Below are 288,358 nucleotides of genomic sequence, written 5' to 3'. Positions count from 1 at the left end.
ACGCTTTCTCAGTATTGCACCGGCAGAGTAGGCCTGGATTATATGCTGGAGTTTCTGGAGTGAGGCTTTAACCCACAGACCTCTGACTCGGAAGTAAGAGTGCTTCATTGAGCCACAGCTAATACAGTGGAGATCACCACACTGTGAACTACCACCAAACTCACGGTCTACCGGCCCCACAATTGGCCACCTTCTACAAGGAAAATTAAAACCAATGGTAATTTTAAAAACATTGTATCTTATTTGCAGAAAATAACTTGGAAAAAAATAAGACGGAAAGGAACGAAGGGAGAAACGGAGGTTAAAATATCTGCAATAACATAGGGGTTCTTGACAAGTAATGCATCTTTTGGCTCCGTTTGAAATTAATTGACTCTGCCACAGGAGAATTGAATGCAACCGGTCATCGTGACTTGAATTAGAAGTTGCAAAGCAGCCTCAGCTAGAAGGGTGAGGTCATGCATATCCAGAGTAATGAATAACTACATGGCTTTCCCTTTTAACTTTATTAAGTCAGTTTTTACATTCCTTCAACGGTTTTTCGAGTTTTCCAAGCATTTTGGCTTTATCGTAATCATTTTGAGTGGCACTAATAAAATATCAACTGCAAATTCTGAAGTGCAACATAATTTGGCAGTCAGCCTTTTACAAGGCTCCTAAATTGCTGAGTTCCTAAATACGGATTGCCGAAAAATTCATCCTTGGGATGGAGATATCACTGGCAAGGCCAGCACTTCTTGCCCATCCATATTTGCTCCGAGAAGGTGGTGGTGGCTCTCCGACTTGAGGTGCAGCAGTTCTTGTGCAGATCCTGGGCGAAATTCTCCGACCCCCAGCAGGGTCGGAGAATCGCCTGGGGCCGCCAAAAATCCCGCCCCCGCCGTCGCAGAGATTCTCCGCCACCCGGGAAGTGGCGGTGGCGGGAATCACGCCACTCCGATCGGCGAGGCCCCTGCGTCGATTCTCCGGCCCGGATGGGCCGAAGTCCCGCCGCTGGGAGGCCTCTCCCGCCGCCGAGGTTTGAACCACCTGTGTAACGGCGGCACGAGCGGGCCCCCGGGGTCCTGGGGGGCGATCGGACCCCAGGGGGTGCCCCCACGGTGGCCAGGCCCGCGATCGGGGCCCCCCGCTCAGACTCCGGGCCAGTGCCCTGGGTGCACTCTTTCTCCACCCGCGCCGCCGCGGCATCCGCCATGGCGGAAGCGGAAGAGAAACCCACATCGCGCATGCGCCGGTGGTGACGTCAGTGGCCAGCTGCTGCTGACGCCACCACCGGCGCATGCGCCGACCGGCGAAAGCCTTTCGGCCAGCCCCGCTGCCAGGGGCGCCGGTTTTTTGCGCCAGTCTTCTGGTGCCAACCGCTCCGGCGCGGGGCTAGCCCCCAAAAGGTGCGGAGAATTCCCCACCTTTGGGGAGGTCCAACCCCGGAGTGGTTGGCGCCACTCCCCTACGCCGGGACCCTCCGTCCCGCCGGGTAGGGGAGAATCCCGCCCCCTGCTCTTACAATAATGGCATTAACAACAAAATTCCAGGACTTGTATCCTGCTGTGAGGAAAGGATGTCACCCATGTGTCCGAGTCAGGATGGTTGCATTGTGAAAAACGAAAGGTAAAGAACTACTTGTATTGCAATAAGCACCTTCCTAACAGCACTGAGGGTGTACCTGCACCACATGCAGCGGTTCAAGAGGGCGGCTGACCACCACCTTCTCGAGGGCAGTTGGAGGTGGGGAATCAATGCTGGCTTGGCCGGCGACATCCACCTCTTGTGAAAGAAGAAACAAAAACCTCTTGATGTCCCATAACAGCCAGGGTTTAGTGACTAATATAGTCAGAATCGAAGCAACCACAGCAAGGCCTCATAAACAGCAGTGTGATAATAAGCAGGTAGGGGCTGGTTTAGCTCACAAGGCTAAATCGCTGGCTTTTAAAGCAGACCAAGCAAGCCAGCAGCACGGTTCGATTCCCGTACCAGCCTCCCCGGACAGGCACCAGAATGTGACGACTAGGGGCTTTTCACAGTAACTTAATTGAAGCCTACTCGTGACAATAAGCGATTTTCATTTCATTTCATTTCAGGTGTTTTTTTTTGTGGTGTTGGTTGAGGTATAAATATTGGTCCGGGAACCATGGAGGGCTCTGCCTTGAAATTATGGAGTGGGATCTTCCTCGCCACCTGGAAAGGCTAATCGGGTCCCCATCCCCCAGCTTCGAGGTGAGTATGCAATCACTGGGTCACATTGGCGTTGAAAATGTCGAGATTGCGGGGCTAGGAGATGTCGTCAAAATTCTGTAGCGTGCACACACGGCAGCCATAGAGAGTAGGTAGTGGAAGAGTCTCATACGGAGTCCAGTGGCCCAGCCTCTGAATACGCCCTGGGCAGGATCGAGCGACTAGACCTGTTTCAGCTGCATCGACCCAGGTGAATACTCTGCGGCACTCTTGGTGTGAACCTTGTGGACTCATTAGCAGTGAAGTACGTTAGGGTGTGCGGAGGCTGTAAAAGGTGTGATATAAATACAGGTTCTTTCCTTTATTCTAATTACTCAAATGAGACCCAGTACTAAATAAGTGCCATGACTGATGAGTCAGCCAGACAACTGGGACAGGGAGGAATAGTGGTAATTGTTCCATTAGTGTTCATAGTCATGCACTGGACTTAGGTTTTAGCGTGCACTGAACCAGATGTAGGGCTTTAGAGCTGAATTAAGTTTCAGTTTCCTTACATATTCCAATCATTCATGCTCGAATGATTCTGACCTTGAATTTTCTTTGGCTCTCCCTTAACATGCAGAGTACAGTAAACGCCTGTCACTCAGTGGGGGAAACAAAATACAGCCAAGTAGAGATTAATCCCTGTGTGATCCCGGTGTGAGTTGTAGTCGATTGGAGAGTCGCAGTGAAGCAGTGTCCTTGACATGCATGGGCCAATGGCGCCAATCCAAGCATAAAATGCTTAACAAAATAGGCAACTGATTATCGAGCTTCAGCTCCATCCTAGAAACAGCTCATTCATTGATTTCTACACAGGAATGTGAGGAGACAGCAGCAAATCATTGTAGTGCAATATGCAAATCATTAGAGAGAGGCTTGGCGTACACAATATGATTAAAAGAGGAACGCTAAGAAAGCACTTTCCAGTCAATTGACTATTTTGTGAAACGTAGCCCGCTCCTGTGCACACAGCAATACCCCACAAATGGCACTCTGACAAATGACTAGATCATCTGTTTATTGGTTATTGCCTGATAAATCAATATCGAGCCAGCACCTCAGGGAGAACACCTCTGCTCTTCGTCAAAATAACGCGGTGGTGGCCTACACCTTTGGAGAAAAATGAGGCCTCAGTTTAACATCTCATCATCAATATTTCAGCATGTAGTGCAGAGCCTTCTCTGCTGCCCTCTCCGTTGTGGTGTTGAGGAGGTTGGAATAAAGTTGGTTCAATAATAACTGCTTGAAGCTGAGCTCGTGTTAAAATTTTACTCAGTGCAATACACAGCAGGAAGATGACAACGAGGCTGGGATAGAATTTTTTTTAACATTTCATTTGAGAAATTATGGACTGAAGAACATTGTCCAGAATTCTCCAATCCCGCAGCCAAGTTCTGACACCGGCGTGAAAAGCGGCGCAAGCCACTCCAGCGTCAACGGACCTCTACGTCCAGGTATTCACCCCTTCCTAGGGAGCCGTTAGGACGCCGGAGTGGTGCCCGCAGCTCCGGCACCTGAAAGCCGGCGCGCCACGGCCGGCGGGATGTCACGCATGCACGTGGGTTCCCATCTCCGCAATGGCCCCCGGCAAAAATGGCTGATCCCTACAGGGCCGTGGCGCGGAGGAACATAGGCTCCCCCACGGAACTAGCCCGCCCTTCGATCGATAGGCCCTGATCACAGGCCAGGCCACCGTGGAGGACCCCCCCCGGGATCGGAGCCCCCCCCCCCCGGGATCGGAGCCCCCCCCCCCCCCCCCCCCCCCGACAGGCTGAACTCCGAGGTCCCGCCGGGTAGGACCATGGCATGGCTAAGGATGAAACCGCACTGAGAGATGTGTTACATCAAAAGGCGCAGTTGCCAAGCGAGATTGTTTCAGATTACATTCTTGGATTAAAGAAACTCTCTTGTCACTGTGGATATGGCACAAACATAGAAATCAACTTGAGAGAAATGTTTGTAGGAGGCTTAAAGAACAATAAAATACAGGCCAAGCTTTTGATCAAAATCAATAAGCTGGCGTGGGAGGAGACTAGTGATGAGGCCATAGCTATGAAAATGGCAGAAGTAAATAATTGAAAATTGCAAAGGAGTTATTTTCCTGAGTTTGCAGGGGACGTCCACCAGGTTTCGGTGAGATGCCACTGTTTCTATAGTAACCACTAACCATTTAAATGCCCCCATTTTAAGTCAAAGTGAACTGCCTGTCTGGAAGTCAGCCATATCCAGATGGCACGCAGGACTTGGGGAAACAGTAATGCTCTAGCTCATGGTAAAACTCCAGGTCACAGATATGCACCAGGTGAAGTTTGTGGTAGATCCATAGCTGGTCCATGGGGTTTGCAAATCCTCAAATATGCCAATCCTCAAATGTGCCAGTGATAGATGTGGAAACAGAAGGTAATGTTATAGAGCAGCAATTGGCCTCAGACAGAGAGCAATGAGCACATGGAAGTTGACTCTAATAGGACTGAACATATACTTCCAGCACCCACCACCGTAGAAATGAAAATCAGAAATACATAACTTAATTTCATCATTGATAAAGCTACAGCCGTGACTGTAATCTCAGCTGGAGAGTACAAGGAGTCTCTAAGTCACATTCCCTTGTGCAAAATGGTGTGAAATGGACTAGTTATTCCATTAACAGCATTGTCATGTTAGGTGAAGTGGGTGTTAGGGTGGAATATGATGATATATCCCTTTACTTACTGTTGATAATATTAAGACGGAACAAAGTTTCCACAATGGGAAGAAATTACCTGAAGAAGATAGGGTTAAACTGGGCCCAATTATTTACAGTAGGGATCAGTACGAATGCGCCTGTATGTCATGGAGGAAGTGCTCATAGAGCACAAAGTGGTCTGTGAGTAAGGAAGACCAAAGGGTAAAATTAGCTGTTAGTGCGATATTAAATATCGTAAATCAACAGACCATGCAAATGCCGAAACTCTTTTGAGATTTGCCATTAATACTAATTCATTTCTATTCAGTGAATTACCAGGAATTACTTTACAAACACAAATGACAGGCCAGAAAAATTTGTGAAAAACCTCACAGGGATGTGGTGCTCAGTAAAGTGCTCAATTATGTCATGAATGGCTGACATATAGAGTGTGATGATAAGAAATTGCAGGAATATTTCACACATAGAAATGAACTGAGCACAGATCAAGGCTGTTTCCAATGGAGTTTAGGGGTCACTGTTCATCAAGGTTTAGAGAGAGATGTTTAAAGGAACTCATCACAGGGATAACCCCTATGAAAGCAGTAGCAAGAAGCTATTTTTGGTGTTCAACAATAGATAGAGATATCAAAGAGCTAATGAAAAGTTATGAAACACAAGAAAACCGTGGGAATGAGAACATGTCAACTTCTTTGACGTGGAAGGGAAAGAAACCTTCTATGGGATTCTTCGTTGGCGGGATCCTCCACCCTGCTGGAAGCGTACTCTCCCGCGCACGTTTCCTGACGGCATGGGGTGGCCCAAAATGGGCTGCAGGAATGGAGAATCCCACTTCTTGTTTTGGTCGTTAGTTTATAGCAAGAGGATAAATGTTGGGTCTATGACCAATACCATAAGTGCCAAAATGTTGAGGTTTTGAGAAGCTGGTTTGCAACTTAATGGTTTCCAGAGGTGTTGCTGTCTGATAATGGTCCACAGCTTAAGAGAGAAGAGTTTGAAAACTTTCTGAGTAAGAATCGATTCAAACACACTCTGATACCACTGTATTAGCCAGCATTGATTGATGCTGCAGGGAGAAGAGTACAGATGGTGAAGAGATCTTTGCGGAAGTATTTGCCAGGCGCCAGGTAGGTAGCAATTTTCATGTTTGTTTTTGAAACAGAATAGACAATTTTCCGCTCTCTTACAAAATAACCCCACGGTCTACAACAGGTTGCTTATAGATAATAATCCAATTCCCTCTTGCACGCCTCGACTGAACCTGCACTCTCAGGCAGTGCAATCCAGACCCTAACCACTTGCTGCCTGAAAATGTTTCTCCTCATTGCTTCTTTTGTTAATGGCATTAAATCTGTGCCCTACTGTTCTCAATCCTTCCACCAACGGGAACAGTTTCTCCCTATTTACTCTATCCAGGTCCCTCATGATGTTGAATCTTCGTCTCAACCTTCTCTTCTCCAAAGAAAACAATCCCAACTTCCCCAATCTATCAATGGAACTGAAGTACCCATCACTGAAACTATTCTGATGAATCTTTTTGCACCCTCTCTAATGTCTTCACATCCTGCATAAAGTGCTACATCGAGAACTGGATGTAATACTCCAGTTGAGGCTGCACTGGTTTTCTTTGCATGTTTGATGTAACCTCCTTGCTCTTGTACTCAACGCTCCTATTGATTAAGCCGAGGATACTGCATACTTTATTCACCACTCTTTGATACTGTCTTGCCCCCTTCAATGACTTATGCACTTATACACCCAGCTCCCTCTGCTCCTGCACCTTGTTTAGAATTGTACCCTTTATTTTCTATTTGGCTCTTCATGTTCTTTCTAGCAAAATGAATCACTTCACACTTCTAGACATAGACATAGACATAGAACAGTACAGCACAGAACAGGCCCTTCGGCCCTCGATGTTGTGCCGAGCCATGATCACCCTACTCAAACCCACATATCCACCCTATACCCGTAACCCAACAACCCCCCCCCTTAACCTTACTTTTTTAGGACACTACGGGCAATTTAGCATGGCCAATCCACCTAACCCGCACATCTTTGGACTGTGGGAGGAAACCGGAGCACCCGGAGGAAACCCACGCACACACGGGGAGGACGTGCAGACTCCGCACAGACAGTGACCCAGCCGGGAATCGAACCTGGGACCCTGGAGCTGTGAAGCATTTATGCTAACCACCATGCTATCGTGCTGCTTCTCTTCATTGAATTGTATCTGCCATTCGTCTGCCCATGGCATCAACATGTGCATGTCCTTTTAAACTTCTATCCTTCTAATAGTTCACAATGCTTCCAAGTTTTGTATTATCCTCAAATTTTGAAGTTGTACCCTGTACAGCAAGGTCTAGGTCATTAATACATATCAGGAAGAGCAAGGATTCTAATGCCTACCCCTAGGGAACTCCACTACAAACTGTCGTCCAGTCCAGAAAACATTCATTAACCATGACTCTCTGAATCCTGTCAGACACCCCATTCCATATCCATGTTGCTGCTGTCCCTTTTATTTAATGAGTACAGCTGTGTTCAAAAGTCCAGTGTGGGACACTGTATCCAACACTTTTTGGAAGCCCATGTAAACCACATCAACAGCATTGCCCTCATCAACCCTCTCTGTTACCTGTTCAAATAAACTCCAGCAGGTTAAACATGATTTTCCCTTATTAAAGCCATGTCAGCTTTCCTTAACTCACATTTGTGCAAGTGACTATTAGTTTTTCCCCAAATTATTCTTTCTGGAAGCTTTCCCAACACCGAAGTTAAACTGGCTAGCCAGTAATTGTTGGGCTTATCTTTGCACCATCTTTTCTTTGCAGGCTAGAACCTGAGAGAGAGAGTGTTCCAAGAACCCTTTATTAAAGTAGTCAATGCATTATCGGCCTAACAAGTGCTCATTGGACATAATTCGATTTTTAACAATTGGGTATGTGAGACGATTGATTGTAAATTAGTTCCTTGCTAAAAACCATCTCTTGATGGTGAGGAAAATGGAACAGTACAAAGTACAAGCAGTCAATCCGTTACCCACCCCACCTTTTCTCACCATCGGTAAGTGTTAAGACCCGCCCCATTATTTATTCATGCAAATATGTTCCAAAGCTGAACAGAACCAAATTGTTGAGTTCATTTATAACAATCAGATTAATCATTCAACCACATACATGTTGTTCACTGGTCTATTTTATCAGAGAGTTCAAACAGTTCATTATTTATCATCTTGTAAATCCAGCTAGCTATTGTAGCTGAATTTCATGCAAGTACAATAATGCAAGAACCTTTGCATAATATTCAAGGAGGCTGATGAATCATCCACTGGAAAAATATGAATGTAATTAGACTGCGTTTCTTTTGAACATTTAATATTTTCCTTCAAGCCAGCCTTATGTAATTCAGAGGAGCTCATTTGAACACAGGTTCGTCACAAACAAAGGAAGCCAATTTAATGTCAGGCAGGAGTGCAAACCTGGTGATCACAATTCGGAACATGGAGAGGCCATTCAGCCCCTTGAGCCTGGTCCACCGTTCAATTATATCATGGCAGAGTTGTAGCGGCGACTTCCGGAGGCGTCCATGGGGTGAGTGGTCACACACGTGTTCCCCCTATGGCATGTCTCCTGGTTATCAGACCCGGCAGGTTAAAGACCTGGTGGAGACCTGTGGTGCAGTAGTAATTGGAAAGCAGGCGGAGGGGGAAGGGTTGTCACAAGTTGGAAAACCCCAGATGGAGCAGCTGATGGTGTTGATTAGCAAGGAGTTCCGCCAGCAGCTAAAGGAGAAGCAGGAAGATCGTTCAAAGGCCATCGAGGGAGCGGTAGCTCCCCTGAAAGGATTGATGGTGAAATCCGAGAAGTGCCTGGAGGCACAGGAGTCACAGATCCGGGAGATGGAGAGGGTAATGTCTGACCACAGTGATCGGGTGGTGGCATTGGAGGTGGAGGGCGGGCTCCTGGGGACCTTTGCAAGTCACTAAGAGCAAAGGCAGATGAGCAGGAGAACAGGTCCAGAAGGCAGAACCTGCTTATTGTTGGCTTGCTAGAGTGTGTGGAAGGCACGAGTGCCACAAGATACATCTCGAAGATGCTGGTGGTGGAGGGAGTGCTGGACAAGGCCCTGGAGGTGGATAGGGTGCACAGGTCCCAAAGGCAGAAGCCGAGAGCAGGGGAGCCACCATGGGCAGTGATTGTAAGGCTCCATATGTTTGTGGAGAAGATCATCCTACGGTGGGCCAGGGAGAAGCTGAACTGCGAATAGGAGGGGCACAGGAATCTGAATCTGTCAGGACATTGGAGTGGACCTGGAAAAAAGGCTCGCTGGGTTGAACAAGGCCAAAGCGGTTCTTTACCAAAGGCAGATCTAGTTTGGGGTACTGTACCCGGCGAAACTGTGGGAGAATTTCAAATGCCGGGAGTACTATTTTGAAACCCCAAAGGACTTAATCAGAGACCATAAACTGGGAACTGAACGTTGATGGAAGACAGAGGAGCTGGAACAACAGAGATCAGAAGATGCGGGGGACAGGACGCTGGGGTGCTTTTTCTCGAGTGGGGAGATTTTGCCATAGTGATTGTTTGCTAACGGGCAACAAGTTTGTAAAGGGGGAAACTGCCTCTCCCCTTCCCCCCGCCCCCCCCCCCCCCCCCCCCCCCCCAGTGTTTAATGGTGTTTTATTTTTTGGAGGGGGTGATCTGTGGTTTTGGATCTTCTTTGTTTGTGGGGGGGAGGTTGGGGTCCACAGGAAGCCATTTGCACAGACCAAGGAGAGAAAAGTGGGGTGGAGGGGTAGATGGAAGGAGTCTTTGGGCAGGAGCTGCCACACTGGCAGGTAGTGTTGGTGAGGTGGGGTGGGGGGGCAAGTGGGGGAGGGAGAGGGGGAGAGGTTGAGGTGGTGGGTTTGGGGGAAAGCGAAGTGGCAGTGCTGGAAAATGAGTGGGGTTATGGGCGGAGAAGGGGGCCATCTTGGATGGGCCTGGTTCCGGGCAAAATTAAAGGAGGCAGAACTGGAAGGGGAGGATGGAGTATCATAGAGGGGAGTGGAGATGCAAGCCTCTGGTAAGGTTCATAACATGGAATGTACGGGAATGAACAAGCTGGTTGAGAGGTCTTGGGTTTTCGTGCAGTTGAGGAGCTTGAAGGCGGGGGTAGTCTTTCTGCAGGAGACGTACCTCCAGGTGAAGGATCAGGTTAGACTGAGAAAGTGATGGGTGGGTCAGGTATTTCACTCGGGGGTTTGACTCGAAGTCACAATGGGTGGCCATTCTGCTGACCAAAAGGACGGGGTTTGTCGGGACCAAGGAAGGGAGAGCGGGACCCAGGTGGGAGGTATGTGATAGTGAGCGGGGTGTTGGGAGGGGGATACCGGTGGTGTTAGTGAATGTTTATGCGCTGAATTGGGAGGACGTAGAGTTTTGTGAAGGAGTTGCTGGGAACGATTCTGGACCTTGACACGCATCAGTTGATTATGGGGGGTGATTTGAATTGCATGCTAGAACTGAGGGTGGACAGGTCAGCCCTAAGTCAATGGGGGGGGGGGGGGGGGTTGAGGATGATAAAAGGAGCTGGGAGGGTTTATGGAAAGGATGGGAATGGTGGATCTTGGAGGTTTGGGAACACAGGAGAGAGGGAGTATTCCTTCTCGCACGTGTACAAGGTATTGTTATGGGCCAGGGCTTAGAAACTCCAAGTGTATTATGAAGTTCACCTCACCTCTAACCTTTAGGTTGAATTTGGCTAGGATGAACATAAAAGCTTTCACTTCAGGTGTGATTCATCAGACTTCCTAGACACTTTAATCCAAACAAGGTTTATTCCAAGAATATTGCAAACATAAAAATATATGTAAACACAGCAAGAATTTTTATCAATCACAAACATAAAGACACCACACAGCTACAGTAATCTATTTATATAACACTTAATGAATTCCCCCTTAACTGTTCCAATTTAATAACAACATCCAATTAAACCAAAACCCCTTTTCAAGGGTGTGGCCCAGCACACTGTATTCTCACTTAAATGTTCCTGAGATTCTGATCCATTCCAAACAGCAGATTCAAACTCCTTCCGGAAAACAACTATATCATTAAGGTTAGCCACAACTAATGTAATTTTTACTAGAACTACTCTTTAAAATGAAAATATAGAAAGACAGGGAAACAACTTATTTTCTCTTTCTGCAGTCCACAGCTGTCAAACTAAAACTGAAACCCCCCTCTCACCTCACAGCCACAGCCCAGCTCCACCCACAAAATCACATCACTGAAGCCATGTGATAAGGCAAAAACCTTCCTTAAAGGGACACCACATGACAGTATACTCCAGAATTGACTTCTTTGTAGTGAGCCGAGCTGTGTTGATGGGGGTCGAAATGCGGGAATCGTGATCTCAGACCATGCGCCTCACTGGCTGGAGGCCAGGCTTAGTTCGAGGCAGGAGCAGGGGCTGGGATGGAGCTTAGATTCAGGGCGTTTGGCAGGCAAGGGGTTCTGGAAGAAGGTGCAGTCAGTGATCGGAGACTATGTGGAATTGAATCAGAATGGGGAGGTATCGATGGCCACATTTTGGGAGGCGTTGAAAGCAGTGGTTCAGGGGGAAGTTATCTGGTTCAAGGCGCACAGAGATAGGAGGAGGATGGAGGAATGTGGACGGTTGTTGGACGAGATAGTCAAGGAAATATTCGAGTGCCCCCGCCAAGGAGAGGTTAAGGGGCAGTTCGATAGGCTGACAATGTGGAAAGCAATGTGGCAGCTACGGAGGGCAAGGGGTGCATTATGAATATGGGGAGAAGGCAAGCCATATGCTAGCAAATCAGCTATGGAGGCAGGCCGCATCCAGGGAAATTCTGAGGGTACGACAGGGAAAGGGGAAATAGTGTTGGAGCCAGGGAAGAATAATGAGGTTTTCAGGGAGTATTATGTGAAGTTATATAGGGCCGAACCGAGTGGTGAGGAAGGTGACATTGGGCGGTTTTGGACGAGCTGGAATTCCCACGGCTGGAGAAGAGGAGGAGATAGGTGCTGGAGGAGCCACTAGGGTTGAGAGAGGTGATGGATAGCATAAAAGAGATGAAATCGGGGAAAGCCCCGGGGCCAGACGGTTACCCGACAGAGATTCTATAAAGGAGTTTACAACAGAGGTGACACCACATTTACTGGGAATGTTTAGTGAAGCGCTGGAGAAGAGGGAGCTACCAGAGACACTGACCCAGGCATCAGTCACACTAATCCTGAAGAAGGGGAGAAGGGGAAGGACCCGCTAGAGTGTGGGTCATACAGGCCCACATCATTGTTCAACACGGATGTGAAAGTGTTGGCTAAATTAGTGGCGTGGAGGATGGTAGGATGCGTTCCAGGGGTGATCGCCATCCAAAGGTTCCCCACTGACTCCAAGTGCCCCACATCCACTTTGAGATGTCTCCACCTAACAAGGGAGGAATTTTCGCTGCTGAGAGCTGCCGGACAATCTGATTGGCTGACTGTTCTCCAGTCCCTGTAGTGACAAGAGCTGCAGTGGATTGAAGAGGAATTGCACGAGGAAACCGGAGGTTAAATCCAGGTACCTGAGGCCAAAGTAAAATTTCAATGAACATTTTGGGGCGGGGGGGGGTGTTTGCTGGTGGGCCCTCAACTTCAGGGGGGTTTTGAATGGAGGCTCCCCTTACCCATTCCCACATGAGATCTACGTCTGTTGAATTTTGGCCTCTCCCAACACAAGTTCAATTGCGTCGGCCTAAAAATCAGGATGGGTGGGAAACAGCCATTACTCAGACATCGAGAATCAAAATTGTGTAATGCACAGTTCTGCTCCAAAATTGATTACTTGGCACTTAGAATCAATATTAGAAAAATGGCAGTTATACAAACAATCACCTGTAAGATGTCGATTATCACATTGGTTGTGATCTCTCCAGTGATTAGCCACTCACCCTGCTCTCCGACTGCAACAATGAAGTTCCCTCATGAAACATTTTTATACCTTTTTTCCCCAATAGTAGACAGGGTGTTATGCTGACATGACCTCACTGTGCAATAAAAATCTTTTGTGACATAAATTATCCAATGGAGCTGAGTATCTTTGTTTAAACCATGGAGTTGAAGCCCACCTTTATGTCACCTTCCCTCTACAGGCTAGAGAGATTTTGTTAAGGCCTCCTATCTTTGAACAGCCAAGATTTTACATTATCTGCCCTTATCTCATTCTAGGCTGTTTTCCACAAATTTCTCGAAACATTTGAAGTTGGGTCTTCGTAGAGGAGGAAGAATATTTGAGACAGGAAACTTCCTGACCCGGCAAACCTATCTCTTTTAAAAAGGCCCCAGCCACCGTATTGCATTCCGGGGGGGGGGGGGGGGGGGGGGGGGGGGGGGCGAGTGATAGAGTTGGGCCTACCGACACCGGAGGCTCTTCAGACGCAGCCACGGAAGTGAACGAGATGATGCAAACTGGTTAGAAGTCCTCCCTCAGTTCTCCGAGTTGGCCCAATTGCATTAAAGGCTGTTAAGACCTCTAGCCATTACCCCTCGTGCCCCCAAACACTCCTTCCCCTCCCAACCAAGATTTATACCCCATCATAACCCTATGCCCCCTTTATCCCCCATTCCAGCCCGCCATTGCCTTTCCATGCCTCCTGCATTCTCTATGCTCACTCACCCAATCTGCACTATCTACAGAACAAATGAGCCAAATACAAATAGTGGCAATTCTTTGAAATGCTCATGAAAAAACATCCATTCAAAATTCTCCCTTGAAAACCTACTGCTTACACCTTATAAAAGTGTCAATCAGACAGAGCCATTCATAGCATCAATAATAGAAGTTTTACCTCATTTCACACCTCTTAATTTTGTCCAAATAGACACAGGCATTGAAAAACAGATCAAAGGACGAATAACGTCTTGTAACGTCTGGAAGATATCAATCAAGCAAAGCAAATACTTCCTTTCTACTTGTCTGAAATGATACCATGCCCACAGAGCTGATTCCATTAGTCAGCCTTGGAGCTCAACCAAATACTCACAACTCGGCCATCTGGTAACTGAATTAACACAAACAGATTGCCAGATATCTGTTTCTCTTGATGGTCTCGGTAAGTGATGGGAGTGTGACGTGCTTTGCAGCTTGCAAATTTAATGGTATAGTGGCTCGGATGTTGTATAGTGAATAAACTGGCGGGCATTAACTGCGGATTTACATGTGCGTCTATGAATATGAACACACTGAAACTTAGGGTTGTTTAGAAGGCACATGTTTGTTACGGGTAACTTTGTAAATAAATGTGTGTGTAAAGTTTGGCTCCAGTTCTATCATTCAGCACCTGGTTTTCTCGAATAGAACATAGAAGATATCCTTTGAGGATGCATTCTCTGACTTTGACCATCCATTGAGTTTTTTACTGGACTGCAACCAGGTCGTTAGTGTGAAAATCCTCGCATTAGCGCTCCTTGCCTTTTGTTCCTATTCCCTCTGGATCATGTTCCTTGATGACCACCTGCGTCTCTCCTCCCCCACAGAAATATGGGGCTGGACTCTCCATTTCAGCGGCTAACTGCCGGTTCGAACGGAGAATTTGCGACACTTTTATGACCAAGGTATCACCGCTGACACCTCACCAATTCTGGGACTGATGAGGGGCCAGTAGCGGCAGCGAGTGGAACTCTTAGCTCCCACGCCGAAAGCGGCTGGAGAATGGTCAGGTCCCTGGCCGTGCGTGCGCATGGCTGATGATCTGCAGAGGTCACGCCAACAACATGGCGCCGGGCTCGACATGCCATCCGTGAACTCATAGGCCACCCCACTGGCCACACCCCACTAGTCCCCCCAGCCCTTGCAGAAGCCCCCCCCCCCCCCCCCCCCCCCCCCCCCCAGCCAGCGGCAGGATCCCGGCCGAGTGAGGCACCACTAGACTTAGTCCACAGCCGCCACGCCGGGTTCTCGCCTGCACCATCGGGAACTCGGCCCATTGGGGGCGGACCATTGCAAGAGGGCCTGCCAATGATGCGCCAACATCGTTGGAACGGCGCGCGGCGCGATTATGCCATTTCTGAGGGGGGCAGAACATGGCTCTCCGCCGTCACACCGGCGCCGGCCCCGATTTGGGAGTCGCTTCTCTGCCCGATCGCAGATTACGATATCGGCGCGGGCAACGGAGAATCCAGCCCATGGCCTTTTCCCACCTGTCTAACTCCATGACTGATGCCTCCAACATTTCTTCCCTATGGCTGAGCACCCTCTTTCTGCTCTGCTGCTCCATTTTTTTGATTTCTAATAGCAGCCTGTTGAAGGAACAGCACACAAGGGTGTCCTTTCTGTCACTACAGCTGCCCTTTAAGAGGAACAGACTGCTTTTAAGAGGTGCAGGAAGCCAGCAGCCTCAACGCAATCAACCGCATACTCCAACCAAACCACTTAGGAGCCAGCACAAAGTCTGCACAATACCTTCCTTAATGGGGACAGGGCACGGTCTGGTCATTTATCATGACCCTCACGGCCGAAAACAAATGCAGACCAATTGTCAGCCCTTTGAATTTATATGGGGTGGAATTTTACGCCGGTGGGATTTCCAATCCCAGCAAAGTCAATAGACTTTTAAACAGTTTACTGTATTTTACGGCCCCAACCTGATGGGGGTAAAACTATACCCATGGTGTTATTCATAACCTCAATAAATCCCAAAGTAATTTACTGCCAATTAAATATCATTACTGTTGTACTTTGGGAAACCTGGAGGCAACTGGTGCTCAGTAATCTCCCACAAATAGCAATGAGGTAATGACCAGACCATCTGTTTTAGTAATGTTTGTTGAAGGATGTTTGGCCAGAACACCAGGTGTACCTCTCTGCTTTTTGATATAGTGCCATAAGATCTCTTCTATTTACCTAGGAGGACAGACAAGGCCTCGGGTAACATCACGCCTGAATGACAACACCTCTGACAGTGCAACACTGCCTACTTTTTGTACTCAAATCTCTGCAGGAGACCTTTGCTGCATCATTCTATGATTCCACGCAAAGGAAGCCATCTTGTGCTTGTGCCGGATCTTTGGTGGATGTTCCTAACTTTTCCCGCTTCCCCTCTTTTTATGAACGGCCAGACCAGGTGTGTTTGCCGTTCGTAAAAACGGCGTAAAGGGCTGGGACTTCGGCCCATCGAACAGCTGTGAATCGCTGCCGGCCGTAAAAAAACGGCGGCAGCGATTCGGGTCGGGAGTTGGGCGGGGGGTGGGGGAGAATAGCGGGAGGACGGGAAAAATGTCGGGAAGGCCCTCCCGCTATTCTCCGACCCGTCGTGGGGGTCGGAGAATTTCGCCCTATATACCTCGTAATTCACACTGTATTGTATTACATGTATTGTGTCCTCGCGAGCTCTGTATACGAGCCGTTGCGCGGCTCTGCCCATAGGGGGAGATGAGGAGTTTGTACTGGGCTCCACCCTTGGCTCCTCCCACTAACCGGAAGTATAAAGCTCCGCAGCCATAAGCCTGCTCTCAGTTCCTCTGGTCGCAGGCCGGCTTAGTTTAAGACTATTAAAACCATGGTTTACTTCCAATCACGTGTCTTGTGAATTGATGGTCTCATCAATTTAATAGTCTTAGAAACTTGAGGAACACTTCTATGGAATCAGCCCTCAAACCTGACCGACTAGAACTCAACCCGCAGACTGTAGAGGCTAAAGAAATCTTTCTAAACTGGCTCAGATGTTTCAAGGCCTACCTGGCTGAATCAACTTCTCCAGCCTCTTCACAAAACTGAAACCCTCATCACTGGTATCATTCAAGTAAATCTCTTCTTTGACATACTTTCCTCAGTGCCCGGAATTGTACAAAATATACAGCTGAAGTCCATAATGTATTATAAAGGATTATCTTCACTTCATTGTTTTTATTCTATGCCTTTATTGATAAAGCCAAGATTCTGGGTGGGATTCTCCTGACGCCAGAATCGGGAAACGCGATTGGGCAGAAAATCGGTTTTGACGCCAAAATCATGCCAGGCGCCAGTTTCATGCCAAATCGCAATTCTCCGGTGCTCGACAGCGGCGTCAATCTGTTCCACTCCGTGTGTATAGTAAATGGAGTGGTGCGGGCAGGTGATGGGGGGGCCATGGTGACCTCCCACGGGAGGGCCCGGGCAGGGGCCGTGGAGTGTACTGCTGGTAAGGGCAGCGGGGGCTGACAGTACCCCTGGCAGCAGGGACAGGCAGAGTGCCAGAGGCCCCAATTGTGCCAGGCACCGACGTGGCTAGGGGCAGAGTATGCAGGGCACATCGGGGCCACCGTGCAGCCCGTCGGACCTGGTTGGGCATGGGGGGTCCACCATGCTAACATGTCGGCCTTTCACCCCGTGCAGACAATGGATATTGCAATACAACCAGCAATGGTGGCCTTCCTCCTAGTCGCTGCAGCCCTGGGGGATGCCCTGTGGCTCGATGAGCTGGAACTGCTCGAGGAGGAGATACTGCAGCAACGGCGCCTGCCCGATAGGAACAGCGGCCACCCAACAGGCAAAGGAGGAGGAGGTGCATAGGAGGCAACGCATGAGGCCTCGTGTGTGCCGGCACCGCCAGTCATTCGAGGACCAACCGGACCGGGCATGCCGTCGAAAACGCCGGCTAAGCAGGGGCACAATGCGGCACATCTGCCAGATCATGGCGCACCTGGAACTGTAGGGAATAGGGGAGGACACCCACTCCCAGTGGCCATCAAGGTGACAATCACCCTGAACTATTACGCCATGGGGTACTTTCAGGCACTGAGTGGGGTCCTGTCCGGGATCTAACGGAACTCGGTGCACAGATACAACCGTGCCATCACAGAGACTCAATATGCCTAATCGACACAATACATCAATTTCAATCTGAACAGAGCCTACTAGGATGCCCGGGCAGCGGGGTTCGCCGCCATCGCCGAGATGCACAGGTCCAGGGTGTGATGCACGGGTCCAGGGTGTGATCGACGGGATCCACTGCGGTTGTGGCTGATGACACCTATCCGGAGACTACAGACCAATGTGGAGACTCGCTACAATGACACCCATGCCACGACCAGGAGTGTGACTGAGCGGTGCTTTGGCATCATGAAGATGCGGTTCAGGTGCCTGGACCTCTGTGGAAGGGCCCTCCATTATGGCGCTGGGAGGGTCTCCCGCATCATAGTGAGTTGCTGCATCCTCCACAACATCGAGCAACAGAAAGGTGACGTGCTTGAGGAGGAGGAGTCAGTTCTCGTCCGGCGAAGAATTTGCGGAGAGGTGCCGAGGATGGGCAGGACAAGGGACCCGGGTAGGCAAGGCAACCCTCATGATGTGTGCGCCAGGGCCAACTCGCACAGGATGCTCAGGTCGCCTCCAGGTTCACCGACTTTGTGGGGTGGGGTGGGGGGGGGGGGAGAAACTGGCCAGGGGCATGGAGACCGGATCAGACACCTACCCCCACCCCCTATGCAACCGCTTTTGCGATACTTACCTGTCACACAACAAGATTGAGGACCCTGGGTTTGCAGAAACAGTGGGTCTGGTCCATGGGATGGAGGATGATGCCAACCCGCTCTGTGATGAGCTCCGGTTCTCCACATCTGACTCCTGCCCATTGTAGCGCTTTCCACTGTCCACCTGGGTGATCCCTGCATGCGATCTGGCCATTCCAGAACAAGGTCCCATCAAATCCCCTGGGATGGCGGACATGGAGGCGGTGGGGGATGCGGATGGGGCATGGGAGCAGTGTGCGCTGGCTGAACTGCAGTCCCAGAGCCAAGCCCACCCCCATTGTCCACCCATCCCCCTCCCTCACCCCGGCTCCCCTACCCATGCCCCCTCTGCGGCCAGCCCAGACCAGCCCACCCCTCACTTCCATCGGACAGAGCACCGAGGCAAGTTGTAACATTGTACACGGGATTTAACGTGAAAAGATAATTACAGGGTGGTTCCCTAGCCCCTAATAAACTGTGACCTGCTTTTCTGGCCTTACGGGCCCTAGCGCTATGTCTAGGTGGATCACCAGACAGTACATCAGGAGTGGAGGCAGCCTGCTGTGATTCCCACCCTGTGACCTGGGTCTCTTTTGGCGGACGTCTTCTGGGGCGACCGGGCCCATCTGCTCGAGTATCCGCAGTGGTGTGGTGCCGTCCTGTTCTGCTCAATGCCCACCAGATGTGCCAGGGGCAGGAGGGCGGGGGGGGGGGGGGGAGTTTGAGATGCTGCGGTTTCGCACCTCCCCTGCGGGAATCAACTGCACGGGCCCCATCACCTCTTCCTCTCTCGGGGTGCCCGATAGCTCCCGGGTTACACCATGGGAAGGGGGTGAGAGCAGAGATATCCCCTGTGGTTCCCTGCCTCCTAGTGCTGCCGGTCCTGGAGGCTCACTCTGGTCTCGACCAGGGTCTGCATACTAGCAGCCATGGTGCACAGGGAGTGGACCACCTCCGTCTGGGACTGCGGCACATCACCCATTGACTATGCCATTCTGGGTCTGTGTCACATCAAACAGTGGCTGCGCCATCTCCCACTGGAACTGGACCACCATCTCGGTGTCTGTGTCACATTGGCCAGCGCCTGGGCAATGCCACCGCCACTCTCAGCCATGGTCTGCTGCGATAGGGCCACGCTCAGGAGTGCCACTATAATGTCCAGTGTGTCCCAGGCCTTGGGCGTGCTGATCCATGGCCGAAACCCTTACCTCCAAGGCCTTCACCGCGGACACCGCCCGTGCGGGGTTGGTCTGGGTGGCACGCATGGCCGGCACCACCTTCTTCTCATGCACGCAGTTAGACTCCTCCACCTGCGCCTGCAGGTGCCGGATGCTTGCCGACAACTCCTCATGTAGTCCCTGGATCTGCGACTTCATCTCCGCTATCGATGGGACTGTCAGTTCCATAAGTCCGAAACCCGTCTGGATGTCCCTGGGGTCAGCCCATCCTCCGACCATCCGCCCCCCCCCCCCCCCCCCCCCCCCCCCCCTCGGGAGTTCCTACCTCCACCTGTTGCACCGGAGCATTTGTGTGGTGCGCACCAGATAGTGTCCCAGGAGACTCTTCACTAAAGTGACCAACCGAGGTGAGTGTCTCTGGGATGGTGGAGGGTGTAGGAGACAGCTGTGACGGGAAATCAAGTGTCATCGGACCCGAGCTCCGAGCTCCAGGGCGTCCTGGATCTCAGGTAAATGGTTCTCCTCCGTGGCGGTATTATCCTCGACGCTTCCCCACATCTGGGCTCTGGCTGGGGGCGGGAGTGGGGACACCAGAAGGACCCGTCCCATCACCAACATCTCCTGCAAGACACAGGTCACACGATTAGACCACGGACCGGGGAGGGGGGGGGGGCTGTGAGGGCAATGTTTCGGTCATGTGAGGGTGGTGTTGGGGTGACGGTTGTTGTGTGTGTGTGACGGATGGGATGGTGTTGGGAGGGTGGGGGGGGGGGGGGGGGGTGACACACCTGTCACAGGGAACCACAACTCAGCGGGACCTCACTTCCTTGCCCGATGCTGATCCGCATCCCACGACTGCCCTTTTTCAGGCCCGCCGACCACGGGCAGGGCCACCTGTTCTGCTGCTGTGAGGGGCCGCAAGTCCGGCAGTCTCCCTCCAGTCTTTTCCTGCTCCCAGCGGTTATGGGTGGCATTCTCCTGGGGATGGGGGGTGGGGGGGAGCTATAATGGCTTGTGGTGCAGGGTGGGGGTTCAGTTTCTTTCAGCATTTCTGGCCGGTCCGGATGGTGTTCCTCGTGGCACCCAGGCACGGTGAACGGCGGCAGCCTCCTTCCTGGGCCGGAGTACAGGGTCATCTGTCTCTACTGCATGGCGTCCAGCAGTGTGTCAAGCTCGCCATCCGTGAACCTTGGTGCCACTCTCCTCGCTGCCATCTTGTTGGCTGGGGTGGTGTGTGTGGGGAGTGAAGTGTGTATATGCGGCTGCAGCTTGTCAGCCTCCTGAGTGCCAATAGCGAATCCATCACCGTTTCTCATTGGAATCGATGGTGTTCCATGTGGAGCTGGTGCTGGCCTTTCAACGGTCACTGACTATGTCCAGGTGCGGCACCAGGCTTGCTGGTGTAGAAGTCCATGGATCCTGCCACGGCGACAACACGTCTCAGGAATGGAGAATTCCGCCGATGGCCTGCTGACCCTCGAACGAGAATGCTACCATTGAGCCAGGGCTGACGCTACAAGATGCTGGCAATGGCTTAACATTGGACACACCAGCTCCATAGCTCTCAGAAAACCATCTGCTATTGATGGATGGGGAAGGATTCCCTCATTCACTGGGATGATTCTCTAATGCTCCCACATGTGTCCCCACCACCCCTACCTCTCCTAAAGAGACCCGCTGTCTGCATGTGACCAATTGGCGGGAAAGATGACCAGGAGTGTTGGCACATGGATGTGATCAGCTCAACGTGGAGCCAGCTAACTTGGGCACAATTCTCTTGGTCCAGAAAATTCTCCCATGGATATTCCTTAGGCTAATTTGGCCAATCGAGGTGCACTGTTCGGTCAGGATTGATCCAATGGTTGGCACCCAGTTGGCCTCTGAATGGCCCTGCAGTCCGGCACCCAGCTACCATGGGACATCTAGAATATTTAGAACAGTACAGCACAGAACAGGCCCTTCAGCCCTCGATGTTGTGCCGAGCAATGATCACCCTACTTAAACCCACGTAACCCGTATACCCGTAACCCAACAATCCCCCCATTAACATTACACTACGGGCAATTTAGCATGGCCAATCCACCTAACCCGCACATCTTTGGACTGTGGGAGGAAACCGGAGCACCCGGAGGAAACCCACGCACACACGGGGAGGACGTGCAGACTCCACACAGACAGTGACCCAGCCGGGAATCAAACCTGGGGCCCTGGAGCTGTGAAGCATTTACGCTAACCACCATGCTACCGTGAGGCCCCTGCACCGGCTCTTGGAAAGAGCACCCTATCCAAGGTCAACACCTCCACCCTATCCCCATAACCCCCACCCAACACTAAGGGCAATTTTGGACACTAAGGGCAATTTATCATGGCCAATCCACCTAACCTGCACATCTTTGGACTGTGGGAGGAAACCGGTGCACCCGGAGGAAACCCACACACACACGGGGAGAATGTGCAGACTCTGCACCGTCAGTGACCCAAGCCGGAATCGAACCTGGGACCCTGGAGCTGTGAAGCAATTGTGCTATCCACAATGCTACCGTGCTGCTGTTAAACCTCAGCCAAGTTGGGAAACTCCTGTTGGAAGTGGGAATGCAAGGCCATTCCAACCAAAGTTACATTGAAGGGGAAGCTAAATAAGTACACATGAGGTTGAAAGAAATTAAAGGATATGCTAATATGATATAAAATAATGTGGGATGAGGCTTGTGTGGAGATTAATAATCGGCACAGACCTCTTGTCTGGGTGTCCTGATTATGTAGTATATTCTGTGCAGTCCAAAGGAAAGGTAAAGATACTGGGAGCGATTGCCCAGTGTCCATTCCTCACCTCAGCTGTCCAAGTTCCAGGCAGGCTTGTAAATAATGAAAAATCCTTGCCTCCTGTTTTGGTTGAGAAACTCCTCAAATTTTCAAATTGAGGCCAAAAACCAGTTGGAGGAACCTACTCGCAATTCTTGGTGAAATGCTCACCACACACAATCTGCATATTGGTACCAGTTGCTGAGCAGCCGTTTTTAAAGGCACTGCTTGCAGGCTGCTTACGAAGAGGCCCAGACATATTTTGTTCGGATGCTCCATCGGCGAGATCCTCCACTTCGCCAGCAGTGCACGCACGCCCACATATTTCCTGATGGCATGGGATGGTCACAATGGGAAACCCCATTGGCCGACTGCCGGAACGGAGGACCCTGCTGCTGGCGGTGCATGCCATGCTGGAAAACGGGGCAGACGGGACAGAGAATCCGCTGTAGCACAGTGGGTTGGCACGGTTAGTTCACAACACCAGGGACCCGGGTTCGATTCCCGGCTTGGGTCACTGTCTGTGGAGAGTCTGCACGTTCTCCCAGTGTCTGCGTGGGTTTCCTCCAGGTGCTCCGGTTTCCTCCCACAAGTCCCGAAAGATGTGCTGTTAGGTGAATTGGGCATTCTGAATTCTCCCTTGGTGTACCCGAACAGGTGCCGGAATGTGGTGACTAGGAGATTTTCACAGTAACTGCAGTGTTTTCTTTCTTTTTTTAAAAAAATTTAGATTACCCAATTATTTTTTCCAATTAAGGGGCAATTTAGCATGGCCAGTCCACCGACTCTGCACATTTTTAGGTTGTGGGGGCGAAACCCACGCAGACACGGGGAGAATGTGCAAACTCCACACGGACAGTGACCTAGAGCCGGGATTCGAACCTGGGACCTCAGCGCCGTGAGGCAGTTGTGCTAACCACTAGGCCACCATACCGCCCCGTAACTGCAGTGTTAATGTAAGCCTACTTGTGATTCTAATAAAGACTATTATTATTATGTTTACTTGCTTGCACCTATTGGTGCTCTAAGTCAGACTTTCATCAATTTCCATAGCAAGGCTTTTCCTGGAACAGGTCGCTAGTCTGTCGCTAGAGGCTTATAGCTTGTGAGGTACCACGACACGTCAAGCATGTCCGACCAGGAGTCTCTCCCGCTCTTACCGCCAGCCATTGGCGTATTGGAAGAATTTTGCAGGTTGATACTCAACTGTTTGGCCCCTTTATTAGCACATCTTCCTTGGCCATCAAGTCCTGGTGTGGAACTCGAACCTAAAGCTTCTGATTCAGAAGCAGGGACGCTACTCACTGCGTCACAAGACCTCCTCTCCCCCCAAGTTAAAATAAGATGATAGCACGTGACAATATGTTCAAAGAATTCATTGAAACTTGAAACAGTGAAGATTTTTAATAACTACACTGGGACTGACCTTGCTTTCCAGTTTATGGATCAACATCATTTCTTTTAATTAGATTATAGCCTCACAACCTGTACAGTTTCATTACTTGATACGGCACATCTATTTTTGTCCTGTATCAGAATGAATCAGCCCTTGTCTTGAGTTTTATTTTGAGCAGTTTTATTAGTTGCTGTTGTGTGACCCTCTAGGGAGCGCAACTCCACAGTTTTGCATCAAAGCACGATTGGACTGAGGTTACGGCAAAACACACAGAATCGCAAGCACTACAGCAAGCAAGGTGGCCATTTTCTCTTGACATTTAAATAATCTCTAGAAGTAAATAACGTTCAGATGTACAGATAGGATTAATATCTGTCAATTACTAAAGCAGCAGCAACCTCTGACTTCCATCAGCTAGAATGGCAAAGACAGTGGGAACATGTTCCCCTTCAAGTCACGCAATCCTTCTCTTTGAATTTATGGCTGGAATTCTACGCCCATTCGCTGGCAGCAGGATTCTCTAGACCCGCCGGCAACGCACCCCCGCCTATGCGTTTCCCGGTGGCATGGGGTGGCTTCAATGGCAATTCCCAATGACAGGGGCAGAAGCAGAGAATCCCGCCACCAGTGAACGCGCACCAAATTTTGAATCCACGCCGGCAGCGATTGCAGGCGGACTCGCAATGGAGAATCCCGGCCTATCTCGTCCATTCCTTCATTGTCACAGGGTCAAAATCCAAGAACTCCCCACTTCAGAGCTCAGTGGGAACACCTTCATCGCACAGGGTTACAGTACAAGAGAAATACCCACCACCATCTTTTCAAGGGCAATTTTAGGGTGGGCAATTGGAGGAACTAACAGTTACTAGGGGGGCAGGATATAAAGGAAAAGATGATAGAATAAGACATTTTAAAAGAAAGAGTGTATGTTCAGGGAAGCACGGTGACGCAGTGGTTAGCACTGCTGCCTCACGGTGCCGAGGTCCCAGGTTCGATCCCGGCCCTGGGTCACTGTTCATGTGGAGTTTGCACGTTGTAGTAATCCACGGGAGGCAGGAGTTCAGTCACCACACCAATATTTATTTACAATAACGATATTACAGGAGCAGCTACAAACAGTGCTGCTAGCAGTCCAGTCAACTTAAGACTGGCTCACAAAGCCTACACAGGTGCTTATATGGGCCCCCTCAATGAGCTATCATTGAGGGAGCTCATACTCCAATTGGCCAACCAATAAAGCCAATTGGAGTTCATTACACACATTGTCCCTGTGTTTGCGTGGGTTTCACCCCCACAATTCAAAGATATGCAGGGTAGGTGAATTGGCCACGCTAAAATGCCCCTTAATTGGAAAAAGTGAATTAGGTACTCTAGATTTATATAAAAAAAAGAAAGTGTGTATATTCAAAAGGTGTGATATTATCAGGGAGAAAGGGGATTTGTGAAGATGAGATCGCATTTATAGTTTATATTTAGTTTTATAAGAAGGCCTGGAAGTGTGAAAATTCAATTAACAAAAACAATTAAAGTATCAAAATTCTGAATCAGTCGCCAGAAATATTAAATGTTTTGTAATCAAGCTCTTTTGCCAATTTTGCACCAGGAACAATGTGGGAAAGGGCAAGGCAGAAGGGAACAGGATCTTTCATAAAAGTAACCTTATACAATTTCAGTTTAATTACCATCTGTAATAATGTACAAACTGAGTACTCAGCCACAAATCGACTTCCTGCTATCTGTGATTTCTAAAATTGTCCTGGTAATATAACTCTACCCCAGAAAGCTGCAGAGCATTCCTACTGAATATTTTCAAGCATCATAGATAGGTTTTGGTTGGAAACACGCTAGAATGTTAAAAAGCCTGGGCAGGTGGCTGGAGCTATGATACAAATCAACGCGTTTATTAAATGGCAAAATAGGGGCGGCATTCTCCCCTACCCGGCGTGACGGAGGGTCCCGGAGTAGGGGAGTGGCGCCAACCACTCAGGGGTCGCGCCTCCCCAAAGGTGAGGAATTCTCCCCACCTTTGGGGGCCAGCCCCGCGCCGGAGCGGATGCCACCAGAAGACCGGCGCAAAAAACTGGCGCCCCCGGCAGCGGGGCTGGCCGAAAGGCTTTCGCCAGTCGGCGCATGCGCCGGCAGTGACGTCAGCGGCAGCTGGCCGCTGACGTCACTGCCGGCGTATGTGCGATGTAGGGTTCTCTTCCGCTTCCGCCATGGCGAAGGCCGTGGCGGGCGCGGAGGAAAATAGTGCAGCCATGGCACTGGCCCGGAGTCTGAGCGGGGGGCCCCGATCGCTCCGTTCCAGAGGTGGTTCAAACCTCGGCGGCGGGAGAGGCCTCCCAGCGGCGGGACTTCGGCCCATCCGGGCCGGAGAATCACCGCAGGGGCCTCTCCGATCGGAGTGGCGAGATTCCGCCGCCGCCACTTCCCGGGTGGCGGAGAATCTCTGCCACGGCGGGGGCGGGATTTTAGGCGCCCCCAGGCGATTCTCCGACCCTGCTGGGGGTCGGAGAATTTCGCCCTAGGTTTGAGGGGCTGAATGGCCGACTCTTGTTCCTATTTTCCTATGACAGACAAAGGCATAAATCCTATCTACATACCTGGAGTGCGAGGATTCTAGACACAAACATTCACCGGTTTATGAATGTTCCATGAACAGACTGACAAATGCCTGGTGATGCTGAGCTATCATAGATCACACTTTACAGGTTCAACTTTCTGGATGCCTCAACTCACTTTCATCTTCTGACCTTGCGTTACAATCTTGCCATTTTTCTAACGATATGACTTCACACTGTTTCACTATAATTTACGACATCAAACTATTCAAGACATTTACAGGCTCTCTAAACATCTGTAACCCAAGGATTTCTTTCTGAGCAACAGAGACTAAACAACAACAATAATGATAACTTTCATCCCTGTAACCTATTTAACATAGCAAGATGTCCCAAGCTTTTATAGGAGCATAAATCAGACAAAAATAGATGTCAAAGAAGGAGACATTAGGATAAGTGACAAGACAATGCCAACAGGAGATGTTGGTGTTCAGTTGAAATTCTTAAAGAAACTGAATGTCTTTTTGGCTTGATTACAGATAGTGGAAAATACTTCTTGTGCTGTGACTGCATACTGTAGTAGCAGCGTGAAATGGCCAATTTCACCTGTTGCTGAATATTTTGAGATGCCTTAGCCTCCCTGGGTAATTTAAGGGACAGGACAATTTTTTGGACCAGAATTGGCAGCTTTAGACCCATTCATGAATTTGTACGATATACAGTGGTAAAAGATGTGATTGGGGTAGCCATTATCCCACAGAAAGGCTTTAACGTGCTCCTGTTTCAGTATCAAGCTTGCATGCTGAGCCAATGGTTCAGCCTGTTTATGAGGTTGCTGAACAGGCCAAACTTATAGTGCATGGAACTGCAGGAATCCCAATGCATACCCCAACAAAGCAAAGGGAAGGGATAAATGGGTCATTCTGGGGGTTGGAAAGACAAGTGGAGTGCCACAGGAATCAGTGCTGAGGCCTCAGCTATTTGCAATCTATGGGCGCGATTCTCCGCAAATCCGGCGTGCCATGAAGGCTGGCGTGAAACTGGTGTTTCACGCCAGCCTCGGAGCTCCGTCCCGGGACCCGATTCTCACCACCGGGCGGGGCTAGTATCGGGGCCGGGGGAATCACGGCAACGCGGAGTTAGCGAACGTTGCTAACTCCGCCCGCCAAGAGTCACAGCGGCTGACGCGCACGATGACGTCTGCCGCGCATGCGCGGGTTGGACGGCTCCAACCCATGCATGCGCGGATGATGTCATCATGCAGACACGTCAAACCTGCGCATGTGCGGGCCGTCATGCCCCTCAGCCGCCCCGCGGACTGATCCTGCGGGGCGGCGGAAGAACAAATAGTGCACGGGTATCGGACCCGCTGCCCGCGATCGGTGCCCACCAATCGCAGGCCCATGCCACCCTTGGCACGGCCGCACCACGGTGTCATGGTTGTCCGGGACGGGCACTTTGCGGCCGTTTTCACGAACGCTGAAAGCGGGTGTGATCGCGGCCGTATTCGGCCCATCGGCCTGCGGAGAATCGCTCTTCGCCGTAAAAAACGACGAGCAGCGATTCGTGTCGGGGGGACGGCCGGAGGGGGGGGGAAATAGCGGGAGGCCGTGAAAATTGTCGGGAAGGCCCTCCCGCTATTCTCCGACCCATCGTGGGCAGTGGAGAATCGCGGCCATATATTTTTGACTTGGTTGCTAAATTTGCTTCAGAAAGGGTGCCCGATCTCTGGAGAGCCGAGGTTTTGGGCTCATTCAGGCCCCCTTTCATTGGGCATCCTTTCTGAATTGGCCCCACCAGCGTGGCAGCTTGAGACACACCTCCAGCATTTTCTTTTACTAACTGCTAGAAAATATAGAGAGAAAAGTTGGCTGTGCAGCTGACACCGGTTTTTTAACCTGAACCAGCACTTCGGAAAAAAAGGAAAGATTTCACCCATAAGATCCTGAGGGGACTTGACAGGGTTAATGCAGTAAACCCCCTCTGACCCCCTCGAGGGAACAGGATGCTCCATCTCTCATCGACAGCATCGCAAATCCTTGCCAGGTCGGCATGACCAAAGTGACGAGTAGGTCTGCGCACTGCTATGCTTGTGTGCTGTCTGAGAGTGAGTGGTGGGGGAGCGTTTAAAAGCAACTCCTCCTTCTTAATGGTGAGACGCTGATGTGAGAGTCTGGTAATTCAGAGGGTGCGACAGTCAGTAATGGCGAGAAGCCAATGTGGGGGAGACTAGAACTAGGGAACACAGCTTAAAAAAAAGGGCTGTCTCATTTAAGTCTTAACAGTGCACTTTGAAAGCAGAGCATGGTTGGAACATCTCAACATGGTTTTATATATTAGAATTATTTAAGGATGTAACTAATAGGATAGATAAAGGGGAGCCAATAGATGTAGTATAGCTTGATTTGCAAAAGGCATTTGACAAGTTGCCACACAGATTATTTGGCAAAATAAGGGCTCCTGAAGTTGGCAGTAATAAATGAACATGGATAGAAGATTGGTTCATGGATTCAAAAACAAGAGTGGGAATAAATTGAGTTCTTTCAAATTGACCGGCAGTCAATAGTGGAGTACCGCAAGGATCAGAGGTGGGGCCTCAGCTATTGACAATCTATATTAATGATTTAGGTGAAGAGACAAAACGAGATTTAACGGGAACATTTCAAAGTGTCATTTTGGGTACAATTGGTGGTGATTTTGAAAAACTCACCATTATTCTTAGAATTCCCTCTATACCAAAAAGGGCCGACATTCTAAATGGTGAACAGAGATTCTCTCTCCCTGACTCCGATGCAGGCTTCAGTGGGTGCTATTCAGGTCAAACTATATTTTCAAGTTATCCCCCGGTATAACCCATACCTTCACCGAAGATTTTATCTACTTATCACTTAGTAGCATCGATGTCCTGGGTCCTGCATTCCGAAGTAAGTAAAGTAGCCTTTCGGAATAACCACTTTTTCAGGTTAAGTTAAATTATTTTATTATTATATTTTTTTCTTTTAAAAGCTGCAAACACTTTCTTTACAGAAAGGTAAAAAGATCTTGCTTCTGGATCCTGCTGGTTGTTTGAAGAGACCTTCAGGCCCACCTTGACAATCAATGTTCTTTAAAGTCTGGTCTTCTTGAGATGTGTTCACTGGTTAGCTCTGTTGCTGTGTCTTGTCGATCCATGTACTGAGCTATGAGAGCTGGCTCTGCTAGCTATCTCTCAGCTGACTCTGACTCCTGTTTAAATTCTAGTCTTCCTTAGATGTATAGCTGTTTAAGGTTGGCTGCTCGTCTTGTCTTTCCCATGACCGAGCTGTGAAAGCTGAATATGCTTCTCCCCTCTCTCTGAGTTCTCCTCCCCTTCTGCTTCTGCTCCCTGGGTTTATATTCTCTTTCTAACAATTATTAAGTTTTTATTACCTTATTGTAAATTAACTTATTTCACGTTGATTGTTAAAAAGTATCTTTGATCTAAACATTCTAATACAACTAATTATTCATTTTGGGCATAACCTCACCTCTCAGATCTGATTACATTGTCCTTTGTGATGTTCAAAGTTCCTTTGTGATATTCAAAAAATGCTTTGGTTTCAATAGGTGTTACTTTTAATTCCTGTCATATGAATAATTTAATTTTCCAATTGTCCCCAGCTCATAACTTTGCCTTTCATTTTGATTTTAAATTATGTTTCGCATAGACAGGTTGTCTCCAATTTTCTTTAATTTACTTGATGTTAGTAGAATTTCACACTTAGAATTGACACCAAATTCAACTGAACATCATCGAATCCTTTCCAGCTGTTTACAAGAGAGTTAATTTCAATGAAGGTGTGAAACCTTTGCTTTTAACTGTATGCTAAAATTTCAATTGGTTATAACTTGAAAGACCTGCCTGTTTTAAACATTCGTCACTTAATTCAATTGAAACTCTCATCCATGCTTTTCCAGATGCTTCCTAAAATAGTTACATTCAATGAAGGTGTGAGCCATTGTTTTAGCTTAATACATGAATCCCGTGTGTTTGCTAAACCTGCTTGTGAGAAATAATCTGCATTTTATAATCCTGCGTTTTGCAGCTGCTAGTAACCTTTTGTGGGATCTTTCCCTGTATCCTCTCATGTTTCTCTCAGACCAGATATTGCCAGACTTCCATGTTTGAAATTACACATTTTTCTGTATTTTCAAGAACAGCGGGGAGTTTCTCAACGGCCACTGTGGCGAGATCATGGCCCGCATTTAAGGGCACTTAGTGCCGGACATGAGCCCCCACGAGCTTCTCGCCATTACTGACTGTCGCACCCTCTGAATTGCCAGACTCACACATCAGCGTCTCACCATTAAGAAGGGGGAGTTGCTTTTAAACGCTCCCCCACCACTCACTCTCAGACAGCACGCAAGCATAGCAGTGCGCAGACCTACTCCTCACTTTGGTCATGCCGACCTGGCAAGGATTTGCGATGCTGTCGATGAGAGATGGGGCATCCTGTTCCCCCGAGGGGGTCAGAGGGTCAGCAGCAGGTCCACCAATACCTGCCTGGTAGTTATGGTCAGTGCAAGCAGCATGACCAATGTCAGAAGACCAACGACTTCCACTGAACTGCAAGGTTAAGTTACCATCTCTCTCCGGTCACCCTTCAAATACCCAACCACCCCTCGCCTCGCCAACAAATCACTGGCTGACATCTCACAACCTCCCCACATCCGATCTTGGTGCTTGTTCCTCAGCAACCCCCTGCACCTACTAGCACAATCCCTTCATGCTCAATTGTGGTGCCCACACACATCATCTGCTGTAGACCCCCCCCCCCCTTCCCCCCCTAATCCATTAAGCATGTGGGTCAGAAAGCCATCTCTTTATCCCCGGAGGAGATGATAGCCCAGAATAAAAAAGTGGGAAAGGGCCAAGACTGGGGGAGGAGTACCAGCGATCCAAGTTCTCGCCCCCTCGCAGGAACAGGCCCTGGAAATTGCGGGGTTGTCCGAGGAGAGACCGGTCACCAACAGCAAGATTGGCCAGTGCTCCAGCAGTGAGGACCCACTGTCCCTTCACCCAGGTGACATGTCAGACAGAATGATCATTCCCTGTCACTGACTACATGTCCATTTTCTTGCAGGATCTCCATCTGATGAGGCCGGGTCATCCGGTGTCGGTCACCCCCCCCCCCTCCCAAGAGACCACCTCGGAGGAGAGTTCCGAGGAGACCACCATCAAGATGTCACAGCTATCACCCACACATTTCACCAGGGCAGGGACACACACCTCGGTGGGCAACATTAGTGGACAAGCTTCTGGGATACTATCTGGTGAGCACCCCACACAGCTCTTGATGCACATCAGGTGGAGTCAGCAGTCGGAGGGCTGCTGGATCCCAGGACTCAGCTGGATCCCAGTCAGATGCCGAGTGTCTGGACAAGGTTCTCCTAGAGCTGATGCAGATGCCAGGACACGGCCGCGATATGCAGGAGGGGACGTCAGTGACATTCCAGCGAGTGCATAGCCAATTGGAGGAGTCCCAAAGGCTATGGGCACAGGAGATCATGCCAACATTGCGTGGCACTGAGGCCAACACCACTAGAGTGGCGACCGCAGTGGAAAGGCTGAGGCACGAGGTCAGCATCTTGATTGGTGGTGTCCAAAGCATGGTTCAATCCATGACGGCCTTGGCTGAGGGCCTCAACATTAGTAGGTAGGTGGACACTTCACACATCCCAAGTGGATTCCCGTGGGTGGGCAGGCCACCTTGATGCATGGACACTGTGCTTGAACACTGCGGGAGGCAGCACCACAGATGCGTCGGCCAACTCCGGGCACATGTCAGCGGCTAGGTGTACATGGACAGGATTTCTTGGGTGGGGCGGGGGGGTAGGGGGCATGTCTGCAGGGATGGAGGATGGGATTAGTGTTCTTCCCGCATCACGGACCAAAGAGCAAGAGACGTTATACTGATTGTGGTGAGGGTATTTTAATGTTCCTCATCCAGGTGCGCCCTACTATGGTGCCGGTTCACTATAACCACCCTCCTCCTCCCCCCCCCCCCAAACCGCCGAAAATGCTCTCTCCACCCAATGTCCACTCCACTCCTTACCTCCCACTTACTCTCGCCAACCCCCCCCCCCCCCCCCCCCCCCCCGCCCCCGTTTGTGTTCCGGATGCCCCTGCATCATCTGGCTCTGCCAGCCCTGGTGGCTCCCCATGGTCTGCACCATGATGTCAACTGTCTTCGCTCTCGGCGATGCTCCTTAGTGACTGGGCTATGCTCTGCAGTGACTTGGCAATGCCCTCCTGTGACTGGGACAAATACCGCAGCACCTCGGCCATTCCCATCTGAGAACGGGACATGTCCCGCAGAACTTCATCAAGGTCAGCCTGGTACTGGGTCATGTCCTCCATTGAGTCAGACAGTCTGCCGAGGCCTTCAGCCATGGCACTCACCGACTGCGCCAGGCCTTGGACACCTTCACTCATGTTGCTGACGTCGTGCACCAGGCTCTCCACTGCGGTCGCCACCCTAGCAGTGTTGGCCTCATTCCACATATTGCCGGTGACATTTCCTGGGGCTCCTCCAATCGACTATGGACGAGCTGCAGTGTCACTGACATCCCCCTCTGGATGTCCCAGCTGCTCCCTAATGTCTCCATCAGCTCTGGGATAGCCTGTTCCACAGGCTCAGTATCAGGCTGGGACCCAGCCAGATCCTGGAATCCAGCCCTCCGACTGTTGTGTCGCCTGGGGATTCCTGCCTCCACCTGATGTACATCAGTGACTGCGATATGCTCACCAGATTGTGCCCCAAGGTAGATTAAACACATCACACCCACCACGTGGTTATAGCAGGATTAACAGGAGAGTCGAATCCAAGTAGGAGAGTTGTTAACAGTTTAATAAATGTGTTAAAGCTATCTCCAAGTCTGAACCTTCCTTTGTCAGAGGGCACATCAAGGAAGCAGCTTATGCTACATCAAGAGCATAACAAAACACTCCCCAGATCCACATCCCCAAATATCAGGGCCAGTCGTCTCTGCGCCTTGGTTGTGATTTGAGTGGGTCGGTTGTGCAAGTGCTGCTTGACCTTGTGAGTGGGCGGGCTGGAGCACGGTCCTGGCAAATCAGCTGGAAAGCCTTAATTTGCGGCGTTAAGCCAATGAGGCTCGTTAAATCGACCAATTAATATTGTATTGCTGTGCCGGCCTCACCGGGCCGAGAGCCAGGAAGCTCGCAGCAGTACCCGCTCACTACACTTTCAAATCTTTCGGGGGAATCGAGCCCTGCGTCCCATATGCCTGGGTTTTTTTCCCCATAACTCCAAATAAATTCTCCTTAAATATATGTCCAATTACCTTTCGCAAATTCCCATGGAATCTGCTTCTGTCACCCTTTCCCGATCACAACAATCCACTGAGTGAAAATAAATCTCCCTTTTCCCCTCTAGTTCTTTAGCAGACTTGCCAGGGAGAACAGCGTCAGAACCCCTCATAATTGTGAGCATGTCTAACAGGTCTTCCCTTCGCTTTGGTGCTTCCCAGGAGAACAATCTGTTCACATAACCGTGGGCCCTCTTCCCTGGGATTATCCTGGTAAAGCTCCTCTGGACCCCTGCCAAGGCCTTCACATCATTCCTAAGTGTGGCACACACTTATACGTCATACTTCCAGTTCGGGCCTAACCAAAGATTTAGGAAGATTTACCAACAAAAAAATCTGGAATTAAAATTAGAATTCTGACAGGGCAGATTGTCCTTCAAAAAATCATCTGGTTCGCCAGTTTTCCTTTCGGAATGGAAATCTGCCAACCTGACCTGGTTTGGCCGCTGCAATGTGGTTGTCTCTTAACTGCCCCCTGAAATGGCCTTGCGAGCCACTCTGCTCAAGGGCAATTAGCAATGGTCAACAAATGCTGGCCCAGCCAGCGGCACCCAGATCCCATGAAAGAAGATTTCTAAAAAGGAGCAGTGTTGTTGTTCTTCCATAAGATTGTTAGCTTGATTGTTAGCTTCATCCATGAAGACATATGGAACAAAACTAGGTAAATGATGTTGGGGTGCAGCTCAGGAAAGGGTGACCATTGAGAGGTTGAATGGCCTACTCCTGTTCCTATCTTTCAATGCTTCATGACACACTGTACCTTTCAATGTAGCACTGAAGATGCCTCTGAGCTCATAGAATTTACAGTGCAGAAGGAGGCCATTTGGCCCATCGAGTCTGCACCGGCCCTTGGAAAGAGCACCCTACCTAAGCCCACACATCCACCCTAACCCAGTAACCCCTCCCAACATTTTGGACACTTAGGGCAATTTATCATGGCCAATCCACCTAACCTGCACATCTTTGGACTGTGGGAGGAAACCGGAGCACCCGGAGGAAACCCAGGCAGACACGGGGAGAACGTGCAAACTCCGCACAGACAGCGACCCAAGCCGGGAATCAAACCTGGGACCCTGGAGCTGTGAAGCAACTGTGTTAACCACTGTACTACCGTGCCCCCCCCAAATGAAAATCGCTTATTGTCACAAGTAGGCTTCAAATTAAGTTACTGTGAAAAGCCCCTAGTCGCTACATTCCGGCGCCTGTTCGGGGAGGCTGGTACAGGAATTGAACTGTGCTGCTGGCCTGCCTTGGTCTGCTTTCAAAGCCAGTGATTTTGCCTTGTGCTAAACCAGCCCCTAACCAGTTAACAGGGCACTCTCTCTACAGAGTACTCACTGCAACCCGGGTCTCAAATATCTCCTACAGTGAAAAGGACTCACTGTATATTAGCAAACACTAATTGTGTTATGTATTCTAATAGAAGCTCATAAAGGTGAAAGGAAACCAGAGATTGCAATTTCAAAGAGAAAAAAATGAACACTTGACCTAAATATGATTGATGAGGGCAATGGTTTCTGAAATATAGCAGAACAAAAACCACAGACTGAAGGCTAAACTGGTGGCTTTATTCCAAACAGCTGATCCAGAAAATATAAAAATAATTGATGTATTGTCTTGTATTTATAAAAATGCAGATGTGTAATGAGGCTATTGTCTGATTAAGAAGCATTCAGTCAACAAGGAAATTAACCCATTTAGTCCCTTTTAATGGTGACTTTTTCCACATTCTAGATTTTGAAAATAAAGAACTCTCATTTATATAGTGACCTCAAGACCTGAGGAAATCCAATTAAGTTCTTTTGAACTCTAGTCACTGTTGTAATATAGGGCACGGAGCAGCCAATTTGCTCACAGCAAGCCCCCATTTTTCCATGCGACAAGATGCAAGCTTTTCATTCTGATGTAAGATCTGGAACCTTGGGCTGAATTTTAGCCAAGCATGTGTGTGCAGGGGTCGAGTCTAATGTTAACATTTTTCAAATCTGGTACCAAACCCTGACCCTCCTCCAGCACAGCCATTTGCATGTTTAATGGAGGCGGGCCAACAGGTGGTAGCCAATATGCTCCGAGGAGTCGAGGCGACGTTTTAAGCATCTTGATTGGCCCGACAGCCTCTGATTTAAACTGCTTTGTAGGTTGAAGTATGGCCAGTCAGGCCTGAAGGGAGACAAGGATAAATTCATGTAGTAGGTAAGCGCCTTTGCAGCATTGCTTGAGGGCCAACAGAAGCCGGAGTGGTCCTCCTCGGAACCCACCAACGCCCTCATCAGATCTCCCCACCAGACAAAAACCTTTGTGATCAGACCTCTCTCTCTCCTCCCCACCCCCCCCCCCCACCCCCAGATTAGGGATATAGGGGCTGGTTTAGCACAGTGGGCTAAACAGCTGGCTTGTAATGCAGAACAAGGCCAGCAGCGCAGGCTCAATTCCCTTACCAGCCTCCCCAAACAGGCGCCGGAATGTGGCGACGAGGGGCTTTTCACAGTAACATCATTGAAGCCTACTTGTGACAATAAGCAATGATTATGATTATTATCAGACACTTTGGGATGAGGACTTTCCCCAGGATTATTAATTGGGCCTATCACAGTACACAGGGAATTCCAGACTCCAGTTTTCCCATTCAAAACTTCCAGCCTGTGCAACATGCCCATAATAACATCTAGACCATTCACTCTGTTACTTTCTCCAACAAATGCTGGCTGACCTATTTAGGGCGGGATTCTCCGACCCCCCACCGGGTCGGAGAATCACCGGGAGCGGCGCGAATCCCACCCCGCTGATCCGATGTCGGCTGCCGTATTCAACTGGCCCCGGTTTTTGAGCGGGCTTCAGGCCACGCGGTCGGCGGCCGTTGGCAGCGTCCTCCCCCCGGCAATTCTCCGGGCCCCGATGGGCCGGGCGGCCGTCCGTTTTTGGCCAGTCCCACCAGTGTGGGCTACGCATGGTCCCACACGGCGGGATCTGGCAGCTAAGTCGGGGGGGCAGTCCTCGGGGGGGGGGGGGGGGCGGAGGGATCCGATCCCGGGGGAGGCCCCCACGGTGGCCTGGCCCACGATCGGGGCCCACTGATCTGTGGGCGGGCCATTGCCATGGGGCACTCCTTCCTTCCGCACCGGCCCCTGTAGGGCTCCGCCATGGCCGGTGCGGAGAAGAGAACCCCCAGTGCAAGCGCCAAAATACGCCGGCCGGTCTGCGCATGCGCGAGATCTGGCCGGCCCTTCGGCGCATACGCGAACTCACGCAGTCCGTTCGGCGCCGGCTGGTGTGGCGCCAACCCCTCCGGCATCCATCTAGCCCTCGGAAGTGCAGAGAATTCCCCACTTTCAGCGGCTGTTGACGCCAAGTGGTTGGCGCCTGGTTCTCCCGCCGGCGTGGGGACTTAGTCCCCTGAAGGGAGAATCCCGCTGTTAGTGTTTTGGCACCTTTTTCTACTTTTACCAGTTTTAGCGCTGTTGGCTGAGGGATGGATTTTGGCAAGGACACCGGGGAGATCTCCCCTAATCTCCGTTTAAAGTCTCCTTTGAAAGACATCCCCTCAGGCAGTGCAACACTCTCTCAGTATTGTACTGGGCCTGTCAGTCTAGGTCAGCGGTCTGCGACCAATGGCTCCAGAACCACATGCTAACATCTCTAACATCTCATTTGTTGATCCAAAATTACCCAGTTGAGTCAGGTTAACATGAAAGAAGTCTAAAACAATTAAATCAAGAAAAATAAGAGGCAAGTTTTTATTGTGGGGATAAAAGGCTAATCATTATGCCGCACTTTATGGGTGCAAATGATTATTTTAATGAATAGCATCGTCATACTCCAAAGAAGCCTGTCTGAATGTTGCAGCTACATCATGGTTGTTAATATGCCTTTAGTTCAAGGAAAAGGTTTTATGGTTGTGACCATAACTGTTTCCAATATAACTGAGATGATAAATTATTCTGAACGTGCTATTATTAGAAACAATTCTTTCAATCACGAGAATCGATAGCTGAAAATGTTAATCCTACTCATTTTAAGTTAGTTTGTTTAAAAGACGACTTCACTGACAAAATTATAGTTTTTTAAAATCATTAAACTTGATCACTCTGAGTCAGGTCTATTTTAATTGTGATTTTTTTTCTTTTTTGATTCATGTTATTTTATTTAATCGTAGTCGCAAATTTTGCATTCGACCAAGGACACTTGACAATTTGCCAAGTTTTTGGTTTAGAAATGCTGAATTTTCATTTTCCAATTCCCAATATAATTTTGTTTCGGCAATTTATTTTTAAAAAAGGCTCTTCAGATACAAACGGTTGCTGAGCTCTGACCTTGACTGTGTGCTCAAGGGTAAATTAATTGACAGATCCTTGAAAAAGGCATCCCACACAAAGTAATTCTGTGGCACCCAAACAGGCTGCTGCCTGCGCATTATGATGATTGCAGTGTGCTGCTGACTGGCTACACGCTTCAGCAGGGGACTCGACTTTGTGCAACGCTGAAGCCATTAAACGCCAGCCTGCATCTCCTAAAGGCAAAGTGCAATCTGGCTGCAGCTGGTGGGAATCATTGTGGAAGGGACTAGTGAGCAGAAGGAAGAGTGGAAATGGCACCACACACCAGAGAGCCTGCCCTAAGGTCCTCCAACATAGCACTTGAGGTCTTGGTGCAGATGTATTGGAGGAGAGGGCTGCTGTTCCCTCAGGAGACCAGCAGAAACCCACCACCACCTCTAACCCCCCCGCCCCCAAACCCAGTAAGATCCTTCCAAAGGTAACAGGAGTAGGTATCAGTCATGGTCAATGCCTGCAGGCTAACTCCAAGGATCTGGATGCTGCACGGCAAAAGGTCCAATGACCTCATGCATGTGGCCAAGGTCAGTGAATGCATCTTTGAATGTCACATCCTTCAAATGGTCCACTATACTCACACACTCATCAATTTACCATCTCCTGTTCCCCTCTCCCACTGCTCACATTTCAATAGCCCCTGTCAAACAGCAAAGCTAAGATTCCTTGCCCCTCTTCACCCTCCCATTCGGAGCATTGCTGCAGGCCGAACACCCACATCTCTGTGCTTGCACACGCAGCCACCTATTCAACAGTGGTAGACATATTACATCACATTCACTGACACCATTCCCTTATTACTGAAGGCAAAGTGGCCCAAAATCAGAGGGTTCAGCAAGGAAGTGACAAGGGGCATGTTGTGGAAAATGCTGCAATGCTGAGACAGTGGCCTGAGGAGGATGATGGCCCATTCCTGCCGAATCCGCTTTTTCATGTTGAACTACTCCCATATCACAGTCGCTTCAGATATACAAGCTGCTGATGGTATTATTATAAACCTCTTGCTTCACCCCCCCCCCCCCCCCCCCCCTTCCCCACCCCACATACTCACACCTCAACCTCATCATTGTGTCTTTCGCCCATCAGGCACTCAAGAGCTGCCAACCAGTCAACAACTGGTGCAGGAGCCTGGAGTGCAGCCACGGCCAATGCCTGCTCCCAGGACAGGACCACTCTTCGCAGGCCTCACTGACTATAACCAAGTCATAAAATCAGCCAGCACCTCCACAATCTCAGCAGAGCTCAATCAGCGACTAAAGCGGAAGTTGCTGATTTTAATAACTTGAGGAAGCCAGCCAGTTGTAGTGGAACAAATATTTATTTCGCTTTTTACAATATTCTGCTTACGTCTCCCACTTCCAATTCTTTCTGGGAGAACTAACCCACACCAGGCATTAAGTCGGCTTTTATTTTAGTCTTTAACGAGCTCCAGTTGGGCAGCTTCCGCTCTATCTAGAAAGTTCATACTCCACGGGTCCTACGGGGGGAGATCAACAATGGTTTCCCCGTGGTCCTCATGGGGTTATAAACACTGATGATCTCTTTAAATAAGTGTTGGTCGGTGAGGGTGGTGGGTGTGTGGAGAGGCCTTCCTGCTGCTGAGTACAGCTGCGTATCTTTAAGGGACAGCATGATCCGGAGCGATGAAGCAAAAATAACGGCGCCGGCATTCAAAGACGTGTCCTATGCTGTCTGGCTCACAAGCTGCCTAATCAGCATTCGTCTGGCACACGGTGATAACACTCATGCCCTCGCTAAAATGGCACACAGTACGCACCATGCCAGAAACGTAAGCACACGGCGCAGAGGCCATTTTAATTCCAAAACCACACCAATTACTGCCAAAATGGAAGCTGTTCAGGAGCTATTTCCCCAGACCCTCCAGAGAGGAGCTTACATCCCCACCCTTCTGACTCTGAAGTGAGAGTGTTAAACTAAGATAATATTTCATAAGATGAAAATTCAGACAGGACTGTTCCACCCAAAAGGTTAATAAACCTGATGTGTGATTGACCCAGAGGTGAGCCGTATAAATTGTTTTACGAGTTACTTAACAATGATTCTGGAATAAGTATATTGAGGGATTTGTAGAGAAGGTTGGATCAGTCTATCAGAAATATTTGTCGCGAAAGATTATTTGCCGAAACATTCAATAAAACAGTTTACAGTCGAGCGGCACCGTAGCACAGTGGTTAGCACTGCTGCCTCATGGCACCAAGGGCCCGGATTCGATCCGGCCCCGGGTCACTGTCATGTGGAGTTTGCACATTCTCCCCATAGATGTGCAGGGTCAGTGGAATGGCCATGCTAAATTGCCCCTTAACTGGGAAAAACGGTTTAAATATTTCGAAATTGGTAGCCACATTTGGGATCAGAAGAGTATTAACGTCTGGCACCTGTCTTCTATTCAGCATTCACTCCTTAGACACCCCAGATGTGTTACTCCTTCTATCCCTCAGTTTTTCCTCTCTACAATCTTAATTGTCATCACTTTATTGACCTCAGGGTAGAATTTCACACATTTCTCACCATCTCCCACCATAAGTCAGTGTGAATCATAAGAGGAATGGTGAAATTCTCTCCTTCACCAACCTGACTTTGATCCTGAATTGCATAAAAGTGTTGACCCTTCATCTTCGTTAGGAACGAAAAAAATGTTTTCTGGTGCACAAACTCACAAACATACAAATAACCCATATGCACACAGATGGTCACGCTCAGCGTTAGGTCCAGACCCTAACATTTGTTAGGATACCGGACAAGAATCCCAAACATTTTTTTAGTTTGTAAAACTGTGAGGAAAGAGCGATGACTCTGACCAATAGGTATCTTTTATGTTAAAACAAACTTTAATTCAAACACAGAATTAACATCAAAGAAAATAGCTTTACAATTATCAGTTAAACAGTTCTTAAACAAAAGGGAAAACCTGAACTTGCTATCTATACCTACTACTAATTCCAAAGAAGCAACCCAATACAATCCAAATGCTACTTATAAATAGAATTAACAAACATGTGACTTGCTTAGCTGCGTAGATATTTGGTGAGAGAGATCCATTCAAGAGCAGAACCAGAACACTTCTGCTCAACCCAGCAGCATTTGGCAAAACTGCTGTTCAACTTAAAATCCTTCGGTCTTGTCAGATTCAAATCCTATGGCAAAACTGCCAAACTACGTACAGACCTGGCTCCTCCTATTATTACATCACCTTTATCCCATTAAGATGCAACATGACCTGCTTAGCTAGGACTAAATACAACCCCTCATAAATTATCTACTCTCCAGGGAATCCCCCTCATAAATTATCTACTCTCCGGGAAATCTCCAGCAATCATAACAATGTCCCATTAGCCATCTTTAAGTAAACAAATAAATGGTTAGAAGGAATCTTTACCTCATGCTTCATGACTTCTTAATTACACCTTTGGCAGACACACAGTCTGGATACCTTACCCTAGGTTATTTAATAATATTACTGCAACAAATATATACCTTAACCAAGGCTGTTAAAAACATAACTGCAACAGATATAAAATAAATTATAATATATATAATATATATTATATATATATATAAAAAAACACAAATAATCATGTAACACAACACACATATAGATGATCACACACGCACAGCTTATACACAGCATCAAACAATACAGACACAGGCAAACTCACATACCTACATATACACAGATACACACGGCACGCATAACACAATACAGAAACACATCTGAACACACACACATATCCTATGTGCATACACACAACAAACAGGTACACACATGGATGCATGTATATATAGGCACACAAACATACACACAAACACTACTCTCGGGGCACATACATGCATTTACCACAAAGCCACAAATGCAGGCAATAGATAAATACATAATATACTGGCATTTGCACACCCATATGTACATGCACAAACTCACAAGCATTGAGAGTGGCACGGCGGCAGTGTCCGATCCCGGCCCTGGGTCACTGTCTGTGTGGAGTTCACACATTCTCCCCATAACTTCATGGGTCTCACCCCCACAAACACAAAGGTGTGCAGCATAGGTGGATTGTCCACCCTAAATTGTCCCTTAATTGGAAAAATTAAGAAAAAAAAAAGAAACTCACAGGCACACAATGCAAATTCACACAATCACACAGATGTTCAATGATAAATTATTTTCGGTTGTAGATCTTAAAGCTGTACATATTTAAACTTGCCTGAGATTAAGGTTACTTGACAGCAAATTGAGTGGTCACAAAGTGCAGCGGTCTGATTCGTTAGTCCTGGGATCCCCCACGTTCCTCAACAACTATATTCCAGGCAGCAGAATATGCTCAATTCCCTCCCCGCCTCCCACCATACTAACCTAACTCTCTTCATCAAGTGCAGGAGAAATGTCTGAAGCAGCCATCACAATCTTTTCACTTGCATTTCGAGGCAGGTAACTTGGGAGCAGCCTTAGCGACGAACTGTGCCCCAAGACCTCTCAGACATAAGAGCTGTATTTGCCAGGGAGGCGAGGAGGACAGGGTCAAGAATCGAAGGAGTTCAGGGCAGCACGGTGGCGCAGTGGGTTAGCCCTGTTGCTTCACGGCGCCGAGATGCCAGGTTCAATCCCAGCTCTGGGTCACTGTCCGTGTGGATTTTGCACATTCTCCCCATGTTTGTGTAGGTTTTGCCCCCACAACCCAAAGATGTGCAGGGTAGGTGGATTGAACACGCTAAATTGCCCCTTAATTGGAAAAAATGAATTGGTTACTCTAAATTTATTTAAAGAAAAAGAATGGAAGGAGTTCATATCATCACAGAACCAAGAAAAAAATTGGACCATAGTATATCAAAGGAGCTGTGATGTTCCAATGACATTCGATAGCCTTCAGCTGGACGGTCGTCACACTACTCTTCGACATTACTTTAGTTTTGAGTTCCATTCAACATTACTCATCGTTAATGGTGTTCAATTTGTTCCTGGGCGAACAATGGAATCCCTCGGCCTTCAGACATATTTTAAGGTTTGAGAAACATAAAGCTGGTCATCAAGAATTTATTTTTGGCTTTATATAGTCACCATTTACATCCTCAGGGTATCTCAAATTTCTTTACAGTCGATGAAATACAATAGTACTGACGAAAGGTTGGAAATGTGGCAGTTTTGTACAGCACATTCCTCCAAATAGCAATGCAATAATTATCAGATAATCTGAAGGGTAAACATTGGCCAGGACACCAGGACTCCAATGCTGTGGTGGGGCCTTTCACATCGAGTCGAGAGGATAAAAAGGAGACAGACAGTGTAGCATTCCCTCAGTGCTGCACTGAAACACCATTGTCCTCACGTCATTTCAATTGAAAATTATAGACCAGGCAGCCTTACATACGTTGTCCGGGATTTGCTGAAGTTTATAATTAAGGATATGGGGAGGGATTCTCCGTTGGCTGATGCCGAAATCGAGAAATGCGATTGAGCGGAGAATCGGTTCCGACACCGAAATCGCGGCGGGCATGGATTTGACACCAAATCGCAATTCTCCGTCACCTCAACAGTGTCATCAATGCAGTCTGGAAGGCACTTACAATAAACACTGTTTGCATGTCATGAGGGGGCCTGACCTGATATTCTCTGGGGCCTTCGCGATTCACCACCTCTGATGGGCCGAGTTCCCAACGGCACTTTTCACTCGTGCTTTTAAAAATCGTGAAACCAGCGTCCTGGCTCATGGGGGAGGGAGAGGAGGTAGGACACGGAGAGGCGCAACCGTGGGCTGCCGGGTGTGGGGGGGAGCCCTGCCGGGGCTTGGGGAGGGGGGGGGGGTAACCAGGGGATGTGCCGCGCGGTCAGGGGGACCCCCCCCACGGGACTGGGGCAGCGTTCAGGCACGGACTGCCATTGCCACAGCCTGCAAGGTAGCCATCTTCCTGCACGTCCCACTGACCACCCATCTTGGCCCCTGGTCCTGCAGAGTGACACCGGCCGTATGGGTGCCCCCCCCCCCCAACCCCGCACCCCACCTTCTTCCATACCGCACCCCCCCCATGCCCGCAGTGCCAACCGGGACTACGATGTAACCGGATTAACCTGGCTAGCCACGGCGGTACGCACCATGCTGACATGTCAGCCTTTCACCCCCCCCCCCCCCCCCTCCCCCTCTCCCCCAACAGGCAATGGATATTAGAATTCAACCAGCAAAGGTTTCCTTCCTGCTGGTCGCCACAGCCCTGGGGGACACCCTGCGGCTGTACAAGCTGGAGCTGCTGGAGGAGGAGGAAGCTGCAGCAGCGGAACCTGCCCCAGAGGAACAGGAGGCAGCCACCCAGGATGGAGAGCGGCCACCCAACAGGCTGAGGATAAGGAGAGGTGCAAATGAAGCGCTGCATGAGGCCGTGTGTGTACCGGCACCGCTCGTCATTCAAGGACTACCGGACCTGGGCATGTCATCGAAGACTCTGGCTAAGCAGGGAGACAGTGCCACATATCTGCCAGATCATGGCAGACCGCGGGGGTTATGGGATAGGATACCTGAGCCCGGTGGCCATCAAGGTGTCTGCCACCCTCAACATTTACATGGCGGGGTGGGGACACTGAGTGGGGAGCTGTCCAGGATCGCACACACCTCGGTGAACAGGTGCATCCACATCATCACTGAGGCCCTGTATGCCCAGTCGGCACAAGACATCCACTTCAATGTGGACCAAGCCTAACAGGATGCCTGGGGAGCGGGGTTCGCCTCCATCGTTGACATGCGCCTGTCCAGGGGGTGATTGACGGGCATGTCGCCCTACGAGCACCTGCAGATAACAGGCCGTTCGACATCAACCGAACGAAGTTTCACTCGATGAACGTGCTGCTGATATATGACTATCAGCTGTACATCATGCACCCGTTGCCTGGGCAGTGTGGACGACGCCTTCATCCTGGCATGTTCGAGATGCCGCCCGGCTCAGGGGTTGGCTCCTGAGTGAGAGGGGTTATCCACTGCAGTCATGTCCGATGATACCTATCCAGAGGCCATAGACCGACATCGAGACCCGCGACAACGACACCCATGCAGCAACCAGGAACATGATCGAGCGGTACTTCGGCCTCCTGAAGATGCCGTTCATAGAATCATAGAATTTACAGTGCAGAAGGTGGCCATTCGGCCCATCGAGTCTGCACTAGCCCTTGGAAAGAACACCCTACTTAAGCCCACGCCTCCACCCTATCCCAGTAAGCCCACCTAACCTTTTTGGACACTAAGGGGCAATTTAGCATAGCCAATCCACCTGACCTGCACATCTTTGGGCTGTGGGAGAAAGCCAGAGCACCCAGAGGAATCCCACGCAGACATGGGGAGGACGTGCAGACTCCTCACAGATAGTGTCCCATTCGGGACCCTCCAGTATGATATTGAGACGGTCGGCCGCATCGCAGTGGGTTGCTGCATCCTCGACAACATCGCGCAGTAGAGGGGCGACGTGCTGGAGGAGGAGGATGAAGGTCTGGCCTCTTCTAATGAGGTGGATGCGGGCGAGGGTGAGGGTGGGCAGGACTTGGGACCCAAGCAGGCACGGGGGGGCCAGACGTGTGCGCCAAGGCCAATGCACACGTGACGATCTGATTGCCTCCAGATTCACCGACTGGGGCGTGGGTGGGGGGGAACTGGCCAGGGGCATGGGATGGAGGATGATGACAACCCGCTCTGTGATGAGCTCTGGAGCTTCGCATTGTTCGACGCCTGCCCACGGTGGCACTTTCCACCGTCCACCTGGGTGATCCCTGCATGCGAGCTGGACATTCCATCACACGGTCTCACTGAACCCCTGGGGTGGCGGTGGTGGGGACAGTTGGGAGTAGGGAGTTAGGATGGGGAGCCCAGGACCCACAAGGTCCGCCCATTCCACCCCCAGCATCCCCTCTCTAGCCAGCCCAGAGCAGCCCATCCCTCACACCCATCTCACAGAGCACTGAGGCAGGTTGTCACAGTGTGAACAGGTGTTTAATGTGACAACATGTGTACAGATTTGTGCCTTCGTCCCTATAACTAAATTGTGCCCCGGACCCCTGCCAACTTAACTGGTGTCTAACATGTCTTATGGGCCCGAATGCTCTGACTTGGTGGATCCCCAAACAGTACATCAGGGGTGGGGGCGGTCTGCTGTGATTCCTGCCCTGCGATCTGGGTCCCGTTGGCGGCCGTCTTCTGCAGCGACTGCGCCCGGCTGCTGCTCGGTGTCTCGGGTGGCGTGGTGGCTCCCTGTTCTATCCTCTGCCCAACACTTTCACCAGGGGTAGGAATGAGGGTAGGGGTGGAGTCCGAGGTGCTGCAGTGTTCCGGATGCTCCCCTGCGGGAGTTACCGGCATGGGTCCCATCACCCCCTCCTCCCTCGGGGTGCCCAGTGGCCTCCAGGCTACTCCATGGGACGGGGATGCAAGCGGAACTATCCCCTGAGGCTCCCCCACCACCTGGCACTACCAGTCCTGGAGGCCTGCTCTGGACCTGGCCAGTGTCTGCATGCTTGCGGCCATGGAGCACAGGGAGTGGACCATCGCGGTCTGGGACTGCGCCACACCCCCCATTGAGTGTTCCAATACCTTCTGTGTGTGTCACATCAGCCAGTGACTGCGCCATCTCTCTCTGGGACTGGGCCACCTCCCCCTGTGTCTATGCCACATTGACCAGCACCTGGGCAATGCTGGTCCGCTGTGACTGGGTCGCCCTCAGAAGCCCAGCAATTTCCAGGTGGCTCTGGGACATGGTTGCCTGTGAGGCGGCAACCCTGTCCTGGGCCTCAGCCAGCACCTCCACAGAATGCCCCAGGCCTTGGACATTTTGATCCATGGACAAAACCATCGCCCCCAAAGCCTCTCCCACAGACTCCACCCATGCGGTGCTGGCCTAGGTGGAATGCATGGTCGGCACCACCTCCTGCCCCTGTAGGAGGCTGGACTCCACCACCTGCGCCTCCAGGTGCTGGATGCTCACCAACAACCGTTCATGGAGACCCTGGCTCTGCGACTGCAGCTGCACAATCGATGGGGCCGCCATTGCGACAGCCTGAAACCCCTCTGGACGACAGCGAGCCTGTGGAGTCAGCCTGCCCTCCGACCTTCCGCTGCCTCAGGTGTTCCTACCTTCACCTGCTGTACCGGATGCGATGTGTGGTGCACACCAGAGTGTCCCAGGAGCCTCTTCACTAAAGTGTCCAACCGAGGTGAGTGTCTCTGGGATGGTGGAGGGTGATTGGAGACAGCGGTGCCGGAAAGTCAGTGTCATCCTCTGACCCGCGTTCTGGGGCGTCCTGCGTCTCAGGCGCACGGCTACCGTCCGAGCTGCTCTCAGCGTCGCTGCTCAGCTCACCGGCTGTGGGTGGGGTACACCGGATGGACCCGCCGAATCACCAGCAGGTCCTGCAAGACACATGACTGGATCGCGAGCCGGGGGTGGTGGGGGTCAGGGTGTTGAAGGCAAGGGTGGTGTGGGGGTGAAGGTGGTGGTGTTGTGGGTGAGGGTGGGGGCTCTGACACACATTTTAAGGAACCGCTACTCAGCGGGGTCCTTGCCCACGGCCGATCTCCACCCCAGCGACATTCGTTTCATCCGGGCCACCGACCACATCCAGGGCTCTCTGTTCTGCCACGGTGAGGGGCCGCAGGTCAGGTGGGCCCCCTGCAGTTTTGAGAGGCCTTCTCCTGCGGGTGGAAACAGAAAATGATAGTTTTAGACAGTCTGACTGACGCATGTAGCTGGTGGCCTCAGTGGCCAGCGTACCCGGCCATGGTGGCCGCTATGGATGCCAACATGTGGTGCAGGGTGCGGGCGGATCCGGCACCCTTCTAGGTGGGTAGGTGGGAGGGGGGGGGGGGGGGGGGGGGGGGGGAGCAGTCAGGTTACGGATGTGTGGGACGTGGGTTAATGCCAGGGGAACAGTGCTGCCTACTCACTCTGGCCACCCCGGGAAGGTTGTGCAGTTTCTTCCAGCACTACTGGCCAGTCCAGATGGTGTTGCCCACAGCTCTGACTGCCTCTGCCACCTGTACCCAGGCACGGTGAACAGCAGCAGCTGGCAACCTCCTTCCCGAGCCAAGGTACAGGGTCAACCACCTCTTTTCCACTGCGTCCAGGTAGGTCTCCAGCTCGGCGTACATGAAACAGGGATAGTGTGTGTGGGGAGTGAAGTGTGTATGTGCGGCTGCAGCTTGTCAGCCTCCCGAGTGTCAATGTCAGACCCAGTGAATCCGGCACCGTTTCTCATTGGAATTGATTATGTTCCACGTGGCGCCGGTGCTAGCCCCTTAACAGTAGCTCAATCGGTTCAGGTGCAGCGCCAGCATTGCTGTCGTGAAAGACCAAGAATCCTGTACTGGCACCAACACTTAGTCTCAGGAACGGAGAATCCCGCTGCCAGTGACTGAACGCCTTGAAATGTTTCAGTTCATCAAAGAATCAGCATGCATTTATATAGGTCGCACCTGATAAACATGACTGAATTTCTGAAGGCGTGACTAAAGTATTGGACAGGGGTATATCTGTGGATGTTATTTATCTGGGCTTGATAAAGTCCATGATTCTCCCGATTGGAGACCATATGCTCCCGTCAGCAGGAAAGAGATTCCCACTGGCACAAGAAGTGACCCGATGTACCATTGTGCTCAGCTGGAGTGACTCAGGTCAGGCGCCTTTCCTGGGAGGGGGTGGTCTGGCTGCACAGTAGCCCTTAAACCCTTTAAACATTCTGTCAGTATCTCAAAAGTACAGTTCTGTGCTAATAAAATGGAAGTGTTGTCACCTTCTGCCTTAAACCTTTTAAATAATATATCAGTATGCCAAGTTCAAAGATCTGTGCATTGAAAGTAAAAGTATTCCCGTTAATGTGGTAGAAACCTCTGAAGTGGTGTTTTCACAGTCAGTGTCATTGCCTTTAATCTTTTCTAGCCTGTTTGTAATCCTAGAAGCCTAACAGCTTTGAAATGCATCATCTCCATTCAATTTCACAGACTATTGTCTTGTGCAAACTTTCTGATTGGCAGGTCCAGCAGGTTTCAAAGGGAGGATTAAGATTGTTTATTTATATAGCTCTGCAGGGATCCATTAATGCAGAGGAGCAGCTGTTTTTCCAACTGCAGTGTTTTAATGCTGTTTTATTTGTTCTTAGCACCTGGAAGCTCTCACTGCTTCTCCTCTTGCTACCTGTTTGTTAACAGAAAGATGTTTTTTTATTCTGATTTCCTCCATTATCAACGGTCGTATATTTTCATTAATACTTAAATTTGGAATGTTCCAATCCTCGATCATTAACTTGCACAGCAAACTCGAGATAAGCTAGAAGGGTTGGTTTATTTTGCGCGCGCGTGCGCGTACACACACACACACAATGTTGCCGGAAGATACGGCATGAAGCTGTTTAATGACATTTAAATCAAGGCTGTGAACCTGATCGCGTCACTGGGGAGGGCCAGGAACATCGCAGCCAGAAATCTCACGGATGCAAAGCCTGTTCTGGCCCTCTCGTGAGAGTTAGCGGTCAGAATAGGACTTGTTCCCGCGGAAAATGGGCCCCAAGAATCACAGCCTGAGTTTTACAGCACAAAAATAAGCCTTTCGGCCCATCGTGCTGCGCTGAAAATCAAGCACCTATCTATTCTAATCCCATTTCCCACCAGTTTGTCTGTGGCCTTGTATGCTATGCTGTTTCAAGTGCTCATTTAGACATTTCTTAAATGTTGTGAGGTTTCCTGCAGGAATTGAGCATCAGATTCCCACAACCCTCTGGGTGAAAACATGTTTCTTCAATTCCCTCTAAATCTCCCGAGTCCACGCTATGAGAAGTGCACTTATAATTTTACGTCATTAGGAGAGTAGGTATATATGATTTGCTATTTACTATACTCACCAGTTTTTTTTTTCAATAAAACTATCGTTAATTCAGATCCTAAACCTTGATCTGGAAGGAACATTCGTTGGTGACACGTCATGGGTGGGATTCTCCGTTTCTGAGACTAAGTGTTGACGCCAACACAGAATCCGTAGACATTTACGACAGAAATACCGGTGCTGCACCTGGACTGATTGCACTACCATTGAGCAGCTAGCACCGGTGCCACGGGGAACATAATCCATTCCAAGGAAAAAGAGTGGGATTCGCCAGGTCTGTGATTGACACTTGTGAGGCTGACCAGCTGTAGCCGCAAATACACATTACAATCCCCACAAACACCATCCCAGCCAAGAAGATGACACTGGTTGTACTGGAGCGTGCACATACAGTTGATGGATCGGCTGGAGCCACAGGGCACACAGGGGCGTTACCTGGGGGATACCTATACGACCCATGGCACCAAGATCAAAGTGGGCTGTTAGCAGTGTGCGCAGCTGCATGGCTGCCTTTCTGTCTGTGGCAATCACGTTCAGTGTCCAACCACCCCAACCCCACAGCCCAGCCTCTGGCCACCCCTCACTACTCCTCCCGGCCCTGGCAGAGGCCCCCGGCCAGCAGCGCAACTGTCAGCAAACTATGGCGATGTTGGACACTTTCCATACCTCCTCTCACTCAGCAGCCGCCACACCGATTTTTAAATGCAAAAAGTGAACCACGCTTTCGGGAACTCGGCCCATCAGAGGCGGAGAATCCCGGAGGTCCCAGAGAATACCAGGTCGGGCCCGCTAATGATATGCAAACGGTGTCTACTGTCCATGCGTTCCGGAACACATTGACGCTACTGTCGAAGTGCTGGAATATTGCGATTTGACGTCAAATCGGCGCTTGTATGATTTCGCCGTCGGAATCAATTCTCCACCCAATTGCCTTTCCCGATTTCAGCGTCAGCTAACGGAGAATCCCGCCCCATGCATTTCCAATGTTGGCGCACTGAATAAAGTTATCTGTTATAACCCATGTACCCTGGTACCATTTTCCGATGTACTGGGAGGAAATTGATACTCTCCAAATAATAAGGGACACGAGGTCCACTTACTGGACTAGGTGGTGATGCTGAACCCAAGAACATATCAGGCATAAAACCCCCAAAAGTTGACAGACCCTTAATGTTTTAATTGGCGTATTTGACAAGAGAGCCTTTCATGCTTAATTTTCATTACCATCAGTTTGCCGTTTGGAAATAAGTAGTTTAAAACTTTTAACCATTTATTTTGTTTGTCGCCACAGCCTTCACATCTTGCTAGCGTGGATTCAAAATGTGGGGATGAGGCTGCGCAAGTTGTTAGCTCTACTGGTGACAGAAGAAAGTAAGAACCCATGCACTTACAAAGTCACCATAGTTCCACATGACCACAGACTGCTTTCCCCTTTTAGTGGGGGGGGGGGGGGAGAGAGAAGAGAGAGAGAGAGAAGAAGAGCTGACTGATGGTGATTTAACCCGAGGATCACCACGCCTCAGCGAGGGGCAAGGTTGAGGGTTGTGAAGGCGGGACCTTCATTGAAGTTATGTTGTTGGTCTACACTGCATCACAAACCAGCTTCCCAGTCAACTGAACTAAACCAATCCCTTAAAGTATAGTGAAAGAGTAAACATTGTTATAACGTAGGAAATATGTCAGCCAATTTCCACACAGCCATGACCAACAAACAGCAAAGTGATAAAGGATCACTTCAGCTGTCTGAGCAATACTGTTTGAGGGATAAATCTTGCCCAGGGCACTGGGGAAGAGCTCCTTGCTCTTATTCAAAACAATGCCGCGAGTTATTTTACATTGAAAACAGATTGGACATTTGGATTCCAAAATGGCACACAGAGAAAGAGCAGAAAAATGTTTGAACTGCAATTTGCAACACTGGAGCTCGAAGAGGAAGCTGGTGTTGAGTAACAACAGAGGACAAAGCGAGAAGCCTACACCAAGCAATGCTAGTTCAATCAGTACTCATTACAATGATTTCTGAAACAAAATGACCTCAAGAGAATTAGAAAGTAAACAGTTTCAATCATTCTGTCATCCCAGATTGGAAAGATCTTCAGTTCTAGTTCGAACATTTCAGTTTCTAAAGGGAATGAATTGTTTAGTGTATGATGGGATGGAAAGGTTAGCCCTTTACAAGTGGGATTCTATTTCACTTACACAGAGAGTGTAGAGGAAAAATTGTCCCTCTTTAATTGTTACTTTAATAAATACCAAGCAAAAAGAAAAAGCAGCCTGGCCTGCTCTTTTTAAAATAATCTTTATTGTTAAAAGTAGGTTTACATTAAGTCTGCAATGAAATTACTGTGAAAATCCCCTAGTCGCCACATTCCGGAGCCTGTTTGGGTACACGGAGGGAGAATTCAGAATGGCCAATTCGGAACTTGTGGGAGAAAACCGGGAGCACCTGGAGGAAACCCTGGCAGACAAGGGGAATATGTGCAGACTCCGCATATACAGTGACCCAGCGGGGAATCAAACCTTGGACCCTGGTGCGGTGAAGCAACAGTGCTAACCACTGTGCTACCGTGCCACCCAGTAAAATTCTGTGCCCCCGAGGGGATTTGGATGTAATAAAGATATAATAATCCTCAAGAGATAGAATTGAATCATAAAATTCCTACAAAGGAGGCCATTCAGCCCACTGAGTCACACAGATCCTCTGAAAGAGCAACCTACCCAGGCCCAATCCCTTAACCCCACCTAGGGGCTATATACCATGGCCAATCCACCTAACCTGCACATCTTTAGACAGTGAGAGGAAACCGGAGCACCCGGAGGTAACCCAAACAGACACAGAAGAACATGCGAGCTCCACATGGTCATCTGAGGTTGAAATCAAATCTAGCTTTCTGGCGCTGTGAGGCAGCAGTGCTAACTGCTGTACTCAGACCGGCTGCAACAAAAACAGAGAACGTTAGCCAATCTCAGCAAGTCAGGCAGCATCTGTGGTGAGAGAAGGGAGCTAACATTTCGGGTCTGGCAGACTTGTCAAAGCTGGAAAGAACCAGAAATAGGATCAGATTTATACTGTTGTGAGGGCGTGGACTGGTGGGGCTGGATTGGGGGTCAACGATAAATGGAGATTGACAAAGATGTGGTGGATAGGACAAAAATAATGTAAATGGGGGTGATTAAGCCATGATGTGGAGATGCTGGCGTTGGACTGTGGTGAGCACAGTAAGAAGTCTTACAACACCAGGTTAAAGTCCAACATGTTTGTTTCAAACACTAGCTTTTGGAGCACTGCTCCTTCCTCAGGTGAATGAGGGGGTGATTAAGGCTAAGAAGGGTGTTAATAGTGGGCAGCACAGTAGCATTGTGAATAGCACAATTGCTTCACAGCTCCAGGGTCCCAGGTTCGATTCCAGCTTGGGTCACTGTCTGTGCGGAGTCTGCACATCCTCCCCGAGTGTATGTGGGTTTCCTCCAGGTGCTCCGGTTTCTTCCCATAGTCCAAAGATGTGCAGGTTAGGTGGATTGGTCATGATAAATTGCCCTTCGTGTCCAAAATTGCCCTTAGTGTTGGGTGGGGTTACTGGGTTATGGGGATAGGGTGGAGGTGTTGACCTTGGGTAGGGTGCTCTTTCCAAGAGCCAGTGCAGACTCAATGGGCCGAATGGCCTCCTTCTGCACTGTAAATTCTATGATTAGTGGCACATAAAGAGATTAGAATATGCGAATGGCAGAACAAAGGTAAACAGAGTGTCAAAGGGCAATGAGGAACAGGGAAAAGAGGCCCAAGAGAGGGGGGAGGGGGAATAATGCAGAGGAAAAAACAGATCAATGGAAGCAATGAAAAGAAATTGTCAAGAAATAACTCAGACCAGCTGAATTACCTAAACTGGCCTTTTGAGCGGAAAAAAAAACACATCAGCAAAGTAACGCTGGGTGGACAGATGTGTAACATGACCAAGGAATTTTCCCCAGGCCTGTAGGTGAGGCTTTTCTGATAATAAATCTCGAGAACAAAGTAACAGCAGGAGACCATTCATCAACCCCCAACCCAAACCCATCTCACCATTAAATTAGATCACAGTCAACCTACCTTGCAGCAAAACTCTATCAATCTCAGCTTTGGAATTTTCAGTCGTTCAAATGTTTTTTTGTGGCAAGTGTGTTCCAGATTTCCACCATGCAGCAGGTACAAAGTATTTCCTAATACCACCTCTTGCTCTAATTTTAAGGTTCTGCCCCCATGTTCTGCACTCCCCCAAGGATATAACTTTTCGCAATCTGCATTGTTAACTATTTTAATCATCTTAAATACCTCAATTAGATCATCCTCAATCTTCTGCATTGGAAAGATTAGGGTACCGACTGCTTGTCCACAGAACTTAACCCTTTTTAAACCTGACACTGATAAATCTCTCTGCATGGTATTTCCATCTCAATGTATTTCTTACAGGTCTCCAGCTCCCCGAGAGAGCTCCTCGGCAGCTGTGCGCCCCCCCCCCCAAGGAGGCATCGGAAGCAGCAGCCCTCCACCCTCTTCCTCCGGGCAAGGCCGAGGCTTCTCCACCACCAGCTGCTCATTACTAGGCTAGCCGGCGGGATCGCGGGTGCACGTGTGTTTCCCCAGGCCGCTGAGTGTGTGCACCCGACGGATGGAAGTTCAGGCTCATATTTAAATCAACACCTGAGGAGGTGAGCGGCTTCCTCCTCCAACTCCCACCTGTGTGGAGAACGCAGTGACCCCCAAGTACTTCTTAAACAGCCAACAGGACAGAGCAGAGCAGCCGAGTGTCAGATCACAGATTCTGAGTCGTTTTCAAAAGTGACATCCCAGTCATTGGAGTGGGCTGGGTGTTGCAGGTGAAAGCCAGGTGATGTCAGGGTGAACACACGGGAGGTGCTCTGTGGGTGAGTAAATCACTTGCTATTTTTTTTAAACAGTTAACCTAATTTTAATTCAGGCTCTGGAACAGAAAAATCAATTTAGAGATGTCAGGGCAGGCGAGGTGTTGAGACTGGGACTTCACAGATGGAAATACTGGCTGTGATTCTCCATTTCTGCGACTTAAGTGTTGATGCTGAATCCATGGACTTCCACGACAGAAGAACTGGCGCCACACCTGGACCAATTCTGCTACTGTTAAGGGGCTAGCACTGGCACCACGTGGAACACAATCGACTCCAATGTGAAATGGTGGCAGATTCGTCGGTTTCACGATTGACACCCAAAGGCCGCCAAGCTGCAGGCGCATTTAAACAATTCTCCCCCACACACACACACACACACACACACCATCCCAGCCAACAAAATGACAGCGAAGAGAGCAGTCCCAAGGTTCACAGATACCAAGCCGGAGACACTGTTGCATATATGATGACCCTATACCCCGGCCCAGGAAGGAGGCTGTCAGCAGCCGCCGTTTGTCGTGCCTGGGTGCAAGTGGCATAGGACATGAATGCTGTGGGCAACACCATCTGGACTGGCCAGCAGTGCCGGAAGGAACTAACCCTAACCCCCCCCCTCCACCCGCCCCACCGAAGACGGTCAAACCCCCAACCTGCGCCACATGCCGGCACCCATACCGGCTGGCATGGCCGGTTGCCCTGGCCACTAAGGCCACCAGCTACCCACCCCCTGGGCTACATGTGTCAAGACTGTCTAACACTGTCGTTTTGTGTGTGTGTGTCCGTTCCTTCCCCTGCAGGAGAAGGATGTGCACAACCGCTGGGAACGGGAGAAGACAGGGGGACCGCTGGACTTGTGGCCCCTCACCATGGCCGAACAGAGGGCCCTGGACATGGTTGGCGGCCTGGAGGAAAGGGAGGTTGCTGAGGTGGAGCTCGGCCACGGGTGAGCCAGTGAAGCCCCTGCTGAGTTGCGGTACCCGATGACATGGGTTCCAACCCCTCCCCCACATCACTGTCACGCCAACACCATCCTGACCCACGCCCTCAGCCAACAGCACCCGCAAACCACCAGCCCTACCCACACCCTCCCCTCCCCCAGCCTAACCATACATCTTGTCTTGCGTCTTGCAAGACCTGCTGGAGATGGGGGCGGGTCCAGCTGGCATCTCCTGTCCCCAACTAGCGCCACAGCTGTAGACCCACCCGTGAGCCGAGCAATGATGAGAACAGCTCAGATGGCTGCCCTCAACCCGAGACTCGGTCACCCCGGCTGTCTCCAACATCACCCACCAATCCAAAGACACTCACCTCGATTGGGCACATTATTGAAGAGGATCCTGGGACACTATCTGGTGCGCACGACTTAGCTGTTCCAGTACAGCAGGTGGAGGTAGGAACACCAGAGGGGGCGAACGGTCGGAGGGCAGACCGACCCCAGGAACTAGCTGCCGTCCAGAGGCGTCTCGGGCTCCTGCAACAGACGATCCCATCTATAATGGAGATGCAGTCACAGAGCCAGGGACTACATAAGAGATTGTCGGCGAGCATCCAGCACCTGCAGGTGCAGTTGGAGGAGTACAACCGCATGGTGCAGCAGGAGGTGGTGCCGACAATGTGTGACACCCAGACCAACACTGCACACGTGGCATCCACGGTGGGTACTGGGGGCGATGGTTTTGGCAATGGATCAGCATGTCAGAGTCATGGGGCATTCTGTGCAGGCGGTGGCCATGGCCCAGGACAGGGTTGCCAGACAACCATGTTCCAGAGCCTCTTGGAAATTGCAGCTGCGCTCCTGAGTGTGGCCCAGTCACAGCAGGCCATGGCTGGGAATATCGATGGCATTGCTCAGGCGCTGGCTGGCGTGGCGCAGTCACCGAGGGAGGTGGCGCAGTCACTGGCTGATGTGACACAAACCCAGAAGGTGATGGCACATTCAATGGGTGATGTGGCACAGTCCCAGGCAGAGTAGGTCCACTCACTGCTCTCCATGGCCGCGAGCTTGCGGACCCTGCCTGAGACCCGAGTGGGTTTCCAAGACTGGCAGTGGCGGGGGAGCCTCAGGGGATAGCTCCCGCTCGCAATCCATCCAAGGGCCATTGGGTACTCCGAAGGAGGAGGTGGTGATGGGGCCCATGCTGGTGACTCCCGCAGAGGAGGTGCCGGAACACCGCAGCACCTCAGACTCCCCCCATCCCCCCCTCCCCCCAACCTCCTTTCTGAGCACATCTGGTGGGCAGCAGGCACCACGCCACCTGGGACACCCAAGCAGCAGCCAGGCCCATCCAGGCCCAGTCGCCCCAGAAGGCGCCCGCCAACAGGAACCCAGGTCGCAGGGCAGGAATCATAAAAGTCTGTCTCCACCTCTGTTGTACAATCTGGGGATTCACCTAGACGTAACATTAGGTTGACACGGGTGCACAGTTTAGTTGTAAGGGCTAGGGCACAAGCCTGTATATATTTGGTCACAATAAACACCTGTTAGCACCAATAGAATCTACCCTGGTGCTCTGTCTGATGGGTGTGAGCGCTGGTCGGGGGAGGGGGGGGGGGGAGGAATAGGCAGACGCTGTGGGTGGCCTGTGCTCCCCACCACCCCAGGTATCCAAATGGGACTGTGTGATGGTCTGGCCAGCTTGCCTGCAAGGATCAGCCAGGTGGACGGTGGAAAGTGCTACTGTGGGCAGGAGTCAGACATTGACAAACGATGCGGAGCACCAAAGCTCATCGCAGAGCGGGTTGTCCTCAACCTCCATCCCACGGGCCAGACCTGCTCTTATTGCCAAACCAGGGCCTCCACACCGAAGCGTGGCAGGTATGTATCACGGACGGAGTTACAGGTGGGGGGTGGCTGGGGAGGGAAGTGAGGCAGTGTGGAGTTGGGATGCGGTCGGTGAACCTGGAGGCGATTGGGGGGTCCCGTGCACCTTGGCCCTGGCACACATGTCTTGCGGCCTCCCGTGCCTGCCTGGGCCCTATGCCCTCCCCATCCTCGCCCTCCCACTCCCCTGCATCCTCCTCCACCTCCCCTGCATCCTCCTCCACCTCCCCTGCATCCTCCTCCACCTCCCCTGCATCCTCCTCCAACACATCGCCCCTCTGCTGCACGATGTTGTGGAGACCGCAGCAGGCCGCCACAATGCAGGCGACCCTCTCAGCATCATACTGGAGGGCCAAGCACCAAAGCACCGTTCAATCACATTCCTGGTGGGGCGGGGAGAGGGGGGGGGGGGGTTGTGGGGGGGACTGTACACCCGACCTGTTTTCCCCCCCCCCCCCCCCCCCGTCCTGTCCCGTCTCTCTCCCCCCCCCCCCCCCCCCCCAGCACTGGCAGGGCCCCTCCCACCCCAGCCAGCCTGGCCAGTGTCCGGCCCGGCAACTCGCAGTTGCTCCTCTCCGGGTCCTACCTCCTCTCTCACTCTCAGCAACCATGACGGCGATTTTTGAAAGCATAAGAGAACCGCGGCGTTGGGGTCTCGGCCCGTTGGAGATGGAGAATCGCGGAGGCCCCGGAGAATATCGGATTGGGCCCTCTAATGGTATGCAAACGGTGTCTATTGTACGTGCGTTCCGGTACGCATTGACGCCACCAACGGGGAATTGCGATTTGGCGTCAAATTGGTGGCTGCCACGATTTTGCCGTCGATCCAATTCTCCACCAATTGCCTTTCCCAATTTCGGCCTTGGCCAATGAAAAATCCCGTTCACTGTCTCTGATTCCCACAGTTACTCTGGCCTTGAGTCATTGGAGACACCACAAAGTGGGGATGGGGAGGGTTTTCCGAATAGGTTAATCCAGGAGACAGTCACACTCCAACAAAAGCCAGAGATTCAGGAATGGGAAGGAGCGATTGTCAGTGAACTGATTACAGGTACTTTGGCCGAGTTGAGATGGGGTCCCACAAGTCACTGGTCGTGTCCAACAGATACAATGGGCAGGATTCTCCGTTGCGAGATGCCAAAATCATATTCGGCGATCGGGCGGAGAATCCCCGTTTACGACCGAATAGGGGTCAACGCCATTTTTCGAATGCTCCGACCCTTCCAAATCGGCATCATCAAGGCATCGGCTGCATGCCGCTGATGCTCTCCCCCATGCTCCACCCCCGATGGAGCGTGTTCCCGACTGCACGGGTCATGTGTGGTTTGAGTTTTTGTAAATCCGGCGTGGCGGTCGTGGACTATGTCCATGCTGCCGCAGTCGGGGGATGGGAGCCGTGCTGCTGGCAGGGGACGCTTCAGAGAGGGCTGGAGTGACTGGTGGGCGATGGTTCGGAGTTGGCAAGGGCTGGGGTGACTGGTGGGCGATGGTTCGGAGTTAGCAAGGGCTGGGGTGACTGGTGGGCGATGGTTCGGAGTTGGCAAGGGCTGAGGTGACTGGTGGGCGGTGGTTCGGGGTTGGCAAGGGCTGGGGTGACTGGTGGGCGATGGTTCGGAGTTGGCAAGAGCTGGGGTGACTGGTGGGCGATGGTTCGGAGTTGGCAAGAGCTGGGGTGACTGGTGGGCGATGGTTCGGAGTTGGCAAGAGCTGGGGTGACTGGTGGGCGATGGTTCGGAGTTGGCAAGGGCGGTCCAGGGGGACACAATTTGTCTGGTCATGTCCGCGCACGGCCGCCGCCATTTTGGACGGCGTGGCTACTGCAGGTTGTCACCATGCACATGCGCGGCCACATACCCGGCAATTCTCCAGCCGTTTATGTCGGGAATGCCAGGGGTTTTACGTGGTGCGGCTGCTAGCCCCCCACCGGGTGGTGCGGGTCGGCGCCGAGTTATAATTGTAAAACTAGACACTTCCTTCAGACATAGCCTCAAAAATCGGAGAATGCAGCCCAGTGTGTTCTCTACCCATGGGGACAAGCGGAAAGACTGCAGGGAAGGCAGCTACAATGCCAAACAAGGCTCAAAGGTCTGTCCAAATTGGGGGAAGAGCAGAACAGAAATGTAGTAGTGTTAGGGGCTTCTAAATTAGGGAGATCAATCGCATCCTCTGCAGTCACGAATGGATATCCCAAAGGATGTGTTTTCTAAACAATGTCAGGATAAGGGATATCGTGAGGTAGTTGGAGTGGAATCTGGAACGGGAGGGGACAATGTAGTTGTCATCGACTATGTCAGAACATGATGTGGAGATGCCGCTCTTGGACTGGGGTGAGCACAGTGAGAAGTCCTACACCACCAGGTTAAAGTCCAACAGGTTTGTTTCGAATCACTTTTTCAATGTCCTGAAAGCTAGTGATTCAAAACAAACCTGTTGGACTTTAACCTGGTGGTGTAGGACTTCTTACTGTGCCAGAACAAACCACTCGGGCAGGATCTGGGAGATGTTCTCTTGAGGAAATATCAAAGCTAAGAACTAAATTAAAGTGCAGGACTACAAGAGGGGTAATCCAGTTTATCTGACTATCCACATGCATTGTTTTCACAGTGTTTGTCCAGAGAGCCTCCAGACCTCCTGTGGAAAGATGACCTCTGCTCCTCTCCATCATCTGCACCAAGTTCTCCAGCACTGTGTCTGAGCACCTGTGAGAGCTCTCCCTCTGCCTTGCTGCACCTTTGCTCCTGTTTCTTCCTTTGAGGAAAGTCTCTTGCATTCATTTCAATCACCTCATGCAGCCAGAACGTATTTCATCCCAAAGAGGTGTAGGCTCCACAGGGAGGGGTACCCTCTGTCTCCACGTTGGCTCAAAGTTGGTCAGAGTGTGGCACTGGCTCTGGTGAGGCAAAATCTCCTGTGGCACATGATGTCCGACAACTCCATGAAGGACACATGGGTCCTGTAATAATAATAATAATCTTTATTAGTGTCACAAGTAGACTTACCTGAACACTGCAATGAAGTTACTGTGAAAATCCCCTAGTCACCACATTCCGGGGCTTGTTCAGGTACACAGAGGGAGAATTCAGAATGGCCAAATTACCTAACAAGCACGTCTTTCGGAACCTGTGGGAGGAAACCGGAGGATCTCACACAACTTGGGTCTCCTTGTTCGCCTTGATGCCCCCTGTTCGGCTGCTGCTGCCTCCGTCCCTCGAACCTGCCCTGCAGCCCTGACACTGGTGTACCCTGGGTGTTGCTGCTCGTTGCTGCTGGAGTCTGTGTTCTTCCAGTGCTGTAATTAGCAGAATTGCAGCTCCACTGGCTCCATACTGATCTTAATCGGTAAGCTGTGCGGGATGAGAGAGAGAGGCAGCCAGATTGATGTCACAGCCGCTTAACTTCAGTACCTCCCCTCACCCACCCATTGTTCTCCCGCTCCTGGGAACATCCAATCCTACACCTTATCGGGTGGCTACCACTTGCTCACATCTCAACTGTCCTTCCATCTCTATTGCATGACCGGCCCCAGTCAACACCCTCATCCCCTTCAGAATCACCTCTGGCCTTCTGTCTGGTTGTCCCCTCCCTTAATCTCTCCATCACTGGGGGTTCTGACAGGAAGTTTCAATGGTCACCCATTCCTCATGGGTAGGGAAGGCTGGACGGTTCTGTCCACCTTGCGGACTAATGGATCCTCAATGGTAGGGGCAGGGATCCGGCACGTCTGCAGACACAGTCCCTCTTGATCCTGTGCATCCAAGCGTTTACCCATGAACCATGAACTATCACCCCTCTCCTCGACTTTGAGAACGTGGGCAGCTGACATTGTTAAGGGCTAGCACATGAGTGCCAATTAGTTTGATGGGATGAGTTGCAGAAGTGTTGGAGGGTACAATTATTTTCTGCATCAGGGTTAGGCAAGATTAATAGGCACACTTCTTACTCAGGCTGCATTATTCCGAGATCTCACTGCCATCAGACCTTACGCTTAAGAAAGCCATTCCTTTAAACTTTAACAATGCCTCCCACCACCCCCCCAACCCCAAGGCTGGCACCGTGTTGCCTTTTCTTTCTGAGTCTCATCCACCAGCCCATTAGGCTCGCCTCCTTCAGTCTCATTGCTCCCTTACCCCGGCCACTCATGAGCCGCACATCCCCATGCTACTAACAGCTGACTAATTCAGCACTCATTAAACTTTACCAACAAAATAGACAGCAGACTGACAGTGCTCTAAAAAAATGACACAGGCAACCGGTTTCAGGACAACACACACCCAGCCATGGCCCCCATCCAGGTGGTCCCTGAGCCAGGGGTCACTTATTTAGGACACGAGTGAGGAGAAATATTTTAGCTGAGGGTTGTGAGTCTTTAAAACTCACTTCCTCAAAAGAAGCAGTCTTTGAATATTTTTAAGGCAGAGGTAAATAGATACTTGATAAGCAAGGGAGTGAAATGTTATCAGGGGTAGACAGGAATGTGGCGTTGAGGTTACAATCCGATCAGCCATGATCTTATTGAATGGTGGAGCCGGTTGGAGGGACCTACACTTGCTACTAATTTGTATGTGGTGTTCCTACTGTTGCCTGTAGCCACCCATTCCAGGATCTTGTCACTCATACCAAGGTGATGCATTCCAAAACTCGGGACCTCAAGGACCCAAACTGCTCAAAGGTCATCCTGCAAATCTTTCCCATTGAAAGTCGACAGCTTTCCACCAGCCATGCTGCAGCCACTGGGAGAAACTGTATATGAACGTTGGACCAGGCAAAAGTACTGGCAAAACAGGCACTCAGGGAAAATTCAAGGGTGGATGTCATATTCAAAGTGGTTTAAATTGGATTCAGAATAGCTGGCTGTAGTGTCATTTATTTCAGGATCTTGACCAAGAGGACACTGATGGTCAGTAACAGAGGGATGGAACGCTGAGGAAGCATGGTGAGATGGTGATCCAAGGATATTTTCAAAGGAATCAAAGTCTGATGAGACGCTCCAGAATAGCCCATCCGCAATGGTACTGTCCTGGATCCCTCATTACTACTCCCCCGCCCAGCCCCTTCCTCATCCTCATCATCATCTTCTTCCTCCTCATCTTCCTTTTCCTCATTTCCTCCTCCTCCAGAAGTCCTTGCCTAAGGCCTTGTGGCAAGGTTTGACTCCTCATGATTTCCAAGTTGTTGAGCAGGCAGCAGGCCACCACAAATCGTGATAGCTGCCCTAGTGAGGAACTGGAGGGCCTCCCCCAGGCAGGGCAGTCAGCCAGCAGAAGGCTGTATTAAGATGCCCATGGTCTGCTTCACGATGTTCATAGTCACAGCATGTTTGGCATTGTAGCAGCAGTGAGCACATGTAGTTGAGCGGCAGAAGGGAGCAAATAGCCACGTGAGGAGTGGATAACACTTGGCGCCAAGCACCCATCCTCTGGCTCAATATGGTGGCTCAAAGAAAGCAGGAACAACAGATCGGCGGGCATCCTGACTGCTGCCAGGATAGCAGGAATTCACCAACATGATGGTCAGGACATGGTTTGACACCAACTGCACATTCAGGGAGTAGAACCCATTGCATTTGCAGACCCCCCCCCCCCCCCCCCCCCCCCCCGCATTGGGATCGGCAATGCCATTGATCCTTCTCTGCACTGTTACGTGACAAACCCAGGTGCCCATCCTTTGTACTTAGAAAAGGCATTCTGTTCTTTTCCGCTATCATAGAAAAGATATAGAGAAGAGATGGCAGAGGCACAACAACACTTAGTAAAGAATTGTTAGAAAATTGTAGGATCAGATGATTGGTGGATAGATATATGATATCTATATCTAGCGAGGGGGTAGAATGTCTATGGAATGACAGAACAGACTACTTAACATCTGTAGTGGGAAAAAAAGAATGGAACAACTACCGAAACAGTGTGGAGAAAAACATCAAAAAACCAAAACTAAAATAATGGCCGGGATTTTCCGGGCCTCTGCGCCGCAATCGCACCCGGCACAGGGGCGGAGAATGGGGCGCGGACCCGTGATGCCTTTGCACGATTCTCCGGCGACTGGAGAATCGCCGCCAGTCGCACACGAGCGGTCGACGCGTTGCCAGTCGGCAGCCGTTGAAAGAGGTCCCCACAGCGATTCTGCGCTGGCAACTGGCCGAGTTCCCGCCGGCGGTGTGCTAACATGGTTCCACCCGGTGGGACCTCGGAGTCACGGCTGTGGTGGCCGTCCTGGTGGGGGGATCCATAAACGGGGGGGGGGGGGGGGCCTCCAGGCCCGCGATCGGGGCCACCAATCGGCTGGCGCGCACAATCTGGGGAGGGCCTACTTCCTCGGCGCCGGCCCGCTGCATGAGTCCACCATGTTGCTTGGACCCGCAGCCAGAAGTGCAGGGTCCCGTATCGGCAGGCGGAGCTGCATGAAGCACTCCGGGGCCCTGCAAACACCCTTAAAATCGGAGAATCACCCCGGACTTTCTGGAAAAAAGTCCAGAGTGCTTGCGCCTGTTTTCGCACGAGTGTGGGAACATAGTCCCATTGTTGGAGAATACCACCCAATGAATCCATTCCAGGATGTTTTCACCTATACCAAGGTGATGCAGTCAAAAGTCTGGCCTTCAAGGTCCCAAAGACAAGGCAATTCTCCCAAAGGGAGACTTAAGTGCCGACGCCGGAGTGAAACCCGGAGTGTTTCACTCCGGCGTCGGAGGCCGCTCCTCGCCCCCTATTTCCCCTGCCCCCCGGCGTGGGGAGCGGAGAATCGCAGCCAAGATTTCAATAGGAGAAGTCTCACTCGGCCAAGCTAACTGAATTCTTTGAAGAAACAACAGAGAAAGTAGACAAGAATCATGCTGTACTTGTTATTTATCTACGAAAGGCTTTTGATAAGGTGCCACATGATAAACAAATGAATAAGGTCAGAGCGTGCAGAATCAGTGGACAAGTAGTAGAAATGATAGCTAACTGGCTACAAGACGGAAAGAAGAGAGTAGGGACCAAGGATAGGCATTCAGAGCAGCAGCAAGTGGAAAGTGGATCACCATTCTGATACTGTTCTTATCGAATTCGACTTCGCAAAAGCACAATTTCTGAATTTGCAGACTTCACCAAATTGGGAGGGAAGTCAATGCTGAGGAGAACTGCGACAAATTACATGAAGCCATGAATAAACTCACAAAATTGGCTTTGAATCACCAATCCAATTTCAACACAGATAAATGTGAGTTGTTACATTCTGGTCATAAGATTAAGGGGCTCACATATTACTTGGAAAATAACAATCTAAGTGAGGTGGAGGAGCAAGGTGTACAAAGAGCACAGATGCATAAATCACCAAAAAGTTAATAAGACCATAAAAAAGCTGGAGAGTTAACACTGAAAAGTAGAAACCATGCTAAACTTAGATCTAACTTCAGGTTGGACGACGTTGCATTCCATAATTACTGCAAAATGACGGAAAGGGTTTGGATGGACTGAGGATGGTGTAAAAATAATTTACAAGGATGATACCAGAAATGGGTTGGTGTAAATATTAGCAAAGGAAGAAGAGACTGAGTCTCCTTCCTGTTGAACGGACTGAGGGATGACCCGGTACACATCTTTAAAATTATGAAAGATTTTGAGAGAGTGGACACGGAGCAACTGGGGAAGAGCAAAACTGGAGGCCCGTCAATATAAAATAGCCACCAAGAAATCCAACAGGGAATTCAGGAGAAACATCTTTGCCCAGAGAATAGTGAGAATGTGGAAATCGCTACCACCGGGAGTGGTTGAAATGAACAGTATAAATGTATTTAAAGGAGACACTAGAGAAGTTTATTCAGTGAAGGGACTTAAGGGTTTTGCTGACAAAGTTTGATGAGAAAGGGTAGGAGGCCTGAGTGGAGCATGAATGCATACAGGGGCTAGTTGGGCTGATTGGTCGTTTCAGTGCTATCTGTTCTGTGCAATTCTATATAATACTGGTAGTGGTTTGATATTACTGGGTGGCATGCAAGGCTATTTTGGAGTCAAGTGTGGAATTGCGGTCACATAAAGCCTTGACTGGATGTAAGTAAACCAGTTGGATCTTTGCCACATTCAGACAACTTCAAATTAATTTTTACTGAGACTAGCTTTATTGTTTCCAGATTTTTTTCATACTGAATGCAGATTTTCAAATTGCTATGGTGGGATTGGAACTTGCATTCCTTGGATTACCAACCCACTAACAAAATAGCAGCACTACCGTACCCTTTGCACATGTCTCCAGTGCCTCTTTGCAAAGTCCTGCAATCAATATCTATTCATGCAATCATGTTTGGCCATTTCAGCAAGTTTTTATTGAGTCATATTTGAGTGTCAGCGAAAAAAAATGACAATTGGGCTTTTGTTGTGGTAGACTGCTCTCCGTCATTAGTTATATTGACTTTCTGAAACACGCTCCTCTAGAAACGCTTTAAGCGTGGAATATTGCTTCCGTTGTAATCTGGAGTTAGCCAGACACCCAAATATTTGACAGAACAGCAGCATTTGCACGTATATTAGGCCTTTGCAGCAAAATGTCCCATTAGGCCTTTGCAGGAAAATTTCCAAAGGTGCTTCATGGGAGCAGGATGACCAAATAAACTTTGACAAACAGCCACAAGGGCTTTCCAGTGTTAATGTAAGCGTACTTGTCACAATAAAGATTATTATTATTTGGAGGTGTTAGGGCAGGTGGCTAAAACATTGGTCAAGTCAGTAGATTGTAAGTGACATCTTAAAGGAAGCGAGGGATGGGGAGGGGCAAAGAGGATTAGGGAGGGAATTCCTGTCCTTGGGGCCTCGGCGACTGAAGGCACACGCGCCAATGGTGGAGCGAAGGAAATCAGGGATGCGCATTAGGCCAGAATTGGAGGATCGCAGAGCTCTCCAAGGGCTGGAGAATGCTGCAGAGATGGGCCATGGAGGGATTTGAACTCAATGATGACAATTTGTAAATGGAGACATTTCTTGACTGGGAGGCAATGTAGATTAGTGAGGAAAGGAGATCAAAGTGTGGAGGGCACCCATGAGCTCTCAGTAACTGGACTCCACAGGCAGAAAATTAGTTCTTCATTTGGGGCTTACAGATACTCGGGTGAGCAAGCTGCACAGGAAATAGAACATACTGTGCAGAAGGAGGCCATTCTGCCCATCGAGTCTGCACCGACCCACTTAAGCCCTCACTTCCACCCTATCCCCGCAACCCAATAACCCCTCCTAACCTTTTGGTCACTAAGAGCAATTTATCATGGCCAATCCACCTAACCTGCACATCTTTGGACTGTGGGAGGAAACTAGAGCACCCGGAGGAAACCCATGCAGACATGGGGAGAAAGTGCAGACTCCGCACAGACAGTGACCAGCAGGGAATCGAACCTGGGACCCTGGCGCTGTGAAGCCACAGTGCTATCCACTTGTGCTACTGTGCTGCCCTAAATCCCCAACCTCAAGCTGCTGTGAACCAAGTCTCCCAGTCTCCAGGTTCAATTAGGAGTAATTTACTCTTCTCTTGCCACTGCCAAAGAAGGCACACTTCCTTCTCAATATACTAACTGCCAGATAGCTATCGGCACAGAATGTTGCGGAGATGTTCAGTCAACCAAGGCTCCGCTTCACTACCAAATGGATCTTACCAGCATGGTCTTATGCTGCTATTGGCTGACTCCCGGCCACAGTAACCAAGGCTTCAATCTCCTGCTCCTACTGACAGACATTTTTCTACGTCAGCCCAACATCATGCTTACCCTTTCCTGCTCAATACTGGATGTCCTTTGAGTTCGAGCCTTCAAAGCCAGCCAGCCTGTCAGCTTGCAGGCTCCAGAGATGATGCTCATACTAAATCCTGCTGTCCATGCCCTAATTTATACCCAGGTTCACCCATCACCTCTGCGTTCACTGACCTAGATAGGTTTCCGATCTGGTAACATCTCAAATTTAGAATTCTCAACCGAGTGCTCTATGTTAAGTAATGGATTAAGAGACGTTCCAATTAGTTGTCTCATTTATGTTAAGTATCCAATAATTGACACTGATTATGTAAATGGACTTCAGGTGGCCTTTGTGTCAGGTGATGTGATGTTTGAGATTTTGTGCAGAGTCTGTTGAAGTAAATTACAGGTGTTTGTGGGAAAGGAGCAGAATCTTTAACTCTTAATACAATAGCAGCTAAACGTCTAACACTCGAATGCCTTCATGGCCTTTCCCTTCTCTACTTCTGTAACTTCACCCATCCCTGCAACCCTCAGACAGATTTACCATCCACTTTTTCTGGGCTCTTGCACACCTCCAAATCTTTTCACTCCGCTGCTGGCAATTGACTTAAAACCTCTATGGCCAAGTTTTTTGCCAACTTCCTGAATACCAACTTACGCGGCTCAGATTTAAAGTTTCTCTGATAATGCGGCACGGTGGTTAGCACTGCTGCCTCACGGTGCCAGGGACCTGGGTTCAATTCTGGCCTTGGATGACTGTGTGGAGTTTGCACTTTCTCCCCGTGTCTGCGTGGGTTTCCTCCGGGTTCTCCGGTTTCCTCCCACAGTACAAAGATGTGTAGTTTAAGTGGATTGGCCATGCTAAATTGCCCCTTAGTGTACAAAGGTTACGTGGAGTTGTGGGGATGGGGTGGGGTAGTGCGCCTAATGGGGTGCTCTTTCAGAGGGTTAGTGCAGACTCAATGGGCTGAATGGCCTCCTTCTGCATTGCAGAGATTCTATGATTCCATTATGCTGCTGTGAAGCATTTTTGGACAGCATGGCATGTTAAAGCCATGATGAAAGCTAATTGCTTTCCTTGTAGCCCCCTCGTACTGTGGGTCAGGAGCCTCTGGATTGGCTTGCCAAGGTTTCGCAGCAGGAGCCTTGAGGGAGATTGAGGTGATACATCCTTGCCTTTGTTTGTGAGCTGCCTTCTCTTTCAAGAAGAAATCAGAAAGAAAATATTGAATACAAGTTCGGTCTGAGAATATTTCTTTTTTACATGTCATTGCCTTTGCAGAGTCTGCACGCTCTCCCTGTGTCTGCGTGGGTTTCCTCCGGGTGCTTCGGTTTCTTCCCACAAGTCCAGAAAGACGTGCTGTTAGGTGAGTTGGACATTCGGAATTCTCCATCTGTGTACCCGAACAGGTGCCTGAATGTAGCGACTAGGGGCTTTTCACAGTAACTTCATTGCAATATTAATGTAAGCCTACTTGTGACAGTAAAGATTATTAATATTATGAGGTTGAAAACTCTGCTAAAGACACGCCCATCGCTTCATTCTTTCACTGTTTCCCCTACATGTTCAGATTGGAGTAATAAGATACATGCCAAAGGCGGAAGGTGATGTCAAGGTTAATGTAGAACCTTCTGCTTATAGTTGTTAAGATGGTACAGATGGCATTCAGCGCAGGAACAGCAAGGTGGATGCTGAAAATGGGACAGATGCCAGTGGTTACTGTGTGGAATTTGGGAGCAGCATTCTGTCCAAATATCAAAACATCAATTACAAAACTGGACCAAATGGGCTGGGGGTCAAAATGCCTGCAATTACTCTCTGTGCTAATGCTGAATGCATTCAGCTGAGACTCCCATTGCCACTGTTATTAAATAACTGGATAAACGCCTCTGATAAATAAGCAGACAACATGTGCAGAGGAATGTTTTGGTTGTGATACCAAGCGACCTCATGCTTCTATGTTAAAGCCGGAGCTCCCAACTCAATGTATCAGAACCTTCTACATTATTCAATTACGAGCAGGAGAGTTCTGATCAATATTTCCCCTTCCACCAATGTCATTAAAATCGATTGCCTGGTCATTGTGATAGTGCTATTTGTGGGCGCTTGCTGAATATAAATTGGTTGCAGGGGTGTTTCTTGCACTAGATTAGGGACAACAACTCAATAGAGTTAAACTGCTTGTAAAACGCAGATCTTGAGGTAAGAATTCAACAATCTTGTGCTGGTCCTGGAACTCTTTTGTTTCAATGTAGCTAGGCTCCAGGTCAGAGGACAGCTTCACAAAATGACTCCTGTGATGTACTCCAGGGCCACCTCTGACTGAGCCAGGGGCAAGAGCAAGACTGAATGTCTCGGTGCACTTTACAATAGGTTGAAATGGACATGGAACACAAAAGGAAGATGGGATGGTGGTAGGGGAAGGGAGTATGACCAAAGGAAGTGGCTGAAGAACTAAATTTTTCGGAGGTTCTCAGAGAGAGAGACTTCCAGAGAAACAGGAGGGCAATGATTGTACGTTCTGCCTCTGATGGGATGGCAGAGGGATCAGGGAGGAGGTAACGCTTTCTAGGATGTAGCTGGAGCAGGTTACTTGGATGGGGTGAAACTGGCCGAAGGAAGGGTTGAAGACAAGGGGAAATATGATGAATTCAAATTTCTGGGGCATGATGAGGATCCTGAGTAGGGGGAAGCGGAGAGAGCTGAGGATTTGTTGAAGCGAACATACAGAGAAACATACATAGAAAATAGAAGCAGGAGGAGACCATTCGTAATGATCATGGCTGATCATCAAATTCAATACCCCGATCCTGTCTTCCACCCATATTCCTTGATCCCATTAGCCCCAAGAGCTATATCTAATTAATAGAATCATAGAATTTACAGTGCAGAAGGAGGATATTCAAGCCACCACTGACCCTTGGAAAGAGCACCCTACTTAAGCTCACACCTCCACCCTATCCCAGTAACCCCACCCTTTTGGACACTAAGGGCAATTTATCATGGCCAATCCACCTAACCTGCACATCTTTGGACTGTAGAGGAAATCGGAGCACCTGGAGGAAACCCACGCAGACACGGGGAGGAAGTGCAAACTCCACACAGACAGCCACTCGAAGCCGGAATTGAACCCAGGTGCCTGGTGAGGTGAGGCAGCAGTGCTAACGACTGTGCCACCGTGCGGCCCCAGATTCCTTCTAGTAATCACACCTTTTGGCATCAACTACTTTCTGTGGTAGTGAACCTTAGTTAGGCCACACTTGGAGTACAGTGTTCAATTCTGGTCGCCACACTACCAGAAGGATGTGGAGGCTTTAGAGAGCGTGCAGAAGAGATTTACCAGGATGTTCCCTGGTATGGAGGGCATCAGCTATGAGGAGCGGTTGAATAAACTTGGTTTGTTCTCACTGGAACGACGGAGGTTGAGGGGAGACCTGATAGAGATCTACAAAATTATGGGGGGCATAGACAGAGTGGATAGTCAGAGGCTTTTCCCCAGGGTAGAGGGGTCAATTACTAGGGGGCATTGGTTTAAGGTGTGAGGGGCAAGGTTTAGAATAGATGTACGAGGCAAGTTTTTTTTACACAGAAGGTAATGGGTGCCTGGAACTCTCTGCCGGAGGAGGTGGTGGAAGCAGGGACGATAGTGACATTTAAGAGGCACCTTGACAAACACATGAATAGGATGGGAATAGAGGGATACGGACCCAAGAAGTGTAGAAGATTTTAGTTTAGTCAGGCAGCATGGTCGGCAGGGGCTTGGAGGGTCGTAGGGCCTGTTCCTGTGCTGTACTTGTCTTTGTTCTTTGTTCCACAGATTCACCACTCTCTGGGTAAATAAATTTCTCCTCATCTCAGTCCTAAAAGGTTTACTCCTTGTCTTCAAACTATGATCCCTCATTCTGGACTCCCCCACCATCAGAACATTCTGAATCTACCCTGTCTAATCCTGTTAGAATGTTGTAAATTTCTAGGAGATCCCTTCTCACTCTTCTAAACTCCAATGAATATAATCCTAACTGACTTAGTCTCTCCTCATATGACAGTCCCGCCATCCCAGGAATCAGCCTGGTAAATCTTTGCTGCACTCTCTCCATAGCAAGGACGTCCTTCCTCAGATCAGGATAAGATAAAACTGCACACAATACTCCAGGTGTGGCCTCACCAATGCACTTTACAATTGCAGCAAAACATCTCTATTCCCACACTCAAAACCTCTTGCTATGAAGGCCAACATACCATTTGACTTCTTTACTGCCTGCTGTACCTGCGTGCTTACTTTCAGCGACTGATGCACGAGGACAACAAGGTCTCACTGAGTAGCCTCTCTCAGTTTTCACCCACTCAAGTAATAAAAGAAGTCTCCTGCTTACAACAACAACTTATATTTACATAGCATCATTTATGTTATGAAATGCCCCAAGGCACTTTGCACTCAGCACTCAGAAGCAAATATGTCAGCAAGACACGCAAGCGTAGTCAAGCAGGTGCATTTTAAGGGACAGCTTAAATGACGAAAGTGAGCTGGAGGGGCAGTGAGGTGAATGCAAGGTACTTGCAAGCTTGGGGACTAGAGAGCACGGCCACCAATCCTGGAGCCATTAAAATTGGGGATACTCAAGTGTCCAGGATTAGAGGGAAACCGATATCACGGAGTGCCGTGGAGCTGGAGAAGATTTCAATGGTTGGGAGGCAATAGACCATGAAGGGATTTGAAACGAAAGGCTGGAATTTTAAAATCAAAATATTGCTGTGTTGTTAATGGTGCGCTAAATTCATATAAGCTGGCGAACAACCTCTCTAGCCTGGAATAACTAATGTCGTATTTGAGACATGTCAGATATCTAGGCCAGGATTCTCCGATCCCCTGCCAGGTCGGAGAATCCCCAGGGAGAGGCGCGAATCCCGCCCCAACGCTGGCTGCCCTATATTCCAGCACCGTTTTGTGGGCGGCGGCGGGATTCCTGCCACGCTGGTCGGGGGCCGTTCACTGCGGCCCCTCCCTCCCCGGCGATTCTCCGAGCCCTGATGGGCCGAGCGGCCATTCAGTTTTGGCCAGTCCCGCTGGCATGAATTACTCACCTCGCGCACAGCGGGTCCTGGCAGGTAAGTGTGCGGGGGCGGTCCTCGGGGGGGGGGGGGCGCGGGGGATCTGCGACCCCGGGGGGGGCACAGTGGCCTTGCCCGCGATCGGGGCCTACCGATCTACAGACGGGCTTGTTCCATGGGGGGACTTCTTTCCTCCGTGCCGGGCCCCTGTAGGGCTCCAGCATATCGCCCGGGAGGCGGCGAGGAGAAGAGAACTCCCGCGCATGCACGGAAATATGCCGTGTCGATGTCCGCATGCGCGGAAATACACCACCGCTTTGGCGCTTGCTGGAGCGGCGCCAACCCCTCAGGTGTCCACCTAGCCCCCGAAAGTTCGGAGAATTCCTCACTTTCAGGGGCTGTTGATGCCGGAGTAGTTGCCGCCGGTTTTCCCGCTGGCGTGGGGACTTAGTCCCCAGAAGGGAGAATCCCGCCCTTTCCTTTCTGATCAATTGTGTATATTTTAACACATTTTCAAAGTTTCTTTGATTTGAAGGTTAGAGAGCACAGGGCGATTGGAGAATGGGACTTGCTGTAAATTAAGAGAGCTTTTGATGACCTCAAGTTTAAAGAGGGTAAAATGACCAGCCAGGATTAAGTTGGAATAGTTGAGTCTTGAGATAACAAAGGCAGGAATGAAGATTGGATGAGCTGAGCAAGGGCAAAGTCGAGCAATGTTACTGAAGTGGAAAATGGTGGTCTGAGTGATGATGCGAATATGAAGTTGGAAGGTCCCCTGAGGAGCAAATGTGACACATTTGCGAATAGCCAGGTGTGCTCTCACCAGAGGCTGTGTGCTGGAAGGACCGTACTTTTCTCATAGGATTCGTTTCCTGACAGAGTTTCCCCCTACAGGAAGTCAACCCAGAAGTCACAGAACCAACGGAGAGATGGGCCAAGCGGTCAGAAATTTGCCCGCATTGAGGAAGAAAGTGGCAGAGGCATCATACCGGTTGTGCACAAAGGTGTTTATTGTGTGTAACAATTCCCCATTCTACCGATGGTGCCGCACCCTCAGCCCCCTCCCGCGAATGCGCGGGGATGATGCCAGCACGCGCTGGCGCTCCCGCGCATGCGCCGAATCGAGCTGGCCAGCGGACGCCCTTCAGCACCGGTTGGCATGGCGCCAAGCCCCCTATCCCGCCAGCTGGCGGGGCGCCAACCACTCCGGGGCAGGCCTAGCCCCTGAAGGTGCGGAGGATTCCGCACCTTTGGGGCAGCCCGACGCCGGAGTGGTTCACGCCACTCCATCCCGCTGGGACCCCCCGACCCCCCGGGTACAGGAGAATCCCACCCCTCAGCTCTGGAAATGGGGAGGATGTTGATTAGTATGTGACCTCAGTGAATCTTGAGATTGAGCGGTGCCACAGTGATTAGCACTGCTGCATCACAGCGCCAGGGACCTGGTTCAATTCCAGCCTTGGGTGACATGGGTTTCATCTGGGTGCTCTGGCTTTCTCCCATAGTCACATAATGTGCAGATTAGGTGGATTGGCCATGCTAAACTGCCCCTTAGTGTCAAAAGATGTGCAGGTTAGGTAGGGTTATGGGGATAGGGTGGGGTGTGGGTCTAGGTAGGGTGCTCTTTTGGAGAGTCGGTGCAGACCCGATGTGCCAAATGGCTTCCTTCCGCACAGTAGGGATTCTGAGATTCAGTTCTATGGTTCCATGAAGGATAATCTGATCAGAGATAGGATCGCCTTATTAATAGGACATCCTGCTTTGCAATCCCGAGAGGCAGTTCAGGGCTCCCAGGCTTGAGACAATATGGAGAGACGGAAGGAAGAACTGCAGAAGGAGAGTATTGAGTCCATGTGAAGTATCAGTCCGACACTGGTGCAAAGTGCATCACGAACTTTGCAGACCAATGTAAACTTGGTGAAGTTGGGCAACTCAACAGTGGAACCATCAAAGGTAAAGTTGAGGCTCTTCTGATGGAAGAATGCTCACCCCCCCAGAGGACAAACTAAGCTGAGAGCCCAATGCAATGGGAAGAAAGCAGATCATAGAATCATAGAATTTACAGTGCAGAAGGAGGCCATTCAGCCCATCGAGTCTGCACCGGCTCTTGGAAAGAGCACCCTACCCAAGGTTAACACCTCCACCCTATCCCCATAATCCAGTAACCCCACCCAACACTAAGGGCAATTTTGGACACTAAGGGCAATTTATCATGGCCAATCCACCTAACCTGCACATCTTTGGACTGTGGGAGGAAACCGGAGCACCCGGAGGAAACCCACGCACACACGGGGAGGATGTGTAGACTCCACACAGACAGTGACCCCAAGCCGGAACCTAACCTGGGACCCTGGAGCTGTGAAGTGATTGTGCTATCCACAATGCTACCGTGCTGTTCCAGGTAGTAGACATTGAAAATATCAGCTGGAACAAGTCAGAAACGTGGACTGATAACCCTCCGTGTACTAACAGAGTGTTTCACATGGCACCAGGCCATTAACTGCTGAACAGATCCCAGCAATTTACACAGATATTTTCATAGGTCTTGGATGTCTTCTTGTTGAATATCATGAAGTAGGTGAGAGTGTGAGACCCAACTCCACATCTTCCAAGAGCTGCTCTCCAGTCCAGCCTGAAAGATAGAAACTTGAAAAGATGGGGATATTCCAGAAAGTGACAACTCCTGCAGACTGGGATCAGCAGCACGGTAGCAGTGAAACAATCTGGAAAGCTGCGAATATGCTTCCATCCATCCAAAGAAGCTCAGTAAAGCTTTGAAGAGATCTCACTGCCCCATGCCAAACACTGGAAAAAAATGTCCTGCAACTTGCCAAGACAGGTCCTCACCACCCCAGACATGAAAGATGGATCCTGGCCAGTGAAGTTGGATGAAAGTAGCAGTTTTCTGACTATGTCCTGGATGCCATTTGAGAGGAACAGATGGTTGCACATGCTGTCTCACAATTCTACTGCTCCAGAATATCAACGCTGACAGCATGAGATAGTCAATGATCTTCCAGGAATGAAGTGATTGCGGATGATCAGCTAGTCTATAGATGTGGAGATACAATGGAAGAAGGCATCGTTGACCATGATCAGAATTTAGTGAGACTGCTAGAGAGTTCGCCAGAAAGGTGAAGCTGAACCAGAGGAAAACTGCAATTGATCCTGCAAAGTTCGTGTCCAGTTTGTCATCACTCTTTATAATCTTTATTATTGTCACAAATAGGCTTACATTAACACTGCAATGAAGTTACTGTGAAAAGCCCCAAGTGGCCACACTCCGGCGCCTGTTAAGGTACACAGAGGGAGAATTCAGAATGTGCAATTCACCTAACAGTGCGTCTTTTGGGACTTGTGGGAGGAAACCTCATCAGCACATCAAGAAGCCCCTCCCGTCATGATATGCGACAGGGTGACTGATTATAGACTGAACCAGGGAGTTTTGCCTTGGGGTCACTTCAGTGCATCCTCTGTGATGTGAACTCTTGATTGAGCATTGGGGTTCATTGGTTTGGACTGAACTTTTTTGTGTGAAACCAATTAAATTAAAACAAACAAACTGAGGGAAACAATAAAAGGAGCAGTCCCTTAAAAGGATCTTGCCTGAAACAAAAACAAATTAAACTTAAAACATCAAACCAATGTGTGATTCATAAGGTCAATAAAGCATCCAGACCCTGTGGTGCCCATCAGGCGCGTAAGGCCTTGAGGGACACTACATGCCCCCCCCCCACCCCCGCCCCCAGGAGCACCCGGCTGCGAATGAAGCCGCTGAAGAGGGGCAAACAACTGGGTTGGATGGCCCCCTCGGTCGCCTGTGGCCAGGATCTGTTGATGGCCAGGCCCAGAAGCAGGTTTCATAGATCTCATAGAAGTTACAGTGCAGAAGGAGGCCATTCGGCCCATCGAGTCTGCACCAGCTCTTGGAAAGAGCACCCTACCCAAGGTCCACACCTCCACCCTATCCCCACAACCCAGTCACCCCACCCAACACTAAGGGAAATTTTGGACACTGAGGGCAATTTAGCATGGCCAATCCACCTAACCTGCACATCTTTGGACTGTGGGAGGAAACCGGAGCACCCGGAGGAAACCCACGCAGACACGGGGAGGATGTGCAGACTCCGCACAGACAGTGACCCAAGCCGGGCATCGAACCTGGGATCCTGACCCCTGAAGCAACAGTGCCAACCACTGTGTGAACATGAACATTGCAAGCTCACTGCAAAGGGTGCTCCTATTGTGAACATTTTAATCAGTACCTGTTTGGGAGCAACAAAGTGATGGTAGAGTATGACTGAAAGCCACTTAGTTGGTTTGAAAAAATTTCTTGCACCAGCAAAGGATGTTATTTTGAGAACCAAATTATTTGGAAGGTGACGTACAAGGAAGGGAAATTATTTGGAAGGCGACGTACAAGCAAGGGAAGCGGATGTACATCGCTGGCATACTGTCAAGATCTGCATTCCCTTTTTGAAGGAAGTTACTGATGCTAGTACAGAATGTGAAATCTTCCAGATTCAACGGGAAGCAGCTAGTCAATGTGATCTGGAAGTCATCAACTGAGCAGCGACATTGAAGCTGACAGATTAGCATATTCTGCTCTGATCAAACAAACTGCACAATGAGTTGCAATTCTTAAGTGCTACAGGAAGTAGTAATGAAAGGACGTTTGGAAACTATCAAGGACAGCGTTAATGTTGTGTTGGGCATGATTTCCTAAGATGGCATCTTGTAGAAAGGAGATGACGAAAACGATGCTGTAACACATCCATGTAAGCCATCAAGGAATTGAGTGACATAGACATAGGCATAGAAAGACATAGAATTTACAGTGCAGAAGGAGGCCATTCAGCCCATCGAGTCTGCACTGGCCCTTGTATAGAGCACCCTACTTAAGCCCACACCTCCACACTATCCCCGTTGTAGCCACCGAAGTTGGCCATTCCCTCAATACAAAATGGAGGAACGCAAAGCTTGCAGGGTAAAATGGACAAAGTTTGCAGCACAAGCAGGCTGCAACAAGCCACTGTGTATTCTGTCTGGAAACGAACATTCCGCATACTAATGAAGCAATTTCCGGGACAGTTAGCATAGTAATGGAACGATCCCAGGGACAAAGGACACAAATAGGGAAGTGATTGCAACATTGTATGGGAAGCCAGACACCCCGGCACCAGCGGGGTTCGAAGACAAAGCACCTGAAGGCCCGCCCAGTAGTCGAGGGACAGCCTTAGCATTGGGGGGATTCAAACAAATCGATTGGGAAGAGACCCAATCGATTCCCAGCAGATAGAGGGTCTGCCCAAAAGGGCGCAAAGCCCTGGGACCTATTAAAAAACAGGTCCCAAACTCAGTTCGTTCTTCTTGACCAGCCCTCCTCTCTTGACCAGCCTTCTCGACCAGCCTTTACCAAAGAAGACCTTGACCGAGAGAGAGGTTCGGTTCGGACAGCAGCCGCCAGCAAGTAAGTGTCTCACAACAATCGCTACCAGAGATAGACACTCCTGACCCCTTTTTAACCCGTACCAACCTGAAGTCTGCGGACCCAGTGCAGAGCAAGAGGCCATTGTTCCCCTGATCCGGCAGTTCCTTATTCAGATAAGTATTGGTCTATTTAGTGGTAGGAATAGTTTAGTCATCTTAGCGTGTGCATGAGTAGTTTATAATTGTATTATAATAAACTCATTTGTTTGAACTTACTAATTGGTGTATGGTTTCATTGCTTTGAACTTCACCTTGAAACTTGTGGCGGTATCTTAACGATACCTGGCGACTCCAAAGCTAAGTAACAAAACAGAGCCAAATCGAGTGTTGAGGACACTCACCCAGAACGAGCAACACCGTAATCTGGTAACCCCACCCAACCTTTTTGGACACTAAGGGCAATTTTTCTTGGCCAATCCATCTAACCTGGACTGTGGAAGGAAACCGGAGCACCCGGAGGAAACTCACGCAGACACGGGGAGAACGTGCAAACTCCACACAGGCAGTGACCCAAGTCGGGAGCGAATCTGGGACCCTGGAGCGGTGAAGCAACAGCTAACCGCTGTGCTACAGTACTGCCCTGGGTGCCATTGTTGCGAGCTGGCTGGGGTTGGCTGCTTAAGAGCTGCTCAACCTTCTTAGAGAGGGACCTGGTGAGCGCAGTGCCAGCGAATCAGCTGGCGACCCTTCATTTGCAGCAAGAAGCCGATGAGGCCTCGTTAAGTGGACCAATTAACGTTAAATAGCATTGCCGGTCCCTCTGGGCCGAGCGGCGGGAAGCCCGCTGCAGTTGCCACTCGCTGTAACACTTAATCCTTCCAGAGAATGGCTAAGAATGCAAAATCGGGTGGTTTTTGACATGGAGATTTGTTTTGTTTTTTTCTTTGAGACACCAGGGTGGCAGCATTTATTGCCCGTCGCTGGATATCTTTTCTGATTTCAAATCTACTGTGTATTGTTAGTTGAACCCATTTTTCCCACTTGTTATGGAGACCACAGTGATATTTTGCAGTCCAATTGGAGAATCACCCTGCCGTGCAACCAGTTTCCCACAGTGGGTGCTGTATGAAAGTCTGGAACAGACTCGTCATTTCTCTGGGTGTTAAGACGGAAAGACATTTTTAAATTATATATGTGGGCAGGTCAGACTTAGAGCTCCCTCCCAGGAGGATGTCCTTTCGACCAGCTATAATCTCTTAACTTGCCATTAATAGGCAGCCTTACCCTTGGATTTTCTTCCGCCAGTATCGCTTTCAGAGTTAAAGGAGTATATTAAAGGGGCTGGTTTAGCTCACTGGCCTAAATCGCTGGCTTTTAAAGCAGGCCAGCAGCACGGTTCGATTCCCGTACCAGCCTCCCAGGACAGGCGCCGGAATGTGGCGACTAGGGGCTTTTCACAGTAACTTCATTGAAGCCTACTCGTGACAATAAGCGATTTTCTTTTCATTTCATTTCATTTCATATGAGCTTTCTAATCACTTCAGGGTGCATCTCTTCCCCCCCCCCCCCCCCCCCCCCACCCTCATACGGAAGGGGTATCATATTGCCTGAGTCAAGTCTAGGACAGGCTAGCTGTGGTGACATTCCCATCTCTTGAAGAACATTAAAGAATTTGGTGGGTTATTGTGACAATTTGGAACTTTCCTCGCCTTTTCTATTTGCTTGGGACCACCACACAAATGACCAGGTTGTCTTGAATTTGGTTTCGCCAGCTTCCAACCGGGGTTTGAATTCATGCAGGTTTCTATTTGCAGACCCATGTGACGGAGGGAGGGGTGGGATAACAATCTGAAACGTAGAAGTCAAAACAAAACTGAATTTAAGAGTTGTGGGAGCTTGCCTGGAGAGCGCTGTGTGGCAAAAGCACCACCTCTGACGATAATGGGTAAATTTATCCTCTACCTTTCCGCTCAAAAAATTATTGGGTTCTAATTTCGGAAACAGTTTTCAAGGCAATGGCAGGCATCATTGGCTGGATTCTCTGTTACTGAGACTAAGGGCTGGATTCTCCGATTTTGAGGCAATGTCCGGAGGAGAGTCTAGTTTTATAATGAAAAGTCGACCCGGCGTTCCCGACATAAACGGCGGGAGAATTGCCGGGTCCATGGCCGCGCATGCGCTCAACAACGATCTTCAGCGGTTGCGCCGCACAGCATGGCGCCGACAGCACACGGACCCGGCCAGCCAAATACTGCCCCCAAACGCCCCTCACCACCCCCCACCAGTCCCCCCAGCTTCCCTGCCAGCATCACGGCTCCCTCCCGATTGGCCGGACTGGACATGTGCCGGAACACCGCAGCACCTCGGACTGCACCCACCCCCTCCCCCCTCCAGTCCTTGGCACGTCTGGTAGGCAGCGGAGGACAGGGCAGCACCACAGCACCTGGGAAACCTGAGCAACAGCCGGATTCAGTCCTGGTTGCCCCAGAAGATGGGGACCCAAGTTGCAGGGCGGGAATCGCAGCAGGCCACCTCCACTCCTGCTGTACCATCTGTGAAACCACCTACACATAGCTATAGGGCCCATAAGGCCAGGACGTCAGACCTCAGTTAAGTTGGCAGGGGTGCAGGGCACAGTTTAGTGATAGGGATACGGGCGCAAATTTGTATATACGTTGTCACATTAAACACCTATTCACACTGTTACAACCTGCCTCGGTGCTCTGTCAGTTGAGTCTGGGCTTGCCAGAGGGATGGAGGGGGCAGCACGGTAGCACAATGGTTAGCACTGTTGCTTCACAGCGCCAGGGTCCCAGGTTGGATTCCCGGCTTGGGTCACTGTCTGGAGTCTGCACGTTCTCCCCGTGTCTGCTCTGGTTTCCTCCCAAAAGTCCCGAAAGGCGTGCAGTTAAGTGAATTGGACATTCTGAATTCTCCCTCTATGTACCCGAACAGGTGCCGGAATGTGGTGACGAGAGGCTTTTCACAGTAACATCATTGCAGTGCAAATGTAAGCCTACTTGTAACCATAAAAATTATCATTAATCATTATTATTAAAATGTGTGGATATTGTGGGTGGCCTGGGCTCCCCCACCCACCCCAATCGTCCCCAGCACTGTCACCCCAGGGAGTCGATGGCACCGTGTGATGGAATGACCAGCTGACATGCAGGGTTCACCCAGGTGAGCGGTGGAAAGTGCTACCATGCACATGAGTCAGACATTGTCATATGGTGCAGAGCACCAGAGCTCATCGCAGAGCGGGGTGTCATCATCCTTCATCCCATAGACCAGACCCGCTGTTACTGCCAACACAGCCCACACCCTGTCGTGCAGCAGGTATGTATCATGGAGGGGATTGCAGGGAGGGGGGTGGCCGATGGGGGAGGAGGGGTGTGGGGATGGAATGCAGTGTCTGTGCCCCTGGCTAGGTTCCATACAACTCCCCCCCCCCCCCCCCCCCCCGCCCGCCCGCCCGCCCGCCCGCCCCATTGGTGAACCTGGAGGTGATCTAGCGTCCCATGCATGTTGGCCCTGGCGCACACTTTGTGCGGCTTCCCCTGCCTACTTTGGACCCATGTCCTGCTCATCCTCCTCATCAGACGAGGCCTGGCCTTCATCCTCCTCCTCCAGCACGTCGTCCCTCTGCGCAATGTTGTGGAAGCCGCCATGATGCGGTGATCCTCTCAGCATCAGTCTGGAGGGCCCCTCTCAAGCGGTACAGACTCCTAAACCGCATCCTCAGGAAGCCCACGCACAGCTCGATCACGTTCCTGATAGCTGTATGGGCGTCGTCATAACGGATCTCCGTATTGGTCTGTGACCTTGAGATAGACGTCATGAGCCACGACCACTGTGGATAACACCTGTCACCCAGGAGCAAACCCCCCAGCAGGGGCGGTGTCTCAACCATATCAGGAATCGTGAGTGTGCCAGGATGAAGGTGTCGTGTACACTGCCTGGGTATCGGGTGCAGATAGAACATACAGTGCAGAAGGAGGTCATTCGGCCCATCGAGTCTGCACCGACCCACTTAAGCCCTCACTTACACCCTATCCCCGTAACCCAATAATCCCTCCCAAACTTTTTGGTCACTCTGGGCAATTTATCATGGCCAATCCACCTAACCTACACGTCTTTGGACTGTGGGAGGAAACCGGAGCACCCGGAGGAAACCCACACAGAAACGGGGAGAAGGTGGAGACCCTAGTGACCCAACGGGGAATTGAACCTGGGACTCTGGCGCTGTGAAGCCACAGTGTTATCCACTTGTGCTACCGTACATTATGCGCAGCTAATGTTCACATATCAGCTGCATGTTCATCGAGTGAAAACCCTTCCAGTTTGTGTAGAGCGGCCTTTCATCTGCAGGCGCTCGTAGGGGGATAGGCATCCCATTGATCACCTCCTGGACCTGTGACATCTCGGCGATGGCGGCGAACCCCACTGCACGGGCAACCTGGTGGTCTCAGTCCATATTGAAATGGATGCATTAAGCCGACTGGGCACATAGGGGGCTGGATTCTCCACCGGCTTGGGTCACAGTCTGTGCGGAGTCTGCATGTTCTCCCTGTGTCGGCATGGGTTTCCTCCGGGTGCTCTGGTTGCCCCCCACAAGTCTCGAAAGGTGTGCTTGTTAGGTGAATTGGACATTCTGAATTCTCCCTCAGGTGTACCCGAGCAGGCGCCGGAGTGTGGCGACTAGGGGATTTTCAAAGTAACTTCATTGCAGCGTGAATGGAGCCTACTTGTAACACTAATAAAGATTATTATCTCAAAGTTTAAGCTAGATCCTTAATGTGGGGTGATCCTCATAGGGGGGTGATTTTGAGCCTTCTCTCTCCGTCTGTGAGAAAGTCGATGAGGGCTCGAAATCTGGAGAGGAGTGAAAAACGTGATTCTGTGCAGTGCGTTGGTTTTGGAACCCGCTGCCAGTCGAGTAGTGTGTCACGTCGTGCAAGCCCGGGAACCTCATTTTGATACATTAGAGAGAACTCATTCCAGACCTTCACCCCTCACAGAATCTTCACCAGGCACTGGCAGGACCTCACGCCAGTGTCATTTACACCAGCTCTATGTAAATGTGAAGCTGGCGGCTTCAACTCAAACAGGGATATCGGAGGTGAGCGCTCCGGCAGCCATGATTCTTCAGGATGTTCACTGCTCAGGGTGCACCAGAGAGGTCACAGGGGATGCAGATACGTTCAACTCAGGACTGGGGGTCAGGCACTCATTCTGGATTGGTGGCGGGTCTCGAGCAGACATTGCCTTCCATTCACTTTGGGACACCCCTTGCGTTAAGGGGATCTGGAGGCTGGCATGCTGGCATCAATTTCTGTCTCCTCCTTACTGGACTTGTGCTTAATCGCCGCTGGGGGAGTGCCCATCCTTGCTGGGAACTGGAAAGTGAGAGACAGGAGGTGAATACTAAGGGTCACCACTGGAGGTGACTGTGAGTAACTGGGTGGGGTCCCATGAGAGGCCAGGCTGCAAGGGCAGAATGGGCAATTCAGGAATGGCTTGTTTCTCTGCCTGCTTGGGGAAGCACAACTGAACTGAGTACAATCCCACACTCAGGCATAACTCTGCTTATCGTGGAGTTGAGCTCTATTGACTACCAATTGTACTAATGAGAAACAAACTTGCTGAACCAGTATGTAGGGTTTGTCAAATGGGAGAATGTGGGTGCCCTGTACATGTGTGAATATCATGCTCATTGCAGGCTTTACTCTCATAAGTTGTGCCAAGCCTGTCACAGAGGGTACTCAATTGATTGGAATGCAATTTCACCCTTTATTGACAACTCCACAGTGCCAATGAAATATGCAAAGCTAAAGAAAAATACCATTGATTTCAGCCCCATTCAAGGACCTCTTCGTCAACTTGGCAGCACGGTAGCATTGTGGTTAGCACAGTCGCTTAACAGCTCCAGGGTCCCAGGTTCGATTCCGGCTTGGGTCACTGTCTGTGCGGAGTCTGCACATCCTCCCCGTGTGTGCGTGGGTTTCCTCCGGGTGCTCCGGTTTCCTCCCACAGTCCAAAGAGGTGCAGGTTAGGTGGATTGGTCATGCTAAATTGCCCTCAGTGCCCAAAATTCCCCTTAGTGTTGGGTGGGGTGACTGGGTTGTGGGGATAGGGTGGAGGTGTGGACCTTGGGTAGGGTGCTCTTTCCAAGAGCCGGTGCAGACTCGATGGGCCGAATGGCCTCCTTCTGCACTGTAACTTCTATGAGATCTATGAAACCTGCTTCTGGGCCTGGCCATCAACAGATCCTGGCCACAGGCGACCAAGGGGGCCATCCAACCCAGCTGTTTGCCCCTCTTCAGCGGCTTCATTCGCAGCCGGGTGCCCCTGGGGGGGGGGGGGCATGTAGTGCCCCTCAAGGCCTTACGCGCCTGATGGGCACCACAGGGTCTGGATGCTTTATTGACCTTATGAATCACACATTGGTTTGATGTTTTAAGTTTAATTTGTTTTTGTTTCAGACAAGATCCTTATAAGGGACTGCTCCTTTTATTGTGTCCCTCAGTTTGTTTGTTTTAATTTAATTGATTTCACACAAAAAAGTTCAGTCCAAACCAACGAACCCCAATGCTCAATCAAGAGTTCACATCACAGAGGATGCACTGAAGTGACCCCAAGGCAAAACTTTCTGGTTAAGTCTATAATCAGTCACCCTGTCGCATATCATGACGGGAGGGGCTTCTTGATGTGCCGATGAGGACGCAGACGTACGTTCCATGCATCCACTCAATAGCTCTGTCACCCAGAGCGCGAGAGAGGGGAGGGAGTTGGCTGGCCTCTAGGTTGGGGAATGGCCATGAGACAAGAGCCAGCGAGAGTCTTGAGTGACCGGACGCATTATCCTGGTGGACCTGAGAGGGACAGGAGTGGGGATATGCCAATGTGAGGCTTAGTGGTGAGGCACTCACTAAGGGGGAAGCACATGGTGGAGGTCCAAAAGGAGTAGAGAGGTGAGGGGCAGGCCCACCTCAGGACTCCTCACCACTCACTTTGGTTTCCTTCTCTTTTCAGTGCATGATTCTGGAGAAGCATGGAGCCTGTCCAGTTCCCATTTCTACTCCCTAGTGATAGAGCAGCAGAAGAGACAGAGACATGCTGCTGCACGCAGCCAGGACCCTGCAAAGAAGGGGGACGCCGGGCCCATAGCTGTTCCAGAGCAGCACAGCACCTTTGAGACTGTATCGCCTAATAGTTATCTGATGTTCGCTTCAAATGTTGGAACCACAGTGCTGAAGAAGACTGCGCCTGTCCCGGAAGACAGTGGACAATCTTTCCCAAGCTAAAAGAACTGGCACCACATGGGATGGGAGGGCACCCACTGCCAGTTGCACTTAAAGTCACCGCCGCTCTGAACGTCCATGCGAGAGGCTGGCTTCAGGGCAGCATCAGTGATGTGTAGCATCTCCCAGTCAACAGCACACAAATGCATTCGGGAGGTGACCGGTGTCCTCTATGTGAGGGCCCGACATGCATATTAACTTGGGCTGCGACCAGGAGAGCCAAAACACAAGGGCCATGGGCTTTGCCCATTTAACTGGCATGCCCCAACCGCAGCATTTGATAGACGGCACCCGCATGGCGCTGCTGTCTCTATGGCATCGTGTGGCTTCATTTATGAAACGCAGGGGATACCATTCCTTCAAGGTCCAGATCGTCTGTGACCGCATGATGACAATCACGCAAAAATGCCAGTTTCCCGGTTAACGTCCATGACATACACCTTGGGGCACCCGCAGATCCAAGATGTCTTTAAGGAAGAGCAGTATCTGGAGGGATGTCTCCTTGGGGACAAGGGGTAGCCAATAAGGAGTTAGCTGATGATGACAGTGCAAAGGTAACAAACTAAGGCACAGTCCCTCTGAAACAAGGCTCCTGCTTTAACGTACATGCTGGTGGAGCAGGTGATTGGACAGTTGATGCGGTCACATTGCCTGAACCGGTCAAGGGGTGCCCTCCAGTCCAGCCCGTACAAGATGTTCCGAATTATTGTGGTCCGCTTCGCTCTCCAATACTTGGCGCTGCAGAGGGGAGACCACCTGAACCCGGAGGAAATGGACATCTCCTCAGATAAGGAGGTCAAGGAGGGTGGTGAGGGGAAACCTGAGGAGGAAGAAGAACCTCCAGCCAAGGCCCGTTTGATCCATCAACCTTGGGACGTCCTCATAGCCTCTAGGCCTGGAGACACGCAGGACCAGGGATGAGGAAACCTCCATACGAGGGGACTGCTATCTCTGCATTCGTGTGGTGCCGATTCAAAGAGCAGGAAAATGATGATGACGTGCATTGAGGACAGAGCGATGCTCCCCTCATTGTGAGATCTGTCCATCTGTCCGAGCTGAACACATCTTGCCAAGAACGCTTATCATGGGGTTCAAAGACCTGGGATGTGCTCATCTACTTCTTCCCCCTTTAAAGTCTGGGGTCCTGGTGTGTTGCTCCAATTCACCTCCAGGGTGGGCAACCTCTCAGCACTTTGCCAGTCCATGGCATCCTCAGCACGTGAAGAGAATGGCTGCTGTGAGAGGCCTGAGCATTGATGCCGGGAGGTGCGGGTGTCAGCAGCAGCAGTCCGTCTTCACTGAGTCACTCATGAAGGAGGTGGGAGAAACATAACGCTGCCATTTGCAATCTGCACAGGGATGAAACGCCAAGTGTGCGTCGGGGGTTTGCGGATCTTGGGAGGCCTGAGCATTGGTGCCGGCAAAGGGGGGGGGGGGGGGTGCGTGTGCCAGCAGCAGCAGTGCAGCTTCAATGAGTCATTAGTTTAGGAGGTGGGAGAGAGGGGGGTGCCAGATGGACTAGACACCCCCAGGGAGCCCTGGGTGGAGGGCCCTTGGCTGCACGCCTGCCCTTTCTCTACCCTTTGGGTCCCTGGAGGCCCCTGTGTTCCTCCATAGGATAGCGGAACAGATAGAGTGAGATCCAGAAGCCCCACTGCCCTCTGGCATTGACACTCATGAATTCCTGCTAGTGCCTGCACCATGCTGTTGAAATACCTGAACCATGGAACTCAGGCCCTCGGCCATGGAGCAGACATCCCCCACCATGGAGTGCACCCCCTGTGCCAAGGTCTCCACTGCAAATGCCATCCTCACAGTGTTGGCCTCGGCGTGGACAACACCATTGCCTCAGATACAAGGTGATGGGACTCCTCCAGACAGCCTTGCAGTCTGAGCAGGGATGCTATCATCTCTTTCTGACTCTTGTGACTCTGCTCTGCAGTTCCAGCAGCTCTGGGACAGCCAGACCCAGGGGCATGTCATTGGCCATTGGTTCAGCAGTGGGATGTCCTGGCCTTCGCCTGCTTTGGTACATCTGCGAGGTGCTCCCACTGAGGTGTGAGTATCTGTGCTGGTGGAGGGTGCGGCTGACAGCTGTGATGCCTCTTCAAGAGTGGGATTGGAGAAATCTTTCTTTGAGCTGCTCTGGATCTTCCCGGAGGGTGCGCGGATGATCCGGGCTGGTCGACTGTTTGGCCTGCAAGGGAAAGGAGATGGCATTAGTACATCACTGGGTATTAATGGTGTGAGATTTTTACTTGCGTGAAAATTGAGGTATGACTGTGTCTTCAGGGCACTTTTCCTCGCTCTTCCCACTTCACCATCAGTACCAGTATGGTCAAACTCCTCCCAGCCAGTTCAAGTGCTCTCTTCTCATGCGGAATCAGGTTTCTTAGCTCCCACATGACTCCAGGTGGCTGTGCCATCTCATACCAGTTGTGTTCTGGTTTGTCCAGTGCATACACCAATGGGGAGATTGTAGGTGGCACACCTGCCAGTTTAGATGAATCATTGAATCATAGAATCGTAGAATTTGCAGTGCATAAGGAGGCCATTTGGCCCATTGAGTCTGCACCGGCCCTTGGAAGAAGCACCCCACTTAAGCCCACACCTCCACCCCATCCCCGTAACCCCACCCAACCTTTTGTTTGGACACTAAGGTCAATTTAACATAGCCAATCGACCTAACCTGCACATCTTTGGATGGTTGGAGAGTGGCATGTGTGGGAGTGGGAGACGGAGTGTGAGGAGCAAACCTGAGATTGGGAGGGTGGCACGATGGGGGTGGGGGGCACCATGTGGGTGGGTAATCCATGGGGTAATTAGGTGAGAGATCACCTTGGAGGTGCAAATGGTGAGTGAGGGAGTGCAGTCAGAGACTGGAGATGGTAGTCGTAGACTGCCCGCTCAAACAAGGTCATTCATTTTCCTACACTGCTGCTCCATCCTCTTCTGCAGATTGCTGCCACTTACCAAAGCAGTTATTGCCTCCCAGGCTGGCGGGCCCTCTCCCGATTGCGGATAGAGTACACCCCGCCTCAGCTGCACTCCATCCAGGAGTCTGCTCAGGGCTTCCTCAGTAAAACATGGAGCTGGCTTCTGTGCTGCCGTTCCCCTCGAATGGATCTAGAACTAGAACAAGTGCTGGGGTGGCATTAATATGGAGCCTCCCAGTGATTGTACTAAGGAGCGAGCGAATTAATGGGTGGGCACCCAGAATACGGCATGATTCCTGCGTGGAGAAAAGCTTTTCTTAAAGTGACGTAAGATTCCGTGAGAAATCCCATTGATGGTTCCACCCTAGTTTTGTTGCCAGAACTGATGCTGTTTCTCGGTAAGATTCTGCATATAGGGGAAAATCTGGAAATTCCCCCAAAGCCTGCAGATATTGTCAGTTGGAGTTTTAAAGGCTGTACTGGTCAACCTTTTTTGGTCAGCTCGGACCGTTCTATCTGGGATACCTTGGTCCACTCCTCCATCACCCCCATCACCTCACCCTCTTCCCACGGCACCTTTCCATGCAATCACAGATGGTGCAACACTTGCCCGTTACCTCCTCCCTGCTTACCATCCCAGGGCCTAAATACTCTTTTCAGGTGAGGCAATGCTTCACATATACCTTCAATCTGGTCTGCTGCATTCGCTGCTCCCAATGTGATCTACTCTAAATTGGAGACTAAGTGCAGACTGGGGGACCGCTTTGCAGAACATGTCCAGTCCATCCGCAAGCAGGACCCAAACCTCCTGTCACTTGCCATTTCAACTCACCGTCCTACTCTCACATCCACTTGTCTGACCTTGGCTTACTGCAATTTTACAGCACAAACTGGAGGAACAGCACCTCATCTTCTGATTACATAATAAGAACTAGGAGCAGGAGTAGGCCATCTGGCCCTTCGAGCCTGCTCCGCCATTCAATAAGATCATGGCTGATCTTTTTATGGACTCAGCTCCACTTACCCGCCCGCTCACCATAACTCTTAATTATTTTACCGTTCAAACATCTATCTGCCTTTGCCTTAAATACGAGGTAGCCTCAACTGCTTCACTGGACAGGGAATTCCACAGATTCACAACCTTTTGGGTGAAGAAATTCCTCCTCAACTCAGTCTTAAATTTTCTTCCCCTTATTTTGAGGCTATGCCCCCTAGTTCTAGTTTCACCCGTCAGTGGAAACAACCTCCCTGCTTCTATCTTATCTATTCCCTTCATAATTTTATATGTTTCCATAAGATCCCCCCCTCATTCTTCTAAATTCCAATAAGCATAGAACAAAGAAAATTACAGCACAGGAACAGGCCCTTTGGCCCTCCCGGCCTGCGCCGATCCAGATCCTTTATCTAAACCTGTCACCTATTTTCCAAGGATCTACTTCCCTCTGTTCCCCGCCCATTCATATATCTGTCTATAGTTCCAGTCTGCTTAGTCTCACCTCATAAGTCACTCCTTTCAACTCCGGAATCAACCTAGTGAATCTTCTCTGCACCCCCTCCAGTGCGAGTCCATCCTTTCTCAAGGAGACCAAAACTGTACACAGTATTCCAGGTGCGGCCTCAACTGCACCCTATACAGCTGCAACATAACAGCCCTGTTTTTAAACTCCATTCCTCTAGCAGAATCACAGAAAAATACAGTGCAGAAAAGGCCCTTTGGCCCTTCGAGTCTGCACCGCCCCATGAAAGGCACCTGATCTGCCAATCCTATTGCACTTGCCAGCACTTAGCCCAGAGCCTCAAATGTTAAGATGTGCCAAGTGCTCATCCAGGTATGTTTCAAAGGATGTGAGGCAACCTGCCTCTACCACCCTCCCAGGCAGCACTTTCCAGACTGTTACCTCTGGGTAAAAACGTATTTCCTCAAATCCCACCTGAACCTCCCGCCCCTCACCTTGAACTTTTGTCCCCTTGTAACCGACCCTTCAACTAACAGGAGCAGCTGTTCCCTATCCACCCTGTCAATGCTCCTCATAATCTTGTATACCACCATCAGTTTGCCCTTCAGTCTTCACTGCTCCAGAGAAAACAACACAAGCCTATCTAACCTCTCTTCATAACTTAAATATTCCAATCCCAAGCAACATCCTGGTGAATCGCCTCTGCACCTCCTCCAACAATGGATCCTTCCTACAATGTGGTGACCAAAACTACACACAGTCGTCCAGCTGTGGCCTCACCAATGTTCTATATAACTCCAATGAAGGAGAAAATTTTATTTGCTTTCTTAATTACTTGCTGTACCTGCAAACAAACTTTGTGATTCATGCACAAGGACACCTAGGTCTCTCTGCACAGCAGCATTCTGCAATTTTTTACCATTTAAATAATCGTCCGTTTTGCTGTTATTCTTATCAAAATGGATGACCTCACATTTACCAACATTGTACTCCATCTGCCAGATCTTTTCCACTCACTTAAACTATCTATATCCGTGCAGACTTTCAGTGTCCTCTACACACGTGGCTCTGCCACTCATCTTAGTATCATCTGCAAACTTTGACACATTACACTTGGTCCCCAACTCCAAATCATCTATGTAATTGGGCAGCACGGTAGCACAAGTGGCTAGCACTGTGGCTTCACAGCGCCAGGGTCCCAGGTTCGATTCCCCGCTGGGTCATTATCTGTGCAGAGTCTGCACGTTTTCCCCGTGTCTGTGTGGGTTTCCTCCGGGTGCTCCGGTTTCCTCCCACAGTCCAAAGATGTGCAGGTGAGGTAGATTGGCCATGATAAATTGTCCTTAGTGACCAAAAAGTTTAGGAGGGGTTATTGGGTTACGGGGATAGGGTGGAAGTGAGGGTTAAAGTGGGTTGGTGCAGACTCAATGGGCCGAATGGCCTCCTTCTGCACTGTATGCTCTATGTTCTAATTTGTAAACAATTATGGTCCCAACACTGATCCCTGAGGCATGCCACAAGCCATTGATCGCCAACCAGAAACACACTCATGTATCCCCACTCCAATCCGCTATCATGCTAAACTTTATTTTATGCAGATTAGGCATGTTACAGCCTTTCAGGTGTAACATTTGAGTTCAAGAACTTCAGACCATGACCTCTCTCCACCTTCGCCACTTTTTAAATTTCTATCAATTATTTTCATTTCTCCCATTGATCCATTTTTCCCTCACTATCCCCCACCACCACCACCCCACTAGGACTACCTGCTTCCTGTTCCACGGTGTGCTTTGACACACTGCTTACTTCTGCCATGAATGCATTGTATCTCTTAATGACTAAGAAGGGTGCTGATGGTGGCACATTATCACCTCTGTCTTTCTGTCCACAACATGTGTGTCAATCTCCACCGATCGATGGCCCCCTATCGAGTCCAAATGCTCCACATACACCCCCCCCCCCCCACCCACTAAAAATCTGACCCTATTTCCAGTTCTCTTCATCTTTGAGAAGGAGTCATCCCGACTCGAAGTGATGGCTCCCTTCTCTCTCCACAGATGCTGCCAGACGTGCTGAGATTGTCCAGCATTTTCTGTTTCTGTTTCAGATTTCAGCATCCGCAGTCATTTGCTTTAATATTGAATGTATGTCATTTCTCCCTGGCTCAATTTGCACCAAGTCCCTTTGGTAACTTACTCCCACCTGGACAAAGCTCCCTGTAAATGTTTCTTTCAAAAATGTATTTAAAGTCTAGAAGCAGCCGATTTTAGGACCCAGGGGCCACCGAAAGCAGCACTGCGCTGGTAGGGGGGGGGGGGGGGGGATTCATCATTTTACTCAAACTCCGGGGTAATGCGGAACTTGCTATTTCTCCCCACACTGAACTGATACATTGTGGTCGAGGTTCGAATGCAGAGTAACGCCGCAGCGGTCAATGGATCTGAAACTGCTGATTATTTCTCAGTCAAGGATTGTACCAGCTCCACACGGAACACTGTTTTGCACCGAACTATCGGATCGGTCATCAGTTCGGACCCTCACATCGTGTTGACAAGGGGCAGCCCAGCAGGAGTAATGGAGTTTCTTCCCCCGCGTCCCCATCTGCACCTATTCAATAGCCGGACACCGCTGTGCCGCAGAGTGTGATCCAAACAGAGGTAGGTCTGCAATCTCTCCCAGCATCAGACTGACCCATCAGGCGATAACTTGCAGCTCTTTTCACTGTTAGGTGCTTTATTGTGTGTGTGTAGCAGATCACAGAATCATAGAATATACAGTGCAGGAACTATTTACAATCCAGGAACAATTTTTTGAAAGGTTTGTCCCACCACCTCTTCAGCCTATTTCCGCTGCATTGAAAGTAGTCAATCACTGTGACCAGCCTGGGGCTGGTTTAGCTCACTTGGCTAAATCGCTGGATTTTAAAGCAGACCAAGCAGGCCAGCAGCCCGGTTCGATTCCCGTACCAGCCTCCCCGGACAGGCGCCGGAATGTGGCGACTAGGGGCTTTTCACAGTAACTTCATTGAAGCCTACTCGTGACAATAAGCGATTTTCATTTCATTTCAATTAATGCCCCAGGTACACTCTGCCAAGCATTTGTTAAACTGCACATCACACGAGACAAATGCGATTTCAAACCGATATGTTAGCGTGTGCAATTCGGAATGGTAAAATAGTCTCTCATACAAGCACATACACTCTCACACACATGCACACTCCCGTGCACACACATATGAACACTCTCCTGCGCACACATATATTCCCATACACACATTTTACTCTCACGCACAGAACTCTCCTGCACACGTATACACACACACACATACACATGTTTCAGAGAATCCCTACAGTGCTGAAGGAGGCCATTTGGCCCATTTGGTCTGCATGACCTTCTGAAAGAGCACTCTACCCACTTCCCCGCCCTCTCCCCGTGACCCACCCTAATCAATTTGGACACTAAGAGGCAATTTATCATGGCCAATCCACCTAACCTGCACATCTTTGGACTGTGGAAGGAAACCGAAGCACCCGGAGGAAATCCACACAGTCACGGGGAGAACGTGCAGACTCCGCACAGTGACCTGAGGCAGCAATCAAACCCGGGACCCTGCCGCAATGAGGCAGCAGTGCTAACCACTTTGCCACCGTGCTGTCAATACTTGCTCTCATATATACTCTTCCGCACATACATTTGCACTTTCTCAGACTCATGCTCTTCCAGTTTCCCTGCATACACACTCACACACTTATATTCTCTCTCATTGATTCATACACCCACATACTTGCACACACACCTCACACTCATTCACATGCTCACACTTCTCCAGCAATTCATTGGGATGGAGGATGACTTGCTTCACTCCAGTTTGATGGGTTCTGAGATGGCAGTTCAATGTGTGATCTGTCACCTGTGGGTCAGGTGACTTGAATGGTCAGATAGTTGAGGTGTTTGCTGGTTTATGCACTTAATTTTTTCCAATTAAGGGGCAATTTAGCGTGGCTAATCCACCACATCTTTGGGTTGTGGGGGCGAAACCCACGCAAACACGGGGAGAATGTGCAAACTCCACACAGACAGTGACCCAGAGCCGGGATCAAACCTGAGACCTCGGTGCCATGAGGCAGCAATGTTAACCACTGGGCCACCTTGCTGCCCTGGTTTATGCACTCTTACCGGCATTTTGACTTTGCCTCTGTGTCCCGAACAATATCTCTCGTTTTTGTGTTCTGTGCCTTCCCAAATAAACCTCCACTTTTCTCAGTCACAAGCCAGGACCTCTCGTGAGTCGGCAGGAATATTTAACCTAATCAGCGATGCTTTCAGGACATCCCTAAAGTGTCCTCCTAGGAGCTTCCTGTCATGGCTAAGTTCAGAGTAGGACAGTTATTTTGGGAGTCAGGTGTCAGACTATGAACAATACAGCTCATCATTCTGGGCATGTTGGCGCAGGAGAGAACAGTGCTATTGGATCACCTTTCTTGCCACTGGAAAGATCTTGTGAAGGAACTGCTGGTGAAACTTCACCAGTGCTTTGAGGTACCTGTGGTAGGTTGTCCAAGTCTCTGAAGCACATGTACACACTGGCCACGTACACACTGTTACATGTATCATATGTGCTGTTGTGTATACGCTGTGAGGCATCCACACAAGCATTGTTGCAATTGCACCATCAAGCATTCACACAAACGCTGTTGCGTATACACCATCAAGAATCCACACAAACGCTGTTGCGTATACACTATCAAGAATCCACACAAACGCTGTTGCATATACACCATCAAGAATCCACACAAACGCTGTTGCGTATACACCATCAAGAATCCACACAAATGCTGTTGCGTATACACCATCAAGAATCCACACAAACGCTGTTGCGTATACACCATCAAGCATTCACACAAATGCTGTTGCGTATACACCATCAAGCATTCACACAAACGCTGTCGCATATACACCATCAAGCATCCACGCAAACACTGTTGCGTGTACACCATCAAGAATCCACACAAATGCTGTTGCATATACACCATCAAGAATCCACACAAACGCTGTTGTGTGTACACCATCAAGCATTCACACAAACGCTGTTGCGTATACACCATCAAGAATCCACACAAACGCTGTTGTGTATACACCATCAAGCATCCACGCAAACACTGTTGCGTATACACCATCAAGAATCCATACAAACGTTGTTGCACATACACTGTCAGGTGTCCATACAAACTCTGTTGCGTATATGCCGTCAGGTCCATACAAACTCAGTTGAGTATGTGCCGTCAGGTGTCTGCACAAACTCTGTTGTGTATATGCGGTCAGGTGTCCACACAAACTCTGTTGCGTACATGCAGTTAGGTATCCACACAAATGCTGTTGTGTATAAACCATCAGCCGTCCACAGAAATGCTGTTGCATATACACGGTCAGGTGTCCACACAAATGCTATTGTGCAAACGCTGCTGCATATATGCAGTCAGGCATCCACACAAATGCTGTTGCATTTACGCAGTCAGGCATCCACAAAAACGCTGTTGTGTACATGCGATCAGGTGTCCACACAAACTGTGTTGCATATACATCCACACAAACGCTGTATACACAGTCAGGCACACACAGAAATATTTATACACACTCATATGCATGCACTCATGCACTAACACACACTCGAAGACACCTACCCGTTTACATGAATTCAAGTTATGCAAAAATACACCTGTGTCTATAAACATAGATATTTTTTGCCTATATGCAAAAATAATTTTATAAATATCTGTGTGGATACAGATATGCAGACACACGTACACGCACACTCCTGGTTATTGGGTGAGAGGCACACTGCTGCCTCAGTGGGTGATTACTGGTAGATTTCAGTAGAATGGAGCAGCGCTGGATCGGAGATATACAGGGTAGGTAGGTTGGTGTTTAAGGTGTTGGTTTTCAGGTTGGGAGACTGGACCAGCTCTCTGTGAACAGGGCAGTGCGATGCAGTGATGGTGCTTGTCGACTGCAGTGTTCCTCCCGCCGATTCTGCTGCCCCCCGCCCCAGGGGCCGCTCGGTGGAGGGAATGGCTCAGCGAACAGCCCCTCACAAGTGCTCATGGATCGCTCGGCACGGTCTAGTACCACGCCGGGCAGCTTTTTAAAGAAAAGATGAGGTAGGCGGAACGAAGTACTGTTGTTTTATCTTGCTCCGGGGAAATACGTTGTAGCCGCCGATGTGAAACGGACCCATCTACACAAATATATTCATCAAACATTCATATCACATGCAGTTATACATACACCCCACGAACACATCACACTCCTATAGTTACGTATACAGCACATTCCTATAGTTACATATACAGCACATTCCTCCAGTTGCATACACATCTCACATATACAACACACTTATAGTTGCATATACATCACATACCTATAGTTAAACACACATATACATCGCATTCCTATACTTACATATACATCATATTCCTATAGTTACATGCCAATCTCATTTATACAGCACACACCTATAGTTACATATACATCACATACCTATAGTTAAATACATACATCCATCACATTCCTATAGTCGCATATACTTCACATTCCTATAGTTACATACGCATATACAGCACACACCTATCGTTACATCTACACCACATTCCTATAGTTTCATAAACATCTCAGATACACAGCACATTCCTATAGTTACATATACATCACATACCTATAGTTAAATACACATCACACACCTATAGTTAAATACACACAGCTATCACATTCTTATAGTTAGATATAAATCACATACCTATAGTTAAATACACATATATATCGCATTCTTACAGTCACATATACATCTCACGTAGACCTACTGAAAATATTAATGTGCATTTCGCAAAATTTCCTGATCACTTAAGTGAGACACGTTCCGACAGAACAGGGCTGAGCTGAGCTTTACAATTGGAACTGTCTAAACTCAGTGGTCACTATGTTGCATTGCATGGGGAAATTTGAGAGACGCTTCGGCGTGGGGCTGTGTGTGTCTGAGTCGGGTTGGCACTCCAAGGGGGGAGAGCGTCGGGATATCAAAGTTCTTCCCTGCAGATCTCCTTGAGTGAGGCAAATGTTGAACTCGAAATGTTCGTTTGTTGTAGAGAGATTGTCACTGCAGTCCTGGTCTCTCTGATCAGGTGCAGGGCTTTAGCCAGCTAACTTGGTGACTGTGCCGGCTACTACCACCTCTCCTTGGAAACATTTGTCAATTTCCTGTCATTTTTAAATTCTTCGAATCATGGCACGGCCGGGTGGATTGATCATTGCATCACTGCACCCTTCTGTTAGTTTCAGTTTGAGAAAGGTTGGTTTACACCAAGTGCAACGGCTCGACAAGATAAATCGCCTGAAATTTACCCCCACCCCTCTTTCTATTGATGCCAGTGGAGTTCATATCTGCATCCTGCCAACTCCCAGTGTCAGATTGCAGCAGCGCTACTGAAGGGTGAGAGAGTGTCATTTATTTGCAAAACCTTTGCTGCTGTAGTGCTCTGAGGGAGATAACGTTATTGAAGAAGGTGGCCTGACACATGACAGGCCACAGTGGAAGGGAATAGCTGGGGTGGGGTGTGTGTTTTGACAAACATTCACTCTGTACCATGAGAGCTGCTGCATTGTGTTTGCAAAGAAACGTCAAATGTTTGGAGCTCCACTGGTCAAAACTAAAAGGTGACCGTTCACACTGGAGTCCTGATACTTTTGGGAGCTCGGGGTACATGAACTATAGGATCATAGAATCCCTACAATGCAGAAGGAGACCATTCGGCCCATTGAGTCTGCACCAACCCTCCTAAGCAGTGCCCCACCTGGGCCTATGCCCCCACCCTCTCCCTGTAACCCCACCTAACCCAAACTTTGGACACTAAGGGACAATTTAGCCTGGCCAATCCACCTAACCTGCACACCTTTGGCCTGTGGGAGGAAACCGGAGCACCCGGAGGAAACTCACGCAGTCACTGGGAGAACGTGCAGACTCCACACAGACAGTCACCCGAGGCTGGAATTGAACCCAGGTCCCTGGCACTATGAGGCAGTAGTGCCAACCACTGTGCCACCCCTTGCTAATGCCTTTCTCTCCACCCTCCTAACCCCTTCTCGCCTCTCCTTCACCTCTGCCAACTCCGCCATTTCCTCCTCGCTGAATCATGGGGCTGGGATTTTATGGTCACAAATTGGGTGGCCCACATGTAAATTCCAGAGTCGACAATCTGATGCCAGCCTCTGATATTTCGGAAAGCGAGCGGGCGCCGAGATTGGTAGTTCGGCCACCATTTTGAAACAAGCAGTTAACAGGCGACCAAGCTTGTTTTTCAGGCCCAACCCATGTGCAATATATCCGATGCCCATCTCATTTTCTGGACTTCAGACAGGAACCCCTCTCCCGCATGGCGTCCCAACTAAGTCTTCCGACTGGGCATGGAGTCCCCATTCACACCACAGTTATATGGCAGGCAGGAATCAGTCCAATGCCTGATTTGCCATGTTGAGGTGGTGGGGCGGAGGCAGGAGAGTGTGGACCGTTTACCTATAATCCCGCCTTCCTCGCCCCTCCAAATTCAGCCGATAGTAATTTACAACGCTGAAGGGGGCTGTGTGGCTTATCATGTCTGTAACAGTCAAAACCAAGCGAGTTAGCCTAACCCCACTCTCCAACTCTTGGTCTGTAGCCATGTAGGCTACAGCACTTCAAGCGCACATGTACCCAAGTACTTTTTAAATTGGATGAAGGCTTCTGCCTTTCAGGTCGGGGGTTCCAGACCCTCCACCATCCTCAACTCCCCATTCATCTTTCTAACAATTGTTTTAAAACAAGATCCTGCTGCTACCGGCATTGCCAAATAGAAACAGAAAAATGCTGGAAATACTCAGCAGTTAGACAGAACCTGGGAGAAAGAAACACCAATAATGTTTCAGAAATCACCCTTCAATTCTACGCCACTCTCTGCTAAGGGTAATAGGTATTTCCAATCCATCTAGGCACCTCATAATTTTATACACCTCAATTAAATCTCCCCTCAGTATTTGCTGTTGCAAACAAAACAAAGACAGCCTGTTAGATCTTTCTTTATAGTTCACATTTTCAAGTGAAAATGAAAATCGCTTATTGTCACGAGTAGGCTTCAATGAGGTTACTGTGAAAAGCCCCTAGTCGCCACATTCCGGCGCCTGTCCGGGGAGGCTGGTACAGGAACCGAACCGTGCTACTGGCCTGCTTGGTCTGCTTTAAAAGCCAGCGATTTAGCCTTGTGAGCTAAACCAGCCCCTGCTGGTTTAGTGCTGCCTCTTTTCAGAGTCTCTGCCCTGAGAGGGCATTGGAGGACATAGACTTCCATGTGTTGGTCCATGGTTCTGCTTGGCAAGGGACTGCAGTGGTTTGCCAGTGCGGACTACATCCTTATAAATCTCCTTTGTTGTACAATGATTGGTGACCAGAACTGTATGCAATGTTCTAGCTGTGGCCTAACAACTGTTTTATGCAGTCCAGCATTACCTCCCTGCTCTTATAATCTCAGCTTCAGTTAATATCCTTTTCTACTTTATCTCCTTTCCCCCTCTCCCAAAGTACAGCTGTGCTTGAAATAAAACTGACCCTCTCCAATGAACTTGCAGTATTGCATTTTAAAAATCGCTCCTTCAGAATGTCCCCCAAAGTGTAGTGTGGTACCATCCCTGTGCAAAGTGGACAGTTCTGACTGGACACCCAGGGAGAACTGGCATTGTTTACCGTCACCATCGGTAACCTCATGACCTGAGAATTATTTCACTCCTCAATCACGTTGAACCAAGGAGACCAACCCTAGCTCTAGGCAAAGTGTGGAAGGTTGTGCTAAGCCACCAGCAGGATTACTTTAGAAAGAAGTACAAATATGGTGAAGACACTACACAAGGCTACTGGCATGATAAATATCAAAGATGGAAATAAATAGAGCAAAAGAAACGTAACAGATCAGAGCAAAGCTCTGGGATGGCGTGATAGCACAGTGGTTAGCACTGCTGCATCACAGTGCCAGGCACTCAGGTTCAATTCCGACCTTGGGTGACTGTGTGGAGTTTGCACGTTCTCCCTGTGTCTGCGTGCGTTTCCTCCGGGTGTTCCGGTTTCCTCCCACAGTCAAAAGATGTGCAGGTTAGGTGGATTGGCCATGATAAAGAAAGTGTCCGAAAGGTTAGGTGGGATTATGGGAATAGGCTGGGGGAGTGGGCCTAGGTAGGGTGCTCGTTCGGAGGTTCAATGCAGACTAGATGGGCCACATATCCTCCTTCTGCACTGCAGGGATCCTGTGATTCTATTAAAGCTGCATAGCTCTTACCACATCTACGGCAGAATGAAGGTAAGACTTAGGTCATGAACTGAAGGAGGGGCTTTCATGAACATTGTCATTCTCAAACATGGTGGAACCCAGAATGTAAGTATAGGAAATGAGGCAGAAACAAGTATCTTTAGCCAAAGTTGTCAAGTGGAAGATCCTAATTGGCCAGTTTCCAGTCAATTCAATGAATGCCTTGTAATACACCTGAGGAAGGAGCAGTGCTCCAAAAGCTAGTGTTTGAAACAGACATGGTGGACTTTAACCTGGTGTTGTAAGACTTCTTATTGTAATACGAAAACATGTCTGAATGCTTTGGGCATAAAAGAAAGACAATGAATGTCCCTGATCGCCTCCCAGCTGCAGGGCTGAAGATCCACACTAGCCACTCGCCAAATTATTCCAATGCAGCTACTGAAGCTGTCATTACCCAGCAATATAGAATGTACCCCATCTAGGTCTTATCAACAAGAGACAGACCTACATAAGGCCCTGTAGAGACAGTGTGGGGGGAGGGGCTGGTTGAAAAATGGGCAGGCGAGGCACTACTGGACAATACAAATTTCACCCCCAGTTGATGTACATGTTGGGAGTTATGCGAGCTGGACAGAATAATCACCTACCCAATTTGAGAAGTCGGGCGACTTTAAATCAACCTGATGGCAGGCAGGGCCTCAGCTCAACATGTCATTCTAAAGCCAGCACCTCCGGCAGTGCAGCACTCCCCCTGAACTGCACTGGCAGTGTCAGTCTGGATTATGCACTCAAAGCCCTGAAGTGGGGTGTGAATCCAATATTCAAAGAGAGATTGCAAGTCCTCGCCCAGGCCGACGCCTGTGATAATAAACACATCTTTCAGATAATGACTCGGAGGCAAAGTGAGGATTTAAAGGAACCCATGACAGCTACTTCTTTTCACTCCCTCGAGATTGCTAATTAAATGGAACTCCACTCAGACTCAGCAGATAAGCGAGAACAGACTGAGCTGGACCAAACTTCATCAAAATGCGCCAGGGTGCACCGGGGTGAAGGAGCATTAAAGAAATGGCAGCATTTCCTTTTATGAAATTCATATCTGCATCTCTGAAAGCATTGTCCTTGAAACACGAGTGCCTGCCTTTAAAGCCCACTTAGATCTTTGATATTCACTATTCTGGTGTCAGGAAGCACATTTGGTTAGATATAAACTTACAATGCTGACTGCCTGTTCAGCTAAACAAAAGAGTTATGAATCAGAGCACTACAAAAAGCTGCCTCAATAGGTGTCTGTGGATCTCAACTTTTATATAAAAACAGGTGCAAGATAAAATTGCTGAATAAAAATTAAACGCTGCTAACCTTCGACGCAGTGCTCAATTTTTAGCCAACCTGCCTGGACTGAATAAGTGCCAGGCTTTCATCCGATCCTGGCTCAGTTCCTGACAGTTGGCCCAATATCAAAGGCAGGCACGCTGGCTAACTGACGGCTATCAGGGGAAAGAAATCAGGAAGCCAGTCACACTCTTGCAAAATAGAGTGGAGAGACAGAAACAGATTAAGAAAAATGTTGAGTATATGACTGTTCTTCCCACACGGAAGCTGGCTCCAATTCCAAACTCAAACTGCGCTCGGGAGTCACTCAAGTTGTACAAATTATTCTAAAGGAAATAATCTAAAGATTGTGAGTTTTATATGCCCCGTGTTGTGAATTTGAGGGAACGATTGCACCATTGCACGGATTCGAGGGCACTCGGCTCCATTTTCACATTGGCTAACGTTTTAATACTGGGAATGTGAGTGTTGCTGATGCGACCAGCATTGAATGCCCATCCCTTAAGTGTGTGGCTAACTAGGCTAAGTCAGAGCATGTTGGTGTTGGACTGGAGTCATATGTAAGCTAGGCCAGATAAGGACGGCAGATCTCTTTCCCTAAAGGGCAACACGGTGGCACGGCTACCTCACAGTGCCAGTGGCCCAGGTTCAATTTTGGCCTTGGGTCACTGTCTATGTGGAGTTGGACCTTCTCCCCGTGTCTGCATGGGTTTCCTCCAAGTGCTCCGGTTTCCTCCCACAGTCCAAAGATGTGCAGGTTAAGTGGATTGGCCATGCTAAATTGCCCCTTAGTGTAGGTTAGGTTATGGGGTTACAGGGATAGGGTGGAGTGGGCATGGGTAGAGTGCTCATATGATGGGTTGGTGCAGACTCAATGGACTGAATGGCCTCCTTCTGCACTGTATGGGTTCTATCCTAGTCTAAACAGCGTTGGGAAGCCCGTTTGGTTTATGACAATCTGATAGCTTTGTGGTCACCTTTACTAGTGACAGCTTTTTTATTTCCAGATACTTTTAAACTGATCGTTGATTCTCAAAGGTGCCCTGGAGGGTTTTCAACACAGGTTCTCTAGTTTGTTAGTCTAGGCTTCTTGGTAACTGGTCCAGTAACATAAACATTGGTTTAGATTAAACCATTGATAAGTTCCAAATTCCTCCCCTGGGGGGAACCAAGCTGTGACACCCAGATCTGGATGTAGATGGGGGTCTGAGCAAGGTTCAAAACAGCCAAAGCAGCAACACCCCCCCCCCCCCCCCCTTCCCCCCGGCCCCTTGCAGCCAGCATTCACCAACAGCAGCTGAGGATTACTTTAAAAGCCTCTGGAAGTGGCACTCTCCTGCCCCCCCCCCCCCACTGCTACATCGGACTCGAACTGCCGGAGGCTGGAACCAGCTGTGGTCTGGTAGACAGAGATGGAAATGGTATTGTCTTCACTGCGATGTTGCCCCTCCCTGGGTAGCAATAGGTGAGGCCCCTTTGAGTTGCTGATGGTTCCTGGCCACATCATTGAGACGCTACAGGAACCCCACTACTTCAACTGATAACCAGGTAGAGAGGATAGTCGACTGAGGAAGAGAGAGGGTAGGGGATGATGGAGTGAGTGAGAGAGAGAGAAGGGAGAGTGAGGGGTGATGGGATGATGGAATGAGATAGAGAGAGAGGACAGTGGAGAGAGAGAGGGAGGATGAAGGAGTGAGGTAGAAAGAGAGGGATAATGAAATTAGGTAGAGAGAGAATAAGGGATGATGGAGTAATATATATATATATAGAGAGAGAGAGAGGACAGAAGATGATGGAGTGTGATAGAGACAGAGGACAGTGGTTAGCACAGCTGCATCATAGCGCCAGGACCCGTGTTCAATTCTGACCTTGGGTGACTGCGTGGAGTTTATCTGTTCTCCCCGTATCTGTGTGGGTTTCCTCCGGGTTCTCCAGTTTCCTCTCACAGTCCAAAGATGTGCAGGTTAGGTGGATTGGCCATGATAAATTGCCCCTTAGATTCAAAGATGGGGTTATGGGTTCCGGGGAGAGGGTGCAGGAATAGGCCTAGTTAGGGACTTTCTTTCAGAGGGTCAGTGATGGCTTGATGGGCAGACTGGCCTCCTCCTGCACTGTAGGAATTCTATGGGTTCGAAGGGCGGGGATGATGGAGTGGTGACATTGTGGGCAGAATGCACGTGTGCAACTGTTCTTGATGCCCTTCTGGTCAGTGGGATGAGTTAGATCACTTTAACAAACGTTGCATGGTTGTGAATCTGTCCTTCTTGTGAGTAGAAGGAAACAGTTGTTTTTTCAATCCCTACATCTCAACACTAGTGGAGCTTTCGATGATGCTACCTGTAGGTGCAACTGCCATTCTAATTATGTGAGAAGAGGAGCTGGAGCCAAAAGAGGTACAAGACATGCTGAAGGGCTCCCCTGGGCTGCATGAAGAAAGCTTCGGCCTATTCAGCCATAGCTCCAATTTAACAGTAGATCAGTGATTTGACTAGTTTGGTACAGCTCATTGATTGGGGCCTGGTCAGTCCCAGCTAGTTCCCACATCAGGCTGATCATAAATGGCTCTCAACAAATACAAAAGCAAAATACCACAGATTCTGGAGATGGGAAATAAAAAGAGAAGGTAATGGTAATATTTGGGTCAAACGACATCTAAGGAGGGAGAAAAGAGAGTTTGTGTTTCCGGCATTTTCTATTTTGATCTTGTGATGAATATAGAAATTGTATATTATATTTTATATTTTGTTGCGGTAATGTTATTAAAAACTCTTGTTTAAAATACGTACAGGCAGTGTGTCTACTAAAGCTGTAATTAAGGAGTCATGAAAGATGAAGACATGATTGATTCCAACCACTTACTTGCTTATAGATGAAGTGCTAACAAAATAGTGTTTTGATTGCTGGAGATTCCCTGGAGTGTAGATGATTTGAGGAATTGTGTTTAGTCCCAGCTAACCAGGTCATCCCACTTAGTGAGATACTAAGCAAGTAACCTATTTTGTTAACTTTTTTTATAAGTGCCATTTGAACTGTATTGGGTTGCTTAATTGGAATTAGTAGCTGGTGTAGGTACTGCTTGGGTTTCTCCATTTGGAAGACCGTGGGCAGGATTCTCCGTCCTGCCGCAGCCGTTTTCTTGTGCGGCACGCGCCCGCCGGCACCGGGATCATCCGTCCTGGCAGCCGGCCAATAGGGTTTCCCATTGTGGGCACCCTCATACCGTTGGGAATACCATGGGTGTGAGTGCGCTGCTAGCAAAGTGAAGGATCCCACCGATGAAGAATCCAGCTACATGTTCTCCCACCAGAGGTGAATTGGAACTGATTAGTGCTCCCACTGGGAGTTCAAATCAGGAAGCAGTTCAGTATCCTTTGCCGTGCAAATTTACGCATGGAGAGGAATACTATAGATTACCGAGGGAATCCTGTTATTGGGCCACCATTTTGTGCGGCTGGCCCAATAGCAAGGCCCCGTGGCTGGCCACTCCCCCCCCCACCCACTCCCACAGCATCGCAAAGCAGTCTCCTAACCCCCCGCATCACGGATCAAGCCACCCACTCCCCTGCATCACAATTCAGCTCCCCACCCCCAAGTATGGGGTGACCCGACATGCCAACCCCCAGAGAACACCTGAATAGGCATATCTCTGAGACCCCTTGGTTGGAGGATCCTCCCCAGAGACCCCGTCTATAGGGAGACCTCCGTAGAGACCCCCCCAAATAGGGAGACCACTCCAGAGACCTCCATACAGACCCCCCTAAACAGGGAGACCACCCAGAGACCCACTAGATAGGGAGAACTCCAATGGACCTCCTCAATAGGGAGACTCCTCCCCTGAACCTCCCTAGATAGGACTCCCCGAGTCCCCCAAGATAACATGACCCCCTCCAGAGGCTCCCTAGATAGGGAAACTCCATAAATAGGGAAACCTCCAGAGACCGCCTAGGTAGGGAGACCTACACAAAGAGCCCCTGATTAGGAAGACGCCCCCAAGACCACCTGTCATTTTCCGCTCAGCATTGTGAAGGGGGTGATTAGAATGCACTTAACTCTCTTTGAAGTGGTTGATGTTTGTAAACTTTGTGGTCATAGCACGAAGAGTTTAAGGGAAATGAATGAAGCAAGGCTGGCATCATTTTGTGGAAGCTGTCAATCATAGCCCCCTGGGAAAAATGAATGAATTGCTTGCAGCTGAAGGATCTGAGGGGTTTAAACAAAGGTCAATGCTTTGCTCTTTCCAGTAATGGACATGACGTGTCCACATGGGGTCTCTGTGGGGGGGTCCATTTATTCAGGGGGTCTAGGGGGTGTCCCCCTATTTAGGGGGTCTCTGAGGGTGTCTCACATTATAGGAGGTCTCTGGGGGATTTAGAGTGTCTGGTAGGGGAGGGGTAGCAGGTTGTGCATTGTAGGGAGAAGATTGCCCTTGGGTTGAACTTGGGGGCAGCTCCGTTTAGTGGTCACCCCCTTGGCCCACGGCGAAGTCCACCACGTCAGGGCCACGTGGGCAATACATGAAGTGATTGTCGCCCATGTGATTCTCAGCCCAGAGGAGCGGAGAATCATGAGGGCCAAGAGAATCTGGTGCTGGTGCTGGATGCGAATGGATCATTAGGACACGCATTAGCACTCTCCCGCTGGTGCGCAGAAGCGAACCGTGATTTCGGCTGGACGCCCAATTCTATGACCGATCACGATCCGCGTTGCTGGCGTTGCGGGGTGCAGAATCCAGCCCTGTGAGATCAAGCTTTTGCTTTTATGGAATAACTGGTTAACTGTGAATGGTTAAAATGTTTCTTTGATGTTAATGTGGTTAATTCTGTGTTTAAATTAAAGTTGGTTTCAACATAAACAATACCGATTGGTCAGAGTCATTGATCCTGGGGTAAAGTATCCTTTCCTCAGTTTCACAAATTTTAAAAAATTGTTTGGCGTTTTCATCTGGTATCCTCACAAATGTTGGGGTCTGCTTGGGGTCTCCAAGTCCTTTGTTTACTTCAGTGACACAAAATTAATGGATTGGTTATCACCTTGAGGAATGGAACCTTGGGCTGGATTCTCCGCAGCCCCGCTCCGCAATCGCATTTGGCACGGGGGCAGAGAACCAAATTCAAGCCGAAATCGTACCCGGCGCCAGTCCGCTGATGGCGCTGCCCAACCTGTGTGGGTATTACTGGGCTGCGAACGTGGCAATGATTCAGAGGTGGGTGATGGAGGGGGAGGGAGCCGCATGGAAGAGGATGGAGACAGCATCCTGTGTGGGTACGAGCTTAGAGGCACCGATGACGGCGCCGTTGCCGCTCCCCCCGGCAAGGTACTCTACGAGTCCGGTAATGGTCGCTACCCTCAAAATCTGGGGGCAGTGGAGGCGGCATAGGGGGGAAGTGAAGGCCTCAGTTTGGTCCCCGATACGGGGGAACCGCCGGTTTGTACCAGGGAGGATAGATGGAGGGTTTCTGGGCTGGCACAGGGCAGGTATCAGGCGGATGGGGGACCTCTTCCTTGACGGGAAGTTTGCGACCTTAGAGGAGTTGGAGGGAAAGTGGGGTCTCCCCCCAGGGAATACCTTCAGGTATATGCAGATTAGGGCATTTGTTAGGCGGCAGGTGGCGGAGTTTCCGCTATTGCTGCCAAGGGGGGTTCAGGATAAGGTGCTCTCGGGGACGTGGGTCGGCGAGGGCAGGATCTCGACAATTTATCAGGTGATGCAGGAGAAGGAGGAGGCCTCGGTGGAGGAGCTGAAAGCGAAGTGGGAGGAGGAGCTGGAAGAGGAGATAGATGAGGGGACGTGGGCGGACGCCCTGGGGAGGGTGAATTCCTCCTCCTCTTGCACACGGCTTAGTCTAATCCAACTAAAGGTGCTGCATAGGGCGCATATGACTGGGACCAGGCTGAGCCGGTTCTTTGGGGGGGAGGACAGGTGTGGCAGGTGTTCGGGGAGCCCAGCTAATCACACCCACATGTTTTGGGCGTGTCCGGCGTTGGAGGGCTTTTGGAAGGGGGTGGCGGGGACCTTGTCCGGGGTGGTTGGCTCCAGGGTGGAACTGGGTTGGAGGCTCGCAATTTTTGGTGTAGCATCGGAGCCGGGAGTGCAGGAGGCGAGAGAGGCCGGTATTCTGGCCTTTGCGTCCCTGCCTATTTCTTTTTCTTGTTAATTTATTGGTTTCGTATTTGGAGGGTGGGGGGGGGGTTTCCTGTTTTTCTTTGTTGGGATAAAATTTGTTGTTGAAAATTTGAATAAAAATTATTTAAAAAAAAAAAATCTAAAGACATTGAACCCAATATTGAGGCCGGAAGGTTGTCAGGTGCCTCATTGAAAGATAAGGGGCTGGATTCTCCCAAAATGGGACTATGTTCCCAAGCCGGCGTAAAAACGCTGGTGTTTCACTCAGTCTTGAGTTTCCTTTAAAAAAGATCAGCCAATTCACTCACCTGCAGGGGGCCAGCAGGGACCTGGAGTAATTCACAAAGCTTTAGCTGCGGATACGGGCCCCCCGCACTTCGCTCCAGAAATACCCTCCTCACCCTCGGGGTCTTCTGCGCCCACACAAACCCCGTAATACTCCTGCTGACCCTCCTAAAGAAAGCCTTTGGAATCATGATGGGTAAACACTGGAAGAGGAACAGAAACCTCGGGAGCACCGTGATCTTAACCGACTGGACCCTGCCCGCTAGGGAGAGTGGCAACACATCCCACCTCCTGAACTCCTCCTCCATCTGCTCCACCAGCCTCATGAAGTTTAACCTATGCAGGGCCCTCCAGCTCCTGGCTATCTGGACCCCCAGGTATCTGAAGCTCCTCTCTGCCCTTTTCAGCGGGAGCCCCCCTATCTCTTTCTCCTGGTCCCCGATATGCACCACGAACAGTTCACTCTTCCCCACATTGATCTGCAATGTACAACAATACATCGTCCGCGCACAACAACAGCCGATGCCCCCTCCCCCCCCCCCCCACACAATCCCCCTCCAGTTCCTCGATTACCTCAGCGCCATGGCCAGGGGCTCGATCACCAACGCGAACAGCAGGGGAGACAAGGGGTACCCCTGTCTCGTCCCCCGGTACAACCGAAAGTCCTCCGACCTCCTCCCGTTCGTCACCACGCTTGCCACCGGAGCATTATACAACAGCCTCACCAACCTATTAAATCCCTCACCGAACCCAAACCTCCTCAATCCCTCCCACAGGTAGCTCCACTCCACCCTGTCAAAGGCTTTCTCTGCATCCATCGATGACACTATCTCTGCCTCTCCGTCCACCGCCGACATCATTATGACGTTGAGAAGCTGCCGCACATTGACGTTCAACTGCCTCCCCTTCACAAAACCCGTTTGGTCCTCGTGAATAACCTGCGAGACCACATCCTCCACCCTCCTGGCCAGTATCTTGGCCAGCAGCTTCGCGTCCACATTGAGGAGCGAGATCAGCCTGTAAGACCCACACTGGTGGGGGTCCTTATCTCGCTTCAAAATCAATGAAATTAATCCCCTGGACATCATCGGGGGCAAGGCCCCCCCCCCCCCCCCCCCCCCCTCCCTTGCCTCATTCAAGGTCCTCACTAACAGCGGGCCCAACAGGTCTGAAAACTTCTTATAAAATTCCACCGGGATCCCATCAGGGACCGGTGCCGTCTCTGACTGCATACCCCCCATCGCATTGGTCAGCTCCTCCAGCTCAGACCCTCCGCTTGCTCCTCCCCTACTCTCGGGAACTCCAGCTTGTCCAAAAAGCGGTCCATTCCACCCTCCTCCCCAGGGGGCACTGACCGGTATAACTCCCCATAGAAGGTCCTGAACACTCCATTAATGCCCCTTGCACTCCACACCAGATTCCCTCCTCCATCCCTAACTCCCCCTATCTCCCTCGCCGCCTCCCGCTTCCGGAGCTGGTGGGCCAGCATCCGACTCGCCTTCTCCCCGTACGTATATACCACCCCTTGCGCCCTCCTCCACTGTGCCTCCACTTTCCTGGTGGTCAATATGTCAAACTCCGCTTGGAGATTACGACGCTTCCTCAAAAGCCCTTCTTCCGGGACCTCCGCGTACCTCCTGTCCACCCCTACCATTTCTTCCACCAACCTCTCCCTCTCCCTTTTCTCCCCCTCTCCCTGTGTGCCCTAATGGAAATCAGTTCCCCCCCTAACCACCGCCTTCAGCGCCTCCCAGACCATCCCCACCTGCACCTCCCCATTGTCAATAGTTTCCAAATACCCCTCTATACACCTCCGGACCCATCCACATAGCTCCTCGTCCGACAGCAGCCCCACCTCTAACCTCCACAGCGGGCATTGGTCCCTCCCCTCCCCCAGCTCCAGGTCCACCCAATGAGGAGTGTGGTCAGATATGGCTATCGCCGAATACTCCGTCCCTACCACGCTCGAAATCAGCGCCCTGCTGAGGACAAAAAAGTCAATCCGGGAGTAAGCCTTATGGACATGGGAGAAGAACGAGAACTCCCTACCCCCCGGCCTCATAAACCTTCAAGGGCCCACCTCCCCCCCCTCCCCCCCCTACCCCCCCTCCCCCCCCCCCTCCCCATCTGGTCCATGAACCCCCTCAGCACTCTGGCCACCGCCAGCCTCTTACCGGTCCTGGACCTAGAACAATCCAGTGCTGGGTCCAGCACTGTATTAAAATCTCCTCCCATTATCAAGCCCCCCGTCTCAAGGTCTGTAATCCGGCCCAGCATGCGCTGCATGAAGCCTGCATCGTCCCAATTTGGGGCGTACACATTCACCAGCACCACCCGCTCCCCCTGGAGCTTACCACTCACCATAACATATCTGCCACAGCTGTCCGCCACCACGCTCGACGCCACAAACGACACACTTCCCCACCAAAATCGCCACCCCCCAGTTCCTCGCATCCAACCCCGAATGGAACACTTGCCCAACCCACCCCCTTCTCAGCCTTACCTGATCCGCCACCCTAAGGTGCGTTTTCCTGAAGCATAGCCACATCCGCCCCCCAGCCCCTTCAAATGCGCAACCACCCGGGCCCGGGGTTACATTCCATGTGACCAGCCGAATCGGGGGGGCTATTCCACTTCCCTCTCCGCTGGTCAGCCATAACTCTCCCTCGGCCAACTACGTGCCTGCAAAACCCACGCGGCTCATTCCCCACGGTGGCAGATCCCCATCTCGACTCCCCCCTAGCACCATCCGTTCCCCTACGGCCCTTCCATCAGCAACCCGGTACCCCCCCTTTCCCCCCCCAAACCCCCCCCCCCCCCCAGCTAGGGTCCCCCCTAGCTGCGTTGCCCCTCTCATCGCACTTCCGTAAGTCAGCCGACTCCTGCTGACCCCGGCTGCTCCCGCCACTCCAACGACCCCCCCCCCCCCGGTGTAAGCCAACCACCCCTCCCCCCGACCGGTACAGACCCCTCCCATTCCGACTCCAGCGCGAGAAAAAGCCTACGCTTCCAACTCAAATCCCGCCCCCAACCCAAAACACGGGAAAGAAAAAGGCGCGCGCACCAACAGGCCTACAAAACATCTCCCCAGAGTTCCACCAGAAAGAAAGGAACCGAAATTAAAAAAAAAAAAATCCAACATAAAACAGAAAAGTACAAGGGAGAACAGAGCCTCCGGACAATATACATCAGCCTCCATCACCCATCAATCCTCAGTTCGAGTCCAGCTTCTCTGCCTGGACAAAGGCCCAGGCCTCTTCCGGGGAGTCAAAATAGCACTGGCGATGTGACCCAGAGGCGTGCCGGCTGTAACAGGCCAAACTTCACCCCTCTCTTGTGCAGCACTGCCTTCGACCGGTTATAACCAGCCCTTTTCTTCGCCACCTCCGCGCTCCAGTCCTGATAAATCCGGACCTCTGCATTCTCCCACCTGCTGCTCCTCTCATTTTTAGCCCATCTCAGCACGCATTCTCGGTCGACAAAGCGGTGAAAACGGACCAGCACCGCCCTTGGCGGCTCGTTCGGCCTGGGCTTCCTCACCAACACCCGATGGGCACCTTCCAGCTCCAAGGGCCCTTGGAAGGACCCCGCTCCCATCAGCGAGCTCAGCATCGGGACCACATAGGCCCCCAGGTCCGATCCCTCCAGCCCCTCCGGGAGGCCCAGGATCCACAAGTTCTTCCGCCACGAGTGGTTCTCCATTTCCTCCATCCTCGCTTGCCATTTTTTGTGGAGCGCCACGTGCGACTCCATCTTCACTGCCAGGCCTAGGATTTCATGCTCATTCTCCGAGGCCTTTTGCCGTAACTCGCGGATCTCTGCACCCTGAGCTGTCTGAGTCGCCATGAGCTTATCCAGTGAGGCCCTAAGCGGTTCCAGCAGCTCAGCTTTCAGCTCTCTGAAGCAGCTCCTGCTGCTCCTGCGTCCACTGCTGCCACGCTGCCGGTTCCCCGCCCGCCACCATCTTGTTCTTCCTGCCTCACACCTTTCTCTGCTCCAAAGCCGATTTTTTGACCGCCCTGCTCCTGGTCCAGTCCATCCACCGGCAGATAAGTGCAGCAGATGTGTTCCCTCACCGGGAAAAGTCCAGCCAGCGCCGCTACGGGCCCTTAAAAGAGCCCAAAAGTCCGAAAATAGCGGGAGCCTCCGAACGTGCGGCTTAGCTCCGCATCACCACAACCAGAAGTCTCATGTCTTTAGATTTTAACCACTGCTCCCAATTCCTCAGGCTGGTGCTCTTAATGATTCCTCTGGACCCAGCAAATTTGTCCCATTAACAGCTCTGTTACCTAATCCCATAATTTATTTTGTCATCCTGACCTTCACTCTTCCGTAGATTATCCCTTTGTTCCCTCGTCCCCACCTCCCCCAGACCTTCCCCTCCAGCTCTACACTTGCTTAAATGCCATTCAATCTCTTACTTTTTGCAGTTCTGATTATAGCTCGTCAACCTGCAACATTAACTCCCTCTGTCTCTCCACAGATGCTGCGCTGATCATCTGAGAGCTTCCAGCATTTTCTGTTCTTATTTCCAATCTCTGACATGTCTAGTAGTTTGTTTCCATTCGCAACCTCTTATTTTCTGGCACGCAATTGATTTTTACATCTCGCTGAACCACGGTTAATAAATTCAACTGATCCTGTTCCCGGGTACATTTGGTTTGTTAAAAACTGCAACCCAAAAGGCCCAAGTTCCAGGAGAACAGGCTTGTTGGAGGTTATCATTCTGGGTGGCACTTCCTGGTCTAGCTGTCAGGATATTACTTGTTTTTAGCAACGACAGGAGCAGGAATAGTTATCAATCAAGCATAGAAACCTTTCTGCCACCAATTCTTTGTCTGGTATTTACTATCATTTAGGAATTTCAGAAGTTCAGAGGATATGAAGGGAAGGGCTGACACTGAGGTAACTAATTTAGAACACCATTTGAATTTTACCACCCAGGACAAAACAGCCCGCTTGATTGGCACCCCATCCACCATTTTAAGCATTCACTCTCCCCGTCATCAGTGCACAGCGGCAGCATTGTGCACCATCTACATGATGCATTGCAGCTACTCACCAAGGTAGCACCTTCCAAACCCACCTCTACCACCTATAAAAACAAGGGCAGCAGGTACCTGGGAAGACCACCACCTGCAATTTCCCCCTGCAGACCATTCACTTTCCTGACTTGGAAATATATCGCCTTTCCTTCAGTGCCGCTGGTTCAAAATCCTGGAATTCCCTTACTAACTTCAAAAAGGCAGCTCACCACCACCTTCTCAAGGGCAATTAGGGATGGCAGTAATATTGGCCTGGCCAGCGAAGTCCACATCCCATGAACAAATAATTTTTTTAAAGTTGAGATATTAATATTAAGTCCATCCATTTTATTGCTATCCATTTTGCCAATGTCATGGGAACTCTCAAAATGACAGTCACCTCAAAAAAGAGTGGCTAAAATATTTTCATTGATAGCATTAAATTACCTTGTCAGTGTAGCAGTGTAGTGACTATGTCATTGGACTAATAACCCAGAGTGTCAGTTCAAACCCTACTGTGACAGCCTGAAAATTTGAATTCAATTTATTCATTATTTAGATTTTTTTTAAATAACTGGTAAAAATGATCATGAAGCTGGAGGATTGTTGTAAAAACCCAACTAATGCCCTTGAGGAATGGAAACCTTTCGACCTTCAACGATCTGGCCTATATTGTAATAATCTTTATTGTCACAAGTAGGCTTACATTAACACTGCAATGAAGTTACTGTGAAAAGCCCCTAGTTGCCACACTCCGGTGCCTGTTTGGGTGCACGGAGGGAGAATTCAGAATGTCCAGATTACCTCACAGCACGTCTTTCAGGACTTTCGGGACTTGTCGGAGGAAACCGGAGCACCCGGAGGAAACCCACGCAGACCCGGGGAGAACTTGCAAATTCCGCACAGACAATGACCCAAGCCAGGAATCGAACCTGGGACCCTGGAGCTGTGAAGCGATAGTGCTAACCACTATGCTACTGTGACTCCAATCCCACACCACTGGAATTGACTCTTAACTGGTCTCTGAAATGACCTAGCGAACCAGACAAGTCACACTCCGACAGCAATGACTCACCACCATCACTTTCTCAGGACAACTAGGGATAGGCAAGAAATGTCCACCCTGCTAACAACAGCCACATCCCAATGAAGGAATTGTTTTAAAATCCCAACTAAAATAGCATTCTTTTAAGCTTTAATTGGACTGTTTCAAGCAAAGTAATGTTTGGGTTGTTGTACACAGAGCGATATCTTTCATTTCACCCAAGTTCAGCTCATTTGCCATTTATGAATTAGGTGGTTTTCCAGACTGCCGACACAAATCTCTGACTTCCTCACATTACCTCTATCGATGATCGAGTCAGACACTGCTGACCACTCCAATGGCCATGATTAAGGTGCGGTCAAAGTAGAAAATGCTGGAAGTGTGCATGAGGTGAATCAACATCTGAAGCTGAAACATGGGCCAGTGTTTCAGGTAGAATCCCTCATCATTAAGTTAGCAAATAGTTTGCTCATCCAGTAGTGTTTCTGGAGCAACTGCTGTAACTCTCCTTCCCTTAAATCTTGTCCTCCTCTCCCCTGCAATATACCCCACTTCCATCCTCTGTGTCTGCCGCCCAGCTCTGCCCTGACCTCTCATTCTCTCCTGCTCTCATCTTGCATTCACTTTCCCTCCACCCTACCTCTGTCTCACTCCTCCCCTTTCCATTCTTTCCTTAGGCCTTTTATTTTCTCTTGTATTCTCTCTCTCTCTCTCTCTCTCTCTCTCCCCCCTCCCCCCCCCCCCCCCCCCCCGCCCCCACCCGCCACTTTCTCCGCTCTTGCATTATTTCTTCATTCTCCTCCCATATCTATTCTTTCCCTCCTTCACTTCTATTACACTTGAGGCACCGATATAAACCAGACAGTGGCTGCTTGGTGGCACGAGCTACCCTCTCCGAACGTGGTTTATGATTCCCCTCTGCTGTCCAATCATTGCTGAAACAAGGAGTTGGGTTCCCCTGAAAACATTAGTGCCTTTTCTTGGCCTGGTGCACTCATGCAGTGAATGCTAATGCAGCTAGTGCAGTGGCTGCAGCATGGCTGGTGGAAGGATGCTGACTTTCAGGGGGGACACTACACATGGCCTTGTAACTTCAAGTAGCTCTGGCCCTTTGAAGACACAACTACTGACTACACCACCTGGGAATGGAGATAGGAAACTGGGCTGTCTGCCTTGCTGGATATCTGGAGAGAGGCACTGGCAAGGTGGCACTGGCAGAGTGGCACTGGCAGGGTATGGGCAGCACGGTAGCACTGCACCAGGGTCCCGGGTTCAATTCCCAGCTTGGGTCACTGTCTGTGCGGAGTCTGCACGTTCTCCCCGTGTCTGCGTGAGTTTCCTCCGGGTGCTCCGGTTTCCTCCCACAGGTTCCGAAAGACGTGCTGTTGGGTGAATTGGACATTCTGAATTCTCCCTCTGTGTACCCGAATAGGTGCTGGAATGTGGCGACTAGGGGATTTTCACAGTAACCTCATTGCAGTGTTAAGGTAAGCCTACTAATAAAGATTATTATTTTTAAAAGGTGGCATTGGTAGAAGGTCAGGCATTCCAATTCCAATTCTCTTCCTGCACCCAGTGGTGCATTAAGGCAGACTTTTGTCTGTTTCCATAGCTAATAATTCTCAGAACAGGTCACTAGTCTGTCGCCAGCGGCTTACAGCTTGAGGGCACTACTCCACATGAAGCGTGGCTGACCAGGAGTCTCTCTCGCTCTTACCACCAGTCATTGGTGTTTTTGGAAGGATTTGCAGGTTGACACACTCGAGCTTTGTTTGATTGTGTTATGAACGCATCTTCCTTGGTCACCAAGTCCTGGTGTGGGACTCAAACCCGGACCTTCTGGCTCAGAGGCTGGGACTCCGCCCACAGTTCCATAAGACCTCCTGGAGTGGCAGTGGTGGAAGCACAAATGGTCTCTCCTGAGATACAGGTACAGCAGGTGGTGAAGTAGGCAAATGGTATGTTGGTCTTCATAGCGAGAAGATTCAAATACATGAGCAGGGATGTCTTACTGCCATTATGCAGGGCCTTGGTGAGCCCACGTCTGGACTATTGTGTGGTCTCATTATCTGAGGAAGGATGTTCTTGCTATGGAGGGAGTGCAGCGAAGGTTTACCAGGCTGATTCCTGGGATAGTGAGACTGACATCTGAGGAGAGATTGAGTCGGTTAGGATTATATTTGCTAGAGTTTCAAAGAATGAGGGGGGATCTCATAGAGACCTATAAAATTCTAGCAGGACTGCAGGGTAGATTCAGGAAGGATGTTCCCGATGGCGGGGGAGTCCAGAGCCAGGAGTCACAATCTAAGGGTGAGGGGTAAATCATTTAGGACTGAGATGAGGAGAAATTTCTTCACCCACAGCATGTTAAGTCTGTGCAATTCCCTACCCAGTAAACAGTTGAGGGCAAAATATTGTATGTTTTCGAGAAAGAGTTCGGTGTAGATCTTGGGGCTGGAAGAATGAAAGAATGTGGGTAGGGGATGTGGTGAATGTAATATATAGATGTATATATGTTAATTCACACTGTCTTTGTAAGCGCAGTAGCGCTATCCTACCACTAGGGGGAGTAGCGCTGGGAGTACTCAGGAACTTGTACTGGGCTCCACCCTTGGCTCCGCCCACGACTCCTCCCCCTAGTGCAGCTGTATAAATCCCCTTGTCCAGAGTCAGCCCGAGTTCACTAAGAGTTCATCAACGGGTAACAGGCTGGCTCTGAAGTAAGTCGAATAAAGCCTAGATTCATATCGGAAACACGTGTCTCGTGAATTGATGGTTCCATCAGGGGACAGGTGACTGAGTTGGGTGAGAGAGGCGCTGGCAGAGTGGCACTGGTAGAGTGCCAGTTCATAGTGAATGGCAAAGTAGGTTTGAAGGGCTGAATAGCCTCTTATTCCTATTTTCAATGTTTCTATGAGAGTGGACAGAAGGTTCATGCAACAGGGAGCCATTGCCACCCACACTGTGGAAGCTGTAGATTTAGCAATAGTGCAATGTTCCCCAGGTTCAAGTTATTAATGTGCACCAATCAAAGAATGGTCCTCACACTAAACTCTATGGGACACCGTATATCTCCCTCCAGTCCAAAATTCACAACTCTCTGTTTTCTATCCCTTTGCCAACTTTTATGTATATTGTTGGTGCCCCTTTTGATGCATAGGCCTCCATTGTGGCCAACAAGTCTGATCATTTTGGAAGATCAAATTCAAGAGCGGACAAGGGGATTTATACAGTTTGTTAACACCATCATGAAGGGCAGCACGGTAGCATGGTGGTTAGCATAAATGCTTCACAGCTCCAGGGTCCCAGGTTCGATTCCCGGCTGGGTCACTGTCTGTGCGGAGTCTGCACGTCCTCCCCGTGTGTGCGTGGGTTTCCTCCGGGTGCTCCGGTTTCCTCCCACAGTCCAAAGATGTGCGGGTTAGGTGGATTGGCCATGCTAAATTGCCCGTAGTGTCCTAAAAAGTAAGGTTAAAGGGGGGGTTGTTTGGTTACGGGTATAGGGTGGATACGTGGGTTTGAGTAGGGTGATCATTGATCGGCACAACATCGAGGGCCAAAGGGCCTGTTCTGTGCTGTACTGTTCTATGTTCTATGTTCTATATGGTCAATGGAAGGGTCTTGGGGAAAATTGATGTACAGAGAGATCTGGGAGTTCAGGTTCATTGTACCCTGAAGGTGGCAACGCAGGTTGATAGAGTGGTCAAGAAGGCATACAGCATGCTTGCCTTCATCGGATGGGGTATTGAGTACAAGAGTCGGCAGGTCATGTTACAGTTGTATAGGATTTTGGTTCGGCCACATTTGGAATACTGCGTGCAGTTCTGGTCGCCACATTACCAGAAGGATGTGGATGCTTTGGAGAGGGTGCAGAGGAGGTTCACCAGGATGTTGCCTGGTATGCAGGGTGCTAGCTATGAAGAAAGGTTGAGTAGATTAGGATTGTTTTCGTTGGAAAGACGGAGGTTGCGGGGGGACCTGATTGAGGTCTACAAAATTATGAGAGGTATGGACAGGGTGGATAGCAACAAGCTTTCCCCAAGAGTGGGGGTGTCAGTTACAAGGGGTCACGATTTCAAGGTGAGAGGTGAAAAGTTTAAGGGAGATAAGCGTTGATAGTTTATTACGCAGAGGGTGGTGGGTGCCTGGAACGCTTTACCAGCGGAGGTGGCAGAGGCGGGCACAATAGCATCATTTAAGAGGCATCTAGACAGGTATATGAACGGGCGGGAACAGAGGGAAGTAGACCTTGGAAAATAGGAGACAGGTTTAGATAAAGGATCTGGATCGGCGTTGGCTGGGAGGGCTGTAGGGTCTGTTCCTGTGCTGTAATTTTCTTTGTTCTTTGTTCTTTGATATGCTGTATTCTACCTAGCGCATTTGAGAATCCATACATACAACATCAACTGCACTGCCTCATTTATCCTCCCTGTTACCTCAACAAAAAACTCAATCTGTTTAGTCAAAGATAGTTTGTCTGGAACGAGTATTCTTTACTGTTCCAGGCTTGTCCAAATAGCTATTAATTTCCCCCCAGATTATTATTTTAAAAAACACCCACCAAAGTTAAACTGACTTGCCTATATTTGCCAAGTTTATCCTTCTCTCCTTTTTGGGGGCAAGGGTTTAACATTTGCAATCTTCCAGTCCTCTGGCACCTTCCCCCCCGCCCCCACCCTGCCATGTACTTATTGGAAGATTATGAAAAGCATTTCTGTAACTTCCAAACTTACTTCCCTCAGCATCCATCTGGTCCAGGTGACTTGTCCACGACGAATGCTGCCAGCTTTTCTAGTACCAACACTTTTATCTATTTTTATCTGATCCACTATCCTGTCAAGCCCCCTGTTTGCAGTAGGTAGGCGGAATTTTAAACCGTGGTACGCCCAGCAGAGCAACAGGAAGTGGACGCATAATCCACTCTCTCGCTTTTTACCGGTTCCCACACAATTACATTTAAGATTTAAAGTGTTGGTGACATTGACAGGAGATCATGTGGCAAGGCAGCTTTTAGGTGGTGAAGCCCGCCATCCGCTCACAATACAGCAGGTATGGGCGCGCTATAAAAGAACCGCCTGGACAAACAGGAAGGCTCCTTATCATGGCCATAACCTGCCTGCCCAACTCCATCATCATTAGCATGCAATTCATTGAGAGCACAAAGGTGGTGCTGGTGTTTTCCAATTTTATATTTCATTTGCAAATATTTCACATTACGTTAGTCTCGCTTCATTCATGAGTGCATGATCGTTACAAGTTAAGACCAGCTCAGTCAGAGAGCTAAATGTACTGGCACGTCTCATGGTTGGCACTCATTGATGGTTGCAAGGGAGTTAGGGACATTTCTTTATTGTGCAAGAAACAATGTTGGGCGCGATTCAACCAATTGGTAACAAAATCCCACAGCAAGCGCGTTAAGCCGCGTGTTTCCCGGCGCTCACAGTGCTGGCTATATAACGCAACTCGTGTTGTATTCTGGGCCTCAGCAGAGAATGGGTGGCCTCCGGCACACATAGCCACGTTTTGTACACTGAAGAGCTCTGCTCGCCGGAACTCCCCAGTGTAGCGAGAGATCAGTACGCCATTTGAAAATGGCGAGGCCCCTGAAGAGGCCCCCAAACCCCCCCCCGCCGCCCCAGCCCCAATGCACTATGAGAGGGTACCCGGCCAAAAAATGCCATCTTGGCACCTTGGCAGTGCCACCTGGGGACCTTGGCAGTGCCAGGGCACCACCCTGCTGAAAAGGCATGCAGCAGGGGGGCCTCCAATCCTCTGGGAGACCCCCAAATGTGCCACTCATCTGACCTCATTACAGCATTGGTCCAAATATAGACAAAAGAGCTGAACTCGAGGTGAAACGAGAGTCACATCAAGACAGCATTTGATCGAAAATTGAAGCTAATGGGAATCAGAGGGAAACATTCCTTGCTGGAGTCATACCTGGCACAAAGGAAGATGATTGTCATTGTTGGACACCAGTCATCTCAGTCCCAAGGCAGTGCTGAAGGAGTTCCTCAGGATAGTGTCCTCGGCCCCACCACTTTCAGCTTCTTCATCACTGACTTCCCTTCCATCATAAGGTCTTGGTGGGGATGTTTGCTGCTGATTGCACAATGCTTGTTACCATTTTCAACTCCTCAGATACTTAGGGTTTGTGCTCACATGTAGTAAGACCTGGACGACATTCAGGCTTGGAAGAAACGCAGCAAGTGCCAGGCAATGACCCTCTACAAGAGAGAATCTAACCATTTCCTCTTGACTTTTAACAACATTACCATCACCGAATCTCTCATCATCAACATCCTGGATGTCCCCATTGACCAGAAATCTAACAGCCTTGCCACATAAATACTGTGGCTACTGGAGCAGGCCAGAGTTGGGAATTCTGCAGTAACTAACCCACATTCTGACTCTCCCACGCCTGTCCACCATCTACAAGGTACACATCAGGAGTGAGATGGAATACTCTCCACTTGTCTGAATGGATATGCAACAATGGGGGCCTCACGGTAGCATGGTGGTTAGCATCAATGCTTCACAGCTCCAGGGTCCCAGGTTCGATTCCTGGCTGGGTCACTGTCTGTGTGGAGTCTGCACGTCCTCCCCGTGTGTGCGTGGGTTTCCTCCGGGTGCTCCGGTTTCCACCCACAGTCCAAAGATGTGCGGGTTAGGTGGATTGGCCATGCTAAATTGCCCGTAGTGTAAGGTTAATGGGGGGATTGTTGGGGTATGGGTTACGTGGGTTTAAATAGGGTGATCATTGTTCGGCACAACATCGAGGGCCGAAGGGCCTGTTCTGTGCTGTACTGTTCTAATGTTCTAACACTGAAGCAACTCGACACCATCCAGGACAAAGCAGCTCACTTGATCGGCATCCCATTCACCACTTTAAACATTGAGTCCCTCCATCACCGACGCACAGTAGCAGCAGTGTGTACCATGTAGAAGATACACTGCAGCAACTTACTAAGGCTCCATTGACAACTCCTTCCAAATCAACAAACTCTACCACCTAGAGCAAGGGTATCAACAGGCACATGAGATCAACATCCCCTGCAAATTCCTCTCCAAGTCACACACAATATACTTTACAAGTCCCACACGAGTGCAACATAAAACTACATTGCCATTCCTTCAATGTTGCAGAGATAAACTCCTGTACCTTCCTTCCCAGCAGTACTGTGGGTGTACCCATACCACATGGACTGCTGTGGTTCAAGAAAGCGACTCAGCACCATTTTTTACGAGGGAAATTAGGGACGGGCAATCGTTTCACAGTAACTTAATTTCAGTGATAATTGCACTTGTGACAATAAAGATTATTATTATGAATGTTTTGCCTCACCAGCAATGCCCATGCCACAAGAATAAACAAAGGAAAAGGTAGGACTTGATGAATGGGGTGTGCAAATTGTAGTAATGTGGTCAGATTGTGAGACAACTCTTCAGTCACAAGCGAGATTTGAACAACCAGTTCTGCAAGCGACGATTCAAATTCACATTGAGCCTAATGCCGAGGAGTGAGGCTTGGAGGAGAATTCCATTCCACAGTGAGTCCATTGCAGTATACAGGTTGCCATGGCAACTGTAAAACAAATTTGAAATGTAAATAAAACGTGGACTCCTCTGAGTAACATCTGGACTATAAATGAAGAGTCATCATATCATAAACTGTAAAATGAAATATAAAGCACAATGGCTTATAAAATTGATCCCACAGTGCATGCATTTTGGGTGCTAAATGACTATTTAAGTCTCCAATATCGCAGGCAGGAAGTGCATACACATTACAAGCTGCAAGTGTGCCATCCATCATATTGCTAAAGACCAAAAACTAGTGCCTACATCTGTAAAATGCATCGAGACATTTTGTCACATGCAGATAAAGGACTTAAAGCCTGTTTGAGGCCCTCACTGCAAGATTGGTTTGCACTGCAGCAGACAGCATCACCTGCATTAGGAAAATTAGGCCGAGATGTGGCCTAATCCGTAGTCCTTAAAGGCACTGCCTGTTAGTGCACAGCCAACAAGGTAAGATTCAGCTCTCCCAAATTTCTACGATATTGGAGCTCGAACATTGAACTATCCCAAGCTCTGCTGCCTTGTGTCCCAATCACACCAAATTCTGCTGAGCCGATACCGGTGAGTCAGGTCACTGACCTACATTGACTCCCGGTCCACAAACATCTCTTTAAAATTTTTACCTCCATGTTCAAATGTGTCCAAAGCCTCCACCCTCACTATGCCTATGGCCTCCTACAATACTCTGATCACTCCGCTCTATCTTGTACATCTCCTCACTTCCTTCACCCTCACCGTTGGCTGTTTCTGAATGTGCCCCCTCAGCCTCGCCACTGTTTTTTCTCTTCAAACCTGCCCGTGCAGCCAAGTTTTAGCCAAGCTTGTGGTCACCTGCCGGAATACTGTAAACGTTGTGATACCCGTCAGTCTCCCAACCAGAATTCCCGGAACTAACCGGGGACTAACCGGAATTTCGGTAGGAGCCCCTGACACGAATTGTCCCTTCACTGACCAGAAGCAATTGCAAAGTTATCTGGAACCCGGGTGTATACACTGTATCATTTTATGCGTTAATTTACATTTTATGTAATGTTGAAGATTATAAATTGTTCTTTACTTCCTGAGCACCACATATTAGTTCATGCGACGAGCATTGCTCTGTATTCCATTGGGAAATGAATCTCTGTCAACTGGCATTTTTGATTAATTGGTGTCACCCATTCCCCGCGAATGCCAATAATAAAGATTTCACTGTTCCACCTTCTGGGGCTTGGTGTCAAACCATGCTTGCTAGTATTCCTTTGAAGTACCTGAGGATGGTTTGCTGCCTGACAAATGAAAGTTGTTGACTGAGCTCAGAAGGGTGTAACTCTGAAGAAAATGGTGGATGGAGAGGTCAACAAGTCTGTTGGTGCATCAGGAGTCTTAACCTGATCCCTCGGCTTGCGGTGATAAGCAAAAGAATATTTCTGTTTTCTCAACAGGATGGAGATCTAAGGGTCGGATGGGATCCAGTTGAATAACTCTCCTTCTTGGACAACAGCGGGAGTTCTGAGATAATTGGTCGGAGATAGCAAAGCAAATGGAAGGTCACATGGATCAAGGCAAGGGCTTGAGTCACAAAGCTCCTGTCGAGGCTGGGAAAAGGAACGGTCTCATCAACACCAAAGACTTGGCAGCAGACAGCAAGGATGGCCTGGTGTCTCTCTATTCAGCACCTCAATACCTGGGACACACAGTGGGGAGTTTCCCACCTCAGAACTACATAGAGAGGAGCAGGAATGACTCCAGCCAGCAACAGGTCCTCAACCCCAGTACCCTGCAACACACGGTCGAGGCCCAGTACCGGCCCAACATCATTTTGTACTCGGAGAACGTCCTGAGACCTTGGAGCGAGAACAACAGTTCAGACTGCTGTGAAACAACTTTTATTGAAAGCAGGTCCCCCACAAAGGATGGCCTGGACTATGGAGAAAGCCAATTTATCGACCTGTCAGCGGACGATAGCAAAGTCCAAACCCTGTCTTACGATGTGGAGGATGAGGATGACTTCCAGGAGCTGGAGGTAGGAATCTATTCAAATTATTTCTCCGGAATCGAGTTACTGGGATTGTGGGAGGCGGGGATAATTTTAACCGAACCTGCTCGATGGGAAAGAGGGGGATCGCAATCCACTTTACCACCTTGCCCGATTGCACTCCGTTGAAGTCAATGGAAATACAATCTGTGCATTCGGCTCCTGGGGCAGATGGTGGAAGCGTGAGTGACAACAACTTGCGTTTATTTAATCACTACAGCATAGCGACAAGTCCCAAGGTGCTTCACAGATGGCAAATTAAAACTTTACACTCAGACACATGAGGGGGGGCACCTGTGCAGGTGACCCAAAGTTTGGTCAAAGCAGTAGGTTTTAAGAAGCGTTATGAAGGAGTGTAGCAAGGTGAAGAGTTTTCAGGTGGAGTTCCAGAGCTCAAGGCCTAGGCTCCTGAAAGGATGAGTCAATGGTGGAGGTGAAGGAAATCGGAGACCTGCTGGAGGCCAGAATTCGAAGAGCATGGAGATCTCGAGGGCTGGAGGAGGTTACAGAGACGGAAGGTGGGAGGCCATGCATTTCTTTTCCATAATATAAATGAGAAGCACAATGGCCTTGACAGAATAATAACAATTTCTATCTGTTCAGTGTGTGCTGAAGGTGGTGTTACCTGAGCAGATTTCAATATAAGTCTTCCCACATTCACAAGAGGAATAATGAAAGAGCTTTTTTATAACCTTTTTTTTAATTGCAATTATGTAACACTTGTCCCAACCTCAGGACCAGCCCAAAGCAGCTTAAAGCCCATCAAACACTTTTGGAATGTGAGAGTACAACACAGCAGCTCATCAAATTCCCGTAAACAACCACACAATAATAATCAGATCATTCATTTAATGCTGGTCAAGGGATAACTGTTGGCCAGGAAATTGAGGAGAGCTGCCCTGCACTTCATTGAAAGGGGCAGACAGAGTTTCAGTTTAACCACAGAAACCCACCCCACTGGCAGTGCAGCACTCCTTCAGTACTCCACTGGACTGACCGCATTGATTCTATGCTGTAGTGGGGCTTGAATACACAGCCTTCCGATTCAGGTACTGCTGAGCTACAATTATGGCTGTGGCAAATTACACCAAGGGTCACTTCATCTATTAAACTGAAGCCAGTCAAAGTGCAATAATTGTAAGCAAAACTGGACTGATGAACTGTCGTTGTGTTAATTCGGTCACGGAATCACCTTTCCCACATTAAATCCTTCTTTTGCCCATATCAGTGAACAAAATGACAATAAACACAGTTTTAAAAAATGAAAGTAAACACAGTTCTGTGATCACACGAATCAGATTTCCAGTAATTACTGTGTAGGAGCTGAAGTAGGAAGAAGTCATGTTAAGGATGTCATCAGCTGCCAAATACTGCAGAGTTCACTGTGAGGCAGTTTAACCATCTAACCAGATTGAAGAACATTGAATGAAGGCAAGATAAGACATTTGTTTTGCACACTGAGTAATTCGGAGCTGGGACGTACTGCTTGAAAAAGTGGTAAAAGCAGATTCAAAGAAATTGGATATTGGCTTAAGAAGGGAGTATTTTTATGTTATGGGGAAAGAGCAGGGAGTGGAACTAATTGATTGGTTTTACATGGTAGACTTTTGCGCACCCTCCTGTGGCATGTTTTGCGGCGCCAGCGGCAGGATCTTCCGGTCCCGCCGCTATCACCGTGGTTTCCCATTGTTCCACCCCACTGCCGTTGCTGGGGAACCCGCGGCAGGATGGGGGATGGTCGCCATTGGTGAGAGCGGCAGATCCTGCCGGCGAGAATAACCGGAAAACCCTACCCTTTGGGCGTGATCTTCCCAAAATGGAACAAAGTTCCCGAGCGAGCGCATTTGGCTGCATGTTTCACAGTACTCGCAGTGCCAAGAAACACACGACTATTCAACACGACTCACTTAAATAAGGGGCCTGAACAGGGAGCGTACGGCCAAGGTCGCACGTAGCCCCGTTTTTGTACAATGGTGAGCTCTGCTCGCCGGAACTCCCTGTTGTAGCGAGAGATCGGGACGCCATTTTTAAATGGTGCCCCGATCTCTAAGGCCCCCCCAAAAATCCCTGACCTCCCCCCCCCCCACCACCACCCACCCCAACAATATGGGAGGATCCCAGGCTCGCACCCCCTCCCCCTCCACCCCCGACACCCATGCCAGACAATCCCAGCCCGATCCTGCGCGTGCAAAGAAATGGCAGCTTGGCACGCTGGCAATGTTTCTGCCAGTGCCACCTGGGCACCTTGGCAGTGCTGGCATTCAGGTGGCACTGCCATGGTGGCACTGCCAGGGTACCCAGGTGGTACCAGCAGTTCTGGGGCACCACCCTGTCCAAAGGGTACGCTTGTGGGGACCTACAATTCCCTTGGAGACCCTCCCCCAAGGTCTGTTCCATCTGGTTCCAGTTTGTGGGGACCAGTACCAAACGGCGCTCGCGCGAGTTCTCCCACGCGAAGGGGTTGAATCCCTAAGCCTCAGGTACGTCGGGAATCTGCACATTAGAATAAGGCGCGCTCTAATATGCAGATTTTCCAAAAAGTGATCTTGCCCATTGTGTCGGGATTCATCTTCCAACGCCTCGCGAGGTTGTGTTGAATCTCGTGAGCCGAGTAGATCCCAGGAGTGGGTATCCCGGCTTTCAACAGCCACGCTGTGCCACGGCAAGCTGCTTTTCCAGCGCAGCGTGGCCGTAGGATCGCGCCCTCAATATTTATATAATTCAACAATTTTGCCACCCGCTGCCTTTTTCAGCATCTTTTAAAATTATTCCAGAATTCCCCTCCCTGCATTCAACAGAAAGTCCATTCCAGGTGTGATCATTCTTTATTATTAAGGTATCAGTCTTCAATGTATGATTTTACCCTTTTGAACCCATGTCATACTTTAAATTAAATGCCTGGAGTAAAACTCTGGATTTATGCTTTCCACCCCAATCACTCTCATCTATTCCTCTTCAGCGCGTCACCTCCAGGCTGAGAAGCCTGTTCCTTCACATTATCCAGACCCCTGCCATTCGGTCATCGGCCATGTGGCTCCATTCTCCTCTGCCTCCAGTTGTTAAAATGTCTCACTTATATCTCAGTGATCAGGACAAGTAATAAAGCTTTAGCCTGACTGTGGTGAATTATAAACACTAATAATCCACACTGTATTGTACAACATGTGTTGAGCCTGTACCTTGTACTAGATCATGTGTAATTGCGCGGCTCTACCCATAGGGGGAGATGAGGAGCTTGTACTGGGCTCCACCCTTGGCTCCGCCAATGGCTCCGCCCATGGCTCCTCCCCCTAACCGGAAGTATAAAGGTTGCTGTTGTGAGCCTGCCTGCCAGTTCATCTAGAGTTCATCTTGTCACAGGCAGGCTCTGTTGTAAGACGATTAAAACCACTGTTCGCTTCTAACCACGTGTCATGTGAATTGATGTTCTCATCACTGACCAGAGCCCTGGACAGTTTGATCATGACTTTGCCTGTCTTGTAGTCTACTGTATTCAGAATAACTTCCAACACCCTATTAGCTTAACTGGCCTTGTTTGAGTATCGAGGTTACTAATACTCTTCAACCTCTTCTTCTTCCACAACTAATTCAATCCCATTTTCCTTCCCCGCGTGCGCTATTTTAAGGTCAGCCTTTAATCTCGGGCGGGATTCTCCACTCCCCAGCTTTGTCTTTCTCGGCATCATGCCTTTCATTGATGGAGGGATTCTATCTTCCCGCCTCTTATCATTTCCCATTGAAAACACCTCACACCACCGGGGGAAATTGGGGCCGGGATTCTCCGAGCCTCCGCGCCGCAATCGGGCTCGGCGCGGAGGTGGAGAATGAGCATCAGGCCCGCGATCGGGTCCGACGGTGCTTCCGCGATTCTCCAGGAGCCGGAGAATCTTCGCCAATCGCGCACGGTCGAAGTGGCGCTGGTCGGGGGGGCATTGAAAGAGGTCCCCGCAGCGATTCTCTGCCGGCAACTGCCCGAGTTTCCGCCGGCGTGGTTCACTCATGATTCCACCTCCGCGGCCGCCCTGGTGGGGGGCAGGGGAATCCGTCACCAGGGGGGCCTCCAGGACGGCCAGGCTCGCAATCGGGGGCCAATCGGGAGCGTGTAATCTCGGGGTGGGCCTATATTCTCGGGGCCGGTCCACTGTGTGGGTCGGCCATGTTGTGCGGGGCCGCCGCCACGCGCGTGCGCGGATCTCCGGCCGGAAATGCAGGGTCCCGTATCGGCAGCCAAAGCTGTGAGGAGTACTCCGGTGCCCTGCTAGTCCCCTGCAAAACGGAGAATCACTCTGGATTTTCTCCAGGTAAGTCCAGAGTGATTCTCGCCTTTTTCTCGCGGGCGTGGAGACGTAGCCCCATTATCAGAGAATTCTGCCCAGGGAGCCCCAATGGCCGGAGAATTATGGTCCTTATCTGAACATCCCATGCAGTCTTCTTCTTTTTCCACCCTTCCACTGATCTCCTGCCACTGACATTACACCTTTAACAAGGAGTTTTCTACTCTTGATCCAGTTTCTTATCGATCCCCATGGATATCCCTCACTCTTTATAGTTCGAAACTTCACCTATGACCCCGTCTGTGAAATATTGTCCAATTGGTTTTAGAATCGAGGACTGTTGAAGATCACTTGAGTTATCATTTCCTCAAAGTATTTGACAAGGTTGGCAATCAGGATCTTCTCCTTCCAAATCAGGTTGACTACTCTTTACTGGGTTATTATTGTTAGATTACTCTGATAGTCAATGCTAGTATTTTGGATTTAAAGTGGAACTAAGGATCTGTAATTACTTGTGTCTGTTTTCACACACCTTCCCCCCTCCCATTCGAAGGTGGATACTGGATTTATATATTTTCCATCTCCACAGTGCTCTTTAACTCGTTGATCATGATTGACAATGCTTCTCAAATCCCCTCCCTCGTCTCTCTCAGCTCTCAGTGATAAGTGCTATCTATCCCTAGAGGTGTAACTTTTCCTCAGACTTAAACAAATGGGTTTTAATAATGTTTCTGTGCAGTTTCGAACCAAGGACATTTTGCATGTAAAGCAAACATGACATCCACTGCACTATAGAAACAGGGCATGTTTCGAGTCTAACAAGCCTGATTGGAAGTTCCATCATTGAGGCCATCATTCTGCCTTGGCTACCCAGGAGTTCTGGTCAATATTTATCCTTCGCTGACATCAATCAGAGAAACTATCTGCTTGAGGAGAGCACATTGTTCATGCCTTCCCTAGTGAACATTTGCAGGAAGTGACCATTCAGAACATTCATTACACTGATTCTCGGTTTGACACACTTGTACCTTTTATGGTCTTTAATTCTTCTCCAACCATTCTTACTACAGGGCTGTCAGCACAGGCCTCGGTGCTATCAGCCTCGCCTGAGCAGGAAGGTGATGGATTCAAGTTCTACTGCAGGGTACATAATCCAGGCTGGCACTGCAGTGCCTGTACTGAGGCAGTGCCGGAGAGCTGGCAGTGCCCAGCCTTTGGATTGAACGCTAAACCAAGGCTGGGACTGCCCTTCGTTACAAAATTGTGGGCGAATGCACGGTCAGTCCCACAGACCCCGGCATCCCAACATAAGCGAATTAACCAATAATTTGTATATTTTCCCGAGATCTTTGATCCTTGACTGCTCCAGTCTTACAGGCACCAGATTTGTAAGTAAAACATTGAAAAACCTGTATTTATGACAAGAGAAGAGATAAACACGGAATGGTAACAATAGAACAACAGTTTGCTAATCTAATTATTCCCCTAACACTGTCCCTCCCTCCACATGTGCACACACTAGTCAGACACACAGTGAGGGTGAGGGAAGGATCAAAAATAATGGGGATTAAACTGGGAATAAGAGATTTGAGGATCTTTGCTGCTGAGCTTCAGGTCTTTGTAGGCAGCGATCTCTTCGGGACATATAACTTTGAAATCTACTGGTTGGACCGGACCCCTTAATCTTTGCCTTCAATTAGAACCCACAGGCTGTAGAATCTTCTCTGGGGAGTCACTTTCACTTGACTGGCCTGTCTCACTGAGACTATCTTAGAATTCTCTATCTCAGAGATTACAGCAGGTCCACTGTCCACTCTGTCTTTCAACTACTTGTCTGGTCGTTGTGCAGGGTTTCTGGTTTCACTGGTCTGGTTTTAAGGACCCTTTTGGTTCTCAGGAGAGGGATATTAGAGTGGGCGTTTCCCAGCCTTTCAAACAAAGGATTTCACAGGCCTGCCTACTGCTTGCAGAATTTCAATCATAAATTGCCTTCACTGGTCTGGCTGGAGAGGATTTTAATCGTCAGCCTTAGCAGATAGAACCTATTCATTCCAAGGTTTACACAGAAATGGAGCCTGCCTATGTCTTCAGGACATTCTGAAGGGCCCAACCAATCAAAATCAAATATAGGGTAAATCCCAGAATTCCAGAAGAGCTGATTGGCTGCTAGCCAAGTCCATCAAAATGACTTTATTGGCCCCTGCCACATAGTATACTGCACCAAGGGGTGCACATGAGCCAGTATCATGTTCAACCAGGGGTCTTCCAGTTTAAAAACCGAAGTCTGTAGTATTGAAGCCGCCAGCAAGACAGGAATTAAAAAGGGAAACAAGGATCAGACAAAGATTTAAAAGAGGTTCCTTACACATCTCAGGTTGAAAAGATTCCACTGCACCATTTCAAAGAAGAACAGGGGAATAATCCCTATGTTCTGTTCAATAGATATCCCTTATCAAACAGCATGGTGAGAAATTATCTGATCATTTATCACATGGTTGTTTGGGGAATCTTGCTGTGTGAAAATTAGCTGCCACAGTTCCTACCTTAGAATGGTGAGTAACACTTCTCAAAAACACTTAATTGGCTATGAAGTGCTTTGGGCAAATCCAGAGGTCATGTAAGTTACTAATCAAATGCAAGTCATTCTTTCTTTAATTACTGAAATAATTTTTCGGTCATGTTTTTCCACAGCATTTTTTTTAAGCACACTCACGTTACTGCTGGTCCGCCTGTTAATGTTTTTCCTCATGTTCCTCCATTCATCTAACTCTCTGCTTTTTTTCTTTACGGGATTTACAAAGGTAATTTTTTTCCTCATCACTTTAGATTTGTTTGGTAATCCATTTCAGGTCATGTTTGTTTTGTCTGAGCATGCTGAATTTAGGGATATATTTATGTTGTATGATTAGCACTATTCCTTCGAAGGTATTCCTTTTATCCTCTCTACTTCATTTATGCCCAAACACCTTCCTCCAATCCGTTTGCTTTAGTTGTTTCCTTGTTTGTGAGAAAGTTATATACAATTCAAGGGTCCCCTCGGGACTGATTGTATTTTGATGTTCAGATATTTTTGGTCTTTGGATCTACTGTATATACTGTAGCCTCTGCCTACTTATTTTCTGATAGCCTAAGCCTAGGCTAACTATAGTCTACAAATATGAGTTTGTTTCTCCATTTGTCAACTCTCACTTACCCTACGTCTGACATACAAACACTTGAATTAAGAGCAGGAGGAGGCCACTTGGCCCCTCCAGCCTGCTGTGCCATTCAATAAGATCACAGCTGATCTGATTGTAACTTCAATCCCACATTCCTGCCTACTCCTGAGAGCCTTTCACCCCTCGTTAATCAAGAATCTCTCTCGCACTGCCTTAAAAATATTCAAAGACTCTGCTTGCACTGCCTTTTGAGGAAGAGAGTTCCAGAGATTCAGGACCCTGTGAGAAAAAATAAATTCCCCTCATCTCCGTTTTAAATGAGCGACCCCTTATTTTTAAACAGTGAACCCTAGTTCTAGATTCTCCAACAAGAGGAAACATCTTCTCCCATCCACCCTACCAATACCCCTCAGGGGCTTAAAGGTTTTGACCAAGTTGCCTCTTGCTCTTCGAAACTCTAATGGATGCAAACCGAACTTAGCCACTCCAATCTTTCCTCATAACTCATAACTCTGCCTATTCCTGGCATTAGTCGCATAAACTTCCTCTGAACTGCTTCAAATGCATTTATGTATGTCCTTAAATAAGAAGCCCAATACTGTACACAAGTTAGATGTGTTCTGGCCAGTGTCCTGCACAAGCGAAGCATAACCTCCCTACGTTTGTGACCAATTCCTTTCACAATAAACAATGACATTCTATTAACTTTCCTTGTCACTTTATGTACCTGTATAATAGCCTTTTGTTGACACAAGGACACCCAGATCCCTCTGCATCTGAGAGCTTTGCAATCTCTCATCATTTAGATAATAAGGTTTTTTTATTCTTCCTGCCAAAATGTACAATTTCACATTTGCCCACATTATACTCCATTTGCCAAACTTTTGCCCACTCAACCTATTGTATCCTCCTTACGTCCTCTTCACAATTTACTTTCCTCCATTTCAGCAAATTTAACAATCACATCTTCAGTCCCTTCATCCAAGTAAATAAAACATAAAATGTTCAAGCCTCAGCACTGATCCCCGTGGCACACCACTGGGTACATCCTGCCAACCAGAAAAACACCCATTTATGCCAATTCTCTGGGCAGAATTCAATCAAATGATTTCTCTGTCACTTTGGGCAAGTTTGGAGCGGTGTTTCTTGTAAGCTTTTTGGGTGAGATCCACACCAGTATACAATCATTTGGGGCCTTGGGGTGCTTCTCCCCAGTCTAGCCCCCACTTAGAAATTCTTCCAGCACTGAGGAGCTGAACTCGCCAGTCAGACTGGCTCCTCAGAGATCAGGGCACCCGATCTCTAAGTGAGCTTGAGGGTCGCCTACACCCTCCACCAATGGACAATGTCACCTCACACATGGGCATTATCCCACATCCCCTCAAGTGAGGACACCTCGCTATGGGGTCGCTGAGGGCTTTCTTAGGCCCTTCTTCGGCCCCCTTTCAGGCCCCCCCTTTCAGTACCATCACCCTTGATCGCCCCAATCTTTATGAGCCTCCTTCATACCCATCCTTCACCCCTCCACCCTTCATATCCTCCAATCTCCCATTTGTGGATATCCCCCCCCCCCCCCACCTCACGGCACCCTGGCAGTATCTCTTCCAGCCTGGCAGTGCCATCTAGGCACCTTGGCAGTGCCAGGGTGGCAATGCCAATGTGCCTGGGTGCCAGAGGAAGGGCCAGGGTGCCACATTGCCCTGTCCCTGACCGCCCACTGGTCTCCAATGGCCTGGGAAAGCACCCCAAGGTCCATTACCTGGTCCACATTTGTGTGGACCGGCACTGAACGGCGCCCGGTCGTGGCCTCACTTGCAAGGCCGTTAGTTCTGCGAGAGCTGGGAGAAAATTTCCCCTAATAGCTCATTTAAATATGCTGGTTTGGGTCTCGCCGAGCGAGGGCGAGATTCAGATCATGACCTATCGCGAGGATCGGTTAAACCTTGCATGGCATCTCAAAAATTGCAAATCTTGCAAGAGACTTCTCGTGAGATTCAACGGTCTTGTCATGTTGGGCACGACGAGGCCAGTAAATCGCGCCCTCTATTTCCGGTTAGCTAGCCAATCATCAATCCATCCCAATATGTCACTCCCAACACAATGGGCTGTTTCCTCTGTTCCTGCGGTTATGTGCCATGGGACACATGGTGTTTCACAACCAGCAAATCAGAGCAACCCCTCACCGATTCCGGTACCAATGTGGGACTAGCACCGGCGCTGCTTAAAACGCCCGTGGATCGCGCAGAAAGTGGGTAGAGAATGGCCGGGTCCCGGGTCGCGCATGCGCAAGGCTGACAACCTGCACCGGTCACACCTTACAACATGGCGTCGACCTTGCGTGTAATCTAACTTGCAAACTGCGACCCCACAGCCCACCCCTGGCCACCCCTCACCAGTCCCCCCGCCCTAGCAGATGCCCCACTGGCCAGTGGCACGGATCCCGGCAGAAAGTGACGGTGCTGGACACAGTCCGCAGCCAGTATGCCGGGTTTCCATCCACTGGGACCACATGTGTCCCACGGCGTGGGGAACTCGGCCCATCGGGGGCGGAGCATCATGGCTGGGCCGGCTGATGATGCACCAGTACGATTGAAATAGCGCACGGCGCGCGTCACAATGATGCCAGTTTTGAGGGGTCGGAGCATGGCGGGCCGGCATCAAACTGGCACCAGCCTCGATTTTGACGCGAGAATCCATTCTCCGCCCAATCGCCGAACACGATTTCGCCATCGGGCTATGGAGAATCCCGCCCCATGGGTTTTTATTTTCTGCAATAACCTTTGATGTGGCACCTTATCAAATGCCTTCTGGAAATCTAAGTGCAGTATATCCACTGGTTTCCCCTTTATCTATGCATATGTGACTCCTTAAAAGAACTCCAGTAAATTGATTAACCATCATTTCCCTTTCACAAAACCATGTTGATTCTGCCTGATTGCTTTAGAGCTGGCACTCAATATGCCAACATATTCATGTACAAGTTTGAACAAGACCTCCTCACCTTACAGGACCTTCACAGACGTTTTGCATCAGATACATCGATGACATTTTTTTCCTTTGGACCCACGGCAAAAAAATCACTGAAACCACTATACGATGACATCAATAAGTTCCATCCCACCATCAGACTCACCATGGACTACTCTCCAGAATCGGGTGCATTCTTGGACACACTCATCCCCATCAAGGACGGTCACCTCAGTATTTTGCTTTACTGCAAGCCCACAGATAACCTCACAATTCTCCACTCCTCAAGCTTCCATCCTAAACACATTAAAGAAGCCATCCCCCATGTACAAGCCCTCTGTATCCTCAGGATCTGCTCAGACAAGGTGGAGGTAACAGACATCTACAAACGCTGAAAGATGCTCTCGTATGAACAGGAAATGGCGCTCGACTCATCGATCGACAGTTCCAACACGCCCCAGCTAAATACCGCACCAACCTCCTCAGATGACAAACACGGGACACAATTGACAGAATACCCTTCGGCGTCTCGTACTTGACCGGAGCAGAGAAACTACGACATCTTCTGCGCAGCCTTCAACACGTCATCGATGAAGACAAACATCTTACCAAGGTCATCCCCACACACCTGTTACTTGCTTACAAACAACCGCGCAACTTCAAACAGACCGTTGTTTGCAGCAAACTATCCAACCTTCAGAACAGCGACCATGACACCAGATAACCCTGATATGGAATTTCTGCAAGTCGTACCAGATCATTGACATGGGTACCACCACTAAACATGAGAAAACCACTCACATGGTTCATACTCGTGCGACTCGGCCAACGTTGTCTACCTCATACGCTGCAGGAAAGGATGTTCTGAAGCGTGATACATTGGCGAGACCATGCAGACACTGCGACAACAGATGAATTGACATCGCGCAACAATCGACAGGTAGGAATGTTCTCTTCCAGTCGGGGAACACTTCAGCAGTCAAGGGCATTCAGCCTCTGATCTTCGGGTAAGCGTTCTCCAAGGCAGCCTTCAGGATGCGCGCCAATGCAGAATCGCCGAGCAGAAACATATAGCCAAGTTCCACACACATGAGTACAGCCTCAACCTGGACCTTGGATTCATGTCGCATTACATTCACCCCCCCCCCCCCCCCCCCCCACAACCATCTGGCCTGGGCTTGCAAAATCTTACCAACTGTCCTGGCTTGAGACAATTCACACCTCTTTAACCTGTGATTATCCCTCTCTCCGGTTGCTCCATCTGGACCTGTAAAGACTTATTTACCCGCATAGACTTCCATTCAAAGTATCGTCTTGTATCATTGACTGTCTATTTATATGTTTCTGGAACCCACCTCCTCATTCATCTGAGGAAGGTGCTCTGCTCCAAAAGCTAGTGATTCGAAACATGGAAGGGAGAGAGGAACGCAGGAAAACTAAAGTCACCAGGGAAGTGGTAGTCAGAGAATTGTTGGGTCTGCAGGCTGACTATGAGCTCCTCACCCACGCTACCTTTGCCCATCTGATTTTTCCAATATTTATGTAGATTAAAATCCCTCGTGACTATCGCCCTACCTTTGTGGCAAGCTTCCATTATCTTTCTTTGACACTCTGTCCTGCCATATGGTTACAATTAGGGGGGCTGTACACCACTCCCACAATGACTCTATGACTGTACTGTCCCCGACTACCATTACATTCTTATGTGGGCCTCCAACTTGAATGGCTTCCTGTATCATGGTGCCATGGTCAGCCAGCTCATCCCCCCTTCAGCCCCCACACTTATCCAAACAAACTGAGAAACTCAATCCAATCTGTTGGACAATTGCAGAGACTGATATTGCTGCACTCCTGCCCACTGGGTCTCCTTAGCTGCCCCAGCTGCAGTCACACCCTCCAGTCGCTGACCATTATCCAAACCAGGAGACCCTATTCTAAGGCGTGTGACCAGCTCCTGATACAAGGCGTCCAGGTAACTTTCTCCTTCCCTTTTGCGTCGCAGTGTCTGAATATCAGCCTCCAGCTCAAAGACTCTGAGCAGATGCACCTCAAGCCACAGACACTTACAGCAGACGTGCTGGTCCTGGATAACACTGGTATCCATGAACTCTCACCTGGTTCAGCCACGGCACATCATCTGCCCGGCCATACCTATGAGCTTTAATTAATTACTTAATTATTTTATTCAATTATTTATTTTCTTTTAGATATTTATTAATCTCATCACAAATTTAGTACCATTTTAAACCTTAGGAAAATAGACATTGACCACTTTCCAGATACTCACCAGATACTCACCGACAGCTCACCTCCCCTCCTATAGAAGGGCAGGAACTAAATCCTGCAGGGTAAAAAAGCAAAGGAACACCTCCCTCACCTCCTCACCAAACTCCCTCAGCTCAACAAACCTCCACACTCTGTTGAGGCTGCACTCCTGTAATATAGGATTACATTCCATTCCTTACATACAAATTGAAAAATTAACTGCATAGTTGTTCAAAAAAGCGTTCGCTTTTTGGATGTGTTTGGTTTTCAGATGTACAGATAAAGTGTATTTTACTTGGCTGGGAGGGTGGGTTTTCCAGCACTTCCCTCCAGTCGGATATTCCAGTCCCGGCAAAGTTTTTTTTTTTAAATAATTTTTATTGAAAGAGTTTTTCCATACAGACATTTACCCCTACTAATTTTTAAATTATTTACAACACAATCCCTCTAGGCAAATATCCCTCCCTCGCCCGCCCTCTCGCGCGCACCAGTCCTCTCCCCCCCCCCCCCAAGCAACAACTTAACAAACAAGGCAGCCTACAGTTTCAGACATGAGCAGCGAGCAGACTTGCCCGCGTTACAGTCGTGCATGTCCCCCCACGACCATTGCTGCCCCCCCCTCCCCCCCCTCCCCTCCCCTCCCCCCCTCCCCCCCTCCCCTCCCCCCCCCCCGGTTGCTGCTGCCACGACCCCGAACGCCTATCTCTGATCTAAAAAGTCAAGGAAAGGTTGCCACCGCCTGGAGAATCCCTGTACCGACCCTCTCAGGGCAAATTTGATCCTTTCTAGCTGAATATAGCTAGCCATATCGTTAATCCAAGTTTCAACGCTTGGAGGCCTCGCGTCCTTCCATTGAATTAATATCCTTCGTCGAGCCACTAGGGACGCAAAGGCCAGTATTCCGGCCTCCCTAGCCTCCTGTACCCCCGGTTCTACCCCGACCCCAAAGATCGCAAGCCCCCATCCTGGTTTGACCCTGGACCCCACCACCTTCGACACCGTCCTTGCCACCCCCTTCCAGAACCCTTCCAGCACCGGACATGCCCAGAACATATGCACATGGTTCGCTGGGCTTCCCCGACATCTGACACACCTGTCCTCACCCCCAAAGAACCGGCTCATCCTTGTCCCCGTCATGTGAGCTCTATGCAGCACCTTAAATTGAATGAGGCTCAGCCTCGCACACGAGGAGGAAGAATTGACCTTCTCCAGTGCATCCGCCCACGTCCCGTCTTCTATCTGCTCTCCCAGCTCCCCTTCCCACTTGGCTTTCAGCTCCTCCCCCGATGCTTCCTCCGCCTCCTGCATTATCTTGTAGATGTCCGATATCCTCCCCCCTCCGACCCAGACCCCCGAGAGCACCCTATCACTCGCCCCCTTACTGGGGAGCAGGGGGAATCCCTCCACCTGCCGCCTAGCAAATGCCTTCACTTGTAAATATCTGAACATGTTTCCCGGGGGGAGCTCAAACTTCTCCTCCAGCCCTCCCAGGCTCGCAAACCTCCCCTCTATAAACAGGTCCTTCAGCTGCCGTATGCCCACCCTGTACCAGCTCTGAAATCCCCCGTCGATGTTCCCCGGGATGAATCTATGGTTCCCTCTTATTGGCGCCGCCAACAGACCTCCCTTTTCCCCCCTGTGTCGCCTCCACTGCCCCCATATCTTGAGGGTGGCCGCCACCACCGGGCTCGTGGTGTACCTCGTGGGGGGGAGCGGCCATGGTGCCGTTACTAGGGCCCCCAGGCTTGTGTTGCCACAGGACGCCCTCTCCATTCGTTTCCAAGCTGCCCCCTCCCCTTCCATCATCCACTTGCGCACCATCGACACATTTGCCGCCCAGTAATACCCCGAGAGATTGGGTAGTGCCAGCCCTCCACTGCCCCTACTCCGCTCCAAAAAGACCCTCCTCACCCTTGGGGTGCCGCGCGCCCACACGTAGCTCATGATGCTACTCGTCACCTTTTTGAAGAAGGCCCTAGGGAGGAAGATGGGCAAGCACTGAAATAAAAACAGGAACCTTGGGAGGACCGTCATTTTGATTGACTGCACCCTCCCCGCCAGCGACAGCGGTACCATGTCCCACCTCTTAAATTCCTCCTCCATCTGTTCCACCAGCCTGGAAAAGTTCAACTTGTGGAGGGTCCCCCAGTTCCTTGCCACCTGCACCCCTAAGTACCTAAAGCTCTTTCCAGCTCGCTTGAAGGGGAGTCCCCCAATTCCCTCTCCCTGGTCCCCCGGGTGTATCACAAAAACCTCACTTTTGCCCAAATTTAGTTTGTACCCCGAAAAGTCCCCAAACTCTGCTAATAGTTCCATTATCTCCGGCATTCCCCCTTCTGGGTCTGCCACGTACAGCAGTAGATCATCCGCATACAGCGATACCCGATGTTCCTCCCCTCCCCTAGTCTGTCCTCTCCACCCCCCTGAACCCCTCAGTGCCATCGCCAACGGTTCAATCGCCAGTGCGAAAAGTAAGGGGGATAGGGGACATCCCTGCCTGGTCCCTCGGTGGAGCCCGAAATACTCCGACCTCCTCCCGTCTGTCACTACACTCGCCGTCGGGGCCGAGTAGAGCAACTTCACCCACTTAATAAACCCTTCCCCAAACCCAAACCGTTCCAACGTCTCCCACAGGTACTCCCACTCCACCCTATCGAATGCTTTCTCCGCGTCCAGCGCTACCACTATCTCAGCCTCCCCCTCCACTGCCGGCATCATAATTACATTCAGCAATCTCCGCACGTTCGTGTTGAGCTGCCGCCCCTTCACGAACCCCGTCTGGTCCTCATGGATTACCCCTGGCACACAATCCTCTATTCTAGCTGCCAGGATCTTTGCCAGCAACTTGGCATCCACGTTCAGAAGCGAGACAGGCCTGTAGGACCCGCACTGCACGGGGTCTTTATCCCGCTTCAATATCAGGGAGATCAGAGCCTGCGACATTGTCGGGGGCAGAACCCCCCCCTCTCGCGCCTCATTAAAGGCTCGTACCAGTACCGGTCCCACCAAGTCCACATTTTTCTTATAGAATTCCACCGGGAACCCATCTGGCCCCGGCGCCTTCCCCGCTTGCATCTGACCTATTCCCTTGACTAGCTCCTCTAGCCCTATTGGCGCCCCCAGCCCTTCTACCAGCCCCTCCTGGACCCTTGGGAACCTCAATTTGTTTAGGAAGTCCTCCATTCCCCCTCTCCTCGTCGGCGGCTCAGACCGATACAACTCCTTGTAAAAATCCCTGAAGACCCCGTTCACTTCTTGCCCCTTCTGCACTACCTTCCCGCCCCTCTCCTTCACTCCCCCAATCTCCCTAGCCGCATCTCGTTTGCGAAGCTGGTGTGCCAGCATCCTGCTCGCCTTTTCCCCATACTCATAGACCGCGCCCTGCGCCCTTCTCCACTGCGTCTCTGCCTTCCTGGTGGTCAGCAGGTTGAACTTTACCTGCAGGCTGCGCCGTTCTCCCAGCAGCCCCTCCTCTGGTGCCTCCGCATATCTCCTATCCACTTCCAATAGCTCCCCCACCAGCCTCTCCCTCTCCTGCCTCTCCTTTCTTTCTCTGTGTGCCCTTATGGAGATCAGCTCTCCCCTGATCACTGCCTTCAGGGCCTCCCAGACCATCCCCACCTGCACCTCACCCGTGTCATTCAAGTCCAGATAGCTCTCAATGCTCTTCCGGACCCTTTTACAGACCTCGTCGTCCGCTAACAGCCCCACATCCAGCCGCCACAGCGGGCGCTGGTCCCGCGCCTCCCCCATTTCCACATCCACCCAATGTGGTGCATGATCAGAGATCGCAATGGCCGAGTACTCAGCTTCCCGTACCCTCGGGATCAGCCCCCTGCTCAACACGAAGAAATCGATTCTGGAGTACACTCTATGGACGTGGGAGAAAAAGGAATACTCCCTCGCCCTCGGCCTACCAAACCTCCATGGGTCTACTCCTCCCATCTGCTCCATGTACCCCCTCAGCACCTCTGCCGCTGCCGGCCTCCTATTGGTCCTTGAGCTCGATCTGTCTAGCCCGGGGTCCAGCACTGTGTTAAAGTCCCCCCCCATGATCAAGCCCCCTGCCTCCAGTCCCGGAATGAGGCCCAATAGGCGCCTCATAAAACCCGCGTCATCCCAGTTCGGGGCATATACGTTGACCATCACCACTTTCTCCCCCTGCAGCTTACCCTTCACCATCACATACCTACCCTCCTTATCCGCCACCACCTCCTCCGCCACGAACGACACCCTCTTTCCCACCAGAATCGCCACCCCCCGGTTCTTTGCGTCCAATCCAGAGTGGAACACCTGTCCCACCCACCCCCTTCTCAGGCGAACCTGGTCCACTACCTTCAAATGGGTCTCCTGTAACATTGCTACATCAGCCTTCAGTCCCTTCAGGTGTGAGAATACCCTTGATCTCTTGACCGGCCCATTCAGCCCCCTCACGTTCCAAGTGATCAGCCGGGTCGCGGGACGACCCGCCCCCTTCCCCTGCCGATTAGCCATGTCCTGTTCCCTGCTCGCCCCGGGTCGACCCTCCCCTTCTGACCCGCTCCCCATGGCGATGGCCCCCTCCCCCCACCCCTCCAGTCCTCCACTTCCCGTTTCTGGTCTTTCCAGCAGCAACCCGGTGTCCCTCCCTAACCCCCCTCCCCCCCCCCCCCCCCCCCCCCCCAGGCTAGGACCCCTCCTAGCCGCGATGTACCCTCCATCGTACTCCCGTAAGTCAGCTGGTTTACGCTGACCCGGCTGCTCCTGCCACACTCCGACTCCTTCCGGCTCGGGGGGGGGGGGCCTCCCCCCCCTTGCCACTCCTCCCTGGCCCCGCTCCAACGCGGGAAAGGTCGCCATTGCTAGCCACGCCCCGCGCTCCTCCCCTCCCCCCTCCTCTGCCCCGCGCGCGGGAAAACAGAGGAAAGCCCGCGCTTTCGCCCTGCCACACCCCACCCCGCCATCTTCAGTTCCACCCCCGTCCCCGTCCATGCCTGTAAAGAACCCCCCCTAGGAGCCCATATCCCCGATCTGCTCTCCCCCCCGTCCCGCCTCCCCAACTTAACATTATAAATAACAGATAGATAACGAATAACAATGTACTTAACAGTCGCCCTCTACCAAACAATATAAATAACCATAAATAACTATGAATAACCACAATAACAATAACTAAGGGAAGTTGGCAAAGGGGGGAAAAAACATCAGAAGAAAAACCCAAAGCAAGAGTTCAGGATCCAAACAAAGAAAGAAGAAAAAAAAGGAAACCGTTCCAATAAGAGTTGCCCAGTTCCGACCCAGCCGAAAAAAAACCGCTTGTTCAGCTGAAAGTACCCGAGCGGCTACGGCCGCCAAGTATCCCCTGGGTCTAATTCGAGTCCAGTTTCTCTTCCTGTACAAAGGCCCACGCCTCCTCTGGGGACTCAAAATAGTGGTGTTGGTTCTTGTAGGTGACCCACAAGCGCGCTGGCTGCAGCATTCCGAACCTGATCCGTTTTGCATGTAGCACCGCCTTCGTCCGGTTGTACCGGGCCCGCCGCTTTGCCACCTCCGCACTCCAGTCCTGGTAGACCCTCACCGTCGAATTCTCCCACTTGCTGCTCCTTTCCCTCTTGGCCCACTCCAGCACTCTCTCACGATCGCTGAGTCGCTGGAACCGCACCAGCACCGCCCTCGGGGGCTCATTTGCTCTTGGCTTCCTAGCCATGACCCTGTAGGCCTCTTCCAGCTCCAGGGGCGAAGGGACGGCCCCTGCCCCCATCAGGGAGCTCAGCATTTCTGCTACGTATCCCGGGAGGTCTGACCCCTCCAGGCCTTCTGCCAGGCCCAAGATCCTCAGGTTCTTCCGCCTCATTCGGGTATCCAGCTCCTCAAAACGGCTCTGCCATTTCAGGTGGAGTGCCTCGTGCACCTCTACCTTTCCCACGAGGACCGTGGCCTCCTCCTCCCTCGCAGTCATCTCCTGCTGCAGCTCCCGAATCGACGCCTCTTGGGTCGCCTGGGCTCCCATCAGCCTGGTGGTCGTCGCATTCATTGACTCCAAGAGCTCCATTTTCAGCTCCGTAAAGAAGCGCAGGAGAGCGGCCTGCTGCTCCTCCGCCCATTTCCTCCATTCCTCGGGTGCGCCACCGGCCGCCATTTTGGTCTTCTTCCCCCGCTTTTTTTGGGGAGCTGCTGTTGCTTTCTTTACCACCCCACTCCGGGTACCGACCATAAAGTTGGTCTGGTTCTCCTCAGGGAGCCTTCCCCCACCGGGATTTGTCCTTCCAGCGCCGTTGGGGCCCTCCAATCGGCCCGAAAACACCTTTGTAGCAGGAGCCGCCAAACGTGCGACTTAGCTGGTCATAGCCGCAACCGGAAGTCCAGTCCCGGCAAAGTTGACACCCACCACAGGTTACACAGCAAAATACTGGAGACATCAGTGGAGCTGGAAAATCCCACCGCCAACCAATAGCGAGTGGGGCGGAGGGGGGCAGAGAGAGGGAGTCTAGTCCTAGACATCAAATCCATGGATGGGATGCAATGCGGAGTTATCAAAAGCTCAATGGATTCAATAGATGGTTGCAAAGATTAGGCTCTCGAGTATAATAGATTAAGGGGTGATCTGACGTGTTTTAAGGTGATTATAGAGAGAAACTATTTCCTCTGGTAGGAATCCATAACCATGAGCAGAACTTTCAAATGAGAGCTTGGCTGTTTAGTGGTCACAAAGGGAAGTGGAGAGCTGGAACTATCCCCACCCAACACCATCCAAGAAAAGGTGTTGAGGCTTGATCATTTATTGTTAAGCAAGAGCCCTGAGGGATATGGGAGTTGCTGTAATATGCCTTTGAGGGATAGCAGCATGGCATCACTTCAGTCTCACTGAGATTCAGTCTCAGTTTCACTTTGACCTGGAGCAGAACACAGGCACACAGCTCTGCAGCTCAGATGTTTTCAAGCTTTCTATCCATACATGTATGTTCACATGAATTAGTAAATGAACCAACAACACATTTGCACAATCATTTATTTAGCGGTTGGTGCCTTTTGTATCTTTATAACACATATGATGAGACTAGGTCAGGTAAATGAATGCAGGATTCAGATCAGCCATGGGGCTGGATTCTCCAGTCCCCCAGACACATGTTTCTCAGCTGCACGCCGTTCGTTGGTGGTGGGATTCTCTACTCCCGCTGCTTGTCAATGGGATTTCCCATTGAAGCCACCCCATGTGGGAATCCCGCAGGGCAGGAGTGCTCTCCCGTTGTGAATAGAGAATTGTAATGGCTGAAGAAATCCAGCCTAGATCTCATTGAATGCCAAAGTAGGTTTGAGGGACTAAATTTCCACATTCCAATCATTCAATGACAATTGCTCTCCGGAGATACTACGACTTGCATCTTCTGTATGCTGCCTGGGTCACTAATGAATACCAGATGAGGGCAGCACAGTGGCGCAGTGGGTTAGCCTTGCTGCCTCACGGCGCCGAGGTCCCAGGTTCTATCCCGGCTCTGGGTCACTGTCTGTGTGGAGTTTGCACATTCGCCCCGTGTTTGCGTGGGTTTCGCCCAACAACCCAAAGATGTGCAGGGTAGGTGGATTTGCCATGCTAAATTGCCCCTTAATTGGAAAAAATGAATTGGGTACTTTAAATTTATTTTATTTTTATTTTTTTTTTAATGAATGAATACCAGATCTAGGTGATCAACTCCACAGGCAGCTTCTTTGAAGTAATAGGCCACCTGAAGCAAGCCTGCATTGCATTTACCGACGCTGACTCAAAAAAGCTGGGCTTTTCCCAGTTTGTATTTCGGTTACAATACATCTCCCATTAAAATTACTTTCCTGTTCTTACAACACTATTTTACTTCTTCACAATAGTCTTCCTTATGCCATCCTGACATCATGATCGCATCTCCTGAGTGGTTGTGCCTGTCCACATTACTTTCATGGTGGTGTGGCAGGGACGGGCTGGAATTTAATTCACCACCTCCCCAAACAGGTCCAAGGCGGGACAGATTAGATGGCCCACCTCCATTCCCTGGGACCTGGTTATCCATGTGCATGAATCACAAAATTATGGTTTGCAGGTGCAGCAGGTAATTAAGAAGGCAAATGGAATTTTATCCTTCATTGCTAGAGGGATGGTGTTTAAAAACAGGGAGGTTATGTTGTAGCTGTATAGAATGCTGCTGAGGCCACACCTGGAGTACTGTATACATTTCTGGTCTCCTTATTTGAGAAAGGATGTGCTGGCACAGGGGGGACGGGGGGGTGGGGGGAAGGGGCAACGTGCAGAGGAGATTCACTAGGTTGATTCCGGAGTTCAGCGGATGGACTGAGGAGAGACTCAGTAGACTGGGGCTATAGTCATTGCAATTTGGAAGAATGAGGATGGATCTTATCGAAACATATAAAATTATGAATGGAATAGATAAGATAGAAGCAGGGAGATTGTGTCCACTGGTGGGTGAAACTTGAACCAGGGCATCGACTCAAAATAAGAGGGAGCAGATTTGGGACTGAGTTGAGGAAGAAGATATTCACCAAAGGGTTGTAAATCTGTGTTAAGCAGTTGAGCAGTTGAGGCTACCTCGTTGAATGTTTTTACGGCAAAGATAGATAGATTTTTGAACAGTAAAGGAATTAAGAGTTGTAGTGAGCAGGTGGGCAAGTGGAGCTGAGTCCACAAAAATATCAGGCATGATCTTATTGAAAGGCGGAGCAGGTTCACGAGACCAGATGGCTTACTCCTGCTCCTAGTTCTTATGTTCTTATTTAGTGCAGAAGAACACTTTATCCACAGAGTAAAGTACTCTAATGCATCTGAACACTTGCTCAATGTTCATCATATTAATGGTCACTTATCTTTTAAGAACAAAGCACTATAATCAATCAATGCATTGAAAACATACTTAAAATACCACGCAGCATCTAAATAAGAAATGTGAGGTTGTCAACAGCTTTTAAACTCTTCTGTTAACAGTTTCCCAAATCCAGAGCAGCCTTCCACCCTGATTCAGAACCCCTCTGACCTGGCATGAATGATGTCACATTTGGAAGCTTTCCAAAGGCAGCCCAGGTCCGTGAAAATTGTAGCGGCTTTCAATTCAGCAGGGTGAGGTGGCCTGCGTCAGGGTTTCTGACTGCAGGCTCACAACCCGTACCCTTGACCCACACCTTTGAAAATAACAGAGGATGGGATTGGAGGCAGAAATCCTGGAATAGAGTTCCCCACCTCTTTATACCTTCTCCCATGACAGGACAGCAAAATCATGTCCTGGTTTGTCGTGTCCATGGGAACAGGAGCCAGCCATTCAGCCTCTTTCTCACCATTCTATTCAATTACGACTGATCATCACCCCAACTCCATTACCCATCACTGCTGCACATCCACCAATAACCTGATCAATCTTGAAATGATACTTGGCATTTTGAGGGAGGTGGTTGCCTATTTCTAATATGCTTTGTGTGAAAAAGTGTCTTCTGACATTACTTCAAAACGGCCTGGCACTAATTTTTAAATTATGCATTCTTGTTCTGATTCCTCAGCTCGAGGAAATCATTTCTCACTATCTATCATTTATCAAGTTCGAAACCTCATTTAGTTCACCCCTCAAACTAAAGGAAATGCAAAGCCTGTTTACCCAATTAATCCTCATAACTGAATCCATTTTTTTCAATAAATATTTTATTGAGGTATTTTTTGGCATTGTAACAGCAGCAATATAAACAATATACAGGAGACTATAAACATTGTGCAAGTCCCACCTCCCTCCCTAACAGGTCCCACCATTAATTAACCCCCTAATCTACGCTGACCTAACCCCCCTCCTGCTGATGATTAATTTTCCACAAAGAAGTCGACGAATGGTTGCCACCTCCGGGCGAACCCCAACAGTGACCCTCTTAGGGCAAACTTGATTTTCTCCAAACAGAGAATCTAGCCATGTCCAATAGCCAGGTCTCCAACTTCGGGGGCCTTGAGTCCCTCAAAGCTAATAGTATCCGTCTCTCGGCTACCAGGGAAGCAAAGGCCAGAGCATCTGCCTCTTTCTCCTCCTGGATTCCCGGATATTGCGTCACCCCAAAAATCGCCACCTCCGGACTCAATGCCACCCTTGTTTTTAATACCTTGGACATGACATCAGCAAACCCCTGCCAAAATCCCGTAAGCTTTGGACATGCCTAGAACCTGTGGACGTGGTTCGCTGGTCCTCCTGCACATTTTGCGCACCTGTCTTCCACCCCAAAGAATCTGCTCATCCGGGCCACTGTCATGTGGGCCCGGTGAACGACTTTGAATTGAATCAGGCTGAGCCTGGCACATATTGCGGTCGCGTTTACTCTAATCAACGCGTCCGCCCATAGACGATCCTCTATCTCACCTCCCAGCTCCTCCTCCCACTTGCGCTTGAGCTCCTCGGTCTGCGTCTCCTCTGACCCCATAAGTTACTTGTAAACGTCCGAGACGCTTCCCTCTCCTGCCCATCCTCTGGAAACTACCCCCCTGTCCTGAATCCCCCTTAGCGGCAGGAGTGGGAAGGTTGAAACCTGTCTACGCAGAAAGTCCCGCACCTGCAGATATCTAAATAACTGAATCCTTTTAACCGCAGTATGATTACGGTGAATATGCACTATACCTCTACCAGTGCCAATATATCATTGCTGAGGTATAGTGCCCAGAATTGAAGCCCGTACACAGGATGGGCTCTGACTAACTGTATTCTGCTCACCGCAACCACTGTGTTGGATTGGTTTGTCCAGCTTTCTTCCTGGTCCAGATGGACCATCAGATCGGGTTTTAAATTCCACAGTGTTAAAGTCATGGTGTTTTCTCCGTACAGTGATTTCCTTACCACAGCCAGGTCTCTGGGTGAGTTGCTAAGCGAGATCAAGGGTTTTTACCTCAGGCTCGGATAAGGCAAAAGTAGAATCTAAGGGGACCGAACCCTGCCCATATGACTGTCCGCAACATCAGGAAAGGCTTGGAGGACACAATCACCTGCCCATACTTTTATGTTCGAGAAATGCCTCGTCACATGTTCCATGAGAACAAGAAATGAAGGAGTCAGAAAGAATTACTCGCATTTATCCAGTACCTTTCACAGCTTCAGTGCAGTATAGTCAATGTTTTAACAATTCATTTACAGGATGTGGGCTTCACTGGTTAGACCGGCATTTATTGCCCATCCCTAGTTGTCCTTCAGAAGGTGGTGGTGATTTGCCTTCTTGAATCACTGCAGTCCTTCAGGTGTAGGTACACCCACGGTGCTGTTAGGGCGGGAGTTCCAGGATTTTGTCCCAGCGACAGCGAAGGAAGGACGATATATTTCCAAGTCAGGGTGGTGCTTTTGAAGTGTAATTATGTTAACAATGTCGAAAATGTGGCAGCCAATTTCATGCAGAGCAAGATTCCAGGAGCAGCAACGTGATACATGACTATATAACCTGGTTTTGTGGCGCTTTGAGGGCTCGTTCGCTCTCCTTCAAAATGGTGGTGTGAGCTATTTCACGGTCACCTGAAAGGGCAAATAGAGCCTCTGCTGAACTTTTCATCTGACAGACAGCACCATCGACAGTGTAGCCCTCCCTCGGTACTGCAGCGGGGGAGTGCCAGCTGAAATTATACACTCCAGTCTCGGGTGGGGCATTCTGATGGGGAGATGAGCACGAATCTGTGAAGGATCTAAAGCCCATTTCAACATGGGTAAACATAAGAACATAAGAACATAAGAACTAGGAGCAGGAGTAGGCCATCTGGCCCCTCGAGCCTGCTCCGCCATTCAATTAGATCATGGCTGATCTTTTGTGGACTCAGCTCCACTTTCCGGCCCGAACACCATAACGCTTAATCCCTTTATTCTTCAAAAAACTATCTATCTTTACCTTAAAAACATGTAATGAAGGAGCCTCAACTGCTTCACTGGGCAAGGAATTCCATAGATAGCTTTCCCAAATATGTGAATATTCCTGCCTGCCATATTGAGGCCTTGTTTGGACCAATTTCCAGGCCACGGAATTCCCATCATCATTTACAAAATCATTTGTAAGCCTTGAAATTAGCACAATTTCATCAAACTTCATGTGGTTCTATTTTGGAGTCAAATCTTCAATCATGCATATACTCTGTAACTTTACTGATTGAATAGAAATCTTGAAACAGTCTTCAAAATTATGCTATTTAGTAAGAATATTTTATTCCTTTTGTTTCATATATAGCCAAAACTGTTATGTGGGACGTATTGGGATGGGATTTGTTCGGATACCAAGCGATGTTTTCCAGCGGCAGAGGTGGCCAGCGGGGTCTTTCCATTCGGCCAATGCCGATGCCAGTTTGCGTTGCTCACCCGTCCTGCCATCAGGGAACCCCTCACTGTGGTGCCGGGGGGGGGGGGGGGGGGGGGGGGGGGGGGTTGGGGGGGGGGGGGGGGGGGGTTGGGGGGGGGAGGGGCGGTTGCCTTGCGGCTGCAAATTGAGACAGGTAGCACTCATGGTTTGGACTTGTTTGGGGACCAAAATGTTGCCTGCAGCGCACATGTACACTTTTAGTGTGAAGCACGCCAGAGGTGCCACACTGTGACAGTGTTGGCACATACAGTGCATGGCTGCATAAATATGCAGAACAGGAAGATCATGTCGTCAATCAACATCCAATAGTGATTTGATTCCGGCAGTGCTATCCTGGAGCTTACCCTCCAGCTGATGCCTCACTTAAACTTGCACAGTTGAACCTCACAGGAGGAAGGTGACCCCCCCCCCCCCCCCCCCCCCCCCCCGCCTCTCTGAGATCATCACCTGCTTAAGGATTAACTGTTGATTGATCTCCTCTGGATGTGACTTCAATTCTACAAATGTTTGGAGATTTCTGTGGTTGTTCAAAGTTGCAGAAACTTGTGAGGTGTTGTGTAGCACGTGCTAAAGGGCATGTTGCTGACTTCAAGGTTTTTGCACAAAGCAATTGCTCCCAGGCCTGCAGTCGGGTGGTCCTTCTGGGGGGGTGGGGGGGTGGGGGGGGGGGGGTTGCTGCAGGGAGGGTGGTCATGGGTGCATGAGAGAGATTAGTGTGCTGGGGATAGGGAGCGTTGCGCGGTAGGTGGGATGTTTGTGCTGCTGTTGGCCAGACCACCTCATCGGCGAACCTGGAGGCGATGATATTGTCCCGTGTGCGCCGGCCCTGGCGCACACATTGTGCAGCCTCCTGTGCCTGCCCTGGCCTCATGCCCTGCCCCATCCATCCTGGCTCTGCCCCGCATCCTCCTCATCGGATGAGGCATGGCGTTCATCCTCACCTCCGCATCTTCAGGATATCAATGCGCTGCCTGATTACGGCCCTGTTCATGGCATTGGCGTCGCTGTAGCAGGTCTCCACGTCAGTCTGTGGCCTCCAGATAGGCGTCATTAATCATGTCCACAGAGGGTAACACGGTGGCCCAGGAGCCACCCCCTCATCCCGGGTTCCACCTCGAAGGATTTGGGAACCGACGAGTGTGCCAAGATGAAGGCGTTGTGCACACTGCCTGGGTGTCGGAAGCAGAAGTACATGATGTGCATCTCGTGGTCACACATCAGCTACATGTTTATGGAGTGGTACCCTTTTCGGTTTGTGAAGACCATGTGCTGGTGCTCGTAGGGGGACAAGCGTCCCATCGATCAGCCCCTGAACCTCGGCCATCCCAGCGATGGCGTCGGATCCTGCTGCTCAGGCATCCTGGTGAGCTCGGTCGACATTGAAGCTGATATATTGTGTCGAGCTGGCATATAGGGCTCCATGAAGGCGCAGGTGCACCTGTGCACCAAGGTCTGTGATATTCCAGACAGGTCTCCACTTGAGTGCCTGGTAGGACCCCGTGGCAATAAAGTTCAGAGTGACCCGTCACCTTAACGGCCACCGGGTGCTGATGTCCTGCCCCATTCCCCATGGTTCCATCTGCACCATGATCTGCTGGATATGTCGTACGGTCCCCTGCATGCCCGGTCTGGCAGTTGCATGAATGACAGGCACTGCCGGTACACACGAGGCCTGATGCGGCACCGCCTTCCCTCGGTCAGCTCTCGATCCTCACCAGCTGGCTCTTGTTCGTCTGGGGCACGCTCCATTGCTGCAGGGTCCTCCGCGAGTAGCTCCTGCTCTTACAACCTCAGTGTGTCCACCAGGGCTGCGGTGGCAAGGCAGATGGATTTGGATTTGTTTATTGTCACGTGTACCGAGGTACAGTGAAAAGTATTTTTCTGTGAGCAGCTCAACAGATCATTAAGTAACTGAAAAGAAAAGGAAATAAAAGAAAATACATAATAGGGCAACACAAGGTACACAATGTAATCACATGAACTCTGGCCTTGGGTGAAGCAGACAGGGGTGTAGTGTTAATGAGGTCAGTCCATAAGAGGATTGTTTAGGAGTCTAGTAACAGCGGGGAAGAAGCTGTTTTTGAATCTGTTCATGCGCGTTCTCAGACTTTTGTATCTCCTGTCCAATGGAAGAAGTTGGAAGAGTGAGTAAGCGAGGTGGGAGAGTCTTTGATTATGCTGCCCATTTTCCCCAGGCAGCGGGAGGTATAGATGGAGTCAATGGATGGGAAGCAGGTTCATGTGATGGACTGGGCTGTGTTCACGACTCTCTGAAGTTTCTTGTGGTCTTGGGCCGAGCAGTTGAGGCTGTGATGCAGCCCGATAGGATGCTTTCTGTGGTGCATCTGTAAAAGTTGATATGAGTTAATGTGGACATGCCGAATTTTCTTAGTTTCCTGAGAAATATTGGCGCTGTTGTGCTTTCTTGGTGGTAGCGTCGATGTGGGTGGACAGATTTTTGGAGATGTGAGCCCCTAGGAATTTGAAGCTGCTAACCATCTCCACCTCGGCACCATTGATGCTGACAAGTATGTGTACAGTACTTTGCTTCCTGAAGTCAATGACTAGCTCTTCAGTTTTGCTGGCATTGTGGGATAGATTGTTGTCACTGCACCACTCCACTAGGTTCTCTATCTCCCTCCTGTATTCTGACTCATCGTTATTCAAGATCCGACCCACTATGGTCGTATCGTCAGCAAACTTGCAGATGGCAACTATTCCTGGTTGAATTCCGAAATCCATTGTCTGCAGGAAGTGAAAGGCTAACATGTTAGAATGGTATGTATCCCCGTGCCCAACCAGGTCCAACGGTCTACACGTGGCCACAGCCTGCACTACAGCCCCTGCCTCCACATGTCTCCTTCCCCCCTTCTCCCCCATCCTCACACCTACCCCTGGCCATTCCTCCTGACACTCTGCCCTCTGCACCACACCCCTGGCTCCAGCACCTGATCCCTGCCAGAAGGGGAACCGATAGCTGGTACTACCAATGCCAGCGGTAGGCTCTGTGACCCCCATTCGGCGCCTTCCTGTAGTAACTACTGGGAGCGTTGCCCTTGTGTGGGCCACATGATGCACTGCCAGCGTGTGATGCCTGATTGTTGGTGGGGCGGGTGCGTAGGTAAGGTGGAGCTGGGGCGAGAGAGAGTTTGGGGGTGGGATAGTGGGGTGTGTGCACCCATACAGCCGGTGTTGCTCTATGCAACCACGGGACACGGTGAGCGGTCAGTGGGGTGGCAGCTAAATGACTACATTGCAGGCCGCAGCAATGGCGGCCTGTGCCTGGATACCAGCAGCTCACGGTCATTCCTCTGTGAACAGGACCTACCTCAGCTCTCTCCCTCAGCAGCCACTGCTCCTGTTTCTTTGATTTTTTTAAACCACAAGTGAACCTTGCCATTGGTAATTCCTTAATTCCTCCCAGTGGAGGCAGAGCAACCCGGGAGCCCGGGGGAATACCATGACGGGCCTGTTAATGATATGCCAATGGCGTTTACTGTACTTGCAGCATAGAACACAGTGACACTGCTGTCGAGGGAACGGAGCACGGCATTCTGTTCGGTGCCCTGCACCGTCCTTGATTTTCAGCCGACACGCAATTCTCTACTTAATCATGAATATCATGAATAAGCCCCTGGTGTCCTGGTTTGACAAATTTATATTCTGATTAAAAGGTTTATCCAACACCTTTAAAGTTAATTCAAATTTAACTAGGAGGATTCATGGACAAAAGCTACTTCATTAGTGAGACTAAGGGAAGAAGATATCCATCAAACTGCCTTTCTGGAGCCAAATGTGAATAAATTGGCTATTCTAATGTGCGTGCTTTTTAGATAAATTCCTCACCCTTCTATTGTGTTATAAAAGATTAAATAGGGATCTACTGCTTTGCTGTCTCAGTTCCTCCCTCCATTGGAGGTGTTCGACCAGCTGAACAAAATTAGTGAATGAATGAGAATAATTATAATTATAATCGGATGATTAAAGTTCATTGTTTTCAGTGTGTGGTCGTGTGGTTTTGAAATGATGGTTGCCCCCATTGTCTTTATTTAAGATTGTCCTGAGCTTTCCTGTGCCTCCTGATGTGACAGTCTCTGCCCCTCGACTGTCCCCGGACTGCGTCAGTAAGCTTCTACCTCAATTGGTCCAAACGTGCGGCATCTTGAGCCAATTCAGATTTTTCCTCCCTGTGAGAACTCAACCAAGACGGGCAAACATTCTTCCATGAATCACTGAAACGTCAGTCAGGAGCTGGTCCCTCAGTCTAGGCTCCAGCCTTGCAGTTATCGAGCCGTGTCGATGGTCCTATTTCATTTTGGTTTGTGTTTCGTAGATTTTTCTGATTAACAGTGATTGGTATTGAGAATTTCCTCATATCCTCCAAGTTGGGATTCAAGGACAAGTTGGACACCTCCGTGACACAAAACAGAATGCATTGCAACTCAATTGCAATTTAATTAACTCTTTACTTTGTTCTTGGATTTCCTCACCAACCCCTGCTTTTATTATGAAATGATGGAACAACCCAGGAAATATGTAATTAACTGGATGCCTTGCTTTTGATTTTACACAGAGCGATTACTCGAGTGAGACAGAAAGTGAGGACAATTTCCTCATGATACCACCCAGGGACCATCTGGGTCTCAGCGTTTTCTCCATGCTCTGCTGCTTCTGGCCTTTGGGAATCGCTGCCTTCTACCTTTCGCACGAAGTAAGTAGGGGTGAGAGGTCACACACTGCTATATAAATGAAGGAAGCATCACAATTCATCCTCAAACACTGCCTGGCATTGGAATGACCATTGATAACCAGCGTTTTATTAAACGGCAGCAATTCATAGATAAAGACATAGAATTTACAGTGCAGAAGGAGGCCATTCGACCCATTGAGTCTGCACCGGCCCTTGGAAAGAGCACCCCATTTAAGCCCACACCCCCACCCGATCCCCAGAACCCAGAACACCACCTAACATTTTTTGGATACAAAGGGCAATTTAGCATGGCCAATCCGCCTAACCTGCACATCTTTGGACTGTGGGAGGAAACCAGAGTACCCGGAGGAAACCCACGCACACACGGGGAGGACGGCAGACTCCGCACAGACAGTGACCCAAGCCAAAATTAAACCTGGGACCCTGGAGCTATGAAGCAACTGTGCTACCATGCTCAATGTATTTTGTTAAGATCAAAACTAATGAAGCTGCTCCTGATCATTTTGATTTGTGAGCTAATTCCTGTCCTGGCGGGTGTGTTCCCCCCCCCCCCCCCCCCCCCCCCAGTGCCAGAGTAAGTAGTATTTCGAAGCATCCAGGGAGGAGTTTGGAAAGGATGGGGCCGTTGTGGTCACTGTTAGAACAAAGTGACGTGTAGGAACAGGAAAAAGGTCTTTCTGATGGAGCATCAGGAATTGAGAGCTAAATTAAAAAAGACATCAAGGGTAATAATCACTGGATTATTGCCCAAGTCATGGCAACAATGGCATACCAGTAGATCAGGAGAATTACTATGTGACTAAAGGGTTGCTGTGGGGAAGAGGAATTCCTTTAAGGAACCATTTAATCCCTACAGTGCAGAAGGAGGCCATTTGGCCCATCAGGCCTGTACCAACCCTCTGAAAGAGCATCCCACCCACGCCCACTCCCGCCCCCATCCCTGCAACCCCATCTAACCTGTACTAAGGGGCAATTTAGCATGGCCAATCCACTTAATCCGCACATTTTTGGACTGTGGGAGGAAACGGGAGCACCCAGGGCCCCAGTTGAACCCATGTCCCTGGTGCTGTGAGACTGCAGTGCTAACCATTGTGCTACCATGGGACATAGGCACCAATATTGTGTCAGAAAGGAATGGGCTCCCTCTGAAATGGAATGGAATCAGTGTTGTGGCAGAAAGGGTAAATAGAACATAGAACAGTACAGCACAGAACAGGCCCTTCGGCCCTCGATGTTGTGCCGAACAATGATCACCCTACTCAAACCCACGCTATACCCGTAACCCAACAACCCCCCCCCCTCCCTTAACCTTACTTTTAAGGACACTACGGGCAATTTAGCCTGGCCAATCCACCTAACCCACACATCTTTGGACTGTGGGAGGAAACCGGAGCACCCGGAGGAAACCCACGCACACACGGGGAGGACGTGCAGACTCCGCACAGACAGTGACCCAGCCAGGAACCGAACCTGCGACCCTGGAGCTGTGAAGCATTTATGCTAACCACCGTGCTACCATGCTGCCCTAAATACAGAGGTATTAAAACTATTTAAGCTGCGGGACGGATCTCCAAGAAATGGAGCAAAGTTAAACATAACTGAAACAGGAAAGGACTGCCTAAGCCAAGGGAGGATGCAAAATGGCCAGGGAAGGTAGAGTTATAGAGCAGGAGAGGAAAAGGGTTAAAAATAAAAGAGGCAGGATATTTTTTGAATGGTGAGAGACTGGAAAATGTTTCCATCCAGGAGAACTTTGTTGTTCCTGTAAGTCAATCACAGAATATCAACATGCACATGTAACAAGCAAATGGGAAGGCAAGTGTCATGTGGTGGCTTCGTGGTATCATCACTGGACAATCCTGAGACGCTGAGGTCGAATCCCACCACAGCTGAAGGTGAAATTTGAATTAGCTTTTTTTTAAAATCTGGAATAAAAAGTCGAATGATGACCAAGAAATCATTCTCGATTGTCATAAAAACCCATCTGGTTACTAATGCCTGCCATCCTTACCTGGCCTGACTCCAGACCCAAGCAATGTAGTTGACTCTCAAATGCCCATTGAAATTAATGCAGTATTAAGCCGAGACACTGGGCAGGATTCTCCGTCCCGCCGCACCCATTTTCTGGAGCCAGCTAATGGAGTTTCCTATTGTGGGCATCCTCATGTTGTCGGAAAATGCACGGGGGTGAATGCACAGCCGGCAAAATGGAGGATCCCGCCGATGGAGAATCCAGCCCACTATCTGTCCCCACAGGTGGATAGAAAAGATGCCAAGGCACAGTTTTAAAGATGAACTGGGGAGTTACCCCTGTTGTCCTGGTCGATATTTGTCCCCCAATCTACGTCAAAAACAGATTATTTGGTCATTATGACATCATGGGATTTGCTGAGTGTAAATTGGCTGTTGCGTTTCCTACATTACAACAATCACTACACTTCAAAACCACTTTGTAGGCTGAAAACTGCTTTGAGACAGCCAGTGGTTGTGGAAAGTGCTGTAGAAATATGAATCTTTCGTTCCATTTCCCTAATTTTTCTGCATCTTTTTTCCTTGTTGGGTGTGGGGTGTGGCCCCCGAATAGTCTCGGATGGTCTCCACCAGTGTGGCCTGCAGTGGTGGGCCACAATGGCTGCCCCCTTGGCCCACCACGAGGTCCAGCACGTCAGGGCCATGCTGACAAAGGTCACAAGTGATCCGCACCCATGTAATTCGTGGAGAATCACGGGAGGCCAGAGCATAGGGCACCGGATCCGTTTGCATTTTTTTACAGCCCCCGCTGGCGTGCAGCATGGACCTTGCCCACGCATCTTCCTTGTGAGAAGGTGACGTTTGCACTAAGGGGGGAGGGGGAGGGGGGGCAAGTAACAGGTTCTATAATTGTTGGGGTTTGTTTATCATGCATTTTCAAGAGTTGGTTACTGTTGGGGGTGGGTTGGGGGGTTTTGTTTGTGTTTTTTTGTATTGAAAAATTGTTGAAAATTTGCTGACTAAATTTACTTGCAAAAAAAATGTTACACTCTGTCCCTGCTTGCAGATGATTTATATAAATTGGAAACAGATGAGGTGTGTGTACTGCCCCTGCAGCACCCCGCTAGTTACAATTCACCAGAGAATGACCCATTTATCCCTACCTTCTGCTTTCTGTCAGTCAGCCAATTCTAAATCCAATCTAGTACTCTATTCCCAATCCTCTGTGATCTCACCTTCTGGATGCAGCACCTTGTCAAATGTCTTCTGGAAGTTTGGATTACCACATTCACAGGTTTCCCATTACCCACCTTGCTGCTTACATCTCAAAGAACTCAATCAAGTTTGTCAAGCATGATTTACCCTTCATAAAACCATGCTGACAATAGTGGATTGAGATTTGTCTTTCAAAATGTTCAGTCATCTCCTCCTTCATGACTGATTCCAGCAACTTCCCCACCACAGGGATCGAGCTAACCAGTCTATAGTTTCCTACTTTTTGCCTCTCTCCCTTTTTGAATAGGGGCATCACATTAGCGTGCTTCCAATCCACCAGGACATTTCCAGAATCCAGGGAATTCTGAAATATCATAACCAATGCATCCACTATCTCCACTGCCACCTCCTTTAATATCCCAGGGTACAGGCCATCCGGTCCCAGAGACTTATCTGACCTTAAACCCAGCAGTTTATGCAATACCATCTCCCGAGTGGGTTGTTACAACTTCCTCTAAATTAACTGTAGTTTTGGAAAATGTCACTTAGGATCAAGACAAGGAGAAGTTTCTTTACACAGAGGGTTGTGAACTTTTGGAATTTTCTACCCCAGAGGACTGTGGAATCTCAGTCATTGAGTATATTTAAAGAGAGATTGATAGATTTCTGATTGACAATAACATAAGAACATAAGAACTAGGAGCAGGAGTAGACCATCTGGCCCCTCGAGCCTGCTCCGCCATTCAGTGAGATCATGGCTGATCTTTTGTGGACTCAGCTCCACTTTCCGGCCCGAACACCAGAACCCTTAATCCCTTTATTCTTCAAAAAACTATCTATCTTTATCTTAAAAAACATTTAATGAAGGAGCCTGCACTGCTTCATTGGGCAAGGAATTCCATAGATTCACAACCCTTTGGGTGGAGAAGTTCCTCCTAAACTCAGTCCTAAATCTACTTCCACTTATTTTGAGGCTATGCCCCCTAGTTCTGTTTTCACCCGCCAGTGGAAACAACCTGCCCGCATCTATTCCCTTCATAATTTTATATGTTTCGATAAGATCCCCCTCATCCTTCTAAATTCCAACGAGTACAGTCCCAGTCTACTCAACCTCGCCTCGTAATCCAACCCCTTCAGCTCTGGGATTAACCTAGTGAATCTCCTCTGCACACCCTCCAGTGCCAGTACGTCCTTTCTCAAGTAAGGAGACCAAAACTGAACACAATACTCCAGGTGTGGCCTCACAGCACCTTATACAATTGCAGCATAACCTCCCTTGTCTTAAACTCCATCCCTCTAGCAATGAAGGACAAAATTCCATTTGCCTTCTTAATCAGCTGTTGCACCTGTAAACCAACTTTTTGCGACTCATGCACTAGTACACCCAGGTCTCTCTGCACAGCAGCATGTTTTAATATTTTATCATTTGAATAATAATCCCGTTTGCTGTTATTCCTACCAAAATGGATAACCTCACCTTTGTCAACATTGTTTTCCATCTGCCAGACCTTAGCCCATTCACTTAACCGATCCAAATCCATCTGCAGGCTTCCAGTATCCTCTGCACTTTTTGCTTTACCACTAATCTTAGTGTTGTCTGCAAAGTTGGACACATTGCCCTTGGTCCCCCAACTCCAAATCATCTGTATTTTAAATTCTACCATATTGTGATCGCTCCTTCCTAGAGGATCCCTAACTATGAGATCATGAATCAATCCTGTCTCATTACACAGGACAAGATCTAGGACCGCTTGTTCCCTTGTAGGTTCCATTACATACTGTTCTAGGAAACTATCGCGGATATATTCTATAAACTCCTCCTCAAGGCTGCTTTGACCGACCTGGTTAAACCAATCGACATGTAGATTAAAATCCCCCATGATAACTGCTGTACCATTTCTACATGCATCCGTTATTTCTTTGTTTATTGCTTGCCCCACCATAATGTTACTATTTGGTGGCCTATAGACTACTCCTATCAGTGACTTCTTCGCCTTACTATTCCTGATTTCCACCCAAATGGATTCAACCTTATCCTCCATAGCACCGATGTCATCCCTTACTATTGCCCGGATGTCATCCTTAAATAACAGAGCTACACCACCTCCCTTACCATCCACTCTGTCCTTCCGAATAGTTTGATACCCTCGGATATTTAACTCCCAGTTATGACCATCCTTGAACCAAGTTTCAGTAATGGCCACTAAATCATAGTCATTCACGCTGATTTGCGCCATCAACTCATTTACCTTATTCCGAATACTACGAGCATTCAGGTAAAGTACACTTATGTTGACTTTTTTACCTCTGTCTGAATCTTAACACCTCGACCCGTAACCTCTCCTAAGTTATATTTCCTCTTAACTTTTCTCCTAATTTTCCTTGTCGTTGAACCCATATCTTCATGTAACAACCTGTCGTGTCGCTTACCATTAATGTTTTTACTTTCCGTTTTATTCATTTTAGTATTACTGGGCCTATTCACTGAGCTCCCCTCAGTCACTGTACCTTGTACTGTCACCCTTTTTAATTTTGACTGTGGCTTCTCTGCCTTACACTTTCCCCCTTACTTCCTTTTGCTTCTGTCCCTGTTTTACTACCTTCCAACTTCCTGCATCGGTTCCCATCCCCCTGCCACATTAGTTTAAACCCTCCCCAACAGCTCTAGCAAACACCCCCCCTAGGACAACGGTTCCAGTCCTGCCTAGGTGCAGACCATCCGGTTTGTACTGGTCCCACCTCCCCAGAACCAGTTTCAATGCCCCAGGAATTTGAATCTCTCCCTCTTGCACCATCTCTCGAGCCATGCATTCATCCTATTTATCCTGACATTCCTACTCTGACTAGCTCGTGGCACTGGTAGCAATACTTTTTTTTTTTTTTTTTAATAAACAATTTTATTGAGGTAGTTTTTGGCTTTATAAACAGTTACAGACATCATCAGAAAGGAAGCAAAAAAGGCAAAAATGTGCAAACATCCACGTTCTTTCAATACTTCCACCGTAACATATTGCACAAGCCCGCTCCCCTCCCATCGGTACTACCCGCCATATTTTCCCTCCTACTCTACTCTAACCCCCCCCCCCCCCCCCCCCCCCCTGCTGACGCTCACTCTCCCGCAAAGAAGTCAATAAATGGTTGCCACCTCCGGGTGAACCCCTGCACAGAACCCCTCAAGGCGAACTTGATTTTTTCCATCCCCAGGAAACTCGACATGTCCGCTAGCCACCACTCCGTCTTCGGGGGCTTTGAGTCCCTCCACGCCAATAGTATTCGTCGCCGGGCTATCAGGGAAGCAAAGGCCAGCACATCGGCCTCTTTCTCCCCCTGGACGCCCGGGTCTTCCGAAACCCCAAAAATTGCCACCCCTGGGCTCATCACCACCCTTGTTTTTAGCACCTGGGACATGACCCCCGCAAATCCCTCCCAGTACCCCCTCAGCTCAGGGCATGCCCAAAACATGTGAACATGGTTCGCTGGTCCTCCCGCACACCTAGCGCATTTGTCCTCTATCCCGAAAAATTTGCTCATCCGAGCCACCGTCATATGGGCCCGGTGAACGACCTTAAATTGGATCAGCCCGAGCCTAGCACATGTCGCGGTCGAGTTTACCCTACTCAGGGCCTCTGCCCACAGCCCATCCTCCATTTCCCCGCCTAGCTCCTCCTCCCATTTAAGTTTCAGTTCCTCTGTCTGGGACCCTTCCTCCCTCATGAGCACCTTATAAATACCCGAGACTCTACCCTCCCCTTCATCCCTCCCAGAGACTATTCTGTCTAGGATCCCCATTGGCGGGAGGCGCGGGAAAGATGGGACCTGTCTACGAACAAAGTCCCGCAACTGTAGGTATCTAAAATCATTTCCCCTTACCACCCCAAATTTCTCCTCCAAGCTCCTCAAACTCGCGAAGCTCCCTTCCAGGAACATATCACCCACCCTTCCCGCCCCTGCTTGCCGCCATACTCGGAACCCCCCATCCATACTGCCGGGGGCAAACCGATGGTTGTCGCAGATTGGCGCCCAGACAGACGCCCCCATCTCCCCCACATGCCTCCTCCACTGGCCCCATATCCGCAGGGTCGCCACCACTACCGGGCTGGTGGTGTACTTGGCCGGCGGCAGCGGTAGAGGAGCCGTGACCAGGGCTTCCAAACTGGAGCCCCTGCACGAAGCCGCCTCCACCCGCTCCCAAATAGACCCCGTACCCACCATCCACTTCCTTATCATAGCGATGTTGGCCGCCCAGTAATAATTGACCAGACTCGGCAAAGCCAGCCCTCCCTCGCTGCGGTTCCTCTCCAACATCGCCTTCTTTACCCGCGGAGACTTTCCCGCCCAGACAAAGCTCATGATCAGCCCGTTAACTCTTTTGAAGAAGGACTGTGGGATAAAGATCGGGAGGCACTGAAAAATAAACAAAAATCGAGAGAGGATTGTCATCTTTACAGTCTGCACCCTCCCTGCCAGCGACAGCGGGAGTGCATCCCATCTCCGAAACTCTCCCTTCATTTGCTCCACCACCCTGGCCAAATTTAACTTATGCAGCCTGCCCCAGTCTCGTGCCACCTGGATTCCCAAATACCGGAAATTTTCCTCAACCAGCCTAAACGGTAGCCCTCTCAATCTATTCTCCTGGCCCCTTGCCTGGACCACAAACATTTCACTCTTGACCGTATTTAATTTGTATCCTGAGAACTGGCCGAACTCCCTCAGCATTCCCAGTATAGTTCCCATCCCGGCCACTGGGTCCGACACGTACAGGAGCAGGTCGTCTGCATAAAGCGAAACCCTGTGTTCAACCCCGCCCCTCACCATCCCCTTCCAACCCTCTGCGGCTCTCAGCGCCATCGCCAGCGGCTCTATGGCCAGCGCAAACAGCAGCGGGGAGAGCGGGCAGCCCTGCCTGGTCCCTCGGTACAACCTAAAGTACTCCGACACTTCTCTGTTAGTCCTGACGCTGGCCCTCGGGGCCTGATATAATAATTTGATCCAATCCACCAATCCCTCCCCGAACCCAAACCGTCCGAGCACCTCCCATAGATAGTCCCACTCTACCCGATCAAAGGCCTTCTCGGCGTCCATTGCCACCACTACCTCCACATCTCTACCCGCCGGGGGCATCATTATCACGTTGAGCAATCTCCTCAGATTGGCCGCCAGCTGCCGACCTTTAACGAACCCAGTTTGATCCTCCCCAATCACCTCCGGTACACAGTCCTCCATTCTCCCCGCCAGTACCTTTGCCAGGAGCTTGGCGTCTACATTAATCAGGGAGATTGGCCTGTAGGACCCGCACACCTCCGGGTCTTTACCCCGCTTCAATATCAGAGATATGGTGGCTTGTGACATTGTCGGCGGCAGGGTCCCTCTGTCCCTTGCCTCATTGAAAACCCTCGCCAAGACCGGGCCCACCAGCTCAGAGAACTTCCTATAAAACTCTACTGGGTATCCATCCGGCCCCGGGGACTTCCCCGATTGCATGGCCTTTAGGCCCCCCAATACCTCCTCTACTCTAATCGGGGCGCCCAGCTCTTCCACTTGCCCCCCCCCAACTGTTGGGAATGTTAACCCGTCCAGAAACCTTTTCATCCCCTCCGGTTCTTCCGGCGGCTCCGAAGTATACAGCTTACGATAGAAGTCCCGGAATACCCTATTCAATTCTGCCGGATCCTCCACTTTGCGCCCCCCCTCGTCCCTCACTCTACCTATTTCCCTGGCCGCCTCCCTCCTCCTGAGTTGCTGCGCTAACAGCCTGCTAGCCTTTTCCCCATACTCGTACACCACTCCCCTCGCCTTCCTAAGCTGTTCCACGGCCCTGCTCGTGGATAGTGCCCCCAGTTCCGCCTGTAGCCTCCGCCTTTCCCTGAGTAAAACCTCCCCCGGGGACTCCGCGTGCTCTTCATCTATCCGGCCCATTTCCCTGACCAATCTATCCATCTCTGCCCGGTCTGCCTTGGCTTTGTGGGCCCCAATTGAAATCAGCTCCCCCCGAACTACTGCCTTTAGCGCCTCCCACACGGTCGCCGCTGAGACCTCCCCAGTGTCATTCACCTGCAGGTAATTTTTTATACATTTCCGAAGCCTCTCGCAGATCCCCTCCTCCGACAGCAGTCCCACATCTAGCCTCCATTGCGGGCGTTGATAACTCGCTCCCCCGAACTGCAGGTCCACCCAATGCGGGGCATGGTCTGAAATGGTAATTGCTGAGTATTCCGTGTTCTTTACCTCCCCCATACAGTCCCTGCTTATTACAAAGAAATCTATCCTGGAATATACTTTATGGACGTGCGAGTAAAACGAGTAGCCCCTTCCTGTTGGCTGTCCCTCTCTCCAGGGGTCCACTGCCCCCATTTGCCCCATAAACCCTTTCAGCTCCCTTGCCATTGCTGAGAGTCTACCCGTTCTGGGACCCGACCGATCCAAAGTCGGGTCAAGGACCATGTTAAAGTCCCCTCCCATTATTAGCTTGCGAGAATCCAAGTCCGGGATCTTCCCCAGCACTCTTTTAATAAAGTCCACGTCATCCCAGTTCGGGGCATATATATTCACCAGCACCACCCTTCTCCCCTCCAGTCTGCCCCGTACCATCAGGTATCTGCCCCCCCTGTCTGCAGATATGCCCTCTGCCTCAAATTGCACGCGCTTGTTGATCATGATTGCCACCCCTCTGGACTTCGAGTCCAAGTCCGAGTGGAAGACCTGGCTAATCCAGCCCTTCCTTAGCCTGGTCTGGTCTGACACTTTCAGATGTGTCTCCTGCAACATAATTACGTCCGCCCTCAGGGCCCGCAAGTGCGCGAACACCCGCGCCCTCTTAACCGGCCCATTCAGTCCCTTGACGTTCCAGGTGATCAGCCTGGTCGGGGGGCACATCCCACCCCCCCCACCCCGCCGGTCAGCCATAGCTTTTCTCGGGCCGGCCCCTGGCCCGTGCGTCGCGCCATTCCTGGCCCGCCCTTCGGCTGCCTCCACCCTCGACCTCCTTTCCAGTGCCTATTTCAAGTCCCTCTCCCGTCAGCAGAACAACCCCCCCCTCCCCTAACCCCATCCCCCGATACCCCCACCCCCGCCATCTACTGGCTGTTACTTCCCCCCCCATCTGACTTCCTTGACTAGCCAATCTGCTAGCCCGGTGACTCAACACTCCGGCGCCTTCCTGTCCCATTCCCCTTGTTTCCCCGCCCTCCTCCCCACCCACTGGGGCAAGCCGGTTCCAGTGTCTTCCACGAGCTGCACAAAAAGCCCAAACAGGAAAAAATAAAAATAAAAAAAAATTTAAAAAAAACCCATAAAAAGGGAAAAAAACCACAGAAAAACGAGAAAAAGCACATAAATGTCCATGAACAAAGGAAAGAGTCTCAAATGTTCCGCTTGGCCCCTTTGGCCCAGCAAACCGTTGAGCAGCGGTCCAGGCACATTCGGCGTTCCTTCCCACAGAAATCCTCGGGCCCTAACTCGCGTCCTTGGGGCCTCCTTTCGGGACCAGCCCCAGGTCCCTCACAAAATCCATCGCTTCTTCGGGCTCGGAGAAGTAGTGGTGTTGACCCTGGTGCGTGACCCATAACCGGGCTGGGAACAGCAGACCAAACTTCACGTGCTTCTTGAACAGCACCTCCTTGACATTCTTGAAGGCTGCTCGCCGCCGAGCCACCTCCTGGCTTAGATCCTGATAAATGCGGAGAACACTGTTGTTCCACGTGCTGCTCCTGACGCTCTTTGCCCACTGCAGCACCCGCTCCTTGTCCACGAACCTGTGGAACCTAATCACCATCGGGCGGGGGGGTCCGCCCGGCCGCCCCTGCCTTGCCTGCACTCTGTGTGCCCCCTCCAGCTCCAACGGTCGTGGAAAGGCTTCGGCTCCCATCAGCTGCTTCAGCAGGTCTGCTACAAACGCTGCAGCATCAGCTCCCTCCGCCCCCTCCGGGAGGCCGACCATCCTCAGATTGTTCCTGCGGATTCTATTCTCCAGCTCCTCCACTCTGTCCAGCAGTCTTCTCTGCCGCTCTTTCAGGCCGTCCACTTCTACCGCTGCAACCGTTTGCGCATCCGCCTGCTCCTCCACCGCCTCTCCCAGCTCCTTAACTTTCACATCCTGGGCGTCCATCCTCTGGTTCAGCTGATCCACCGCTTTCTGGATTGGGTCCAAGCTGTCCCGCTTCAGCGCTTCAAAACTGGACTTCATTACCTGGAGCATGTTATCCAGCGCCAACTGGATTGCTGAGTCCGGGGTCCGTGTGTCCGCCATCTTAGGTCCCAGGTAATTTTCTTCAGGTCCTTGTCTCTGTCCCTTTTTCTCCTTCTTCTTCTGCCTTCTGGAATCCCGCTGTTCCATATGCCGCAGCCCGCTCCTCAGCGCCTTCGCTGCCGCTCCCTTTGTCCTGGAGGAAGGAAGGTCCGTGGGTCCGCCATCTTACCCTGCAGGTCAGCTTCCTCCTTGCCTCCGTCTCTCTCTCTTTCTTCCTCACCTGCTGGCCTCCCACACTTTCATTTTCTGCAGCCCGCTCTCCTCTTCTGTTCCCGGCAGCCTTTCTGCCGCCTCCGTGGTCCCGCTATCGCGGGGAAACAGCTGTTCAGTCCCGCCGGAGTGAGAGCCCACCGAATGTGCGGCTCACTCGGACATCGCCGCCACCGGAAGTCTCCACTGGTAGCAATACTGAGATTACTACCTTTGAGGTCCTACTTTTTAGTTTAACTCCTAACTCCCTGAATTCAGCTTGTAGGACCTTGTCCCATTTTTTACCTATATCGTCGGTGCCTATGTGCACCACGACAGCTGGCCTCCTTCTGCACTGTAAATTCTATGAAAAAAAATGTTTTGTTTTGAGTGATACCTTTTTACATAGATTACATAGAATTTACAGTGCAGAAGGAGGCCATTCGGCCCATCGAGCCTGCACCGGCTCCTGGAAAGAGCAGCCTACCCAAGGTCAACACCTCCACCCTATCCCCATAACTCAGTAACTCCACTCAACACTAAGGGCACTATTGGACACTAAGGGCAATTTAGCATGGCCAATCCACCTAACCAGCACATCTTTAGACTGTGGGAGGAAACCGGAGCACCCGGAGGAAACCCACGCACACACAGGGAGGATGTGCAGACTCCGCACAGACAGTGACCCAAGCCGGAATCGAACCTGGGACCCTGGAGCTGTGAAGCCATTGTGCTATCCACAATGCTACCGTGCTGCCCCCCATGCTGTCGGATGAATATTGGCTGAGACACTTGAAACAGAGGAACATGAACGACAGGTAGCTTTAGTACTGCTCTTAAATCATGCAAATTCGGTTTCTCCTCCTATTGGTCAGTTTGCAGTAGGAAGGGGTCACCTCCACCAATGTGACACCCTCGCCAATGGGCAATATTATCCTCACAGAGCGGTTTAGAGGGTTCAAAGACAGGTCTTCACTGACGGGACGAAGAGAGGGTCCTTAGATCTGAAGTATGGACACCCCAACCTCCTGCATATTTCGCATCGCTTTCCTTTGGCCAACATCCCGAGATGTTTTTAATTTGACGAATCTTCTATGCAGGAAACGGGTAGACACTCCCACAACTAAATAGCTCCAAGCGAAAACAGCGATTGCAGAACTCAGCAGGTTAATTGGATTGGATTGGATTGGATTTGTTTATTGTCAAGTGTACCGAGGTACAGTGAATAGTATTTTTCTGTGAACAGCTCAATAGATCATTAAGTACATGGGAAGAAAAGGGAATAAAAGAAAATACATAATAGGACAACACAAGTTATACAATGTAACTACATAAGCACTGGCATCGGATGAAGCATACAGGGGTGTAGTGTTAATGAGGTCAGTCCATAAGAGGATCATTTAGGAGTCTGGTAACAGCGGGGAAGAAGCTGTTTTTGAGTCTGTTAGTGTGTGTTCTCAGACTTTTGTATCTCCTGCCCGATGGAAGAAGTTGGAAGAGTGAGTAAGCCGGGAGGGAGGGGTCTATGATTATGCTGCCTGCTTTCCCCAGGCAGCGGGAGGTGTAAATAGAGTCAATGAATGGAAGGTTCATGTGATGGACTGGGCGGTGTTCACGACTCTCTGAAGTTTCTTGCGGTCCTGGGCCAAGCAGTTTCCATACCAGGCTGTGATGCAGCCCGATAGGATGCTTTCTATAGTGCATCTGTAAAAGTTGGTAAGGGTTAATATGGACATGCTGAATTTCCTCTGTCTCCTGAGGAAGTAGAGGCGCTGTTGTGCTTTCTTGGTGGTAGCATCGACGTGGGTGGACCAGGACAGATTTTTGAAGATGTGCACCCCTAGGAATTTGAAACTGCTAACCATCTCCACCTCGGCCCCGTTGATGCTGACAGGGGTGTGTACAGTTCTTTGCTTCCTGAAGTCAATCACCAGCTCTTTAGTTTTGCTGGCATTGAGGGAGACATTGTTGTCACTGCACCACTCCACTAGGTTCTCTAACTCCCTCCTGTATTCGGATTCGTCGTTATTGGAGGTCCGGCCCACTATGGTCGTATCATCAGCAAACTTGCAGAGTTGGAACCAAATTTTGCCACGCTGTCTTGTGTGTACAGGGAGTAGAGTAGGGGGCTAAGTACGCAGCCTTGCAGGGCCCCTGTATTGAGGACTATTGTGGAGGAGGTGTTGTTGTTCATTCTTACTGATTTTGGTCTGTTGGTTAGAAAATCGAGGATCCAGTTGCAGAGTGGGGAGCCAAGTCCTAGGTTTTGGAGCTTTGGTATGAGCTTGGCTGGGATTATGGTGTTGAAGGCAGAGCTGTAGTCAATAAATAGGAGTCTGATGTAGGAGTCCTTGTTGTCGAGATGCTCTAGGGATGAGTGTAGGGCCAGGGAAATGGCATCTGCTGTGGACCGGTTGCGACGGTATGCGAATTGCAGTGGATCAAGGTGGTTCTGGGAGTATGGAGGTGATGCGCTTCATGACCAACCTCTCAAAGCACTTCATTACGACTGAAGTCAGGGCCATTGGGCGGCAGTCATTGAGGCACTTTGCCTGTTCTTCTTTGGCACCAGTATAATGGTGGTCTTCTTGCAGCAGGTGGGGACTTCGGAATGGAGTAGGGACAGGTTAAAGATGTCCACGAATTCCTCTGCCAGCTGGTATGCGCAGGCTCTGAGTGCACGACCAGGGATCCCGTCCGGGCCCGTCGCCTTCCGAGGGTTCACTTTCAGGAAGGTCGATCTGACTTTGGAAGCTGTGATGGTGGGAATGGGTGAGTTATGGGCTGCTGGGGCACTCGACAGCGGATCGTTGGTTACCTGCTCGAACCGAGCATAGAATGCATTGAGTTCATTGGAGAGGGGTGCGCTGCTGCCGGAGATACTGCTCGGCTTCGCTTTGTAGCCCGTTATGTTGTTTAGTCCTTGCCACAATTGCCGAGTCTGTCTGTGACTCAAGCTTGGTTTGATATTCTCTCTTGGCATTCGGGTGGCTTTGCGGAGGTCGTACCTGGATTTCTTGTACAGGTCAGGGTCATCTGACTTGAACACCTCAGATCTGTCCTTCAGTAGGGAGTCAATCTTGCGGTTGAGCCATGGTTTCCGGTTGGGGAACATACGTACTGCTTTCTTTGGCACGCAGTCGTCCACACATTTGCTGATGAAGTCTGTGACAGTGGTGGCATACTCATTTAAGTTAGTCGCTGAGTTCTTAAATATGGACCAGTCCACTGTATCTAAGCAGTCATGTAAGAGCTCTTCTGTTTCCTCGGACCAGCACTGCACGACCTTCTTAGCTGGATTCTCCCGCTTGAGTTTCTGCTTGTAAGCCGGGAGAAGGAGCACAGTCTTATGGTCTGATTTCCCAAAGTGCGGTTGGGGGATGGAGCGGTAGCTGCCCCTGATTTTTGAGTCGCAGTGGTCAAGAGTGTTGTCGCTGGCGGGGTCCATGATGTCCAGGAGGGGGGCGCCGTGCGGTCAGGGGGGCGTACGCCTGTACATTGCGGGAGGCAACTGTGAGTGAGATCGTGAGTTTCTTGGTTGCCGCGAGGTCGAGGGTAGCCCCTTCTAAGAGGTGCTGGCGGATGTACGCCGACCCTATGCCCGTAACGAAAGCGTCCCTAATTAGGAGTTCAGAATGTTCAACGGCCAAAACGGCCTGGCAATCGCAGTCCCTCGCCAGGGCGTGCAGGGCACGGCAGAAATCTTCCACAGACTCACCGGGGAGTTGATGCCGCGTGGACAGGAGGTGCCTGGCGTAAATTTTGTTGGTCTGCTGGGTGTAGTTCTCTTCCAGTAGCGCCATGGCCTTGGCGTTGTCTGCTTGAGGGTGCAGTTGCAGACGATCCGGCTTGCTGCTGAGATCCATCGTAGTAAAATCTCTGCGTAATAAATTGATGCACTGTCAATTACGACTAGACAAGAGTAGAGTGTAATCGAGGCTTTATTACGCAGAGATGTGTAGCCTCCCGCAGCTGCTGTCGAAATGGCTGCAGCTCGGAGAGCCCACACATTTATACTCCGCCTACTGGGCGGAGCCAGCAAGCAGGGATCTACCCCTGTACCTGTAGTAGCCTTACCGTAATACCCTCATATGTGATATATATACAATAGTGGTGACTACCACAGTTTATAACTGTACAGTTCGTCCAGCGCCTTCACTTTGCCTGGGTTGGGATATAGACCACTGTGACAATGGCTGAAGTGAACTCACGTGGAAGATAGTATGGGCGGCACTTCACGGTCAGGTATTCCAGGTCCAGGGAGCAGTAGGTCGCCACATCCAAGCACCAGGAGGAGTTGATGAGGAGGCAAACCCCTCCACCCTTCGCTTTGCCTGATGACTTGGTGCGGTCCGCCCGGTGAATAGAGAAGCCTTCAGGTTGTATGGCACAGTCAGGTGAAGCGGGGTTGAGCCATGTCTCTGTGAAACAGAGCACACAGCAGTTTCTTACTTTCCTCTGAGAGGTAAGTCTGGCGTTAAGTTCATCCAGCTTGTTTTCGATCGCTTGGACGTTTGCCAGGAGTATGCTGGGGAGAGGGGTCTTGAAACCTGCAGACCACCGCTTTTCCCATGCTTCCTCGGTCGGCGGCTGCGGCTGGATGATCCTGGGATCCAATGGGAAACGTCTGACCTTGTAGAAGGTAGGTAATTGCGTCTGGCGGGGTTCAGGGTGCTGGCGGGAACCAGGGCGCTGGTTACGTTTCCGGGGTCGCGTCTGGCGGGGTCCCGGGCACTGATTGAGGCAGAGGGGTTACTAGGGGAGCATGTTTGCGATCTGGATGGGTCCCGGCGTTCTGCCGGCATGTGAATACCTTGCAGCGTGTTCGGGTCCTCGCGTGGGGTCTCCGCCATTTTGGAGGTCCTGGGTCATGGGCAGGGCCTTCCTGAGGCAGGTTGGGTTGAGTCCCATGGTCTGTTTCCTCCCTGGGCGCTCCTGGGGTCGGGTCTTGAAGTAGGCCTGGTCGGGCCTCCACGTGGATTTTTCTTTCTTCCATCCCCAGGTAGGTCGGGTTTCTGGGCGGGCCTCTCCGGGTCGGGTTGCTGGCCGGGTCTCTTGGGCTCGAGTTGGGCCGGGCCTCATCGTCGGGGGTCAGGTCGGGAGTTCTGGGGGGCTGCCGTTGGTTGTTTGGCCGGGTTGGGAGCGCCGAGGCCCGGGTCGGCTCCAAATCGAGGTCGGGGCTTCACTTTTGGTTTGGACCCAATCCACTTCCAGGTCATGGGAAAGGTTAGTAATGATGTTAGTCTTAGAATTAAATTTTAAAAGATTAGAACGAATATAAGTTAAGTAAAAAGTGGATCTGTTGGGGAGAGCTTACAGAGAGTCGCCTCGCTCCAGTGCTATCTTCTGGACATAATCTCCCTGATATTATTGTGGGGGATGTGTAGTGTGTCGGTAATATTCAGCTGGCCAGCAGATACACTCATTACATTGTAAAATCTCTGTTTGAAAGCTATTGGACTTTGGTTTAATTTTATGCTGCGTTATGGGATGTGCACTCCAGCACTTTCTTCATTATAATGTAGCTCCCGAGCAATATATTACAATGAAGGTAGATAACACTGTAAAATTCAGAAAGATATTAAATTGCACTCCAGGAACCTCAAAGGAAATAACTTTCTGCATTCCCTGGGCCCCGAGGCAGCACGGCAATGGTTTTGTGACTGGAGATGTTTCAGGTCTGTGACGTGGGTTGTCTCTCACCTTGCCAGGGCCTCTGTTCGTCCGTGAAGTGAAAGTGAGGCTTCCTTCACATGGAGCAGGGCGATGTTATACAATCTGTCTGCAGGCAATTGAAACAGATTTGAGTGCTGACTCTGAGAGAGCAGCAGCAGTGTGAGAAGGTGCCAGAGAATGCAGGTTGATTTTCTGTTCTGTTGACCATTTTACAGGAACACCGATCTCCAATTGGCCAGGCGCCAAAAACAGCTAAACACCCAGTTTTGGGACAAATTGCATTCACAGGCGCCTGCATGTTTTCTGCCATTGTTGATGTCAGTGACAGGCATCCGCCAGCGGGTGCTGGGACTAGTTTGCGCTTTGTGGTCCAGTGCATTACAGGCCCGAACCCTCACTGCCTCTCCCCTCTCTTCACCAGATGTCCAGCACCCCTGGCCTGAACCCTCACGACCTGTTCAGTTGCAACGTCACTAACCTCAGGCCAGCAGGAAGCCAGTGTCGACAGAGGAACAGTGCTTGGACGACTCTGTCTTTGTGCGGTTACAGTTGCAAAAGCCCTGCTTGAATTATCAACACATTAGATGTATTTAAATAACTATTCCTTTTGAAATCTCCTCCTTGTGTCAGCAGTGACTACATGTGTGATTCAACGGGAAAAGTCTACCCCCCGGTTTTGGACACATTTAGTGTGGAGTTTCTCGGCAGCTGCAGCATCGGGAACACCCCGCTTTGCAATGGCACTTTGCCTTTTCCATTGGCCTCGTGGGGTTTCTCTCTGCTGAGGCGGCATTTAGAGTCATTTCCTGCCGGACCCACCAACTCCTTGTAGATCGGGGCGCCATTTTGGAAAGCTGCCCTGATCTTTCCCTCCCCCTTTCAGTCCCCTGCTCCACCTGGTAAGGCCCCCCCAGGCCAGGAAGCCTGCCAGGGTTTCAGGACGGCAGTGCCAAGCTGCCATAGGGAGTGCAAAGGTGCCAGCCTGCCTTATCCCCAACACTAAGGGATCTCTAATGGCTTGCCCCCCCACGCCCCCGCAGGTGCCAATACGTTTGTGTAAACCAGTACTAAATGGCTCCTTGATGCAGTCCCCCAGGTGCGGCTGTTACATCCCGGGTGCTCAGAGAATCCGCAAACGTATATTTAAATACGTCTAATGGCTCATTTACATATACAGGTCTGGATCACGCCCAGTGAGAACGAAGTCCAGATTGCGACGTCTCGTGAGATTCCGTTAATTCTCGCGAGGTGTTTTGAGCGTCACAAGTCTCGCGAGAGGCCAACTACCTCGTTCTGACACCACGTCAGGCGCGACGAGACCACTGAATCACGTCCTACATTTCAATCGAACATCATTGGCTATGAAAGGTGTTACAAAAATAATTTTTTTATTTCTGCTCATTCATTTATAATAATAATATCATAATAATAACAATAATAATAATCTTTATTATTAACTTTTCCAAATAAGGGGCAATTTAGCGTGACCAATTCACCTAGCCTGCACATCTTTGGGTTGTGGGGATGAAACCCACGCAAACACGGGGAGAATGTGCAAACTCCACATGGACAGTGACCCAGGGCCAAGATTGACCCAGGTCCTTGGTGCCATGAGTCAGCAATGCTTGCCACCGTGCCGCCCCCTCTGTTCATTAATTTTAACAGGAATTTATACTTCAATGCTTAAAGACAAAACATGAAGAAAGGCACCCACCAATGACGGGGAAAACCACGTTTAATACACCTGACATGTGAGGGTGTAGACTTGATGGCTTGGTGGGGGCCAGCAACAAATTGGATCCCTGTCTCTGGACCCCCTTCTCCCATTGACCCTTCTTTCCTCAACATCGTATCAACATCCGATGCTCCAAGACTCAGAATCAGAAGAAGGCCAATCAGCCCATCGGGTCTGTACTGGTTCTCCGAAGGATCATTCTACCTAATCCCACTTCCCTGTCTTATCCTCACAACTTTGCACAATTTTCCTGCATTCCTTTTCAAGTTGCTCGATCTTGGAATATTCCTCCTCAGGCTTATTTCCCTGACACACCACTAAACCCTTCTCAGTGGTTACAATTGCCTGGACACTGTAACAGTGCTCACAAACCTTTGATCCAACACCAGGCCTTTGGAGCCCACCTTTGTGACCCCGAGGTTGTCCCACCGCACCCCCCCCTCCCCCAGTACAGCGAGCCTACACACCACATCATGAGAGATTTACATATATGCCTCACCACTTATCTAGGGCACTGCGACTATTCAACACCTTTATTGCTCCCTTTTACAAATGAAGGCAATTTATTTGGTACAATTGCAGAGACTGGGGGCGCGAGTTAACCACCATGTTGTGCCCAACACAGATCTGGGTGCGCCGGCTAAATAGCGGGAAAGACCAGAATCAATTTGCTATCTAACCTCCCGAAGGCAAGTTGCGGATCATGCCCAAATATGGCGAGTGTATCATTAACCCTCATTGGCGTAATTTCCATCTCATTCGTGAGATTGAAATCAAACACAACGGACTCCTGGGAATTAACTGGCTCGCCAGCGAGAAATCATGCGGGCGTAGTTTAGTACTTTTTAAAAATATGAAGCTGGTGCAATGGCTGCTGAGGGGAACTGAGGAGGTGAGTAGCCATTTCCCTTTTGGGCCATACTGCTCAAGAGCACTGGAGGTGCTGCCCCAGTGCATGGGAGGGGGGGAACCTTCAAGGTGGTTCGGCTTGGTCGGGGGTTTGAAGCGTTCCGTATTGGGAGTCACCCCTGGGCCGGAGGAGGGGTGGGGTGAGGGCTTTTCTGTCCGTGAGGCCTTCAGGCCACCTTTAGATATTGTGGAGACCCATAATAGGGGCAACTGCAGCTGCAGCCTGTCTGTCCTACCAAACACTTCCAGGACATAAGCCCTGTTCCTGGTTATATTCTGATGGTCACTTTAACTCTCTTTGACTAGAAACAGCCTCTAGCTTCACAGCTGATTGCGAATAAGGAATTGGCCCTGTTGGTTGTGAGAGCTTCACAGAGTTCTTTCCCTCTTCTGGTGTGCTCTGGGTCGGTGCGACTTTCCACTACTGCTGGGAGCTGCAAGAGTGGGAGAGAGAGGCAGATGATCCAAATGCATCGGGGGCAGGGGATGGGGGGACAGAGTGTAGCAGGGGTAAGGATGCAGGCAGGCCCGCTGCAAAGATTAACCTGACAGAGGCTTCACATGTGTCAGGTGTAACCTGTAACCTCTAAAAGTGAACATTGGACCCTTTCATTTCCCCCAGCTACACATAGTGACCCCTGCCCCACAGTATCCCCAGTGCCACTCAGTGCTCCTCATTCTCCTTGATCTTACTTGGTCTACTGCTACGCCTTAGTGTATCCCCAGGATGCACATCAGAGGTGGAGACAGCCTGCTGCTTTTCACACCCTGTGGCCTTTGATGCCCTTGGCGGACGTCCTCTGCAGCGCCTGGAGCCAAAGAGCCCCGGCTGACTTACCGGTATCACTGGCTTCGCCGTGTCACCCTATTCTCTCCGTGCCCTTGAGATGCACCGATGTCAGGAGGGATGGATGTGGAACAACTGGAGACCGCCGTTGTCCCCCTGGTGGCAGGCCCCAGGTTGGCATCTAGCAATTCCTCCTCCCTGACAGTGCTGGAGTGAGCTCCAAAGGCCTCTGCATCATCTGGCTCTGCTTCCCATGGTATCTGCACCATGGTGTCGAAGCTCTCAGTAATGCTCCTCAGTGAGTCGGACATGCTCTGATGCTGCCCGACAATGTCCACCTGCGTCAGGGACACGTCCCTCAGTGACTGGGCCATGCTCTGCTGCTGCCTGACAATGTCCACCTGTGTCCGGGACACGTCCCTCAGTGACTGGGCCATGCTCTGATGCTGCCTGACAATGTCCACCTGCGTCAGGGACACGTCCCTCAGTGACTGGGCCATGCTCTGCTGCTGCCTGACAATGTCCACCTGCGTCTGGGACACGTCCCTCAGTGACTGGGCCATGCTCTGATGCTGCCCGACAATGTCCACCTGCGTCCGGGACACGTCCCTCAGTGACTGGGCCATGCTCTGCTGCTGCCCAGCAATGTCCACCTGCATCTGGGACACGTCCCTCAGTGACTGGGCCATGCTCTGCTGCTGCCTGACAATGTCCACCTGCGTCAGGGACACGTCCCTCAGTGACTGGGCCATGCTCTGCTGCTGCCTGACAATGTCCACCTGCGTCAGGGACACGTCCCTCAGTGACTGGGCCATGCTCTGCTGCTGCCTGACAATGTCCACCTGCGTCAGGGACACGTCCCTCAGTGACTGGGCCATGCTCTGCTGCTGCCTGACAATGTCCACCTGCATCCGAGACACATCCCTCAGTGACTGGGCCATGCTCTGCTGCTGCCTGACAATGTCCACCTGCGTCTGGGACACGTCCCTCAGTGACTGGGCCATGCTCTGCTGCTGCCTGACAATGTCCACCTGCGTCTGGGACACGTCCCTCAGTGACTGGGCCATGCTCTGCTCCTGCCTGACAATGTCCACCTGCGTCTGGGACACGTCCCTCAGTGACTGGGCCATGCTCTGCTGCTGCCTGACAATGTCCACCTGCGTCTGGGACACGTCCCTCAGTGACTGGGCCATGCTCTACTGCTGCCCGACAATGTCCACCTGCGTCCGGGACACGTCCCTCAGTGACTGGGCCATGCTCTGCTGCTGCCCGGAAATGTCCACCTGCGTCAGGGACACGTCCCTCAGTGACTGGGCCATGCTCTGCTGCTGCCCGGCAATGTCCACCTGCGTCAGGGACACGTCCCTCAGTGACTGGGCCATGCTCTGCTGCTGCCTGACAATGTCCACCTGCGTCAGGGACACGTCCCTCAGTGACTGGGCCATGCTCTGCTGCTGCCTGACAATGTCCACCTGCGTCAGGGACACGTCCCTCAGTGACTGGGCCATGCTCTGCTGCTGCCTGACAATGTCCACCTGCGTCAGGGACACGTCCCTCAGTGACTGGGCCATGCTCTGCTGCTGCCTGACAATGTCCACCTGCGTCAGGGACACGTCCCTCAGTGACTGGGCCATGCTCTGCTGCTGCCCGGCAATGTCCACCTGCATCTGGGACATGTCCCTCAGTGACTGGGCCATGCTCTGCTGCTGCCTGACAATGTCCACCTGCGTCAGGGACACGTCCCTCAGTGACTGGGCCATGCTCTGCTGCTGCCCGGCAATGTCCACCTGCGTCAGGGACACGTCCCTCAGTGACTGGGCCATGCTCTGCTGCTGCCTGACAATGTCCACCTGCGTCTGGGACACGTCCCTCAGTGACTGGGCCATGCTCTGCTGCTGCCCGGCAATGTCCACCTGCGTCCGGGACACGTCCCTCAGTGAGTCGGACATGCTCTACTGCTGCCCGGCAATGTCCACCTGCATCTGGGACATGTCCCTCAGTGACCGGGGCATGATGGCAAGGCCCTGAGCCATGGGCGTCATGGACTGAACCATGCCTTTGACACCAAAAGTCAAGACATTGACTGCATGCTCCAGGCTGTCCACTGCGGTTCCCACCATAGTCGTGTTGGCCTCTGTGCCACACATTGTCGGCATCATCTCCTGTGCCTGTAGCCTTTGAGACTCCTCCAGTCGGCGCTGGAATGTCACTGACGTCCTCTGCTGAATCTCACGGCTGTGTCCTAGCATCTGCATCAGCTCTGGGGAAGCTTGTCCAGACACTCGGCATCCGACCGGGATCCAGCTGAGTCCTGGGATCCAGCAGCCCTCCGACTGCTGACTCACTTGGATGTTTCTGCCTCAACCTGATGTGCATCAGCAACTGAGTGATGCTCATCAGATAGTATCCCAGAAACCTGTCCACTAATGTTGCCCGGCAACGGTGTGTGTGTCTGCACTGTTGAAAGGCTGGGGGTGATAGCTGTGATGCCTTAATGGTGGTCTCCTCGAAGCTCTCCTCTGAGGTGGTCTCTTGGCTGAGGGGGGGGGGGATGACTCCAGATGGCCCAGCCCCATCAGATGGAGATCCTGTGAGAGAATGGACACATAGTCAGTGAGAGGCAAGGATAATTTTGCCTGACATGCACAAATTTGAGACAGGAGCAGTGGACCCTCGCCTCTGCAGTGCTGGCCAATCTCGCTGTCATCGAGTGCCCTCTCCTTGATCCCCCGGGATTTCCAGGGCCCGTTCCTCGTGGGAGGTGAAGAGTTGGAGCTCTGGTAATCCGCTTCACCTCTTGACACTTTCCCGTTTATTATGGGCTATCTTCGCCTGCGGGGACAAAAAGATGGCTTTGTGAGCCTCACGCTTGATGCATCAGGGTGTCTATAGCAGATGGCATGTGTGGGCACAAGGAGTTGTGTTGGTGGGTACCAGTGGGTTCTGAGAAGCAGCGGAAAGATCGGATCTGCGGAGGGTGGGTGAGGTGTCAGCCAGTGTTTTGTGGGGAGGGTGGGGCAGGGGGGGAATTTGAAGGGTGGCAGATGGAACTGATGCCAGGCGAGAGATGGTAACTTATCCTTGCAGCTCGGTGAAGGTCGTTGGTCTCCTTCTGACATTGGACACTGTATTCCTGGTCATGCTGCCCGCACTGACAGCCGCTGCCACTGCCTCGCTGGCGGTATTGGTGGCCCTGCCTCTAGTCTCCGACCCCCTCAGGGGAACAGGATGTCCCGTCTCTCAATCACAGTGTCTCAAAGTCTTTCCAGGTTGACCTCCCCAAAGCGAGGAGCAGGTCTGGGCGCTGCCATGCTTGTGCATTGACTGGGAGGGAGTAGTGAGGTAGTGATTAAAAGCAGTTCTCTCCTGTTAGCAACGAGACGCTGAAGTGCGATTCTGGCAAACCAGACAGCGAGAGCGGTAGTAATGGCGAGAAACTCGTGGGAGCTGATTTTTCTCACTAAGTGAACTCCCGGAAGTGAGACTCCGGGAGTGAACTGAGACTCCCGGAAGGTATGTTGCCTCCCGGGTGCCAGGGCCAGGGATGTCTCGGATCGTGTCTTCAGGATCCTGATGGGGGAGGGTGAGCAGCCAGAAGTCATGGTGCACATTGCTACCAACGTCGGAGGTAGGAAAAAGGGTGTGGATGTAATAAATAAGTTTAGGGAGTTAGGCTGGAAGTTAAAAGCCAGGACAGACAGAGTTGTCATCTCTGGTCTGTTGCCGGTGCCACGTGATAGCGAGACTAGGAATAGGGAGAGAGTACAGTTGAACATGTGGCTGCAGGAATGGTGTAGGAGGGAGGGCTTCAGGTATTTGGATAATTGGAGCGCATTCTGGGGAAGGTGGGACCTGTACAAGCAGGACGGGTTGCATCTGAACCAGAGGGGCACCAATATCCTGGGGGGGAGGTTTTCGAGTACTCTTCGGGAGGGTTTAAACTAATTTGGCTGGGGAATGGGAACTGGATTTGTAGTCCAGCAACTAAGGAAGCCGATATTCAGGACACCAAAGCGTGTAGTGAGGCAGTGGGGAAGGTAACACTGACAAAGGAGAGTACTTGCAGGCAAGGAGATGGGTTGAAGTGTGTATACTTCAATGCAAGAAGCATCAGGAATAAGGTGGGTGAACTCAAGGCATGGATCGGTACTTGGGACTACGATGTGGTGGCCATCACGGAAACTTGGATAGAAGAGGGGCAGAAATGGTAGTTGGAGGTCCCTGGTTATAGATGTTTCAATAAGATTAGGGAGGGTGGTAAAGAGGTGGAGGGGTGGCATTGTTAATTAGAGATAGTATAACAGCTGCAGAAAGACAATTCGAGGGGGATCTGCCTACTGAGGTAGTATGGGTTGAAGTCAGAAATAGGAAAGGAGCAGTCACCTTGTTGGGAGTTTTCTATAGGCCCCCCAAGAGCAGCAGAGATGTGGAGGAACAGATTGGGGAACAGATTTTGGAAAGGTGCAGAAGTCACAGGGGGGGTAGTCATGGGTGACTTCAACTTCCCAAACATTGAGTGGAAACTCTTTAGATCAAATAGTTTGGATGGGGTGGTGTTTGTGTAGTGTGTCCAGGAAGCTTTTCTAACACAGTATGTAGATTGTCCGACCAGAGGGGAGACCATATTGGATTTGGTACTTGGTAATGAACCAGGGCAAGTGATAGATTGTTAGTGTGGGGAGCATTTTGGAGATAGTGACCACAATTCTGTGACTTTCACTTTAGTTATGGAGAGGGATAGGTGTGTGCAACAGGGCAAGGTTTACAATTGGGGGAAGGGTAAATACGGTGCGGTCAGACAAGAATTGAAGTGTAGAAGTTGGGAACATAGGCTGTCAGGGAAGGACACAAGTGAAATGTGGAACTTGTTCAAGGAACAGGTACTACGTGTCCTTGATATGTATGTCCCTGTCAGGCAGGGAAGAGATGGTCGTGTGAGGGAACCATAGTTGACAAGAGAGGTTGAATGTCTTGTTAAGAGGAAGAAGGAGACTTATGTAAGGCTGAGGAAACAAGGTTCAGACAGGGCGCTGGAGGGATACAAGATAGCCAGGAGGGAACTGAAGAAAGGAATTACGAGAGCTAAGAGAGGGCATGAAAAATCTTTGGCGGGTAGGATCAAGGAAAACCCCAAGGCATTTTATACATATGTGAGAAATATGAGAATGACTAGAGCGAGGGTAGGTCCGATCAAAGACAGTAGCGGGAGATTGTGTATTGAGTCTGAAGAGATAGGAGAGGTCTTGAACGAGTATTTTTCTTCAGTATTTACAAATGAGAGGGGCCATATTGTTGGGGAGGACAGTGTGAAACAGACTGATAAGCTCAGGGAGATACTTGTTAGGAATGAAGATGTGTTGGGCATTTTGAAAAACTTGAGGATAGACAAGTCCCCCGGGCCTGACGGGATATATCGAAGCATTTTATGGGAAGCAAGAGATGAAATTGCAGAGCTGTTGGCAATGATCTTTCTGTCCTCACTGTCAACAGGGGTGGTACCAGGGGATTGGCGAGTGGTGAATGTCGTGCCCCTGTTCAAAAAAGGGAATAGGGATAACCCTGGGAATTACAAGCCAGTTAGTCTTACTTCGGTGGTAGGCAAGGTAATGGAAAGGGTACTGAGGGATAGGATTTCTGAGCATCTGGAAAGACACTGCTTGATTAGGGATAGTCAGCACGGATTTGTGAGGGGTAGGTCTTGCCTTACAAGTCTTATTGACTTCTTTGAGGAGGTGACCAAGCATGTGGATGAAGGTAAAGCAGAGGATGTAGTGTACATGGATTTTAGTAAGACATTTGAAATGAAATGAAATGAAAATCGCTTATTGTCACAAGTAGGCTTCAAATGAAGTTACTGTGAAAAGCCCCTAGTCGCCACATTCCGGCGCCTGTTCGGGGAGGCTGGCATGGGAATTGAACCGTGCTGCTGGCCTGCCTTGGTCTGCTTTCAAAGCCAGCGATTTCGCCCTGTCCTAAACAGCCCCTAGCCCTGTGCTAAACAGCCCCCTGATCATTTGATAAGGTTCCCCATGGTAGGCTTATGCAGAAAGTAAGGAGGCATGGGATAGTGGGAAATTTGGCCAGTTGGATAACAAACTGGCTAACCGATAGAAGTCAGAGAGTGGGGGTGGATGGCAAATATTCAGCCTGGAGCCCAGTTACCAGTGGCGTACCGCAGGGATCAGTTCTGGGTCCTCTGCTGTTTGTGATTTTCATTAATGACTTGGATGAGGGAGTTGAAGGGTGGGTCAGTAAATTTGCAGACGATATAAAGATTGGTGGAGTTGTGGATAGTGAGGAGGGCTGTTGTCGGCTGCAAAGAGACATAGATAGGAAGCAGAGCTGGGCTGAGAAGTGGCAGATGGAGTTTAACCTTGAAAAGTGTGAGTGTCCATTTTGGAAGGACAAATATGAATGCAGAATACAGGGTTAACGGTAGGGTTCTTGGCAATGTGGAGGAGCAGAGAAATCTTGGGGTCTATGTTCATAGATCTTTAAAAGTTGCCACTCAAGTGGATAGAGCTGTGAAGAAGGCCTATGGTGTGCTAGCGTTCATTAGCAGAGGGATTGAATTTAAGAGCCGTGAGGTGATGATGCAACTGTACAAAACCTTGGTAAGGCCACATTTGGAGTAGTGTGTGCAGTTCTGGTCGCCTCATTTTAGGAAGGATGTGGAAGCTTTTGAAAAGGTGCAAAGGAGATTTACCAGGATGTTGCCTGGAACCTCGTAGGTCTTACGAGGAAATGTTGAGGGTGCTAGGCCTTTTCTCATTAGAACGGAGAAGGATGAGGGGCGACTTGATAGAGGTTTATAAGATGATCAGGGGAATAGATAGAGTAGACAGTCAGAGACTTTTTCCCCGGGTGGAACAAACCATTACAAAGGGACATAAATTTCAGGTGAATGATGGAAAATATAAGGGAGATGTCAGATGTAGGTTTTTTACCCAGAGAGTAGTGGGGGCATGGAATGCACTGTCTGTGGAAGTAGTTGAGTCGGAAACATTAAGGACTTTCAAGCGGCTATTGGATAGGTACATGGATTACGGTACAATGATGGAGTGTAGATTAATTTGTTCTTAAGGGTAGCACGGTAGCATAGTGATTAGCACAATTGCTTCACAGCTCCAGGGTTCCAGGTTCGATTCCGGATTGGGTCACTGTCTGTGCGGAGTCTGCACATCCTCCCCGTGTGTGCGTGGGTTTCCTCCGGGTGCTCCGGTTTCCTCCCACAGTCCAAAGATGTGAGGGTTAGGTGGATTGGACATGATAAATTGCCCTTAGTGTCCAAAATTGCCCTTAGTGTTGGGCAGGGTTACTAGGTTATGGGGATAGGGTGGAGGTGATGACCTTGGGGTAGTGTGCTCTTTCCAAGAGCCGGTGCAGACTCGATGGGCTGAATGGCCTCCTTCTGCACTGTAAATTCTATGATAATCTATGATTAATCTAGGACAAAGGTTCGGCACAACATCGTGGGCTGAAGGGCCTGTTCTGTTCTGTATTTTTCTCTGCTCTATGTTCTAAGTGCCAACGCAGCCGTCGAGAAACACCCTGCCAATTATGCACAAAATGACACTGTTGTGTTAATCACCCTGTGGTAACACGGACTGCAACTGGATGCAGTTGTACTTGAAAGTAGACTCCAAACTTTGATGTTAGTTCAATACGCTTTATTGAACTTGTTCAGCAGTGCACACAGTTCGCTGTGGGTTTGACATTCTACCAATCTAAGCGTGCTTACTATAACTAACTAGACCAGACTAGCTCTGAGCCACGTGTAGAAGGTGCTAACTGATATATACACCCTGACTGTCACTACAGTTGTCACCAGTGGAAAGAGGCAGAGTGTTGATGCCTCGTGTGTCTTATAGTGGGAGACCACCTTCTAGCATTCTGCCTGGTGATTGGTTGTGTTCTGTCCTGTGTGTTGATTGCTGTACTGGGTGTCTGTCGCTGCCTGTCTGTATCTCATTATGTGCATGAGTGCATGTCATGACAGACACTTAGAAATGTTTTCATTAAATCATGTCCTGGGTGGGTTGATGTAACCAGATATCAAAGAGCCTTGAGCAGAGATGGAGAAGCAAAATGACCAAACTAAAGTGACCATCTGTTAATTCAGCCTTCCTTGAGGGCAGCAGTCCAATTGATAGCCATCTGCTCACACAGGAAAACTTCATTTCACTCAAAGTGCCAGTGGCACAAATTGCAAATTGAATGTTGTCCATTCTTCTCCCATTGGCCTCATAAACATCAGGGGGAGGGAAGAAACTCCTGTAATTGTTACCAGTGCCTCAGTGGTTGACTGTTGCTTCTGAGTCGGATTCCCCACGCCAGAGCATGAGCACAGTTCCTAGCCGACATTCCACTGAGAGAGTGTTGCACTGTCAAAGGTGCTGTTTGTAAAAAGACATCTTAAACCCCATCTGCGCACTCTGGATGGATGGGAAAAAACCTCCGGAATCATGTTACAGAAAAGCGGAGAAGCCCTGGCCAACAATTATCCCTCAGCCAACATCGTTGAAGCAGATTAGATGCTCATTTTCCCGGTTGTTGTTTATGGAATCATGCAGTGCGCAATGTTTGTTGTATTTATTGACAACAATGACTCCACTTCATAAAGTACTTAATTGGCTGCAAAGCACTTTTGAACATCACAAGGTCATGAATAGCACCATATGAAGCACCTGCATTGCCAACAATGTCCACATTCCAAGAATGAAAGACACAAGTAGGTTTTCCGTTTCCTGGAAGCCTCTGTTCGTGAAGTACTTTGGAAGTGTAATCATTGCTTCAAGATCGGAAAAGACAGCAAGCAACTTGTGCATTGTCCAACAACCAGCAATGAGCTAAAGACCAGATATTTTAGCCAAGACCACCAGCTCGTCAAATAATGTCTCAGGACCTTAAACATCCATCTGTGAGGGCAGATAGGGCCTCAGTTTTACATAAGCAAAAAACTGTGGATGCTGGAATCTGAAAGGAGTACAGATGATGCTGGAGAAACTCAGGGTTCTGGCAGCATCTGTCAGGAGAAAGTAATAGAGTTAACATTTCGAGTCCTTTTGGCTCTTCATCAGAACTGAAGAGAGGGTGATTGTGTTAGATATTAAAGTGCAGCTGTGAGAGATTGCAACAAAAAGTAGCAACTTTTGGAACAAAAGACAGGTGTCCTGGTATGGTAGTGTTGCATTGAGGCAATACATGCATAGCATATTTTTTGAAAAGGATTTTAAGATGATGGGGAAATGTCACAATCTCAGTTTAACATCTAATTTGAAAGATAGCACATCCAATTGCGCAGCACTCTCTGCACTGGTGTGTCAGCCTAGATTTTGTACTCAGTATTAGAACATAGAACATACAGTGCAGAAGGACGCCATTCGGCCCATCGAGTCTGCACCAACCCACTTAAGCCCTTACTTCCACTGTATCCCCGTAACCCAATAACCCCTCCTAACCTTTTTGGTCACCACGGGCAATTTATCATGGGCAATCCACCTAACCTGCACATCTTTGGATTGTGGGAGGAAACCGGAGCACCCGGAGGAAACCCACGCAGACACTGGAGAACGTGCAGACTCCGCACAGACAGTGACCCATCGGGGAATCGAACTGGGACCCTGGCGCTGGGAAGCCGCAATGCTATCCACTTGTACTACCGTGCTGCCGTATTCGAGAGTGGGATTTGAACCCGCAACGTTTGAATCAGAAGCAAAAACTCTACCGCTAAACCACAGCTGATACCACTCGATATGAAGACATTAAGCAGTCAGAGGATAAAATCTCACAGTTCCATTTATCTCACTGACTGTAACAAATTGAAGCCGATGCAAATTTGAAAATGTTCAATAAATTAATACAAGGTCAGCCACAGTTTCTCAATCAGGGAGACAAATTGAATGTCTTGGGAAAAGATCACAAGCGTTTAAATGTGTACTTCTTCATTATCTGTTGAATTGTTTAACATGACTGTTGCTTAGAAACCTATGTGGTTGCTAAGAAACCCTTCATGTTTCAATGTATCATCAGCAGTGTATTGAACAATGGCTTGGCCATTTGTGGTGGAATTGTAAAATTGAGTACTTAGTCCTCCGTCAGATATTAATATCTTGCATGTAATCAGGATTATTAAAAAGAATAAATCATGTAGCCAACTGCCAAATTAGTCTCGTTTCTCTAAGTGCACAGCTCCCTGCGACAAATGGATAAAAACCATTAAAAGTCTGCACCCAGGGCAGCACGGTGGCCTAGTGGTTAGCACAACCGCCTCACGGCGCTGAGGTCCCAGGTTCGATCCCGGCTCTGGGTCACTGTCCGTGTGGAGTTTGCACGTTCTCCCCGTGTCTGCGTGGGTTTCGCCCCCACAACCCAAAAATGTGCAGAGTAGGTGGATTGGCCACGCTAAATTGCCCCTTAATTGGAAAAAATAATTGGCTAATCTAAATTTATAAAAATAAAAAAAAAATAAAAAAAAGTCTGCACCCTGTATGTTGTCACCATTGATATAAGTATCAGTAACTAGGCCTCTATCAACATGGGCTCGCTTTCTCACTGCCACTAATTATACTGTAACAACCTCAAAGTGGGGCGGACAGGCATACCATTCCTGTTAATACCGGCGTTGTGGCTGGCTCCATTTAATAGGGAGCCGACTGCCCACCTGGTTGAGGCAGTAGATCCCTTTTCACACGGATTTCGGGACCTGGTGATGTAAATACAAACCCCGATGACCGTCTATGGTCAGAACTAGTGACACTGAGGAGGCTCTGACTAATTCCACAGATGACATAAGAGCTAGGAGCAGGAGTAGGCCATCTGGCCCCTCGAGCCTGCTCCGCCATTCAATGAGATCATGGCTGATCTTTTGTGGTCTCAGCTTCACTTTCCCGCCCGAACACCATGGGCGCGATTCTCCGCTCCCCATGCGGCGTGGGAGAATCGCGGGAGGGCCCCCGACAAAATTCACGCCCCCCGGCACCCTCGCGATTCTCGCCCCCCACCCCGGCTCGGAAGAATCGCCGCTCGCCGTTTTTCACGGATGGGCCGAGCGGCCTGCCGTTCGCGACCGTTTCAGGACGGCGGCAACCACACCTGGTCGCTGCCGTCGTGAAACGGGTGAGATATGCCCGTTTGGGGCTTGTGGGGGGAGTACAGGGGAAAGAACACCACGACTGTGCTCGGGAGGGGACAGGCCCGTGATCGGTGCCCACCAATCATCGGGCCGGCATCTCAATCGGACGCACTATTTCCCCTCCACCACCCTGCAAGATCAAGCCGCCACGTCTTGCGGGGCGGCTGAGGGGGAAGACGGCCACCACGCATGCGCGGGTTCGAGCTGTCCGCGTCGTGAAGTCAGCCGCGCATGCGCGGGTTGGAGCCAGCCAACCTGCGCATGCGCGGCTGATGCCATTAGGCACGCCGGCCACGTCATTCTCGCGCGACGCCCCCGCGGCCGAGATTTACGGAGCGCCGCTCCTAGCCCCGCCAGGAGGGGAGAATGGGGGTGAGGAGCCGCCTCCGAAGCCGTCGTGAAACTCGGCCGAGTTCACGGCGGCCCTCCCGGTTTTTCCCGGGAGCGGAGAATTCCGCCCCAAAACCCTTAATCCCTTTATTCTTCAAAAAACTATCTATCTTTACCTTCAAAACATTTAATGAAGGAGCCTTTACTGCTTCACTGGGCAAGGAATTCCATAGATTCACAACCCTTTGGGTGAAGAAGTTCCTCCTAAATTCAGTCCTAAATCTACTTCCCCTTATTTTGAGGCTATGCCCCCTAGTTCTGTTTTCACCCGCCAGTGGAAACAAACTGCCCGCATCTATCCTATCTATTCCCTTCATAATTTTATATGTTTCTATAAGATCCCCCCCCCGCTGCATCCTTCTAAATTCTAACAAGTAGAGTCCCAGTCTCCTCAATCTCTCCTCGTAATCCAAACCCCTCAGCTCTGGGATTAACCTAGTGAATTTCCCTCTGCACACCCTCCAGCACCAGTACGTCCTTTCTCAGGTAAGGAGACCAAAACTGAACACAATACTCCAGGTGTGGCCTCACTAACACCTTATACAGTTGCAGCATAACCTCCCTAGTCTTAAACCCCATCCCTCTAGCAATGGAGGACAAACTCAATTTGCCTTTTTAATCACCTGTCACACTGGTAATGTCCTCAAAAGATTCCACTAAATTAGTTAGGCACGCCCTGCCCTTTATGAACCCATGCTGCGTCTGCCCAATGGGACAATTTCTATCCAGATGCTTCACTATTTCTTCCTTGATGATAGATTCCAGCATCTTCCCTACTACCGAAGTTAAGCTAACTGTCCTATAATTACCCGCTTTCTGCCTACCTCCTTTTTTAAACAGTGATGTCACGTTTGCTAATTTCCAATCCGCCGGGACCACCCCAGAGTCTAGTGAATTTCGGTAAATTATCATGAGTGCATTTGCAATTTCCCTAGCCATCTCTTTTAGCACTCTGGGATGCATTCCATCAGGGCCAGGAGACTTGTCTACTTTTAGCCCCATTAGCTTACCCATCACTACCTCCTTAGTGATAACAATCCTCTCAAGGTCCTCACCTGTCATAGCCTCATTTCTATTAGTCACTGGCATGTTATTTGTGTCTTCCTCTGTGAAGACCGACCCAAAAAAACTGTTCAGTTCCTCAGCCATTTCCTCATCCCCCATTATTAAGTTTTCCTTCTCATTCTCTAAAGGACCAATATTTACCTTAGCCACTCTTTTTTGTTTTATTTATGATGGAGGTGACGAGGCCATCTGAATTGCGGTTATTTGAATGCACCCCTATGCCCACAAAGTTACTCTGGGCCACAGCAATGCCTAGATCTCCACCTCCCCTCGATTGTACTGTGCCCCAACCCAATCTTGAGCCCTCAATCCTGTGAGCTGTACTGGATTGCCTGTCTTATACCTTACGCTGCAACCATCCACAGGAGCAGTTTAACCCGTGATCCTTTATTTCAGTAGTCAGCCAATAGCTCCACGGGGTGGCTTTCATAAACGTAAGATGTGGAGACGCTGGCACTGGACAGAGGTGGGGCACAGTAAGAAGTCTCGCAAACACCAGGTTAAAGTCCAACAGGTTTCCTTGAAATCACAAGCTTTCAGAGCGCTGCTCTTTCATCAGGTGAAGTCTCATAAACTGAGGGGGCGGGATTCTCCAATAATGGGGCTATGTCCCCACTCCAGCGTCAAAACGCGGGTGAATCACTCTGGACTTTCCTGAAGAAATTCCAGAATGATTCTCCGACCTCCAGAGGGCTAGCAGGGCCCCGGAGTGCTCCTCGCAGTTCTGACTGCCGATATGGGGCCCTGCACTTCCGGTCGGGCACCACGCATGCTCACGGCGGCGGCCTGTGTTGGCCGTCCCACACACAGGCACCAAAATGATAGCCCCTCCCCCCCCCAAGATCGCACGTGCCCGCGGATCGGTGGCCCCTGATCGATAGCCTGGCCGTCTGTGAGGCCCCCCCCCCCCCCAGTGAAGGATTCCCCCGCCCCCCCCACACCAGGGCAGCGGCGGACTCCGAGTTCCCGACAGGTGAGACCATGAGAGACCCACGTCGTTGGGAGCTCGGCCAGTCACACTTGGAGAATCACCGCGGGGGCCTCTCTCAATGGCCCCCTACCCGCGCCGCGGGGACCGGAGAATCGCGGGAGTGGCAACATGCCGGATTTCGGTGTCAACGCCCATTCTCCGCCCTAGCGCCGATCGCGATTTTGGTGCGGAGAATCCTGCCCCCGGTGTTCCAAAGAGTTTTACAGCCACTGAAGCACTTTAAAGAGTAGTTACTGTTGTGGTGCGGGCAAAATGGCAGCCAATTTGGATCAGGAATAAATATTGATCAGGTCACCTATACGAAATAGTGGGATTTTGTAAAGCTTCTTTAATGGGATGTGAGTGCCACTGACAAGGCAGCATTTATTGCCCATCCCTAATTGCCCTTAAGAAGGTGGTAGTGGACTGCCTCCTTGAATTGCTGCAGTTCATCTGGTGGGCACAACCAAGTGCTGTTAGGGAGGGAGTTCCAAGATTTGTCCCAGTGACAGCTGGTGATATAGTTGCAAGGCAGAATGGTATGAAGTGGAGCCTTTCCATGTGCCTGCTGCCCTTGTTTTTCTAGGTGGTAGAGGCAGCGGATTTGGAAGGTGCTGCTGAAGGATCCCTGCTTAGTGAATTGCTGCAGTGCATCTTGCAAATGGTACCCACTGCTGTCACTGTGTCACTGTGCACTGGTGGTGGAGGGAGTGAAAATTCAAGGTGGTGGATGGGGTGCCGATTAAGTGGGCTGCTTTGTCCTGAATCTTCGCTCTGTGATCTTCACCTGAGGGGTCAGACAGGACAGGTTTATTATTCAAAAGGACGAAAGTCCAATCAGTGCTCTCTGTCATGTCCACTTTCCATTAAACCTAACATGCAAAGACACTATCTAACTGGCTATGTAAGCGCAAATTGCCTTGGCCTGCTGAGGAAATGTTGGGAGGCGAACGCATGATTAACATTTTGATTCCAGCCAACGGATGCAGAAAGTGAATTGAACAAAGCCACCTGACAGAGAGAAATGTGAATCAATAGTGAAACGAGCCCTTCACACTATCTCACCAACCTTGGATTATGCTGAATCTCTGCTTGTATTCAATCTTCCTCAGCGATTTGTGTGACCCCCCAAACATGCGGACGTGAAGTATTTCTGGAATTTGCAATGACCTCCTAACAATTAAATAGAACAGCTGGTTGCAGCAGTGTGTTGCATAAGGGTTGGTGGAGTGGGTTAATCTAATGGCTCATTAAAAAAATGATTTGGTAGTTTTGTTCATCACTTAACCCGACACAAAGAAAATTGTTGTGTAGATTTTGGCTTTCCATTTTCGACCACAACTCGACCTTGTCCTTCTGGTGCTTTGGTGTAGAATTGTGCAGGTCGGAATCGGGATACATTGTGTTCTTTTTAGGGTTAGAAAACAGGTACAACGCAGCCCAATTTCAGGCCCAAGGAACCGTGAGAAAAGGCTGACTCATCAGTGGGTCGGCCCACTTTTCAGGCCTTAGAACTCGGATGTGCAGAATTGCAGGACCCAAGGATTGCTTCAGACCCCGTCTGCTAAATTAGTCTGCTGAGGCCTGGTTTCCTCAGCGACCACTGCCAATGAAAGTATTCTTCCAAAATCATTGCCGTGGAGCTCCTCCTGCCTTTTGTAACATTCTTTATCATGGTCAGCATATCCCCCTAACATAACACCCAATCCCCCCCTCCCAATCCCCGCTATGAGTTCATCACCACCCAGGATGGTAAGGGCCTGCATTTCTCAGTGGGAGAGAGCCCTCTTCAATTTGTAAGGTGCAGCAGGTAGACTGAAAATGGTTCCAGGCAGGAAAGGGTTCAGCACTGCAGCTTCATTGCTGCTGTGCAGCTATTTCTGTAACATTCCTTATGCCATAAATATGACTTATTTACATTTGAGGCAGCTGCAGAGAGCGTGCATGAATAATTAAAACCTGTCGCTCCAGCACATTACCAGCTGAAGAAGAGAGGGAGAGAGAGACTCCCCCATTTCCACGGCACCTTTCACAACATTGGGATGCCCCAGAGCACTTTCCAGTCAGTTACATACTTTTTGAAGCACAGTCACTGTTTTTGACACGGGGATCACGCCAGCCAGCTTTCACACAAGATCCCACAAACAACAAAATAGTGACAGCCACATGATCTGTTTTGGTGATGCTAGTTCAAGGATAAATACCAATTGGGACGCCGGGGAGAATATCCTTACTCCTCTTGGGAATATGGCTCCTGGGGATCTTTCACCATCAACCTGAGAGGACGGACGGAGCTTCTGATTCAGCTTCTTGTTCAAAAGCTGGCACTTCTGACGGTGGAGCACTCCCCCTCAGAGGAGGTAACAACATCCTGACTCATATCCAAGACAGCAATACCTGTGCGGGCTCAGCAAGAAGAGTAAATGAAATGAAGTCAGGCTGTTGCAGATGACAGGTTTCATGCAGGGTACATTTCAATTTGATGCTTCAATTCTGTGAAGGATCACAGAGGGAAGTAGAATTCAGAGAAACTTCTGGTTGGCTCTCTACATACAGTCCAGGGATCTGCGAAGTTGACAATTTTCAATATTGGATCCTTGCCTGTTTCCCTCTCCTGTGATTGTGAAGTGTCTTCTGCATTCTGGTCGAATTAGTTCTTCTTTGTGCCAAAGGAGAAATATGAATATTAAATAGTCAGTAAAAAAAAACAATAGGGAACCCAGGAGAAACGTCTTTATCCAGAGAATGGTTTGTATTTTTTTTTGTTGCTTTCATGGGATATGGGTTTCTCGTCCCTAATTGCCCTCGGACTGAGTGGCTTGCTAGGCCATTTCAGAGTTACCCACCTTGCTGTGGATCTGGGATGACATGTTGGCCAGATTGGGTAAGCATGGCAGATTTACTTTGCCCAAGGGCATTAGTGAACCAGATGGCTTTTAGGGACAACTGAGGATAACTGTCATGGTCACCACTACTGAAACCAACTTTCAGTTCCAGGTTTATTAACTGAATCTAAATTCCACCAGTTGCCATGGTGAGATTTCAACCCATGTCCTCAGAGCATCAGTCTGGACCATTAAATCGAGTGACATTACCCCTCTGCCACCATCATGCCCCTACCATACGGAGTGATTGAGGTAACTGGTATAGATGTTATTAAGGGGAAGCTAAATAATTACATGAGGGGGAAAGGAATAGAAGGATATGTTGATAAGGGGGATGAAGTTAGATGGCTGGAGGCTTGTGTAGAATGTAAACACCGGCACAGATCTGTTGGGCCAAATGGCCTGTTCATTTGCTGCAGGAGTCTTACAGTTGGTGACCTTTAGTTTGCTGTTCCCTGAACGGGAAGAATTTCATTTAAAGGTGGGGGGGAGAAAATTGCAAAGCAAAATTAACTTTCAGCTTCTATACTGTTGAGTTCACTTCCACATTGTCTCATATCTGAATCATTATGGCCTAGATTTTCCTGAGAGTCTATCATCATTGCCTGCACATAACAATACTGAAGGGCAAGAGTAAGACCCAGATTGCATTATGGGTCTCATTTTAAATTATTAAAGGAATATATATCTATCTAAATATGTAAACGTTTTGTGGCAGAATTATATAACCTTTGCTGTATCTCTTCAAACAATCATTTCAGATTCGAGAACAGGAGACCATTATCCTGTCAACTAACCAGATAATCAAGACTTTGTTCAAACAGATCCCTGATAGCATTGCCTCTTCAGCCAATTACATTGGTGGCACAGTTATGGCACAGCTCCTTCACAGCTCTAGAGGCCCAGGTTCAATTCCGGCCTTGGGTGACTGTGTGGAGTTTGCACGTTCACTGCGTCTCTGTGTGGGTTTCCTCCGGGTGCTCCTGTTTCCTCCCACAGTCGAAAGATGTGCAGGTTAGGTGGATTGGCCTTGCTAAATTGCCTCTGAATGTATAAAGAGGTGCAGGTTAGGTGGGGTTACGGGGATAGGATGGGGAAGTGAGCCTGGGTAAGGTGCTCTTTCAGAAGGTTGGTGCAGACTTGATAAGCCAAATGACCTCCTTCTACGCTGCAGGAATTCTATAGTACTATATCCCCCAAGAACTTTGTCCATCTATCAATTAGATCCAGAATCCAATTGGCTCCTAAAAATCATGGAATCAAGACCCATGCCTGATTGGTTCCACCACCTTCCATGACTGGACCCTCGTTTCAGATTCCTAGTTACATGCTCCAGATATCAGAATCTTCCCATCCTGACCCTCATCACTCTGCTCGCAGCCTCCAATTCCAACTGCAGTGCTGTTCCCCTCACCACATCACCAGCCATTTAGGATCATAGGGAATAGGAGCAGGAGCAGGTCATTCACCTCATCAAGCCTACTCCACCATTCAGTAAGATTATGACTGATTTGATTGCAGCACTCACTACTTTCTTGCCTGTCTGCCACCAACCCCCCCCCCCCCCCCCCCCCCCCCCCCCCCCCCCCCCCCCCCACCTCACGGTCCTCCCACTCCCATAACCCTCAAACTTACCCTGGAATATATTCAATACCCCAACCGCCACTGCTCCACTGGAAGAGAATTGCAAAGGCTATTGACCCAATGAGATGAAAGTATCCTTAAATGGGAGACCCCTTAGTTTTAATCTGTGGCCCCTAGTTCTAGATAACCCCATAGGAGAAAACATTCTCTCAGCATCGACTCCCCATCAAGCCCCCACAAATCCTTGAACCTTTCTATAAGATCCCCTCTCAATTTTCGAATCACTGATGTGGATAGGCCCAAATAGGGAAGGCCATTCAGACCATCTCTTTTCACCCGACTGGAATGGCCTAGAGTTCTGAAGATTTTACCTCAGCCTCCTCTCTCTGAAAGTCCCCTCCAAGGTTTGAACAATCTGTGATAAAATATTCCTTTGCCTGTTTTGAAATCATCTTTAGCTCCACCTGTGACATCTGTTTCCTGTTTAATTCAAATTCCCAGCTTATTAACAATTTGCAGGGAAGCACCCTATGGGGGCCCAGCGCGGAGGAACATAGCTCCTCCCCCCGGAATGAGCACGCTCGGCGATCTGTAGCCACCGATCGTGGGCGTGGCCACCGTGGAGGCCCCCACCGGAGTCTGATCCCCCCCCCCCCCCACCACCACCAGGACGGCTCCTGCAGCCAGAACGCCGCGGTCCCGCCGGGTGGGACCATATGTGAACCACGCCGGTGGGACTCAGTGGAATGCGGCAGGCACATGGTCCATCAAGCACGGAGAATCGCCGTGGGGACCGCTTTCAACAACCGGTGCCGTAACGATCGCACGCGCGCAACTGGCGCATGCCGGCGTGGGAGCCTATTTTGGGTGATTCTCCGCCCCGCAACAAGCACGATTTTGGCGCAGAGGGTCAGAGAATCCCGCCCAACACTTCCAACAAGGCAGCACTCCCTCAGTCCTGCACTGAGTTGTCAGCCCTGATTATGTGCCAAAGTCTGTTAAGTGGGACTTGCACCCACAACCTTCTGACACAAAAATGGGATTGCTGGGAACAGGCCCCATGCACTTTCTCCTAGCCTGCTCTCAGTTCTTAATGCGAGGTGCCTGGCCACGCTTCTGAAAAGTTACCTGAAGTATTCCATTCTTCAGCACTAACATGTTTTAACCATGTGGAGTGCTATACTCACAACCTAAAGACTTTATAAACAGCAGTATATTTATAAATGTTATGATGCAATACTATTTTTATAGAAGATATTGATGAAGAGCTATGGTTAGAGAGATATTTTCATCATTGAATAACGGATGAAAATTGTACCATTCTTCACTGTTCAAGACCATTTATTTTTATTTGTTCCTCTCTAGACGAACAAGGGTGTGGCGAAGGGGGATTACCACCATGCGAGCTCAAGCTCCAGACGGGCCCTGTTCTTGGCTGTGCTCTCTATCACCATTGGAACTGGCATTTACGTGGGGGTTGCCGTGGCATTGATAGCCTACCTGTCCAAAAACAACCATTTGTAGGACTCCATGGCCTATGTGGACGCACACGTCGCTCCTTGGCACGTGACTTTTTGAGCCGCGCAAGCAAAGTCCCAAAATCAGAAGGCGAGCTGGTCAGCTTCACGACAGCAAATGGAACATTTGATTAAAATGAAAACGTCATCAGCATTCATTATGCCGGTCAATCACATCGATGTACAGTATTAGGACTGAAGACCAAATGCTTCTCAGACATAACCGGACTCGAACTGGAAATTCAGTCAGCCGAACGAGGAGGAATGTAAGGTTGAGGTAGCTTCTCAGAAGTGTGTTACAGCAATGACAATAATGTAGAAAATCTTTTCAAGTAGTCCTCATAGCAAAGCTTATTGTAGCTTTGAAAATAGTTTGCAAAGATGAGATTTTTCAAGGTATCTGTGTGTTTCTTTCTCTCTCCGTCTGTTGATCTCACAGGCCTGCTCCAGGGCCTCTGGGGAACAGCCTGCTGAAAACTGGTCACCACACTAACCCCTCCAGTTCTCCTCTGCCCTGCCTCACTGAATCTCTATAGACAGGTACCTGGCTTCCCAGGAGTACTTGCACACTCCTTGTCAGGGTGTGTCCCTCATAGACACCTTTTCAAATGGCACTTCCTACCTCCAGCCACTGGGTTTCTCCTGAATAAACTGACCGGTCACATTTGAAGGGAGGCTTCGCTTGGTTGAAGCATCCACCGAGGGAAGGGTTCTCACTCTTGGCGGGCCACTTGATGACCGTCGACTGGAGACATAGGGGGTATGTCATCAGGTGAGGAAAACGCTAGGCTCAGTGATTCAGTTAAGATCAGTCAAGTCTGCGACCAAATATGCAGACTCTCGCCCAGAGAACAAGTGACGTGTGAGTCTGTGAACTTCATCGTCAGACATTCTGCACCTTGATGCCTGTCATGATCAAATGACTCGCTATTATTCCGGGTCGAAGCACCCACCTGCCTAATTGCTCCAGACCTCATTACCACCTTGTTCGAAACATAGACAAAAGAGCTGAATTCAGAGTGATTGCTCTTTACGTTGAGGTAGCATTTGACTGAGTGTGACATCAAGGAACCCAAGCAATATTGAAGTCAATGGGAATCAGGAGGGGGAGCCCTCCATTGGTTGGAGTCAGACCTAACACAATACACAATGGTTGTAGCTGTTGGAGGTCAATCATCTCAGTCCCAGGAGATCGCGGCAGGAGTTCCTCAGGATCATGCCCTGGGCCAAAACATCTTCAGCTGCTTCACCAGTGACCTTCCATATGTCATAACCTCAGAGTTAGGGATGTTTGCTGATGATTGCACAGTATACATTTTCATTCATAACTTCTCAAATAATGAAACAGCCCAGTTCTGCACACAGCAAGAGCTGATTACATTCAAGTTTGAACTGACAGGGGACAAGTAACATTTGCACCACACAAGTGCCAGGTAATGACTGCCTCCAACAAGAGAAAGTCTAACCATCTCCCCTTGACATTCAACATTACTACCATTGCTGAATCCCCCACACTCAACATTCTGCCATTTTATCACCTCTCTAACAAAAAGAGAATATTGTTTGACTAAATCCAACAGTTAAATTTTGAATCCATTTCCTTTCAGAAGACTTAAGAATAAATAGGAAGAATCTTAAAATTGAAGAGCGAAGGCATTCAGGACTAAAATCAGGAAACATGTTCTCATATAAAGAGTAGCAGAAATACAAAACTTACTCACCAAAAGGCCCTTGATGTTGGGGTTCAATTGGAGCTTTCAGAGCCAAAATCAACATGCTTTGGTTATGGAAGAGTATTAAGGGATATGAAGCAAAGTTGGGCAAATGGAGTTAAGGTACAGATCAGTCAAGAATGGTGGAGCAGGCTTAAAGGGCCAAATGGCCTCTTTCTGTTCCGAGGCAATCCTTGTGTATATTGATTCAAAAACATAATTGAAACAGAAATGAGATAACCTTTGTTTTATCCCAACATTGTAACTCGTGCCATGGGCTTATTTACATCGTTATCTCTCAAATCGAACAGCTTTCATCTTCTCTGAAGCATTGTCGTTGAGTACGGAGATATATCTGACATCATTACAGTCATAAAGTCGAATTCTTCTTCACAAAGTAGTTTAATGCTCTCCGACTGTGCCTGCAAGTTGAAACTGGGCAGGGTTCGATAGTCAATTGTTTCTTACGAGTGATTAAGCAAAATCAGCAGAACTGAACGCTTGCTCCCTCAAAGGACTTGTCGCAGTTGATTGTCCTCTCAATTCAGACTGGCAATTAGTCGCTACATTTAGTACAACCTTCCTTTCTTTATTTTACTGAACCCTTGTTTCCATTCCCCTTCATCTAAATTCTGTTCTATTTCTTGACCTATCCCATTTTCACTCCTTTTTTTTCACCAAGCTAAACTTTGGTTTAGTGAACGTCAGGAGGCAATGGGTTCAAGTCCCACTCCAGTGACTTGAGCACATAGTCCAGGTTGACACAACTGGTGCATGACTGAGGGACTGCTGCACTGTTGGGGGTGTCATCCTTTAGTTGAGAAGTTAAGCTGAGATCCTTTCTACCCTGCCAGATGGATGTAAAAGATTTGTGGGACTATTTTAAAGAAGAACAGGTGTTCTGGCCAATATTTATGCCTCAACCAGATTAACTCAAAGCAGATAATCCAATCATTATGATGACTCCCACTTCTCCATTTTGGCTTTGACAAAGGATGTATATTCCTTCGTTTGGATTCTTGAGATGATTAATCTTTCAGCTATTAAGAATTTCAAAAGAGATTTCAAGGTCCATTGTCCGAACAGAGTTGGAGTCTTTGCTCGCCCCGTTGCTTAAGAATGTAAATTGCCTTTGTGTAATTCCCTTGGAAGTCGTCGTCTACAGCTCACCAGTTTATTAGTGCGTCTTCGGAGGTAACGAGGAGCTTCTCTGAATGTCAGAAAGTTCCTTTTGTTTGAATCACAGTCAGTCATGTCTTCTGTCATTTTAAGTCTTTGTCCAGTTTTTAAAATTTTATAAATTAGCCACGATATGTATTTTATGAAAATATGGAGTGAGGTCTTAGCTCCTTGACACCAATATCCAGCAAAACTGATCAGGAAGGGAAATGACAACCCATTATCATTGGATAAATTGATACTTTACCATGGCCTCTGATCAGAATTATATGCAGTCATGTGGTCAATGATGCCATGCTGACACCTGGCCACTAATAACGCCCACAGAAAAGTCACTGAACTTTAATTGGGGTTTAAGAGTGTGGATTACCAAGCCTCACTGTCACTTACAGCTGTGCAAATGTACATCAACATGGCTGATTTACAATAAATTCCTGCTGGCTCATTCGAGAATTCCACCAGTGTCAACAACACAGTCAAACGAATTCCATCAATTCTAGTAGAGGATGCTATCTGCGGTATCGAGGGATTGAAATGTTTTTTCTTTGCTGGATGTTTATGCAGCTAATCACACCTACTCAACATGAAATCTGGTTAAACCAGGCTTAGAAAAATTTACATGAAGCATGTAGAAATGTCCATAAAAGTGAACCTTAAAAACAAATTGATTTGACAGTGCTGATTCAGTCACTTAACACATTCCTGAAAGTTAAGCATGCAGAAGGTAAAAAAGGTAATTGTATGTTATTTCAAATTTTACAGTAAATGAATGCCCTATTGTTAACAGAATGGTTTAAGTTCTATTTGCATGTAAAATTGGATGTATTAATCAGAACACAGGAGATCACGGGAGTGGTGCATTACCGATTAATGGATATATATATATATGGAACTACAACAGAACCTTTGGCTTTTTTATTGTATATATATTTCTAACTATTCCTGGATGAATTTTCGCTTCAACACTCAAAAGTAAAACTTCTTATATATATTGTTTTCATTGGAATTAAATTTTAACCTAGCAGTGAGAGACTGCAGCTGATATCCATTTACACTGTTGGACTAGCTAGCCAATGAGAGATTGTGATTGATGTCCATCAAACCCATTGGACTAAATGGTTCTCGGGACATTGTGACCAGTGGCTATAAAACATATTGGGCGAGATAGCCCCGGAAGATTGTGGCTAGTGTGCCTAACCACCATCACTGCCCCCCCCCCCCCCCCCCCCCCCCCCCCACCCACCCCCTCTCCTTCCCTACCCACTTTGGATCAAGTGAAAAATGTTCTGACAAAGGTTGATGAAAACAAGCCATAAGTACTGTTGGGGCTCGGTGGCATTGATTAGGACTGACAACAGGGTACTTTGCTTTACTGATGATCTATAATAAAAAGAAATGTCACTATTAAAAATTAAACAATCCTCCACAAATTTAATTGCTCTATTCAATAACTTCAACTAATCATAAATCTCACTCCTAATATTGCCCTGATCCTGACAGTTTTGCAAGATAACGTCGATCATGACACTTATGATTTATTTGTCACAAACACCTACACTTAATACATATTTAGCTATAAATCAAAGCTTTTTTTCTGAAAATCTAATCTTTTTATTGGCTTTTCTCATATTTATAAATAATTGGTACCTATATACATTACATTTTTCTTGCCCGCGCTAATTTGCTTTCTTTGACAGAGAGGTTTGTTTTCTCCTTCATTTGACTAACTGTACGTACATTTTGCTGCCCTCTGGATCGGTCTGTGATCCCCTCCCCCCCCCCCCCCCCCCCCCCCCGGGTTGCGCAGTCCTTTGGTTCTTCATCTTTTTTTTCCTTGGTTTACTCCTCGTTGCTGCCTTCGAACAGGTTTTAGAACAGGCCGACAAACTGATCCCAAGTATCCAGGAAGCCTTCCTCTGACCCTCGGATGGCGTACTTAATCTTCTCCAGGTGGAGAAATTCCGAGAGGTCAGCGAGCCAGTCTGCAGCTTTGGGTGGTCCTGCCAATTGCCAGCCGAGCAGGATTCTCCGGCGTGCAATTAGGGATTAGGGAAGTGAAAGCAAGGGCATTGGCCCGTGTGTAGCTCTGGCTGCTCCGATACCCCGAAGATTGCCACTATTGGGCATGGCTTCACCCTCACCCCCACAACCTTGGACATTGCCTCGGAGAAGGCTGTCCAGAACCCAGCAAGCTTCGGGCAAGCCCAAAACATGTGGGTGTGGTTGGCCGGGCCCCACTGGCACCGTTCACATTTGTCCTCCACCTCCGGGAAGATCCTGCTCATTCGGGTTCTGGTCAGGTGTGCTCTGTGCACCACTTTGAGCTGCATTAGGCTTAGCCTTGCGCTGGAGGAGGTGGAGCTCACCCTGCTCAGTGCTTCGCTCCAGAGTCCACATCCTACCTCGGTCCCCAGTTCATCCTCCCATTTTTGTCTGGTCCCGTCCAGTGGTGTTCGGGCTCTGTCCAGTAGCTGTCCGTATATTTTCCCACATTGTCCCCCCTTCTCACTGCTTGTGCCTTTCAGGTCCTCTAGTAGTGTGCTTTCTGGGGCCTCAGGGTGCCCTACTGTCTCTTTGCGGAGGAAGTGCTTTATTTGGAGGTGTCTCAATTTCTGTCCTCTTCCACTTCCTCGTCAGTTCATCAAGTGTCGCCAGTCTGCGCCCTACGTAGACGTCCCCGACCGTCAGTGTGCCCCAGTCCCGCCTCCACCTTTTGAAGGTGGTATCTAGCATGGCTGGGGGGAATCTGTCATTGCCGCAGATGGGGGACATTTTGGTCATCCCAAAGTGCCGTCTCAACTGGGTCCACGTTCTCAGTGTGACCGCTACCACTGGGCTCGTTGTGTACCTTGTTGAGGAGGATGGCAGTGTTGCTCTGGCCAGGGCCCGGAGGGTTGTTCCTTTACAGGATGCCGCCTCCATTTGTACCCAATCTGTGTCGGGTTCTTGTACCCATCCCCTCACCTTTTCTGCCGTTTCTGCCCAATGGTAGTATTGTAGGTTCGGTAGAGCCAGGCCCCCTCTGACTTTCCTTCTTTGCAATGTCAGTTTGGGAATTCTCAGGTTCTTGCCTCCCCACACATACGCCATGATTAGCCTGTCTATGTTTTGGAAAAAGGCCTTGGGGTTGAAGATGGGGATGGATCTAAACAGGAAGAGGAACCTTGGCAGTACGTTCATCTTGATCGTCTGCACTCTCCACCAGGGAGTGAGCCCCACCATTGAAAGTCTTTTACTTCCTCCACCAGGCTGGTCAGGTTCTACTTGTGGATCTGTGTCCAGTCTCTGGCTATCTGGATCCCCAGCTAACGGAATCTGTTCTGTTCCGTTTTGAACGGGAGCCCCTTCAGCTCTGTTCCTCCCCCTTTTGGGTTCACTGAGAATGTCTCACTTTTGCCCAGGTTAAGTTTGTAGCCAAGAAGGTTCCAAACTCTTTCAGTATTTGCAGTATTCTCTTCATTCCCTCCTGTGGCTTCGAGACATAGAGGAGCAGGTCCTCTGCATGGAGTGAGACTCTGTGCTCTCTGTCTCCTCTCCGGATTCCCTTCCAGCTTTTCGCGTCCCGCTGGGCTATCGCCAGGGATTCGATTGCTAGTGCGAACAAGAGTGGGGACAGGGGGCAGCCCTGTCTTGTCCCTCTCTGCAGCTGGAAGTATTTAGGTGGTGTTAGTTCGGACGCTCGCTTTGGGAGCGTTGTACAGGAGACTCACCCAGGCGGTGAAACCCACTCCTTGCCCAAACCGTTCCAGTACCTCGAGGAGGTATTTCCATTCGACCCTGTCAAAGGTCTTTTCGGCGTCCGGGGAGACGATCACCTCTGGTGTTCTCTCCCGGGGGGGGGGGGGGGATCATTATCTCATTCAGCAGCCGACTGATGTTCGCTGTGAGCTGCCTACCCTTGACAAAGCCCGTTTGGTCCTCTGCGACCACGTCTGGTACGCAGCCCTCCAGCCTTTTGGCCAGGACCTTTGCGAGTATTTACGCATCTACATTCAGCAGTGAAATGGGTCCATATGATCCACATTCCGTCAGGTCTTTATCTTTTTTGGGTATCAGTGAGATTGTGGCCTGTGCTAGCGTTGGGAGGCATGGTGCCCCCTGCCAGTGAGTCCGCGAACATGTCCCTAGGTGTGGGGCCAGAACTGGTGCAAATTTTTTGTAGACGTCCGCTGGGAACCCGTCGGGTCCCAGTGCCTTCCCCGCCTGCATGGAGCTGATGCTCTCCATGATTTCTCCCAGGTCTATTGGTGCTTCCAGCTCCCCCCGTCTGTCTTCCCCCACAACTGGCAGTTCCAGTCTGTCTAGGAACTGTTTCATTCCCGCATCCCCGTCGGGGGGGGGCTCGGAGGTGGACAGTGCTATAAATCAAAGTTGATGGAAGGGTGAAAAACAAACTGCTGATTCATTGTTGCCCATTTTGCATTTCGAACCAAGACATAATTACATTGAGTCAGAAAGACTGCTGTGTAATGTCCTTGGCCACTGCACCTCAGGCTGGATGTATTAACCATGGAGAGAAAACAACACAGATTTACCAAAATGGTGCCCAGGGATTAAAGGTTTAAATTCTGAAGACACATATGGAGTGTGTTCCCTTGAGTTTAGAAGGCTGCGATCATCTAGAAAGTGTGATAAATAAGCAAATAATTAGATAGAGTAGATACAGAGAAACAAATTCTCCGGATCAGGGAATCCAAACTAGGAGCAATATCTTAAAATTTGAGTTATACCTTTTAGCCATATATTCTGGAAGCATTTTTTCACACAAACGCGAATGAAAATCTGGCGCTCGCTCCATCAAATGGCTGGGGATTCTCATTGTCTACTGGAGCTTCAAAAATGGAGATAGACAGGTCTTGGATAGGTAAGGGATTATCAAGATATATGGAACAAACAGAGGTAAATGGAGTTGAGCTATGATCTAATTGAATGCCAGAACAGGATCTATGGTCTCCTCCTGATTTCTGATGATCGAACTGGTCACTTGTGTCTCTTATGATGTAGTCCCTACTGACCAGTGACACCATCCTAAAGAAACAACCGAGAGACAACCCCATTGGCCCAGAAAACAGTAGCTATTTATGATGCCTGTGGGACACAAACTTCTCAGTTTTGAAATAAGTCTGAGATGATGGCATAAAACAGGTGGCTGTGAATTTACAACCCATTTTAACTGAGCTCCATTCTCCTCTCGAGTGAAATCAATGGGCAGATTGTAAACCAGCCAGCCGGTTTGCTAACACCTGCTCTGCACGACCAATCAAGAAAATATTTCACCCCAATATTTCAAACTGAAAACCTTCCTCTTGTGTGTCCCATTGCTTTTTCTTCCTTTAACTGTGAGAATCTTGGTTTCCTGATTGCCCTTCCAGCCTCACACTTTGACATGGAAGGGACAGGGTGGGAGAAACGATTACTCCCCCCACTCTGACTCCACCCTATTGGCCCTGCATAGAGGCAGAAGGAACGGTTGGGAAGAATTTTGCTCTGCTCTATTTCCAGGGCACTATCATGAGGTTATTCGTGAAGGCCCTGCTTTCTCAACCTTGCCCCTCGCCTGAGGTGTGGTGATCCTCAGGTTAAATCACCACCAGTCAGCTCTCCCCCTCAAAGGGGAAAGCAGCCGATGGTCATCTGGGACTATGGCGACTTTACCTTACCTTATAATGGAGTGTGTTTGTGATTGCAGTCAAGGTAATGAATGGAAAGGAGCTTGACAAAAACATTACGATGGCACCACTCAGAGCAAGTTGCACACAATCCTTCCTCCGTGACAAACGGAGGTTTGATGAGGGGACAAAAGGAGAATGTTTGTGTTGTCACCTTCCAATGAAAGTCTACTGTAATAGAAATATGGAATGCTTGAAAGAGATCTTCTAGGCCTCTTCTCACAGGTGGCACGGAGTGACTACCAAGGAAAATGTTCGAGTTTCAAACTGTATGTAGTTCACTGTTTCAGAAATAGCAGTTTTCCACAGATTCCCCAGCAAAGCTAACAGCAGCCTATCTCACAGGTAAATCCACTTCCACCACTTTAATGACTGCATCATGCTTAAAGCTCAACTTGCCTTCATGAGCTTCATTTAAAATACCACCATTACCACAAACAGCAAAAGTATATGTCCTTTCTCATTTGTTTACTCATATTCTCCATTTGTTTGTGTATTTGCACTCATGGGCATGCCTTGTCCAAAGGGCCAATTAGCAGCAATACCACTCATTAAGCATTAATATCAATGTAGATTGACGAAACTTAATGTGTAATAAAATTACATTGTAAAATAAAATATTTTGGCAGTTCTGCAAATGAATCAATGTGTGATAGGTGTGTGCGTCTTTGGAGCAGATATTTCAGGGAGACCTGTGTCTCAGAATTGAACTCTTCCACCCATGAATAAGTCTGCTCTTTCTAGCATGACGTTAGAAGCAAGGATCAGGTAGGGCCTCGGTCATGACTTTCTCAGCCAGCAATCATTGTTGGTGACAGGAGTGCACAAACGGATAATGTGTTCACTTGAGATTTCATTGGGGGGCATCTAACAGAGGCATTAACCAATTTATTTTCACATGAATGTAAAATGTTAAGCGGTGCCTTATTGTCGGCTTCACATCTCTACCTTCCATAATCTTCTATTCATCCAAAACCCTCCACTAATTCATCCACCTTCAGGAGCAAAGTGCTGAAGATGCTGTCAATCTGAAATGAAAACAAAACTGCTGAGAACACTCAACAGGTCAAGCAGCATCACTGGAAAAAGAAACAGAGTTAATGGCGGGATTTTCTGGCCACGTCCACCCAGCGACCGGAGAATCCCGCCTAAGGTCAATGGACCTCTCCATTGTCCACGGCTCACGCATGACGTTCTTGTGGCGGGCGACACGGAAGATTCCAGCCCATTTTTTAAAAGAAATTAGAGTACCCAATTCATTTTTTCCAATGAACGGGCAATTTAGCGTGGCCAATCTACCTAGCCTGCACATCTTTGGGTTGAGGGGGCGAAACCCACGCAGACACAGGGAGAATGTGCAAACTCCACACGGACAGTGACCCAGAGCCAGGATCGAACCTGGGAACTCGGCACCGTGAGGCAGTAGAGCTAACCCACTGCGCCCCCGTGCTGCCCTAGATTTCAGCTCATTTGTTTCAGATCAGTGACCCTTCATCAGAACATCCATACTGACATTGTCTCTTGATCTCCAATATCCCATACCCATGTTTCCCTGGTTTAAATACCTTAATGGCCTTACTTCTCCCCATCTCTGAACTCCTCTATCCCTAGAAAATTGCTCCCCAAATCCCCCCAAAATACCCTGGATGGGATTCTCCAGTCTCATCCGCGGCAGGACCCATTGTGGGGAGAATGGGAAATTTGGCATTCCAGCCAAAACTCCATTCGCTCTCAGCGGTACCGGAAAATCCCAGCCACGAATGAGGACAGGGGATTTCAACCTCTGCTTCTGCAGTGATTCAGCCCGTTCTCAGAGTTTGATCACAGTGGTTCCATCAGCCCCTCTCTGTTCGAAGTAACAATGCACCCTGGACCTGCTGGCTTTCTAACTCTGCCTTTGTGACCTTACGCTGGATGGAAGTCACAGCCATTGGGCGGGTTTATCCATCCCGCTGCATCAGATTTCTGGTGCGGCACACCGTCGGGATTCTCCATTTCGACAGCTGGTCAATGGGGCTGGTCCCAAGCTGCCTGGAAAACGGAGAGACCCTGATGGTGGAGAATTCAGCCCATTGTCTTTTCTAGAAATTAGTCCATGATCCCCAGTTTCACAGGATCAAGTCCCACTCTGCAAACTTGAGCACATAATCCAGGCTGACACTCCGAGCGCTGCCATATCAGAGTGGCCATTATTCAGGAGAGATGATAACTGAAGACCTGTCAGTCTTTATCGGCCATGTCAACCTGATATGGTTGATCTGAGGCCCTGTCAACCTTTAGAGGCCCAGTCAACCTAATACAATTATTCTGAGGCCCCGTCAGCCTGATACAATTAAATGGAGGCCCTGCCAGCCATCACAGGCCACATCAGCCTGATACAGTTAAACGGAGACCCTGTCAGCCTTCACAGGCCATGAAGCCTGATACAATTATACTGAGGCCCCGTCAGCCTTCACAGGCCCCTTCAGCCTGATGCAGTTAAACTGAGGCACTGTCAGCCTTCACAGGCCACGTCAGCCTGATACAATTAAACGGAGGCACTATCAGCCTTCACAGGCCCCTTCAGCCTGATACAATTAAACAGAGGCATTGTCAGCCTTTCACAGGCCCCTTCAGCCTGATACAATTAAACAGAGGCATTGTCAGCCTTCACAGGCCCCTTCAGCCTGATACAATTAAACAGAGGCATTGTCAGCCTTCACAGGCCAGTCAGCCTGACACAATTAAACAGAGGCATTGTCAGCCTTCACAGGCCAGTCAGCCTGACACAATTAAACAGAGGCATTGTCAGCCTTCACAGGCCAGTCAGCCTGATACAATTAAACAGAGGCATTGTCAGCCTTCACAGGCCAGTCAGCCTGACACAATTAAACAGAGGCATTGTCAGCCGTCACAGGCCAGTCAGCCTGATACAATTAAACAGAGGCATTGTCAGCCTTCACAGGCCAGTCAGCCTGATACAATTAAACAGAGGCATTGTCAGCCTACACAGGCCAGTTGGCCTGATAAAATTATACTGAGGCCCTGTCAGCCTTTACAGATGTTGCCAGCCTGGTACAATACTGTGGCTCTGTCAGCCGGATACAGATGTACTGTGGCCCTGTCAGCCTAATACATGATATGCAGTATCATGATCACTCATAATTTTATTTTTTTAAATCCTAATTTTTAAATAGATTACATTGCTGGAGTGGCACGCCAGTCAGAAGAGAATATTACCGATCATCAACGGTTAGACTTCTGACCAAGTGTTTTTAAAAACAAGGTCCACTTCTTCTCACCTCAGCACTGGCACAATCAGCATTTATAAATGCACTTATTAGTTTGACATTGCAAACCAATCTGATGTGCCAGGGTTTAAATGTACCTTATCGTTCTAGGACAAGATAATGATGATTTATATTTCATGTCTGAGGTGCCTTATCAATTCTGTTTTCATTTCCACAAGACAGTGAATCTTCTCATAAATCATAAAAGAGGAATGAGCTCCCATTATTTAGAAGTTAAAAGAATTTCTTATCGTGTGTCTTAGAGGAAATAAGGTCATGCTCGGCCTCTCAGGCAAGTGAACAACATGCATTCAAATAAAGAGCATCAAAGTAAATGGATAGTTAAAGGAATGGCTGAGTCGCTTAGGGACAGATGAGGCAATTTTCTTGTGGCGACATGACTGGGATCATGGATGAGTACATTGCATCTGTCTTCAGAACGGAAGAGGAAGATGTTAATGTCACAGAAGAGGAAGGGTAGAGAAAACAAATAGGACAGTTGTTAAGACACCCTGGGCTAATGCGCAGTCAATTCCAACCTCTTTTACCCAGAGTCACAAAACAATTGAATTAACAAATAATTCTCAGAAAAATACCCAAAGTCATTGGTCCTTGGCTGCCAATAATTACAGCCACCAGGTTTGTAAATGTTAACACAATTACTTCTTACTTATAACAAGATCTATAATGAAACATACAACAAATACAACTGGTTAACTATGATCTAATTCTTAATCACCCACTTTAACTTGCCCTCATCCTCTACAAACACACACACACACACACAAGACAAACCAACACATAGGGGAATAGAGAGGTGAAAGTAATAAGTAAAGAGTCTTTGTTTCAGATGGTTGTCTTTAAGAACACCTTCCTTCACTAGACTTTCAGATCCAGGTTTCTGCCTTCAGTCTGTCATAGTTTTCACTCTAGATTCATTCATTCAGGTTCTCTGCAGGTTCAGAAATAAGCAGCTCACAGCATTTCTGGAGAGAGAGAAGAGAGGAAGAAGGCACTCACAGCCCCTTCTTCCCTAACCGTCCAGGACCCAACATTGCTTTCCTTAGGTCTCTGGAAATCATCCACTCAGGAAGGATCCAATCAGCACCTGTTACCAGGTAGAATATGGCCTTTTGGCAAATTCATTGGCCAGCAGCCAACCAATCAAACTGAGACCCATCCCATCTCTCTGTGCCACAAAGTCTGGGGTCTGTTGTCCAAAGCTGGCACCATATGCTACGTTGCAACCTCTTGAATTACTCATTCTTTCTGCTGCTTGACTCACAGATACATGTCCATGAAACATCCATGGACCAAAATGATAATGGCAAAAAAAAGAATGGGAAATAAGGGAATCATCAGGAAGGACCCTTGCACAATTCAGCATTGCTCAAAGTTGACAAGCTATCTGGTCCTGATAGGCGCATCCTAGGTTGCTGAGGGAAGCCAAGTTAGAGATAGCACAAGCTCTGACCACAAACATTAAATTCCCCTTGGGTATAAGAGTAGTGTCAGAAGACTGGAAGATTACAAATGTTACACTCCTGTTCAAAAGGTGGTGGGGGGGGGGGGGGGGGGAGAAATAAACCTGATAACTACAGACCAAATCTATCAGAAACCATTGTCAAAATCTATCCGAGACCATTGAGAAGCACAAAATCAACTCTCACTTGGAGAAACATAAGGTGATAAGAACAGACAGGCTAGATTTGATAAAGGAATAATGACCTGAGTTCTTTGATGGAGTAACACGGGTGGGTAATGGAGTTAGGGCAGTAGATGTTGAGTACATGAGCTTTTAAAGCACATATCCATGAAGTGACACTAACAGATTTATTTGACAAATCGATATTAATGGGACAGTGGTAGCCTACGTGCACAATTGGCTCAGGGATAGAATGTGGAGAGTAGTAATGAACAACTGAGTTTAAGACAATGGTTAAGTATGCAGTGGGTTCCGTCGGGGTCAGTATGAGGATCATTGCTTCCCTTGTTATATATGAATGGCCTGTTCTTAGGTATAGGGAGGATAATTTCAAAGTTTGGGGAGGGTACAAAACTTAAAAGCAGAGCGGATATTGTGCATGATAGCTGACTTCAGGACACAGACAGGTGGAATGGCAGAAACATAGCAGAAGCAACTTAATGTGGAAAAGTGTGATGCAATGCACTTTGGATAGAACAAAATGGAGAGGCTGTATATTCCAATGCACTATTCTGAAGTGATTACAAGCTGAAGGACCTATGAGTGCATCTTCACAAACCTTTGAATGTAGCAAGTCAGGTTAATAAGACGATGCAGATATATGGATTTCAGTCGACAAAATGAAGTCTCACCAAGGTTTGATGTACATTTAGCATAACTTCCCTACTTTTGACTTCCCTCCTCCTAGGAATATAGTTTAGTGATTGGTTCACATTTTTATGGCCTTGCTAACATTTTTTTTTTAAATTTTCCAATTAAAGGGTAATTTTGGAGTGGCCAATCCACCTACCCTGCACATCTTTGGGTTTGTGGGGGGTGAAACCCACGCAAGCACAGGGAGAATGTGCAAACTCCACGCAGACAGTGACCCAGTGCCAAGATCGAACCCGGGTCCTTGGCACGTGAGGAAGCAGTGCTAACCACTGCGCCACCGTACCACCCTGTGGCATTGCTAACCTGTCACTTTTAGTAATTAATGTATTTCTACTCTGAGATCCCTTTGTTGCTCTACCTCACTTAGGCTTGCACATCCTACCACATTTTACCTGATCAGTTATCTGTGTTGAACTTCAGTTGCCAACTACTTGCCAATTTGTAAGTTTATTAATGTTGTCCTGTAATTTGTTGCCATCCTCTTTAGTATTAGCTATCCACCCCTGCACCACCCCACCCCGACCACCCACACACACACACACACACACACATACACACATATATGCACACAAACTATTTTGGCGTCATTTGCAAATTTAGAAATTATTTTTTTTGTCCAAAGATGAAAACATTAAAGTGAATTGTGGACAGCAGTGACCCCAGCTATGTATCAAGCGGTTACACTTTCTGTTATTGATATTTCAAGGGTCTGGTTGATTGACACTATAGTAGGGTTGTAACAACAGCAGTTTTTTGAAGAAAATAATGATTTTTTTTTAAAAGTAGTTCCGCATATGATATTATTACTATCGAGTTAATTGTCTCGGTACAGAGTTTATACTGGGTTAATGAGCGTGGAATTATCATGGGTTGGCAAGGAGGGTATGAAGAGCCATGGAGGATTGTGGGGGGCATGAGTTGGCATGGAGGGCATGAGGGGCCATAGAAGTTGGTGGGGGGGGGGCATGTGTTGGCATGGAGGGGATATGGAAGTATGAGAAAGACCTATTGATCTTACCTTTCAGAAGATTTCCGAAAACTGGCTCAGGTTCATGACTCCTCTAATGGGCAGTGAACCACGAGTCATGGAGAAGGCGGCTCGATTCCAGTAAAGTAGTAGGGGAATAGCAAATGCCTACCCCGGCAATGGAGCCAACCTTGTCAGGAGTGCAGAGTGTGGACTCATTACCAGATTCTTTATCCTACACCACTGAAAATTGAGGGTATTGCGAATATCGGAATTAAATCCCATCTCCATTCATACAGGCTCCAGAGTCCTTATGATTGTATAAAAATCTGGCCCAACATTTCAGGCTGGTGATCTTTCATCAGAACTGGAACAAGTTACAGATATAAGAGATTTTACATAAAAGGCATGGAAAGGCAGGAGGAGAGCAAAAGAACAAAAGGAGAATCAGTCACAGGGTGGAAGATGGAGGAGGTTAAATGACAAAAAGATTCATGGTGCAAGGCAGAAGGAGGTGGTAGCAAAGAAGCAAATGTGTATCTGGGGCTGATGTAAATGGAAAAGTGCTGAATCATTGCCAACAGTTGCCATCAGACGGTAATGGCGAGAAGATGATAGGGGCTCATTTCCAGCACGAACTGCCATTGAATACGAGCCGCAATCTCGCAAACTCAGCCGTTGGGAAACACCCTTTCAATCGCGCCCGAAATGACACTTGGAAGTTTTTCCATTGAATCGTGACATCTGAATTCCCTACTTCGTCTGCTTGACTTAAAGTTATGTCCCTAATTAACAATCCATGGACCAGGGCAGCACGGTGGCACAGTGGGTTAGCACTGCGACCTCACGGTGCTGAGGTCCCAGGTTCGATCCGGGCTCTGGGTCGCTGTCCATGTGGAGTTTGCACATTCTTCCCGTGTTTGCGTGGGTTTCACCCCCACAACCCAAAGATGTGCAGGCTAGGTGGATTGGCCTCGATAAATTGCCCCTTAATTGGAAAAAATGAATTGGGTACTCTAAATTTAAAAAGAAAAACAATCCATGGCAACACGAAGGGCCATGACATACCTCCCTCCTTAAAAGGAATGAAACATAGTGGCATTGACATTTCATTATGAGGTATGTATGACAAAACTCACAAACAGTGGTTAGCACTGCTGCCTCAAAGCGCCGGGGACTTGGATTCGATTCTGACCTCGGGTGAGGTCTGTATGGAGTTTACATATTCTCTCCATGTTTGCGTGGATTTCCTCCGGGTGCTCCGGTTTCCTCCCACAGTCCAAAGATGTGCAGGATAGGTGGATTTGCCACGATAAATTGCCCCTTAGCGTCCAGAGAAATCCAGGTTATGGGGATAAGGCGGGGTGGACGGGGAATGGGCTCTTTTAAAGGGTTGCGGAAGACTTGATGCGCAGAATGGCCTCTTTCGCATTGTAAGGATTCTGTGATTCTAAATTCATTCTTCGTTTCTCATTATACTTCTACCACCTGACACACTTGTTCCTTCCTATCTTCTTCCTTACATTTATGTGGCATACTCGGCTCTTCTCACTATAGTCTGGAGTAGCTATTAGGTAAGCCATCTTACTCACCTTCCTAACTACCTTAAAATGCCACTAAATTTCACACTTTCAGAGGTTCGCTCTGCAAAGGCAACAATACCAGCACCTCACCTCCGGCTTGGAATGTTCTGGACCTGCCATGTTTGTCTGCCCACATTTTCATTCTTGCTCCTGGAACCTTTAAGTGCTCTCGGGCTACCTGACAAGCTCCTGCGAGTCTTTCCAGAAATGTGGACACATAATCCAACATTGAGGATTTGTCTTTTAGTCTGAGAAATTCTCTTGCATCAACTTGAATGGAACCCGTATTTCATGGCTGTAAACTAACTCAAATGGGCTAAAGCCAGTAGATTTGTTGGGAGAATCTTTGGTGGCAAATAGTAAAAAATCCAATCCCTTGTCCCAATCTCGGATATTCATGGCAATAGACCCTAATCATTGATAGTGTGATATATAAAGCTCCCTGAGATAATAATAATCGCTTATTGTCACAAGTAGGCTTCAATGAAGTTACTGTCAAAAGCCCCTAGTCGCCACATTCCAGCGTCTGTTTGGGGAGGCCGGTAGGGGAATTGAACCCGCGCTGCTGGCATTGTTCTGCATTACAAGCCAGCTGTTTAGCCCACTGTGCCATACCAGCCCCTGTGGGTGATAGGCAATTGATTTTAATCGATCGATACCTAAACTACGAATTATGCCCTGGAAGGTCTTTAGAAATGAAGTTAGAACTCTGGACAGATTGCGTAGGCTGTAGCATGTGAAAAACTGTCAACTGTTCCACTACCACCTCAGCTGTAATTGTTCTCAAAGGTATAGCTTCTGGAAATCAGTTGGTCATATCCATGACTGTAAGAATGTACTGATGCCCTGTCTTTGTTTTAGGCAATGATCCTACATAGTCTACTAATACCCGACTAAATGTTCCTTCAAACAATGGTATTGGTATTAGAAGTGCTGGTCTAATCACATGTTGTGGTTTACCTATTACCTGATAGGTATGAAGGTTCTACAGAATTGAACTATATTCTTCTGCAGCCCGGGCCAGGAAACATGTCTCTTGATTGATGCCTGAGTTTTCCGAGTTCCCACATGTTATGCCTTTGGTATCCCATGGGCCACCCGCAGTATTTCCCGGCGATATTTGGGCGGTACCACTATCTGACAAACAACCATCTATTCCTTGTCGGCAGGTCAATGAGGATGTCTCCACTTCCTCACCAGCCCTCCGTCCTTAATGTAATAGCACTCTGGAACCCCTCAGCCTCAATCTCTGTGAGAGTTGGCTGTGTTAATCGATGTAACTCTGGGTCCAACTCCCGGGCCTCAATTAATGAAGTTCTGCCAAACACTCCTTCAGAATTATCCTCATTCTCAATGATAGTTTCGACTATCCTACCATCCGATTGTGGTGTGACTTTAATTTCTGGTGATAAACTTTGTTTAGCAATTGCCCTGGTCACCACAGATGATGGAAAAATATCGAAGGTGAAATTCTCCAATCCCCCGCCCACGGGCTGGTTTCTCCGAATCTGGGGCTGTTTCCCCATGCCGGGGTGGAAACGGTGGCATTTTACGCCAGAAAAAATGGTGCAAAATGGCCACGATTCCCCATTTTGCTGGGGGCTAGCATGCCAGCAGTGTAGAGCACCCGGCTCGAGCTGCCGATATGCCCCGGAGAATTGACAGGTCCATGGCCGCGCATGTGCATGGTGGCGGCCTGCAGCTGCCGTGCTGTGCTACATGGCGCCAGCCGCTAGCGGACCCGGCCCGTGAAGTAGTCTCCCCCTTCGGCCGGCTGCAGCACCCCCCACATTGCCCCCAGCCCTGAATAATGTCCCCTCCTGCCCACGGATCAGCCCTCTGTGGCAGCACTGGACTGTGTCCGCAGCTGCCACGCCGAGTTTCTGACAGATGAGACCACCCGCGTCTCACGGCGTTGGGAACTCGGCCGGTCGGGGGCAGAGCATCAGGAGGTGGGTCTCAGGCAATGTCCTGAGGCCGTCGATACGTAGCATGGCGTACTCCTAGAGTACACCGCTTTGGAGGGGGAGGAGTATCGCGAAGGCGACGCCGCTCCCGATTTGGTCAGGAACTCGGATTCTCCAGCCGGTTGCCGAACGCGATTTCGGCGTCGGCGACCGGAGAATCCAGCCCCTCGTGTTTCTCAGCAGTGTGCTGTTTGCTGGCAGCAAGATTCTATCTTCCCGCTGCTTGTCAATGGGATTTCCCATTGGAACCACCCCACGCCTCCGGGAAAGCCCTGGCAAGGATATGCTGGCAGAGGGAAAAGTGAATTGTAATGACCGGAGAATTCCAGCCCTGGAAAATGATCCTATAACAGTTCTGTCTCCTTATCTTCTCTCAAACCTTTTGTAATCATGGGAGAAGCTACAACCTTCAGCCCTGCCAGATCACTCCCCAAAAGTAACCTGTTCACTGGTAACTTCTTAACCACACCAACAACTACTGGGCCTGATAATGAATCATACTCCAATTGTACTTTATACAGTGGAACTGGGATATAGGGCACAATTTAATAAAAAAGAAACTGAGTCCCATTTTTTTGACACTTTGAAATCCTTACTTCCTCTGTTCGAATTAAAAGTATGTCTCCATTAATGATTCATGGACCAAATACAATAAAGGCAAAATAAAAGAAAAAGAAACTAAGGGAATCAACAGGAATGGTCCTTACAATTGGAGAATTTAGGAGGCCAAGGACAGAGATGTCAGAGTGGGAGTGGAGCGAAGAACTAAAAGGACAGGTGCCTGGAAGTTCCAGCTTGCAGAATGAACGGAGGTAAACCATTTCCAATGCATTCAGCCTCCCTAATATAAAAGAGACCACACAATGAGCAGCAAACACAGCATACCAAGTGAAAGCAGGACAAGTAAATCACTGTTCCAGCTGGAAGGAGTGTCTGGGCCCTTGGACAATGATCAGGGAGAAGGTAAATCACAGGAATAGCATATCCTGCACTTCATTGGAAGCTGCTGTGGAAAGGGGATTGGATAATCAGGGTGACGGAGGAATGGACCAGGGAATCCCAGAGGGAATGGTTCCTTCGGGATACTGAAAGCGGGAGGGGAAGGACGTGTTAGGTGGTGGTATCACACTGTAGATGATAGAAATGGCGGAGAATGGGGTATGTGGAATATGAAGGCTAGTGGGTTGGAATAAGCACAAGGGGAACGCTCGCACGTTCCTAGCAGCAGGTGTGATAGGGCAAGAGTAGATTGTGGGAAATGGAATAGGCACGTTCGATGCACTTGTCAACCATGATGGAGTGAAATCCCCAGATGAGGAAAAAAGGAATACATACCCGAAGCATTGCTCTGGCAGGAAACTGAAATTGCCTCCTTTTTTTGCTGTAGTATTCTATGATTCTTCAATATGTCATCAACTTTGTTTATAACTATCCTCTGTCATATGTCGTTAAAACAGAAACATTTTGCCTCTCAAATTAGAGATATACAATTCTATGGGTGTGATTCTCCAGCCTCGTTACGCTCTCGCTCAAGCGTAATGAGGCCAGTGAACAGCATGAGAGGCCAAAAACCAGAACTACACCAGGGGCTAAAGTTTGGGATGCAACCGGCCTGCTCCCATAGGTCAAATCGGGACCCCGCCATAGTGCGGCGAGATACCAATTATCACCACTTAAGCCCAATTTCCATACAATTAAGGAGAGCCACCCCATATCCAGCGCCCCCCCGTCATTCAGCGGCCTCCCCAGCAAGTGGGCACACTGGCTCCAATTTGAAAAATGTGAATCTGGCAGAAGGTCTTCTGTGGTGAGCCAATGAGGTGAGTAGCCATCTTTGCTCGCAGGCAAGGAGCCCGGGGGCTGGGCTTGCCGCTCCAGTGCTCAGTGCGGGTGTGGGGGACCCTCTGCAGCGGTGGGCCGCCATGGGAGAGTGGGGGCAACTGGGGACAACCGCTGGCGGCACCACCATGCCAACCCCTGGATCGTGTGTACCCATTCCGGGGGCAAGCCTTGTCCCTGCCCGTCTGCCCCAACGACCACCCATAACCCCCGCTGACTGCTGAGGCCTCTGGCTGACGGCTATTGCTGATCGGAAATTGGCAATCGTGGTTAAGTGAGTACTTCACTCATGCCAAGTGGATCCTGTGGGTGGGCGGACCATGAAGCATGTAGGGGTCATTGCCTAGCAACCCAATCACACCTTGATGCCTGGACACTGTGCTTGAACATTGCAGGAGGCAACTCCACACACGCAACATCCGAACACTCAAGGGATGGGACACAGCTCCGGGGACATACCCATGGCCGGAGAGTGGATGAGTGCCAAGGGAGAGGGGGAGGGGTTGCCTAGAAAGATGGGCAGGGGGTCCGGGGGTCAGCCAGCATTGCAGAAGAAAGTGGCAGAACCATCATAATGGTTGTGCAGAAAGATGTTTAATGTGTTGTACAATACCCCACTCCCGATGGTGCCACCACATCGGCTATGGATCTGCTGGAGTGTCGCTGACATCTCCCCCTGAATGTCCTAGCTGCACCCTAACGTCTCCATCAGCTCCGAGTTCCTCTATTCCACAGGCTCAGCATCAGGCTGGAACCCAGCTGGGTCCTGGGATTTAGCAGCCCTCCGACTGCTGTCTCACCTGGGGGTTCCTGCCTCCACCTGATGTGCATCATCAGCAGCAGTGTGGTGCTCACCAGATTGTGCCCCCGAAGCCTGCACTGGTGGAGGGTGGGGATGACAGCTGGGTCGCGAATGTGGGGCAGCACGGTAGCATGGTGATTAGCACAATTGCTTCACAGCTCCAGAAGAGCTGGATCAGGAGAGAGAGCAATTAAACACGTGGCTACAGGGATGGTGCAGGCGGGAGGGATTCAGATTTCTGGATAACTGGGGCTCTTTCTGGGGAAGGTAGGACCTCTATAGACAGGATGGTCTACATCTGAACCTGAGGGGCACCAATATCCTGGGGGGGAGATTTGTTAGTGCTCTTTGGGGGGGTTTAAACTAAATCAGCAGGGGCATGGGAACCTGGATTGTAGTTTTGAGGTACGGGAGATTGAGAGTATAGAGGTCAGGAGCACAGATTTGACTTCGCAGGAGGGTGCCAGTGTTCAGGTAGGTGGTTTGAAGTGTGTCTACTTCAATGCCAGGAGTATACGAAATAAGGTAGGGGAACTGGCAGCATGGGTTGGTACCTGGGACTTCGATGTTGTGGCCATTTCAGAGACATGGATAGAGCAGGGACAGGAATGGTTGTTGCAGGTTCCGGGGTTTAGGTGTTTTAGTAAGGTCAGAGAAGGGGGCAAAAGAGGGGGAGGTGTGGCGCTGCTAGTCAAGGACAGTATTACGGTGGTAGAAAGGATGCAAGATGGGGACTCTTCTTCCGAGGTAGTATGGGCTGAGGTTAGAAACAGGAAAGGAGAGGTCACCCTGCTGGGAGTTTTCTATAGGCCACCTAATAGTTCTAGGGATGTAGAGGAAAGGATGGCGAAGATGATTCTGGAAAAGAGCGAAAGTAACAGGGTAGTTGTTATGGGAGACTTCACATCGGTTACACGTCATGACGTCATCTCCCTGGCGCATGATGCACGTTTGCGCATGCGCAGACTTCTTCTCTTGAGCCCCGCATTTTTGTACCAACTGCGCATGTCCCGAGCTGGAGTGTGCGCGCGCAAGATAGCTGCCGTCCAGAACATGTTTCTTTTCTGCCTGTGACACCATTTTAACACTCTTGACCTCATGGTGGACTTTCGCGCCTTTTTCCTGGTGATAAAACTCCAAATATTGATTTTTGCTTTGTTCATGCGAAAAGCATTTTTCAATCACGATTTTGAGCGTTAGATCGTTTTGTCTCAATAATGCATCTCTCAAGCTTTCATCATTAAGTCCGTAAACAATTTGATCCCTTATTAACAAATCACGCAAATCAGCAAAATGACATGTTTATGCTAGCAGTTTTAATTCGGCGACAAAGCTTGCGATAGGTTCGCCGTTTTTTTGCAACCTTTTATGAAATCTGAAACGTCCCAAGATTTCATTAATCTGCATCTTGCAGCGGTCATCAAACTTTGCGATTATCACACTAAATTTGCTTTTGTCCTCCCCTTCAGAGAATATAAATGAGTTATAAATCTCTGTAGTTTGCTGACTTGCCATAGCAGCAGTGCTATTCTGGCTTCAGAGGCAGTACGCGCTTCCAAATAAATTTGGAACTGCTGCTTAAAGAGTTTCCAGTTTGAATTTAAATTTCCGGTAGTTTTCAGCTGCTGTGGAGCTTGAATATGGTCCGTCGAGTCGATTGGTGGTCAAGGATTCGATTGCTGCGAAGCCTTCCACAGTTGAATATTCAGTACTATATCTTTCTCTTTTTCTTGCCTAATCTTACTAGTAATTGTTCTTAAAGCTAGTTTCCTGGTACCATGTTATATCACTTGGAGTAATATATATTACTCATTTGTTTATGCCGAGATGTACTTAACTTTGATGATGGTGAATACTCGAAGTGGTCCAGTGGTAACAAATAATTTATTGAGTGACTAATCAATTAGCTTGTGAGTTTGATTTTACTAGTAGTTAAATTAAACAAGATAGAATTAGATTATCTATGAATATTATACTTTGCACTCTAATTAGGGGCTGGTTTAGCACAGTGGGCTAAACAGCTGCTTGTAAAGCAGAACAAGGCCAGCAGTGCGGGTTCAATTTCCGTACCTGCCTCTCTGAACAGGGGCTTTTCACAGTAATTTCATTTGAAGCCTACTTGTGACAATAAGCAATTTTCATTTTTCATCTAACTATATACTTCTGTTCTCTAGCCATAACACACCCGAAGAGCGAAGAGAGCGGGAAAACAGATTGAGCAGCATGGTAGCAGAGTGGTTAGCACAGTTGCTTCACAGCTCCATGTGCTCCGGTTTCCTCCCACAGTCCAAATAAGTACAGGTTAGGGGACTGGCTGTGCTAACTTGCCCTTAGTATCCAAAAGGGTTAGGTGGGTTATGGGGATAGGTTGGAAGTGTGGGAATAGGGTGGAGGTGTGGTAGAGGTAGGGTGCTCTTTCCAAGGGCTGGTGCAGCCTCGATGGGCTAAATGGCCTCCTTCTGCAGTGTAAATTCTATGATTCTATGAGCTTGTATTTATACTCCCTGTTAGTGTTGCCCTCTAGTGATCTTCTGACTGTACTGACTGTACATTAACCCTTCATGTATATACACATACAGAGATCACTACAGAAGGCACAGCTGGAAAATCCCAGGCTAGCGGGTCAATGGTCAGGCGAGTAGACTGCAGTCTTGTTGGGGGATCAGCAGTGTTTTCATGCAGGGAGAGCAGAAAGGTCAGGGCTGGGCCAGTGGGTTAACAGGGAGGTTATACTTGGGAATAAGACTGGAGATATTGAGGAGAGGAGCAATGATGATTAAGGTAAGTACTTTATGTTCTATGTGCACTAGGATGATTGGGAGTAGGTTGATTTGATCTTAGTTTCAGCCTAGTTCGGCACAACAGCATTGGTCTTGCCAGAGACAATCAGCACTGCTTTTGGCTGCCTCAAGAACAAGCCAAAGTTGGAAGATGGATCAAACAGCAAGCATTGGGCCCTATCTGCATATGTAAATGGCCTAATGCCTGTTACTGATGGGTGCAAAGGAAACTCTTTGTTTGGACTTTACCAAACAAGTAGGTTTTGGTGCCAGATTTGTGCCTCAGTGGGCCCTCTATTGCACACAAAATGGCAGTGGTAAAGGCTCAGGTGTTGTGGAGTTCAATTTCTAGTCCATGGAACTTTATAGTACATAAAGTGGCTATTCAGGTCACTGTGCTTAAGCCAGCTCACTGAATCAATTAGCTTCCCTCTCCAACACTTTCATTATAGTCCTGCACATGATTCCTTCTCAATTGCCTTTTGGAGATATCACATTGCACCACCTTTAGCGGAGCTAGTTGATTTTAGACGGCGAGTCTTCCTGCTGCGTGTTTTAGGTCTCTAATTCTCACTAGTGAGGATTCAAAGGTCAAATTTTAATTCTCTGGTACAGAAAGGATGGCGCAAGAGGAACTAGATAATTACACAAGGGACAGAAAATAGAATATACTGATGAAGGGGACAAGCAGTAAAGTGAGGGGAGGTTTGGGTCAACACTGAAAAGATCTGTTGGATCAACTAGTCTGTTTCTGTCCTTAAATTAATGTAGTTTTCTTTAAATCCCATTGATATGTGAAGGATTGTGAGGAAAAATACTGTAGGATTACTCAACAATATTGGGCAAGTTGGTTTGGGCAATAAACGCTGATGACATCCCAAGGACGAAATTAATAATAATCTTTATTGTCACAGGTAGGCTTACATTAACACGGCAATGAAATGAAAAAAAAATGAAAATCGCTTATTGTCACGAGTAGGCTTCAATGAAGTTACTGTGAAAAGCCCCTAGTCGCCACATTCCGGCGCCTGTCCGGGGAGGCTGGTACGGGAATCGAACCGTGCTGCAGGCCTGCTTGGTCTGCTTTAAAAGCCAGCGATTAGCCCTGTGAGCTAAACCAGTGAAGTTACTGTGAAAACCCCCTAGTCGCCACATTCCGGTGCCTGTTCGGGTACACGGAGGGAGAATTCAGAATGTCCCAATTATCTGACAAGCACGTCTTTCGGGACTTGTGGGAGGAAACTGGAGCACCCGGAGGAAACCAACACAGCAATGGGGAGACTCATCACAGACAGTGACCCAAGACACGAATCGAACCCGGGTCCCTAGCACTGTGCTAACCACTGTGCTACCGTGCTGCCCACTACCCTACCAATGTGTGCTGTGGTGCGAGATCCACAGATTAACCAATAAACGTCTTCCCATGAATAAACGTCAATTACTGACACGAAACGGATTGTTTTCTTTTCAATTATCTTCTCCATTTCATATTGTAGCTAAAATGAATTAGCTCTGCTTCTTGCATGGATCCATACCTATTTTTGGAAAAGTACTTACAATTCCCACATAGATTACATCAATAGCACTCTAATGTGTTACATCAATGAGTTTCAAAATCTCAGTTCAACCAATCGAGCAAAAGATTTTTGTTTGATACAGATTGTTTGATAACTTTTTTCCAAGCTTGGGGGAGTTTTAATACCCCTTTGAATTCTAGTCCGAAATGTGCTATGAATAACAAGCTTCTGTAGACTTTATACCTTCACAAGGTGATTAACAGTCTGACAGGATTTTATTGCTCCTGGGGAAAATTGTGATGTATGAGAGGATTGGTCATCAAGCCACAACATGAACTCCTCTCTCATTGCAAGTAATCATCTTTATTCCAGCTTCTCAGGTGGTTAGGCCTATGCAGTGGGTTTGTTTTATACACTTCCCTAACCCATGTGATGGAAGTCAAGGGGGGGAGGAAGAATGGGATGTGGTTTTTCATAGCCACTGGATGAGAGTATCCAATTAGTTGTGACTCCAGAATTCATGTGCAGTCACTGGACTCTCTCAAACAGTTTTCAAACCTGGCACCTTCTGACTTCCAAACTCACGACCACTACCATGTAGAAGGACAAGAGCTGCAGATACCTGGAAACCCCACCACCTGGAGGTTCCCCTCCAAGTCACTCATGACCCTGACTTGGAAATATATCACCGTTCCTTCACTGTCGTTGGGTCAAAATCCCTGCCCCCTCAAAGGCAATTAGGAATGGGCAATAAATGCTGGCCCAGCCTGCGACGCCCACATCCCATGAATAATTTTAAAACCCCTTTGTCGTCCAGTACTTCCCCGGAGCAAAGTAACTACGACATCTTCTTCGCAGCCTTCAACACGTCATCGATGAAGACAAACATCTTGCCAACGTCATCCCCACACCCCCACTAGTCGCTTTCAAACAACTGCGCAACCTCAAACAAACCATTGTTTGCAGCAAACTACCCAATCTTGAGAACTGAAACCACGACACCACACAACCCTGCCATGGTAATCTCTGCAAGACGTGCCAGATCACCGACATGGATACCACCATTACACGTGAGAACACCACCCACCAGGTACGCGGTACATACTCGTACGACTCGGCCAGCGTTGTCTACCTCATACGCTGCAGGAAAGGATGTCCCGAAGCGTGGTACATTGGCGAGACCATGCAGATGCTACAACAACGGATGAGCAGACATCGCACGACAATCACCAGGCAGGAATGTTCCCTTCCAGTCGGGCAACACTTCAGCAGTCAAGGGCATTCAACCTCTGATCTTCGGGTAAGCGTTCTCCAAGGCAGCCTTCAGGATGCACAACAATGCAGAATCCCCCAGCAGAAACTTATAGCCAAGTTCCGCACACATGAGTGCGGCCTCAACCGGGATCTTGGATTCATGTCGCATTACATTCACCCCCCACCTTCTGGCCTGGGCTTGCGAAATCCTACCAACTGTCCTGGCTTGAGACAATTCACACCTCTTTAACCTGGGGTTACCCCAACTCGGGATCTGTAAAGACTTAATTATCTGCAAATGCTCGGATTCAAAGTATTGTCTTGCAGCTGTGACTTTGTCTATATATATGTTTCTGGAACCTACCTCTTCATTCACCTGAAGAAGGAGCAGTGCTCAAAAAGCTAGTGATTTGAAACAAACCTGTTGAACTTTAACCTGGTGTTGTAAGACTTCTTACTGTGCTCACCCCAGTCCAACGCCGGCATCTCCACATCACAAATAAAAACACGTCTGAGCTGATGCTCCATTGCAATTCTGAAGGAGTGCTGCACTGTCAGACACTACCATTCAGATGAAACGTTAAACCAGGCTCCCTGGTTCTCAAGTGGCTGCAAAAGACCCCATGTAACTACTTTGCAGAAGTGTCGAGAAGTTCTCCCTAGCATCCTGTCCAAAATTTATCCCTCAATCACCATCAGTAACAAGAGATAGTCTGGTCGTGACCTTGTCATCTCTGAGAGATTCCTGTCTACAAATTGGCTGACACAGTTTCTCCATTACACCAGCAACCACACTTCAAAAAAAAACTTCACTGGCAGTTGTAGGCCCAGGCTCCATAATAGTTCATGTGGTGGGAGTACGGGAGTGATGCCCGGGAGCGCAGGCAGAGCACAAGTGTTGATGTAGCTGTTAAGCGAGTGAATGAAATATTCTTTCTTGTAAGTCCTTGCTGCCAGTGATTTGAGAACCCACAACATCTACAGCGGTGGTATGCATAGGCACATTCTAGGCTCGTGAAAGGCGTTGTATAAATTCAGTCCTTTCACTCTAATATCCAGAACAATAGTGGCAACTGCATAGCCACCCTCAGTAACGACTCGGATACTAAGTTAACCAGACCTACTCGCAGAAGCCCTCCCAAGCAAGGGAAAATTAGGCCCAGACAGACGGCAGCCCCTGCAGCTTTTCGCCCGGCAAAATATTGTAGTTGTTGCCAGAGATCGGAGCCAGAGAGGAGAAATAGAAGGCCGAAACCATCATCTTGGAGAAAGTCACGTAGGCCGGGGTACAGGAGAATGCATACCCACTAGAAGCCCCACCTACCTCCAACGAGGAACATCCTAAATTGTGTAACGTTGGTGAAATCAAAACCCATTAAATTATCCATAAGGTTGAATGGACGTCCCACACTGATGGAAGTCAACACTGGAGCAGCCGTATCAGTGATAGGGGACACAGTAATTCAATAAAATTTGTACTGGACTCCAACCCTTATTCCTAACCAGGACCTCGGCAAAACTGAGGACATACACAGGGAAACCACCGTGTTGGGCACAACGCATGTACCCATGGCTTGTGGAGAGCAATTGGTTAGGCTGCCTTTAATGTTAGTGAAAGGTGTGGGACCAAGCTAATTGGAATGAAACTGGCTAAAAGAGATCCAGCTGGATTGGGTAAACATTTTCCAGCTGGAAAATGGCCGCCTGAGCGAACTCCTGTGCAAATACCCAGAGGTTTTCCGAGAAGGGCTCGGAACAATAAAGGGAGCAAAGGTGACATTGCATGTAGATCCAGAGGCAGTCCCAAAATTCTACAAGGCCCGACCAGTACCATTCGCATTAAGGCAGAAAGTCGATATGGAAATGAAACGTTAGATGAGGGAATAATAAAACCAGTCCAGTTTGAAGAGTAGGCGGTACCCGTGGTGCCTATCCTTAAGCCGGACGGCTCAATCCGCCTTTGTGGAGATTTCAGACAAACTATTAATCGCTACTCACAACTGGACAAATACCCAATTCCCCAGATTGAGGATTTGTATGCAAAGCTGGCTGGAGGACTCCTATTCTCAAAGCTGGATATGAGCCATGAATATCTACAGCTGAAACTGGACGAAGAGTCCCAAAGATTCTCAACGATAAACGCTCTGAAGGGCCTTTTTCAGTATGCAAGATTACCCTTCAGGGTATGGTCAGCTTGTGCAATATTCCAGAGGACAATGGAAAATATATTACAAGGGCTACCACAAGTTGCCATTTACCTGGAAGACGTCCTCATTACAGGAAAAACAAAGGCAGAAAGAATACCTGCAAAACCTGGAGGAAGTCCTTAGGAGGTTTTCAGCAACAGGTGTGCGCCTAAAGAGGGAGAAATGTGTTTTCCTAGCACCTCAAGTAACCTATCTGGCGTTCAAGGTCAACCTTGTATCCCAGATAGGCGACTTGAGGTGCTAGGAAAACACATATACTAAAAAAGGCCCTTCAGGGCTACACCTCTGGAGGACCGGGTGAGGGCGATTAAAGATGCCCCGACCCCCACCACAATCCAGGAGTTAAGTTCTTTTTTAGGACTGGTGACATATTATGGAAAGTTCATACAGAACGGAACTTCCATCTTGGACCCCCTACACCAATTACTAAAAAAGGGACAAGCCAGGGAGTGGTCCGCCCGCCAAGACAGAGCTTTCAAGAAGATAAAATAACAGCTTTCCTCAGAGAACGTCTTGGCACACTATGACCCCAGGGAAGAGTTGGTGCTCACGTGCGACGTGTCTCCATCTGGCGTTGCTGCAGTTTTGGCACACAAGAGGGCAAAATGGACAGGAACGACCTATAGCGTTTGCTTCCAGGACGCTGGCAGCAGCAGAACGAAAGTACACCCAAATCAAAACGAAGGACTGGCTGTGACCTTCATGGTGAAAAAATTTCACCGATACTTGTACGGGCGGAAACTCACTATAATTACAGACCACAAGCCGTTGCTAGGTTCGTTGAAAGAAGACAAAGCAATACCACCAATAGCTTCAGCCCAGATCAAATGCTGGGCCCTACTACTGGCGGCATACCAGTATCGACTGGAGCATCGGCCAGGAACCCGGGTGGCAAACGCTGATGCATTAAGCAGGCTGCCATTACCGGATGCCCCGCCATCAGTACCCAAAACAGAAGAAACGGTAATGACGTTACATTTCCTGGACACCCTTCCAGTGGCCGCACAAAACATTCGTTTATGGGCCCAAAGAGACCCGGTTTTATCAAAAATAAAACACATGTTGCTAACTGGGGAAAGACCAGTCCAGGTGGAATTCCACCCTTACTAGAAGAGAGCAGATCACCCTGGAAGACAGGATCCTGCTATGGGGGACTCGAGTAATAGTTCCAAGTCAAGGCCGTCGAGCCAGACTGGCTGAACTACATCATGGGCACCCTGGAATCTCAAAAATGAAGATGCTGGCCAGAAGCTATGTCTGGTGGCCGGGCCTGGACACAGATATAACAGCATTGGTAGGTCAGTGCCAAGAATGCCAACAAGGGCAGAAGGTGCCGCCCAGCTGCACCCATGGGAATGGCCAGGTAGACCATGGTCGTGACTTCATGTCGATTTTGCAGGCCCGTTTATGCATTCAATGTTTTTTATGATAGTAGACGCCCATTCCAAATGGCTGGTCATCTCCAAAATGAACTCTGCAAATTCAACAACTAGCATTGAAAAACTCCGCACCACGTTCGCAACTCATGGTATCCCGGAGGTGTTAGTTTTGGATAATGGGTCGGTTTTCACCAGCCAGGACTTCAGAAAATTTATGAAGTCGAATGGCATTCGGCCGGAGCTACTCATGGGGAGACGACTCTGAACTCGGCTGAGTCTACTATTCCCAAATTTAGGTGGCAGAATAGAGCAACACCAAGAGGCCCAATGCAGGGGGCATGACAACACGTGCCGAGAAAGGCAGTTCAACACAGGTGAAAAGGTGTGGGTCATAAATTTTGCGAATGGCCCCACATAGGGAGCAGGAACAGTCAAGGCCAGGACAGGACCTGTGTCGTATGAGATACGTGTGGGAAAACACGTAATAAAGAAACACCTGGACCAGGTGCAGCCTCAGATTTTTTTCCTCCTCCAGAGCTGATTCAGACCAGAATACCAAGGACCATGGGGAGTCCTCCCAGACAAACTATTCCCGCCCCTCCGACACCACTGGTGATACATCAGACTTAGATATGGACACCATGGATGATGCTGCAGCTGTACCTCTGCCGCTGGAGGAAACGGGCGAACCGCCCCTCAGGCGCTCACATCGGAAAAGACGGGCGCCTAGCCGTTATACCCCCCCATGTCGGAGGCCGAAGTGGAGGAGCCGGATCCGGCGCGAATGAAGCAGGAGACCCATGAGTCATGAGGACCATGGGGGCCCCTCGGACTTTGGGGAGGAGGGGTGTAATGACTTGGGTCAGGTCTTTGAGGCTGGCCAATTAGAATACGAATTCCCCGATTAGTGGCCCAATCAGGGAGCCCCTTTCTGTGTATATAACAGGGAGTGTCAGATCCTCTGCATTCCCAGTGTAGACAGCAGACTGAATGGTCATGGTTGTTCAGCTGTTGCGTTTGTAAATAAAATTAATTCTGGTGACGGGACTTCAACCTCCGTGAACTTATTACAGGGAGACAGTGGTAATGTTACTGGACCAGTAATCGAGAGGCCCAGGCAAATTCTCTGGGGATCCGGGTGTTCAAATCCCACTACGGCAACTGGTGGAATTTGAATTCAGCTAATAAAGCTAGTCTCCTTAATGGTGGCCATGAAACTATCAGTGATTGTCATAGGGAAGGAGATCTGCCGTCCTTACCCGGTCTGGTCTACATGTGACTCTGGACCCACAGCAATGTCATTGACTCTTAACTGCCCCCAGAAATGACCTAGCTAGGTTCAAGAGCAGTTAGGGATCAGCAACTATGGCGCCCACATCACATTAAAGAATGGTATGGGTGGTGCAGTTGATGTGGTTGTACATGGGCTCCAGAAGGCATTTGATAAAGTGCAACACAGTCGACCCATGAGCAAAGTAGAAGACCGTGGAATTAATAAGAAAAATTTGCAGCATGAACGGGAAGTGGGCAGGAAAGTGAGAGTAATGGTGAACGGTTGTTTTTTGGACTGGAGAACAGTACATAGTGGGATTTCTTTTAGGGGTCAGAACTAGGACCATCCCTTTTCTTAAAATTTAAAGGAATGTGTACAATTGCAACACTTGCAGCTGACATGAAATTTGGAAGTTTTTTGAACTGTGAGGAGGACAGTGTAAGACTTCAAGAGAGCACATACAGGATTGGTGGAATGGGCAAACACGTGTCAGCTGGGGTTACGGGGTTACAGGGATAGGTTGGAGGCGTGGGCTTAAAGTAGGGTGCTCTTTCTAAGGGCCGGTGCAGACTTGATTGGGCCGAATGGCCTCCTTCTGCACTGTACGGATTGTATGATTCTATGAGGTGAAATTTAATGCAGAGAAGTGTGAAGTGATACATTTTGATGGGAAAAACAATCAGAGACATCAAACAATGGGTACAATTCCAAAGAGGGTGTTGAGGGAACTGAACAAGTTGCTGTATGTGGAAGGCCATGTTGAGATATTGGTTGAAAAGGTATATGGGATCTTGACCTTTATAAATTGAAGCATAAGGGAACACAAGCGAGGAAACTATGTGGAAAACACTGATTCAACCACAACTAGAGTATTATGTCCAATTCTTGGCACAACACCTTAGGAAAGATGTGAAGGGTTCAGAGAAGGTGTGGAAAAGATTTACAAGAATAGTTCCAGGAAAAAGGGACTTCATTTATGTGGATAAATTGGAGCAGTTGGGATTGTTCTCTTTAAGGAGGAGGAAGTTGATAGAAGTGTTTAAAACCTTTAGGGATCCAGACAGGGTAAAAGAGTCGAGACCCAGAGAACACAGAGAAAATAAAATTTGCAAGGCTACGAGGAAAGGACGTTGAAGGGGTGGCAGGGGAGAGTGGGACAAGTGGAGTTGTGCGTCAGCCAAAATGACTTCCTTCTGTTTTTTAATGATCATTGTATGGCAAAAATAAAATCAAAATTTGTTCTTTTACATTGGGGTTTGGTTTAATAGGAGATGACATGCCTGCTTCAATAAACAGGCATTGCATCAAATCCTGAGTGTGAGACTGTGAATAATGAAGGAAGTGTGGGTAGTCGTGGATGATTTTGGATTCTATACCTGCAGCAACCACAATTTTTCATTCAAGATTGACCGACCCCTACTGCTTATTTGTGTTTGGTCCTTTGTACTTTATGATGCTTTATGTTGTCACTGCCGTTGCCAACCTCAAATCTTCAGCACACCTGGTACCACGTTGTGTGGTCCCTTGTACTTTATGATGAACTCTCTAAACACTTTGTTCTGTTCAAACCAAGATATTTCTATTGCGTCTCGGGCGTAAGGTGAAAATCTGATACAGAGCACATTGTCATGGAGTCTTGCTACTCCTCTGGAACTGAAACCTTGTGCTGACCAATTACATGTGCGTCTTATTACCCTCCAAATCTTGTTCTGAAGATGTGCCTCTCTTTATATACAGATCACATGACCTTGGTCTGGAGACTGCATGGTGAGTCGGTACCACGCCACCTGCTGGTTGGAGGTCTCATACCGTCCAACTTTGATTGTGTTAGGCATTTCGCCACATCCTCCTCCTCACAAAACATCAATATAAAATTATTTTTACAGGGAACATTACACTTTACATCTTATGCAGGTATGGTATGTCACTGATACAGTGAGCAGGTTTTACAAAAAGTGTCCATTTGCATTCTGTGCACAAATCATTGTTTCAACTCGGTGTCTGCAGAGTCTGGCTCACTTGCCGGCTGAAGTGTTGGCGAGTGTAGACTTGAGAGATGAACAGACACTTCCAACACTGATGAAGGTTCAACTCAATTTTATTAACTACTTCTAACTAACACACGATGACTGTGGTTCTAAATGATGCTAACTTAAACTAGAGACCTTAGCCTTGTCCGAACCAGTTGATTCTGTCAACACGTGTTGTAAGTCTGTGCTGGGCTGGATGAGTTCTTGTTACACTGAGAGGCAGCACCCAGAATGAGCGGGAACCATGGTGCCCTCTGCCTTTATAGTGTGTGTATTCTAACTGGTGATTGGCCGCGGTGTTTGTACATGTTGATTGGTCCCTGTGTGTGTCCATCAGTGTGTGTCTGCACCATGATATTCTTGTGTATATTATGACATCCCCCCTTTTATAAAAAATGTTGATATAGGCATGTGATAATAAATAGTGTGGGTGTGTGGAGAATGTACCTAGCTACGTGTGAGGTGTGAAGACAAATGTACACAGCTATATACAGGGAACAAGACTATTTACAGAGGAAGGTGCCAGGTGCAGATGACTACCATGAACTGGAACAACCAACGAATCTATTTACCAATTACTGGACAACGAATGTAACAATGAAGGATATAGGAAAAAAAAACATTTCAGAAAGTCCACATGTGTGCAGAGTTCATAAGTTCAGTCTCTGAGGTGGGCGACGAACACTGGTTGACCGCCTCAAGGGTGGGGCAATGGCTGGCGGCTCAGGAGCCGGGAGGGCTGCAGCACCGTCAGGGGCAGGCAGGGCGACCGGATGTGCCACACAGTCCATGGCGGGATCTGTAGAAGAGCTGGTCGGACGATCCCATGACGACCCTGGAACCAGGCAAAGAGAACGCCTGTTGCGGCGCTGAATGGATCCATCCAGTAAGCGGACAAGGAAGGAGAGGGGGGCCACCTGCCTTAGAACGGCAGCAGGCGCAGACCAGCCACCGTCCGGGAGGTGGATGCGAACCTTGTCGGGTGGATGGATGTCGGGAAGGTCAGCATCCTGTGAGTCGTAGGACATTTTCTGCTGCAGTTGAGACATGTGCATGCGGTGGAGCGCGGGGACATAATCGAGGTTGGGAGTGAGAATCGATAACATCGTCATCTTGAGGGTGCGGTTCATTAGTAGCTGAGCAGGCGACAGGCCGGTGGAGAGCGGGGCGGAGCGATAGGCCGGTGGAGAGCGGGGCGGAGCGATAGGCCAGCAGAGCAAGATGGAAATCTGAGCCAACGTCGGCAGCCTTGCTGAGGAGCCACTTGACGATGTGGGCCCCCTTTTCCACCTTCCCATTGGATTGGGGGTATAGGGGACTGGACGTAACGTGCTCGAAGTTATAGTGTCGGGCGAAGCCGGCCCATTCCTGGCTCGCAAAACAGAGGCCATTGTCCGACATGACCGTCAGCGGAATGCCATGTCGGGCAAATGTCTCCTTACACGCCCTGATTGGCTGCGGTGTTTGTGCATGTTGATTGGTCCCTGTGTGTGTCCATCAGTGTGTGTCTGCACCATGATATACTGGTGTATATTATGACACCGGCTTCTTGGTGTCTTATGCTTCACCCTGTGTCATTAAAAGGCTTTTGTCCAAGACCGCCATATCTGCATCAGCAGTCGTTTCGCTTTTGTTTTCTGGGACATTGTTGCTTGTTACCTGCAAGTGATTTTGATACTGGTTGTCTGGTGGGATGCAGTGGTTCTCCCAAACTTTTTCTTCTCTTTCTTTTTCATTTTCTGGACATGTTGAAGTGCTCTAGTGTGTCTCTTGGTTGTCCTCTTTGTAGCAGTCCCTGGCATGGCACTGGTCGTTGTGTGTCGACGCGTGCGTAGAGGTTTAATCATGTCATTATCTCTGGGCGGTGTGACTCTGTCCATTTTTGCAGCCTCATCAACAGGCAGGATCCCCTTGGTTTCCAGTGCCGGCATGGAGAATGGAACTTGGAACTGGGGTTGACGGTTTCACCTCTTCTCGGTATATTGGACCATTGGTGACTTCCTCGTCAGCACTGGAGATGCCTCTGCCCTCAAGCTGAACATCACCAGCTTCAGCCGCACTGCTGATGTCCATTTTCTTGGCATCATCACTCATTTTCCGTCTCTTCCTCTTCGATGTCTTCTTTAAAGTACTTTTGTGAGTGCATCAACCAGCGCCCTGCTTTTTTTCTTTTAACTTTTGGAGCATTTGAATTACTGCTGCTGGCCTGCAGTATGGGCGGGTTTGTCTGCATTGCTACCTCCTGAACATGTCGTGCCGACATGGTAGGCTTGGCAGTCTGCTGAAATCTTCAGCTTTAGCATATCCCTGCAGCGTCACGCATCCTGGCTATGGTGACTCTGTCGGCTCCCCCACCACCTGCAACGTTGGGCTTTGGCCCCGTGTCTTGCACTTGAGCTGCAGGTGATGGGCCCTCGTCACTCAACATGAAACTGATGATTCCTGGGTTGTCTGTATCAAAAGAGAGTAGCAAAAGCTCATTGTCACCCTGTGACAAGATGAACGTGTCATCCGTAGCTATGTCACTGTCTTCTGAAATGGTCACCTGCTCATCGAGCTCACCGTGCAGTGAGCTGGCTTCATGTAGTGAGGAGCCCACTGCCAGAATTAATTTGTGTGCATGATGTATGTCACCATCTGCTTCTGGAGCCAACTGCTCCCTAATCGGACCGACGGTGTTAATGACTAGCCTATTCTCGGTGAACTGCATCTCCTCTGCGGAATCTGACATCGCTTCGTCGTCATCTTTCTTAGTCAGTGCCATCTTGAGCCAGCGCGGTCTGGGCGTCCCTCGTGGCCACCTCGTCATTGCTTGCAGACCAGCGGAGCCTTGTCCCAGGAGCCACATATGTGCTGCTGGAGAAGAGATGTAGAAGCAGCCCATCGTGTTCGTCATCCGTCTGACCTTCATCACCACCGGTCTTTTCACCTGAAACGTCTATCTTTGCATGTGGAATTATCTGTTTTCAAAATAGTGCGCGCAGTTCAAAATCAGCCTTTTGTTTGGCCGGGAAGGCTTGGTATAAAGTCCTACCCTGTGGAACTTCAGTGGGACTGAAGAAGTTGAAGAATGATTCCTTGGATATGGTCCTTCTCACTGTACTTGGGATTCTTCGAGTCCTGTCTTTGTGTTTTGTTTCAATTGTTTGTACTGTTACAATTTTGCCCTCCAGCCAGTCAATTGTGCAGCCTGTGGAGCCGATTATCTGCGGCTCATCCACACACGATTTCATCGGCTGTGAGTCCAACTGATACACTTTAGTGAGCATCTCATTCGTGAAATGTTTATAAGGACCAAATGTAAACTCTAGAGTGAAGCTCCACGGCTTTCCATTCTCTGTCAATTTAAAACGCGTTCATCACATCCTCATATCGTGCCATTGAGTCGATGCACATTCTTCAATACTGTTAACCAGAATTGCAGAATGCTCACCGGCAGTTCTGTCCCCTCGTCTGGTTTGTCATCCTCCACTAGCGTTCCTTCTGAATCCTTATAAACAGCTCATACTCTATTATCCTGTAGGAATGTGCAGTGTTCAGCTGGCCATCCTTCCTCTGGGCTATATATGCGCTGAACCAAATTCTGGGACTCACATGCATCCGTTCCTAGGATGGACTCACAATCTGCGTTCACAATGGACAAAGCGACAATATGTCTTTTATTGTGCACCCAGGCTTCTACTTCACACTCCCCCATAATTTCAAACCGATGTCCACAGTAGTCAACCAGTGTCCGTGGAAAATTTACAATTGCCGGCATCTGCCGCAGAGCGTGTCATGTTTACACTGCACCATCAACTCATTTAACTGCACTGGAATGGTCCATCTGTTTGCGATGGTATCAGTGGGGCCATGTCCCTCATTGCAATCGGTCACCAAATATCCGTTTTGCCCGGTGCTCGATTCACCGTGTCTGTGATCGATATCGAATCCACAAAGAACAGGTCACCAAGGGTCATCTCATCAGCTGCATTTATCAACCTCAACCTGTCGGGTGATCAACTGTGGACCTCGGGAACACGGACGGAGCACTGTTCCCTCAACTGATCAGCATGGCTGCCCTGACATGGACTTTGCCAGAGGCTGGACATCTCCATGGGCCACGCCGAATGCCACACATCTGGCACAAAATGGTGGAGGGGACTTGTAGCCCAAACTGGCCATCCACATCGAGACCACATTTTGTTTGCTGTATGTTATCGGTGCACTCAAAATGGCCGCCCGCACTGAGACCCCGTTTCGTTATGATGCCCATCACAGCATTAATGCCACCATTTTCTTCATCCCTGTTGGCGCAAACATTAATTGAACGAGGTGCATTGCTCTGTTGTGCAGGCACCTTGTCCATAAGACACATTTCACTCTGGGGGTCGGATTGAAGCCCTCCTGTCTGGGTAAATGTACTCACTAGATTATGGCTACATGCTTCACCATTTCTCATGGAACAATATCATTTGAAGTATTTTAATGCATCATCATAGTTTCTGTTCTGTTCTTCAGCACCACAGGCTGAGGGTATTATATATCTCTGCTGCCTTTGGACCTACCGCCTTTAACAGCGATGCGGAAGCCTGTCTTTAGGCTGTGCCTTCAGGTCTAGGGCTAAAAGGTAGAGTTGGAATTATTGCTTAAAGAAGTGCCAATTTTGTTCTACATTACCTGTGAAGCGGAGACGGCAGGGTCCCCTAACCTTGTCCATTCGTAGCTCCAGCATTTACTTGCACGTCGGGTCACCTCAGGTTGCAGGTCACCAGACCAGTCTTCAAGCCGAATGCCTTGCGATGTCACTGCCGTTGCCATACTCAAATCTTCAGCACACCTGGTACCATGTTGTGTTTGGTCCCTTGTACTTTATGATGAACTCTCCAAACACTTTGATCTGTCCAACCCAAGATCCTTTTATTGTGTCCCGTGCGGTAGGATGACAATCTGATACGGAGCACGTTGTCATGGAGTCTTGCTACCCCTCTGGAACTTTCACCTTGTGCTGACCAATTACATGTATGTCTTATTACCCTCTATATCTTGTTCTGAAGATGGCCATATGTGCCTCTGTTTATATCCCGGTCTCAGGTCACATAACCTTGGTCTGGAGAGCGCATGGTGAGTCTGTATCACCACCTTCTGGTTGGAGGTCTCATACCATCCAACTATGATATGGCTCATGGGCATGTCACCACAATTTCCGCTTATTTATACCACCAAAGCTTTCAAGATTTTGAACACCTCTAATAAATCTCCCCTTAACCTTCTTTGTCCTATGAAGGACAACCTGGCCTTTCTACTCTCCATGTACCTGAAGTTCCACATCCCTGGTATCAAGCTGATAAATCTCCACTGTCCACTTCTACAAGCTTGGAATCCTTCCTAAAATGTAATGCTATTCTTCAACATGAGTAAAAACATTTTTACACAACAAAGTGGTCACAGTCTGGAATTCACTGCCTGAAAGGAGGATGAAGACATACTGAATTATGGCTTTCAATAGGATAGCGCCGAAAGGGGGAGAAAATTGCAAGTCCATGGAAAAAGAGCGGGATCAGGGACTTCAAATTGCTCTTGCGAGTGCTAGCACAGGCTTGTTGGGCCAAATAGTCTCCTTCTGTGCTGAAACCATTCTATGATTTGAGCCGTTAATTTATAACACAACTTTCTTGTTTTGTTCACCTCTATTTATAAAGCCAACGATGCTTTTTTAAGCACCTTCTCATCTTGTCCTGCTATCTTCAGGGTCTGTGTTCTACACCCCCTGTTCTTTATGTTCCTGTTCCACTGTTAACATTCAGCTTCTTTTTGCCACTCCACATTCCACTGAACGTACAGTGAGCTAAAATTAAAGCTCATGGAATTGCAGGTACATTATTGATCTGCATCAGAGATTGGTTAGCCAGTCAAAGATAGAAAGCAAGGATGCACTCTGATTGCACAGAGTGGCAAGTAGTGTCCCACGAGGATTGAACCAGCGCCTCAATGACTCACTATATTTATTAATGACTTAGAAAAAGCAATAGACAGCCATGTATCCAGATTTGACAATATTACAAAGATTGGTGGTTTACAGTAAGTAGAATGGCCAGGAGCATAAAATTAGAGACCTGATTGATTAAGGGTGTGATTTGATGGCCTCATCGTGCCCAAATTGGTGTTGGAATGAAGCTGTTGACACTCACGAGAGACCCCGACCGAAATTTGCGATGCTGGAAGCGCCTTCCGAGATTTACCAAGGTGGTAGTGCCAGGTTACCCAGGTGCCAGGTTGGCACTGCCAGGGATCAGTCCCAGATAGACCTTACCAGAGGGAGAGGGATTGACGGGGTGCCCTCCCAAGATTGGCGGTGGTCGTAAACGGGGTGGTAGGGGGGGCTGCTAAACGAGGGGGGGAGAGATCGGGGCAGCCATATAATATAGAGCCCTGGTCAGCGAGGAGCCTTTCCGAAGCTCGGCAGTAGGAATGACTCTAAGTGCAGCCTTGGGGGAAAGAAACTCCCAGAGGTCAAAACAAATAGCAAAGTGCTGTTAAATTGTGAGATGTTTCTCGGCATTGCAGCTCCTGAGAAACAAACCGCTAAACGCGGCCAAAACGAGACAAAGAATCTTTCTGGTTAAATTGCGCCCCGGAGGGAGACAATGTCTTAGTGGTAATGTCACTGGGCTAGTAATCCAGATGCCCGGCCTAATACTCTGGAGACATGATTCAAATCCCACCATAGCAACTGGCAGATTTTGAATTCAATTTAATCTGGAATATAAAGTTAGTCTCAACAAAGGTGACCATGACAACCAGCACCGATTGTTGTTAAAAGCCCATCTGCTTCACTAATGCCTTCCAGCGAAGGAAATCTGCCATCTTTACCTGGTCTGGCCTCAAAAAGTGGTCTCTTAATTGCATTCAGAAATGGTCTAGTAAGGCACTCAAAGGACAATCAGCAATGGGCAATAAATGCTGCCTTTGCCAATGATGCCCACATCCCAAAAAACAAAAATAAAGTAATTGTGCTAAATCTAAGGAACACACATATGTTGTGCATGCCTATCATTCCCCATCTTGATCAGGCATTTGCTCGCATTATTTTTTTTATACTCTTTACTGTCATTTTACTGACAGTACCTGTCACAAAACCTGGAATGGGTTGCACATAAAATGATGAGAGGGACGAATCAATGACTACAGGATGGATCTATTCCTTCACCTCACAGGTAGCAACCTGGTAAAGCCCATCGCCCACTCTCCTGAAACCAGCCTGCAGCCTGAGGACCTGCAATCTGCAGCCCCCCAGATTACCATCCAAGGGGCTGAGGTGCAAACGTAGCCTCACATATCTAACCGCACGGCATCATCTGAGAATGGGAATCCAATCTGACATAAAGGGCACGATTTAATGGCCTCATCGTGCTTGAGCAAGAGTCTGACGCAGTTGCTAGATTGCGGGAGAGACCAAAATTGAGAACTGCACCGGACACCGATCTGTTTGCGATCTAACCAGCCTGTTCCCATTGGCAAAATCAGGATCCCGCCTGAACGTGGTGAGAAGCCAATAATCACCACTTAAACCCAATCTCCATTCAATTAACAGGAGTGACCTCCTATCTACTGGCCTCCCGTGATCTAACAGCCTCGGTCTTAGCATTCATGGGTCCACCATGCCACCCCCTGGATCGTGTATACCTGTAACAGGGGCAAACCCAGCCCCTGCCTGCCTGTCCCACCCACCATTCATAACTCCACTGCCTGCCGAGGCCTCTGGCCATGTGGCTGAAGGCTTTTGCTAATCGTAGATCAGTGAGCACTTCACACCTCCCACATGGATCCTCGTGGGCAAGCATGCCGTGTAGCACCTGCGAGTTATTGCCGAGCATCCCAATCAGACCGTGATGCCTGGACAGTGTGCCTGAATCTGCAGGAGGCAATACCACGGATGCAGCAGCTAATATCCGAACAGCGAGGGGCTGAGTCCCGGGACCGGGGTCAACTCCGCGACTAGAGGGTGGGTGTGTACACCGGGGAGGGGACCAGCTCCTGGTCCAGGTCGCGTTATATGCAGGTGTCTGGGGTACAGGGTGTGGGGTCTGGTGAGCAGAGGCCCCTGTGGCTGGGGGTACATGGTCGGGATGTGTCAGATGGCAGGGGTGAGGGGGGGAAGGGGGTGCAATGGGGGAATGGAGGGTCCCAGGATGGAAGACACCGCTGTTTGTCAGTCTCATAACCTCTCCAATTCCTTAGAGATATTACACGAGATGGGTGATACCTTGAACCCCACGGAAGCTGCCCTCGCTGTGCTGCTGACTGACCAGGCGGCCAGATGCCGGAGGACACGGCAGCAGCAGCATTGACAGAGACTCAAGGTGGTGGCCATGTGCATGGCCCTGCCCCACAACCTGAGGGCCCGGCCACTCAACAGGCCAGGGTGAGACGCAGAGGGGAAGGCCGCCAAAGGCATAAGTGTACAGGCACCACTGGTCTTTCGAAAAGATGATGGACCCTTGTTAGCGGGGAGCTGGCAAGCACGATCCCAGCGAATCAGCTTGCAAACCCATTATTTGCGACGTGAAGTCTGTGGGGCCTCGTTAAGTGGACCAATTAACATTTGATACCAGTGACGGCCTCGCTGGGTCGACGTTAGGAATCTCGCAGCAGTTCCCGTTCGCTACCACAATTAGGAACTTTGCCATTAAATCACGCCCATACTCTTAAAGAGACAACCTTAATGTAAGGGAGCAATCTTTAAAAACCTGCTATCACTCGGGAGTGACCACGGCGCTGTTATATTGTCATACATTCTCAACTTGTTCATTAATGTCATTGAGCGAAGCAAACAGGAAACCCAGTCTGGACTGTACATTGGTTCCAGTCCCATCCCAACTCTTAACTGCCCCCTGAACCAGCCATTCAGTTGTACTCAGGATGAGGAATAAAAGTCGACATTACCCGTGATACTACCCGACATTACCCGTGAGAATGAACAAAAAAGTAGGACCCACTGACATGGAAAATTTACTGATCACAATTGTTTAGTCCCATGTCGAACCTACAGAAGCACAAGCTCAATACTCAGAGTGGTCGTATAGTACAACGCACTGATAGAATCACATTGATTTGAGGCTGTGCCATTGCACTGTACAATAAAGCACTAACAACTGTGATATAGTTCAGTAATTGGAGCAATCCTTTTAACATCTAGAGGACTTTGACTTCATTGAGCGTTCATGTTTTGTGACACGCAGCACATTAAATTCTATATGAATTAGCTTCAATTTGACCGATAGTTATGCAGTGAACTGTAACTGACAGTGTGTCTGGCCAATCGATAATGGATAAATCTGTGCTAAATGGCCAATTCAACCAATCATGACATAAGCTTTTTAAAATTGGGTGAAGTGGCGTGATTGCTGTTTTGCTTATGGATCCAAGTCAGATTTTACCTCTTTCCTTTTGAATAATTCATTGAGAAATGTCACTCTTTGTTTCCTTTGACAGACATTTCTCCTAGTACGGGTTTTTGAATTAGAAAATCATCCAGTACAATAGGAGACATTTGATCCATCATATCCACAGCAGCTGTTTGAAAGAACTACCAATTAATCCCATTCCTCTGCATTTTTCCATCGTGTAAATATTCCCTTTTAAACAGCATGTTAATTCCCTTTTGAGATCTATTATTGGATCTGCTTCTGCCATCCTTACAGGCAGTATCTTGTAACTCATAACAATTCAATGTGTAACAACAAACCACCTCTGGTGGAATTTCCTATTGCCAATTGGATCTCATCCACCTGCGGGTACCAGCAGGAAGCCCACATCACCTCCATTAGGGAAGGCCCGATGGGACAAACTGCCTGTCAGGTTCTTGACGGGCCAGCGTCAGGCTTTCCCCGGGCTTTAGGACCATGGGGAATCCAATGTTTGCTGGCCAATCAGAAGCTGGCAGCAAGTCTCCATTGGCCATCAGGCGCCACTGGGGAAAGTGGCTGTCGCTGGTAATGCACCCACCAGAGGTTTATGACCGATGAGGGGCTCAGACCGCAAGTGAGTGAGTGTGGCATGGGTGTCACCGGGAGGGGGCTGCTGGCTGGGAATGGGAAGAGATCAGGGTTGTGGAGGGGGAGGGGGGGTTTGCTGTCAGTGGGCCCTCCTTTACTCTATCTGGCACTGCGTGCCTTTGAATGAGGAACCTACCCTCCCCAACAGCAATGTTGCCCCCCTCCCCCACCCTGGAAACCAATTTTCAGATTCCCCACATGACAACTCCACTGCTGAATATCAGTAGCAGAAGGATCCGGCCCTTAAGTGGGCATTAGTTACCCATTTAAAGCCTAATTTGGTGACCATCGCCAACATAGAACATACAGTGTAGAAGAAGGCCATTCGGCCCATCGAGTCCGCACCAACCCACTTTAAGCCCTCACTTCCACCCCATCCCCATAACCCAATAACCCCTCCTAACCTTTTTGGTCACGAAGGGCAATTTATCATGGCCAATCCACCTAAACTTCAAGTCTTTGGACTGTGGGAGGAAACCGGAGCACCCGGAGGAAACCCATGCAGACACTGGGAGAATGTGCAGACTCCGCACAGACAGTGACTCAGCAGGGAATCGAACCTAGGACCCAGTCGCTATGAAGCCACTGTGCTACCGTGCTGCCCTAGTGTGCGGGCAGGAAGGGCAGCCACAAGCCTTCCGACTCGGGCTTTTAAAAGTTTTTGGGGGGGGCGGGGATTATCCATCGGCTGATGCCGAAATTGGGAATTGGGCGGAGAATTGGTCTTGACGCCGAAATTGTGGCCAGTGACGGGCTCAAGCCAAATCGCAATTCTCTACTGCCTCGACAGCAGCATCAATGCGCTCTACTCTGCACGTGCAGTAAACGCCATTTGCATATCATTAGTGGGCCTGACCCGGTGACCCGGTGAGGCCTTTGCAATGCTCCATCTCCGGCAGGGGGAATTCCTGATGGCTCACTTGTGCTTTCAAAAACCGGGAAAGAGGCACCATGGTGGGTGAGGGAGAGAGAAGAAGTAGAATAAGGAGAGCTGTGATCTGCAAGGGGGGGGGGGGGGGGAGGATCCTGCCAGGACAGGGCGGGGGTGAAACGGGGGTGTGACCACCCCCCATGGGATCGAGGTGTCCAGCTATACACCACCATTTCCACGACCTTCAGGCAGCTATCTTGCTGCATACCCCACTGATCATCCACCTTGGCGTATGGTTCTGCAGAGTGACACTGGCCGTATAATTGCCTCCTCCCCACATCCCAGCCTCCACTCTCCACTCCACCACCCCCCACCCCACCCTCCACCATACCACCCCCCTCCCCCCCCAAATGTCTGCCACCCAGCTGCAGGGCATCATGCAGTTCACCCACAGTAGTCTCCACAGGGGCGGCACCGGATGGGGCGCGGAGCATACCGTTGGAATGGCCACTGCCAGCTGATGGTAGCCCAGGCAGAAGGGACAGGCGCCAAGGTCAGAGGACCTCAAGGTGCTGGGAGCTGACGGAGCCAGGGCTGTGGGTATGGGGTGGGGGGTTGAAAAGGGGGACATGGGGGCACAGGGTCCGCAGTGCCAACTGGGTCCACCATGCAGCCTGTTGGACCTGGTTGGGCACGGAGGTACGCACCATGCTAACATGTTGGCCTTTCACCCCCTGCAGACAATGGGTATTGGAATCCAACCAGCAATGGTGACCTCCCTGCCATTTGCTGCAGCCCTGGGGGATGCCCTGCTGCTCTACAAGCTGGAGCTGCTGGAGGAGGAGGAAGCTGCAGCGGCGGAGCCTGCCCAAGAGGAACCGGAGGCAGCCAGTTAAGATGGAGAGCCGGCTTCCCAACAGGCCAAGGAGGAGGAGGTACAAAGGAGATGCTGCATGAGGCCTCGTGTGTCCCGGTAGCGTTTGTCATTCGAGGACCTGCCGGACCAGGCATAACGTCAAAGCCTCCAGCTGAGCAAGGGGACAGTGCAACATATCCGCCAGATCATGGCGCACCTAGTACCGCGGGAGAATGGGGGAGGGCACCCGCTCCTGGTGGCCGTCAAGGTGATGTTTGCCCTGAACGTCTACGCCACAGGATCCTTCCAGGTGCCGAGTGGGGACCTGTCCAGGATCACAGAGCTTGGTGCACAGGTGCATCTGCGCTGTCACGGTGACCCCCAAATGCCCAGGCAGCACAATATATTCATTTCAATGTAGACCGGGAGCACCAGGATGCCCGGGCTTCCGGCTCATCGCCATCGCCGAGATGCCTCAGGTCCAGGGGGTGATTGACGGGATGCATGTCGCTCTATGAGCATCAGCAAATGACAGGCCACTCTACACCAACCAAAAGGGGTTCCACTCAACGAACGTGCAGCTGGTGTGTGACTACGAGACATGCATCAGGCATGTCTGCGCCCAAACTCCGGGCAGCATGCATGATACCTTCATCCTGGCACACTCATCGGTGGGGCTTGGGGTGTAGGGGGGGTGGGGTTTAGGGTGGGGGACTGGCTATGGGTGCCAGGGATTATCTGCTGCAGTCGTGGCTGATGGCGCCTATCCGGAGGCCACAGACCGAAGCAGAGACCCACTACAAGGATGCCCATTCAGCGACCAGGCATGTGATTCAGGATGCTTCAGATTGGCCCTCCAGTATAACACTGGGAGGGTCTCTCACATCGTGGTGACCTGCTGCGTCCTGCACAACATCGCGCAGAGGGGTGACATTCTGGAAGAGGAGAATGAACGCCAGTCCTCATCCAACCAGGAGATGCCGGGGAGGGCGTGGATCGGCAGGGCATGAGGCCGGGGCAGGCATAGAAGGCTGCACAATGTGTGCGTCTGGGCCGATGTGCATTGTATGCTCTTATTATCTCCAAGTTACCGACTAGGCGACTGGCCAGGTGCATGGACATTGCAAATCCCCCACCCCCTCACCCCCGCTCCCTTGGCCATCCTCTCCCATGAACTCCCTCTCAGCACTATCCCCCACTCCGCCTACAATCCCCTCCGTGATTCCTACCTGCCTCACTACGGGGTGCGGGGCCTGGGTTGGCAGTAACAGCGGGCCTGGTCCGTGGGAAGGAGGATGATGACAACCCACTCTGCAATGAGCTCCGCATCATTTAACAACGTCTGCACCCTGCCCACGGTGGCATTTTCCACCGTCCACCTGGGTTACCCCTGCATGCGAGCTGGCCATTCCATCACACTGTTCCATCGAATCCCGAGAGTGGTGGAGGAAGGGTGGGGGGGGGGGGGGATGGGGTGGGACACCAGAGCAGTGAGCGCTAGCTGAACTGCGTTCCCCAGACAAGCCCGCCCACATAATCCGCCCACTACCCCCTGCCCTCAACCTACCCCCAGCAGCCCCCCCCCCCCCAACCCCTGCACCCCATCTGCAGAAAGCCCAGACCAGCCCATCTCTCATACCCATCAGACATAGCACCGAGGCAGGTTGTAATGTTGTGCATAGCTGTTTACTGTGAACAAATACATACAGGTTTGTGCCCTAGCTCCTAACGTTATTCTGTGCCCTGCACTCATGTCAAATTAACTGGTGTCCACTTTTCTAGCCTTACAGGCCCTAGCACTACACCTAGGTGGATCCCCAAGCGGTACACCAGGAATGGAGGTGGCCTGCTGTGATTCCCGCCCTGTGACCTGGGTCCCCTTTGGTGGCTGCCTGGCGACCAGTCCTGGATGGGCCAGGCTGCTGCTTGGCTTCCCAGATGGTGTGGTGCTGCCCTGTTCTGCCTGCTGCCCCTGCAATGCTCCAGGGACAAAGGGGGGGGGGGGGGGGGAGGGAGGTTGGAGTCTGAGGCACTGCAGTGTTCTGGCACCTCCCCTGCGGGACTCATTGGCACGGCCCCCATCACCTCCTCGTCCCTCGGGATGCCCAATGTCCCCAGGCTGTTCTATGGGACAGGTGCACAAGCGGAGCAAACCCCTGAGGCTCCCTCGCCACCTGGAGGCCAGTCCTGGAGGCACACTCTGGTCTCGACGAGGGTCTTCATGCTCACAGCCATAGATCAGAAGGAGCGAACCATCTCCATCTGGGATTGCGCCGCATCACCCATTGACTGTGCCACCACCTTCTGAGTCTGTGCCACATCAGCCAGCGTTTGCGCCATCTCCCTCTGGAACTGGGCCACTTTAATCTGTGTCTGTCCCACATAGGCCAGCGTCTGGGCAATGCCGCCGACACCCTCAGCCATAGCCAAAAGCTTTGCCCCCAAGGCTTCCACTACAGACGCCACTTGTGCGGTGTTGGCCGAGGAGGCATGCATGGTCGGCACCACCTCCTGCTCCTGCACACGGTTTACTCCTTCCACCTGAACCTGCAGGAGCTGGATGCCCGCCGACAACCCGTCATGTAGTCCCTGGCTCTGTGACTGCATCTCCAAAATTGACAGGACTGTCCGTTCCAGATGCCCAAAACCCAACTGGACAGCAGCTAGTTCCTGGGGTCAGCCCGCATTCCGACCTTCCACCCCCTGGGGAGTGCCTACCTCCACCTGCTGTATCGGAACAGCTGTGTGGTGCAGAGTGTCGCAGGAGCCCCTTCCCTAAAATGCCCAACCAAGGTGAGTGTCTCTGGGATGGTGGAGGGCGTTAGAGACAGCTGCGACTGGAAGTCAGTCAGCAGAATTCTTTAACTTTTTCTTTTTTTGATATAAATTAAGAGTATCCAATTATTTTTACTCCAATTAAGGGGCAATTTAGCATGGCCAATCCACCTACTCTGCACATCTTTGGGTTGTTAGGGCAAAAACCCACGCAGACACGGAGAGAATAAGCACAGGGGGCAGAATTAATTGGAAAATGTCCAAGGCCGCGATTCTCCTGAAAAATTTCCAAATGCTGCAGCGAGCGGGAATTGCCGCATGTTTCCCAGCGCTTGGCTGGCAACACTATTCAACGTTAATTTGTCCACATAACGAGCCTTCACAGGCTCGCCAGCCGATTCGCCAAGACCACACTCGCCAGCTCCCCACTAACAGGTTTGAGCAGCACTTAGGCTGCACTTGCTCAGCCGACCCCAGCCAGCTCGGACCGAGGAGACCGGCTCCAAGATTCGGGACGCTAACCTGGCGAGGCTCCTGGACGCGGTGGAGGCCAGGAGGGATGTCCTGTTCCCCTGAGGGTCCCGGAGGGTGAGCCACAAGGCAGCCAGTGCTGCCTGGGACGAGGCGGCGGCTGCTGTCAGCTCGGGCAGTGTGACCAGGAGGACTGGCCTTCAGTGTCGGAAGAAGGTCAACGACATACACCGGGCAGCCAGTGTGAGTAGACACCAACGTCCCAGCCCCCCCCCCAGCCCCCAAGGGAGCATGCTCCCCAGTTGACCCCAACCCTCCCTCCATCCCCCTCCTCCTTCAGCACTCCCTCAACCCACCCCTTCAACCCTCACTCCACTGTGAACCATGCGTGTGGCTAACAATTCCCTCCCTGTGTCTCCTCAGGAAAAGTTCTCCCATAATCGCCGGGAGAGGGCCCAGACTGGCGGTTGGGTGCTGGACTTGAGAATCCTCACTTCCTTTGAGGAGTGGGCCGCGGAGGTGGCTGGTGTGGCTGAGGACAGAGCGGTCACCAACACGGAGGCTGGCAGATGCCGCAGAGGTGAGGGATCACCAGGCCCCACCTCAGTGGGAAATGTTCGTGGTCAGGCTTCTGGGGCACAATCTGGTGAGCTCCACACAGCTGCTGTGTTATGTTTCTTCTGCACATTTTGATAGGCCCAATAGCCACCTCCCACACTGTAACAATTCTATGAAAGTTGAAATTATACCCTGTACACCCAAGTCTAGGTTATGAATATACATACTTATATATGTTGTATATATGAGAAAAGCAGTTGTCCTTGTACGAACCCCTGAGGAACCCCACTCTTTCCTTCCTCCACTCTTTACCGCTACTTTCGGTTCCCTGCCATTCAGGCCCTTGAGGAGCCGGTGAGATGGGGTGGGGGGGAAGGAGGTCTCTCCCCAAAGCTCTGGTCAATATGTACTGTAACCCCAATCAACACATCGGTGCCATTGTCACTCTACTGTTGGTGGGGCCTGGCTGTGCTCAATGGGGATGTGATACCGTTAATTCATTGTGAGACCGTGAGAACGAGTGATCATTAGGCATTAATATCCATGAACTCGCCTGCCAGAGTCGGCTGTACAAATGAGTGCCACCCACAGGTGGCCGGACTATATATGGCCCCGGTGAGGGCGGAGCCAGAGGTGGAGCCAACCGGGCTTCCAGTACAGTACCTGGAAGTAGCCCATATCATCACTTCCAGGTCATGGGTCACATTATTACACAGGCAGTACAGACAGCTCATGGATTAGGTGAAGTACATTCACCACATTCAACCCCTGTTAAAAAAAATCAAGTCCAGCGGGTGTGACGTGGGGTCCATTAGAGATTCAGTCTGTCTGGAGTCCGGATCAATCTTTTTGACCTCCTCAGCTCTGGCGATGAGGCGGGCACGGTTGTTGCAGATGGTGACTCCGGGGGCGTCGTGTCTGGAGCTTGAGCCTCAATCCAGCGTATCCAGAGGCGGCTGGGGGGGTGGGGGTAGGCAAAGGGGTGGTGTGTGGCGGCAGTGCTGGCGCAGGCCAAGACAGGAGATCCAGGGGAGCGCAAGGGGCACAGGGTGGCTGTAGGCCACGGGAAGGGGGGCGCATTGGCAGGGGAACCAGCTGGCGCCAGATCTCATAGGGAGACCGTATCGTGCCGTCCGTCCTGGTGCGCGATGTAGGCGTACTGGGGGTTGGCGTGCAGCAGCTGGATCCTCTCGACCTCTCGGGGGTTGGTCTTATGGCTCCTTGCATGCCTCCGGAGAAGAACAGGCCCAGGGATTGTCAGCCAAGATGGAAGAGAGACCCCGGAGATGGACTTCCTGGGGAAGAGAAACAAGCGGTCGTGAGGGGTCTCATTCGCGGCTGTGCAGAGGAGTGACCTGATCGAGTGGAGGGCGTCGGGGAAAAACCTCCTGCCAGTGGGGGGCCGGGAGACTTCTAGACCGGAGGGCCAGAAGGACGGCCTTCCATACCGTCGCATTCTCCCTCTCCACCTGTCCCTTTCCCTGCGGGTTATAGCTGGTTGTCCTGCTCGAGGTGATGCCTTAGCTGAGCAGGTACTGACGTAGCTCATCGCTCATGAACGATGTGTCCCGGTTGCTGTGGACGTAAGCAGGGAAACCGAACAGTGTGAATATGCTGTGCAGTGCCTTTATCAAAGTGGCCGAGGCAGGGGACAGCAAAGGGGAAGCAGGAGTACTCGTTGATGACGGTTAGGAAGTATATATTCCGGTTGGTGGAGGGGAGGGGCCCTTTGAAGTCCATGCTCAGGCGCTCAAAGGGCTGGGAGGCCTTTACCAGGCGGGCCTTGTCTGGCCGGTAGAAGTGCGGTTTGCACTCCGCGCAGACTTGGCAGTCCCTGGTCATGGCCTTGACCTCCTTGGTGGAGAAGGGCAGGTTGCGGGTCTTAATGAAGTGGGTAAGCCGGGTGACCCCCAGGTTACAGAGGTCATTGTGAATAGCCCGAAGTCGATCATCTTGCGCACTGGCGCATGTGCCCCGGGACAGGGCATCTGGGGGCTCGTTGAACTTCCCAGGACGATACACGACAGGTGGAGAGTGGAGAGTAGGTGGAGAGTTCAATCCTCCACCTCAGGATTTTGTCATTTTTTATTTTTCCCCGTTGTGCGTTGTCAAACATGAAGGCGACCGACCGCTGGTCGGTGACGAGGGTGAACCTCCTACCGGCTAGGTAGTGCCTCCAGAGCCGCACGGCTTCCACTATGGCTTGTGCTTCCTTTTCGACCGAGTGTCGGATCTCGGAAGCATGGAGGGTTCTAGAGAAGAATGCCACTGGCCTGCCTGCCTGGTTGAGTGTGGCGGCCAGTGCGACGTCTGACGCATCTCTCTCTACCTGAAAAGGGATGGACTTGTCCACCGTGTGCATAGCGGCCTTGGTGATGTCGGCCTTGATGCGGCTGAAGGCCAAGCGGGCCTCAGCCGTCAGGGGAAAAGTGGTTGTTTGAATAAGTGGGTGGGCTTTGTCCGCAGACTTGGGGACCCACTGGGCATAGTAGGAGAACAGCCCCAGGCATCGTTTGAGGGCCTTGACGCTGTAGGGAGGGGATAGTTCCATGAGTTCCATGAGCATACAGTCGGGGTGAGGCCCTAGGACTCCGTTCTCCACGACGTAGCCGAGTATGGCCAGTTGTGTGGTGCAGAAAACACACTTCTCTTTGTTGTACGTGAGGTTAAGAGATTGTTGCTGCCTGAAGGAACCTCTGAAGGTTGGCGTCATGGTCCTGCTGATCATGGCCGCAGATGGTCACATTGTCCAAGTACGGTATTTAGCCCGTAAACTGTACTGGTCTTCTGGTGCTGCAAAACCGAGACCCCGTTAGTGACGCTGAAGGGGACTCTGAGGAAGTGGAAGAGTCGGCCGGCTGCTTCAAAGGCAGTGTAGTGGCGCTCTTCCGGGCAGATTGGGAGCTGGTGGTAGGCCGACTTCATATCAACCGTTGAGACCACACGATACTGTGCGATCTGGTTGACTATTTCCACGATGCGGGGGAGGGGTTATGCATCCAGTTGTGTGTACCGGTTAATAGTCTGGCTGTAATCTACAACCCGGTTCTTTTACCCGGTCCGGGCGAACACCACTTGCGCTCTCCAGGGACTGTTGCTGGCCTCGATTATCCCTTCACTCAACAGTCACTGGACTTCCGACTTGATAAAAGCCATATCTTGGGAACTGTACCGCTTGCTCCTGGTGGCGATGGGCTTAGAGTCGGGAGTGAGGTTCACAAAGAGCGACAGGGGGGGAGACCTTGAGGGTCGCGAGGCTGCATACGGTGAGGGGGGATAAGGGTCCGCCGAACTGCAGGGTCAGGCTTCGCATTGGAAGTCTAATCCAAGCAGTAGGGGGCACAAAGGTGGGGGAAGACGTACAATTTAAAACAGGCGTACTCGACGCCCTGCATCGCGAGGTTAGCGATACAGTACCCCCGGTTCTGGACCAAATGGGATCCGGAGGCAATGGTTTGGAATGCAGGGTATATGGAGAGGGAGCAGCGCCTTACCGTGTCGGGGTGGACAAAGCTCTCCGTGCTCCCAGAGTTAAAAAGGCAGGGGGTCCTGTGCCCATTGATCCGGACGACCATCATTGAGTTTTTCAAGTGCTTCGGATGCGACTGGTCGAGGGTAACTGCGCCCAACTGCGGGTAGCCAGCGTGGTCGGCGGTGTTGGGGTCACAAAATGGCGGCCCCCATGAATCGCACATGTCGGACCGGGTCGAAATGACGACCGAGATGGCCACCCCCACAAGTCGCACGGGTCGAAGATGGCGACCAAGATGGCCGCCCCATTGGTCGCACGCATCGGTCGGTGTTGGAGTCGGCGGGCAAGATGGCGGCCCCCACGAGTCGCACGAGGCTGATGACACGTCTGAAGGGGGTGTTCCGGGCAGGTACGCAGCCACGTTGCGGGGTCGACGGGCCTGTGAGTCCACGGGTCAGGCCTGGTGAGTGTTCCCTTTTTCTAGGCTTTAGGTCGGCCCAGACAGACTCTGGCAAAGTATCCCTTTTTCCCACAGTTGCTGCACGTCGCTGTGCGAGCTGGGCAACGCTGTCGGGGGTGTTGACCCTGACTGCAGAAGTAGCACTGCGGTTCCCAGGGCTGGACTGGCAGCTGCACGGCATAGGCCCGCGACGTAATCGGGTCCGATGGGGGTCGCGACGATGGCGTCCATGAGGGGTTCGCCGGGTCCTGAGGGAATGCACTGAGATCACCTCTAACAAGGTAGCTAGCTTTACCGTGTTCCGCAGGTCAGTGGTCCCGTTTTCCATCAAGCGCCTCCTGATGTAGTTCGATCGGACCCCAGCCACGTCGGTGTCCCGGATTTGTAGGTTCATGTGTTCCTCCGCCGTCACATCCCGGTAGCTGCAGTTCCTCGCGAGTAGGGTCAGTTTTCCCAGATACTCATCTAGCGATTCCCCAGCGCGTTGACGGCGAGTCATGAGGAGATGTCGGGTGTGATGCGACCATCAATTCAACCAGAGACACGAGTTGGAGTAAACTGTGGCTTTAATCGGCTTACAACTGAGCCTGCCTGCAACTGTGCTGAACTGGAGGCGGACTCATAGGACCGCAGCACTTATGCTTCCTGAAGGGGGCGGAGCCTAGGGCGGAGCCCTGTACATGCTCCTCATCTCCCCCTGTGGGCAGAGCTGCGCAACGGCTCACAGATGGAGCCCACAGGGACACAGTAATGTGAACTATAGTGGTTACACATTCACCACAGCGCGTACCTGGAAGTAACCCGTATCATCACTTCCAGGTCATGGGTCACATTATTATACAGGCAGTACAGGCAGCTCATGTATTAGGTGAAGTACATTCACCACAGGGGAGAATTCGAGGAGGAAGGAAATTAGTGGAGATTAAAGGTGGGTGGCAGAGCGAGAGGTCAGGTTGGAGAGGTATGTTTTTCGAAGACTGTTGAAAACTCAAAATAGAAATGGCGAGATGTTTTCAGAAGCGAGCAGCAAGGTGTGTGAAATAGCAAGGTCCAAGAAATGAATAATTCAAACCTGGAAGTGTAAGAAATGTATTTTACATATTTAATCTGCTGTATTCACTCTGCTTTTTGAGTTTCTGGGCTTTTCAACATGTCAGTTTTCCCAGAAGGCCATGCTGCAGTAAGATGGCGGTGCCTACTGCTGGCGACAAAGTAAAAGTCCTGATTGATCACACCGATCAAGGCGGCAGGAATACAGATAAGGGAGACAGGCAGCTTTGACTCTGGGCAATTCCAATAACGTCCGCAGATCGTGGAGGAAAATTTGATTGAAACACCTGCCGACTTCTGACATGACTCACTATTAATCAGTACGTGGCTAATGGAGAGCAATGGAATCCCTTAGAGGGTGATGTTACAGACGGCTTTACACCACAGCATTTACGTCAGTACACTTGCCAGTTATAGAAATGTAATTAAGAGCTTTACCCCCACAAATATTTCACATTATCTGAACATTCATGGTCCAGGCTGGCACCACAAATCAACTCGAGAATGTTTCGTATTTTGAACAAAACACCTGAGGGCATTTTTCTTCATTATTAGGAACAGGAATAGGTCATTTAGGCTGCCGAGCCTATGAAATCATGACTGATCTATTCCTCAGTACAATTCACTCGTCTTGTTCCATATCCCTTGATATCCTTTCTCCAAGAAAAATCTCTGCCTCAGACTTGAAAATTCCGATTGACCCCTGCAGGTACAGCATTTTGGTGAAAACAAAGTTTGAGGTTTCTGCTACACTTTGCGTGAAAAAGTCCTTCTCGATTTCCCTTCCTCATTAATCTAGCTCCACGTTCCTCCGCCAGAGAAAATGGTATGTCTTTAATCTACTCTATCAAATCTTGTTACTCCTTTAATCATTTTGGACAAACCACCTCTCAACCTTCTAAACCCAAGGGCCTCTGCAAACCTAACCTTTGCACCCTGTCTCCATGATTTAACCATGTTCAGCCCAGGTACCATCCTGGTGAATCTGCACTGCACCTTCTCCAAAGCAAATATATCCTTCATGAGGTGCGGGGGTCACACCTGCCCACAATACCCTAGGTAGGGGGTCCGGACAGTGCTGGGCACTGACGGGGTCAGAGGTGTGGGGATAGGGAAGGGTGGGGCATGTGGAGGCAGAGCCTTCAGTTCCAATGGGGAGCACCGTGTAGCCTGGTGAATCTGTTTGGGCACAGGGTATGCACCATGCTAACAAGTCGGCCTTTCACCCCCTGCGGTCAATGTATATTGGAATACAACCAGCAATACAATCTCGAGGAGCAGGAAGCTGCAGCACTGGAGCCTGCCCCAGAGGAACAGGAGGCAGCTGTTGAGGATGGAGATCCGGCTGCCCTCCAGGCCGAGGAGGAGGAAGTGCAAAGGAGGTGCCACATGAGGCCTCACGTGTACCGGCAGTGTCTGTCATTCGAGGACCTGCCAGATCGGGCATGCTGTCAAAGACTCCGGCTGAGCAGGGAGATAGTGCGATATATCTGTCAGATCATGGCACATCTGGTGCCACGGGGCAATGAGAGGGGGAAAGGGCAACTACTCCCGCTGGCCATCAAGATGACGGTCGCCCTGAACGTTTATGTCATGGGGTCCTTCCTGGCGCCAGTCCGGGATCCCACAGAGTTGGTGCACAGATGCATCCGCGCTGTCACAGAGGCGCTATATGCATGGTTGACACAAAACATTCATTTCAATGTGGATCGAGCCCACCAGGATGCCGGACATCAGGGTTCGCCGCCATTGCCCACTTGCCTCAGGTACAGCGGGTGATTGACAGGATGCATGTCGCCCTATGAGCACCTGCAGATGACAGGCCACTCTACACAAACCTAAAGGGGTTCCCCGTGATGAATATGCAGTTGATATGTGACCATCAGCTGCGCATCATACACGTCTGTGCCCCTTGCCAGGCAGTGTGTACGACTCCTTCATCCTGGCACACAATTCCTGACACGTTTGAGATGCTCCTCCGGCTGGTGGGGTTGGTTCCTGGGCACCCCACCATATCCATTGTGGTCATAGCTGATCATGCCTGTCCGGAGGTCGCAGGCCAACGCCGAGACCCGCTACAATGACGCCCACACAGCAATCAGGAGCAAGATCGAACAGTGCTTCGGCCTCCTGTAGGTGTGGTTCCGGGGTGAAGGGGCCCTCCAGTATGATGCTGAGAGGGCCTCCCGCATCATGGCGGCCTGCTGCGTCCTCCATAATGTTGCGCAGCAGAGGGGCGAGGTGCGACGTGCTGGAGGAGGAGGGTGAAAGTCAGGCCTTGTCCGGTGAGAAGGATGTGGGAGAGACCGAGGATGGGCAGCACATTGTGCTCAGGTATACACTGGAGGTTGCAACTCCTGCCCATGGTAGCACTTTCCAATGTCCACGGGTGATCCCTGCATGCGAGCTGACCAACCCATCTTCCAGTCCCATTGGATGCCTGGGGTGGTGAGGACAGTCAGAGGGTGGCCCGGGGGGGGCGTTGTCGTAGAGTCCAGCCTGGCCACAATGTCCGCCTATCACAGCCCCACCGCACCCCCTACCCATCTGACAGAGCACCAAGGCAGGTTGTAGCAGTGTTAACAAGTGTTTAATATGCACAAATATATATTGGCCCTGCACCCGTGCCATCTTACCTGGTGTCCAGCTTACTGGCCCGAATGCTATGTCGAAGTAGATTCCCAGGTGGAACATCAGGAGTGGAGACGGCTGCTGTGATTCCCACCCTGTGAGCTGGGTCCCCGTTGACGGGCATCTTCTGGGGGGGCTCGCCTGCTGCTCAGGCTCCCAGGTGGTGTGGTGCTGCCTCATTCTGCCCACGAGGGACAGGGGAGGGGGGAAAAGAGTCCAATGCGCTGAGGTGTTCCGGCACCTCTCCCACAGGAGTCACCGGCATGGGCCCCATCTCCTCCTCCTCCCTCGGGCTGTCCGATGGCCCCGGACTACCCCTTGGTATAGGGGTGTGAGCGGAGCTGTCCCCGGAGGTTCCCCCGCCACCTGTCGCTGCCAGTCCTGGAGACCCGCTGTGCTCTCATCCAGGGTCTGCATGCCTGCTGACATGGAGCACAGGGTGTGGACCATCGCCATTTGGGTCTGTGCCACATCACTCTGCAACTGTGCCATCACCTTCTGGGTTTGTGTCACCATCTCCCTCTGTAACTGGGCCACTTCCCTCTGTGTCTGTGCCACATTGGCCAGCACCTAGTCAATGCCAAGGCCTGTTGTGACTGTGCCATGCTGTGGAGCGCCGCTGCAATGTCCAGGTGGCTGCCCGTGAGAGGGCAGCCCTGCCCTGGGCCTCGGCTACCACCTGAACAAATTTCCCAGGCCTTGGATATGCTGACCCATAGCCAAAACCCTTTCCCCCAAAGCCTCCAATGTGGACGCCACCCATGCGGTGTTGGCCTGGGTGGGCACGCGTGGTCGTCACAACCTCCTGCTCCCGCACGCAGTTGGACTTTCCAACTGCACCTGTAGGTGCTGGATGCGACTGCATTTCCACAATTTATGAGATTGTCCATTCTAGAAGCCCGATACCCATCTAAATGGCAGCTAGTCCCTGGGGTCGGCCCGCCCTCCGACTGTCCGCCCCCTCGGGAGTTCCTACCTCCACCTGCTGTACTGGAGCATGTGTGTGGTGTGCACCAGACAGTGTCCCAGGAGTCTCTTCACTAAAGTGCCCATCTGAGGTGAGTGTCTGTGGGATGGCGGAAGGTGTTGGAGACAGCTGTGACGGGAAATCTGTGCCATCTTCGGACTCGAGCTCCGGAGTGTCTTGGGTATCAGGTCAAAGGCTGCCGTCTGTGTCGGCGTCCTCATCGCTGATGGGCACCTGGGGCTCTGCCTGTGGCTGTGGCTGCGGGTTGGGACACCAGATGGTTCTGCCCCATCACCAGCAGGCCCTGCAAGACACAAGACAAGACGCATGATTAGACTGTAGGCCGTGGGGATGGTGGGGTTTTGTTGGGGAGGGTGGAGTAGGCAGCCTATTCTGGGCCCTGACCAGCGCCTGCACAGAATTCCCCGAGCCTTGGACATGCTGACCCATAGCCGAAAGCTTCGCCCCCAATACCTCCACTGCGGACACCACTCGTGCGGTGTTGGCCCGTGTGGCACGCATGGTTGGCACCACCTCCTGCTGCACCATGCGGTCGGACTTTCCAACAGCACCTGCAGGTGCTGGATGTTCGCCGACAACCCCTCATGTAGCCCCTGGCTCCGCGACAACATCTCCACAGTCATTGGGACTGTCTGTTCCAGAAGCCCGAAACCCATCTGGACGGCAGCTTGTTCCTGGGGCAGGCCTGCCCTCCGGCCGTCCACCCCCTCGGGAGTTCCTACCTCCACCTGCTGTACCGGGTCAACTGTGTGGTGCACACCAGATAGTGTCCCAGATGCCTCATCACTAACATGCCCAGCCGAGGTGAGTGTCTCTGGGATGGTGGAGGGTGTTGGACACGGCTGTGAAAGGAAATCGCTGTCATTTCCAGACTGAACTCCGGGGTATCCTGAATCTCGGGTTGAGGTGTGCCGTCCGTGCTGCTGTCCTCGGCGCTGCTCCGCACCCAGGGGAGCTCAGGCTATGCCACTGGTTGGTGGAAGGGACACCAGATGGACCCGCCCCTTCACGAGAAGGTCCTGCAAGACGACGCATGATTAGACCGCAGGCCGGGGGGAGTTGGCGTGGTGGGTGTGAGGGGGAGGGTGGGGTAGTATTGGGTGTGGGGATTAACACACGTGTCATGGGGAACTGCAACTAAGCGAGGTCTTACTTCCTCGCCCACGGCCGACATCCACCCCGGCGACTTCTCTTTCCTCTGGGCTGCCGACCACGTCCAGAGTCCTCTGCTCAGCCACGGTGAGGGTCCGTAGGTCCGGCAGTCCCCCTCCTAGTGTGTCCTGCTCCCAGCGGTTATGGGCAGCCTTCCCTTGGGTGGTTGAGGGGGAACAAAACAGCAGTGTTTGACAGTCCGACGCATGTAGCCCAGGGGGTGGGTATCTGGTGGCCTCAGTGGCCAGGGCACCCAGCCATGACGGCAGGTATGGGTACTGGCATTTGGTGCAGGGTAAGGGGATGCCTTCGGGTGGGGGGGTAGGGTGGCAGGGGTTAGTGCTTGGGGACAGTGCTGCCTACTCACCCTGGCCACCCTAAGGAGGTTGTGCAGTTTCTTTTACAGCACTGCTGCCCAGTCCGGATGGTGTTGCTGGTGGCACTGACCCCCTCTGCTACCTGCGCCCAGGCATGGCAAACGCCAGTGCCTGCCCCCTTCTCCTCTATCGCGTCCAGGAGAGTCTCCAGCTCGGAGTTGGTGAAGCGCGGGGCTGCTCTCCTCGCTGTCATCTTGTTGGCTGGGATGGTGTGTGTGAGATGTGAAGTGTGTATCTGTAGCTGCAGCTTGTCAGAGCGTCAATCTCGGACCCGGCGCATCCCACACCGTTTCTCATTGGAATCGATTGTGTTCAACATGGCGCCAGTGCCAGCCCCTTAACAGTCGCTGAAGTCAGTCCAGGTGCAGCGCCTGTTTTGTTGTCGTGGAAATTCACAAGCCTGCCGGCTATCTTTGGATGAGGCTCCGTCCACCTTTTGAGTTGGGCATGAAAAATCCCACGGCACTATTTTGAAGAAGAGTGAGGTGAGGGTGGGGTTATCCCCGGTGTCCTTGTCAATATTTATCCCTCAATCAACATCACTATAACAGATTATATGGTCCTTCCCACAATGCTCTTTGTGGGACCTTGGTATGTGCAAATAGACTGTTGCTCATCCTATATTACAACAATGACTATACTTCAAAAAGTATTTCATTGACTGTGAAGTACTTTGGGACATTCTAACGTTGGTCCAGCAAGCTTACATTAGTGATATTAAATCCCTTCAGAGTTAGAGGGTTGAATATTCCCATTAGAGTCACAACATTGGCCTAGTTTCCGGCCCACCAGCTGAAATGGGCAGGAGGAGGGTGATTAGTCACAGCCTCCGGGAGGGGTGGGGGCAATTAATAAGCTGGTTCGAGTAGCATCCTCCAATAAAGGACAGTGGGCATTCATAGGACGCAGGACAGCCAATCAGAGCGCCTAAAGTGAAGGGGAGCTGGCAGACGCACTGCGTGCTGCTGAGGTGAATGGAGAAGGAAGGGGGCAGAGCACGGTGGAGGCTCCAAATTGCTGATGGGAGCCAGTTCCTCACACCCAGCACCATCGGGTGTATTTGTCTGCAGGTGACAAGCAAACCATTGCAAAGCATTGCCAATTTTGTCCTTTAAAATGACCACTCCATATGAATCACCTGGCGCATTGATCTCCCGCTCTGTTTTATCCCTGCTGAGGAGATAAGCTACAGGCAGAGCAGGAGTCCCGTGCACTGCTGGCAAATTTTCATGGCTTTCACTCATTGCTTCCATAATTAACCTAATTGTCTTCTCGCCGCTGGCAGGCTGCTTGCCTCACCACACTGAAGCTACCTCCAGTTTAATGTGCAGGAGGCAGGAACACATAGGGGAGCCACCCTGATGCATTTTTGTACCATTTTCCTCACGCGCCATCTTCCCCCTCCTCCAAATCAATCTAAAAGGTGCGCAGAAAGGTTCCTCCATAAATCTTAAAAGCATAGTGGGAGGCCAATCGGCCCATTGCCCCTGTGCTGGTCTTTTGAAGGAGCTGTCCTATTAATTGCACAACCCCTCCCCTCCCTACACCTCCAGCCCCTCTTTCCTCATTGGCCTCAGCTGCAGTAAGAGCCAAACGGACCTCAATTTATTCCTGTCCCATTGCATTTCTTACACATCAATACTTAAGTGTCCTCAACGGACAGGGATGAAGAATGCTGTGTATGGTGTAATTAATGAACACATCCCCTGATGAGGCCTTTGGGTGTTTGTAATTTATTGCTTCCTTCTGTGCTGTAACTATTCACCATCAGGAAAGTATGGAAGTGTTCCCAAAGGAGCACTCGCCTTATTCCAAAGTGTTTGGCAGACATTGCTTTTCAGTTTATTTTGCCTTCCAATGATGTAATTAACTTTAAAAGCATATCATCAGGTTGTTCAGATGCGAAGACACAGGGATGAAAATGTTGCACTGCATTTTCAGGCAGAGAATTGTCCCTTCCCGCTGCCAACAAGTCAAATCCATCTGACTGCTGTTATCTTCAAGAGTATTGTGTTTATTGATCCAGGGCCTTGGAAATGAACCTTTCCCTTCCTTTTTCCAATGAGCTATCTTTCCTACTGAAAGAGATCATTAATGCTCAAGGACTAAGAAAAATCAGCAAAGTAAAATAATAGAAAAGGCTTCATGGATCAGGTGGAGCATGTTTTGTGCAGAATTCAGATCAGCACCCATTGTTTGGGTGCTAAGGTGCCATTTGAGATATAAAAAGGCACCCAATGCCCACTTCTGGGGCACATTGTACCCAAAGCCACATTGGCGAGAATATTCACCCTCATGAAATGAAGATGGATTCAACTATGACCCCCCCCCCCCCCCCCCAACCCAACCCAACAACTCCTACCAGCGATATTTAAAGCAATCTAACTGTTCACAAGTTAGTTGCCAGTTGATTTCTAATGGCTTCGACTCTGCACGCGTTTGGTGCTTTTTGTAGTTATTTCAAACTGCAAAGGTTTTTGCTGACTTCAGATTCCTTCGCAAACCAATTGTTCCCTGACATGTGTGCACTCGTACTCGTTAGTATTCCCCATTAGTATACATCGTGACTGGGAGAATGGGCAGAGAGCATCATCATGGACCGTGGACAGGTTGATTTAAACTGCCCCGGTTTCCCTGCTCGCTCCCCGGAAGATGTTTATTTTTATTGTCCAGATTTCACCCTTTATAAATGGTGCTTTTTTTCCCAACACTTACATCTGGAATGTTCCAATCCTCTATTAATCACTTGCACAGTGAGATACCCTCAATCACGACACAGGAGAGAAGATAGATGATTCAAAGGCTTCAATCATCTGAGAACTGTACAGCAGCCGAGAAGTGTGCTCATCACATGCTGCCGAGTGAGCCCCATCCTATATACCGTTTCCTGGGGGCGGAGCCAGAGGCGGAGTCCCCCAGGGTTCCAAGCCCAGCCTTAAAGGGCCAACGCATTAAAGGTAAGGTACCATTATAGCAGCTACTGATAACATTCATCACACACAGCAAACTCAAGAGTCACGATTCAGCGGACTCAAGTTAAACTCCAGTGAACGGCATGTTTTGCGGGTGTTTCTCAGGGCCTGCAGCACCAAGAAAGATCCCGCCATTCGACAACACGAGGTTGTGTTTGACCTCGGGAACATTCTCTCCGCCAAGGCCACACTTAGAGGGATCACCTGCTGCCAAGTGGAAGGTTCCTTGCAAATCAGGACGCCATTTAGGTCAGCTGGACAGATCCTCCCCCCCGCCCCACCCCTGTTTTTGTGACCCCCTAACCCTCCCCAAACTTGGAGAGGTATCTGCGATCCTGCTGTCACTTCCCCCTCTACCTGGCAAGGCCCCTCCGGGCCCAACCCCTGGAGGTGCTAACCTGGCACCCTGTCACTCTGGCACTGCCACTCAGGTACCCTGGCACTGCCAAGGATGCAATGCTGGTAGTGCCAGTGGGAGTGCCAGGGTGCCATCCTGCCCTATCCCCAACCACCCAACGTCTCTATGGGCAGCACGATGGCAAAGTGGTTAGCACTGCTGCCTCACAGTGCCAGGGACCCAGGTTCAGTGACTGTCTGTGTGGAGTTTGTAGGTTCTCCATGTCTGCGTGGGTTTCCTCTGGGCCTTCCAGTTTCCTCCTACAGTCCAAGGATATGCAGGATAGGTAGATTGGCCATGCTAAATTGCCCCTCAGTGACTTTGTGGATCAGTACTAAATAGCACCCTGGCGAGGTCTCCCAGGATCGGGCACTGGGTGAAATCAGCATCTGGGTATTTAAATGAGCCGTAAGGGTAAGATCCAGATTACGCTAGGCGGAGCAAGTCGGGTAACGGGTAACTGGCACTCGACCCGGCGTGCGAGCCCGATTCATGCTGAGCACAATGGAGTTGCTGAATCGCTCCCAAGGTAAGATGAAAATAAATGTGTTGGTTTATTAATACACACATACACACACGAGAGGGGTTTCGCAAGGCTCATCACATTATACTCGCATAATAGGGGATAAGGAAAAAAGTAGAGGGCTGAGGCATGGCCACAATAAAGCACAAGTATGGGTTCAACATCTGTCCAGAATCAGAAGTCAACTGGAATGTTCATTCCGAGTGGATTTTGACTGGTTGTAGAATGCTCCGTCTTCCCAGAGCAAGACTTGCACGATGAGAGAAAGTAGTGGGCAGCATGGTAGCACAGTGGTTAGCACTATGGCTTCACAGGACCAGGGTCCCAGGTTCGATTCCCGGCTTGGGTCACTGTCTGTGCGGAGTCTGCACTTTCTCCACAAGTCGGCGTGGGTTTCCTCCGGGTGCTCCGGTTTCCACCCACAAGTCCCGAAAGACATGCTATCAGGTAATTTGAGCATTCTGAATTCTCCCTCTGTGTACCCGAACAGGCTCCAGAATGAGGCGACTAGGGGGTTTTCACAGTAACTTCATTGCAGTTTTAATGTAAGCCTACTTGTGACAATAAAGATTATTATTATATGGAACTTATGACTTCAGACTAGCTCATCTCAGGTTCCAGCACTTGGCAGGTTTGATGAGAGTCAGAGTTCTTTCTGTTGCCACTGGCTTGATGGGAGAGAGCACAGGCTGTTGCCTGAAGTCCTGTTCATGTTGGAGGTCTAAACAGAAACTGCTGGAATTCAGTACCAACAGATGATATCACAGTGCAGCTTGGGGGAGGTCTTGTGACATACCTCCTCAATGTTGGACACAGGACGACTGGAATCTTGATGTTTAATTGGAGTCGGGATTCCTTTTGGTTTTGGACAGTAAGAAGTCTTACAACACCAGGTTAAAGTCCAACAGGTTTGTTTCAAACACGAGCTTTTGGAGCGCTGCTCCTTCCTCAGGTGAATGGAGAGGTATGTTCCAGAAACATTTATATCGACAAAGTCAGAGATGCCAGACAATGCTTGGAATGCGAGCATTTGCAGGTAATCAATTCATTACAGACACTGTATGTGGTGTTGGGATAATTGACACTCTGTTAGGATTGCTAATGTTTCGGCCATTAGCACCATGTGGGGCACGAAGAGCTGCAAAGGTTTTCCTTAATTTAAAGCTATCTGGACCAGACTCCCCATCCCAGTGGTCATTGTTACTTTGAAACTGCTGCAAGGCATCAGGTGACCAGCTGGAGTCCCGTTGCTGGCTCAGCAATTTTCCATCTTTAACAGCACAGAAAAATAACTTTATAAAGCAGTTCAGCCGCTGAATATAAATAGGGCTGCTAGAAGTGAGAGGTGGAGGTGGCTCACAGCAGGTTATATCCATTCGGAACGTTCGGTTCTGCGAGGAACAATGTGTAAATTATCTGTATTCCATAAGGATCTCACATGCTCGGTCCTGCGCCAAGGGGTTGATCACCGAAAAACAGCTCTGCTGGGGGAACATGTTTGTATATCTGATACCCGACTCCTGAAGCAAATGCTCTACTCAGAGCTTGCTCACCACAGGAGATGGAAACGTTCAGGGATGTCCCTCAACGCATCCCTGAAGAGAACAAACTATTATAGAACATAGAACAGCACAGCACAGCACAGAACAGGCCCTTCGGCCCTCAATGTTGTGCCGAGCCATGATCACCCTACTCAAACCCACGTATCCACCCTATACCCGTAACCCAACAACCCCCCCCTTAACCTTACTTTTTATTAGGACACTATGGGCAATTTAGCATGGCCAATCCACCTAACCCGCACATCTTTGGACTGTGGGAGGAAACCGGAACACCCGGAGGAAACCCACGCACACAGGGGGAGGCTGTGCAGACTCCACACAGACAGTGACCCAGCCGGGAATCGAACCTGGGACCCTGGAGATGTGAAGCATTTATACTAACCACCATGCTACCCTACTTACTCCGATAAGTGAGTATTATAGAAGAGTGAATACAGTGCTAGTTTTTACCTTATTCAGGTTCAAATTTGCTGAGCAGAGAGACAAACTCTCCCAGCTCATTCCTCTCATACACACCAGGCAGCTAGTGCTGGCTGACTCTTACGTGCAATTGAGTATAATAAACAAATCAACATCCAGCACATGTTCACCTTGTTACCTTCAAGTACTGGGTGTTTAGCATTGATTAAATCAAACCTATTAGATTCTAACTCAAAAATCCCTGCTGACTCCTGGGACCAACCAAAATAGAAAAGGTTAATTTGAGAAGCACCAAACACAGAGAGACTACGCAGAGGCAAAGTCAAGGTTTGAGGAAGGGAATGCAAATCTTCGAACAACTCATCATGTGGCAGAGTCTGCAGACCCAAAAGACATTCGATTAAGGTGTGAGGTGAAAGCTCACTACATAAAATAAGATTTGGAGATGCCGGCGTTGGACTGGGGTGAGCACAGTAAGAAGTCTTACCACACCAGGTTAAAGTCCAACAGGTTTGTTTCAAACACGAGCTTTCGAGGTGAATCATTCACCTGAGGAAGGAGCAGTGCTCCAAAAGCTGGTGTTTGTAACAAACCTGTTGGACTTTAACCTGGTGTTGTAAGACTTCTTACCATAAAATGAGAGCTCATGGAGTCTGCATAACATATTTGTATGGACATAGTTATCAAACAGGAAATTGAGTGTGGGCATAAATTAGTCATTTTAGTGTTGGCTCAATGGAATAAGTGGAAAGCTGCAGGATTCAGTGCTGGGGCCTCAACTATTTGCAATCTATATTAATGTCTTCATAGAATTTACAGTGCAGAAGGAGGCCATTCGGCCCATCAAGTCTGCACCGGGTCTGGGAAAGAGCACCCTACCCAAGGTCAACACCTCCACCCTATCTCCATAACCCAGTAACCCCACCCAACACTAAGGGCAATTTTGGACACTAAGGGCAATTTATCATGGCCAATCCACCTACCCTGCACATCTTTGGACTGTGGGAGGAAACCGGAGCACCCGGAGGAAACCCACACACACACACACACTGGGAGGATGTGTAGACTCTGCACAGACAGTGCCCCAAGCTAGAATCGAACCTGGGACCCTGGAGCTGTGAAGCAATTGTGCTATCCACAATGCTACCGTGCTGCCCATCTTGGATGATAGGATCAAATATATGGACCGGTAACTTCCGTACAATGTTTTGGCTGAAGCAGCTGAGTGTGAAATCTCGGGACAGAGCTAACTTGGCCTGCTTGCCCCGGTTCGGAAAGTATTTACATTTGTTTATGTAACTTTTTTCCACCCAGATCATGGAGCAGAGGCAGGAAACATCAGAGAACATTTAATCTTTTGTACTAGCATACAAAAATATGTTTAAAATATACATGAAGTGAAAGAAATACATATTTTTATATCTTTTTGTAAACTTTGGTTTCTCATGAGGCTGTTGATTCCATAAAAAAGTACTTTAATGTATAAAGTGAGTTTGGAGTCAGAGAAAATAAAAGTTAAGCGGTGGAATTCTCCATTCCTGAGACTACGTTTTGTCACCGGGGCAGGATTTGTGGACTTCTACGACAGCAAAACTGGCGCCGCATCCAGCACCTACAGGTGCAGTTGGAAAGTCCAACCGCGTGCAGGAGCAGGAGGTTGTGACGACCATGCGTGCCACCCAGGCTGCATGGGTGGCATCCACATTGGAGGCCTTGGGGGCAAGGGTTTCGGCTATGGGTCAGCATATTCAAGGTCTGGGAAATTTGTGCAGGCGGTGGCTGAGGCCCAGGACAGGGTTGCCATCTCACAGGCAGCCATGTGCCAGAACCACCTGGACATTGCAGTGGCGCACTTGAGCATGGCCCAGTCACAGTGGGCCATGGCTGACAGCATCAGCGCATTGCCCAGGCACTCGCTAACGTAGCACAGACCCAGAGAGAGATGGCACAGCAGTGGCGTGCAGAGGTCTGGTGATGCCCGGGGCAAATCTTGATTGTATGCCCCAAAGACTCAAGTATAAGGCCTAATATACTGAGAAATATTATGAGAAAGGAAAACATTTTGAATATATAAACACAGATGAAACATGAAATAAACGCTTTATTCGATTTTAATATAAATCAATCAAATTTATTAAGTTCTTTTCCCCAAATGATACCTCCTGTCACAAAACACCTGAACTACTTCACTTTTTACATCAGCTGTGAGAAATTCTTTTTCAATGCTTATTAAAGCCAGGTTGGTCAGTCACTCCTGTGACATAGAAGACCTCAGATATGTTTTTATTCATTTCAGTTTTGAAAATGACCTTTCACAGCTTGCGACTGAAAATGCGATTGTAAGCAGTAATCTGTATGAAACACACAGCGTCGGAAAGACATCCCTCCCATACTGCAGTAAAGACTCCAGAGCATCTTTAGGATCAGGGGGAACTCTATTCCCTCCAGCTCGAAGGAGCATCACAAAATCAATAATTTTGTCATATAACTGAATTGCAACCACATCATTGTCATAATAATTTGCAAAGTCTGAACATTCCTTTTTTAATTTCTCTCTTTCTTGTTCATCTTCAATCACTCCTGAATTCAAGTTCAGAAGAAAAGAAAATCGGTCACTGAGTCTTTGAAGACGGACACTGCGGTCTTCAATTTCAGTTTTTAATCTGTTCACAATCTCTACCATTACTCTATTCATTTCTTCTTGTGCCGTCAGTCCACTATCTCTTGCTGACTCTCCAGGCATTATTCTTCTTCTCCTTGTTCGTGCAATTGGTATTCCCCAATTTTGACAATATTCATTGGCTAAATCTATTGCATTGTGGATAATTTCGTCATTCTTCAATTCAAGATATGAATAAGTCCTCTCAGATCACAAGAAGCTTCATGGAACCCCATTTTCGGATCCTGCAAACGTTTTGAGACTTTATCCACTGATGATAAAACTGAGTACCAAAAATTTAATAAAGCTATAAACGGGAACTGTTGAATAGAGTTCAGTAGCGATCCTGCATCAGATTTAGTTTCCCTTGAAAATTCTCCTTCCATCAGGTGTTGAAGGCTTGCAATAACGTTGTCACACTCTTCGTGGATTACTTGCACAGCATCATGGCTGGAACTCCATCTTGTGTCACACTGTCTTTTCACAGTCCGAGTGACAAATGATTTTAACACTTCCCAACGAGAAGTAGATGAAGAAAAAAAAGTAGAGTTTTTCTAGAATGCCAAAAAATGTAACAACAACAGGTTGCACCTCACTTGCATGGACACAGGACAAATTGAGGCTGTGGTTCTCGCAGTTCACAAACACAGCTTTTGGGTTAACTTCAAGAATTTTTTGTTGAACACCTCCTCTCATTCCAGCCATAACTGCTGCGTTATCATATGCTTGACCACGACAGTCATTCATGGAAATTTTATCTTCTTCCAATTTTTCCTGAATTTTATTTACCAGGCTGACTGCATCTTTCTTGTTGACTTGAAAAAATCCCAGAAATGTCTCCTTTATTTCTACTTTTCTGTTTTCATCAATATGAACGTAACGCAGAATTTCAGAAACCTGATCTTCATGGGCAATATCTGGAGTTGAATCCAGCATTATGCTAAAATATTTTGCGTCCTTAATTTCGGAAATTATATTTTTCTTGACAGTTTCACCAAGAAGATTGATTATTTCGTTTTGAATTCTGTTGGACAAGTAGGTGACACTTTTTGGTTTCTCTTTCCCTCTCTGCAAGTGTTTTGCTAAGATGTCATCATATTTGGCCAAAAGTCTGACTGTTGCTAGAAAGTTTCCTGTATTTTCACTGACTGTCTCCCCTGGCTCTGATAACCCAGATATTCCTTCTCCTCGATGTCCACGATAGGCCAGATTCTGTTTTGCCAGAAAGGATATAACCTCGACAATCCGTTCAGTTATAGCTTTCCATCTTTTCTTTTCAGCAGACATTTGCTGTTGAAGTTCAGCATCTATCGTAGTTGAATGATGGAGTCGAACTACAAGGTTCAGGTATTCCCTCATGTAAGCTCTATGAGAAGGGCTTTTCTCATGGTCAGGTATTGTTGGATTTAATTTTCTCCAAGTGGAGAAACCGTCTTCCTTTCCAAAGTTTGACACAGACAACAAATGCTCCTTTGAAAACAAAAAGCAAACAAAACAGTAGCATGCTTTCCGATATGGAGAGTATAACAACCATTTTCTCTCCATAATTTCTCCGTTTGTGGAAACTTTATCAAACCACTGTTTGGAAAATGATCTCCCATCCTTCTCAGCAAATGGACCACTTTTATTCTGATATCTTTCAGGGCCATGTTGTAATATTGTCATCTTCAAATGATCTGGAATCGGTTTCTTCAAACAGCCAAAATCGCTTCTTTGCAAAAATATGCAAAAATCTTCTTTATTTTCTTCACATGGATCATCATCCTGACAACGAGACTGAGGAGAGAGAGTATTATGTTCTGACCGAGCTGAATCCGTATCAGAAAAATCCTTCTCTGCACCCACATCATCTTTTACTTCTCCAGGTTCTCCTACTTCTTCTTTACTTCTTTTTATCCATGCATCTAATGCCCCTCTTTGATGGGGCTCTTCTTCGACTCTGGCCCTCTTTTTTTTCCTGTTCTGTGCTCCACTCGGTTGTACACGAAATACTCGTAACATTTCATTTTCTATCTCAAAAACCGTAAGACGCATGAGAAAATGGGAAGAAAATGGTAAACAATCGGTCAGTTGCAGACGGATAAACCATATTTCATTTCTTTGTTCCTTCGTATCAAATTATTTCACACTGATTCTCCACTGATAATTTTGTGCAATTTATATCATAGACTTGCAAATTAGTGGTATCTGTATTCGAATATTAGCATGTTAAGGAATAAATGTCTCCTATTCCAAGATTAAATGCCATAGCAGTCCTCTGATCATCCAGGCTTCACTCTTACTACATCCCACGTAAATATTTCATTAAATATCGCCAAAAAACCTATAAAAACTGTAGTTGCACCTGTTCTAGAGCTATTCACTGACCTGAGTAGGTAAAAGAACTAATCTAGATGCACAAAAAGCTGAAGAAAAGACGAGTTATAACTCGAGGAAACGCAGGAATGAACAGCCACGTCTGCTTGTTGCTTTTGATGGTTGCACCACGTACATCATGCGCATGCGTGTGGGGGGATGGGGAGAAGGACCATTTTCTCTAGACAGAAAGGGTACACCATGTTAAAGGAATAAAGGGCTAACAACTGCCTCTGCAGTGTGGTGAGCCTCCAAAAATTGATTTATCACCGCTGAAATTTTAAAATTACTACCTTATTTCCTTCTCTGGGGCAGCACGGTGGCCTAGTGGTTAGCACAACCGCCTCACGGAACTGAGGTCCCAGGTTCGATCCCGGCTCTGGGTCAATGTCCGTGTGGAGTTTGCACATTCTCCCCGTGTCTGCGTTGGTTTCGCCCCCACAACCCAAAAAATGTGCAGAGTAGGTGAATTGGCCACGCTAAATTGCCCCTTAATTGAAAAAAATAATTGGGTAATCTAAATTTTAAAAAAAAATTTTTTATTTTTTTTTCCTTCTCTGATTGGATGCCCCCATCCAATGGATGCCCGGGGCCAATGCACCGTCGCCCCCCCCCCCCCCCCCCCCCCCCCCTCTGCACACCACTGTGGCACAGTCACTGGCTGATGTGACACAGACCCAGACGATGGTGGCACAGTCGCAGAGTGATGTGGCGCAGACCCAGACGGAGGTGGTTCACTCCCTGTGTTCCATGGCCACAAGCATGCAGACCCTGGCTGCGACGAGACCGGACCTCCAAGACTAGCAACGGCAGGTGGCGGGGAAACCTCAGGGGATAGCTTCCCTTGCACCCCCATCCTATGGTCGTGGTTGGTACTGTGGATTCTGCCCCCGCATGACCCCCCACCCTTCCTGTACCCCCGGCACCGGCTAGCCTCTGGCCCTGGTGCCTGTTCCTGCTGCCAGGGGTACCATCAGCGGGCATTGCCCATGGCCCCTGCCTGGCACCCCCCTGTAGGGACTACTGTGGGCGTTCCCCTTGGTTGGGCCACGTGACGGATACAGTGGATTTGGAGTGTATGTAATCTTCGGCAATCTCTCGCTAACGAGTATGATTTTCTACCGACATCGCAAATCACCGGAAAATACCTGGCCCAGCCAAGTTAGTTTCAGATGATCATGGCCTTGATATTCTTGGCTCTTTTAAGGGTGCTGATGTTAGACGTCCTCCCAGCTGATATAGAGCTAATGTACATTTGGATTTTGCAACATATTTTAAGCTGTGTTGTTTAAGAGTCTCCCTGATTCTTACAAGCCTCAGTGATTACTTCAATGCTTCAGCAAATTGCAATGCCTTAGTTGACGTGTGCAAGCCTCCTGTGAGCTAATATGAATTATGTCTCTCGGAGGTATTGCAGAATCCAGTGCAGATTCAAAATCTGCAGTCAGACTGTATGTCTGCTTGGTGAGGAAACAAATCAATTACTCACCCCCTGAGAGTGTATAGGCAAAGGACATATGAAATGATGTCGGAGGAAGTGTGTGCTTCAGCAAGGAAGTAATGGAATGCCTTGGTGAAATGTAGAAGGAAGATCGGCGCCGGTTGGCGTGGTGCCAAGCCCCTTCCCCGCTGGCCGGTGTGGCGCAAACCACTCCGGCGCCGGCCTAGTCCCTGAAGGTGCGGAGGATTCCGCACCTTCGGAGCGGCCCGACGCCAGAGTACTTCATGCCACTTCTTCGCACTGGAGTTGCCTTCCCCGCCGGTGTCCGAAGAATCCCGACCCTGATTTCTCTTCTTCCCCATTAAATTTTCAGTTGACATATTCTAAATTAAAACATGCACCTTAAAGCATGCCACATGTAAAGTTATATAGTGCAGATTCAAATCGTAGTTTCACAGACTTAAAACAAAAAACCTCTGTTCGCTTATAAATATTAAATAACAATCATTAAAATAAAATTTAGAAATTGCTTTAAAAGAACCAATAAAAATAGTATTGCCTGTTTAAAAGAAAGAACAAAAGAATTGTAAAAATAATCTTCAACATACCTTTAAAACAGCTGTGAAACCTGTTGCTTGTTGACTTCAATACCAACCTGCAGTTTAGGGCAATCTCTTAGTTTCCCCGTCATAAAGGGGCGGAGCTACATTCAAACTGTGCCAAGCTGAGGCCTCCGCAGAGTGTCCCGACGTAGGCTCGACGGTGCTGCTGGAGTCGGAAAGTTTGATGCGGCCTTTCAGTGCTGATAAGTGGGCACTTTCTTACCTCCGTATCGGCGGGCCATGGCTTCCCGCTGATACACGGAGATCATGGGCCATGGTTGCTAAACTAGCTGATGACTCAAAGGTATATAGAAAAGTAAGTTGTGAAGAGGACATAAGGGGTGGGATTCTCCGTCCCGCCGCACCCCACCGACAGTGGGATCGTCCGTCCTGGCAGCTAGCCAATGGGGTTTCCCATTATGGGCGCCCCACCCCGTCGGGAAATCCGTGGGTGTGAGTGTGCTGCCGGCGAAACGGAGGATCCCACCAATGGAGAATCCAGCCCCAGGAGTCTGTAAAAGGGATACAGATAGGGTAAGTGAGTGGGCAAAAATTTAGCCATGGAAAAATGTGAACTTGTCTACTTCAAGAATAAAAAAGCAGCGTATTATTTAAATGGGGAGTGATTGCTGAGCTCTCGGGTACAGAGGGATCTGGGTGTCCTGATTCATGAATCACAAAACACTACTGTGCAGGTACAGTGAGTGATTGGAAAGGTAAATGGAATGTTGTTTTTTGCAAGGGGAATAGAATATAAAAGTAGGGATGTTTTGCTACAGTTGTGTAGGGTATTGGTGAGACCACGTGTAGATTGCTATATACAGTGTTGGTCTCCTTCTTTCAGAACAGACATAGCTGCATCAAAAGCAGTTCAGAGAAGGTTCACTGAATTGACTCCTGTGATGAAGGGAGTTATCGTATGAGGAAAGGTTGGGCAGGTTGGGCCTGTATCCATTGGAGTTTGGAAGAATGAGAGGTGATCTTATTGAAACGATAAGAGCCTGAGGGGACTTGACAGTGTGGATGATGAATTTCTCATTGAAGGGCAGCACAGTGGCACAGTGGTTAGCACTGCTGTCTCACAGCGCCAGGGACCCCGATTCTTGGTTGACTGTCTCTGTGGAGTTTGAACTTTCTCCTCGTGTCTGCGTGGATTTCCTCCGGGTGCTCTAGTTTCCTCCCACAGTCCAAAGATGTGCAGGTTAGGTGAATTGGGACCTTAATGTCCAAGGATGTGTAGGTTAGACGGGGTTGCTGGGATACGACGGGGAAGTGGGCCTATGTAGGGTTCCCTTTCAGAGGGTCAGGGCAGGCACGATGGACCGAATGGCCTCCTCCTGCGCTGTAGTGGTTCTTTGGTTCTAAGATGAAGATAAGGAGAATTGTTTTCTCTCACAGGGTCATGGCTCTGTGAAATTTTCTTCCCCAGAGAGGGTGGGAAGGCTGGGTCATTGAATATTTTCAGTGCTGAAGTGGATAGATCCTTAATTGACAAGGGAATGAAAGTGTATGGGAGGAAGAAGGAGAGTGGAGTTGAGGCCACAATCAGATCAGCCATGATCTTAATGGAATAGGAGGTTTGAGGAGTCAAATGGACTACTGTTCCTAATTTGTACGTCTATACGTTTCAGCCATCTCAGAATTCATCATTCTAGAGTAGAAGTAAGTCATAATAGATCCTGAGGGACTGCCTGAGAAGGAGACTGCAACCCTGACACCTGCTGCAGCTACAAGTGAAACCTCAGGACAGGTATTGCCAATGGCTGGGCAAGTGCCTGTGGCGATGTATCTTTATGTATCTGATTCCTTCCAGGCTTTGCTGGATAGATTTGTAGCAGTTCACTGTTTGAGAACCGTGGGGAGGCCCCGAGGAACACCCCCTCACCCCCCTCCACCTGGTAAGGACCCCATAGGCCGATCCATTGCAGTGCCAACCTGGCGCATGGGCATCCTGGCACTGCCAGGCTGGGATCTTGGCAGTATCACCTGGGCACCCTGACACTGCCAGGGTGCCTGTGTGGCATTGTCATGGTGCCAATCTGGAAATGCCAAGGTGCCCAGGTGTCAGAAGGAGCGGCAGGGTGCCATCCTGCCCTGTCCCCAGCCACACAGGGGGTCTCTAGTGGCCATAGAGTCCCCCCAGGTGCCATTATGACTGGTCAACATTTGTGGAAACCAGTACTAAACGGCACCCTGGCGAGGTCTCCAGCGTTATGTGCAGCGCTCGGTCCGGGCGCCAGTAGAATTCCACAGACGCATATATAGATTAGCCTAACAGCTCATTCAAATATGCAGATCTGGATCACACCCACTGAGGATGAGATCAGATCGCAACATCTCACGGGATTTTGTTTAATCTCGCAAGGCATTTTGAGCGTTGAAAATCTTGAGAGGCCTTTCGCAAGATTCAGCAGCCAAGTCCCGACAGCAGGTCGGGCACGATGAGGTCACTGAATCGCTCCCAATGTCTCTAATTATCTACTCCCCAGGGCACCTTCTTCCTATAAACAGTATTCCATTCGCACTACTTTGGCAAACTATATCCATGGCTGGAATGAATTATGATCCAACTGCTTCTCAAATCAGGATTTGTTTAAACCTTACCGCAGCAGTCAGACACACGCACTAACCCAGCTTTTTAATCATCAGTGCACCAGATATATTTAACGCAGAATATGTATGAAATTCCTACATTCATCACAAAGATGGAGTTCTCACAACTGGAGACGAAGAGTAAGAGCTTCATACCTGAAGGGGCGGCTTTAAAGGAAATCAGGTTGACAGTTCCATGATGTTTTTAAAGCCAGTCTTTCTGGTCAATTTCACTCACAGTTTGCTGCATTATTGCTTCCAACCTTTGGGCAATTTGTTGGTTTAACTTAATTTTAAAGCCGGCCAGGAAATCATGAAGCCGCCTATTGGTCCTATTTGTTGCAGTGACCTTCAATGTCACGAGAAAGCTCTTGCTTGAAAATCTGGGCGTAAAATGGTAAGTGTTAAATCCTTGGAATTAGTCTTGAACCAATTGGGTGCTGTGGAGGTGGGTGGGGTTGGGGGACCTTGGAGATCATTCTTGATGTTTGAGATGAACTGGGCCAGCTGGCTTTTGTCATCCAGAATTATCTTGTGAACATTGGATGGAATCATTGCTGGAGTTCTGTTTATTTTGTCACTAATGGGGAGTTTATTGTGAGTGGGACTTGTGTGGGCGAAATTGCAGGCACAGGAGTACATTATGGGACCTGGGTGGATCGGCAACCTGTTTTACACTGTACATAATTATCAAGTCTTTTTCCATTGACTTCAATCTTGCCCTTTTTTAAAAAATCTTTCAATGGCATTTTCAAAACTATGTACAGTAGCATTTGTGTTTATTTATTGTACAGTGTAATGAAAAAAGGCTTTTGTCTTGCGTTACTTTATTGACAGATTGCTGCCGTCTAGTTTGGCATGTCCTCCCACCCCCCAATAGCACCCTCCCCCCAGCCCCCTTTCCCTAACCCCTCCCCGTCTCCCCCACCTACCCCCCTTGCTATTCTCCCTGGTCGATCAGGGGGTGTGCTCCTTGTAATGATATGTAGGCAGACATGTAACTAAAGGGTTAATCACAACACTTAGCTGTGGCACAACCACTAGAGGGCACCACCAGATCACACTATATAACTGAGCTCCCAAATGCTCTTGGTCTCTTTCCATGCAGGAGTAGTTAGATAGCATTGGTATAGCAGAGTCAGGTCACAGCCTAGCCACCCCGTGTAGTTCAGATACAGTTTATATAGTTATTTCTCATTATTTTATTTCTAGAGTTAGTTCTGCAGAGTGTCAAACTCATTTAATAGTTTTATCGTTCCTTCATAAGTTTGTTTACTTTACATCGAAGATTCGTATTCTTTTTCTTTTAAATTTGGAGTACCCAATTATTTTTCCAATTAAGGGGCAATTTAGAGTGGCCAATCTACCTACCCTGCACATCTTTGGGTTGTGGAGGTGAAACCCATACAGACACGGTGGAATGTGCAAACTCCTCACGGACAGTGACCCAGGGCCGGGATTCGAACCCGGGTCCTCAGCGCCGTAGGCAGAAGACTCGTATTCTTCAAGATCATCTGCAACCAGTAACGACAGATATTATTTTAACCAAGTAATACAACATGCTATCAGGAGTAGCAATATAATATAACACTCCCCCCCCCCCCCCCCCTTTTTCCTTGCTGCCCCCTTTCTCTTCTCTCTTTGTCGGCTTCAGCCATGTTGGGTTTCTTTGTGGATGAGTGGGGGGGGGGATCTTACCCTTGTTGACTACTTTTGCAATAGTTGTCTACTATTACCCCACTCCATCTTGGTGCTTTCATGATTTTTTGCAGTATTAAAATATCGCGATAAAGTTATGTCGCATAGTAGCTATTGAAAATATATTGTAGTGAGACGCAGCAATCAACAGAGTCTCCACATTTGTCAATCAAGAAAGCACAGATACAATTATGAACCATTCAGTCTTTGTCCTCTGGCCTGTTAATAGCTGTATCATATAGAGATCCATGTTGTTCAATCATTTCACTTTGTTGCTCAAGAGTCTTTCTAGCTGATGTGACTACTGATAAAATAAAATCCAATTACACTTCATGTATGGAATAATTATATTGACCAACAAGCACCCCAGACAGGAGAGTTTTCTGCTTCTTCTTTGGGGCCTCACGGTAGCATGGTGGTTAGCATCAATGCTTCACAGCTCCAGGGTCCCAGGTTCGATTCCCGGCTGGGTCACTGTCTGTGTGGAGTCTGCACGTCCTCCCCGTGTGTGCGTGGGTTTCCTCCGGGAGCTCCGGTTTCCTCCCACAGTCCAAAGATGTGCGGGTTAGGTGGATTGGCCATGCTAAATTGCCTGTAGTGTAAGGTTAATGGGGGGGATTGTCGGGTTACGTGGGTTTAAGTGGGGTGATCATTGCTCGGCACAACATCGAGGGCCGAAGGGCCTGTTCTGTGCTGTACTGTTCTATGTACTGTTCTATGTTCTATGTTCTATAGAATGGAAAAGGTCTCCTTCAGTTTAAGTCATCTGAGTCATTTGGAAATCAGATATCACTGTATAGTGAATGGTTATTATTAAACTCTTACTGTGCTCTGCAAAAGAACCCAATTTATGTTTTGTAACAAAAATGCTAGAGGTATATGAAGCTTCAAGATATTCACTCAGTAACAGCCCTGAAATCAGTCAATCAAACATATTGAAGAGACTATCATGAAACACATCATCAATGTAGTATAATATGATTGCAATTTGTCTAATGTATAAGTAATATGATATGATGCAGTTTCAGTTCTCGAGAGAGAGTGGGGTAAAAGCTGGTGCAAGTTCCAACAATTAGAAATGAAAAGCAAGTCTGGCGGCCAATAACCTACTCTTGAAGTGTAGCCACTGCAGTGAAATTGACATTTCAACTTTTTTTAAAGATGGTCATCCATGAAGATGCCTGAAGGTCTTTCCCACTCTCAACAACTGTAAAGATTTTTTTAAATCAACTGTCGTAGATATACATACATACAACATACAGTGCAGAAGGAGGCCATTCAGCCCATCAAGTCTGCATCGACCCATTTAAGCCCTCACTTCCACCCTATCCCTGGAACCCAATAACCCCCTCTAACCTTTTCGTCACCAAGGGCAATTTATCAAGGCCAATCCACCTAACCTGTACGTCTTTGGACTGTGGGAGGAAACCAATGCAGACACGGGGAGAATGTGCAGATTCCGCACAGACAGTGACCCAGCAGGGAATCGAACCTGGGACCCTGGCGGCGCTGTGAAGCCACAGTGCTATCCACTTGTGCTACTGTGCTGTCAATTAAATTGAGAGTGGGAACTGACAGTAGAGCAATGTTTGGAGGAGATGCTGGTTGAGGAAAGACAGAACTCCTCCTTCACTCATAATCTGTCTCTCCCATGTTGATATATGTAATTCCTTCCTTCTGTGCTTTGACTTCAGATGATCTGCTTACCAAGCTGATTCCCCAGCGATTTTGCGAGGTGCTGTCTCTGTCCTTCTCTCCCTCATGCTGATTGGTCTGTAAAGTTATGATCAGACCTCCAGATATGGGTGTACTATTGTGAGCTTACTTTTGAAACACTCACGTTATCTTCCCGTGAAGACTTGTTGAATGCAACCTAATGTGGAAAATATTGAGCCACGACAAGACTAAGCATTCAGTGCTCAGGTTCGTCATTGCCCCAGCTCCTCCAAACACAGATTCCTTCACTTGTGCTCTTGCCATTCATCCAGAGACAGAATCTAAGATTGGAGAAGCAGCAAGGACGGGAGAGAGGGAGCCCGTGGTTGGTGGAACTGGAGCAGTTGCCCAGGCCATTCCTACTGGCCACCACACAGGTGCCTTTTAGCTGCACTGAACAATTAGTGACAAAGTCTTCTGGGAGGTCAAGGAGCAGCAACAAAAGATAAGAGAACAGGAGAGAGTGTCCACTGGTAACCAGGCTAGAGCAGGCACAGAGGAGCTGTCACTCAGTCTCGTGCCAGGCCACACCCTCCCAGGGAACTGGAAATTTGCTTCCAGTGAGACTGCATTACCTTGAGCGAGGTGAGTGAGTGCTCTGTCCAGGGAGGGAGGAGGGAACATTGGCAACAGCAAGTGAATGAGACCATCCCCTCTACTCCCCTCATTCCCTTCTACAACTCTCCAACAATGGAATAATGTGAGCTGCAGCATGTTCCTTCTTTTCCACACAGAACAGGTAGTGGGAATATGTAAAATAAAACGTGAAAGGTTTTTTGATTGAATCTTACTCCCAATTTCCTGTCACTGTGTATAATGGTGCAATGTGCAGAATACGTTAATGAGGGCTGAGGCCGTCCCCAAAATCAGTGTTATTATCTGCACAGTGGTATAAATAGCCAATGAGATCATTTCCTGTCAAATTAATAATATTGCACAATGCTCCTGAAGTAAAATGCTTTGTTTAATAGTTGTGGTCGGACCACCAAGAGGCTGCTGACAAACTAATACCACATTATATCATTGCTGCTCTTAATATTAATGACCCACGCTACATTTATCTGACGATATTTATTTATTTTTTGAAAATAATTTTTATTGGAATTTTTTACAGAAAATATAACAACAAACAATGAAATGCAACAAAATAACCCCTTAATAACTGTAACACCCCCAGGACCGTATCAACGCATGTATCACATTTCCCCCCCCCCCCCCAAACCCAGTGAACAACAAGAGAACTTAAAAATAAATTAAAATTAAATAAACAAACATAGTCATCGTCTCCCCCTCTTCCCCCCCTTCTTCCTCTTTCCCCCCCTCTTTCCCCCCCTCTTTTCCCCCCCTCTTTCCCCCCCTCTTTTTCCCCCCCTCTTTTTCCCCCCCTCTTTCCCCCCCCCTCTTTTCCCCCCCCTCTTTTCCCCTCTTTCCCCCCCTCTTTCCCCCCCTCTTTTCCCCCCTCTTTCTCCCCCCCTCTTTCCCCCCCTCTTTCTCCCCCCCTCTTTCTCCCCCCCTCTTCCCCCCCTCTTTCCCCCCCCTCTTCCCCCCCTCTTTTCCCCCCCTCTTTTTCCCCCCTCTTTCTCCCCCCCTCTTTCTCCCCCCCTCTTTCTCCCCCCCCCTCTTTCCCCCCCCCTCTTTCCCCCCCCCCCTCTTTCTCCCCCCCTCTTTTTCCCCCCCTCTTTTTCCCCCCCTCTTTTTCCCCCCCTCTTTCCCCCCCCCTCTTTTCCCCCCCTCTTTTCCCCTCTTTCCCCCCCTCTTTCCCCCCCCTCTTTTCCCCCCCTCTTTTCCCCCCCCTCTTTCCCCCCCTCTTTCTCCCCCCCTCTTTCTCCCCCCCTCTCCCCCCCCTCTTTCCCCCCCCTCTTTCCCCCCCCTCTTCCCCCCCTCTTTTCCCCCCCCTCTTTTTCCCCCCCTCTTTTTCCCCCCTCTTTCTCCCCCCCTCTTTCTCCCCCCCTCTTTCTCCCCCCCTCTTTCTCCCCCCCCTCTTTCCCCCCCCCTCTTTCCCCCCCCCTCTTTCTCCCCCCCTCTTTCTCCCCCCTCTTTCTCCCCCCCCCTCTTTCCCCCCCCTCTTTCCCCCCCCCCTCTTTCCCCCCCCCTCTTCCCCCCTTGCCCCCCGGGTTGCTGCTGCTGCTGTTCCAGTACCCTATCGTTGAGCCAGAACGTCAAGGAAAGGTTGCCACCGCCTAAAGAACCCTTGTACCGATCCCCTCAGGGCGAATTTGACCTTCTCTAGCTTAATAAAACCCGCCATGTCATTGATCCAGGTCTCCACGCTGGGGGGCCTCGCATCCTTCCATTGTAGCAAGATCCTCCGCCGGGCTACTAGGGACGCAAAGGCCAGTACACCGGCCTCTTTCGCCTCCTGCACTCCCGGCTCCACCCCAACCCCAAAAATTGCGAGTCCCCAGCCTGGCTTGACCCTGGATCCTACCACCCTCAACACCATCCTCGCCACCCCCTTCCAGAACTCCTCCAGTGCCGGGCATGCCCAGAACATATGGGCATGGTTCGCTGGACTCCCCGAACACCTGACACACCTGTCTTCGCCCCCAAAGAACTTACTCATCCTAGACCCGGACATATGGGCCCGGTGCAGCACCTTGAATTGGATAAGGCTAAGCCGCGCACATGAGGAGGAAGAGTTAACCCTCTCCAGGGCATCAGCCCATGTCCCGTCTTCGATCTGTTCCCCCGGTTTCCCCTCGCACATAGCTTTCAGCTCCTCTACTGACGCCTCCTCCACCTCCTGCATTACCTTGTAGATATCAGATATCTTCCCCTCTCCGACCCAGACCCCCAAAAGCACCCTGTCGCTCACCCCCCCTCGCGGGAAGCGAAGGGAATCCCTCCACCTGCCGCCTAGCAAACGCCTTTACCTGCAGATACCTGAACATGTTCCCCGGTGGAGCCCAAATTTCTCCTCCAACTCCCCCAGGCTCGCAAACCTCCCATCAATGAACAGGTCCTTCAGCTGTCTGATGCCCGCTCTGTGCCAACCCTGGAATCCCCTATCAATGTTCCCCGGGACGAACCGATGGTTCCCCCTTAACGGAGCCTCCATCGAGCCCCCCACTTCTCCTCTATGTCGCCTCCACTGCACCCAAATCTTGAGGGTAGCCGCCACCAACGGACTCGTGGTATACCTCGTAGGAGGGAGCGGCCACGGCGCCGTTACCAGGGCCCCAAGGTTTGTGTCTCCACAGGACGCCCTCTCCATCCGTTTCCATGCTGCACCCTCCCCCTCCATCACCCACTTGCGCACCATCGACACATTGGCCATCCAATAATACCCCGAGAGATTGGGTAACGCCAGCCCCCCCCCCCCCCCCCCCCCCCCCCCATCTCTACCCCGCTCCAAGAAGACCCTCTTCACACTCGGGGTCCCATGCGCCCAAACAAAGCTCATGATGCTGCTAGTCACCCTTCTAAAAAAGGCCCTAGGGATAAAGATGGGCAAACACTGAAAGAGAAACAAGAACCTCGGGAGAACCGTCATTTTGACGGACTGCACTCAACCCGCCAACGATAGCGGCACCATGTCCCACCTTTTAAATTCCTCCTCCATCTGCTCCACCAGCCTGGTAAAATTAAGCTTATGGAGAGTCCCCCAACCCCTGGCCACCTGCACCCCCAGTGATCTGAAACTCTTCACTGCCCTCTTAAATGGGAGTCTCCCAATTCCCTCCTCCTGATCACCCGGGTGTACTACAAATACCTCGCTCTTGCCTAAATTTAACTTATAGCCCGAGAAGCCCCCAAACTCCGCTAACAGCTCCATCACCCCCGGCATTCCCCCTTCTGGGTCTGCCACATACAACAGCAGGTCGTCCGCATACACCGATACACGATGTTCCTCCCCACCCCGCACCAGACCCTTCCATCTCCCTGACTCCCTCAACGCCATAGCCAAAGGTTCAATCGCCAGTGCAAAGTGCAAGGGGGACAGGGGGTCCCACGGTAGAGCCTAAAGTACTCCGATCTCCTTCCATTAGTAACTACACTCGCCATCGGAGCCGCCTAGAACAACCTCACCCATTTGATGAACCCCTCCCCGAATCCGAACTGCTCCAGCACCTCCCACAGGTACCCACACTCAACTCTATCAAACGCCTTCTCTGCATCCAGCGCCACCACTATCTCCGCCTCTCCCTCCACCGCCAGCATCATAATAACATTTAGCAATCTCCGCACATTCGTGTTGAGCTGCCGTCCCTTGACAAATCCTGTCTGATCCTCGTGTGTCACCCCTGGCACACAGTCCTCTATCCTGGTGGCCAGGATCTTCGCCAGCAACTTAGCGTCAACATTGAGGAGCGAGATAGGCCTGTATGATCCACACTGCAAGGGGTCCTTATCCCGCTTCAGGATCAGAGAGATCAGTGCCCGCGACATCGTCGGGGGCAAAGCCCCCCCCTCCCATGCCTCATTGAAGGCTCGCACCAACAGGGGGCCCACCAGATCCGCATACTTTTTATAAAATTCCACCGGGAACCCATCTGGCCCCGGCGCCTTACCTGACTGCATTTGACCAATCCCCCTGACTAGCTCCTCCAACTCTATCGGCGCCCCCAGCCCCTCCACCAGCTCCTCTTGAACCTTTGGGAAACATAGCCTGTTCATGAAGCTCTCCATTTCCCCCCCCCCCCCCCCCCCCCATCGGAGGCTTCGACCGGTACAGTTCCTCGTAGAAGTCCCTAAAGACCCCATTTACCTCTGCCCCCTTCTGCACTACATTCCCACCCCTATCTGTCACTCCACCAATTTCCCTAGCCGCATCGCGCCTACGGAGCTGATGCGCCAACATCCTGCTCGCCTTCTCCCCATACTCATATACCGCGCCCTGCACCCTCCTCCACTGTGTCTCCGCCTTTCTGGTGGTCAACAAGTCGAACTTGGCCTGCAAACTACGCCATTCCCCCAGAAACCCCTCCTCCGGTGCCTCCGCGTACCTTCTATCCACATCCAGGAGCTCCCCCACCAGTCTCTCCCTCTCCTTCCTCTCCCTCCTTTCCCTATGGGCCGGATGGAGAGCAGCTCCCCCCGGATAACTGCTTTCAGAGCCTCCCAGGCCATCACCACCCAGACCTCCCCCGTGTCGTTGGTATCAAGATACCCCTCAATACTTCCCCGGACCCTCCTACACACCTCCTCATCAGCCAGCATCCCCACATCCAGGCGCCATAGCGGGCGCTGGTCCCGCGCCTCCCCCATCTCCAGATCAATCCAGTGCGGAGCATGGTCTGAAATTGCTATGGCCGAATACTCGGCATCCTGCACCTTCGGGTTCAATCCCCTGCTCAGGACGAAAAAATCTATTCGGGAATAAACCCTATGGACATGAGAGAAAAAGGAATACTCCCGCGCTCTCGGCCTCCCAAACCTCCAGGGATCCACCCCTCCCATCTGGTCCATAAACCCCCTCAGCACTTTGGCCGCCGCCGGTCTCCTACCCGTCCTTGAACTGGACCGGTCCAGTGGGGGGATCCAGCACTGTGTTAAAGTCTCCCCCCATGATCAGGCCGGTATGGGACAATTGGACGCGGCCATTTTGGCACGGCCGTTTGGACGCAGCCGTTTGGGCGCCATGGGACAATTGGGCGCAGCCAATTTGGCGCGGCCGTTTGGGCGCAGACGACAGAAATTCTTTTAGTTTTTGTGGCTACTAAATTGTTGCAAGTAAATTTAAAAACCTTAAATTAGTTCATTTAGTTTAGTTCATTTGGTGATTATGAGCAAGGCTCCTCAAGTACTCGATAGCATCCATGTTTTCAAATTTAAGAACAGTTTCATGTATTCTTTTATCTGCATCCCTATACTTTTTTAGTTTTTGTGGCGGTTCATGGCCGGCTAGTAACCTTTCATAATATGCATCTCTACCTTTCTGTACTTTACGCAGGCCATCAATTAGTTTCCATATGGTGGGATGATGCATGCCAAGTTCATATTTCAATCGACGGTGGGCTGCCTCCGCATTATTGTTTGTGCGGTCTTCCCCGTTTAATGTTCTCTGATAAAGGTTCCAAATCTCAGGGCGAAATGAAGGTGTTCGTCTACCATTTCCTCGTCTGTTCAGACGACCAACAAATGTATCTTCAAACCAGTTGAGTAAATCTTGAAGTTCTTGCAGCAGTTGGGTCGCTAAAGCATCCAGATATTCATCGATTTTGTTCAAAGGTACAAAGGCAATGGCAATAATCATTTTAGCTTTTAACGTGAAATCTGGATCAGTGTTATACAAACTACGGAACCCCATACTAGCTAGATGTTTTTGCATATTTTGAGCTAAATGAAAAAAACATCCTTTTATTTGAACATCAGGGAATATGTCTTTCATAGCACTGTGCGCAGCTTGTTCATAATCACAGACGATTGAACTGGGTTTCAAGTTGGGTTCGATTTCTTTCAATAATGCGAACATTCTCGCATATGTGGTGCGTTGCTTGTTGGGCAAAAGAGCATAAACCGTAGGAGTAACTCCTCCGTGTTTTTTTACCATAATTACATATATCTGAGAAAAGAGGCTGGGAGCAATACTGAATGTGCCATCTGCAAACCACATCAGATGTCAATAAGTGCTGTAGCCAGCTCTGTCTTCCGAAGATTAATATCCGGTCGTGACCTGGTCCGCTATCACAAAGTAAAAATTTTTCTTCCACTCCTGGTTGAGGGACATATATCCTGTAGCATTCTGGCACAATCAATTGTTGTAAATCACTTGGATTGGTGGGGGCGTTCAATACATAATTACGCTTTCTGCTTATCATTCTCCTCAAAGCAGATATACAGTAGTCCCCCTTTATAACGCGGGTGTTGGGGTCCAAGACAGCCACCCGCGTTGCAACCGAGCCGCGGATATCCACGATGGGGGTTTTAAATTTATTTTAAAATCTATGCTAGCGCTTCCCATTGAGAGTCTACGGGGGGCGGGGGGAGAGGTCAGACCCCCGTAGACTCACAATGGGAAGCGCTAGCATAGATTTTTAAATAAATTTAAAACCCCCATCGTGGATCTAATTAAAACAGTGTCAATTTCAGCAGCCGGCTCACTTTGATCCGGAGAGGGAAGCTGCTCTCTCACTGAAACAATCAGCCGGCCGCTGAAATTGACACTGCCCGCTGCTCTCTCCCTCCAATCCAACTTTTAAGTTTTAATGTTTCTGATTGGAGGGAGAGAGCAGAGAACACAGGAGGAGGTCATACGGGCCTCTGCAACACCAGCATGGTCTCACATCGCCCCTCCCCTCTGTAGCTGGGGTTCAGGCTGTGGCTCCTGGGGTACAGGCCGTGGCTGCTGGGCTTCAGGCTGTGGCTGCTGGGGTACTGTGGCTGCTGGGGTTCAGGCTGTGGCTGCCTGGGTACTGTGGCTGCTGGGGTTCAGGCTGTGGCTGCTGGGGTGCAGGCCGTGGCTGCTGGGGTGCAGGCTGTGGCTGCTGAGGTACTGATTGGAGGGAGAGAGCAGCGGGCAGTGTCAATTTCAGCGGCCGGCTGATTGCTTCAGTGAGAGAGCAGCTTCCCTCTCCGGATCAAAGTGAGCTGGCCGCTGAAATTGACACTGCCGGCTGCTCTCTCCCTCCAATCAGAAACATTAAAACTTAAAAGTTGGATTGGAGGGGGAGAGCAGCCGGCAGTGTCAATTTCAGCGGCCGGCTCACTTTGATCCGGAGAGGGAAGCTGCTCTCTCACTGAAACAATCAGCCGGCCGCTGAAATTGACACTGCCGGCTGCTCTCTCCCTCCAATCCAACTTTTAAGTTTTAATGTTTCTGATTGGAGGGAGAGAGCAGCCGGCAGTGTCAATTTCAGCGGCCGGCTGATTGTTTCAGTGAGAGAGCAGCTTCCCTCTCCGGATCAAAGTGAGCCGGCCGCTGAAATTGACACAACTGACAGTTGGGGTCCATAAGCCCCCCCCGCGGTATTGCGGAGCGCGGTATAACGGGGGACTACTGTATTAGGAATGGCTGGTAGACTAGCTTGGGATATGTCTGTCAAACATTCATTAACAACTACAGTCGGTGGCTCAAGGGTTTCCTGTGCTCTCTTTTTTATTTTAGTTTTCACGAGTGCAACCTCTACTTGTGCAGCAGAAGCATCATGCGAATGGCTGTTCAGCTGCCTCACCACGTTTGCAGCTTTAGTATGGAGACGTGCTTTGCACCGGTCTTTTTGCTCACAACGCCAAAATTTCACTTCGCTGTCACCTTTGCTTGTTTTGTCAAAGACGTAAAGGAATCCGTTATGAACAAATTTTTCTTTACCACGTTTCGTTGATACTGCCTCAGCCATTATATGGGTATGCAAATTGGTTTAGTTAAAAAATATATAAAAAGGTGGTGATAGAACGCACCAGCAGCCAACTCAACGCACCCGCACCAGCAGCCAACTCACCTGAGGCTAATTCACAAATAAAGAAATGTTATTTTGGCGCCAAAACGTCCGGCGCCAAAACGGCCGCGCCACAACGGCCGCGCCCAAATGGCTGCGCCAAAACGTACCTAACCCTGATCAGGCCCCCTGCCTCCAGGTCCGGAATGCAGCCCAACAAGCGCCTCATGAAGCCGGCATCATCCCAATTCGGGGCATATACATTAACCAGCACCACCTTCTCTCCCTGCAGCCTACCCTTCACCATAATATATCTGCCCTCCTTGTCCGACACCACCTCAGCCGCCTCGAACGCCACCCTCTTCCCCACCAGAATCGCCACACCCCGGTTCTTCGCGTCCAATCCTGAGTGAAAAACCTGCCCCACCCACCCCTTCCTCAGAAGAACCTGGTCCGCCACCTTCAAATGGGTCTCCTGGAGCATAGCCACATGCCCCCCTCCCCCGCCGGCTAGCCATAGCTTATCGACTGCTCATCCCAGGCCAGCACACCCCGCCCGACCCGTTCCCCATGGCGATAACGCCCTCTACCCCCCCGGCCCACACCAGCTCCTTCCTGGCCATTCCAGCAGCAACCCGTTACCCCCCCCCCCCCCGCCAGCTCCACCCCCCCTGCCCCGCTGCGCAGGAAACCAGAGGAAAGCCCGCGCTTTCATACTGCCACACCCCACCCTTCTGACGCAGCTCCCCAAAATCCAGTTTCACCCCAAACCCAGCATAAAAAACACGTGTAAAAATTGCAAAACAGCAACAGCGAAAACAGCAACGGCCATAGTGTGCCCCCAGACCCTAGTTCGAGTCCAGCTTCTCCGCCTGTACAAAGGCCCATGCCTCCTCCGGGGACTCGAAGTAGTGGTGCCGGTCCTTATATGTCACCCACAGACGCGCAGGTTGCAGCATTCCAAACTTGACCTGCCTGGCATGCAGCACCGCCTTCGTCTGGTTGAACCCGGCCCGCCGCTTAGCCACCTCCGCACTCCAGTCCTGGTAGATTCGCACTACCGAATTCTCCCACTTGCTGCTCCTCTCTTTCTTGGCCCAGCGCAGCACACACTCCCGGTCGCTGAATCGATGGAACCGCACCAGCACCGCCCGCGAGGGTTCATTTGCCTTAGGCCTCCTGGCCAGCACTCTGTGGGCTCCCTCAAGCTCCAGGGCCAAATGGAAGGACCCCGCTCCCATCAACGAGCTCAACATCGTGGTCACATAAGACGGAAGATCCGACCCCTCCAGCCCCTCCGCCAGGCCCAGGATCCTCAAATTCTTTCGCCTCGTGCGAACGTCCAGCTCCTCCAAGCGGTCTTGCCACTTTTTGTGAAGTGCCTCATGCAACTCCACTTTACCCACGAGGACCACGGCCTCCTCCTCCCGCTCAATGGCCTGCTGCTGCAACTCCCGAATGGACACCTCCTGGGCCGCCTGGGTCCCAAGCAGCTTGTTGGTAGTAGCATTCAGGGCGTCCAGCAACTCAGTCTTCAGCTCCGCAAAACAGCGCAGAAGAGAAGCTTGCTGCTCCTGCGCCCACTTCCACCAGTCCTCGGGTGTTCCGCCGGCCGCCATTTTGTCCTTCCTCCCCCGCTTTTATTGGGGAGCTGCTGCAGCATTTTCCTTTGCCCCATTGCGGGGAATGCTCCTCCAGACACCTTCCCCCACCGGGATTTGTTGCGACAGCGCCGTTTGGGGCCCTCAAATAGGCCCAAAAGTCCTTAAATAGCGGGAGCTGCTGAACGTGCGGCTTAGCTCCGCATAGCCGCAACCGGAAGTCTCATCTGACGATATTTATAACCTGATACCAATAATGGACATTGTCATTTTACGAGGACCTTTCTGTGACTGTTGGGTGAATTGATTGGTGAATCTTGAAAGAGGAAAATTATAGCATGCACGATCGAAGTGAAGGATTAAGGGGGCAGGGAATGGGAGTAAGGGACCTGGAAACAGAAGTGCCAATGCCCGTAATTTCTCTCCCTGGCTCTGGTGCTGCCCCAGTGGCTGCAACATGGTGGATAGGCCGCAGATTTTCAGGGGATGTGATGTGTCATGTGAGAGTACCTTGAAGAAATAGGTGTTTACTGCTGCAGTGATGTCAGAGAGTGGGTGGAGCTGAGCTGTCTGTCAGCGTTTTACTTTCGTTTGAGGCTGTTTGCTGCAGGGTGTGTTTTAGTTTCGTTTTCAGAGCTGGATAGCTGCAGTCACAGACAGAAGGGGCATTAGTCTCTCTCTCTGTAATCTGAAAACTGTAAATCGATCCTTTGGTGATTTAAAACTAATAACTGCTCTCAGTAGTGACTTTAACCTGATGTGCTTCTGTTAAAGGTTTTGTTTTTAAGTCTTATGGATGTTAAAAAGGAAAGCTTAAAGGATTACTTAGTGTTGTAGTTTTTGGGGGTTGTATTTGAATTAATGGTTGCTGAGATGTTCACTGTATGTTTTAAAATGGTTAACTTGAGTTCAAAGAATAAACATGTTTCGCTTTAAAATACTTTTCCATTTCTGCTGTACCACACCTGTAGAGTGGGCCGTGCGCTCCCAATGCCACAATCTATTAAAAGTTGTGGGTTAGGTGAACTCCATGAAACACTTTGGGGTTCTCTAAACCCTGGCCCATAACAACCTGGGGGCTCGTCCGGGATAAAAGTCTATCTATTGGATTGGCTTAGTGAATTTAAAGACAGTGAGGGGTGAGCATATTGTGGTTGCTTTTCAGGTGTGGTATTTTAGTTTAAGTAGGGTGTGTGTTGTGGACAATGGCTCTTTCAGAGGCTCTGAAGTATTTGGGGGTGGAGACGGTCACACGCAGTACCTTATGGACAGAGACTAAAAGCAGACTGTTAGATGTGGTAAAAACATTGCAGTTAACATTACCTGACAAAATGCGGAAAGGTGAGGTAATTATGGCGGTGGCTAAGCATTTAAAGTTACCTGAGATACAGTTTGACTCATTGGAAATGGCAAAAATTCAGTTACAACTTAAACAAATGGAACATGAAAGAATTAAAGCAGCTTGAATACGAAAGAGAGAGAGAGAGAGGAAAAAGAAATAAAAAGGGAGATACAGTCAGGGAAAAAGATAAAGAGAGAGAGTTTGAACTTCAGAAAATGGCCATGAAACATGACAGTCAGTTAAAATTGGCAGGAGTAAACGGAAAGGTACAGTTGGATGATAGTGATGAGGATAGTGAGAAAGAGCATCATAGTCAAAGGCTTGGTGGGGATCTATTTAAATATGAAAAATGAAATGAAAATGAAAATCGCTTATTATCACGAGTAGGCTTCAATGAAGTTACTGTGAAAAGCCCCTAGTCGCCACATTTCGGCGCCTGTCCAGGGAGGCTGGTACGGGAATCAAACCGTGCTGCTGACCTGCTTGGTCTGCTTTAAAAGCCAGCGATTTAGCCCAGTGAGCTAACCAGCCCCTATATGTCCAAGCAATGCCAAGGTTTGATGAGAAGGAGGTAGACGCCTTTTTCATTTCATTTGAGAAGGTAGCTAAACAAATGAAATGACCACAGGGCTTGTGGGTATTACTGATTCAAACAAAGCTGGGAGGTAGGGCTAGTGAAGTGTTTGCATCACTACTGGATGAGGTATCTGAGTGATACGAGGAGGTGAAAAAATCCATCTCTGGTGCATATGAACTAGTGCCTGAAGCTTACGACAAAGGTTTAGAAATTTAAGGATAGAACCTGGTCAAACATACATGGAGTTTGAAAGGATCAAACAGAGTAATTTTGATAAGTGGATAAGGACTTTGAAAATAGACCAAACGTATAAAGCTCTCAGAGAAATTATACTTTTGGAGGAGTTTAAAAGTTCAATTCCTGATGTACTGAGAACTCATGTGGAAGAGCAGATGGTTAAAACTGCGAGATTAGCAGCAGAAATGGCAGATGATTATGAATTAGTTCATAAATCAAAGTTTGGTTTCCGACATCAGTTTCAACCTGTGAAGGATAAAAACTGGGGACATGAGAAATACTCAAGTGGTAAAGGTAAAGGTGATCTGATGGAGATAATAAGGAGACTGTACCTCAGATTAACAAAGAAATCCAGGACGGTGGAAAAGAATTGAAAAGTTTCAAATGTTTTCACTGTAATAAACTAGGCCATGTAAAGTCACAGTGTTGGTGTTGAAGAAAAGCACTGGGAAGGCTGATGTGATAAAACAGGATAAGACAGTGGGGATTGTTAAAGTGGTGGAGGAAAGGCCAAGTGAAGCGAAGGAGGTGCAAAAGATTGTACAGCCTGATAAAGAGGTGATTGATAAGAAGGCCCCAGATCTCTTTAAAGAATTTACTTGTGTGGGTAAAGTTTACTCATGTGTATCAGGAGGAGCAGGTAAAGAAGTCACAATTTTAAGAGATACGGGAGCTAGTCAATTTTTAATGGTAAGAGATGAGGAGTTATGTAGTTTGGGAAGAATGTTGCCAGAAAAGGTGGCAATATGTGGAATTCAGGGTGAGAAGAATAGTGTTCCATTATATAAGGTAAGGTTGGAAAGTCCAGTGAAGAGTGGTGAAGTGGCAGTAGGCATATTAGAGAAATTATCTTGTCCAGGAATACAGTTTATCTTGGATAATGATATAGCTGGATCACAGGTGGGAGTGATGCCTACTGTGGTTGCTAAGCCAGTGGAAAATCAGACAACTGAAGTGTTAAAGGACGAATATCCTGGGATTTTTCTGGATTGTGTAGTAACAATGTCGCAAAGTCACAGGTTAACACAAGAGGAGAAATCAAAGAGTGAAGATGAAGTTGAAGTGCAATTATCAGAAACGATTTTTGATCAGCTGGTTGAAAAAGAACAAGCACGACTTCCGGTTGCGTAATGCGGAGCTAAGCCGCACGTTCGGTAGCTCCCGCTATTGTTGGTCTTTTGGGCTCTTTAGGGCCCGCAGCGGTGCTGGTTGGACTTTTCCCTGGGTGGGAACACATCCACTGTGCCTATCTGCCGGTGGATGGACTGGACCAGGAGCGGAGCGGTCACAAAATCGGCTTTGGAGCAGAGAAAGGTGCGAGGCAGGAAAAGCAAGATGGCGGCGGGCAGGGAACCAGCAGCGTGGCAGCAGTGGGCGCAGGGGCAGCAGGAGCTGCTTCAGCGCTGCTTCAGAGAGCTGAAGGCCAAGATCCTGGAGCCGTTTAAGGCCTCGCTGGGCAAGATCATGGCGACCCAGACGGCTCAGGGTGCGGAGATCCGAGAGCTTCGGCAAAAGGCCTCGGAGAGCGAGGGCGAACTCCTGGGCCTGGCAGTGAAGGTGGAGGCGCATGAGGCTCTCCACAAGAAGTGGTTAGCGAGGATGGAAGAGATGGAGAACCGCTCCCGTCGGAAGAACCTGCGGATTCTGGGCCTCCCGGAGGGGCTGGAGGGTTCGAATTTGGGGGCCTACGTGGCTATGATGCTGAACTCGATAATGGGCGCGAGGTCGTTTCAGGGACCCTTGGAGCTGGAAGGTGCCCATCGAGTGCTGTTGAGAAAGGCCAGGCCGAACGAGCCGCCTAGGGCGGTGCTGGTCCGTTTTCAACGCTTCGTCGACCGTGAGTGCGTGCTGAAATGGGCGAAGAAGGAGAGGAGTAGTAAGTGGGAGAACGCGGAGATCAGGATCTATCAGGAGTGCGGAGGTGGCAAAGAGAAGGGCTGGTTTTAATCGGACGAAGGCAGTGCTTCACAATCGGACGAAGGCAGTGCTTCACAAGAAGGGGGTGACTTACAAAGACCGCCAGCTCTACTTCGATTCTCCGGAGGAGGCCTGGGCCTTTGTCCAGGCAGAGAAGCTGGACTCGAACTGGGGGCTGGGGAATGATTTACATAGTCCGGATGCTTTGTCCTCCTTGGTATCCTTTTGCTTTTATTGGTTGTATTTGATGATGCCTTTTTGCTTTTCTGCTTTTTTGCTTTTTGGGACTGTTATTTATTTATTTGGGTGCTTTTTCGTTTTTTCACTGGTGGAGGGCTGGGGAGCGGTTCGCGGTTCCGTTGGGTCATGTGCCCGTCTTTCCCCGCGTGTTGAGTCAGGGGGCGGGGTTTGGTATGGAAGTGCAGGTTTTCCTCCCGTGCTGGAGGAGCAGTGGGCGGGGCTGGCACTGGGAGGGGAGATGAGTGGTTGTGTTGCACCGGGTGGTGGGAGCAGCCGGGGTCAGCAGGAATCGGCTGACTTACGGAAGTACGATGGAAGGGTTTACGCAGCTATGGGGGGCCCTAGCTTGGGGGGGGGGGGGGGGGGTGGTGGGGGAGATTTGGGGGGGGGGGGTGGGGGGGGGGGTACCGGGTTGCTGCCGCAGGGGCCGAAGGGGAACTGCTGGTGATGGGGGAGGTTGGGAGGGGGGTCTGCCATCGTGGGGAACGGGACTGTGGGGATCTGCGGGCACATGGTGAGCCGAGGGAGAGCTATGGCTGACCGGCGCAGAGGGAGGGGGAAGACCCCCCCCAGATTCGGCTGGTCACTTGGAACGCGAGGGGGCTGAATGGACCGGTGATGCGGTCCCGGGCCTTGGCGTTTCTGAAGAGGCTGGGAGCGGACCTGGCTATGCTCCAGGAGACGCACCTTAAGGTGGCGGATCAGGTGAGGCTGAGAAGAGGCTGGATTGGGCAGGTGTTTCACTCGGGGCTAGATGCGAAGAATCGAGGCGTGGCAATTTTAGTTGGCAAGAACTTGTCGTTTGTGGCGTCGAGTGTGGTGGCGGATAGCTGTGGTAGATACGTAACGGTGAGTGATAGGCTTCAAGGGGAGCGGGTGGTTCTGGTTAATGTGTACGCCCCCAACTGGGACGATGTGGGCTTCATGCGGTGAATGTTGAGCCGGATCCCGGACCTGGAGACGGGGGGCTTGATCTTGGGAGGGGATTTTAATACTGTGTTGGATCCAGCTCTTGATCGTTCGAGGTCAAGGACGGGTAAGAGGCTGGCGGCGGCCTCAGTGCTGAGGGGGTTCATGGATCAGATGGGAGGGGTAGACCCTTGGAGGTTTTTGAGGCCGGGAGGTAGGGAGTTTTCCTTTTTCTCCCATGTCCACAAGGCTTATTCCCGGATTGACTTTTTTGTCCTCAGCAGGGCGCTAATCCCGAGAGTGGTGGGGGCGGAGTATTCGGCGATAGTCATATCTGATCACGCTCCGCATTCGATGGACCTGGAGCTGGGGGAGGGGAAGGATCAGCGCCTGCTGTGGAGGTTAGAGGTGGGGTTGCTGGCAGAGGAGGAAGTATGTGGGCGGGTCTGTAGGAGCATAGAGGGGTATTTGGAAGCTAATGACAATGGGGAGGTGCAAGTTGGGGTGGTCTGGGAAGCGCTGAAGGCGGTGGTTAGAGGGGAGCTGATATCTATTCGGTCACACAGGGAGAGGGCGGAGAGGGTTGAGAGAGAGAGGTTGGTGGAAGAAATGGTAAGGGTGGACAGGAGGTACGCGGATGTCCCGGAAGAGGGGCTTTTGAGGAATCGTCACAGCCTCCAAGCGGAGTTCGATATACTGACCACCCGGAAGGCGGAGACGCAGTGGAGGAGGGCGCAGGGGGCGGTATATGAGTACGAGGAGAAGGCAAGCCGGATGCTGGCCCACCAGCTCCGGAAGCGGGAGGCAGCGAGAGAGATAGGGGGAGCCACAGATGCAGGAGAGAATCTGGTGCGGAGTGGCAGGGACATTAATGGTGTGTTCAGGTCCTTTTATGAGGAGCTGTACCAGTCGGTGCCCCCTGGGGAGGAGGGCGGGATGGACCGCTGTCTGGATAAGCTGGAGTTCCCAAGAGTGGAGGATGAGCGGGTGGAGGGTCTGGGGGCCCCAATCGAGTTGGAGGAGCTGATAGAGGCGCTGGGGAGCATGCAGACCGGGAAAGCACCGTGGCCTGATGGGTTCCCGGTGGGGTTTTACAAGACATTCTCAGATCTGCTCTGCCCGCTGCTTGTAAGGACCCTGAATGAGGCTAGGGCGGGTGGGGGGGGGGGGGGGGGGGTGCTTTGCCCCCGACGATGTCTAGAGCAATAATCTGACTGATCCTGAAGCGAGATAAGGACCCCCTCCAATGTGGGTCTTACAGGCCGATCTTGCTCCTCAACGTGGACGCAAAGTTGTTGGCTAAGATACTGTCCAGGAGTGTGGAAGATGTGGTCCCGATGGTTATACACGAGGACCAAACAGGGTTTGTGAAGGGGAGGCAGCTGAATGTCAATGTGCGGCAGCTGCTCAATGTTATGATGATGGCGTCGGCGGATGGGAAGGCGGAAATAGTAGCATCGATGGATGCGGAGAAAGCTTTCGATAGAGTCGAGTGGAGCTACCAGTGGGGAGTGTTGAGGAGATTTGGGTTTGGTGAGGGATTCATTAGTTGGGTGAGGCTATTGTATAGTGCCCCGGTAGCGAGTGTGGTGACGAATGGGAGGAGGTCGGAGGACTTTCGGCTGTCCCGGGGGACGAGGCAGGGGTTCCCCTTGTCTCCCCTGCTC

The 288,358-nt window shown here is 49.7% G+C and overlaps 1 protein-coding gene across 4 annotated transcripts; it reads left to right on the top strand.

Moving 5' to 3' along the window:
• Window positions 1-91,786: 91,786 nt before the first annotated feature.
• On the top strand, window positions 91,787-197,044 carry LOC119970386 (synapse differentiation-inducing gene protein 1-like). Of its 4 annotated transcripts, none has more exons than XM_038804929.1 (4): window positions 91,787-92,094; window positions 122,578-123,158; window positions 152,720-152,857; window positions 192,978-197,044. In XM_038804929.1, the coding sequence occupies exons 2-4, from the start codon at window positions 122,676-122,678 to the stop codon at window positions 193,134-193,136; spliced, it is 780 nt and encodes a 259-aa protein (XP_038660857.1). In that variant the 5' UTR covers window positions 91,787-92,094; window positions 122,578-122,675; the 3' UTR covers window positions 193,137-197,044. The 4 variants fall into 4 exon arrangements, with proteins under 4 accessions (XP_038660857.1, XP_038660864.1, XP_038660883.1 ...); XM_038804936.1 differs by lacking the exon at window positions 91,787-92,094 and adding an exon at window positions 95,264-95,346; XM_038804955.1 differs by lacking the exon at window positions 91,787-92,094 and adding an exon at window positions 95,317-95,350.
• The last annotated feature ends 91,314 nt before the right edge of the window (window positions 197,045-288,358 follow it).

This window comes from Scyliorhinus canicula, chromosome 1, assembly GCF_902713615.1.
Source record: "Scyliorhinus canicula chromosome 1, sScyCan1.1, whole genome shotgun sequence".
Classification (NCBI taxonomy): Eukaryota; Metazoa; Chordata; class Chondrichthyes; order Carcharhiniformes; family Scyliorhinidae; genus Scyliorhinus; species Scyliorhinus canicula.
The sequence above is the reverse complement of the archived record's forward strand: the minus strand, read 5'-3'. Positions and strand labels throughout refer to the sequence as shown.

Excerpts from the sequence above, each read along its gene's own strand:
- LOC119970386 (XM_038804929.1), top strand. The coding sequence starts at position 122,676 with ATGGAAGGTCACATGGATCAAGGCAAGGGCTTGAGTCACAAAGCTCCT. Across the intron at positions 123,159-152,719 it reads ATGACTTCCAGGAGCTGGAG|AGCGATTACTCGAGTGAGAC; the intron begins GTAGGAATCTAT and ends GATTTTACACAG. Across the intron at positions 152,858-192,977 it reads CCTTCTACCTTTCGCACGAA|ACGAACAAGGGTGTGGCGAA; the intron begins GTAAGTAGGGGT and ends GTTCCTCTCTAG.